This window comes from Periophthalmus magnuspinnatus, chromosome 14 (genome assembly GCF_009829125.3).
Source record: "Periophthalmus magnuspinnatus isolate fPerMag1 chromosome 14, fPerMag1.2.pri, whole genome shotgun sequence".
NCBI lineage: Eukaryota > Metazoa > Chordata > Actinopteri > Gobiiformes > Gobiidae > Periophthalmus > Periophthalmus magnuspinnatus.
Window position 1 is genome coordinate 5,560,897 of NC_047139.1, and position 288,358 is coordinate 5,849,254.

The 288,358-nt window shown below is 39.3% G+C and overlaps 2 protein-coding genes across 3 annotated transcripts; one reads left to right on the forward strand and one right to left on the reverse strand.

The window, feature by feature from the left end:
• The first annotated feature begins 1,845 nt into the window (after nt 1-1,845).
• Nucleotides 1,846-151,611, forward strand: gabrg2 (gamma-aminobutyric acid type A receptor subunit gamma2). 2 transcript variants are annotated; one of them, XM_033978916.2, is made up of 10 exons: nt 2,038-2,358; nt 32,470-32,609; nt 50,923-50,990; nt 62,533-62,753; nt 68,517-68,599; nt 79,904-80,041; nt 125,465-125,617; nt 134,849-135,054; nt 137,666-137,689; nt 146,164-151,611. In XM_033978916.2, the coding sequence occupies exons 1-10, from the start codon at nt 2,249-2,251 to the stop codon at nt 146,440-146,442; spliced, it is 1,422 nt and encodes a 473-aa protein (XP_033834807.1). In that variant the 5' UTR covers nt 2,038-2,248; the 3' UTR covers nt 146,443-151,611. The 2 variants fall into 2 exon arrangements, with proteins under 2 accessions (XP_033834808.1, XP_033834807.1); XM_033978917.2 differs by lacking the exon at nt 137,666-137,689 and having other exon boundaries at nt 1,846-2,358.
• A 26,869-nt stretch (nt 151,612-178,480) lies between these two features.
• LOC117381595 (kelch-like protein 10) lies at nt 178,481-180,190 on the reverse strand. The gene has a single exon (XM_033978580.1). It carries the CDS (start codon nt 180,188-180,190, stop codon nt 178,481-178,483), a length of 1,710 nt encoding a protein of 569 aa, XP_033834471.1.
• Nucleotides 180,191-288,358: the final 108,168 nt, after the last annotated feature.

The window sequence follows — 288,358 nt, forward strand, 5'->3', positions numbered from 1 at the left end:
CTGGTCCATGGAGAGACTTGTTCTATGTTTATTCTAAGTCTATTCTCTGAGCCACAGGACACATGTGTGAAGTACTTCCTGGTTCTAGTCCTGACCCGAGCAGCAGTGTTCTGTTCTGGATGTTCTGTTCTGGATGTTCTGTTCTGGATGTTCTGTTCTGGATGTTCTGTTCTGTCTTGAGGCTCTTTTGAGACACTTTGACTCACATTGCCTCGTATGAATGCTCACGTTTGTCAGTCTGTCTCAGGGCAGCTGTGGCTACAATAGTACTTTATCACCACTGAATGAGGAGTGAACGAATCGGCCTGATGCACAAACTCATACAACAACACAACCGGAAAAGCATTACATAAGACTACTGCAGTATAATTACTATCAAATGTGAACTTTAGCATAATTGTACCAAGTTTAGACACAAAGACACGGAGAAGAAGAACACGCTCCAACTGCACAAACCTCTATAAATATTCAAGAATGCTAACGGTAGCTAGCGTCGAATGGGGTATGTATTTTTGTCTCGACTTTGTTGCGCTTTAAATACACATAATCTGCCGGGAAACATCTCAAAAAAGAGGAAAAGGAGCGTTCTTCCATCTTCAACCAGAACCGAAGACGCGGCAAAACGTCTTCACTCCGACAACAATTTGACAGATTTAAACTTCATCTTTTGCTGTGAATCAAACCTGGACGACTCGAGGACTACACAAACATCCTAGACAATGTTGCGTTCCCTCATCTTATTCTTTTGCGAGCCAATATAATGTTGCGTCGACGTCTGATCCACTTGACCTTGACCTAAATCCGTTCATAAATATTGTCCTACACTTTGGCTACTGTCTTATATTCACCTGATTTGACCACTGTCGCATCTCGTTCCATTTCCTCTCCTCGGATAAGCCCCGTACCTGTTATTTTTCCTCCTTCTGTGAGAAAACTAACCCACATTTGAGTGACATGCCCCACACTTTAGCAGCAGTGGTGGCAGGAGCTGTCCTTGGTGCTGATTCCTGTTTTTTGTAAAGCAGAGCAGACTAATTGAGCTGTCCGTGGTGCTGAAAGCGTGACTGGGGCTGGATTTATGCCTCTGCGTGTCCCATTTAAAGCAAACTAAATACATTTGTACAAAAGCAGATGCCGCACCTGGAAACCACTGCTGTAATTATAGAGACGTGTCTGAGCTGGTGCAGCGACGAAGAGAGAGAAGAGAGAAGAGAGAAGAGAGCGGAGGAGAGGCTTTTCTGTGTGTGAGCTCACCATGGCAACCGCGACATGACGTGGCTCCTTTGGCTCAAACCACATCATATTTTTATTTATATGAGGCACAGCTCTGGATGTGTTAACCTGTATGTGTAAATTAATGTATTTATTGGTTATATAACTTAATAATTCATAGACAAATCAGTATTGCATAAGGATGTAAAGCCTTTGATGGCATTTAGATCTGCCTGTGCAAGATGGAAACTGCATTTTGACACATGTGGAGTGTCCCTGGATCTCATACAAACGGGGATTACACTTGTTTTATGTGCAGAAAGCTAATAGTTTGCACATTTCTTACAAAAATACAGTAATACACGGTCATTTCTAAAGTGGTTTTGGCACAGAAATGCGTTAAATGTCTCGTGATGGTATATTTGTGATGACATAATGCAAAAAAAAGACATTGTTCCAGTGAGCTCTCAGCCCTGGGTGCCCTGCTGGAGCCGTGCTTCCGCTGGCTGAGACCACGCATGTGTTGATCCGTGCTGCAGCAACGTGCATCAGTGGCTCCCTGACCCCGCGATAATCTGCGCTCAGCCTCACAGTCCCATGCTTTTTATCCTCTCCCGCGCTCCGTCACACTCTGGCTCATTACCATAGCTTCTCCTTTTCTCCTCTCCTTCCTCCTTTAGCCCGTAGCTGTGCGTTTGGGGCCTCGCTGTGGGGCTGTTTTGCTTTTTCGGAGGCGACGACAGCACCAGTAGAAGCAGCGGTAGCGAGAAGAAGAAGAGGGGAAGAAGAGCAGCGCGCAACAAAACCCCCTGCCTCACAGTGTCTCCTCGCGTCGATCTGCGCTGTGGCGGCTCGGACTCGGCTCTCAGGGCGCGCTCGGTCCCACAGTCTCGGCTCTGCGGGTCTCAGGTCTCGCGCGTAAAGGCAGAGCGGACCCCACCGTAGCGCGCGTAATGTTTCGTCAGGAGGGAACGCTCTAAAACACGGACACGGACATCTGCCACGCGAACAAGAAGGGAGAAACGAGTCGCTGTCGATGGCTTCTCCAAATTTAGCCACCAGAGGCTCGGCAGCAGCAATGGCGAAGCCTTCTCTTCCACTCAAGCTGCTTCTCTGGGTCTTTATCGCCGCTAATCTTCCGACGAGGTAAGGAAGGGCTGAAATCACGTCTTTATCTCCATTTGTGTGTGAGTGAAACATGGTTCTTCCTGTGTGGAATCGACTGAGTGTGTGTGTGTTGCCTTCCAGAAAAGCCACTGCGAAGGTATTTGGAGCGATGGAGATTTGGTTAAAAGGGGGAAAATCACATCGTTCCTCTTTGTACTTCATGGTTACGCGTAAATCTACAGCCTTGTTTGGATTTGTTATTGGCCTCAGTTACACATAGCACATATTGAGCATCAGCCTCTCCTTAAAAACATCACTTTGCACCCCTTTTCCAACCTTTTCAGATGTAGACTACGCAGGGTTTGATGGCTTTAACTGCACATTATTACCAAATATCTTCTTTTGCGCACTGTCTGGTGAGGTCTGCCCCAATCTGCTCGCTGTTAGGAATAGCATAGTGGTGGTAGGCTAAGCAGAGTGAAGCTAAGGCTACATCAAGACTGTGCTAAGCTGTCTCCCTGAATCCAGTCTTTTTATTTTTAGAGCTTAAATGTCATTACTCGGGTCTGACTAAGTGAAATACACAGCTCATTTCGCGTGAACATAGCTTATATTTTAGTTTCACGCTGTAAAGGAATAACAGAAAATCCAAAATGGCAGACAATGTGCTGTCCGGTAGTAGTAATAGACTCGTAGACACATATGGCACAGAGAGGACCCTTAGAGAGCGCCCTTAGAGAGCACCTTATCCCCCTTTTTATAGCGTTTGCCCGTGTACTTATGGAGTAAGTGGTGCGTTTCTGCTGCTGTTCCTGCTTAAACGTTGAAGAATTGACTCAAATAAATCAGTTCCAATCAATCCGAGTGAGTCTGAAGGCTGCCCCGGGGCTTCTAACCCAAGATGTTGTTGTTGTTAGTAGATCTCTGCATGGCTAATTGTATGCACAAGTAGTGTACACAACATGCTTGAGTAAACTCCACACCTGACTGACTCACGCGCACAATGGACGTCTGTGGGTACGTCCCGCTTCACGCTACAGTGGATTAGCAGTGATTGACGGTGGAGGTATGCTGTTTTATATATAGACCACGCTAAGAGAAGACGAAAAGATCAACTTCGACGGGGCATTAGCCGCTAACACGTAACATATTTAGCTCGCCGTGTTAGCTTTTATTGTTTTGGAAGTGCTGTATTTGCCCAAAAACGACGTATTTAACATGTTTGATAAGTTTCCGTTTACGTTTTTGACAGTCCGAGCGCCCCCGAGTCACTCCCCTTTCACAATCTGGGTGTATTTCGCTCCTAAACGCCAGTACATTGCGCCAGGTTTGTGAAGTCGTAGCGTGTCTGCTCTTGTATATTTATAAAATGTTGTCGTGTGGGAGCAAGGGTTGGAAAGAATCGTACTGCAAACCAAAATAAAGGTTTATATAGATTAAATTACCCAAACGTGCATCTTCAGGCGTGTTTTTGATGAGGAAACAATGTTAAATCGTGGTAGAAAGCGCAAAAACTCTCTATAACACACTATTTTTGCATAATATCTCTTCATCAAGAACTAGATTAGAACGTCAAACTACTCACAATTACTGACTATCATCTTAAGCTTATACAAAGTTTGCGTGAGGAAGTGTTCAATGGACAAACAGTATTCAAAATGAAGATACCGGGAGACTAAAAGAAGCTATTTTTTATGTAGAAAACGTCAATATGCCACCAATATACCTGGATTTTGAATAACGTGGGGCTATTACTTTTTACTTCAAGGCCTTGTATCTGTTTATTTGTCCTTTATATTTGAGCAAAACGTGCCTTGCCCCAGTGCAGATGTGTTGTATAAGCAGCTCTCAAGGTCAAAATGAGTCTGCTGCGTCCTGTCTGCGTCGAATTATCAAGTGTTTACTGTCTGATAGTCAAAGAGTGTGTGTGTTAGCATGCTAGTGGTTGTTAGCTTTACTGTCGCTATAATCAAAGTCCACAGTCCGAACTCATAAAAGGGAATAATTAGGATGTTTGGAAATGATAAGAAAAGTGAGGGATGACTTTAGATCACTGCAAACTGTTTAAAAGGAAATAGTTCTTTTAATTATTTGTATAGTAACAAAATCAAGATAACAAAAATAAGATTCCCCCATCCCCTTCACACACAAAAAAAAAGTAAAAAAAAAAGTAAAGTCCTGAGCTCATGGTGACATCCGACCTCCTCTTCCTGGAACACAGACAAACAAAACACTTACAAAATACATAAATATTACATAAAAACAAACTCATATACATATATACACACACACACATATACACACAACTACACCATAAAACATACATGTACACATATACCTAAATACAGAATATACACATATATATATAGAGAGAGACATTTTATTTGTATTTATTTATTCATCTATTCCCTTTTTTGAAATTTAAAGCCCCCTTAAAGCTACTCAGTTTACCTTTTAGTTTACAGTATATTTACGTAAAAATAAATAAATACATAAATACATAAATAAATAAATAAATACATTAATAAATAAATAAATAAATGCATAAATAAATAAATGCATAAATAAATAAATGCATAAATAAATAAATGCATAAATAAATAAATGCATAAATAAATAAATAAATAAATAATGATTCAGTCGTTTTTAAACAGGAATAAACTCAACGACTAAACCAGGTCTAAATATAAAACAGCAAAAAACTGGAATAAATCACAATTCAGTTAATGATGCACTGTGTAACTTTTCTGGAGTAGGTTCACCTCTGTCTTCTTTTCCATGGAGTTGCTTTTCCAATAATGTTCCGCAGTAAACTTATCTACCACCATGGTCAGATCTGTTGAGAGGTGAGCCCATTACATTAAGAATCCATGTTTTTTTTTGTAAATTGTTATTGAATAAATGCTCGATAGATAAGTTTAATGCAATACTGTGGAACGTTCCAGGCAAAGCGATCACGTTTTTATCCTGTAGGTGTCTGGAAAAGTTATATATTGTGTGAGAACTGAAAATATAACAGTGTGTTTACAGAGTTTAGTTCTACAGAGCCATTGTTAGCGTGGCCTTTTCTATAGAGTGCAAGCAGACCGTGTTCAGCTTCCGTTTGAAGTTTGAAGGGTGATTCATGTATGAGACTCTTACATAAGACTTCTCAAGGCCCCTGGCGTCCTGCCTGTAAAATATGCCACTGTGAGTCACTGCCCGTTACTATGGGTCTCTGCTTTTCCATAATGACACCTGACGTCGTTCACAGGACAATCACGTCTTCTCTCGTGATGCTTCTGTGTTTGGATCGTCTTTAACGCTTAACCATTGTTTACATTGTTAGCGGCTAGAAGTACGGCGGGGTTTTTGGTCTGCATTGATTTTTTGGCATAGCTACAAAGTCATTTTTATTCAAGCTGAGAATAGCTACTTTCTGCAGCTAATACATTTTACATGAATCCAGAATTGTGTTTTGTTTTTTTCTATATTCACACAACAAAACAAGTAGGCATACCTCCTAGCTTATACTGCTAACAGTTTTATGTCCCATGCCATTACTGTTATCAGAGATTTATTATGCATTTATTTATTTATTTCATTTTATTTATGTATTTATTATTTTTTTAAATTAATTAATTAATTTATACATTTTTATTTATTTATTTATTTATTTATTTATTTTATTTATTTATTTATTTTTTACAGGTTTGGAATATGCTTTACATCCCTTTTTCCTTTCTTTTTTTTTCTTTACAGTGATTTCTTGCTTTTTCAAATGATTTTCTTGTTTACCTGAAATCGTACAGAGCCCCTAAAAATTCCCCTTTTTTTTTTTTTTTTTTTTTTTTTTAGGGGACTTTAGGGGCTCCGTATTTTGCACTATTCTTTTGATCAAATTTAAATATATTTAGACTTCTGAAATTCTACACTGTTTAGCTTTTGTATATCACTGAAGCTTCACACCAGGCACATCTACACACAAATTCATAAAAAATATAATTAATTTACTTTCACTATTCTCTAAAAGTTAGCTTTGCTCACATCTCTCACCCACACGGATGTTCGCGCAGCTCAGTTAATTGCAAACAAAACCAATATTCACATGTGTTTAATTAAAACTTCTTCTGGCCCCAGTTCTTCGTAGTCATTATCACTTCCTTACCACAAAACTCAAGGGGCACTGCCTCATTTCAGCTTCCAAAACTCTGCAGAAAACATTTTAATTACAATGACCTACAGACGATGTTAAAGAGTAGGATTTAATGCAAAAAAATCAACGTTTTGCAGCTTTCTACCATCTTATAATGTCGTTTTCTCATCAAAAACATGCCTGAGGTGGGTTATATCATCTGTGCATGTTTGAGTCATTCAGTGATCTCTCCTGAGCCCTTTTTGAGCCCACCTTATGTTTAGCTGGACGGTTCTATCCAAAGCTCCGCCCACAAGCCTACGTCACCTACGCCCCCGCTCGACGATCCCATAAATATACAAAAGCATGACACAAAACAATGGACTTCGACTTCACAAACCTGACGCGATGTGCAGTAGTTCCATTAGAAGAATGTGCACGCCTATTGTAATGTGATAGTGCTCTGAAGGGGGAGTGACTTAGTGCAGAGAGCAAAGGGAAAGGGGACTCAGAGCATCAAAAATGGAAAGGAAATGCATTAAATTATGTTAATACGTACGTTGTTTTGGGGGAATATATCATTTTCAAAACAATAAGAGGCAACATGGTGATCTAAATATGTTATGTGTTTGCAGGTAATACCCCGTAGAAGTGTAATACCCCTCTTGAAATGACATGATTTATTTATATTTTGAGATGTGTTTGTTTAATTCTATGCTGCCAATGCATCCAGACTGACAACAAACTGACAACAAACACTAAAAACGCTTATATATTTGTCTTTTAGTTCACTATTTAGCAATTAAGGTGAGGTCAAAGATTATATTTTGTGAGTCGAGATGGTGCAAATGAAGTGCGTTTTTCCATTTTGGTGTGAAATTAAACCTGAAGTTGAGACGTGGGCAGCGTGACAAAACCTTATCCCATATGTGGTGTGCAGATGATACCACAAATTTATCACAATAAAATAAAATAAAATAAAAAAAATAAATAGACAGGTACATAAAATAAATAAATAAATAGCTTCAATGAGAAATCGAATGAGACATGGGCACACAGAGAATATCAAATACTGATATTGACTGATACTGATAAAAATAAATAAATAAATTAATTAATTAATTAATAAATGAATAAAATCAACTGATATATTCCCCATCCCTATTTATTTATTTTTTTATTTTTTTATTTTGTCACCATTTTGTCTTATATGTCAGTGTAGTAGCGCATAGACTGTGTGAAGGCTGTATTATTACTACATACAGAAAAATATAGAAATAGTCCATCACCCATAAATGTTTGATTGGCCTTTTGCTGTGTGGTTGTAAATCCACACAAGCCGGTGGAATAACACCTGCATTATTCAAGCCCTTTCAGAACCATGACATGTTTTTTTAATTGTATAGGCCCCAGTAAGAATATTACCAGTCATTTTACTAATAATTTCAACATTACATTCAAATATAACTCATAATTTTGTGCTGCGAAGATTATTTCGTAAAAATGATGCTGTGAGTGCGTCTCAGTCTCTCCTCTTTCTGTGATCTGAGCCGCGTGTCCTGTTCTCTTCTCTGATTGGCTGCTCTCGCTGTCTGTCAGGGCCGTCATTCTCTGTCTCTGATTGGATCCTGTTACGTAAGTCCCGCCTTAAGTGTGCTGTCATTGGTCACTTTTTCAAATATTTGCGTTTGATTGGACGTTTGTAGAGAGAAGGCGGAAGTAAATGTCTCAGCGCTGGATTCACATGCGGCTCGTTTCGGCTCGTTTCGGCTCGTGTCAGCTCGTGGATTTGATGAAAATAAAAACTAAATACACGGGGATCACTTTATATCAAGCGCTGGACACGGAGATGAAGCGGAATCCCGACAGAACAGGACTTTACGACAGAACAGGTCCTCCTTAGTCACTGAGGACGGGCACAGCGCATGCGCAGCATCTGTAAGTTTTAGCTAACACGAGGCTAATGACGACAGCAGTCAACACAACACACGTGACATGAGAATATTCTCAATAAAACCACTTTTTATCAGGCTGGCAGTGTGAGCTGAGGTTCAGAGGAGACACATTCATCTGTTTAAACAGGAGCTGAACTTTGAGTAATGTCCAGAGACACGTGTCTCCTAAAGGTAAGGCTAAACTTTATTATTATTTTCCTCATTGTGAGAATCACAGTTTAATGAAAAGCAGCAGCTTCAGCAGTGTCCTTTGTCAGGACCAGTGTAATTATGACATCTGATTGTACAGCTCTGTCAGCCCTGTCCTCACTGTCCCACAGAGGTGTAGTTTGTAAACCCTGTCCTCTTTGTCCCACAGAGGTGTAGTTTGTCCTGGCTGTGTCCCACAGAGGTGTAGTTTGTCCTTGCTGTGTCCCACAGAGGTGTAGTTTGTCCTGGCTGTGTCCCACAGAGGTGTAGTTTGTAAACCCTGTCCTCTCTGTCCCACAGAGGTGTAGTTTGTAAACCCTGTCCTCTCTGTCCCACAGAGGTGTAGTTTGTCCTGGCTGTGTCCCACAGAGGTGTAGTTTGTCCTGGCTGTGTCCCACAGAGGTGTAGTTTGTCCTGGCTGTGTCCCACAGAGGTGTAGTTTGTCCTGGCTGTGTCCCACAGAGGTGTAGTTTGGACAGTAAACGTGTTTGTTCTGAGGTTGTTGGTTAGAGCAGAGTCAGGTCCCGTCCTCGTGCAGTTGTTTTCTGGATCAGTGAGTCCTGTGGCATTGAAATGTTGATTGTGAAGAGGAGAGTGCAGAGGTTTAGGACAGTAGTGTCCAACGTTTGGCCCCAGAATAAAGTCACGTACTGTTCAAATACAGTAGATGGTTGTTTATTGATCCTATTTAGACATTCAATTCCATAAGATCACTTAAAGTCACAAAACATGTCACTTTTACTAATCATAGCAGACAACAGAAAATTGGAGTACCCCGGCCTTTAGTGAAAGGGCTTCAGCTCATTTTTTGAGTATTGTTTCACAACTTTATTCAAGGCTGTTAGTTGAATAATGAGTCATATTTATATTGATTAATTTGATGTTACTGTATGCAGGTTTTATTTATAGAAAAAAATCTCAGTTTGGTCTCTTCACTGGAGTCAGATGGTTTGGAGGATCAGCAGATATCCAAAGCCCACATACGAGACAGAAAAAGAGCTGGTGCATCTATCCTTTGGTTCATTTTACTGGTGCAGTTAGTAGTTTGGTTGATATATACAGACATTTTCCCATTAACTTATAGAAGCCATAAAGTATCTTACCACAACTGAATGATATTGTACGTGATTAAAGAGATTCATTGTAACCTGTTCTGAGTATCTACTATTACCAGTATTATCACTTTTGTAGTATAAATGTTGGTTGTAGAGGTTATAGTAGCCTTAGTAGTAACAGTTAATATCAGTAGCGTTGGCAGTAGTACCAGTGCATTGTTAGGCCGTACAATCCAGTGTTTTTGATATCCCAGTGTTGTTTTGGCAGCGCCTCGATTGTACCTGATGTGACATTTGTTTTAGTGAGTGAGACGCGCGCATGCCAATAGTAGCTAATCTGCGTGATGTGTTTAGCCTGAGTAAAGCCTGTAAATAGACTGTCAGTTTGTGCCAGAGGTCATTGGGCAGAATGGGGCGGATGAACTGTGCAGGTGCTGCCGTCTGAACTGAAGAGTAGCTTTATTAGCATTATTATGGAGCGCCACATAAACCAGGACGCCATTTGCATCGCATTTGCATACTGTAATAGGCCATAAATAAAATACAAACGTAATGGGTTGGTTTTTATCTGTTTCTCTCAGTGGTTCAAAGTGGAGGACATGGACTGTTTTTGGTTAGAGTCCTGAGTCCATTTCCTATTAATTTGGCGCTTGTGTTTTAGTTATTTAGCCTAGTTTAACATTGGTATATCTGTCCTAGCATAGTCCAGTTTCATTTATGTATTTATACTCCAAGCTGCAAGCGATCTGTTTTTTATTTTTAGTCATTTGTATAATAAGTCCAGTTTACTTTGTTACTGAGGCTTTATTAAAGAACTTGTATTTTATCTGCTGTATAGTTATAATCTATGACTGCTGTGGATCATTACGTTATAATTTGCACTTTTTTAACACGCAATATTGATCTAAAATGACGTAATAAAAGAAAAAAGTCCGCGTTAGAAAACTGAGAGCTGTGCAGTTGTGGGCACCTCTTATAAATAGCTACATATCACGCCAGCAAGTATCGTAATTTTTTTCATTTGTAACGTTGCAGAGTCTTGCGCGTATCGCTCATTAAGAAAATAAATTGGAGAATGAAGTAAGTACAGAGCAGTGGGGGTTTAACCGGTGGCTGTAAAAATGGAGGTTGATCGGAGCAATGACGTCTTGAATATGGGAGTGTAAAGATTAGTCAAACACGCGCAAATCGCTCGAAATACAACCTCGAGAAGATAAATGGGAAGGGAAACGACTGCAATGTGGTTAAAAGCTCAAACAATCAATCAAATAGATCCGCTTTAAGACTAGTTAAAGTTTATTGTGTGTTAAACGTGTTCTGTTAAAAATGGCGACTGGAATCGGTCAGTTCAAATCACAAAAATCTATTCCCTGACAAATACAATCTAATACAGAGCTCTGGGGTCAGATCGCAGTGTTTAAGCATCAAAGTAGTGTTCAAATCAATGTGCGACTTCATCAAACTGTATTCAAACTAATATATGAATTCATTTTTTTGATACATACATGCGACGCACCGAAGAAGCTTTATTACTTAATGTATCCTTCATGTGTTACCAGAATGAAATTATTAGCAAGAGAAATATACAACATTGTTCGTTTAAAAAAGAAAAAAAAGAAAAATCAAATCCACAAAATATAAAAAGTCAATATTGTAAAAGAAAAAAAAAAGTAAATGATAGGTTCACCCTTTTAACCTATATTACAGTTCAAAAGAGAAGAGAAGACAAGAGAGATTATTTTGTCTCAATATTGAGGAGAAAGAGCGGGGAAGCAAAACCTGCAGTTTACAAACCTCACTCCTTTCTGAAGTCTCGACCGTCTTTCTCCTCCTTTTATTTAGTTAGGGACCCTAGTTACAAATGCGTTCTCAAGGGATGGGGGACATACTTTACATACTTTGCAAGCAGAATAAAAACATATGACGAAATTCACAGAGAAATATATTTTGTTTTTGCATTTCTAAAGGTCATTCCCAAGATGTTTCTGTTTTGGTTTCACAGTGACCTTCTTCCCGTGGGATCCTGCAACTTTCAAAAGACATTTTCTGCAAGACTCAAGAACAAACATTAGTGCAGATTACATAGTTTACATAGTTGAATATAATGACTAAATAAAAGTGAACATTACATTACAGTACCTTTTAAAATGAACAGTCAGATAACATAATATAACTTGAATATATATTTTGAATCCATCAGTAAAGGTCAAATCTGTGATAATTTTGCAGATCTCCTTGACGGGAAAACAGGTTTGATAAATCCATCTCAACAAAGCTTGGGGGAAATCAGAACAGAACGAGATCCAGCTGCATCCGTGTGGTCGGCGGGCTGTGTTGTTGCCATAGGTGCAATATTGTCCAATTACAAACAGTAGCGTCACTGATGAGGATCCTTTTATTAGTTCATGATGAGATGAGCGCTCGGTACAAGCGGATGGTGATTGGAGGCCATTTTCACAAACCTGACTATTATTGTTTTTGCTCGACGCGTTAGTGTAATAGAAGAGCCTTGTACAGTACGGCATCGGTTAAGAGTGATGGCTCGGTCTCGTTAAAGTGGCTTTGTGTATGGAGTGCTACGGAGAGTCGGGGTCCGTTGACATAAGAGCAGAAGTGAAATGAATCAGGATGAATGAAGAAAAATCACAGCGATGAAATTATAAACATGGCGTTCAGTCGTTCGGGGGCAACGTATTGATTCGTCAGTTAACACGGAGGTTGACTTGAAGATTAAAAAAAAAGGAAAAGCTGATTAAAAATGCTCGTTTAATTGGCAACGAGGCGCGGTAGTTGTCAATCAAACCTGTTGCTAACGCTAGTGGAGCATCCTCGGGGAAAGAAGGCACCTGATTGGTCTTTTATTAATGTTCATATCTTGATTTATGGACAAAATTGAGAAAAACATGAGGATCGCGTGGGTTAAAACCAGCATTTTAAGGTCAGAGCGAGAAACCTGACAGTAGCATAGCGAGAGAAGCGATAATGGTTTAATAGTGAATTATGAATTGAAGTCACAGTTGCTAACGTCTTATTTTGAAGGTGGCGGCTAGTCGGGTAGCTATGTCCATCGTACAGTGGTTAGAATCTTTCAAAAAAGGGTGTGTTTTTGCGCTTTGGTAGGTAACGTTTTCATATTTTTAAAGATTATTACAAAAAGACGCTTTAACGCATTTCTTTTGGATTGCTAAAATCTCTTCTGATCATAATTGGAATATTATAAAAGTTAAAACTGTCAACTGGACAAAATGTTGTTGGAGTGAAGACGTTTCGCTGCTCATCCAAGCCACTTTATTTCTGATCTAATACTATAAATACTACAAAAAAAATAAAATAAAAAAATCAAGATATACGAATTTGGTTATATCTCACACCCACGGGTATCTAAATTATGTTAGAATGTTTAAATCTGTTTACGCTGCTGTGTAGATCATCAAAACATGTTCTGAAATGTAACAAAAAAACTGTTCTTTGTTGGAAATAAGTTCTTGTTAAAGTCCTGACATAAGCGCTTTTAGGTAACGCTTAAATTTAAAACATCAGTCACAGTATTTCATGAATATGCAGAATCTATGTTTTTTTGTTGTTGTTTTTTTGGTAATAAAAAGTGCATCCAGGAAACTCTAGTCAGCCGTCATCCATTTTGTTCACGTTTCATGTCGTTCCACGTTCGCAGGTGCATTGTCACTCTTCTCAATAAGACGCTCGGCACAATAATTCAACAGATCTCAACGGCCAAGCTAGTCCTGTTTAGTGCTTACTGTTTAACTTACGACTGATTAGATATTGATTTTACATTTGTCGTGGTCAATTTGTCCTTACAATCAGTTCGGCGAGTGGCAGGTCTTTACAAACCCATAAAACTCCCAAACAAATCCTTTAAATTACTTTTTAAGGCGACCCAAAACTTAATAATTTTAGAACTTTGCTTTTGAGTTTGCGATTACGTGTGTGACTCAGTGTGAGAGTCAGTTTGTGCTGCAATTTTTAAATAAATCAGAAGGTATTGGCGTTTGAGAAGACTGGAACGAAAAGTAACGCAGGATCCCGTGTAAACGAGGGTTAGTTTTGTACATAATAATACGTCACAGAGACACGTTTGCTAATAATGTTGTCGCAATTCAATACCACATTCAGAGTAAAAACACTTCATTTTGTATTGAAAATTCCAGTCTAGAGTTGAAAAAAGAAGTCATTTGTTCTGTAGCTCTGTTCTATATGAAGACTATTCAGAAACTATTGAGGAAAGTTCAAATTCTGACTTGTTTATGAGATTATTTCAGTACCGATACTTGTCACTAGTCACAAATGAGTTCGATACTAGTTCTGGCATCGATTACTGAAGGATTACACCGACAAATGCGACGAATAATAATAACAACGCCTTCACAGGTGGATTTCATTACAAAAGAAAACTGAATTCTGTCAACTGGACGAAGATTTTGGAGTCTGAATACATTTCGCCGCCAAGTAGTTTCTTCAGTTCTGATCGGGTTCTGAACAACAGATACTCTTTACTGTTAACATCTACGCAGGGATGCCCGCAGTTTTTCAGCACGAGCTCTACTTATAAAATTACCACGTCAAAAAGATCTACCACCTACTATAAAAACGCTAAACATATTTAATTATATGTTTTATACTGAGCAGTGAAACTTACATTTTTGTCATGACCTCAGTGTGATTTCTGGCACTGAACGGAATCATCCAGGGATCCATAGTCCGGAGAATAACAGCTGGTAGTCGAGGTGGAACGGTATTTGGATTTAATAATCTTCATGTGGGACAAGACTGACTCGCATTAATAAGTGGAGGCGAATAAAGTAGTCGAGGAGGTAGCACGTTTCTTCATGTTGGGGTACTTTTCCTCTGTGAGTACGTTAGCGTCGTAGCTTTTGTCGTAGCTCCACATTTCCCTTCGTCGGAATCGCAACGGTACACTGGCAGGTGAAGCAAACGCAATTCGAATAAGAATAAACAAAGACGTCCTCCCATTCCGTATGAAAGTGGTTGCTGTTTGGCTTCTTACTTGGTCCAGCTCCTCCACTCATTTTATCCCGTTTCTTAAGTTTAGATAGAAATAAATGAAGCTAACTAGATGATAGCTTGATTTAGTTTGGCGCGTATACGTGTACAAACGCCTGGTTGTCTTTTCTTTGAGGGGAATGTCTTGCGATCTACTCGTACTACCTACCTTTGCGATCGAGCGGTACGTCGCGATCGTCGTATTGGGCACCGATGATCCACGGTGTATCGGTTTCAGTGTAGTTGGCTCCTCCCTTCAGACAAATCGTATCAGAACCCTGTCGGAACTGAAGAAGAAGCGACTTGGAAAAGTAGCTAAACAGTATTCTCTCTTCTTTTTTCTTTAGCGATCTATAGCCTTTGTGATTTACTAACTGTGCGACCATCAATCCAACTAAGATAAACACTTTTCTTTGACTTAATTGCACAATATTACACAAGCGTAGCCTCGTTTTTGCAGTCTGCTTTGAACACTGTGTATCTTCCCCTGGCTGCATCCATATTTGTTGAAAAGTAGGAGATGGAAAAAGACACGAAAAACAAACGTTAGCTGTTCAGGCATTAGCCGGGCCCCAGCGGACCTCAGGTACTGGATTAGCTCAGATGCGCCGATGTGCCTGCCTGCGCTGCTGAACACATGGCTCCCGCTTTGATCTGCCACTCTTCACAGTATTTCCATATTGAGCCAGCGCCTCTATGAGATGAATGCAGATAATTTCACTGCGGCAAATGGAAAAATGCAGTAGTATATCTGGACCATCTCCGTCGGACCTCTCCGGTGCCTCAACACTGTAAAGAAAACGTTATTAAGATGCAACTTTATCCCAACTAGGGCTGCAAATTGGATTGTGATCGCGTTTAAAAAGTAGGATTCTGTTCAGAGTGTACGTCGTAAAACATTAATATTTGCGATAAGACTGAAATCTGGACTGAAAAAGTACTACAAGAGTCTCATGCGTTTCAGAACCTTTTTGTAAAATGCTAAACAACAAAAAGACAAGGTACAGCAAGATTTTCCATGAGAAGACTGGATATTTTGTTTATCGCAAAGGGAATTCCAAAGAGTCGATCCAGAGCAAGGTTGTTGAAGGTAACGCCCCTTCCTTAGCAACGCTGTCAATCAAACCTGTTGCTAACGCTAGCGGGAGTAACCTTAGGGAAAGAAGACGCCTGATTTGTCTGTTATTAATGTTCATATGTTGATTTCCAGACACAAGAGCGAAATAAAAACACCAGGATCATGTAGAGCGAGTTGATACGAACATTTTAAGACTAAAATTGACGCATTTTTGCAAAGTTAATTGGCGCCAGAGTCGATGGAGCCATAAGTGCGCCAATGATCACTTCCTATTTTGAACATGGCGGCTAGCAGGTTAGCTACGTCCATTCATATATACAGTTTATGGTCTGCAATCTCACGCAACTATTAAAAACATTAGTAGGCCATTATGTCCGAGTATGATCAACAAAATATTCTGTCTTTGGGTTTCTGTATAAAATCTGCTAAGCCTTTTAGATCTCGATAAACATTTTCTGAAATCCAATGTTTTAGTTTAGCGATTCAGATTTCAGCTCTTTCTCAAATGTGTGTATTAAAAAACAAAAAACAAACACTAAAATGATTCAGAGAGGCGTTCACTGTCTTTCGAGACTGGTAGAAGTTCCTTGGAAAAGGGTGAAGAGAACTGGATTTTATAAGCTGCATTTTGCTTTAAGATTTATTGATTTTAAAGCCAGCACGCAAGAAGATTTGATTAAGTGTTACGATGGCCAAAATAGCTCAATAAGTTCAGCACATTTACTTTTTGGAGCAACTTTTGGAGCTTAGTAAGGAAGGTTAACCGTGTTGGTTGTGGTTTTGCAAGTTGTACCTTCCTTTGCTGTTGAGTGGAAAGTCATTCTTTCATATGTTCTTTGCTTATCATTCAATGGCTGCATTCACGTTCTTCGATTCCCATAGAATTATATTTATATTTAAGAGTTATATAGGCTCCATTTATCGTTTTGCTGAAGAAATTATGATCGACAAATACTGAACCTCATCATTATTGCTGAGGGATTCTGTCCGCAAGCTTTCCATACTGATCTTATTGCTTAAAAACAATCACGTCTTTGAGATTAGGCTCAAAACAATAACGCATTTTGAAGTTCAGTATATTGCTGATGTAAATATACACCACAAAAACTACTCTAAATGCGCAGTACTGTTAAAAAATCATGAGCTGCAAGAAATAAACAGCAGAATGAAACACTTTAGTCGTTAGTTTGCATCTGTAATGAGACATAGAAGTTAATAATTCAATCTTTTCCAGCTTAGGTCTTATCATATAGCCAAAAAATAACCAAACAATCAACAGCAGTGCAAAGAAACCGTAGAGACGATAAATATTGACCCCCAAAAAATATAGTTCCAGTTTTCATATATTGAACGAGAAGTCGATGAAGCGATTATCATGACAGGCCTCTTTGAGTAATGGCACCACATTTTGAAGCTGTTGTGAAGAAAAATCTTGTTTATTTACATCCTACTGACCGAGAACACTTTGAACTTTGTCCCAGTTTTTATTTCTTGTGGATAGACCCAGTAATTACAGAGATATCGACCGTGAACCTCGTCAACAAATCTGGAGTCTAACAGCCCTCGAGCTCACTTTTAAACTATAGAGATTGAACAATATTGCGTTGGGGTCAAAAGCGGAGGACAAATTTTCCTACGGGGACAATAAAATGTACCTCAACGTTAACCATAACCTTGAGAATGTGTCATGTGAACCCAACATGGAGCGTGGCGTTGGAGTGGTTCCTTCAAGGTCTGGTTCCAATGGACTTTTATTGAGAAACTGCTGCCTTTAGACTCGTCGTTCTGGCTTTAAAATGTTCATATTCACCCGCTCTACGTGACTCTGGTGTTTTCATTTCGCTATTTTGTCCCTAAATCAATATCTGAACGTTAATAACAAACCAATCGGGTGCTTTTCTTTCCCCAAAGTCGCGCCCATTAGCGTTAGCAGCAGGTTTTGACGGCTGTTTTTGTCCGTTTCCTGCCGAACCAGCGGTGCAAAATGCAGGTAGGGGTGAGTATCTTCAACAACCTCGCTTCGGATTGGCTCTGTGGTTTCCATGATTTCCTCACACTCCCTCAGTCCACGTCTATTCCGCAGTCTATAGTTTATTCCCCGACATCCGCAGCCCTTTTTTCTCACACCCCCATCTCCATCCCGTGTCCGAAATAACCCCAAATAGCACAATGAAGATTTAATGCGGCCCGGTGCTATAGCGCAAGATGGCACCTAATGGGCCTTAATGCAGTCCAGGAAAGCTCTCTGTCAAAACATGAGGCTAAGCTACACCGGAATGCTATCTCTACCCCGCTCCGCCGTCCCATTTCGCCTCTGCGTCTTTATTATTTCATTGAAGAGGTGTCTGCGCTCGCTATGGCCTTGCAAAGAACTCACAGCTATGATCAAGGCTGGCCCTTTGTGTCGTCGAATTATCTTTGTGTCCGATTCCATGGTTACGGGACAATCTGTGCTCTGACGCTTTCATAATGCAGCAGTAAATCATTTTCTCGTATGTATTTAAGAAAAGACGTGTTGCGCTTTTGTCTGTGATACAGTTATACTCTGTGGCACCCATGGATTTATACTTTTGGATGTTTTAGGCTGCAATATAGTGTCCAAAACAACTTAGATATAAAACATGTCTAATATTTTCCTGGCTGTTTCTTACCCCGTGCAGTTGAATGCCTCTTCTACTCAGCTCCTATATGTAACTGGACTGTGCTGTTACACGTAGAGGGCATCCAATTGTTTTTGCGATCTGGATATTCGAACCGCAAAACCTCAAATGTTTTTCCCAGGTTTATATCCATTTTGAAAAATAGGTTTGAATTGGACTAGAAGAATGATCCATTTTTCCTGCCGTAAATGTAGTGACTAAAGATGGATTGATATATCGGTCGGCTGATATAACGGGCCAATATTTGCACTTTTAAGCACATCGGTTATCGGCCTAAAAGCACAGCACAGGCTGATATTTTGTTTTGGATAAGCTGTTGTCTAAAGACTCCACATAAAGCTTTATTTTAACACTTCAGCGCAAATTGAAAACTGCAGAAACATGACTACACAGCTGTTTTTATAGGCTTGTGAAAAAAGGGGGTTGTGAGTGAGTTTGTAGTAAATTTGAATGACATCGTTTGGGGGAAATGATCAAAATCGGTCCTTTATATTGACCAAAAAAATATCGGCAGAACTTATTGGCCATCGGTCGCTCTGGATTCTAAACAATCGATATTGACATCATGAAAAAGCTCAAACTGTTCAATCTCGAGTAGTGACTGCTGAATCCTGTCTGGATCACTGTTTAACAAAAACTATTTTAAAATATTGAGAACAAAGTCAACTAAGTCATTACAGAGAGTTTGGCGTGTACGGTGGGTAGGGAAAAATGGGAATTTTCTGAGCAATTGTCATTGTAGGATGATAAAGATTACTCACACAGACATGAATTAGATTAGATTAGTTTATTTGAAAGGGGACAGTGCAATTTCATAAAACACATGAATGGACACGAGTAAAAAAAGCCAGAATTAGCCAAGAGGTTATTTTTCATCTGTAGTCCCCTGGCGATGACGTTAGATGAGCAATAAAGCAGACTATACATTACAAAACAAACATGAGACTCGCTCTAAATACAACTTCGACTGTGTATACGACAGTGGTACGCAGTTTAAACATGGTCCAAAGCTCTGAAAACTCGATTCTGCGTACTGTCACATGTGCTTGTATTCCTGTTTTCCACCTTTTTGTTGTTACCTTGACATTAAATAACAAGTCTGCATTATTTAGCAGACTAATTGAAATGCTGCAGTCTGTCCTTTGACACAATCTGCAAGTAATTACTGAAGTGTCCCAGGGTGTGTTGCACATTAAAGGAGAAATAGATTTGTGGTACATCTTGGGCAGGACGCGATGAACTAAATCGATATCTGTAATAATCGCTCTTTTGATGGAAATATAATGCTGCGTCGTCATTTTACATAGACATAGAACGTATTTCAGAGTGAACTGTTAGCTCCACCTAGGCCTATGTATTGTATTGTGTCAGTGGCATAGGTTAGTTTCAGTATTATTGTTCATTGTCGATATTTATGCCATCAATTTATCGTATTTCACAAGATGTTATCGTGACAGGCCTGAACTGAACCATGAAAGAGAAACAACTGTCTCGCTGGAAAGGTCACGAGCTGTTGTTTTACCATGGTTCTCATCCGACTATGTCCATCCATCCATTTTCTTCCGCTTATCCGAATCTATCAGTCTAAGCAGGGACTCCCAGACTTCACTCACCCCAGACACGTCGTCCAGCTCTTCCGGTGGCACCTCAAGGCGTTCCCAGGCCGGCCGAGAGACGTAGTCCCCTCAGCGTGTCCTGGGTCTTCCCCCTTGTTTGGTTCCTCTTGGTGGGACATGCCCTGAACACCTCCCCAGGGAGATGTCCAGGGAGGCATCCAGGACAAATGCTTGAGCTCAGCTGCTCCTTTCGACGTGGTGGAGCAGCACCTTTACACCGAGCTCCTCACCCCGCCTTTAAGGGAGCACCCAGCCGCCCAACTCATTTCGGCCTCTTGTATCCGCGATCTTGTCCTTTCGGTCATTACCCAGCGCTCATGACCATAGGTGAGGGTAGGAACGTAGATTGACCTGTAAATCGAGAAAATCCAACAATGTTTCTTCAGTAACCGAGTAATTATCTGCCCGAGCAAGTTGGTTCCACGTGGTTCTCCCCCAACATTATGTATAACCAACGTCATCCAGTCTCTTTTTGTCAATCGTTGCTTTTACGAGGGGTGACGGTAGCTCGGTTGGAGTGTTATCCACTGACCCACAGGTTGGCGGCTCGAATCCAGGTCCCACAAACGAATGCCGCTGCCGTGTCCTCAGGCGAGACACTTAACCCACCTCTCCCCCAGAGTCTGCGCACACTGGTGTATGAATGTGTGCGAGCGGTTTCTTGATGTAAAGCGCTTTGAAGAGTGGAAAAAGCGCTATATAAAAATGCAACCCCGACATATTGTAAATGTGTTCTAGTTCAAGAGCACGTGTTTGACCATTCACCAGACGCTCTTACATAGACGGCGTGCTTTCAAAGAGGGAACTTGTATTAATTAAAACGTATAGATAGAGAGAGTTATAATAATGGCTTGGGTAGAGAGTCCTACGGAAGATAAATCCACCTCCAGTCCCTCAGTGCTACATCGAAAGGCGACGTACAGGACACAAAACGAGCATATACTTGGGATTTGAACCGCCAAAATTCGGATTAAAGATTCCCCATTTCCCAACCATGTTTATATAAAAGCGTTGAGTAAAACTTTGACAGCGTGAGCGAACACTGCAATAACACACCGACTACTTTAAACCGCGATGTAGATGAAAACTTTATAAACTGCTTCTATGTTACTGACGTTGTTTGAGTGGAGCGGTTGAGGTTCCCTGTGTAATGTCTCATGGGGCAATAAAGCCACAGAACTGCAATAAACACAGCTTTTTATTAACTTCACTACTTTATGTTGTGGCCGATGAGAAGACGCGTCCTTCCCACAAAAAAAGCTCGTTTCTGGAATGAACTGATCTCGGAGTAGGCAAATCGCAATCGTATTTTTTGTTACGGATTCAGAAAAACGTTGATTTTTGAAGCTCGAGAACGTGAAGTAACTTTAAAATCAAACACAAACGAGCAGAAATATAATGTATACTTTGCCTGCAATGGTCCACAGTATGGCTTTTGACACGTATCTTGCATTTATTCAATTAAATGTGCTTTTATTGGTGAACAAAACTGACAAATCATGCGTTCCTTTCCACAGATCTCACCTGTAACTCAGCCCAATACTGTCAACTACTTTATTTGACTTTCTTTATCTATTTTGCACCGACCGCCCCGCAGAAATCCCTTGTTTCTCCACGCCAATAATGACCTTAATGAGATCTTTGGTTAGTGTTTTGCATCAGGCTGTGTTATAATCCGATCACATGTTTTCTGTGTTCTTCAGGGTCTTCTAACCTGATCCAATCCCACCTCTGAGCTCTGTGAATATATATTCTAGCCAGTACCGACCTTTTGATGCGGTAATGAACTGCTGCCATCGTAAATCACAGGCTAATTAAGCGCAGATTGGTGGAATAAATGGAATAAAAGGTGCATATAATTATCTCGGGGCGTTCTCAATGTGTGAGCGCTTAACGTGTATCTGCTTTGTACTAGGTTAGACTGGTTTCGGAGAGATTTTGGCCTGTATATTAGTACTACTGAGTCTGATTATGCTTTGGGTTTATGCCATGTTAGCGCTGTGCAGGAAAACAAATTTGTTTCTTTTTGTTTTGTTTGTTTTTTTATATGGAGATGTCCACAGCCAATTCTCTGGCTGTAAAAACACTTTGGAGGAAGAATATTGGCTATTTTATGTGTTCAGTGGTAACAATTAAAATTATGTATTTATTCTGTTTGGAAAATTAATATGGAAAGCAATTTTTATTTATTTTTAGTAAGATAAAAATAAATCAGATAAATAAAACAAAAATTATCTTGATCAATCAATGAGTAAAAAGAAAAAAACATGATTAAAACTGGACCAAACCAGCATTTGCACAGTTCATAATTGTCAGGGCTGGATGATGGAACAAAATAAATAAATAAAAAAAAAATAGAAAAAAAAAGAAAATAAATAATAATAATCCATCCATCCATCCATTTTCTTCCTCTTATCCGGGGCCGGGTCGCGGGGGCAGCAGTCTAAGCAGGGACTCCCAGACTTCCCTCACCCCGGACACGTCCTCCAGCTCCTCCGGTGGGACCCCAAGGCGTTCCCAGGCCAGCCGAGAGACATAGTCCCTCCAGCGTGTCCTGGGTCTTCCCCGGGGCCTCCTCCCGGTGGGACATGCCCAGAACACCTCCCTAGGGAGGCGTCCAGGAGGCATCCTGAGCAGATGCCCGAGCCACCTCAGCTGGTTCCTCTCAACGTGTAGGAGCAGCGGCTCTACTCCGAGCTCCTCCCGTGTGACCGAGCTCCTCACCCTATCCCTAAGGGTGCGCCCGGCCACTCTGCGGAGGAAGCCCATTTCAGCCGCTTGTATCCGCGATCTTGTCCTTTCGGTCATTACCCAAAGCTCATGACCATAGGTGAGGGTAGGAACGTAGATTGACCGGTAAATCGAGAGCTTCGCCTTCCGGCTCAGCTCCTTCTTTACCACAACGGACCGATACAGCGACCGCATCACTGCAGACGCTGCACCGATCCGCCTGTCAATCTCCCGCTCCATCCTTCCCTCACTCGTGAACAAGACCCCGAGATACTTGAACTCCTCCACTTGGGGCAGAGACTCACCACCCACCCGGAGAGAGCAAACCACCTTTTTCCGGTCGAGAACCATGGCCTCGGATTTGGAGGAGCTGATTCTCATCCCAGCCGCTTCACACTCGGCTGCAAACCGCCCCAGTGCCTGCTGCAGGTCCTGGCTCGAAGAAGCCATCAGGACAACATCATCTGCAAACAGCAGAGATGAAATCCTGTGGTTCCCAAACCAGGCCCCCTCCGGCCCCTGGCTGCGCCTAGAAATTCTGTCCATAAATATAATGAACAGAACCGGTGACAAAGGGCAGCCCTGGCGGAGTCCAACATGCACCGGGAACAGGTCTGACTTACTGCCGGCAATGCGAACACAGCTCCTGCTCCGGTCATACAGGGACCGGACAGCCCTTAGCAAAGAGCCCCGGACCCCATACTCCCAGAGCACCCCCCAAAGGACACCACGAGGGACACGGTCGAATGCCTTCTCCAGATCCACAAAACACATGTGGACTGGTTGGGCAAACTCCCATGAACCCTCGAGGACCCGATGGAGAGTATAGAGCTGGTCCAGTGTTCCACGACCAGGACGAAAACCACACTGCTCCTCCTGAATCCGAGTTTCGACTATCGGTCGGATTCTCCTCTCCAGTACCCTGGAATAGACCTTACCGGGAAGGCTGAGGAGTGTGATTCCCCTGTAATTGGAACACACCCTCCGGTCCCCCTTCTTATACAGAGGGACCACCACCCCGGTCTGCCATTCCACAGGTACTGTCCCCGACCGCCACGCGATGTTGCAGAGACGTGTCAGCCAAGACAGTCCCACAACATCCAGAGACTTGAGGTACTCAGGACGGATCTCGTCCACCCCCGGAGCCTTGCCACCGAGGAGCTTGCCAACCACCTCAGTGACTTCAGCCAGGGTGATGGACGAGTCCGCCTCTGGGTCCCCAGTTTCTGCTTCCTCCTCGGAAGACGTGACAGTGGGATTGAGGAGATCCTCAAAGTATTCCTTCCACCGCCCGACAACATCCCCAGTCGAAGTCAGCAGCTCTCCACCCGCACTGTAAACAGTGTTGGTGAAGCACTGCTTTCCCCTCCTGAGGCGTCGGACGGTTTGCCAGAATCTCTTTGAGGCCGTCCGATAGTCCTCCTCCATGGCCTCCCCTTAATAATAATAATACATTTGTTTATTTTCTTTTTTTTTTTTTTTAATTTTCTTTTTTTTTTTATTCTATCATCCGGCCCTGATAATTATGAACTGTGCAAATGCTGGTTTGATCGAAGCTTGATCCCATTTTTTTTTAAGTTCTTGTTCTGTCCTGTTTCTTTCTTCTTTTTTTTTTTTTTACCAGGGTTAAATCTTACTTTTAATCAAAAGGTTAGAAATAGTATAATCACGGTTTTGCCTTATTTATAGACGTCCATGTTACTAGCTTTGAATGACAAGTATTAATCCATTTAGATCTTACTAGTGTCACGATACTAAAACGTCTTAATCGATTTCAATACTAAGGAATGGACTTGATACCAATTCCGATACCACAATTAAAAGAAAAACAATACTTTCTTTAGACAATAGAATGTGATTTTCAACATTAAATCATAATACTTTCTTTTATAGTACCATCTGTGTAATTCCTGTGTGGTCCACGGGTGTATACTATATCTAGAGTCGATACTAGTTTTAGTATCGATTTTGTATCTCATTTTCGATACGTTTGACAGCTGTACTCTGAAGTCTGCAGCGTTGCAATGATAACGTAGTGTATATGCATTTAACATTGTATTCACATTGCAGGCAGCCTTCTGTAGCCGCCCCACTCCTCCCACCTCATGCTAATTCTTGGCAGCTCGATGCTAACAGAATATTAATTATGGCCCATGCATAATATTTGGTCTGTAGCCTTCTGTTGGAATCGTAATGCGCACACGGATGCACACGTTATGGAAAGCATGTCGTCGCTGTAAATGAGGGAGAAACTAGGTTGGCTAAGTCGATGGAGTCTTACGGCAAGATGTATCGCAATCGAATCGAAATTACAACAGTGGACACGATTGGATTTGTGCAACAACCGTGCCCGGGAACTGCAGTGTTAGCGTCGCTACTTCCTGTCCAATTCTGTCGCTACGGCTGCGTCCGAATGTCCACCCTTAACCCCTCATTTACTACATAGTTCTGCGCTCTTTATCAGACTGTAACGTGCCTCATTCACAGAGCGATTCACTATATTCGGGGAAAAAAAGTCCATTAAACTCCGATAAAACTTGATTTCTGTCATAAATAATGGTCAGATTGAACTGGCACAGAAGTATTTATGGACTAATAATAACCCTACACGTTTTTGTCAAGCTGGATCTCACGCAAACGGACGAATTTTTCTTGCTCTTTTAACAGTCCAGCCTAGGATACGCTAACAACTTTACACAGCAATGGTTTACTTAATTTATTTTAGAGTTTTATTCATAATCAGGGATCAACAGCGCAATAAACCAGCACTTCCATCTGCTTCATTCAGTCGTGTTGGGTCAAATTAAACACCTGTCTCTGTTTGCTGTCGTTTTCCCGGCTCTCGCAATGCATTGTGGTTCATATCGCCCAGTCTAGTGATCACCGATGCGCACTACTTTTCAAGGTGCATTGTGGGAAATTTTTAGTGCACGACTTTTTCACCAACTGGACATTCGGACACCGCTAAAAATGGCACGATCCCTAAGCAGTGCAGTAAAGTAGGGAGTAGTGTGGACATTTGGACACAGCCTATGAGTTTTTTGGTGAGTCTCGCTAAGAATAATACATATTTAATTAAAGATAAGATGGTGAAACATGTTAAAGACTAAACGAATGAGGTGAAAACTTCAGCAGAGGACACTTCGGTGTTTGTGTCTCAGTGCTAACGCTAAGGCATGACAAATACTGAAATAATCTACGTATAAAACAATCAAGTAGCCTTTACGTTAATCCACACAACAAAAGCATTCATCTGTTTGAGCTAGAATCGCACCATCAACTTGTGGGTCAGCGTTTGCATCGAAAGCGGGATTCGAACCGCCAACCTTCGGATCAGTGGAAAAAAACACTCCACACACGCCGACGGAGCAGCTGTCGTCTACTGTTTTAATTGTAATAGGTTGTTTTATTTTACATTTTATGCTTTTAATAAGAGTTAGCATTAGCAAATCACAAACACAGCAAGTATTTAAGTCGCATAATTCCCTCTACAAACAACATATTTTGTCTAATCGCGTCTAAAACTTGCAAATCGTGCAGTTTAGACCTCTACAAACGCGCTCTGAAATGCATGGGGTTCTTGGATCGGTTTAGCAGTTCAGATTTCAGTTAACGTTAATGCATCTGGTTGGTTTTAAAATGGGACTTTGAACAGAATCTTCTAATTAATATGCAAACCGCTAATCTGATTCAGCCCTAGTCTTAGTCAAGCTTTTATTTTTTTAATTTTTTGCCTAATTATTTGGGGATTTTAAAAGATTGTGTTGCATAATATGAGAAAGGAGAAATTACAGAGTGGATTGATTCTCACAAATACAAAACTTACTAGTACTTTTCTGTTGTTTTTGATGCATTTTGAGTCAAATATGGGTGGATCATTGAGATTTGACTAATGAGTAATTGCGTTTGCTAATGCCACGCCGCCTTTTAATTGATCAATCGACGCACAGGGCATGTCTTTAGTCGACCAAGAATTATTTTAGTCAATTATAACCTTAGAAAATATGACTTTGTGCTTGTATTTAGGTGTTTAATTGTGTTGATGTTTCAGTAATTTAGCGATTTAGGCCCTATTTGAACCCTCCTTACGGTTCATAGCAAAAGCCGAAGTTAAATCTGCCAAACCTATGGCCCTATACAACCTTTAATGGACCTACTATTGTTCTTTTTTGTTTATTTTGCAAGATAGACAAATAATAAAGAATGTGTGAATGAAACAAAACACAACTTTTAAAGCTCACAAGAGTCAGTTTTATTAACATGTCAGAAAACGTTGCTAACCTCTAGTTGTGTGATTTTGTTTCTAACTAAAGAAACAAAAGAGAACAATAGTAGGGCCATTAAAGGCTGAAACTGGAGACGATTGCTGTTAACTGTTCTTCATAAATATACAAAGACCTGATGCAAAACTATACCAAACAACTTCACAAACCTGATGCGATGTGCAGTAGTTTTGTTAGACGCATCGATTGTGTTGGGATAGCGCTCCGAAAGGGGAGTGACTTAGCACAGTGAGCAAAGGGAGGAGAGACTCAGAGCATCATAGATTTAAGGGAAACTTATAAAACAGGTAATACGTTGTTTTAGGCGAGTATTGCATTTTTAAATGAATAAAGGGTAACAAGGCAAGCAAAAAATTAGATGGTAAGATAATAATTTGTGTCAAATATTTGCAAGGTTAGTTAATAAAAAGTCACGCACTGGTCTTTAACTGTCTTTAACAATACCAAACTACATCTTCCTACTCATGCTGTTATATGATGCAGGCTCACTTACTGGTTTGGAAAATTGGCCGTTATTTTTTTAGCATTTCTGGAGCCGTTAGAAGAACATAATGACCTATTTTGACTTTGATAATGAGTTTGCTCTGCTGGTCATCTGGTCAGGCTGTGGGCATTTGGACAGTGCATCTGAAGTGGTTTTTGTTGTAGGTGTCAAAGCTGTGAAAGGAACAGTTACACAACAAAGGGCCACGTCAGCACTATATGACAACTTTATTTTATGACTTTTATTAGTCTTTATTAAGCTAGCTGTATGTGGTCTGTGGTCTTACCGGAGCTAAACCTGCAGATAGAGGACACGTACACATTTTTGTCATTCTCCATATTTGACCAGGCCTTGTGCGAAACCTCAGAACCTCCAAGAATCCACTCGCTGAGCTGTAGAGGCTGCACTAGCACTGACTAATGATTGGCTACAAGTTGCTGGGATTTACGTAGCAAGGATTCAGATCAGTGAGAGTCCTTTTTAGGTGTAAACCAACTGGATTTCAGCATTGGAACTGGCAACTGTTGTGGAATTTCTATAGTAAAAACCTTAAAAAATATAAAATCAACAGAGTAAGTTGTCTTGAATCAAAAACGTCTGGTTTATCAAATCAGTTGTGCGCACAATTGTCAAAAAGCTGTTGTCGCTAATAGTGTCGTCTCGCCCTCAGCTCACAAATAAACAGACGTACAGTGTGTTTATACCGTTAAAACAAAAGTACCAGTTTAGTCTAGTCCAGGTGGCTCGAGGTCGCTGGACACATCTCGTAGGCTAACACCCGTGCGTAATAACAGATAGTATCATGAAGGTTCGGTCAAAGAGATCCATAACAGTACGTGATGATACAAGTAAAGATTTAGGGTAAAAAATGCCATAACACAACCCAAATGAGAGATGTATAAATGGCACTTCATGTCCAATGTTTTTGTAATTCAGAATAAATCAGCGTTACAATTGTTATCAGTAAAATCTATATTTGATTTGAACATGTCTACGTCTTATCTGGAGATACTGATCAAGTTGAGTCAAGTTTATGAAATTTAAACTCTTAATCTTACACAGTTCCTTTTAAAAAAGCTTTAAAATAATGTGGCGAGATTAAATTCATCATTTTGTTTTACTTTTCTTTACATTCGTTCATTAAGACACAATTTAAGACCTAAATAAGCAAACATCTTGTGTACAGACCCAATAATATAAAAAGTTGTTCACATAATTACAGCCCAGAGCATTGCCGCTGTGTGTGGTTGGCTGTCCTAAAAAAAACTCTAACCTTAATCTCATGAGATTATCACCCAGTTTATGTCACAACATGGAGACGTCTGCTGAAGCGTTACATAAACATGACTTGGAAAAGGCGCCACATACTTTTATTTGGTTCAGTATGAATCTTTTGGAGCTTAACTTGTCCTTAGTTGTGAAATTCTGTTCATATTTGTTGTATATTTCAATAGAAAATGTTGATGCCTGGAGATTCCTGAGACGGCGCGACGAAATTTAAGTAGATATGACAAAAATGTGACAAAAATGAAGATAATGTGGCAATTCTACAGAAAAGTGCGAAAATGTGGCACGACATACGGCACAAATTAATACAACCCTCTTTATTTGAAATATTACACTGTTTGTTTCTATTATTTGTAGTCATCTCTTATGCAAAATCAGAAATAAATAAAAGAGATTAAAAAGACAGTCCAAATCTCCACACAACCATTTCAATATCTTTTCTTTTTTTGTTTCTTTTAAGATAACCCCAATCAGCTTCTAATAGAAAGTACTAGTATTCAAGTATTAGTAAATAAGTATCGTAATTTCGGACTACTAAGTGCACCTGAATATAAGCTGCACCAGCTAAATTTGAAAAGAAAATACATTTTTACATAAATATGTTACACTTAAATATAAGCCGCATGTTACAGATATGTTGTAGTGTGAGATATTTACACGTTTTGTTTTAATTTAAGATGCGCTTTTTTTTTTTTCAAACTGTCCCTGAAAATCGGCAGTACGGCACCAACACGGGATGAACACACCTGCATGTTTTTTCCTCCTTTTTACATTGACTAAGTTCTGGCTCTATTTCCTTCTTCGATGCTGAGCTTACGTGCAGTGGCTCTATTTCCTTCTTTGATGCTGAGCTTACGTGCAGTGGCTCTATTTCCTCTTTGATGCTGAGCTTACGTGCAGTGGCTCTATTTCCTTCTTTGATGCTGAGCTTACGTGCAGTGGCTCTATTTCCTTCTTTGATGCTGAGCTTACGTGCAGTGGCTCTATTTCCTTCTTTGTCGCCAGATCCATTGCCTTTATCTTAAAAGCTGCATTATTTTCATTTCTTTGTGTGTTTTCCATGATGAGGCTGTGGCGTGATGCGCAAAATTTGTTCAAAATCAAAACTAGTGTATTCTTCAGCGCGTAATCTTTCCCCACGTCTGTCTCACTTTTGCGTTTACTGCTAGAGAGCGCCCCCCGTTGACCGTTTGAAAAATCTGTAAACGAGCCACATCATTGTATAAGCTGCAGGGTTGAAATCGTGGGAAAAAAGAAGCTGGTTACAGTCCGAAATCTCATTTTTAATACTAGCTAGACAGGATATCTTTGCGTTTCTTGGTGTTTTATTTATCTTTTCCTATGTATCGTGTTTTCTGTGTATTTGTTGACTTTTATGTGAAGCCCTTTGGTCAGCTGAAGTTGTTTTTTTTAAATGTTCTCTATAAATAAAGTTGAATTGAATTGAAAAAAAGCAAAATGACTTGTATTTGTCCTGGAGAAAATGCTGTTGTTGTAGGTCCTGTAACTGTAAATACATATAAATGAACACGTACACTCTCTTTTATTGTACATTGGCCCCTCACAGTTGTATCGGTGATGCTCAGCTGGTGCGGCGGTGTACATTAACACGCATGATCAAACCGCACACGGAAAACATAATTACATGTAAAGGCCTGTCACCTGCGTAATCTCATATTTGCCATCTGTAATGTTGACGTGTGTCGTTTTATGCTCCAAATGGGAACAAATTAGCGGAGTTCTTTTTATTATTTCTATGATTTAAACATTATCAGCATGTCTCAAATCGTAAACATGTCTTGGCTTGTGTGTGATATGAAATGCAGGGTTCAACTTTGAAATGGTACGATTACGTTAAGGCGAGCCATGTGTTTACGAATGCTACGCTAATGCCACGTTTAACATTTCAGTTTGCGTCAGTACAGGTCACAGTGATTGGAAACAAAGAGCTGAACAGTGAGTTAAGTGTTTATAACAGAAAAAAAAGAGTTTATAACAAGCATCCTGGTATTTAAATCACTAGCTTCTCCAATAACGGAATTGCCTTATGAAATTGAAGCAAAGTACAGCCTAAAATACTTTTACTTGAGACAATACCTGTGTAATCCCTCAGTTGTCAAGGTCGCAAAATATCATCGCAAAAGAAAATTTATTTGTAGGCTGGGTCTGTTATGTGCCTGAGTCCTACTTGGCGTAGTCTTTCAAGCCCCTCATATGTGATTTCACACCTATTAGCATGCTGGCTAGCCCTGTTCTCTTTGTTTCCTTTGTTTGCTTTGGGTCTTGGAAGGGAATAGATGATGTCTGAGGCCCACGCTTCTTTAGAATTTTCTGAGTTTCTGACATAGAGCTTCTATTTTGAACGACATTGTGGGTACGTGATGTGAAGTTTGACTAGTAGAGACTGTAGAACTGTAGACTTCCAGTCATTTGGTCAATTTATCAGACCCAGTCGACCAATATTTTTAGTAGTCCACATATTACTTTATTTAGAGAATGGTTTAGTTTATATGGGAGTGTGAGTGAGCTTAAGATTTTGGGGTATTCATATGTAAAAAGGCAGATTGTGTTGTTTTGTTTTTTTGTCTTTGTTTTTTTCTTACATAAATATATTTTTCCCTCAAACTCCTATGCAGTAATAGTCTTGTTACTGCAGTTTGGGGCAGATACAGAAAAACCTAATGCACCAACTTCACCCATAACTTGTTTGAACTAAAAGCCCAGAGCCCAATAATTGCAGATGGGAATTAAATCAATTTTAGAAGTTATATAATTCCTTATTTTGCCCCATGTTTTTAAGTTTAAAGTTTGAACAATGCAATACAACAAGGTGCACGTTATAAGGAGGGTTTGAATGTAATTATAAACACATAAATTGCATAAATTAGCTGCATCGTATGTAATCAGGCCTCAGTTCCACTGATTTCTTTTTTTTTTTTTTCCTTTTTTTTGGTCAATAATCGCAAATAATCGTACAATTGCAGTATTTTTCCTCACAATAATCATAACTCAAAAATGCGATGAAAATTTGTGACATCCATAGGGTAGATGCATAGAAAAACATAATGGAGCTCATCAGTGACCGCCCACCCTGCTCTGGAACTAAATTTGACATTAATTTCTCTTACAGACTTTCTGAAAAAAACAAAAACAAATAATAAAAAAAACAATAACCTGTATATTAAAAGTTTAAAATCTTGCTCAGGGATAATCATCTATGTGGTAACTAATGACCACAAGAGCTATAGTTTTATTTAAAATCTGTTTCTGAAACTTTATAAAACATGAGGTTATTAGCACATTTAGCAGAATTTTGAATTTTTTTTCCCCCTTAAAATCACTGCATTCTGGATATTAGTTAGCATGTAGCTGGTTAGCCTCCATAATGCCGTTGAACTCTTAATTTTTTACATTTTTCCCAAAGTCTATGGGAAAAATGAATGGAAAATTTGCTTCTGCAGACGGTCACTGCGGCCACAGCCCTGGTTTAGTTGATTAATCGATCGGTCTTTAGTCGACTACAGCCTTAATAAAATGTTTTTGACTTATTTATAGCAGAAGTTATTTTCAAAAGTAGCACTTGTAAATTCATAATCAAGGTTACTTTTTAAAAATATTTGAACAAAAGTGTAGTTTGATGTTAGCTAACTTCTTCTTGCCTGTTCTCTTCTGTGCAGCTCCTTCCAAAACGACGACGATGACGAGGTTTCCAACAAAACCTGGGTGCTGACCCCCAAAGTGTACGAGAGCGATGTCACCCACATCCTCAACGGCCTCCTGGACGGCTACGACAACAAGCTGCGCCCGGACATCGGAGGTGAGTGTCACTTCTGCTTAAATCATAGTCGTGCCGGAGGTTTAGCTGCAGAATGCTTTACCAAAAAGGCTATCGTCTGTCATTAGTTAATAACATGGTGACACTTTATAAAAGCGATTAGCCTTAATAAAGCGTGAAGACTTCATTGTTAAAAGTTAATAGTTGATCACTTGATAATGTGACAAATTAACTAACCATAGAACCTGAACAGAATGTGCGCACATGATTATGGAGACACAGACCCAGCTTTTTTAGTTTTGATACCAATATCGATACTATATAAAAATGGACCACGAGTCCCAAATAAAGATGAATTGAACTGAATATAGCTTGAAGAAAATGAAGCTCATTGAGGCTAGCAGTTATAGCGGCTAATTTGGACCTCTTCCCACAAGTATCATAGCAACCAAAGAACCAATCCAGAGCGAGGCTGTTGAAGGTAACGCCCCTTCCCGCCCCGCACGACTGATTTAGCAGGGAGCAGGCGCTTAGCAACGCTGTCAATCAAACCTGTTGCTAACGCTACCATGAGCGGCGCCTGAGTTGTTTGTTATTAATGTTCATATCTTGATTTACAGGCACAATAACGAAATAAATGTAGAGTAGAGTGAGTTAATACGAATATTTTAAGACAAAAAAATGAAAATGACGAGGCTCACAGCAGCAGCATCAACCGATACCAATGCAGACGAAAAATAACATTATATTTCCTTAAACCAAAATGAGTACAAGTGTTATTTAGTTGTTATTTATCCCTCAAGTAACTAAAGAACAGCTTTGTGTAAGTAAAAATTCAGACTTTCTGGGGTAACTACGATCAGTAAAGAGTCTTATTACGTCAGTCCAACCAACCGTTATTTGGAAACTGATATCCGATCCAGTAAATACTTCTGGATCTGCATCTGCGTCTTTGTTAATGCTTAAGGTCGCTTGACAATTTGTAACATTATTAATTCTCCACTCACGCTTTGCTGAGTAAAGGTGGCTGCCATTTTGTCCCATCGGTCGTCATTGTGCCGCAGCAGTTTAGATCACTAATCGCTCTAAACACACAAAACTGGTCTGCCCTTTTACACAAAAGCAGTGCACTTTCAATCTGCAAAAACACGTGAAATACTCGAGTGAAAAGCAGCAGTGTGGCGTCATTTATTTATACAAGGACTCAGAGAAAGACAGAGAGGGATAGAAACATGTGCATCTAAAACACAGACATTTTAAGCTCAGTTCAATCTCAAATCTGTTTTCACTGTTCAGTTAAAACGCTTTAGCCTCACTCCCATATTTATTAAAGGCATTGTACTTGTTTTTTATTTTATTTTTGCACGTGAACAAAATAAGACAGGAGGTTTTGTTGTTTGTGGAGGAAAATAAAAAAAAAAACATGTCGACCTTCGTTAGTTGTCGATCGTGTCCATTCAAACTGTGATTTCATTTTGATGCTGCAGCTTCTGTTACTGAACACTGAGGAACGACTGGACACACATCTCTCACTTTCTTTCTCTCTATCTCCTGTTTTCTCTCCCTCTCTCCCCCTTTCTCTCTACCTATCACTTTCCCTCCCTCTTTCTTGATGGGTAAATGACTACACAAGTATCTCTCCCCATCTTTCTCTTCATCTCTCTTTCTCTCGATCTCTCCCCCTCTTTCTCTTCATCTCTTTCTCTCTATCTCTGCCCCTCTTTCTCTTCATCTCTCTTTCTCTCTATCTCTCCCCCTCTTTCTCTTCATCTGTCTTTCTCTCTATCTATCCCTCACTTTCTCTATCTCTCTCCTTCTCTCTCAATTTCTCCCTCCCTCTCTCTCGATGGGTGAATGAGTGTAGACATATATAGACATATGCATCTCTCTCTACCTCTCCCTCTCTGCCCTCTCTCTCTCTTTCTCTTTATTTCTCTTTCTCTCTCTCCCTCTTTCTATCTATCACTCACTTTCTCTCCCTCTCTCCCTCTCTCAATTTCTCCCTCTCTCTCTTGATGGGTGAATGACTGCAGACATACAGTATCTCTCTCTCTCTCTGCCCCCCTTCCTCTTTCTCTCCTATCTCTTACCTTCTCTCTCTCTCTCTATCCCTCACTTTCTCTATCTCCCTCCCTCTCTCTAACTCTCTCCCTCCCTCTCTCTTGATGGGTGAATGACTGCAGACATATGGCATCTCTCTCTCCCTCTCTGCCCCCTCCATCCTCTTTAACTTTCTCTCTGTCTGTCCCTCTCTTTTTCTCCCTTCCTCTTGATGGATGAGTGACTGTAGACGCACAACATATCTCTCGCTTTCTCTCTCTCTTCGTCTCTCAAATTTTTTCTCTCTCCTCCTTTTCCTCTCTTTCTGCCTGTTGATAGGTGAATGGATGTAAACACATGGCATATCTCTCGCTTTCTCCTCTTCTCTGTCTCTCTCTTGCTCTGTCACTTTGTGTCTAACCCCCTCCTCTCACTTTTATCCCTCTCTCTCTCCCTCCTTCTCTCTTTCTCCGGTCCGTCACGGTGCTGGAGTTGCTCTAAACAGACAGGAGTCCACTCGGCTTCATCCTGACGGACAGCTGAGAGCGCTCCATTCTCCTCCTCCTCTTCCTCTGTTACATACATCCTTCCTTTTCTCTCTCTTTGTCTCTCTCAGCCTCTTAATGGGTGAATGAGTGTAGACACATGACATACCTTTCTCTTCCTCTTTTTCCCTCTGTCACTCTCTCTTTGCCTCTTTATGGATGAATAACTGAAGACACACGGCACATCTCTCTCTCACTCTCTTTCTCTCCCTCATTCTCTCTTTGCCTCTTGATGGGCGAATGACTTTGGACACATGACATATATCTCGCTTTCTCTCACTTTGTCTCTCACCTCCCCATTCTCCACTTTCTCTCTCCCTCTCCCCTTCTCTCACTTTGTCTGTTACCTCCCCATTCTCACTTTCTCTCTCCCTCTCTTTCTCTCTCTGCCTCTTTATGGGTGAATGTCTGTAGATGCATAAAATATCTTTCCCCCTCTCTTTCTCCTCTTACTCTTCCTCCCTCTCTTCTCTCTCTTCTTTATGGATGAACAACTGTAGAAACATGACATATCTCTCTCCCTCTCTTCCTCCCTCTCTTCTTCCCTCTCTTCTTTATGGGTGAATGACAGTAGACACATGACATATCTCTCTCCTTCTTTCTCTCTCTCTTCCTCCCTTTCTTTCTCACCCTCTCTTCTTCTTTATGGGTGAAGAACAGTAGACACATGACATATCTCTCCCCCTCTCTTTCTCTCTCTTCCCCCCTCTCTTTCTCATTCTCTTCCTCCTTCTCTTCTTTATGGGTGAATGACTGTAGACACATGACATCGCTCTTTCTCTCTCTCTTTCTCCCTCTCTTCCTCCTTTTCTTCTTTGAGTGGATGACTAGACACATGACATATCTCTTTCCCTCTCTTCCTCCCTCTCTCCTCTCTTCCTCCTTCGAGGAACGACTGTAGACACATGACATATCTCTCTGTCTCTCTTCCTCCCTCTCTTCCTCCTTCTCTTCTTTATGGGTGAACGACTGTAGACACATGACATCGCTCTTTCTCTCTCTCTTCCTCCTTCTCTTCTTCTTTATGGGTGAACGACTGCAGACACATGACGTATCTCTTTCCCTCTCTTCCTCCCTCTCTTCCTCCCTCTCTTCCTCCTTCTCCTTTATGGGTGAATGACAGTAGACACATGACATATCTCTTTCCCTCTCTTCCTCCCTCTCTTCCTCCCTCTCTTTATGGGTGAACGACTGCAGACACATGACATATCCCTCTGTTTCTCTCCCTCCTTCTCTCTTTCTCCCTCTCTTCCTCCCTCTCTTCCTCCCTCTCTTTATGGGTGAACGACTGTAGACACATGACATCGCTCTTTCTCTCTCTCTCTTCCTCCTCTTCTTCTTTATGGGTGAACGACTGCAGACACATGACATATCTCTTTCCCTCTCTTCCTCCCTCTCTATGGGTGAACGACTGCAGACACATGACATATCCCTCTGTTTCTCTCCCTCCTTCTCTCTTTCTCCCTCTCTTCCTCCTTCTCTTCTTCTTTATGGGTGAACGACTGCAGACACATGACATATCCCTCTGTTTCTCTCCCTCCTTCTCTCTTTCTCCCTCTCTTCCTCCTTCTCTTCTTCTTTATGGGTGAACGACTGCAGACACATGACATATCCCTCTGTTTCTCTCCTTCCTTCTCTCTTCCTCCCTCTCTTCCTCCCTCTCTTCCTCCCTCTCTTCTTTATGGGTGAACGGCTGCAGACACATGACATATCCCTCTCTTTCTCTCCCTCCTTCTCTCTTTCTCCGGTCCGTCACGGTGCTGGAGTTGCTCTAAACAGACAGGAGTCCACTCGGCTTCATCCTGACGGACAGCGGTGTTCTCTCCGGCCCCGCTCCTCCTCTTCCTCCTCCTCTTCCTCCGTGGCACATATCCCTATCCCGACATCCATCTGCGAGTGGGAAATGGACAGGTGCTTAGAGTCCATGAATGCTTGATTTACGGGGCCAGTATTTCTGCAGAAAAGCGTTTTATGGACGGGCCTGTCACGTATAGTCGTAAGGAGAAGACGTATTACAGCGCGGACTGAACGGTCTTTTCATGGAGTTCAGAGCCGAGTTTTCTCCTAAAATAAGTATGATATAGACTCGCTTCATACGACTCCAGACGACCGCCTCCATATTTTTTCTGCGCTTGTTTCTCTATTTCAATCCGTCTTCTCTACGTAGATTTAACTGGAGAGACTATTTTTTTCTTGGACACTTGTGAGTGTTGTGTTGTGATTAGATTTGTGTTAGGATTCTGTTCAAAGTTCATTTTAAAGGTGTAGAATGTAACTTTTCTGGTGGAGAGTTTGCTGTCTGCATGTCTGTCAGTGCGATATTTTGCTGAAGTAAATATAGACAATAAACCAGGGGTGTCCAAACTATGACCCCGGGGCCAAATGCGGCCCTCAGACCAATTTTTAATGGCCCTCAGGCTTCAGTTGAACTGGCCCAATTGATCATAATCACTACTTTTTACGGCAAATTTGAGTAATCCTACCAATATAACCTAAATAACATCTCATTGCATTGTCATACAGACCTAATATTAATATTTCAAGCCTTATTTAAAGTATGAAGTCAAACTATGTTAAATGCACCATCTGAATAATCTACTGTTGACAACTGTTTTTTTGGCCCTCCATGTTGAATATTTTTAAATATATGGCCCTCGGTGGAAAGAGTTTGGGCAACCCTGCGATAAACAATAAGATTTAAACCACAAAAACTATTCTGAATCTAAAAAAATCATCAGCTGCAATAAATAAACAACAGAACGAAACATGTTAGCACTTGGTTTGCATCTGTAATAAGTCATACGAGTGATTTAGTAGTATATGTTTACATAACACCACATGGTAATATCACAGTACATGTAACGTGAAATCAGATTATCATTTTAGTATCCGAATCGGTATAAGTCTTTTCCTTAGTATCTGAATCGAGTAACACTAGTTAGAAATACATATTGCTATTGCATTGGTTTACAGAAATATTACTATAACTGGTCCCTCTGGTGGTTATCGCATTTCAAAAACCCAAAAAATCACCATAATGACGTGTCAAAAGCTAACAAACCAATCGAAAGTATCGCTCGGCCAATCCCCCTCTTCTCGCTGTGCTTAGATAACCCTTCGTTTGAGGGAACCATGGGACTCGCTAATGAACCGAACCCTCACATAAAACACTTCAACACATCCAAATCATGTTTATGCTCAAGTATTCCGTCTATATTCTGTACTATGTTCCCCGTATATCCTCCTATGATGCTAGAAGTGGGTTAGCAACGCCTTTTAAATTGGAGAGTTATGCTTTGAGGGCGCGGTGTAGCCTACTGCAAAGCTAGCTGCTACCGAGTTTAGCCGTCATCTTCAAATAGTCTATGATCTTGTGTCTTCTGCGCTGCCAAGTTACCCGGCCACATGGAGTTATAATTAGCTAGCGATGCACTGTCATCACGGCTATACCGACCAATCAAGCCAAACAGCCATCACGGAGCAGCTAGCTAGGCCTATTTTCTACTCTCCTCTCTCTGCTCTGACTCAAATGCCAAGGATTTAGATCGTACGCGGATTGTGACGAGTGTTTGAAGTCCATTGTTGCGCTCATTTAATTTTAATGCCCCTGGGTTTGCCGGAGTCGTGTGTGCATGTGTGAAAAGTGGAGAGAAAATGAGTCACAGAGACGGAGAGGGGGAACGAGGAGAGAAAAAGAGGAGTGAAGCGGGTGGAAAAAGTCGTAATTTATGATAATCCATGGCATACATCAAGGTCGTTGCCCTGTGAAAATTAAAGATGGATTATTTCAAAGGTCTAAGGGACAATACTGAGTCTTACACGATGTATTGACGTTATAGTTTCTCAGTATTTTTAGATCCTGATGTAACAGAACCAGTGACTGTGGCTGCACCGGCTCAGCTTATTCTATATACCGCTAAAAGGCCTGGATTCAATTCTTCCTCTTCTTTGTTTTCTTCACCCTCTTCTTCGCCTTCCTTTTCGCCTCTTCTTTGCCCTCTTCTTCATCTATTTCTTTGCCCTCTCATTCGTCCTCTTCTTCTTCTCCTTCTTTGCCACCTTCTTCGGCACATTCTTCTTCGCTCCGTTCTTCTTCTTTCTCTTGCTGCCTTCTTCTCCTTCGCCGCCTCTTACTGCTCCTTGTCTTCTTCCTCTTCTTCGCCTTCCTCTTTGCCTCTTCTTCACCTCTTCTTTGCCTTCTTCTTCGTCTCTTTCTTCGCCTTCTTTGCCTTCTTCTTTTCCATCTTCACCTTCTTCTTTGCCTTCTTCTTTTCCATCTTCTTCACCTTCTTCTTTGCCTTCTTCTTTTCCATCTTCACCTTCTTCTTTGCCTTCTTCTTTTCCATCTTCTTCACCTCTTCTTTGCCTTCTTCTTCATCTCTTTCTTCGCCTTCTTTGCCTTCTTCTTTTCCATCTTCACCTTCTTCTTCGCCTTCTTCTTTTCCATCTTCTTCACCTTCTTCTTTGCCTTCTTCTGCTTCGCCGTCTTCTTCTTCCTCTTGCCGCCTTCTTCTTCTTTGCTGTCGTCTTCTTCGCCGCCTCTTACTCCTCCTTGTCTTCTTCCTCTTCTTTGTCTTCTTCCTCTTCTTTGTCTTCTTTCTCTTCGTCGTCGTCTTCTTCCTGTTTGTCGTCTTCTTCTTCTTCCTTTTCTTCCTCTTCTTTTTCCTCTTATTATATTTGAGTACAAACTGTCTTGCCCAGTACATACATTTTGCGGCTCTTAAAGTCAAAATAAACCATCTGTGCACTGTCTACATCTAATTATAAGTTTGTTAGTTTTTTTTCAGAGGAGTGCACAGTTAGCATGCTAGTTGTTGTTGTTGTTGTTGTTGCACCTCTAGTCTCTGAACGTTGTGAAAAGTGCTTATAAACTCATCACAGTTAATAATCAGGACGCTCTGAATGCAAAGTAAGCGAGGAATAACTTTGGATCGCTGCGGACGACGCGGACTCAGCTCGTGTTTCAGGTGCAGTGACTTTAAAGATGCACTGTGTAACTTTTCAGATGGGAGCCTTCGGTACCGTCTTATCTCCATGGAAATGTTCACGTTTTGACTGGAATCTTCCACAAGCCGGTGGTGCAGGTGTGGATTTAATTGGCAAAAACTCTAATTTGTTTGAATTTTTTTTGCAATATTTTCCGTTCTTTTATCTTCGGCTCCTTCTGGTTAAATTGGCTCTTGGCTTCAAAGTAAAGTAATGGCAGATGGCTCTTCAGGACGGGTAAATTGATGTTTGCAGCTACATTGTCTTGAGCAAGTGAGTGAGTAAATACTGTAATATGCTCCTGTGTGTTACGCAGTGTAGCAGGTGCCTTAATGAAACTGTGTTCTTTAGTTTGCAGCACAATCTGGATAAACTTTATAATTTAGATTTGATTTAGAAATTGCCAGTTGCTTACAATTCAAAACTGCTCATAGATTAAAAAAGAATGGAATAGAAACTCTACTCGTCGTGGCTGGTGATTAAATGTAACTTTGAGCGGCAAGATGTGAGTTCACAGACTCACGAGAATCCACCCTGAGCGACTCCCGCTGATGGACCAATCACAGAGCGGCGTTGAGGTTTGTGTGGAAGCCAAAGGCGAGGCGTCCGAGCAAAGCAAAACGAACATGGCGACGCCGACAGATGCGCTCCAGTCTATTTTAAATATATAAATAAATATCTAGTATTTATTCAATCACAGGTGATACTTAAAAACACACTACATCTCTACATTAATACACTTCATTTCTAACTCCACATACTACATTTACACTGCATCTCTACATTCACACACTTAGTAGTAGTAGTAGTAGTAGTAGTAGTAGTAGTAGTAGTAGTAGTAGTAGTAGTAGCAGTAGTAGTAGTAGTAGTAGTAGTAAGATTATTCAGACACACACAGAAAAATAAATAAAACATTGTCACAGTCACATACATAGAGTTTGTTCATTGTGACTGAAAGGCCTAGGCTGAAGCTAAACTTCAAATTACGGTTCTAATTTTATCTATTTTAAGAAGTTGATGGAAAATACCAAAAACAGGAAGATGGTCACTGATGTCGTTAATAAGTAATCCAGCTGTTATTTGGCTACCCATTATATTTATAAAAATATGATCTATTAATGTAGCTGTATCACCTGTAATCCTACTTGGTTTAGTGATAACTGGGATAGATTGTTGCTGTCCATTGTTGTAATGAAATCTGTTGTCTTGGTGTTTAAATGGGGGTTTAATAGGTTGATATTAAAGTCGCCACATACTATGTGCACCTTATTTATATTACTAAATAAACTATTTTGTGATAAAATGTATCTAGACCAGATCCAAGTGTTCTGTACAGACAGCTCAGTGAACATACAGACTGTTTTGTTTGCGAAAATGTGCAGAAAGTCAGTGTTTTGTGCGTGTGGACATGGCAGACGTCTGAAAACAGCAGCTAGCATGCTAACATCACGCTAATTATACGTAGACAATGCGCAACAGTCTCATTTTGACTTTAAAAGCTGCTGTTACATCTGTACTGGGGCAAAACAAAATTGACTTTAAAAAAATATTGGTTAAAGGCCATGTTTAACATCTTTAAAATGAACTAGTCCTTATTTGTTTGTTTATTTTTTATTATATTTATTTATTTAATTTCTTTATTTATATTTTATTTTAATTTCTCTATTTTTTAGTTTATTTTTTTATTTATTTCTTTATTATTTTTTGTTTCTTTATTTTAATTTCTTTATTTTAATTTCTTTATTTTTTATTTTCATTTCTTATTTATTTTTTTTATTAATTAATTATTTTTTTTTATTAATTAATTATATTTTATTTTTTTATTTAATTTATTTCATTTTTAACAGTGATTCAAGTTATTCCTCACTTCTAAACATCCTAATTATTAACCACGATGAGTTTATAAGCACATTTCACAGACCAGTGCAGAGTTTTGCAGTTGCGGTAAAGCTAACAACATCTAGCATGCAAAAACACACTTCCTGATCATCAAACAATAACACTCTTTATAATTAGATGCAGAAAACACGCACAAGACTTATTTTGACCCGAAGAGCTGCTTATATAACACATCTGTCGTGGGGCAAGACACATTTTTGCTCAAATACATGGGGGAAAAATCAGGAACAGGGGCTTTAAATACTATTTCTATCCTGACTTGCCACCTACTGTACCGTTTTGGTGTTTACTTTCTGAAAAAAAGCTCCGGTCTGCACTCAGGCCTTCAGCCCTCCTCACTTAAATGTGCTTAAAAGCCGAGTGTAATTGTAGGAACATGATGTTAGCCGGAGTGTGAGAGCTGTACGTGTGTGAATATTTGTGAACGTGTGATCGCATGGACGCTCGCGGTCCCTGTAGTCGTACATGCGGCGTTTTCAGTGTGGCCCACGGGGGGTAGGATCAGCTCTGCTTCACTGTGCCACTGACATGAAAAATGCATCTAGCCTCCTCTTAGTCGTCCACTGCGTCCACATGTTAAGACCTGAGCGTGAGGGGAGGATACAGCGGTCCCTCGTTTACGTTCACTCGTCAGCTTTATTTTTAACAATTATTCTATATGTTTTGCAGCTGTAAATCCCCTCACCGCACACTTTATACACTTTTTTACGCACATTTTCTCTCTCGTTTAAACTCTCTTAAAGTTCAAACCTTCGTAGGCGTCTTTGTCGGTGCAGAACGTTTCATCGACATTGTGGGTTTTGTCGGGGAGAAAACAAATTGCAAACGTACAGCACTTCAGAGTCACACCGCGATCCAACGTTTATGTAAATTTGGCTGAATGGAGCCACTCAGGAAAAACAAAGCATGTAAAATTGCACACAAAAAATCCACAAAACAGCGAGACCACGAAACGAGAACCGTGATGTAGTGAGGGACGACTATATTTGCTGTTATAAAAATAAAAATACGATTAAACTTTCTTTTTATCGGATTATTTGAATATTTTACTGTATGCTTTTTTTTTACTCTAATGCACACGTGTCAAACTCAAGGCCCGTGGGCAAAATGTGGTCCGCCACGTCATTTTATGTGACCCACGAAAAGGTAAATTAAAATGTATGACTGTCTTAAAATATCAGTTTATCAGGAATTACACAAGATACACAGCTATTTCCTTTATATTTATGCAAATCCCTGTGCAATATTTGTAACTTTAACAAGAAATAAATATAGAAACAAGATTAAAAAGCAGTTGCATATTTTGGCCCTCTGTGAAAATGAGTTAGACGCCCCTGATCTAATGGATTATTTTCAGATTTGACTTAAAACAAATCTGAAATATTAAAATGTATAGTTTATATATTCAAGCCACAGAGTGTAACCTACTTTAGACAAAAATAAACAAAAAATAAAGCATGTTTTTTTTTTTTTTTTCTCATTTTGGTTGCGTTTATTGTACTGAAAAACATTTAAAAACATGCTTCCATCCTCAACAGCCTTGCATCTCTACAGATCTGTTTTTTGGCCTGGAGGAGGGCCTCGTTCTGCTTGTTTCCATGGAAATGCCGTTCCTTTGGCTATAATCTTCCACAGCCTGGCATAAAACACGTCTATCTCCATGGAGAATGTTCCAAAGTACAGTTTTAACTTTACATTTACACGTGTGAGGCTTAGTGTTAGACGTGTGGGGTCTGTTTGTGAGGAGGTTAAAACACGGATCATAAACGGTGTAATTTGGGCCTTTTTTTATTTATTTTTTTTGCAGGTGATGCGCCTCCTCCAGAAAGTTACATAAGCCTCGTTTCCATTACTTTTTTTTTTTTTTTTTTTTGGAGAGAAGTGAAATAAACGCAGAAAAAGCTGACGATAAAGCTGAAGTTTTGTGTTTAGGTTAGCGTTTTACAAACTTGGACTTGCTAAACGTACAATTTAGATTTTATTTGTTAAGAAAAGTTAGTTTAAAGCCCGTCGGCGGAACATTTTGGGCAAAGCAGAAAACATCTGGAGGCGTACCAACTGGTGGCGGACCCTCTACCAGAAAATTTACACAGTGCACCTTTCATTTTTAGTAATTTATATAAAAAATGTGAGTTAAAAATGAGATTCAAATACAAAAACGACATTCAAAACTGGTTCACGTTGGATATTTTCGTCTACGTCGTCTTATATTTTCGTAAACTTCCCCATCTCGACGCGTCTTTCCGTCCCCGGTCCTCGATAACCGCGCAGACGTGTTAGACGGAGCAGAAAAGATGGGGGTGACTCAGAGGAGATGACAGAGCGTTGACATGCGTTTGACCAGAGGCTTGACCACTTTAGCCTGACATCATGTGCGCGGCGGGTCTGGTATCTGTCACCGGGGGCAACCGTCTGTGAGCTGTAACATACACAGGTGCGTGACGAGGCGAACGAGAGGAAATAAAGGAGTACGTATAAGAGGGCAGGGTTTAGGGCTGCAGAAAGTGTCGTAATTGTGATTCGATTTGTGACATTTAAAGCGCTTGATTTTGAACCGTAAGTCAGCGCCATGTTTAAACGATTAGCTCCGCCTACTTAGTCCGTTTTGCCGTTTGGATGTTGCACCGTGACAGAGAAACAATCACGGATACACAACGAAACGCTTTGTAAAATGCTTCGATTTTATATGTCTCGATGTTTTGTTTTTTTTTTTAGCTGCTTTTACTATAAATGAACATATTTTTATAGCATTTTTTTCCATTTTCAGGGCATTCCAAGCGCTTTACATCAGGGAACCGCTCATCCACTCGCGCACAGATTCATACACCAGTGCGCACAGAGGCAGGGGGGCAAAGTGGGCTAAGTGTCTTGCCCAAGGATACAACGAAACTGTTCATCTGTGCGAGCTGGAATCGCACCCCCAATGTTAGGATCAATGGACAAACACTCTACTGACGACTACGTTCGCTCTTATGCGTGATGGATGATGTACAGAGCGTTTATCTTGACTAGAATAACTTAAAATCAGGTGCAGATGCTGAAAAAAGTGAGATTCTGTTCCCAGTCCACACTGTGAACAACTCTTTATTCTTTATTTGTCAGGAACCGTGTACAAATTCATTAATCTAACAAAATTAAAGATGATTTGTACCAGATTTAGCTCCTGCTCCTGTCCATGTGCAGTCCCTGTGCAGGTGAACGTACATTAAAACACACATTTCATTACAATTACATTATAAAACCAACAGTTCATCGTTAAGATTAGCAGGAAAATACAATAAAATGTCCCCATGTCCAGTACAGTACGTTTCCTACGGTCCAAACCAATATAAAAGATCATTATGTGCAGGTTTTTACAGTGAAACAGACTCACGTTTGATTATTTAAAATGTACTTGTTCAAATTTCTTGTAAAATTAATCAAATCTACAGACAATTTCAGCCCGTCTGGAGCCGATTCTCTGTCTGATGGTTTGAAAAGAAAAGGCGACTGAGCGAAGGATGTTTTTGGAACTAATTTGGGTTCACAGAGGCCGAGTGGATCGAGGAGTTTGTTCGACTCGTAACCTAATACCAGAATCCCATGCATCTTAGAACATGTTTGCAGAGGTCTAAACTACACGTACAACACATTTCCATAAAAAAGACAGGATATTTTAATTCTCGAACGACTAAAACACGTCCTTTTGATCAATCTGTTCACTACTACGGATTTTTATGCATCTGACCCACAAGACTACACCAGCAGGGGGAGTCCACGCAGAAATACGTACTAGGAAACGATGCATTTATAAACTTACGAATCACTAACCTCTGCTTTTTGTCGCCGTCCCATATAAATCCTTATAACCTAAACAACCCTAACTGCAGAGAACGGTCTATTATTTAATTAACTGCAGCCTTTGTGATTTAATAACGATGAACCAGGACGAGACCAGAGCTAAACATGTACCGAACCCACACAGAAGGTATTAAACCAAACTAAATGACAGAAAACACTCTATTCCACCTTGTGATGTCATCGTGTGGTGATACAGGAAGTGCTCCACTGTGTTTTTAAACTCCACACACCTTCACTAGAATCATTTGGATCATTTCAGTCCCAGAGTTGCCACTTATCTCTACTCACTTAAAGTTAAACGGAGCTGTTGACTTGACAACTACCACTACGTGACATCACAAGGTGGAATGGAGTATTTTGAGCTTGATAGATGTAGACAGACTAATAATAAAGGATTAGTCAAACAGGCATCAACATTATAACATGTCTTAAAGCGCACAAGAGTCAGTTTTGTGTAATATTGTCCCTTTTAAAGCCTCAAAAGACTCAAATAAAATAATATATATTTATTTAAAAAAAACACTAAAATACCTAAAAAAAACCCCACTAAAATAACTAAAAAAAACACTAAAATACCTAACCCCCCCCCCCCCCCCACACTAAAATAGCAAAAAAAACAACAAACTAAAATACCTAAAAAAAAACCCTGCTAAAATACCTCAAAAAACACTAAAATACCTCAAAAAACACTAAAATACCTAAAAAAAACAAAAACCCAACACTAAAATACCTAAAAAAAAAACCCAACAAAAACACACACTAAAATACCTAAAAAAAAACCCCAAAACAACACACTAAAATACCTAAAAAAAACAAAATAAAAAAAAAAAACCCAACACTAAAATACCTAAAAAAAAAAAAAAAAAACCCAACAAAAACACACACTAAAATACCTAAAAAAAACAACAACACTAAAATACCTAAAAAAACAAAAAAAACCCCAAAACACTAAAATACCTAAAACAAACAAACCCACACACACTAAAATACCCACAAACCCTTGGGTCAGGTTTGTGGAATTGCATCTCCACAAACCTGACCCTCCGACTGCTGCTCACTATGAAAATATTGCTGCTTTTGACACATGAGTTTAATCTGCCTTTTTGCATAAAAATACCAAATAATTCCAAATCTTTATCTAACTCTCACTCGCTAACCTCTGCTTTCTGTTGCCGTCCCACATAAATCCCTATAACGTAAAAGATGACACCGTGGATCCATTGACTACAGCTCTACCTGCAGAGAACAGTCTATTATTTAATCAACTGCAGCCTTTGTGATTTAGTAATTATGATTCTGTTTTGATTACGACATTCTGCAGCCCAAACATAGATACTTGGCCCAAACCCATTGAGTTTTCACGGTGCATTGGACGCAGACAGATGATGCACATGTGACCTTCACTGTCCCATTTTGATTGACTGGGCAAAGCGATGTAAGCAATAACCCGCCACGATGTAAGTCATGTGTTCATTCATGTAAACTTAAGCTCTGTAAATTGTGCATTATTGGTGAGTGAACCGCGCGTTTTCACCTCAAAAATCGAAAGCCATTTGTATATATTTTTAATCATTTCCGCAAAATTATATGCACTATTTAAAGTCTGAAGCTTTGTCATCATTAAATTATTTGAACAAACTAAATCTATTAAAAATCAACCGTTTAATAAGATCTGGAGGATGAACCCAAGATGGCGTCATGTTGTTTTCAAAGGTCTGAGCTCATTGGCCTGAAATGCCACGAAAGATTTTTTTTCTTTCAGATTATTTCCTAAATACTGACCTAGCTCCGCCCCCTTGTGTGACGTCAGAAACGTGCCCCATGTGATCAGTTCTGACCAATCAGAGCAATCTGTTAGTGCGGAGATAGCGCGGGCTCAGAGCGAGGCTAGGCTAAATCTTACAACGCTAATTTTTAGGTGATTTTAAGGTTTTAAAAGATCTAAAAAAGTTCATGTTGTGAAAATAGAGAGGAGTTTCAACAAAATCTGATCTTTTGAAAGCTGTGGATGCTTTTTCATCTGAACACGGACAGTTTGAACTCCCCAAAAATGCACTGGCCCAAAAATATTTCTCCCATAGAGCAGAGAGTTCCCGAAAGTTGCAGTAACTATGGAGCAGCCACTAGTCGATCTCAAACGGGGATGGACGAGGAGTGTCTTATCCAGTTTCTAAAGATAGGTTATAGGTTGTACGTTAGGGTCATAATTCTGCAAGTTTTTTTGTTTTTTGTTTGTTTTTCACTTTTATCTGTATAATTTTGTTCGGTTTAAACTGACTCTTGAGCCCAGTGTCATTTAAGTCCATATCTAAACAAATTCTAGTCCATATAGACCTATTTGTTATGTATTAAAATGAATTAAAATAGTTCAACATCAGCGTTAAACTGTTGGACAGACACTTAATTCTATTGAACTGGAAAAGCAAAAACCCCCAAACTCACCAAAATCTTCTGAGACATAATACAATAATTATAACTAGAACAAATTAAATTCTGAGAAACAAACGAGCCTTTTTTTTTTTTTAATACCATCTGGCAGCCTTTTATTGATTATTTTAATACTAGATAAATATTGAGATAGTCCTATGTGTGTAAATGTATAAATGTGTGTATAGATTTGTATGTGTATATGTATGTGTATGTGCAGGTATTCAGTATTGTTCTTCTTGTTCTTGTTCTTCTTGTTCTTCTTCTTGTTCTGGTTCTTCTTATTATTCTTGTTCTTCTTCTTGTTCTTCTTCTTCTTCTGGTTCTTCTTGTTCTTCTTCCTGTTCTGGTTCTTCTTCTTGTTCTGGTTCTTCTTATTCTTCTTCTTCCTGTTCTGGTTCTTCTTCTTGTTCTGGTTCTTCTTATTCTTCTTCTTCTTGTTCTGGTTCTTCTTATTCTTCTTCTTCTTGTTCTTATTCTGGTTCTTCTTCTTATTCTGGTTCTTCTTGTTCTGGTTCTTCTTGTTCTTCTTCTTCTTGTTCTGGTTCTTCTTCTTGGTCTTCTTCTTGTTGTTGTTCTTCTTCCTGTTCTTGTTCTTCCTGTTCTGGTTCTTCTGGTTCTTCTTGTTCTGGTTCTTCTTCTTCTTGGTCTTATTATTCTTATTATTTTTATTATTCTTATTATTTTTATTATTTTTATTATTTTTATTTATTTTATTATAATTTTCCCCCACTTGTTCTTTATTTCAAAAACATAATAAAAACAGTAAAATAGTTCTACATCAGTACACAATCACAATTACGCCCTCGCCTCACATTTCCACACACAAATTCACATCACATTTTCAGTTTTTGTCTGCCGTTACTCACCACCTTCCATTGAGACACACTGGAATTGCTTTGTAAAGATATTTATGAGCTCTGAGTAACCTTAGAACGGGCCTGTGTGTGTGATCTTTGGGACGGCGCCAGCAGTTTTCAAACGACAGAATAAAAGGGAAAGGAGTCGTATTAAGTCGAGGACAGAGCGTCTTGGAGAGCTCTGTGGTGTATTCTGGTAAATGGACCACGACTGTAGCTCGGGACATAAATACTCACCAAAATATGTGGGTTGTGACACTGGCAGAGCTGGGGACAAAGGTGTAGTTTTCTTTTGACAGATGCAAAAAGAAAAAGCTCAAGATCTATTTTACTAACGCTGCTGTGTGTCCGTTTTCCATTTTGGCAACTTATTGATCAGCGAGAGGTTATAGAGCGGTGTGGTGTTAGCGTTGCCTTTGCTAAGACGCTCAACCTGATTTTTACTGCCTTAAAAACATAAACAGAACAGAACTGCAGTCCAAAGTTACTCCTCACTTACCTTGTACGCTCCGAGCATCCAAAGTATTCACTGCGATGAGTTTATAAGTTCTTACAGCAGAGTTTTGTCGTCGTGGGAAAGCGAACGACAGCTAGCATGCTAACTGCAGGCTTTATAACTCTTTATAATTAGATACTGACTGCAGTACATTTCAGATTTAGACCTCAAGAGCTGCTTATTCAATATATCTGCACTGCGTAGCCACATTTTGCTCAAATATGTCGGAAAAAACTGGGTACATGTCCTTTAAAATTACCTTTAAGTGGTTATTTTAATGGTTACAGTTGTCCCTCGCTATATCGCGGTTCACCTTTCGCGGTCTCGCTGTTTCGCGGGTTTTTTTAGCGCAATTTTGCATGTTTTTTTACAGAATATGAACGTGCATTTTGTTCTGCGTGTGTTGGATCGCGGTGTGACTCTGAAGTGCTGTACGTTTGCAATTTGTTTTCTCCCCGACAAAACCCACAACGTCGACGAAACGTTCTGCACCGACAAAGACGCCTACGAAGGTTTGAACTTTGAGAGAGTTTAAACGAGAGAGAAATGTGAGAAAATGTTAACGTCTGTGTGAGAAAAGTGTATAAAGTGTGTGGTGAGGGGTTTTACAGACAAAAAACAGAGAATAAATGTAAAAAATAAAGCTGATACTTCGTGGGTTTCGCCTATTGCGGGTTATTTTTAGAACGTAACGAGGGACCACTGTACAGCGTATTTTTGTGTATCAATGTTTTCAACTTTTTTAAATTTTCGCATGTTTTTTATTTTACTTATGTGTTACGGCATTTTCCCTTATTGTTAAGTCATCTACTATTCTACTACTTTTTACAGTTTGTTCTTATTAATAATGTTTATAAAGTGAAACCCCCACTGCCAAAGATTTTAGCCAAAAGAAATAAGAAAAGTGTATAAAGTGTGTGGTGAGGGGTTTTGCAGCTGTAAAACATATAGAATAATCGTTAAAAATAAAGCTGATATGCCTTGATATGACTTTGAAATGATCAGATATGTGTATTTTTGCAATCGAACAGAATAAATATGTTGCTTCACGTAAGTTTTACACAAAAACTGTTTTTTTTTTTTACCACAAAATGAACCACACGCATGCAGAAATATCACTTCACAACTGAAAGGCTGATTGAAAGATTACTAGGTCTTCCCATACTTAAAAAAAAAAATCAACATTTCCATTCATTTTCAAAGCTTCAAATTAGACCATAATAAGTGACTCTTTTTCTCTCGTTTTATCTTCTTCTTTGCAGTCAAACCCACGGTGATCCACACGGACATGTTCGTCAACAGCATTGGGCCGGTCAACGCCATCAACATGGTGAGTCCACATCCTGCTAGACTCACGATCCAACGACTAAAAAAACGCACATAAACCACGTCTGAACCAAACCCGCAGCAGGACTGACGCACTAAACCGAGACTAAATTATGTATTAGCACATTAGCAAGTTCTCTACGGACAAAAAAACTAGAAAGTACAAACTGAACCAAGGACGAACCGGGACGAGACCAGAGCTAAACCCGGACTGAACCCACACAGGAGGTATTAAACCAAACAAACCAAACTAAATCACAGCAAACACTCCGTTCCACCTTGTGATGTCATCGTGTGGTAATACACTGTGTTTTTAAACTCCACACGCCTTCACTAGAATCATTTAGATGATTTCAGCCCCAGAATTACCAATCTTTACCGAACTAAAGGTAAAACGTGTAGCTGTGAACTTGAAAACTACCACTTCATGACATCACAAGGTGAAATGGAGTATTTTGAGCTTTGGAGATGTTAATATGTGCTAATAATAAAGGATTACTCAACATTATAACATGTCTTAATCTCCTGAGACCCCGGCTCTTCCATGACATGCTTTAATTTTTCTTTGTTATTTGGGCTGACTGGGACCTGATGAGTCTAAATACAAAGAATTGTCTTTTTACATTATGTAGTTTCTGAGAAAAAATTATGTAAATCAAATGTCCTCATATGTGGACATTTTAAGAAAACATTTTGATAAAACATTTGAATAATGATTTGCAAAAACTATTTATTAAGACCCTGAAAACAGCAACATTTGTCCTGAATGTAAAAACAAAATGAGAAACAACAATTGTGCCTCTTGGAACAATGTGTCTCATGTGAAGAGCTGCAGACAGGGGCAGGAAGAAAAATAAACAAAAATTAAAATAAAATATTCTAAACATTCTAAACTGTTAAAAAATGAATATATATAATATATTTGCATTGTTTCTGTTCTTGTTGCTGTTATTCTTCTTCTAAAAATTTGCATTGTGGCCTAGACAACCCAAAATGTGTTGTCCACATATGAGGACGCCAGGTCTCAAGAGGTTAAAACTCACAAGAGTCAGTTTTGCGTAATATTAGCCCATTAAAGCTTCAAAAGACTCAAATAAAATAATATATATTTTCATTATGGATGTTTTTACTGCAGTAAAATATCTCAAAAAACACTAAAATACCCACAAACCCTTGGGTCAGGTTTATGTAAATATTGCTGCTTTTGATCCAATGTTTAATGTACGATTTTAAGTTATTTCCATGGAGTCATGCAATTGAAAACCAAACTAGTTCATTTTAATAAAGGGTTTAAAGTTGTTCCTCACTTACCTTATGCATTCTGAGCATCCTGATTACTCACATCATTGAGTTTACAAGCTCTTCTCACAACTTTCAGAGATGACAGAAGCGTTTACGATGATGCTAAAGCTAACAGTAACAACCAGCTTGCTAACCACGCGATTCCTGCTTCTCTGTAAGTAAAACACTTCGTAACTAAATGCAGAGAGTACACGGCTAACTCAGTACGATATATCTGTGTACAGTTGTCCCTCGCTATATCGCGCTTCACCTTTCGCTGTTTCGTAGAATTTTTTTTAAAATGTTGGATCGCGGTGTGACTCTGAAGTGCTGTACGTTTGTGGGTTTTGTCGTTGAGAAAACAAATTGCAATGTCGATGAAACGTTCTGCACCGACAAAGACGCCTACGAAGGTTTGAACTTTGAGAGAGTTTAAACGAGAGAGAAATGTGAGAAAATGTTAACGCCTGTGTGAGAAAAGTATATAAAGTGTGTGGTGAGGGGTTTGACAGCCAAAAACGTGTAGAATAACTAAAAAATAAAGCGGATACTTCACGGATTTCGCCTATTGCGTTTTTTGGGGGGTTTTTTTTAGAACGTAACCCCCGTGATAAACAAGGGACCACTGTAATCCCTCAGTCGTCCAGGTCTGATCCATTGTAAAAGCCAAAGTTTTGAAGCGAATTGAAGAGCAGCAAAACGTCTTCACTCCTACAACGTTTTGTCCAATTGACAGATTTAACTTTGGCTTTTACTATCAATACGATGCAAAAAAAACAGTACAGGCCCTTTAAAACTCCAATAATTTGCTCTGTAACAATGTCAAATACTGTAATTAAATGGAAATATGTGAGATAATATTTTTATTTTAGGTTGGCGTTTCATTCCTAAGCCAAACGAGCCTGGCTGAGCACTTTGTTCTGCACAGATCACGTTAGATTATACAGACTATCTCCTCCTCTGTGGACTTGGCACATGCTCAGATGCTTCAGTCTTGCAGATGCCGGGAGTCATAAAGCGTTGGTTTGTTGGCCTAATGGCTGCTCTGGCCCTCTGCCCCTCGAGTGTAGCAGCACAATGTAGCGTCAATCACATCCTCACAGCGTCCATGGCCTCTGCTCCGGCCCGCTTAAAGGTTTACTGTATAATGCATCTGCTTGGACCCAGCCCCGCAGAGCCAAGTTAGACATCTTTTAGAAATGAGCGTGTTAGCAGCTAAAGTAGAGCGTCAAAAGTACGAAAATCAGATACTAGTAACTTCAGAGTGAGCTTGAGCTGTACCAGAACAAGTACAACACCACATAGAGTAGTATAAACCTGGATGACTGAGGGATTATTACAACACATGGTAAAATATAAAAGAAAATAACGTGTTTTCTGGACTGTAAGTTGAACTTTTTTCATAATTTGGCCGGGGTGCGATTTATACTCGGATGCGATTTATATGTGAATTTTTTTTCTTCATTTTTTTCTGCATTTTTTCTTCATTTTTTCTGCTTTTTTCTGCATTTTTTTCTTTTTCTTCATTTTTTCTGCAATTTTTTCTTAATTTTTTCTGCTTTTTCTTAATTTTTTTCTGCATTGTTTTCTTCATTTTTTCTGCATTTTTTCCAGCTTTTTTTTTTTCATTTTTTCTTCTTTTTTCCTGCATTTTTTGGCTGGTGCGACTCTAGAATATGATTTTCAACATTAAATAATAGTACCGTATTTTCTGTTGTCTAGAGAAACATGTTCCGTAGCATCGGAATCGGTTTTGAGCATCAAATCTATTCCTTAGTTTGGGAATCGAGTTTGAAATTTTAGTATCTTGACAACGCTAGCGGCGAGACATATATTTGTTGAAGTGGGTTTCCGTATCTTCTGATTTTTTTACATACAACTTTGTCAATATTTTGGTCGACGAGCATAAAAAAAAAAATCAAAACATCATCTTCCTTTAATTAAAATATCTTTGGATTTTTAAGCCTGTTGGAGACGTTAGCAGTATGTATTTATTTACGTTTTGTTTCCCAGTTTTAGTGATTCCCAAATGTATAAAATTGTTACTTCTATGTTTTTTATTTATTTATTTATTTTTTATTTAAATGTCTTTTTCAAACCCAGCATCCATGACATTTCTATGATGCAAATATATTCAGGATGAGTGGGAGAGCTTTTTTTTAAACTCGCCACCGGTTAAATTAATTACATTATCATTATTAAATACATTGATTTAATAATAGTGATTTGTTAGTGTGTTTAGGGGAACAGTGCAATGAAGTGCCTTGCCTAAAGACGCAAAAACACTATGATTTAGAGCTAACGTCGTCCAACTTCGGCATCTGATACAGTGGTCCCTCGTTTGTCGCTGGGGTTACGTTCTAAAAATAACCCACAATAGGCAAAATCCGTGAAGTATCAGCTTTATTTTTTGCAGTTATTCAATATGTTTTTTGCTGTAAAACCCCTCACCACACACTTTATACACTTTTCTCAGACAAACAAGTGTGTTTTCTTGAGTATTAGTTACGTTTTTATACATAAAGTACCTTATTTTTTGCTTTTTTTACAATTGACTATGTTTCTAGGGAGTGACCTGGTTTAAAATTATTGGATTAAAATTAAACATAAAACCCGTGAAGTATCAGCTTTATTTTTTACAGTTATTCTATATGTTTTTGGCTGTAAAACCCCTCATCACACACTTTATACACTTTTCTCACACAGGCGTTAACATTTTCTCACATTTCTCTCTCGTTTAAACTCTCTCAAAGTTCAAAGGCGTCTTTGTCGGTGCAGAACGTTTCATCGACATTGTGGGTTTTGTCGGGGAGAAAACAAATTGCAAACGTACAGCACTTCAGAGTCACACTGCGATCCAAAGTTTATGTAAATTTGAGCCACGATATAATAAGGAACAACTGTATTCTGCTTTCTCCCATCGAAGTACTGACCCGGCCCAACCCTACTTAGCTTAGCTTAGCTTCCGAGACGAGATCGGACATTCTTCATTCGATTATTTAGGTCGTAGCTTTGAATCCAAGGCAAGTTAACGCACAAAACACACTTGAATTACACCTCAAAGTTCTCCTCGATGTTCTTATTGGTAGCTCATTGAAAGGATAGTGTTTGCGTTGTGTTTTTTCCCCATTGTGACGTCAAAATTGGCATCTGGCAACCCACGTCTTTATTAATATTAAAACGAGTTCGAAATACTAATTTTGTGGCACGTAGCTGCGATCACATCCACATATAGAGTTATTTTAAGTGAATTAGATACCAACTTTGTACACAGGGAGTTTGATGTTGATGTAATATACAGTTATTGCGGGCATTGTATTGCTTTTACCTTTGTTTTAGTTATTCCCTGTGGTTGTTCATGTCATAAACTAGAATCAATTCTCATAAGCGAACCGTATCACATTACCCGGCACTATTTCTTTGTAATTACTGCAGTCTGAAGGTTGGAAGTAGCTGTCAGAATAACGGTGAATTCACTCGAGGTTGGCGCACGGTGGTGTTTTGTGTCATTGTTTTGTGTTTGGCGTCCCGCTGGGAGCCCACTCGTATTGTAATTCCTCAGAACAGAGCGCTACGCCGAGGCACTGTTCCGTGTGAGTTAGCCTTAGCTCAAAAACACCCACTCCTAAAAACCACCCGCACAGAAAAGCTGGGAGTGAGGCCGGCGTGGAGGAGGGAGCGGCCGATGTGTGCCCAGTATTATTATTATTTTTGTAATCAAATTTTTATTCAAGTATGGTTCTCAACTGCAGTTTTACAGATTATAATCTAGTTACAATCTGTTCTGTGTATATGCCCCGATGGTCATATGCACGGAAGAGAAAAATTAGCTAGTAATATTAGTAATAATAATAATAAATACACAATAAAGACAAAATAAACGTATAGAAATAATACAATGTAACGACAACAACGATAATAACAATGATAGTAACGATAATAACGACAATAATAACGATAAAAACAACAACGATAAGAACAACAATGATAACAAGAACGATAACAACAACGATAATAACGATAAGAACAATGATAACAACGATAAGAACAATCATAACAACAACGATAATAATAATAATAATATAAAAAGTAAAATAATGAAAATGATCCCGTCCAGGTTTGAATTATTTCCATACAGTAATCACAAATTTCCTCCATCCAAACACATCAGCAGAAATTGCATTATACATGTTCATTAAGTACTAGACATAAAAAGGAACTGAGCGTAAACATATTGTGTCTCATGAATATACAGTTTGACAGAAGCATCCACATAGTGCAAAAAATAAAATAAATAAATACATAATGAATAAATACATAAAAAACCATAAACAAATACATAAAAAAATACAAAAAATAAATGCATAAAAAATACAAAAAATAAATAAATAAAAAATACAAAAAATAAATAAATAAAATAAACAGATACATAATATATTCAGATCTCGTTTTTGGTCAGTAAGTTAGACTGTTTTTGTCTTTTGCTCGGTACATCAAGCAGCAGAAAACTCCAGCTCAACTATTTGTCAGTAAGATAGAAGCCGCTCTATTACAGTCAAAGGTTCAAGTGACTTCCACCGACATAACACACTTTGTATTATGTGCCCATTATTGATGCGGCTGATGTCATCAACGTTCTAAACGGGCTAACTGGGGGCACTGTTCTGTCTAAAGCTGTGCTACTCAAGTTAGACTTTAATCTGAGCTTTGTTTAACTAAGTCTGACCATTAATAACTTTGTGTCCTATTAAACAAGTCCTTCTCAAATAACAGTACAGTCACACGCTAGCTAGCATTAGCCAACAGTTTTTCAGTCACTTTCACCTGTTTGGTCAAAAATCAAACACCTTCATGGCAGTAAAAACATGCACATAGACCACAGGCTCCTGAAAATGTTTTGTTTAAATTAATTTTATACAGATGTATTTACTCGTGTGTGCATTGAGTCACCATAATAAATGCTATAGACATACATGCAGCACCCCCCAGTGTGATGTCACTGCGAAGTATCAATAAGCGGTGTATTAAGGATGTCAAAAAAAAATCAATATCCAGTCACTAATTGAAACTAAAACTTGTATCAAAACTAGACATTCATTCGCCCACTACTGGACATCGGTGATAAGAGTAATCCAAGATATATTTGGGCCTGGCTTGACATGGGGATTCACTGAAGTCTATTTGAGTAAACTTCCACATGGGATGCTAAGATCCGATAAATATCTTTTGTCAATACTACTAGCTGGAGCGAAGAAGGCCATAACCCGCAAATGGTTGTGTAAGGACGAACCTACACTCACTGACTGGATTCAAGTTGTCACTGAGATCTATGACATGGAGAGACTGACCTTTTCACTGAGACTTTCTGTTGACAAATGTAAAAGATATTGGGAGAAATGGACTTGTTATATTGAAAAACTAGTTATATGATCATGTTAACGGAATAACTGTGCATTGTTTCTATACTTTTTCCTGGATGCTCTGTATTGTTTTTGTGGTCTGCTGTTTTGTTTTTTTGTTTTGTTTTTTTGTTTGTTGTTCTAAAATACTTATAAAACCCCCAATAAAAATAAAGTTTAAAAAAAAACAAAAAACTAGACATTCATTTCAGCAAATATTAAAACTGGGAGAAAACGTTTTTGGACCTTTCCTGAATAATTTTACGGTGATCTTGACCCGTCTGAACTGGTATAAGACCACGTGACAATATTAAATCAACTTATAATACAGTCAAAAATAAGATATAATCGTCTAAAAATGTGTTTTTATGATCATTGTAGAATCTGCATTGAGTCCCGAGCCTTTTCCTCACTGTCCAAATGTTAGCATTGTGACGTTACTAGTTTGTATCTAGCATTTTAGATATTCAAACATTAGCATCTCAATAGGACTGACAAAAGTGTTCAATAAAGTAATTCAGACTTTAAAAACTAGATTTTTCTGGCTAGAGAACTTGATATGAGGTCTGACACATTCATAGATTAAAAGGCTAAAAAATCTGATTACAATTTTCTCACAAAACTTAGTTGTAGTATAGCAAGACGAAGTTTAAATCTGTCAACTGAATAAAATCTTGTAGGAGTGAAGACTTTTCTGGTCAGATTACTGCTGGACACGGTCTTATATCTGTCTGAAGGGAGGAGCTAACTACACTGAAACTGTAAACAGCTTTTGTCTCCAGTTTCAGCCTTAATGACCCTACTCAACCTTTAATGGCCCTACTATTGTTCTCTTTCGCTTCTGTCTTAGTTGTAGTTGCATTTTTCGTCGTCATATCGCCCAGACAAAAACACTACAGTGCATGGATGTCTTTCCAGGCAAAACATTTCCATAGAGAAAATACAGTTTCTGATCCTCCACCGGACACTCCCACAGTTCATCATTAACCTTAAATGGCGTGTATGCTAAAGTTTCAGCTCTTCCATATTTCTTCCTCAGATGATTCGAGTCTTTCATGTGGTATTTGGTCGACATGAAAGGCTGACTGATTGCCGCTCATTCATTTGTACTCGGCGTGCTCTGGCCACTCTCTGCGACATGATCAGTGTGGGGTCTGGGACGTGACCAGTGTGGGGTCTGGGACGTGATCAGTGTGGGGTCTGGGACGTGATCAGTGTGGGGTCTGGGACGTGATCAGTGTGGGGTCTGGGACGTGATCAGTGTGGGGTCTGGGACGTGACCAGTGGGGGTCTGGGACGTGACCAGTGCGGGGTCTGGGACGTGACCAGTGCGGGGTCTGGGACGTGACCAGTGCGGGGTCTGGGACGTGACCAGTGCGGGGTCTGGGACGTGACCAGTGCGGGGTCTGGGACATGACCAGTGTGGGGGCTCTGAGGTTTTCTGAAGACCAGGAGGGTGAGCTTTAATATTCAATGCACATTCAAGAAAAATACTTTTAAGTTTTTCAATTTAAGTAAAAAGTGTGAAGGATAAGTTAAAATAATTATTCAAACTAATACATTTGGACTTTCGCTGATTTTTTTAGTGCAATTTTCCATGCTTTTTTACATCGTCTGAGCGTGCATTGTGTTCTGCGTCCTGATTGGCTGTTGGACTGTAGACCATTGTCCGTCAGTCTCCTCCGTGCCATGTCAAATTTACATAAACGTTGGATCGCAGTGTGACTCTGAAGTGCTGTACGTTTGCAATTTGTTTTCTCCCCGACAAAACCCACAATGTCGATGAAACGTTCCACACTGACAAAGACGCCTACGAAGATTTTTTGAACTTTGAGAGAGTTTAAACGAGAGAGAAATGTGAGAAAATGTTAACGCCTGTGTGAGAAAAGTGTATAAAGTGTGTGGTGAGGGTTATTTTTAGAACGTGACCCCCGCGATAAACGAGGGACCACTGTATATATATATAGAATTCAGTGGAAGATACACAGTTGATATGAATCATTATGATGTTGAGCTTGTAGAGCGTAACACAACTCAAAGTCAAAGTGATTTAAACGCGCACAAATCTGTTAAAATTGATGGATAACGATTGATAACTAAGTCTGGTTGTGCTGGTAAGTCTGGATCAAGGAAAATACTCCTGTAAATTAGTGAATTCACCCCCAGAAAGAGTATTGTAAAAACAAAACCAGGTCACTATGTACTCTCTTGCAAAACATTTTCTTGAACTGAAGCCTTGTGTGTCACTTGGGACGATATCGAAATTTGGTGTCACGATTATCATGACCGAAATAACTGCGATTAAGTTTGATGTGCTTTTCTAGTCAGTAAAATGCACAAAACAAAATGCACTTTGTTACGTTAAGTCTAATTTATCTTCAATAAATGAAAGATTACAAAAATATATATATATGTTTATTTTTTGTGGAAATCGGGTTGATCATTAAGTGTCCCGAAAGCCTTTATTTTTCACTGAATCGTATCGAATCAATTTGAAATATAGAGTATCGTATTGCATAGAACGGACAGTGCACAGTATCGAGATTTGCATCGTATCGTGACCTCTGTATCAAGGTATGTGTCGTATCAGCAACTTCTTTATGATACCCAGCCCTTTAGGAGAAGTCGTTTTTTCTCCACATTCTGGTGACACAATGGTGATTATCTTTGTTGGCGATTATCACGATTATATAAAAAGTGCCACGAACGATTATTGTCAACTCATTTTACCACAATAAATGATATAATTGTTTATTGTCCCATCACTAGTATCACTATGACACTTTGAAATGGGAGCTGATTGGCTGATCACTTCTCCATCTGAAAAAGCTGTATTAAAGCTGTGCACCCTCCCGATCAAATGAATGCATGTAAATCCAACCACTTCCCCGTTTTTAATTTGAAAATCCCCCATTTTAAACCGGAATAAGTAAGAATGACCCTCGTCGGTGTTGATAGCGATCGCTCTGATTCAGTTCTCAGTGTCCATCAGGTGTAAAAAAAAGGTTGCTTTCCCTCTGCAGGTCTGTGGAGATCCTCTAACCCAAGTAATATTTTGGGCGAGTAGGTGGATCGATACGGCGTCTGCAGCGATGAGCTCGAGCGGAATGAGTTTTTGCAGGTTGGCGAAGAGCTTAGAGAGGAGTCGCTGCTCCTTTATCCTTTTCCCCAATCATTATAAGAGGTCTTAAAGCAACCGTGACCATGTTTTAGTCGTTTCCTCTTTCCGTTTACCGTCTTGAAGTTGTTTTTGGAGTGATTCGTGCATGTTTAATCGCTTATTTTCAAGACGCCACGTTGCCCCGTTTCACCATCAAATCTGTATTTTGCATCGAATCTTTTTCTTACTATCTATACTACTTTTAGACAACGAAAATCATGCACGGCGCCTTTAAAATCCTCAGCCTCTGCGGCGACTATCAAAGCCTGTTGGGCGGGAAGTGAGAATGTTGTTGCGCTAATGTCTCTTCCCTCAAATCCCCACAATTCTCCATTTTCTCCCTCCTTCCATCTCTGGTCTTTACGCCGAAACCTCAAGGCTTCCGCACAGAATAAACCCGAGCTCTCGATAACTCCTCTCTATTCCCACATCGGAACACCGCCGTTATCCTCGACTCAGCCCATTAACCAGACCTCATATGACAATTCCAATAGAAGACACTGTTGAGGTTTTGTCTGTGAACGCGGACGAGGCGACGCCGAGTCAGGGGGTTACGCCGTTTGATAATTCCGGCCCTCCAAACAAACTGGCGTGTTATTAATTGGCCCGGTGAACATTTAATTTTCAGGTTGAGAGCGTCAAGATGGACTTTTTCAACGGCGTACTCACCCAGGGACAAAAGGACGCCGCGGTCTGAAGGGGTGCCATCTTGTCTACGGAGATACTCTAAGAATGAACAGGAGAATAAAAGTTTCATTTGCATAAAAAGATTACAAGCGTAGAGTCTGATTTCATGGGTTTTGTGCAATTATAATGGGAGATTGTACATGTACTGACAATGGCACGTATTTAAACTGAAGTAGTGATAAGAAAGCCATAAAATAATCATGAAGGAAACCAGTTGTTGCCTAGACTGCTTAAAGCTCCACTGTGTAACTTTTAAGGCAAAAATAAAGGTGATTTTCATTGCACTCATTGAAAATCATTGAAAAACGTATCTACTTACTGTGAGTGGGCTTGCATCACCACAGACCTGACTTTTGTTTGACCCGGAAGAGGCTTTTTTTCTCTTTTCCTGCGTCTTTCCATGGAAATGTTTCTCCTTTGCCTATAATATTCCACAGTATGACATATGACTGATCTATCTTCATGGAGAATGATAAAGTATCATTTTCTTTTTAAATTTACATAGAATCGTGCAAGTGAGAACCTGCACAAAGTTACGTACTGTTGCTTTAATGTGGAAAAAAAAATAACATTTATAAACTATAAAATATAATAAAATTAAATAAAAATAATTAAATAATAAAATATATATTAATAATAATAATAAAAAACTAAAACATCTGTCTAATCTTTTTTTTTCAATTAAAGTAGTCAAAAAATTTAGAAAAACTTCAGTCTTATGTAATCTTTTTTTTTTTCAAATAAAAAAGTAGTTAAAAAAAATAGTAAAAATCCAGTCTTATGTAATCTTTTTTTAAAAATTAAAATTAAAAAAAAATTGTAGTTTAAAAAAAAAAAAAAAAAAGTCAGTCTTAATCAATCTTTTTTCAGTCCCATTATTTCTGCGTGACCCTTTCACAAATTCTTAACAAAAATAATAAAATTACTTTCTGTCTGATTGTCTAAAGATATGAACTGATCAAAACTAACATCAACTAAAGCAGAAATCTTGTAAAAATCTCTTTCATTTCTGTTTTCAGGAGTACACCATTGACATCTTCTTCGCTCAGACCTGGTACGACCGGAGGTTAAAGTTCAACAGTACGATGAAGGTCCTGCGGCTCAACAGCAATATGGTGGGAAAGATCTGGATCCCGGACACGTTCTTCCGAAACTCCAAGAAGGCCGACGCCCACTGGATCACCACGCCCAACCGGATGCTCCGGATCTGGAACGACGGACGGATACTTTACACACTTAGGTACAAATTACTTTTTTTATGACAGGTTTTCATGTTTTTTTCTGATTATTACTTGGCTCAGTGGGAGAGTACCTGAGGTTAATATGAGGTTTTACAGTTTTACATCAGTTAAGTAGCAGTTTGTGGTAAAAAAAAAAGAAGTAATTTTGACAAGAAAAGTACTAAGATACAGGAAGTAGTGCTGAGTTGTACAACAGAATACCTCAACGTATGTTTGTTACACACCAGTCAGCTCAAATTTAACTAAACAAATGTGCTACAATTTATTTTTATTGGTCTAATCATGATTATTGTGCAATGTTTACCAAGTTTTGCCCATAAAAACATTATTGTTGCTACATAACGATGATGGATTTACCTCTACGTATGTCAATGCTGCTACTCGTATCCAACCAGGAAGTAAATTAGCAAAGTTTTTCTTTTGGAAAATCTTAAATATAATGATGTTTTAGTGAAATGCGTAGTCTAACCTGTCAGACGCACTTAAAAAATATGGATAAGATTTCAAATAATTGAATCCACTGGCTTGATCGTCTCTCAACGCCTCTAAATCTGATTGCGCTGGAAGTATTACATTACACAGGAAGCTTTTAATGTTTTAGCTCTTAGCAGATAAACCACAGATTATGAAAAATTGCTGTTACCCACACATTTTTAGACATCTTTTTTAGAAACGGTCCCATTACTCACTAGATTACAATACCATCCAAACTGTATTTACTCCTTGAAGGACAAGACGTTTTCTGAAACACTCTGTCAGTGTCGTAAATGCATTGAGCTGCTGAGCGTCACCCTGGTTAAATCATTGGCTCGGGGGAAACTAAAAGCAATTAGAATAGCCCGCAATTTACAACCCATCTGCATAAATGATTCATTGTATTGATTAACTTACTCAGGCCTTAGGCACCCTTAAAATGCCTTCTTTAAATATTTGCCATTTGACACGGTTTGAGGTGCTAAAATGGAGTCTTACGGCACAAGGCTAAACAATCGAATGCGTCAGAGATTGTGTAGCTTAACTATGTAACGTTCTGATGATGGGTCAGTCACAAAATGCTATTGCTTTGCCTAGAATAGGAGTGATCAAATGTTTTTCACCAACGGCCCATATTGAGACTTATAGGTTCACCTTTTTACAGTTCAAAAGAGAAGAGATATTCAATACGACATATGCAATACAACAAGTCGTTCAGACGTCTTTTACATAGTTTTGACAGAGCCACTGCATTTTTAATAAGGTTTATCACAATGGAGTAAGATGTTATTGAGGTTTTAGGGGTAGAAATACTTACATTTGCTATTAAAAGTATGACCTACGATCAGTATTTTAGCCAATCTAACAGCCTGAGGGCCAACAAAACTTAATCTGAGGGCCGGATTTTGCTCTTGGGCTGTAGTTTGGACACTCCTTGCCTAGATTGTTCCGCAGTATGGCATTGAACAGGTGACCAGGGGAAGTTACACCACCACCACCACCACCACAACACATATTGGGATGTATTTAAAGAGCAGAGCACGGACGCCAGTGAAACTTTGGATAACTACAGCTCCATTGTTTTAAATTATATCTCCTTCTGTGTGGAAAATGTAACATGCCGGAGACCGTGTGCTTCCAAACGGCCACTCACACGGATGACAAACGGAGCGCAACGACTGATCCGAGCTAGGAATAGTGTCTTTAGTTCTAGAGACGTGGAGGCGTACAGCAGAGCCAGGGCTGCTCTGAGGAGAGGCATCAATACTGCCAAACAACACGAGAGGCAGATTGAGGCCAGGATTGACGCCGCCACAAACTCGAGCGAGGTCTGGGAGGGCATCAGGGCCATCGCGGACTAAGAGGAACTCAACACGTCCCTCAGCTGACTGTACAAGCTTAACTGAGAACCTAAACATCTTTTACGCCCGCTTTGACAGACAGAACATCGACGCTGTCCTTCCCCTTTCCCTCCTCTCTCGACTGACTCTCTGAGAAAGCAGCCAGACCAGACCAGAGCGGTGGGTCGGGCGCCGGGAGACCTCCATTTCCAACGCGTCGCTGTCCACATCATGAGTCCCAACCTGATTCAGAACAGTCACAATAGTCCCAGACCTAAACAGTCCAACGTCAAAGAACTTACAGACCCGTGGCACTCGTTCCTCGTTGCCGCTCGCCTCCATCCCCGACAAATACCCGGAGAGACTGGTCATCAGATACGTCAATAAAACCATCGCTTGACACTTACCAGTTTGCGCATAAGGAGAACAGTTCAACAGAAGACCCTGGAGCAGATGGACATCGACGCACGGCTCTTCTTTGTGTGACTACAGCTCGTCTTTCAACATCGTATTCATGGAAACGATCAGGCGGCAGAGTCTCCAACAGAAAAGTTATATAGTGCACAGTTGTCCCTCGCGGTTCACCTTCACGGTCTCGCTGTTTCGTGGATTTTTTTTATAGCATATGAACATGGCTTGTGGTGTTTGTCCTGATTGGCTGTTGGACTGTAGACCATTGTCCATCAGTCTCCTCCGTGCCGTGTCTCCTGTACAGTACAGAATGTGTTCAGACAAATTTACATAAATGTTGGATCGCAGTGTGACTCTGAAGTGCTGTACGTTCGCGATTTGTTTTCTCCCCGACAAAACCCACAATGTCGATGAAACGTTCTGCACCGACAAAGACGCCTACGAAGGTTTGAACTTTGAGAGAGTTTAAACGAGAGAGAAATGTGAGAAAATGTTAACGCCTGTGTGAGAAAAGTGTATAAAGTGTGTGGTTAGGGGTTTTACAGCCAAAAACGTGTAGAATAATTGTCAAAAATAAAGATGATACTTCGTGGATTTCACCTATTGCGGGTTATTTTTAGAACGTAACCCCCGCGATAAACGAGGGACCTCTGTACACGCTAAACCTGCTAAATTAACTGAGCTAATTGTATTTAAAGCCCCACCATGTAGCTCTTTAACCAAAAAATAGCCTAAAAAAATGATGTTCTTCATTTCAGATGCTTTTATTGCACAAAAAAGAAGAAAAAAAACATGTGTCTGTACTGTGAGTGGGCTCGCATCTCCACAAACCTGACTGTTACTCTATGGAAATGCGGTTCCTTTGGCTTTAATAAAACTTATTTCCATGGAGAATGTTAACGCCTGTGTGAGAAAAGTGTATAAAGTGTGTGGTGAGGGGTTTTACAGCAAAAAACATATAGAATAACTGTAAAAAATAAAGCTGACGACTGCCCACTGTACTTTTAAAGATGATTTTAATTTATATTGAATGCTGAAATTACTCTTTTGATTCTTTTTTTTTGAGGAAAAGCGTGCAGACCCTTTTAACACACTTCCGTATTATCATTTTAAATCATTTATATGTTTAATTTAATCCAATCGTTTTAAACCAGGCCACTCCCTGCACTCCCTAGAAACATATTCAGTCGTAGAAAATACAAAACATAAGTTAATTTATGTGTAAGAAACGTAAATAATACTCAAGAAAACACGCTTTCGACTTTTACTCAAATATATTGCCCACGTAGTCAGCGTGAAATACTTTTTGGCGCTTGTCCACTGAGCCAGCTGCGCTCCCATTGTGTAGAATCTGTAGTACTAAGCAAAACGTCAAGTACTATAAGGAGGCTTGATTGGAGTGAAATAATGCAGCTTATTATCATGTACCTTGCCATCATAAACACAACCGACGGTACACTGACAAAGCAATATCTTCGCCTCAGTAACGAGGAAAGCCGAGTGAAGTGTTTCCCGGACTCGACGCGGCTTTGATGGATGCGCCGCGATGTACAAACCCACCTCCACGAGCTCATTAAAGTTTTAAACAAGTCTGGGTTTAACTAGCATGTAATTACGATGACCCCGGGACCGTGATCTATGACGGGACTGCGCGGATGGGTAAAGTCGGGTAAGGTCATTGGTTGATTAAAAGGGGGAGGGGTCTGTAGAGAGAGAAAAGAAGAAACGCAGGTGTCTGTGGAGAAATATCGCTCTTTATTTGACGGGATTTGATTGATGATGTCAGTGTCGATGAGGTTAAAACGACACTGTTTAATAACTTTTCAAAGCTTATAATGTCTGAAAAGAACATAAAATGACTGTGGCAACGTATTTTAATTATAATGGGATATGGGTAAAGTAAAAAAGTAAGAGAAATGAATAACTATAGAAAGTAAAAATGGTCCGACACAGGTTTATTATTACCAGTTTTTATCAGATTTTTGTCTTTCTCTTGTGACTGATAACTGATATTTGCTGAAATTAATTTAGAAAAAAACACAATTTGTTTTTATCTCAATGAATGAAAAGGTCCACAGATTGTTGTTGGATTCAGAAATTATCTTTTTTTTCCAATAACTATTTTTTCAGTCTGATTTAAAGCCCCAGTATGTAACTTTCTGGTGTGGAAATTCGCCTGCGTGCTTCCATGGAAATAGAAAGTTAAAACCATACTTCGGAACATTCGACATAGACACATAGACACATTTTAAGCCGTACGGTAGAGGAACAACATTGTCATGGAAACGAGCAGGAGGAGGGCCTTCTCTAGACCAAATAAGAGTCAGGTTTGTGGAGAGGCAAGCCCGCCCTGAGTAACAACACTGTTTTTTCAATGCATAAAACACAACCATAATTATAACACGCTTTTATTTTAGTAAATCTTTAAAAATATGTAAGATATCGGCCCTAACAGAAAGACAAGGAATGGTATTGAGTTAATATTTATTGCTTTAAATATGATTTTCTAACATTTTCCAATTGTCACTTAAACATAAAAGTAGATCTTCACATAACAGTTTGCAAATGTACAGCCAATACTACAGAAATTGTGTTTAAAAAATTCAGCAAACTTCACAGAAATCAATATAGATTCATTTGCAAACCCGATTCGTGCGTTCACCGGGGAGCTGTAATTATGGACACTGCATTCACACAATCTGTAGATATTTATCAAAAGCACTGACATGACATTGATCTGAGGAAATGGCTCTACATTAACTATAGATAACACAGATTCCGCTGCACTGTTTCCATTTGAAAGAAATAACATTTGCAGATTTTTTTTGGTATTTAGTTTTAGTAACATAGCATAATTACCCAAGTCATCCTTCGAGGTTTGAGGAAAAATACAAAAAATAAACTGGCAATCTCAATAACCACTGTTTTTTTTTTGTTTGTTTATCTTTTATTTTTGCTTTTTTTTCTGTAAAAGTACTTCTGATTGGCTGAGGACAGAGCCAATCACATTTACAGATGCAACAGAGTCTGGAAAGTCGCACGAGACGGAAACAATTTGGCTTCGATAATGAGTCCGGCGGATTTAGTTTCATCTGTAATATTGACGTAAAACTGCTTGATAATAAAAACGGGTCCATTTTAATGTTAAAAACTGCTACTACGACTCAACTGCTACCTTGCTATTGGTGTAATATTTAATAAAAAACAAAAAAAACATAACATGTTGTCTCGTAGCACTGTTCTTTTTGACACCCAATGTGTTTTCAAACTCCAAATGTTTACTACAGAGTTGCTTCTTGCTTGTGTTTGCCATGTCTTTCCTCTTACTTTTCATCATGCTAAATCTTGTTTTCACTCCCCAACACCCTGAGCTATTCAAAATCTAGATTGAAACCGCTCCGCTGACGGCCCATATGCGCCGCGGTTTCCCATACACCAGGCTGCGTTGGTTAAACATCCATCTTGTGTTATGGTTGTTTCACATTAACTACAGCGACAGAGGCGGCTCGCGTGGATCTAAATATTGTGTCTCCGCAGGTTGACGATCGACGCCGAGTGCCAGCTTAAACTGAACAACTTCCCGATGGATGAGCACTCGTGTCCCCTGGAGTTTTCGAGCTGTAAGTTTTGGCCATATGCTCCGGAAACCCAACTGTGACTATCCCTCTCTTCCCTCTCTTCCCTCTCTTCCCTCTCTCCTCTCTTTATAATGCACATACACAACCGTTATGTCCAAGAAGAACGTTTTTTTTAAGCGTAACAGAGACGCGGGGGGACGTCACGCACAAACGAAGCAATTACGATACGGTAAAGTGGAAGTATTTTGGGGGAGAGTTGGCTTAGGTTGTGGTAAAGTGGATTACACAACTGAAATGAGGCTAAACCGGGATTTTGTATCGGGTTTAAACCAAAGAATTTAACCAGGACTAAAACAGGACAAACTCAGAGAATGACAAAAGTATCACAAGTTTGACACTAATAGATGCAAAAACTGGTATTGAAACTAGATACTCATTTGAGCGAGTATCGATACTAAAAAAAGTCACATTCGCAGGATGGAAATGAACCTTTTCTGAAGCTTTAGAATGATTTTGAGCTGTATCAGAACAAATAGAAGACACTGAGGGATTACACAGACAGGAATATAAAAGAAAGTACTATATATATATATTTTAACAGTTTATTTTCATAGTTTTCACAATAAAAAAATGGATACATACATGCATATATTAATAATAATGCAAATATACAAACAAAAATGCATAAAAAAATGAAAGGAATGAAAAAATGAAAGTATAAATGCACATATACATATAAAAAATAAATAAAAAAACACACACAAGGGGGCGCTGTCATTACCAACAGGAGCCAAACATTAGTGGCACATTGATAAAGCTACATTTGAGGGAGAAGTGTGATTTATACCATCATTTTCACCGTAAAATCGCTGTACATTCATAGGACAGATAAATAATAAATTATGGAGTTACAAGAGGCACCACATTATCGCACCATTATGTAACTTATTAACATAATCCACGATCCGATTCACTTCACAAAACCACAGGAGGTACGTTGGCCGTTTACTTTTTTAGTTCATACGTGTGATTTAGTTCTATGTGTGTTATTGTTCACCATCCTGGGCCAAAGAAGTCACTTAGATGAGACCAGTCCTTTAAAAAAGAGTCCAAAGTACAATCATTTAATGTGGAAAATCACATTCTGTTGTCTTTTTAATTGTCATCGTGGCGTCAGAATTGGTATTGCACATCAAGTTTATTCCTTAGTATCGAAATCGAGTGTGAAGTTTTAGTATCGTGACAACAGTGTACTAAACTAGGACTACACAAGGTCCTGATAAGAACTAAACATGGACTTAACAAGGTCTAAAGGAGAACTAAACCAGGTCTAAATGAAAACTAAACCAAGATTAACCAGGGCTAAACCAGGACTAAAGCGGGACTATAGCAGGACTATAGCAGGACTATAGCAGGACTATAGCGGGACTATAGCGGGACTAAACCAGGACCTAACCAGGACTAAACCAGGACTAAACCAGGACTAAACCAGGACTAAACCAGGACTAAACCAGGACTAAACCAGGACTAAACCAGGACTAAACCAGGACTGAAACACGGCTAAACCAGGACTAAACCAGGACTATAGCGGGACTAAACATGGACTAAACATGGACTAAACATGGACCTAACCAGGACTAAATCAGGGCTAAACAAGAACTAAACCAGGACTAAATCGGGACTAAATCAGGGCTAAACCAGGATCAAAACCAGGAATAAACCAGGACTAAATCAGGTCTAAACCAGGACTAAATCAGGTCTAAACCAGGACTAAATCAGGACTAAACCAGGACTAAACCAGGACTGAAACACGGCTAAACCAGGACTAAACCAGGACTATAGCGGGACTAAACATGGACTAAACATGGACTAAACATGGACTAAACATGGACTAAACATGGACTAAACATGGACTAAACATGGACTAAACATGGACTAAACATGGACTAAACATGGACTAAACATGGACTAAACATGGACTAAACCAGGACCTAAACATGGACTAAATCAGGGCTAAACAAGAACTAAACCAGGACTAAATCGGGACTAAATCAGGGCTAAACCAGGATCAAAACCAGGAATAAACCAGGACTAAATCAGGTCTAAACCAGGACTAAATCAGGTCTAAACCAGGACTAAATCAGGACTAAACCGGGACTAAACCAGGACTAAATCGGGACTAAATCAGGGCTAAACCAGGACTAAATCAGGTCTAAACCAGGACTAAACCAGGACTAAATCAGGACTAAACCAGGACTAAACCAGGACTAAATCAGGACTAAACAAGGACTAAACCAGGACTAAAACCAGGTCTAAATGAGAATCAAAGTCGACCAGGTCAAATAGAGTTTGACATTTTAGTATCGTGACAACTAGGACTACAGAAGGTCCTGATAAGAACTAAACATGGACTTAACAAGGTCTAAAGGAGAACTAAACCAGGTCTAAATGAGACCCAGACTGTACCAGGTCAAACCCAGACCTGGTCATAGTCTTTACTCTCTGATTTTGTCCTCACTCAGCCTTTCCTTACATAACTCCCACTAGCATCATACAGCAACACGAGCACATCGCAGACGTAAGTGTCACAGGGGAGTTTCATGCTGCCCGTTCGTGTACGAGCTGTTCACTTTATTTTTAGCACTTTGGCTGAATAAAGTCAAAGTAATACATAGATTTATGGTAATTAGCTACGATATTCTCAGTACTGTTACATGTAATGCCACCTCAGAAAACATCGGACTGAAATAAATAACAAATCAATATTTAAGTTTGGTTAAGGAGCCTGTACTTTATGGGTTTTAGTTTATTCTCAACATAAATGCTCTTTACATCATGCATTATAAGGTAAAAGCTGCTAAATAAGAAAGAAAAATGAGGCTGTAAAACATAATTTATTCATTTTACATAGGATTTTACTGGGGAATTAACATATTTTGTCCAATCAGGTACATTGTTACTAGGGATGCGTTGGTTGGGCCTTTAATTGGATGTGAAAAGACTATTTAAAGCCTGGTATTAGCATAGAACGTCTCATAATATTTGAACTTTTATTCGTATGCAGCTGTTTGGTCGTTATTTGAAAGATAAATAACAGTTACATAACACAGCTGGATCTTTGGTGTAATATATTAACAGTGTTGCAAAGAAATAAGTGCATTCTGTACAGAGAAATATTGTGATAAACGATACTATTGAAACTACTTTATAATACTGATACAATAACAATAATGCAGGATAGTTCTAGTAAACCATTTTTAAATAGACAATATGATTAAAAAACAACATGAGCTGCAGCAAATCAGTCATAGAAATTACTTTTTCAACCCTCTGCTGCTCAAATCTTTTCATATTACAACAGAAATAACAAAAATCCCGCCACTATTGCAAAGAAATTGTGCACACGATAAATGAGTCGATAGAGTAATTATCATGACGGTGTTGTAAGGAAATAAGTGCCATTTTCTGTCCCTGCACTGGCACTGGCTAATATTAGCTATCGGTCGGGCTGTTATGCTAACACATTTTGAAGCGCGGTTTATCGCTACAGAGAAATATTGTGATAAACGATGATATTGAAAATTATAATACCAATACAATAACCATTTTTAAATAGACATCTCAAAAAAACATGAGCTGCAGCAAATGTCAGACAGAAAGAAGTAGTGAACAGCCATAGAAATGACTTTTTCAAACCTCTGCTGCTCAAATCTTTGCAATAGTGCGGAGATTTTTGTTAGTTTTGTTGTAATATGAAAAGAAATTGTACACACAGTAAATAAGTCAATATAGTAATTATCATGACGGTGTTGTAAGGAAATAAAAGCCATTTTCTGTCCCTACACTGGCACTGGCTAATATTAGCTAACACATTTTGAAACACGGTCACTAAACAGAAATACTGCAATAAACGATAATATTGAAACTACTATACTACCTATAATAGTCCTAGTAAAGTATTTTAAAATGGGCAATATCATAAAAAAAAAAAAAAAAAAAACATGAGCTGCCATAGAAATGACTTTTTCCACCTTTAAATTTTTTCATATTACAACAAAAATAACAAAAATCTCCCACTATTGCAAAGAAATTGTGCACACGATAAATAAGTCGATACAGTAATTATCATGACCAGGCACGGGACGATATTGAAATTTTGTGTGACGATTATCATGGCCAAAACGATTCCGATTAACGATAATTGTATCACGATAATGATTAAAGTTGTTATGAATGTGAATAATTATAACTTTAACAGAAAATATTATAGATAAACAGGGGCGTCAACTGATATTTGGAGGCCTGGTGCAATAATCCTCACATGGGCCCTCTTGTAATACAGATTAATAGGAAGACGGTCCAATTCTGGGCCCCCTAAGACCCTGGGACCCCGGACAACAGACCCCTTTGTCCCTTGCGTTGACTCCCCTCTGGATAAGTCGTTTTTTGTGCACATTCTGGTGATATAATGGCGATTATCTTTGTTGGCGATTATCACGATTATAAAAAATGTCTCTTTTTATCATGATAAATGATATTATTGTTTACCGTCCCATCCCTAATCATGTCAGACCTGGCTATCAGCAGATACTTCAAGTTTAAGTATCGATATCAGAGGTGAAATAAAAGCTGGATTGGTGCGTCCGTAGTTAGAGAATTAAGGAGACTGCCTGTGTCATGGCGCATCATCGCAGCGTCAGAAATGAGTAAGTGGGCGGGGCTTAACGTTCAAACTGAAGCATGAAGAAGCGTGACTCATGGTTTGAAATCAGGTACAAGGTTATATAAATCCACCCCCCTTCCTAAAATAGAACAGTCAGTTGTGTCTTTCTAACACACTTGAAAAACTAATTGCAGTGGCGTGTGTCAAATTGTATTTTTCATCATAAATCTGCTCACACGCTTCTATTTAATCTTAAAAACGCTTTTGTTCGTTGCTATAGATTTCATAATAAATAGTTCTTCCTCGTCCCAAGGCAGACAATTGATCCTTTGCCTTTGATCGATTTTTTTTTTCAGAATATTTTTCAGAAAGCAACCCAAGTCCAAGTAACTCCCCGCTACGCGTTAGCAACGTACGGCGGCTAAGTTATGCTAATAAGGTTACTATAGATCCGCAGAAAGAGACGCACCGTTTGAAAATTCCCTTGAGAAACTGGCCTCTAAATATGCAAAAAGAACAAGAAGCAAGCCAAAAAAGTGGAACACAAGCGTTCATTTAAATTTGATGAAACTGCGCGGATATTTTTCAGAAGTTTGAGGCGCGCTCGATTTAGCCTACAGTCAGCGGAGCAGCGGTGCCGATCACGAGGCATAATTTCTCGACACGTGGCGCGAGCAGGAAACCGAACGTGGCACTACAAACGGAGCACAGTCCCGGTTTTGATGTGCGGAGATAAGATTAGCAACACGGCGGCGCGGGGCTGGGGTTTGCGATGCTAATTAGCCGGGGCGTAAATTTGCAGTGTGGCAGAAATGTCGTTGATTGTAGTGTGGTTTTGGGTAATACATTTGTACTACATCTACGGTCTGAGTAATTTGAACATTTGATTAGGCAAGTAGAATATTGAAAGCGAGGGAAACTGTCAATAGAGATGTTATAGAGATGTTTGTCTGGAATTTTCCACAGTATGGCATTAAACGTATCTGTCTTTACTCAATTACAGGTGTTTTTGTTGTTAAAAAAAGACATACTGCGAGTGGGCTTGCCTCTGCAGAGATCTGACCTATATATAACTTGGCCGGCTGGTCTCACCAACTTTTTTTCCGTGGAGATAGAGAAGCGTAAGGTCATACTGCGGAACATTCCAGGCAACGCAATACTGTATCTTTTATTGAAGGTGTTGCGTTGCTTTTAAAGTGGCTCAGAAGTCAGAATGACCAGTGATTTTTTTCAGGTAATGAATTTGGTGTAAGGTTTTAATTTGTTGCTCATTTATAAAATCATAATCACTAATTCTTTATGTAAATTAGGGGCATGCTTTGTTAAATTGACAGGTTTAGTGTCAAATATATTAATAAATTAGTAAATATAATTTGTCTAACGCGTGTTAAAGTGCAAATATTACACTGTTTTCTGATCTATGTTATAATATTTCCATCACAAACAGACCTGGAGTTGTGTTTTGTTTCATTCACACAAACAAAACCATGCAGATTTAGGCTGAGTTCTTCTTTTCTCAAACTGAAAACACTCTGCTCCACCTTGTGATGTCATCATGTGGTGATTCCACTGTGTTTTTAAACTCCACACACCTTCATTTCTAGAATCATTTGGATCATTTCAGCTCCTGGTATTGCCGATCTCTACTGAACTAAAGGTAAAATGTCGCTGTTGAACTTGAAAACTACCAATTGGTGACATCCCAAGGTGGAACGGAGCATTTTGAGCTTTGGAGATATAAACAGACTGATAATAAAGGATTAGTTAAACGTGTAAATGGAACAAAACACAACTCTAGGTCTGTTTTTGAAGAGGTAACAATAATCTAACACGCACAAAGTTCAGTGTAATATAGAACCTTTAAAATCCATGGATGTTAAATACAAAAGTATCTTGGAAAAGCAAATCATCATCGTTACACTACATTGTTTAGAGCTGCATTTTGTTGTGCATTTATATAACACAATAATAATAGTTTGTAGAAAATACAGATGTTTCTTATTGGCCATGGAGGTATATTAAGATCTGGAAGATAAATCAAACATGGCGTCGCCCACCACATGACGACTCGATCAACTCGGTGGTGGCTAGAGCGTAGTTAGCACGGGCTCAAAATGATATTGCAAAGCTAACGTTTCGGCGCTTTTGAGGTTTTCAAAATTCTAAAAAGTTCATGCTGCGAAAATAGAAAAGAATTGCCTCAAAATCCAACCTTTGTGCAGCAGTTGATACGGAGTGAACGCTAATCAAACTTCCAAGTCGAGGGGGCGGGGCTTTATCCAGTTCATGTTATAGATCTTTGTTATAGGTCTAAAGCGGGGCTGTCCAAACTACGGCTCAAGGGCCAAATGCGGCTCTCAGACCAATCTTTGTCGGCCCTCACGCCTCCTCCTAAACTGCCCCAATTGATCAGGAAGTATTTTTTACTACAAATTGAAGAGATTTTACCGCTATAACCTGAATAACATCACACAGGCTTAAAAATAATCTTCAAAGTCGTATTAACGGTACAATGGTTGTGTCAAACCGGCGTTAAATGCACCTTTTGACTCCCTGTATCGACAAATATGTTTCAGTATGCTGCCCTCAGTGAAAAAAAAAACTTTAAACACCCCTGACGTAAAGTATGTCAGAATAAAACGTACAATTTCAATTAGCGCAGACGCCTTTTTAGTTGCATTCGCTAACAATATAATCAGTGAATTATTTCTTTCCATTGTACAGTATTTATGGAGGATTTTTGGAAGCGTGACAACAGAAGATGATGCCAGCCAGGCTTCCAGAAGTGATTTTCCTGTTACTGGGCCAGAGAAGCACAGAGCGTTCCCATAAGAACAAAGTGAATCAATAATTTGCTGCCAGTGAAGAGCCAAGCTGCAGACTCCGGCTCTGCATAATGTGGGAGATGGTTAGATGCCCGCTGTAAATGGCTCTGAGTGCTCTCATGCAAAGTTTGTGTGGACGGAAGAAGTTGCATAATTTAAGCTCCTCCCTTTCATCTCCGTGGCTTTCTGTATAAGAAGTAATGGACAGTAATGCAGTAACGTTAGCAGCATGACTATCAACAGCAAAACTCCGTGAATGACGACTACATTTGTCACTAATACATCACTAAATACCGATTGTGATAGTTTCTGTATCTGCTCATGCCAGATATCAGCAGATACCAGACGTAAAACAGCATTTATTCGCTTTTTTTTAATGTCCTTAACAATAACATGACACAAAACTGACCCACATGTGTTATGTAGCTGTTATTCATCACCCAAATAACTACTGAAATAAATTCTGAGGACCATTTTCTCATTCAGCGTCACAGTGGACACCATTCAAAAGATGTAATGCTTTATTTTTAAATTTAGATGAATCACTGTGGCCATGGCTGTCATCATTCTGAAATACACGGATAACAGATTTATATAGAACTGTAAGAAAGTTTTAAAATCACAAAAGGTTAATAATAGTAGTGTGTCATAACCACATCAAAATAAGACCTGGAACTAAACCAGGACTAGACCAGGACCAAACCGAGCTAGGACTAAATTGAAAAATAAATAAATAAATTCAAATATACTTCAGTATATACCAAACCTCTGAGTAATTGCAGGTTCAGTTCATTTCAGCAGATTTCGTCCTTTGTGTCGAGCTGTGGTCAAGTGGCCTCAGATTGCTCAATTTCATTTTCACAAATAGTCTTTTTCAAGAATAAAATAGTCTTGGACCTTTTTTATAATGTCTGTTTCAGCGTCCACTCTGTTCCTCTAAAAAAAAAAAAAAGTTTCACTCTTCACAGATGGGGAGACGACTTGGTCGATAAATTTAGTTATGTAACAGTTTCTCCATGAAAGAAACTAGCTGCGCTGCAGCCTGCGGGCATCGACTTGACAAAAACACAAGGCCGGTATTGACAAAGGCGATATTAGCATTTGAAAGGATGGTATACGAGACGGTAACCTTATTGTTCTTTGATGTTCAAAAGACATTTATACCTTCAATCTTAAAAGGGCCACAGTGAAAATGATAAGTCTATACAGCTGGACCTTCTATTGAATCACTGAAAATATATGTTTTTTCTATTTAATTGTATTTATTTATAATTATGATGATTATTTATGTATTTATTTATTTATTTTATGTATATTTTTGCATAGCGATATTCAGCCAATATTTTAACAATGCATCAAGAATGTGTTAAAATGTGCCTGTAAATGTCTTGGTCGAGGTTCAAGTGTTGCACAACAAAAGTGCAGAAATATCGTTCTTTAGGAGATTAGCGAGAGGACCATGGATATTCTTCAGACTTGTCCCAATAGCTGGTAGAGGATCTTTAATGTTCCCCAGACTTACTTCTGCAGCAGCTAGACGATGTTCTTCAGAGTTCTCTTTAGGCTCTAGAGAACCTTGGATGTTTTTCAGACTTGTCCCAGTAGCAGCTAGAGGACCTTAGATGGTCTTTCGACTTTTCCCAGAGAACTTAGATGGTCTTCAGATTTATCTTTATAGGTTCTAAAGGACTTTGGAAGTTCTTCAGACATGTCCCTGTAGCAGCTGGGTGACCTTCGCTGTTCAGTATCTGAGCGTAACGGAGAAGGGGCGGGGCTAGTGGTGGATGTTATTGGTGTCCTCACCTGACTCCACCAGGTCATTATGTTGTGTTGAACATCCTTGTGGACATCCCCCCCTCACACTCTATATCAGGCCAGTCAATAACAATGAGGAACCCAAGCTCCAATTTTTTGGAACAATTCCTTAGTTCCAGATTATAATGAGGCCACCACCTTCATCCAACACATCATGAATTCCCTTAGGGTCGATATAAACGAATTCAAAAAGTTCAAATGGTCATATTCCCTATAAGGTTCTATCTCACCAGTCACAGCTGTGACCAACATGTTTCTCATCCTATAATCAGACCAAAATAAAGTGAAATGTGAGGATGAGAATGCATTTGTCATTACTACAGCCCCTGAAGATGATGTGTATCATAGAAAATCATAGTCCTATGTTGAATTTGAATCACTTTTCTACCTTTTTATTTCGAGAATTCTGGACATCATCTTCTCTTCAAGGTGTAATTTTACATAACCATCTCTGGTCATGTAACAATTTGCTATAAACATTTAAGATTGCACACATTTCCCCTTATTCCCCTTATTCTTTTAGAAAATACTGAAAATGCATTGAAAATATACACACAAATACATTTAGAGCTTCAAAAGTAAACCTTTTTTAATGGTCACAATTGTGACCAGGGGGTTGAAGAGGCTTATGTTGGTGTGAGACTCTCATAAACTTTTGCATGATTTGCTTTTTTAGATCAACAAAGACTAACAGCAATGCCATTCAGACATGTTCAGTTCTATTAAATATATTGAAATGGCTGCTCCAGGGGAAATTACCTGTAATTTGAAGGATATAAATAGGATACACAGTACTATGTAGTTAATTCACTCAAACCTACTTACTACTGAAAATCCTGGATAAACGGAGATGGTTGCACCAGAAAATACATCCAGATAATGTTATGTTCCCCACAGAAACGTGAACCTCCGCACCATATATTACATCCTGTACACACTAGGGCTGAGAATCACAGGCTCACACATTTGATGTGATACACGACACATGGCTCATGATACGATAATATCACAATATGACGATACATGTGATAAGAGCCACTGCACATGAGAGAGGAATGTTTTTATGAACCAAACACACTGAACCAAAGTGTTTCTTTTTTAATCCAGTACCTGCTCAAAGTTAAAGCTTAATCAGTGAGGATTCGGCTGCATTGTATGGTCATTTTGGTACAAATGAAAAAAAAATCCGCAGCTCAATAGTTATGTATCGGTGGCGACAGCTCCCATTGGGCATCGCAGTTTTCTAACACGGAAGTCAGTGGGTTTGTTTCTTTTAAGTCGTTTTATATAAATATAGCGATTTAAAATATCCAGATAACATAATGATCCACTGATTTTGCAGATTATAACTATAGAGCAGACACAAGCACAATATGTCTGCTTCAATGTCAAATACTTTTTAATCATTGAAAGTCAGAGTGAACGTCTTAAATAAACGGCATACGCAGGTTTCCTTTGCCTAAACAAGCAAAAACATTGTAGCACGGTCACAAAATAATTTCATAATACCAAAAAATACTCTTGGAGATATATCAGTACAGTACAGCAGTTCACGAAAATGATACTATATGACCAAATTTAGTATCACAATATCGATATTTCAATAAGACGTGTTATATATTTGAAACAGAGCTGCAACGATTAATCGAATAATCGTGACTAGTCGACTATAGAAAATAACTGTAGTGTTTTGATCAAGGTCAACTTTATTTGTTTAGCAGATTTACAACAACTACATCGTAATGATTATCTGGACTGTACAGACTCTAAACACATATGAAAAGACCTTTTTATAACAAAGACGGTGGCCATTATTACATCAAAATGTCAAAAAAAGACCTTTATTTGGTCAAAAATGTGGTTTGAACATCTAAATTTACAAAAGACATCATCGCTTGACCAGTCGCCTAATTGAAAAAATCGTTAGCAGCAGCAGCCCCAGAGCCTAATTATACAGAGGAGAACCTGAAAGCGTAAAACACATTCAGTACTGTGCCGTCGTCCTTGTCTCTGCTGACCCGTCCTCTCTCCGTCTCCTCACAGATGGATACCCCAGGGAGGAGATCGTGTACAAGTGGAAGAGGAGCTCAGTGGAGGTGGGGGACATCCGCTCCTGGAGGCTCTACCAGTTTTCCTTCGTGGGCCTGAGGAACACTTCCGAGGTCGTCCGCACCGTTTCAGGTACATCACCGAGTGGTTCTTTCTTGTCTTGAGTGAACGGTGTCATAAGAATCATCCAAAAATACACAGATTTTGAGCTCAAATATTTATGTCAGGGATTTATTTTTATTTTTTTTATCTTTATTTTTTTATTATTTTTTAAATTATATTTTATTTTATTTTTTATTTTATTTAATGTTTTTTTAATTTAATTTAATTTTTTATTTAATTTAATTTTTTTTATTTTTTTGTTATTTATTTATTTATTTATTTTTTATTTGCTAATATGCCCAGCTTGATTAGTGCAGTGGCAGTACATAAAACTTAATACAATCAGTGTTTTTATTGCTTTTATTGCATTTTATTTAATTTCTTTTCATTTGGTCGACAGAAGGTTGGTGTTTCAACGCGATCGTACTTGGAGAAACTCTGCAAACTGTCTCATTGTGATTTGGTTTCTTTATGTAGGTCACAGTGGAATGGAACGATGAATAATAATATCATTGATCATAATTAAAAAGGGAACTCAATAATCGTTCGTGGGACATTTTATATAATTGTGATAATCGCCAATGAAGATAATCACAGCAGAAAAAAAGCTACATATCCACAGGGGAGTGGACGGGGGGGGACAAAGGGGTCTGTTGTCCCGGGCCCCAGGGTTTTAGGGGGCCCAGAATTGTGAGGCTTCTTGACCCGGGTTCCCAAATTTCTGTGGACGGCCCTGTTTTTTCACAACGTGGATCATAGTTATTTTCACTGATAACAAAGACATGGGACTTACTCATAACATTAAAATTATAATTATTCAAATCCATGATATTTTTAAACTGTTGACAACTTTAATCGTTACCGTGATATAATCGTGAATTGCAATTATTTTGGCCGTGATAATCTCTACACAAAATTGCAAAATCAAAACTAGACACTCTGATAACTGTCACATAAATAGGGCAAACAGACTGAGGTTTTTGGGGGGTTTTTTTTGTTGAAAATGTATTTTGTTGTCTAAAAAATAAAGTTTTTCATTATTTATGTCGTGCTGAAAGATGCATCTAGTAACAACCCTTTTCCTTGTCATTAATAATCGATAAAGTAAAACCGATAATACATTTTAGATTAAACTGATTTTTGAAACGTAAAACTTTTTAAAAAACAGTTCGGCCTAAATATAAAAGCAGACGATTTAATACATATAAAGCATTAAAAACATGACATTTACGAAGTATTGGGTTGTAACCTGCTCTTAACATCAGTATAAATTAAATAAATTGCTTTGATAATGTTTCATAGAGCTACATTAATTCTTCTGTCCACATCATTAATGCTGTACTATTATGCAGTCTTTTTCTTTTTTATGTTGAACTGAAATACGCATCTAGTAACAACCCTTTTTCCTTGGTACGGAAATCAAATTTGACATTTTATCATCATCGTCCCGCAGTGATAAGGTCGTTATCGGGTGCTAGTCTCAGCAGGGACATTATTATATACATCTTTAGTCAAAAAACAAAACCAAAAAGCAGCTACAAAGACACCGGGATAACTCCGCACACAGAAAAGCCCCATCTGGGAACGAAACCCGGGACCTTCGCGCAGTGAGGCTACTATGCTAACGTCGTATTTGACATTCTAACTGCCCCCGTTTCAGCTGCACGCCACCGGGCCGTGAAACTTTGAAATGTAATCTAGTGGTCATCAGCTGTGGGTTTAAAGAAGAGCTGACGGAACATTCTGAAACACTTTCGGATACACTGGAGGCTTTTGGGGTTATTTTTGTCAGAACAAGGCTGCAGGTGCAAGATGGGACATATTGTGTTAGCTATAGGCGTTTGCATAAGCTACTGTGTGTTGAACGTATGTTAGGTCAGGAAAGAACGAACCAGCCGCCCAAAATATCCATCTTTTTTCATAGTAGTGTCTGATTTTTACCATCTTAAAAGCGTGAAAAAACTGCGCTAATGTTGTTTTATTCTTCACTTCACTTAGCATCCTAACTATTCACTGTGATAGGTTTATTAGTGTTTAGAGTTTTGCCGTCAAAGCTGACAACAACCAGACTGCTAACACAAACTTCCTGATTATAGAACAATAAACCGCTTTGTAATTAAAAGCAGACAGCTCGCAGCGAACATATTTTGACCTTGAGAGTGGGTTATACATCATATTTGTATCAGGGCGAGACAAAAATTGCTCAAATACATGGGAAAAAAATCTTATACGGGGCCTTCAGTCAGTTTTTCCTCTCTGCTCTCGCCAAATTATGGTTAAAATATAATTTAAAACCCAGATAAAAACGGATAAATGAAGGATTATGTCATCTATTTTTTCCTATTTTTTTATCTGACCTATACTACGCTGGTCAAAGAAATAATAATTATACACGCAGAATTCACGGAACTCACCGGAAAGTTACACAATGCACCATTTTTATTGATATAGAGCAGTGGTGTCAAACTCAAATTTAAAACTGAAACAAATTCATGGGCCAAACTTTTATTTATTGAAACTTTGACTGCACCTGATGTGTAATGTTTAACCTTTTCATATAGAAACAAACTTTAGTTTTGCTTAAACACAAAATCTGGAACAAATCAAGCTTGATGTTATAAATATATGAGAAATTAAATTTGAAATAAAAGACACATCAGTAGTTTCATTTCTTATTTAAATAGGTAAAATACATTATATTTCTCTCTGTACCAATTAATTTGGCCGAGGTGACTTGTAGCTTGGTCGCTAATGAGCGTCAACAGAAAAGGAGGGGCGCGTGCCGGTCTCGACTGTGTGCCAGCGAACTAGCAAAGCATTCTGGGATTTGTAGTATTAGTGGTACAATGCGCTATATACCAGCAGGCCAGCTCTATTGCACATTTGATATTATCTCACGGGCCGAATATAATTACACCGCGGGCCAGATTCAGCCCCTGGGCCTGACTTTGACATATGTGATATAGAGATAGAATAAACCTGTATGGATAAGACCAGGCTTTACATATTACAAACCGTAAATAAACCATATCGAAACTGCTTTTCTATTCACCGTCACCATTTTCTGTCGGGTTTTACAGTCGGACACAGCCTTAAATGACCAGGCCTTCCTTGTTGCCATGGTTACAGCGCTGTCAGCCGCGCGCAGTGTGTTTCAATCTTATTCAGATCCCGGCGAACTCTCCCAGGACTGGTTTGTCTTATTTCCCCTGTGACACAGACCTGCTTCTTTCAACAGGGAGTCAGTTTATAGACATTTGTGCCAGGCTTTGACGTAGCGTATGTGTTTATAAACGAGTAATACAGTTGCGATATAATACGTAGTAGGCTAGTTATGAGGAAAAAAATGTGTTTGGTACCGGATATTGAATAGTAAATGGACAATACATACACCATTAAGTGCAGCAACTCGATTCAACAACACTGCAATACAATAGGTAACAGTAATGTGAGTAATAATGGCAATAAAACCAGTCCAGTGTTAACCCAACCCACCCACAGGTCATCGATAACCCACGTTAAGGTTATAATAGCTTTGTATCAGAAGTACGAGTGCAAAAAGAGAGTTTGTGTGAAGAGGAATGTGGCTGTAGGTTTGGAGAGTTTTCGTTTGAGGTGAGAGTTTATCTGGGCTTCAGTTCAAGTTCGGTCATTTGGCGCTAGCTCTGCTCCGTTAGCTCGCTTTTGGATCGACTAAACCTGCGCTGACGAATCTGTATAAAGGACGAAAGCGCTGTTGAATACCATGTACACGTGCAAAAATATAGCAGTAATATCCAAGGGGCTAATAAATTCTAATAATGTCGCGCGCACAGTTCAGTTTATAACACCAGTCGCTTTAGAAAGTACTTGCAGTGCGATGTTCAGAATGTTTAAATAGCAACTGCAAAAACATTATTAATCACTGTCATAATTCAGCGTAATGATATTTGCCTTTGCGTTTAACAAGATTTAATAAACGTATCATTGTTGCTGTGGCTGAGTAGCAAACGCTGAGTAGATTCAAGCATAAATAAATGGGTAAAGTGCTTGAATAAAGTGCTTGTCGAGTTAGCGTGATAGTTAGCGCCATCATTTCCGAAGAGAAGATCATTCAGTGAGTAAGAGTTAACTTTAAAAGGCAATAAAACACTAGAATAGAATAGAAATAATGTTTGGATCTTTTCATGTCAAAGTCGCATGTCATATATAATAAAAACAATCGGATAAACTCTAGATTGACTTTAACTTTAATGCCGTACTGTGAAACATCGAGAAAGTGAAAGTGAAAAATTTACATAATCGAAACTGTGAGGTTTTCTCAAGCCCCTGAAGAAGAAAAATTTAGACTTTGTGGTTTATTTGAGTTGGGAGAAGTGGAAAGTGAAGCTCATTTTTTGTTATATTGTCCATTTTTTGATGAATTTGATGAAATGTTCATCCAACGTTCGCCCTGATATGTCCTGGTGTAATGACGACAAGATGAAACGGTTGTTTTATGCTAATATTTATAAGTTTGCATCATTTCTACGTAAAGCCTGGAAGAAGCGGGAAATTAGTTTGTTTTAAATTAGTCTTTTGGTGGTTGTGTTTTATTGTATTTTGTTAAATGCGTCTTATAAACTCTTAGCATTTTCTTTTTTTGTATTCGAGACACAATAACAAATACATTAATTCATTCATAATGCACCTTTAAATCATAACTTATCTTTAAAACTAAGATTTTATAATGACAGGATGAAGTTTTTTGGGGTTTTTTTTTAACCACAGCTCGCTTTCCACACACACAAAACACTCGCAATAACAGTCAAAACCTTCCCGAAACGTTAGATATTTTTGTTATTCGCCAGCTAAAATAAACTTATTGAAATCTAAAATGCATTAAAACTTGTTTGCCAATAATCTTCCCGTATAAATGATTCCACCTTGGGCAATTCACGCTACTCATTTCTATCCAAAACGCCGCTCGTAGAAACACGGTATTGTACGCTTCGGTCGCATTCAATTTGTGACGAAATGCGAGAATTTGAATATAAGCTCGGGGACGTATAACTGCTTACTCTGGGCACTATTTTTTTTGTCCACGAACGTTTGTGTACAGCCCGTAACGCTAACAATACTTAATATTCGCCATTCACCAAGCTGCTCCTCAATGACAACCTCATTTATGCCCGTCTGCGCCGTGTAGATTGGAAAAACCCATTTATCCTCATTAAATCAGACTCGGAGGAATTAAAACAAGATTGTAATCACTATAACGAAAAACATACCGCAGTTTACATGCCGTCTCATTAAAACAGAACGTATACGATTTGATTCCAGGTTGACAAATTAAAATGGAAAGCTAAAGTATTGCCGTCTACACGAATGCGTCTGTGTTTCGCGCTGCCAGTTATGGTAAATTCTCTGGTTTATGAGACGTTCGATGCAGCTAGCTCACTCAGTTAATGGTCCTATTGATCAGAACGAGGGAGGGGGTGTTTCTTGGCACAGTCCGAGGAGAAAATAAGCGAGGAAAGATGGTTCGGGTTTAGTTTGTGCAAAGATTTGGTTCAAACTTTGGTGGAAAACACTAGATACTTACTTTATTTGGTGCAGTTAGATGCATTATGTGACTTTTCTGGTGAGGACTGCTTGTTTCGATTGATGTGTTATTGTTTCGTCAGGTCATATCTGTGGAGAGGAGACTCTGGAGCATTCCTAGCTTAGCCTGGTGGCGTCTCCATGGAGATACATAACGATAACGCCATTACTCCTAGAAAAAAAATGTCTGGACCTTTGACAGGGAATTATATAAAAAGCCAAAGTCAAAATATGATAAAGATGCATTATGTGACTTTTCTGGTGGGGAAATCTACCAACTGCTTGTTTCGATTGATATACTATTGGTTTATCAGGAGTCACCTCTCCATAGATGTGACCTAACATGGCCTGGTGGTGTCTCCATGGAGATACATAACGTTAATACCAATGCTCCTATAGAAATAATATTCGGACTTTTGACATGGAATTATATAAAAAGCCAAAGTCAAACTATGATAAAGATGCATTATGTGACTTTTCTGGTGGGGAAATCTACCAACTGCTTGTTTCGATGGATATATTATTGGTTTGTCGGGAATGTTCTAGAGTCTCCTCTCCCAGATTTCACTGCTCATTAGAATTTCACAATAAACGTACATCTGTTTCGTCTCCAAATATGTAGATTAAAATAGCAGTTTCTGAACATTTTCATTTAAAAATAACCATGATATTACTCGAAAATCTGTGTTCTACCTTTGAATTTTAACCCTTCCAACTAAATATAAGTAAACAGACTGTGAAAGTAGACGTATTGTGCTTGTGTCTGCGATGTAGCTTTAATCTATGACACCCGTGCATTATTATGTTAAAATTTGGACATTTTAAATCGCAATATTCATCTAAAACGACTTAATAAAAGAAACAAGTCCGTGTTAGATAATTGTTGGATAGTTGTAGATAACGTATTTTGTGATATTTTATTCTTGTATGTATTGTGAAGCGACTTTGAGTATCTTGAAAGGCGCTATATAAATAAAATGTAGTATTATTATTACGTAAGCCAACAATGGATTTTTTTTTTAAATATTTACACCAAAATGACTACGATGTGCTGCCGAATCCTTCACATATCACCCATTAAGAAAACACGATTGGAGAACAAAGTACCGTATTTTCCGGACTATAAGCCGCACTTTTTTTTCTTTCCATAGTTTTTCCGAGGGTGCGACTTATACTCAGATACGACTTATATGTGGAATATAAGTCGCATTTGAGTGTATAATTTCACATATTCGTTACAGTCACACTGACAACTTGACAAGCGTGTTTTTTTCTTCATTGTTATGCATTTTTTGACTTATAAAAAAATAATAATAGTCCAGAAAATACAGTAAGTGGGTGTATTGATTGCGGTAAAAAACTTGGGTCGATTGGCAATATGGCATCTTAAATACAAATAAGCAGTTAAATATTGCTCAAACATTCACGAAATCACTCCAAATATAACTTCGAGAGCGTCAACGAACAACTGTAACACGGTTAAAACCTCTGAAACGCCAATTTTGCCTAATGTCTCTGCTTTAAATACGTTCTATATGATGGATGGTGTTATTACGTCGGTCCATTGCAGACACGAGACAAACTCACCTGTACCTGACGTGATCAATAATGAAGGATTGCGTGTTGATTTTACCGCACAGAATACTCACTCCAGATGGATGGTCCCGTCTCCGTGCGGGGTGTGTCCCTTTGATATTGACAGGCCCGGTCCGGTGTAAGAAGGTGTGAGGTGTGAACAGATTAAGCCTGTTTAAATCTTAATTTCCTGAGACGCAGCGGGGCGGATATGGATTTCTCTGGGGTGGCGCAGCGGGTAACGTCGTACCACCTGTTCATATAGAAATGTGTCCAAGCTCAAGGGAAAGTGTGTGTTTCTGTAGTGAGATATTGAGGAAAATCAAGGTTGCAAAATAAATATGTTTGGTGTAACTTCAAAATTGAAATATACTGTGCAAAAATCAACAGTTTCATGTTTTGTGCTGCTAAACTTAACAATTTCTGACAGGTTTTACAAATTAATTGACACCCAGATACTAGTATTAAATATAAAAGTACTTGTTTTGATGCTAATTTTATGGTAGTAATCGGATACGCTAGATACCATGGATGGGACGATATTGAAATTTAGACTTTAAACGATTATTTTGACCAAAGTTATTGAAGGATTAAAGGTATTATCACGAGAAGTATTGAAATTTAAATTATTAACGGTAAAAAGTAGCTGTTGAAAACCATCATTTCATGATATCACGCTGGAAACAACTAGCATGCTAACTTCCTGATTCTCAAAGGGGAAGAAAATCTATTCTGTTTTGGAGCAAAGCGTTTTGTCTGATCTAATGATTTTTAAAACATAAATTACAAAAAAAAATAAGTCAGAACTAGTTCATTTTGGCTGGTTTATTCCTTCTTTTCCCAAAAAAATTCCTAGCATCCCAATTATTCATCACAGTGAATTTATTTAAGCGAGTTTCATGACTTTTCCCAGAGTTTTGCCATCACAATAATGCCAAAAACAACTAGCATGCTAACAGCACACTTACTGATTCTCAGAGGGTAACTAGATGCAAATGGCGCACAACAATCATAACTTTCAGAGACCAGAGCTGATTTGTCCAGTGAAGGTAATGCAAAACCCCCCCCCCAAAAAACTCCCCCTCCAAAAAACGTCTAGCATGCAACTACCATAACCGTGCACTTCCTGATTCTCAGTGAGTCAAACACTTTACAACTAGATCCAAACGGCACACAACAGACATACGCTTTGGAGGTCAGAGCTGATTTTTCCAGTCAAGATAATGCAAAAATAATAATAAAAAAAACCCATAACAAAACAAAACAATAAACAAAACCTAGCATGCTAACCGTACACTTCCTGATTCTAGATGCAAATGGCACACAACAGACATACGTTTTGGAGGTCAGAGCTGATTTTTCCAGTCAAGGTAAGGCAAAAATAATAATAAAAAACCCATAACAAAATAAAACAAAAAAACAATAAACAAAACCTAGCATGCTAACCGTACACTTCCTGATTCTCAGAGAGTAAAACACTTTACAACTAGATGCAAACGGCACACAATAGTCATAACTTTCTGGAACCAGAGCAGATTTTTTCCAGTCACGGTAATGCTAAAAATAAAAAAATGTAAAAAAACAACCATGCTAACAGCACACTTCCTGATTCTCAGATTATAAAACACTTTCCAGCTGCACATAGCATTCTCATTTCTTCAGTAATAACTACTTATACCGTATACATATGTACTGGGTTCTCGTGTACTGCCGCTCTAACTATTATGTCGAAGTTGCTTATTTGACGGAACATAATTAAACGTGTCACATATTAATTTCAGTTATGGCTAAAGAATCAAGCTGGACTTTTTCCCATAGCAGCCTTTGTTCAATGTGTGACAAAATCCCTAAACTACACTTGAGGCACAGTATTTTCAATTTTCCATCCTGTCTGGGCGGTAAAAAGGCTAACTGTACGTAGGGGCCGGGTTCGCTCTGCTCTGGAACAGCCATCTGGAGCCTTGTCAGAGCAGGATCCTTGAGTGTGCGCGCGATGGCCCTTGTCTCATTTAGCAGTCAGCCCGAGTATCTGACCCTATCCCGCATTCATGAACACAACAGCTGTCGCCCCAACCCAGACGGGACAGAGCAATATTAAGTAGAAAGTCACGGAAAAACTGCTTTGAATCGGCAATAAATACAAGACCGGTAAGTAAGTACTGTATTTTCTGGAGTATAAGTCGCACTTTTATTCATAGTTTGTCCGAAGGTGCGACTTATACTCAGATTCGATTTACATGTGAAATATATGCTTTTTCTTCATTATTATGCTTCTTTTTTTGGCTGGTGCGACTTATACTCCAGTGCGACTTATACTCAGATGTGATTTATATGTGAAATGTGTTTTTTTTCTTCATTATTTTGCAATTTTTAGCTGGTGCGACTTATACTCAGGCGCGATTTACTTGTGAAATATATGCTTTTTCTTCATTATTATGCTTCTTTTTTGGCTGGTGCGACTTATACTCAGATGTGATTTATATGTGAAATGTGTTTTTTTTCTTCATTATTTGCCATTTTTGGGTGGTGTGACTTATACTCCAGTGCGACTTATACTCAGGTGTGATTTACATGTGAAATATATGCTTTTTCTTCATTATTATGCATCTTTTTTGGCTGGTCCGACTTAAACTAAGATGTGATTTATATGTGAAATGTGTTGTTTTTTCTTCATTATTCTGCATTTTTTGTCTGGTGCGACTTATACTCCGGAAAATACGGTAATTACAAATGCACGTTACTGTAATTGAGTCGATTTTTTTGAGTATTTTTACTTGAGAATCAATCCCATAACCTTCTTGCTTAATGACAGAAGAGCTAACCACCCTGCCACAGTACAAACGCAGTTAAAAGACCTGTCCTTGGTTTGATATCAGTACAGATATATTGTATAAGCAGCTCTCGAGGTCAAACTAAGTCGACTGTATACTGTCTGCATCTAATTATAAAGTGTTTTATGTCTGAGAATTTCTGTTTTTTTGTTGTTTTTTTGCTTGTTTGTCGGAGAATCAATTATGTAAGTGCTATTCCACTTCACCAGAGCTGTTTACCATGACAAAGCCTGGCGCAAATACAGGGTCCACCCAATCAAAGTGGGTTGTTTTGAAACCGAAGCGTCCCTCTTTCTATTGAGCTTTTGTCCTGTTAATTTGGCTCTGACGACAAACTATAAAAATAACAGGGACAGTGTGATATCAGTCATGTTTTGGACTTTTTGTGGTATGTTGAAGTGTTTTTATGCAGCAATAAACTAAAACGTTACAGGGAATTTTGTAGATTATTGTCCTTTTAATGCGATCGACATGAAAAAATGATAATTAATAGACTTTCTGCACAGTAGCGCCCGGGAACCTCACTGTTAGCGTCACTACTTCCTGTCCAATTGTATCTGAGATTTTTGTTGATTCACATTATTATCATTATTATTATTATTGTTATTATTACATTATTTAATCATTACATTATTTTTATTGGTACATTATTTTTTAAATTATATTTATATCATTTATTATTATTTTATTTTTATTATATTTTTCATTATTAATTCTTACATATTTAAAGATAAGGAAGTGGACAGGGAGCTTCAAGTGTTAAAAACTACACAAATAAAATAAATACTTCACCGGAGGGCACTTCTGTGTTTAGAAAATAGATGTTTGTGTCCCAATGCTAACGCTAATGCTAGTCCAGTTGTATCTCTTGTGTATCTATGAGATTTTTGCCGAGTCACGCTAAAATGAAAACGTATTTAAAGATAAGGCAGTGGTCAGGGAGTTTCAAGTATTACAAAACAACACGAATAAAATTAATACTTCACCGGAGGGCACTTCTGTGTTTAGACATGTTTGTGTCCCAATGCTAACGCTAATGCTAATTTTGAGGCATAATAAGTATCAAATCAACACCACAAACTGAAGTATTCTACATATAAAAATGATCGGGTGGACTTTATTTTAATTAATTTGAATTTTAATAGGTTGTGACTGTTAGCTTGGAGACACAGTGGGCTAGCTAGCGTGAAAATGTAATTGGAATTAAAAAACAATGAACAAGAAAACGAAAAAGAAAATTCTGTTGAATTTTAGGCGAGAATAATTAATCGCAATTTGAATGGGCGGAATTAGCAAAAAACAAAGACTAGTACCATGATTTCCCTCCACAAACAACTAAATATCCTGCATTATTCTACATAAAAAACTGCTAACGTTGTAGTTTATATCTGTAAAAACATCTGAAATACGTGTGTCAGTTTTTTTGTCAATTTTCTTTTAAAATCTGAACATTGAGCAAAATCTAAAATCCCAACGCTTGTCAGAAAATTGGAATTACCGTATTTTCCGGAGTATAAATCGCACTTTTTTCATAGTTTGGCCGGGGGTGCGACTTATACTCAGATGCGATTTATATATGAAATTATGTTTGTTTTTTTCTTCTTTATTCTGCATTTTTTGGCTGGTGCGACTTATACTCCAGTGCGACTTACGCTCTGGAAAATACAGTAGATATTTTCTCTTCAATCGTTCAGACATTAGCAGCTTCCGTGAAAAAGTGCATTACCGCCGCCGACCTCTACGTCCGAATAAATCTCAATAAATGTCACTCTTGTTTAGCTATATCTGTGTTGTCCTACTTTGGCCTTAGCTGCACTTTAACCATCTGGACTTTCAACCACATCTCCACCAAATGCTCTGCTCAGATTGAATCCCTAATCCGTCTATAACACAGGAGCTAAGCGGCTAAGCTAACAGCAATGCTAGCTCCGCGTGCACCATTGTCTCAGCTGTTCGAACTGTTAGCATCTCCGTCTCCTGTCCTTGCGTTGCTTCAAGGACTTCTCATTTTCCCTCTTTTCTGCTGGAGTCTGGAGTGTGGCTAGCTAGTGCGCATGCTAATAGGTGCTTGTCTGTTTGTAAATGCAGGTGTAGTCGCACAGGCACCGCGAGCTATCCGTCCCCCCCGTCCCCGCGCGAGATCGATTAGTGACTGCTCCATAGGTACTGCGGCTCCCGGGAGCTCCGACCCAGAAAGAATCCTCCCGTAGAGCACAATCCTTTCTTTTTTTTTGGGGGGGCATCCACATCTCGCACAAAGGTTGGGTTTTGTATGGATTTTTCTGTATTTTCACATGAACTTTTTAGAATTAGTTTTATATCCTCGAAGCGCCTAAAAGTTAGCATGGTAAGATCTAGCTTAGCCCCGCTCTGAGCCCGTGCTAGCTCCGCTCTAACACCCATCGCTCTGATTGCTGCTGCACGTTTCTGTCGTCACACGTCGGGGCGGCGCTAGGTCGGTGTTCAGGAAGTGATGCAGAAGAACAAATCTTTTGTGGCGTTTCGCACCAATGAGCACAGGCCACTGGAAACTACACGGTTCATCCTCCAGATTATACGTCCGCTGAAGTGACATGTGGAGCGAGCCTGTGGACACAAAGGGAGCTATATATAAACTGACATAGATGCTATAAATAATGACGGGGTGATGGAGTGACCAGAACTGAACAACAGGCAGGTTTATTATAAGTGATTAGACTGATAACAATGTGGCAAATAGTGTTAAACATAATAAATAATAATAATAATAAATAATGATAATAATAAATAATAATAGTGATAATAATAGTAATAAATGCATAAATAATGATAAAAATAAATAAATAATAATAATGATAAAAATAAATAATAATAATAATAATAATAATAATAATAATAATAATGATAAAATAATGATGATAATAATACAAAATATTAGTAGTAATAATAATAATAATAATAATAATAATGAATAAATATTAAAAATAAAATAAAGCATTTAGAGAAATTTTGAGTTAGAGAAAAATAATTTTATTTTTACTGTTTAGTGTGGAGGATTCCTTGATTTTTTTTTTTTAAATTTTTTTTTTTTGCAACATGGATACAAACAAACAAAAGCCTAGATTAATGTGTTTTTGTTTTTTTTTAGTTTTTTTTTTAAAATGTTACTGACTGTTTTCTATACTTAGGTCTATTTAAAGCGGCGATCTCTGACCTTTTAGCTCAGGAGCAACCAAAGCAGGGCAAGTTTATTTGTACAACACAATTCATACACAAGGTAATTCAAAGTACTTTACAGAATAAGAAAAATCACACAAATCAGAACATAACTCATCACAAATAATCATCATAAAATTAACATTAAAACAGAAAAGTGCAGAATAAAACCCTTTCAGTCATATGCACAGATAAACAGAACAGTTTGGAGTCTGGATTTAAACATCGTCAAAGTCGAGGTCTGAGTCACATCTTCAGGATAATCGTAGCTCTCCACCTCCTTCCAAGTAGCTCACAAATTTATAAAGTAAACGTGTTGTGCTGAATAGCTCAAATTTGATTGATTAAATGTCTCTTGCCATTGTAACTGTGTCATTTTGATGCAGTAATTTTGTGTTTTGTTTGTATTTTAAAGGCGTCTAACTGTACCATCCATCTGAAGTCTGCTGTGGCTCTTAACTTTATATCTCAATATCGCGACTGCTAAAATGTAAAGTAAAGTCACCTGTCGGATCACATAGAAACATAAAGTTAAAAGTTCATTTTCTGTGGAGATAGACGTGTTTTATGTCACACTGTGGAAAATTATACCCCAAGGAACAATATTTCCATGGAAACAAGCCAGAAGAGGCCCCCGTCCAGGCCAAATAAGAGTCAGCTTTGTGGAGCTAGTTATTTTATTAATTTGACTTTTATTTAAACAGGTTAAAAACTCATTGACGTCAAGAGTGACCTGGTCAAGAGACGACGGATCAGACGTTTACATTTACATTTCTCATTCATGGGACAGTAATTTCAGTCAAAACATTTACGTTTATATTATTTTTTACAACTTAGATTTAAGAGAATTTAGAAGGAGGGGCTCTCAAACACACAGATGCAACTTGGCCTCCTGATAATCCTTGTTTTTCGGTGCAATAAAAACACAAAATGATAAAAGCGCTCATGTATTTTAGTGAATTTTTCTGCTAAAATGTTACTCTGTGGGGCTTTAACAAAACAATCATCTGTCTGTAATAAGTCCAGATACTTCTAAGTTATTTTACAGTAGCTGTTTTTGCCTGAAATTAAAAAAATATACACGTTGGAACAGAAATATCGTGAAACCAGGAGCCCAGTGTAGGTCCAGTCTAATCCAAACAGCCTCATCATTCATTTTGGACAGTGTTTTTTTGCAGCGCTACAACACCACGCTGCAGGAGGAGCAGATGGCGGGCCACAAACTCCGCCCCCGTCACTTCATAATATCACTCAATCTTTCTTTAATCACACGACACTTTTCATCGCCCTTTTTTAGCTCCAGAAACAAGTGCACGTATAAGAGAGTGGAAAGTTAAAATCCCGGGGGAACCTAATACTAAAAGAGAGTTGCTTTACCATCTTTTTGTTTCCGTGGAGATGTGGTTTTACCTGGAATGTTCCAAAGTGTGGCATAAAACAGGCAGGTGAAGCCATGAGGACAAGTTACAGGTCGTTATAAAATTTTGTTTGGAATTTTAATATGGTGACAATATTACCTCTGACTGACTGTTGAATTCAATATGTTTTTTAAATGTATTATTTTTATTTATTTATGAATTCATTTATTTATTTATGAATTCATTTATTTATTCATTCATTTATTTATTCATTCATTCATTATTTAATTCATTTATTTATTTATCTATTCATTTATTTATTTCATTCATTTATTCATTCATTCATTTATTTATTCATTTATTTATTTCATTTATTTATTCATTCAATCATTAATTAATTTATTCATTTATTTATTCATTCAATCATTCATTTTTTATTTATTTATTTATTCATTTATTTCATTCATTCATTTATTTATTTTTCATTTATGTATTTATTTATTTATTCATTCATTTATTCATTCATCCCTATATTTTATTTTGACTGTATCCTGCTGTCTGCTCTACTGTATCTGTCTTCCTCGCTGCCATTTTGAGGACTCTCTCTCAAACACACTGTGGCGTGTCGAGTGTTTATCGTCTAAATAAATAATAATGTGTTCATGTCCAGGTCGACTCTGTGAATTGGACGCACTGTTGGTTTTTGTTGCAGATCTATAACTTTTCACAGACGTTTTACTGCAGCGTCGTAAACTCGGACGAGACTTTAGTCGTTCTGTTTGAACCGCGTTTGAGGACAGTGAGAATAACGAGTATCACAGTTATAACACGTGTACTGCATTTACAGAGTACTCGTACATAAGTAGTAAAATCACAAGTAGTAATAAGTTTATATTTTTGCAACACATTGTAAAAAGTACAAGTAGTAGAATGATAGAATGAGTAGTAGTAGTTGCAGTAGAATGATGTAGTAGTTGTTGTAGAATGACTAGTAGAAGTAGTAGTAGTAGTAGAATGACTAGTAGTAGTTGTAGTAGTAGTAGAATGACTTGTAGTAGTAGTAGAATGACTAGTAGTAGTTGTAGTAGTAGTAGAATGACTAGTAGTAGTTGTAGTAGTAGTAGAATGACTAGTAGTAGTAGTAGAATGACTAGTAGTAGAATGACTAGTAGTAGAATGACTAGTAGTAGTAGTAGTAGTAGTAGTAGAATGAGTAGTAGTAGTAGTAGTAGAATGACTAGTAGTAGTAGTAGTAGTAGAATGAGTAGTAGTAGTAGTAGTAGAATGACTAGTAGTAGTAGTAGTAGTAGAATGACTAGTAGTAGTAGTTGTTGTAGTAGTTGTTGTAGAATGACTAGTAGTAGTTGTAGTAGTAGTAGTAGTAGTTGTAGAATGAGTAGTAGTAGTAGTAGTAGTAGGATGACAAGTAGTAGTAGTAGTAGAATATGTAGAATAGTATACTACTGTTTATGTTTTTAAAATAGTGACTGAAATGATATAAGTAACTAAATAAATGAATGAAATACTTTATCTCCTGTCACTAAAGATCATAGTAAAAGTGTGTAGTAGCAGTAGTTGTAGTCGTAGTACTGTAGTAGCAGTAGTCGTAGTCGTAGTACTGTAGTAGCAGTAGTCGTAGTCGTAGTACTCGCAGTATTACGAGTACAGGCTAGTTGGCACATTTCCTTATCTGACCCCAACTATTTTGACACGGGGCAAAGACGAGTTATTCTTGGCCGTGGAGCGTTTGATGTTGACACTTTAAAACAAGGTCGTGTCTGGAGATAACCCCGCAGAGAGGGTGCGTTGCTCATGGGCACGTCACAAGACCCACAGTGGCAGATGTTGAGATTAGGGGTCAAATCGGGGTCACGCTGTTTGAAGGACAGTGCTCTGGCGCCGCACTCAAAGGTTTACGGTCGCCCGCCGCTACGCCAGCTGCACCGCAACCGTCGAGCCGTAAATATGACTTTTATTCGAGCGTCGCTAAGTTACCGTATGAGAAAGTGTAGTTAAAAGTCAACGACGGTAGTGTTTTATTTAAATCCTAAATCTGCAAATAAAAGGTTGTATTTTTAATGCGCCCCCTAGAGGAGAGGAGGATTATAGACGCGTCGCATAATTAGCAAAAGCAGAGGTGTTAAATTCAAATTCACAATGAGGTATAATTAAATTCACGGGGCCAAACTTGTTATTATTTATTTAAAAATTGACTGCACCTGATATTTATTTTAAACCTTTTTATACGGAAACAAACTCTGGAATCTGGAACAACTCAAGTTTTATTTATTTTACAAACGGCGAGAAATAAATTAGAGATAAAAGAAAGATTAAAAAGAATAAAACATAAATACAATAAATTATGTCTCTTTCTTTATTAATTAATTTGACTAAAGTGACGAGTAGCTTGGTTGCTAATGAGAACCAGTTTGATATGATCTCACGGGCCGAATATATTTGAACCGCGGGCCAGATTTAGCCCCCAGGCCTGACTTTGACGTATGTGAACAAGAGGGAATTTTATGCTTCATCAGAGACATTTAAAAAGTGCGCTGCGTAACTTTTCTGGCACAGGGTATACCAACAGTTTGTTTCCATGGAGATTTAAGGTATTGCTTTGCCTGGAATGTTCCGCAATATGACATTAAACCAGTTTACTGTATATCCATGGAAACAAGTTCAAGGTCAATATTTGTGAAGAGACCAGAATGTTTGTATTTCGAGGGGTTTTAAGTAAATACTAGATGGAGATGTTTAATGTGCTATTGTGGAACATTCCAGGCAAAGCTATAACATCGCCATGGAGACAAGAAAGGTTACACAGTATGCCTTAAATGTAAGCTACGCTAAACCTTTTTAATGTGGTAAATAACAGCAAAAACACCATCTTTTTTGCTATTTATTGAAACAGAAGTTAATGAGACAGACCTGGTGGTGGTGGATGAGCCGCTAGCACACGCCTCACAATGACAAGGTTTCGGGTTCGACTCCTCGGTTGGGACCAGAGTTTACAGTTGTAGGAAATGTGTGGGAGAAGTAAGTGTTTTGGAGAATTTGACTGGAAACCTCCTGGAGTGTGACTGAATGCTTTAACCGCTGCACCACCGACAAACACGATGTCAGCAAAATAACTGACAGTGAAATTATCTTTCTACTTCTTCTTCATCTTCTACTACTTCTACTTCTTCCTCTATTTCTACTTCTTCTTCTACTTCTAATTTTACTTCTACTTCTTCTAATTTTACTTCTACTTCTTCATCATCTACTACTTATACTTCTCCTTCTTCTTCTACTTCTTATTCAACTTCTACATCTTCTACGTCTACTCCTACTTCTTCTACTTCTAATTCTACTTCTTCTTTTACTTCTTCTACTTCTTCTTTTACTTCTTCTACTTCTTCTAATTCTACTTCTTTTACTTCTTCTACTTCTACCTCTTCATCTTCTACTTCTAATTCTACTTCTACTTCTTCTACTTCTTCTTTTGCTTCTACTTCTACTTCTTCTAATTCTACATCTTCTACTTCTACCTCTTCATCTTCTAATTCTACTTCTACTTCTTTTACTTCTTCTTCTACTTCTACTTCTTCCGCTTCTTTTACTTCTTCTACTTCTTCTACTTCTACTTCTTCTACTTCTTCTAGTATTTAGTTGGCCATTTCTAGTTTGGTAACACATCATAAAACAGAAGGTTTACAAACATTTACAAAACTGAACTCTGATTGAAAACCTAATGTGATCATTAAAACCAGTAGTGATATAACTAGAAATATACTCAAATATCGGACCAATATTTGGACTTTAAACATATCGGCTAAATCTCCAGCACAGGCCGATATTTCGTTTTGGTAAATCAACTGCAGTAAATGTGATACACTGCTCTCTTAAAGGTGTGTGGTTTAAAAAAAAAGCTGTGGATCAGTTTGTAGGAAATTTAAATGACATAATTTGAGGAACATAACCAAAATCCATCCATCTGTTTCTCTGTATGTATCTTTCTTCTTTGTGATTCATCCCTAAAGTTGCAGTTAGTCGCGTCGTTCCACATTTATCCCGGTTTGGAGCTGGCACAAATCTAAACCCTTATTACCCGCACACCCGTTTTTACTCTCTCCTTCTGGCGGCGTCTTACAGCACATTAACGGTGTAAACAAGCGCACAAGAAGCTTCACTTAGCGCGTTCAAAGCGTTCTCTCTCAAGTATAAAACAAATCAATACAGTTCTTGTTCTGCAGTAGTTTCTTTCTCCGTCTGTTTTGGATGATGAGGCCGTTTAGGCGGGCTGTGAGCTGGTTAATTTGCTATTAACTAAACACACTAAAGCAGGCGCCAGTGTTCATTTTGAGTGCGAGTTTTTTTAGCCCGCAGCCTTTTCGCTAAAGTTCACTTCAGTTTTACTCAACGTCGTGTCAATTAAAGGGAGCGTACCTGTTTTTTTTGTGTCACTTGTCAGTTCAGATATAGCATAAACGAAGCTCTGTCTGCGTCTACTTCTAAAGCGTTTTTATCACGCACAAACCAGGAAGTAGTTTCTTTTATTATGCTAGCTGTTGTTAGCATTACCGTGATGGCGCAAGCTCTGCCCCGGCCTTTGAAAATAGTAAAAAGTATTAAAATAATGAATAAATAGGATCATTATGTTTAATTTGCACAGTTTAAACCCCAACATTTATCTAAAACACGTGTCAAACTTAAGGCCCGTGGACCAAATATGGCCCTCCGCATCTTTTTATGTGGCCCTCAACGGAATAAATTAAAAAGTATGACCGTCTTAACATGTTATTTTATCAAGAGATACCGTTACACAGTTATATTTTTACATCTATGCAAATAAATAAGTAATATTTGTAAGTTGAATAAAAGTTGAAAGTAATAAATACAGAAACAATTAAAAAGTAAAAAAAAAAAGTAGTTACGTTTATTTTACATCTTTGAGCGCAGCCATTTTGCTGATGTGGCCCTGGGTGAAAATGTGTTTGACGCCCCTGATCTAAAATGACTTCCGCTGACGTCGCCGTAAACGTCATCAGCGTCAAGTCGGCACAGCTGCAGCTCACATTAGCGAGTAGCATATTTTTTCTTTTCATTTGTACCAAAATTACTACACGACGCTGCTGAATCCTACACGCATCATCGATTAAGAACATAAAATTGTAGAACGAAGTACGTCACAGTGAGAACGAAAGTTGATCGGCAATATGGCGTCGTGAAAATAAGCGATTAAAGATTGCTCAAACACGCACGAATCGCTCCAAATGCAACTTCGGGTGAGTAAATGTTGAGGGGAAATGGCTATAACGTGGTTTAAAGCTCGAAAAAAGTCGATTTTGTTGAATAGATCTGCTGTAAAATGAAGTAAAACTAGCTTTTGTCACTGAATAAAATGTCATTGCTAGCGTACTTTTAGTCACACAATTTACACACCACACGAAAAATGAGGCTAGAAAAAGGACTAAACCTGGACTAGACCAAAACTAAACAAGGAACTAGAACCAAGTCAATACAACCAGGTAGTAGGTACATTTTGAGACTTTTTCTTTGGATATTCGGTGTATATATAATCTAAAATAGTTTCCTGATCGGCTGAAATTTGCAGTTTTCATCACCATTTTTAAATCCTCACAGTTTATTAACATCTTGTCAACGCATTTCCCTTACGTTATGTTTTTGTTACATGTTTATTGTTGCAAATTTGTCGGCGCTTTTCAAGAACTACTCCCAGTCGACAGAAGAATTAACCCTGGCCCGTATCCTCCAGGGCAACCACTCTCCCGTCCAGCTTTTCTCTCCATACTTCCATCCTTTTTCCACGAATCAATACATGTTTTATGTGTCCATTTGCTTGCCACTATACCCAAGTATGATTTTTTTTTTTTTCTCCCTTTTTTCCAATATCAAAGTCTATTCTTAGCGTGACCTTCGTGGCGTCGTGTCGGCCGCCCTGTTGTCCGTGTGCGGCAGGCTGTGTGATGCGCTTTGAGTGGAGAGAGCCTTGGGACAATCTGCGAGGCACTGCGAAAAGAAAAGGGAAAATGGCCAGTCCGGTCCAAAAAAAAGTCACGTTTAATTTACAATACACCGCATATAAACACTCGCTTAAAGCTCTTAGCCGGAGTATTCCCTTTATAGCTATAGCCCGAGTGCTATAGCTCTATCTTTAGTGTTTTAGTGCTCCACCGGTGACCTCGGCAACGGGGGTAACGGCTTATTGGCGATAAATGAACGCGTAGGTGAAATAACGGCGGCTACTGGACTCTCAATGCTAGATGGGGATTTAGTACATAGGCTGCACTGGTTTGATCGCGAGCCAGAGTCAAAGTAGCGGTTGTAACAGCGGATAAAAAGTGTAGGTTGCTCGTATTGCAGATCTTTTAAGGAAATTCGAATCGATATTTTAGTGCGGCGTGAAGGAAAGTACGAGAGAAATGTGCGCTATTAGGAGGCTAGCTGCGCAGACCTACAGGAGGAGATGATTTAGCGGTGACAGAACTTTAGCGTCTGCGCCCTTTTCAGCGTTTGGTGTATTTTTAAAAGTACGTTTTACTATTCAAATCTACGACGGAGTATAAGGGTCAGTTAAATAAAATAAATTATGTGGGCGCTACGGGAATAAAGTCGGAGCATTTTGACATTAAAGACGCAATTTTACAAGAATAAAGTCACAGTACTATGAGAATGGAGAGTTTGGACTTTCACCTGGGGTTTACACACGATGAAATACTGTGTCTGTTACTGCGATATATTAATGTATTCGATTTTGGACGGACATTTCACCCCTGCAGCCGAACAATTCCAGTCCAGTTCCAGTTCCTCTTCCACAAAAGTAGCCATTTCTTCAAAATCCGTACGGTTCCTCCGACGAAACAAACTCAAACGTTTGCTGTGTCGCTTCAAAGTACTTATACTGATGATAGTGCGGTGATGATGGGCTAAAAGACGCAGTATTTCATCGTGCGTAAACCCCAGTTGAAAGTGCAAACTCTCCATAACGCACAGGAGCCTATATCCTCATAAAATTCCGACTTTATTCTCGTAGTACTATGACTTTATTCTCGTAAAATTATGACTTTTTCAGGTTTTGACTGTTTTCTCGTAAAATTACACCTTTAATGTCGAAATGCTACGAATTTATTCTCGTAGTGCACGCGTAATTTATTTTTATTTAACTGACCCTTATACTCCGTCGTACCAATCTGATCTCTGCATTTTTCTGATGAACCAGCTTGTTTCTGTCGAGATGTTCTTGCGTCGCTAACATTGCTAACGCTAAATCCACTTTTTTGCTGCTAATCTGTTTATATATCGTGTTTTAATTGCCTTATCGACTGTTTAAGTGCAAACGAGGTAAATTTACAGCTTTCTCCTAAAAAAAACAAACAAACAAAAAAAACGCCTTCATTTTAGTGAGTGCTGCTTTCACTGGCAATTTCAAGTAGTTGGTGACATTACATAGGACTGCCCTGATTACAGCTGTGTGTGTGTGATTACAAACGCTTGGCCGCAGGAGTGGCGTTTGAAGCGTGGACACCTGTTAGACCAATTCTTTATAAAGATGTCTGTGTAAACCCTCAGTCGTCCAGGTGTAATCCATAGCAAAAGAAACCGGACAGAGGTTTTCAAGTGAAGACGTTTCGCCGTTTTGACGTTCATCCAAGCGGCTTCTTCAGTTCTGGTCAGGTTGCTGGTGGACACTGCCTTTTATATCAGTTTGTTAGCTAGTTCTATGAGTCAGCTAACAAACAGAAACTATAAAACTAAATTTAAAACACCAATTTCTTTAAAGTCTTCTTCCTTGAGGTACTGCCCAAGTTAGCTGCTCTACTATGCCGTTGTGGGCTAAGTTTAGGTGTTTAGTCCCAATAAAAATCCACAAAAATACAGTTTTACACGTGCTCTGCAACTCAAAATATTTACAAATGTAGTTTTTGAATTAATATGTACAGCGTATAATATTTTTCATTGACTCTTTGTTGAAAGAAAGCGCCGTACCAACCTCAAATATCTGCTAGCTTAACGCTCTTCCTCACCAATAAGCTGCTACTTTTGACAGAATCCACTTAAACGCGACCTGGGACAAGCGTGTGGCGTTATTGTTTTGGCACCTCGAGGCTTCCGTAAAACCCCCTGCCATAATTGTCGGGGCCAATACGGTTTAAGGAGCAGAAATCTAAAACAAATCACATGTGAAGTCTTATGAAACTCCCAAATAAAAATATGAGGCCGCGGGTGAACGTTGTCGGTTGCTTGGTTTAATCTTGGGAACTCGGAAAGGCAAAAACGCAATAAACTCCCAAACGCCAATAGGGAGACATTACATCCCACATCAAATCAAACACCTGTGAATGCACCCGGATTATTGTAGCGCATGATTTGAGTTTTCAATTCGGAAATCGCCCGGAGGCACGGTTTCGGAATAATTCATGATACAATACAACACTGTAGGATATTAGTAGAGATATGTACATTTACGATGTTAAACAGGTGCTTCTGTCTGGGGTCGTCACCGTAGAGCAGTAGCGCGGGGATTTGGTGGTGTTTTAAACCGGATGTCCTCCCCAGAATCACCCCAGGATACAGGGATGGAGTGGGTAATGGAGGTTGAAGTGTCTTTTAGGGAAACGGCAAAAGTATGAACTGGTAACAGCTGCAACGATTCATTGGAATAATCGTAACTAGTTATTGCAACAGTTTAGGCAAAAAAAAAACCAAAAAACTTAAAACGATAATGTTCCCTCGTTTATCTTGGGGGTTACGTTCTAAAAATAACCCGCAATAGGCGAAATCTGTGAAGTATCAGCTTTATTTTATCTGTTTTTTGCTGTAAAACCCCTCACCACACACTTTATACACTTTTCTCACACAGGCGTTAACATTTTCTCATTTTTCTCTTGTTTAAACTCAAAGTTCAAACCTTCGTAGGCGTCTTTGTCGGTGCAGAACGTTTCGTCGACATTGTGGGTTTTGTCGGGGAGAAAACTCGCAAACATACATAGCAAAAGATGAAGTTTACGTCTGTCAGCTGGACAAATCGTTGTAGGAGTGAAGACGTTTCGCTGCTCGTCCAAGCCGCTTCTTCAGTTCTTCAGATTATTGCTGGACATTGCCTTATATCAGCTGAAACTGGAGACAATAGCAGTTTCAGTGTCATTAGCTCCTCCCTTCAGACAGATATAAGGCAGTGTCCACCAGGAATCTGACCAGAACTGAAGAAACGGCTTGGACGAGCAGCGAAACGTCTTCACTCCTACAACAATTTGTTCAATTGACAGATTTAAACTTCATTTTTTGCCGCGGATTTGACCAGGACGACCGAGGGATCACACAGAAAACTTGCAAACGTACAGCACTTCAGAGTCACACTGCGATCAAACGTTTATGTAAATTTGTCTGAACACATTCTGTACTGTACAGGAGACACGGCACGGAGGAGACTGATGGACAATGGTCTACAGTCCAACAGCCAATCAGGACAAAGAACACGATGCACGATCAGACACTGTAAAAAAAAATCAGTGAGTCCGCAAAAGGTGAACCACATTATAGTGAAGACCAACTGTACTAGTTCTGCACACTTTTATTCAAATTTTTGTTTCCATGAACCTTGCAGGCGACATTCCACGTCCAGAAAGTTACATACTGTACCTTTATTTATTTATTTATTTATTGGTTTATTTGACAGGGACAGTGTACATTAATAGCATTGCTGCAAATGAATTATAAAGAGCAGTGAAGTTGTCAAACACCTCCTATGGATAACTGCACATCAGACTAATGAGCAGTGGATTTTTTTTATTTTTTTGTAATTGTTCCAAAATGACTGACACATTGCGAAATAACAGAAAAAGAAGAAAATAAATTTGGAGAACGCAGCGAGTACAGAGCAGTGGGCGTGTGCGTCTGTGGCGGTGAAAACGGGTGTTCATCGGTGTTTCGAAAATAAGACTCAGAAGAAGAATGAGTAAAGATCGCTGAAACGTGCTCGAATCACTCCGAATCCAACTTCAAGAGCGTAAATGAGAAGGAAACAACTCTACACTCAAAGTCGATTTTGCAGAACAGATCTAAAACAAAGTGGACAGTTTGGACGTTTCTTTTCTGTGGAGGAGAGCGCTGCAGTTTGTCCCAGTTCCTCGTGTGGGTTGGTATGTGGGATAACATGGAGCTACAGAGCCCTGCCAATATCAGACTGATGGTGCTATTTAAAAACACGCCATTTACAGCTGCCCTTAATACCACGTATCATTTGGAGCAGAGACAAAACAAGACAAGAACAGCTTTTTAAATGGTCCAGTATCACAACATCTTTACAAGGCGACTTTCTTTGCTATGTTTGTATTTATATTTATTCACTGACTGCTGCAAATTTCGAGTTAGTCCATTTTAGGCCCTGGTTTTGTTCTTGTTTTTTTATTGTATATCGACACAAGATCATTGAAATGTTTATACTTCATTACATTTTTAAATACTACGCTCGAAATTCTGCCATTTTAGCTCATTTCAAGTAGGTGTCACGAGCCTGAATCCTGCATTTGTCAACCCGAAGATCATTTTACGCTTCTATTCGTCTTTCGTCTAAACCGACCCTGGACTCAAATGAAATAAATAAGATCAAGTGATGTAAAAAAAAGAATTAAAATCAGTCAAATCAACATTGTAACTTGAATTGACAAAATATCCTGTCTCCATGGGGTTTATTTTATGCCTAAAAAAGTTCTTACCTTCATATTTAGACCTCTACAAATTGTTTTAAATCCACGTAATTCGCAGTGTGACTCTGAAGTGCTGTACGTTTGCAATTTGTTTTCTCCCCGACAAAACCCACAATGTCGATGAAACGTTCTGCACCGACAAAGACGCTGACGAAGGTTTGAACTTTGAGAGAGTTTAAACGAGAGAGAAATGTGAGAAAATGTTAACGCCTGTGTGAGAAAAGTGTATAAAGTGTGTGGTGAGGGGTTTTACAGACAAAAACATAGAGAAAATGTAAAAACTAAAGCTGATACTTCGCGGATTTTGCCTATTGCGGGTTATTTTTATCAACGAGGGACCACTGTAATCTTAAAATATACTGCAAATACAATCACAGGCACATCATTTCAAGAAACAGACCTGCAAGTTTGATCCCTGACCAACAATTTCCTGAATGTCACCCCCTCTCTTCACCCCCATTCTACAAATCTGTCCTGCCCAATAAAGCCAGGCCCGAAAAACATCAACAAATCGTTTTTTTTTGCATACGGCTCATAAAGGACCACCATTTTGTGTCGTGTCCTACTTTGTAACCCCGAGTCTTTTCTTCTCCCACTCTGCTTTGCTAGCTTGACAGGCTAATGAGCAGCTAATTAACACCTGAAAGCATGGACCAGTGAAAAGCTGAGGAGAGAGAGTTTGCTTTGAGAACATAAAACTGTTTTCTTCCTGTCCACGGGCACCTGCATATCAAACAGGACTCGTGGTCTGCATAGTAAGGGAGATGCACTACTGGGAAAAAGGATTACTTCCTGTTGTGTATTTTTTTTTTTTTTTATATCCTTCTTGTTGTTGTCATGGAGATATCTGCTGAGGACAGACCACCAAGAGTTTGAGCCGAGTGCTGTAAATTAGGGCACGGCAGAATACATTCAGAGCGGAGTTGTTGTCTCATTTGCGAGACTTTAAAGGCGGCAAATATACGGCGGTTCGTTGATTTTGAAAGAGGCACGAATAAACAAAGAAGGCCTGAATGGCGCGTTGTGTATTTGCAGAGTCGTTAGCCTTTTTGTCTCTTTGAAAGGAGGTCGTATAGGTTTGAATCTTAAGCTCCTCGGAGAAAAGTTTGCCTGATTAAGGATTAACTTTACTTACGTTTTTAGTCAGGAGTTGCCAGGTTTTCAGAGAGTAATAAGTAACCAAGTTCTTGAAACGCTGGTAGAGAAAAGTACTGCAGAACGACACGAAGCTAGCAAGTAAACGAAGTCATAAATGTTGGATTGCAGTGTGACTCTGAAGTGCTGTGCGTTTGCAATTTGTTTTCTCCCCGACAAAACCCACAACGTCGATGAAACGTTCTGCACCGACAAAGACGCCTACGAAGGTTTGAACTTTGAGAGAGTTTAAACGAGAGAGAAATGTGAGAAAATGTTAATGCCTGTGTGAGAAAAGTGTATAAAGTGTGTGGTGAGGGGTTTCACATAAAAAAAAACCATAGAATAATTGCGGATTTCGCCTATTGCGGGTTATTTTTAGAACGTAACCCCCGAGATAAACGACGGACCGCTGTAAACATTCTAGCTCTTCAGATCAGTACCATAGTCGCCAGATCAACTTCCTTACAGCAATTTTGGGCTTATTTTTTTGGAAAATCACTTATAAAGTTTGTCAGTCGTGGGGAGCAACCTGAACACTTTAAATCCATTATTCATGTTAAATATTCTAACACAAATATTTGCATCTCATTAGCATTTGTTCAGCTGTGACCCACAACGTTTAGCTTCTTTTTGTAAGGCTTGCACTGTTTGTTTTGGGCTTTTTTTTGTTTTGTTTTTTTACAAAGACTTAATCGTTTGCTGTTGTCTAAAAATCTGGCAACCCTGACTCATACCTTCAGATTGAAAATGACTTCAAAATGGCATCCGAAACATCTTGATTTTAAAAACATTGTTGAAGTAAATACCTTTGAAACCTTCTTTACCGTGGACTCCTGGATGAAGGAAGTACTTTAGCAACGTTTTTCAAGGTATTTTTGACCAATTAACACCCATAAAAATAAATAATGCACACATACATTCAATACTCCTTCATTTTATCTTATTCTTGCTGCGGGAATGAACCAAACTGAACACCTAGCTTGCTTTTAAGAAACACTGAGGTTGGTTCCAGCCTTGTCTATTTTAAGTTTGTCCCCGCATTAGAGCAGTTTCATCTTGGCTGCGGATTTACTTCTCCGTGAATTAGTAATGCGTTCAGGTCCTCACGCCCTCGGCACGTAGGGTATTGGCCTTGTGTAATATTGTGCGGCTTTCAAAGTAATTAACTACAAGGAAAAATGAGAACACAGTGTCTCCCTGCTCAAACATGGTGCTCAAATCACTCATTTAGCGAGTCCATATTCCACACGCCGCGCGGTTTTAAAGGTGTAATTGGCAAACTGTTACACGCAAGTTAACGCGTAAGAATACAGTTTTAAAAATGTATGAGAATTATTGAAGTTTAGTACAGCGGTCCCTCGTTTATCGTGGGGGTTATGTTCTAAAAATAACCCGCAATAGGCGAAATCTGCGAAGTATCAGCTTTATTTTGCAGCTGTAAAACCCCTCACCACACACTTTATACACTTTTTTCACACAGGCGTTAACATTTTCTCATTTCTCTCGTTTAAACTCTCTCAAAGTTCAAACCTTCGTATATTACATCTCTCTTCCTCGATGATCGCTTTAAATTTGTTGTTCACGTGCCTCTGTGTGTGAAGTCCAAAGCGTTTCTGAAATTTGTCGGTGCAGAACGTTTCATCGACATTGTAGCTTTGAGCTAAAAATTGAAGCTAAAAGAAGTTTAAACGTCGTGGGTCACAGCTGAACAAATGCTAATGAGATGCAAATATTTGTGTTAGAATATTTAACATGAATAATGGATTTAAAGCGTTCAGGTTGCTCGCCACGACTGACAAACTTTACAAGTGATTTTCCAAAAAAATAAGCCCAAAATTGCTATAAGGAAGTTGATCTGGAAACAGGCAAAATCCGTGAAGTATCAGCTTTATTTTTTGCAATTATTCTGTATGTTTTGCAGCTGTAAAAACCCTCACCACACACTTTATACACTTTTTAATACACATTTTCTCACATTTCTCTCTCGTTTAAACTCTCTCAAAGTTCAAAGCTTCGTAGGCGTCTTTGTCGGTGCAGAAAGTTTCATCGACATTGTGGGTTTTGTCGGGGAGAAAACAAATTGCAAACGTACAGCACTTCAGAGTCACACTGAGATCCAACGTTTATGTAAATTTGTGTGAACACATTCTGTACTGTACAGGAAACACGGCACAGAGGAGACTGATGGACAATGGTCTAAACTGCACACAAAAAAATCCGCAAAACAGCGAGACCGCGAAAGGTGAACCGTATTAAACCCACAGTGTGTAACTTTTTAGCGAAACAGTTTGGTCATGTACTAAAAAAAAAACTTTTAAAAACATGCGTCCTTCCTTTGCATGGGCTCGCATCTCCACAAACCTGACTCTTACTTGATCTGGAGAACGACTCTTCCTCGTCGTTTTCATAAAAAATGTTCTTTTGGCCATACTGCCGTCTTCCACAGTACGACATAAAACATCTCCATGAAGAATATTCCGCAGTATGATTTTAACTTTCTGTTTCCGTGGAATCGCGCAGACGTACCACATTTAGAAAGTCACAAACTGCACCTTTAAATCTCACCATTATTTGAACTGAACGTCTTTGGCTTGTAGCGCCCTCACTCCAAATCGTCATAAATCAACGTGGACTCAGGGCTAGTCTCGGCGTTGTCTTAATCGTTCATAATTCAGTTTTCATTTCGTGCCAATTTATTCTTGATTAATGAAATGCACATGTGAACAGATGGTGAGTTCAGAGCATGCACAGGCATATATTACACTTAAGGCTAATTATTTTATTGAGTGACGTTAATTCTATTTTAAATGCTTAAAGTCACGGTCTTCAGTCATTGCGGCGTTGAAGGATCCGGATGAACGAGTCTTTGGTTCATGTTTTATATTCATTGTATTCACTAATTACTTTGACTTCACATGTATTGTCCCTGCTTTTCTTTCATAATACTGTAAATATAAGTTATAATTCTTTATTAGCATTGATTCCCTCTGTTTTCATTTGCAGTCTTTTGTCAAAATGAGGCTCGCGTTAGGCAGGGCATCTGGTTTAAAACGTAATAACTTTGAGAAGAAAATTGCCGTTGCTTCGTGTGTTTTGCTGTGTCGAAATGAAAATGTGAATTGAGCAAAAGAGGAAGTTAAAATAAATACGTTAGCGATGCAAAACCATGGGATAACTGTAATCACGTCACGTAGAAAATCCTGTTTTAACTTACCCCCTGTCCCCGCCCACGTCCCTCTACTGACTCCATGTGCGGTACTTTTCAAATGTCAAGACATAAATGAAAATCCACTCGTTTTGTCGACTTGGTAAAGCTCAGTTTTCCCAGTTCTGCAAAGTTTGGCAGTAAATTTACTCACATGTAGTTTAATAATAATAAATAAATAATTTAACGAAGAAAGAATAATCTTTTCTCTCCTGCTTCAGTCATATACATTTTTTTGTTTCATATTTTTATCGATGTGTAAACAAGTATTACAGTACACTGTCATTTAAAACAACAAATACAAACACACCTTTTTCATTTTTATATAGCAAGAACTAAAACTTAAAAAGTGAATAAATAAATAATATAAAATAATAATAATACAAAAATAAATAAATTAATCACACAAATCTTGACTGTAAATAAATAAGAAGAGCGTCACATAATAAAAAACATATAAATCATAAATAAAATAATAATACAAAAATAAATTAATTAAATAATCACACAAATGTTGACTGTAAATAAATAAGAAGAGCGTCACATAATAAATAATAATAATACAAAAATAAATTAAATAATTACACACATCTTGACTGTAAATAAATAAGATGAGCGTCACATAATAAAAAACATATAAATCATAAATAAAATGATAATAATAATAATAATACAAAAATAAATTAAATAATCACAAACATCTTGACTGTAAATAAATAAGATGAGCGTCACATAATAAAAAACATATAAATCATAAATAAAATGATAATAATAATAAAAAATAAATAAATTACATAATCACACACATTTTGACTGTAAATAAATAAGAGCGTCACATAATAAATAATAAAAAACATAAATCATAAATACAATGCTAATAATAATAACAAATAAAAATAATAATACCAAAAAAAGGGTGGGGGGTGGAGTTTGGCTTAGACAGTTTTAAAAAAGTGAATAAATGGTTGTCACTATAACATTTGTTTACAAAACCTTTCTTGGAACATCTAATCTTCTCCGTTGAGTCATATTTTTATTGAAATAACAGAACTCTTATTTCAGTAAAAGTTTTGGTTTCTCTTCCCACTGTGAATAAGTTTCCAAGTGACAAAATCTTTATAAAATGATTTGAATGTTTGTGTTTCTTGCAGCTCCTTCAGATATGAGTCAGTTTGAATCATTTTTGTTTGTATCTTTGAAAATACGAGACTCTGCATGTTTTATTTATGTCTGTCCTTCAAATTACAATAACGTCAAATCATAAATCATCCAGTAGACAGTTTCCCAAATACTTTTTTCACCAAGGCGTTTCACCTTTCACCGTCTCGCGGTTTCAAATTCAAAGCGATCGAGAAAGAGGGATATAATATAGTAAGGTTTGAACTTTGAGAGACATTAAACAAGAAAGAAATGTGAGAAAATGTGAATGTCTGTGTGAGAAAAGTGTATAAAGTGTGTGGTGAGGGGTTTTACAGACAAAAACATATAGAATAATGTAAAAAATAAAGCTGATACTTCACGGGTTATTTTTAGAACGTAACCCCCGCGATAAACGAGGGACCACTGTACTTCTACTTAAGTAAAAGTAACGTCGCTTCAAAATAAAATTACTCGAGTAACTTTGTTTTGAACGGAAGCTAAAAGTCCCATTATTACCATTATTAAGCTGTTCATTTGTTCAATATTTGAGTTAGAAATATTAGGTATTGGGGTTCGGTGGTGGGTTTTGTTGGACTATAGGATAACAAAATTGACAAAAAATTATTTAAAAAATAGTAAAATCCATTATTTGTGTAGTAAATAAACTCCGGTGTAACGTTGTAAATCTAATGCCGTACAGTGTGAGGTTCGTATCTTGACCTCGCTCTGAACTCGCCTCTTGTTTCAGACATATGCCGTTTGCGCTCAATTTACTTTTTTTCCCCCTGACTGTGTACAACACCTGCAAAGTAAAAGCCAAGTCGAACTTATATAAGAGTGAAAATCTCATCTCGAAAAAGTGTGAATACCAAATAATGAATCCATTTTTAGACGAGGTGAGCCAGAGCTTTAGATAAGCAGAGAAACAGGCGAGGAAAGGGGGTTGAAGACGCCGCTGTGCTGCCGGGTTATATTAAGAATTTTTATTTTTGTGTCCACAGTGGGTTGAAGTGACGCAATCCTGCAAGAAAAAAAAAAAAAGCGGAATCTTTGTTTGTCTAATACACTCCTACACTTGAATAAATCTGTCATAAATCTCCTAAACAGACCGGGATCGTCCGTGAGCTGTTGGCGCGTCTTCGAGGGGGAGCGATCGTCGTCGTCCCTGTCAAACTAAACACCGTGTTAACAGCGAGGCAATCAGGGACCCGCCGCAGTCCGGGAGAGAGACGGGGCGCCGGGGGTTGCCACGGTTACTCACGGTGACGAAGCCGTGACTGTTTTCGAGTGACGTCATCTTTTCATGCAGAGAGAGGGAAAAAAAAGGGAGAATTACCCAACGGCGTTCTGAAAATAGTTCTGTTGTAGCTTAAAGGTGCACTGTGAGGATTTTGAGGGAGTGCGACGCCTGAAATGTTTCACAGTATGGCATTAAATGTGCGTGTTTGATGCCAACAGGCCAAGTTATAAGTAGAGTTGTCACGATACTAACATTTTAAACTGTCTGTGTCCTATAGTTGTTCAGATTCAGCTCAAAATCATGCTAAAGCTTCAGGAAAAAGGTTCATTTTTGCTCTGTGAATGTGACTTTTTCAGTATCGATACCTGCGCAAATGAATATCTAGTTTCGATACTAGTTTTAGCATCGATTAGTATCTGATTTTCGATACTTTTGACAACCGTACTAGGATTAAACGAAGACTAGAACAGGACAAATTAGTCTAAATCAGGAACAAACTGAGTTCAAACCAGACGTTCTGAACTGAAAATGTATGTACGTATTCTCAATGGAAGCGTCTGGGGAGGGGGAAGTCCACATCTCACTGCTGTTACGAGTCAGATCTGTGGAAAGGTGACACTATTACAGTTCAAACGCGTGGTTTTCGTGACATTTTCCAGCAGCATTCATCAGACTTTAATGTTATACTGTGGAATCGAGCAGATGGTCGACCTCTAACTAGAAAAGTTGCGTCGTTTTTAGCCTTTACCTTTAACAATACGTTGAATTTCTGATGCGCAGAGACACTTTAACCTGATTGTGTTTGTGTGAACGTGACGAGGGAATGAGTCGACCTCAAAAGTCTGTGTTTTCTGCCTCAACCTCCAGCTAAACGATGCAAAAATAATAAACATGAGTCCTGTTTGCTTCTGTATTCTACGCACAATGTGGAATAACACCGGAAACTTCTCACGTAATCTAAAAATGTCGGCTTAGCTAATAATCGTCTTCTGTTGTGCGTCGTGAGTACATTTTTTTAAAGCCAGATGCCCTTCCTGACAGCTGGTTATGGGCCTGTGGCATAACTACACACAACTACACAGTTTTGTTATTATTGGTACTTTAAAAAACATACTTTTGTCAGTTTATATAGTTATGACGTCTTAAATTGGAAGATTGCTCTAAAACAACTTAAGAGAAACAAGTTGCTGATTTCCAGGTTGGAAAATCAGCAAAGCAAAGCGACGCAAGTTTATTTGTATAGCACAATTCCTACACAACATAATTCAAAGTGTTTTACAGAATAAGAAAGATGTTAAAATCACAATACAACAAATCAAAACATAAATAATCACAAATAATCACCATAAGATTAAAATTAAAGGAGAAAAGCAGAATAAAAACTTGGAAAAACCTGGAAAACTGCACTGTCCAATGAGGTTTTAGGCGATTCCCATCTGCGTTTTTATGGTACGTTGCGGTAAAGATAAAATAAAACATGGTTAAAAGCTGATTTTGCACAATATGTCTCCTTTAATATAATAAAATAAGTAGTATTTTATTTGGTCATTACATTATTCGAGTTGTATAAGGTTGTACGTAACGTTTCTATCATGACCAAAAGCGTTTAGGCTGAAATAAAAATGATTTATAATGTCTAATCCATTTTAATAATAACGCACAAGAATTCCAAGAAAAGTATCAGTAACAACACAAAAGAAAAACTACAAACCACGACAGTTCACATGAATCATTCCCGAGTCCTGTAATTTCCAAAAAGTAATGTTTTATACTGTACGTCTTTTTAAATGTTTCTATTGTGTAGGAGCTTTTTAATTTATCATCGAGGTTGTTCCACACATTTAACCCCTCGAACAGAAACACAGTACGACGACATTTTTTACTGATTCTAGTCTTACTTTTTTAAATATACCTGTTCTTCTAAGACACATCAACAAAAAAGTCGCTCTCAAAGGACCAGATGTAACTGTACGGTAAATGTCACCACGTTTAATCTCGTTAATTAACCGTTTCTATATTTATTACTTATTCAAGTTACAAATATTGCTTATGGATTTGCGTAGACATGAAAAAAAGTCTGTTTAACTGTATCTCCTGATAAACTGACATTTTAAGACAGTCAAACCTTTTATTTTACTCTGTCACGGGCCACATTAAACGACGTGGCGGGCCGAATTTGGCACACGGGCCTTGAGTTTGACACAAGATGATATTGACTCTCTCTCTTTCTGTTCGAATAACATCTGTAAACGTGTTATCTTATGATTATATATACTTTGTACGTCATTACGGCTGCGCTCAAATCAAATCTCTATAATGTTAAACTAATAATATAATAATAAAAAGCGTATAAACTTATTAACTGTGGTGAATAAATGGAACTTCGGACAACTGACTTTAAAATGGACTAGTTCTCGTTGTATTTTTTCACTTTTTTAAGACTCTGTTGCGCTGACAATTTCCCGGTCATTAGTAAAACCCGTCGTACTCCTTCCCCCGGTGAACAATAGTGTCGCCCGTCGTCCCCGTCGCAGATGACACCTGACAGCAGCGGCCGACCGTCAGCAAACCTGTCCCGTCCTCCTCCTCCGACAGACGCTTCCTCTCTCTCCACTTCGCTCCACTTTACACCAACCCGGACAATGCCTCTCTGGTGTGACAGGATATTTCCTCCTTTGGTCAGCGATCTCCGTACGCTATGTTTCATTTACGGGCTCTCTCCCCCCTAAGGGCCGTTCTGCCAAAATGTACAACCACATCAAGATCGATCAGATGCGTGATGGTCGTTTCTGTGTTTGCACTGAATAACGGAGCCTCCATTTTGTTTATAATACGGAATAATATGAAGTCGCTGGTGTAATGCGAAACAAAAACGGTAGAGTATGTTGACGTGACGTGCGTTTTGCTGCTTTGAACTTGGAGTGACCTTCGCTAAAGCTCGGTGCGTGTGTGGCATTATGAAGTGGAGTTTGCACGTTCTAGCTGTGTTTAACTCGCTTTCTTTCAAGATTCTACAGTTGTTGCAGCGTTTGTGTATTTTAGGGAAGTAGTCAAGTGAAGAAATGATGAGTCTCTGGATCTCCCTGCATCTCCGTCCCATGCACAAAGGATAAAAAGACAGAAATCGTGTATGGATTTGGAAAAAATTAGAAAAATTGTTTGCATATCGGGAACAAAATTGTATAACTATGGCGTCGTTTCTTAGATTTATTTGAGAAATCTCTCCCCTCTGCCTCTTCATTATAATTTAAGATTATTACACAGCTTTTAAAATATTTTACTATTATTAATTATTATTATTTACTTTTTTTTTTAAATTATTATTATTATATGTATGTCTCATTTCTGTTCTGTTCAGCCGGTCAGTAGTTTGTTGTTTTTTGTGTGTGGGTGGGGTCATTTTGTTCATTTTGTTATGTTATTTGAAAAAAAGTTATACGATATGAGTATTGTACAAGTATTGACACTTACTGCATGATAAAAAGAGAAAAAGAGGAAAAAAAAATGAAATTCTTGGTCGACTAAAAACACGCCGTGCAGATCGACTTCTTGACTAAAAAGGGGGGATTAGAAACTATTTATGCAGGAAAAGTACTAGGAATATATGTAAAATCTATTTGTATATAGATAAAACTTGTGAACCATGAGTTTTTTTTAACGTATAAATGCCAGAAAATACAAAATCTTCCGCTAATTCGTTCACTCGCTAACTTCTCTCCACCTTTCTGCTGTTGTCTCATATAAATCCTTATAGTCCAAATAAAATGATTATTAGACTAACACAAATTTTAGACAAAAATGTTGAAATAATCGACTAAAGGAACACAGCCCTGATGTTTTTGTATCTGTAACATCCTTTTTACCTTTTTTAAAGACTCAGTGATGCTAACAACAACTTGCATGCTAACGCTAGCACAACACCTGGTTTGCGGACGATAGTGATGCTTTATAATTAAACCATCGACTGTTTATATAAATGGACATAGCTAACCTGCTAGCTACCATGTTCCAAATAGGAAGTGATCATGGGTGCGCTTCTGACTTCATCAACTCTGGCTCCAATTCACTTTCTATTGAAAAACCCCTGGCCCCTCTCTCTCTAACTGCTGCAGTGAGCCTCATCATTTTGGTCTTAAATTGTTCGTTTTAACCCGCTCTACATGATCCTGGTGTTTTTATTTTGCTATTTTGTTGCTAAGTCAAGATATGAACATTAATACCAGACTAATCAGCTCGCGACAGGTTTGATTGACAGCGTTGCTAAGCGCCTGCTCCCTGCTAAACACAGCGGTACGTGCGGGAAGGGGCGTTACCTTCAACAGCCTCGCTCCGGAGTGGCTCTTTGGTTGCTATGATACTCATCGTCGTAATTCCTAACACGAAACTCAGCTCTAAATTAGCCGCTATAACCGCTAGCCTCGATTAGCTTCGTTTGACGTCACACTCACTCACGTCCACGTCTTTGTACAGTCTGTGGATTAGACGCAGACGCACTGTTGCAAATGTTTCTTTACTTTAATAAATCACGCACAGTCCCTTTAAGTATATTTTGTTTTTCGGCGTCACAAGTCAAACGTTTAATATTTCAGCACTAGATTTTGCATTTGCAGTTTGGAAATACACGACGCTATAGCAATCTCTGTTCCGCTGTAGTAATAAACATCCGTCTTGCCCATATTTACCGAGCATTACAAAGTCGTCGGTGTTGTAATGCAGAAAGTATCCCGTTTGAAGAATGATCATTTCTTCTTCTCTCGTGTTGTGCATCGTTTTTTTTTTCTCGGTCGCCGTTGACAACAGAGCCTCGCCGTTTCCTGATGAATGATCATCTATGTCGAGCTTTTATTGCTTTCCGAAGATTACATCAGCTCATTGTAAATCCCTTTTGCCGCTGAGATGTGTGATCATAATAAAAATACTTCAAACCATATCTTTATACAAACGCTGCTTTAAAGTTGTTGTCTTTAGGACCATTTTTCACGCCTGACACTCGTGCATCTATTATAAACCGAACGTTAGACTCTTAAATGGCGGACATATTGTTTTGAAATGAGACGCAATCGTGCAGAGGTCTATGAAATATGTTTGTTTAGGTGAGGACAAACCTAGGCCTGTCATGATAATTACTCTATGACTTATCGTTCAATAAATGTTAGATTGAACAATGTTTTGGCGATAAATCACAGTTCAAAATGTGTTATCCCGACGGGCCTAAATAAACCATTTCTATCACATTTACGACATAACCAGTGTTAATAACAACTGGACTCACAGTAATTTGTCAGGTAAATTTGACAACACGGACCAGCCGTCATTTTTCAGTTCAATTTTATTTTGTCTTCATCAAAAAAATGAATAAAAATGTCTTCCAGTGTTAATTTAGTGAACATAAACAAGTCACACTGATAATAATTGCCACTTAACACAAAATATTGTACATTTTCTTCCTCTGAATCCTGAATTCTGCTCCAAACCACATGTTTTTACAGACACAAGACTGTGGACCTCAGAAAAGAAAAAGAACCAACGCAATCACTGACGATTAGAAATGACCCATCACAACACCCAATTCATTATTTATGTTGTGATTATTATTATTATTGTATTTATTTTTCCCTCATCTATATTCTCTAAACCAGGCATACCCAAAGTCCGGCCCGGGGGCCATTTGCGGCCCGTGTACTAATTTCCACTGGCCCCCAGCCTCTGGAATAAAAATAATTATGTGTTGACCAGTGTTAAAATACAAATGTACAAGCGATATTATATTTTACCAGAAGATGGCAGAATCCGAGGCCGCGCTCTCACTGACTTTTATCGCCAACTGGATAAAGACGAGTTTAAAGAAATTCAAACCTTTGCTACGTAAGTGCTGAGTTTGTTTGGTTTGACATATTTATGTGAGAAGACATTTTTGGTTATGAACTTTACTTTTTTTAAGAAACGTGCGAGAACAAGACTGACTGACTCTCACGCTTTACCACAGTCCAGATCTCAATTTATTGTGATTATCAAAACCACAGTTTAAATGTTCGCTTTTCATATTTATAATCTGTGTATCATTCATTTTGGTTGTGAAAGGTGAACGCCATTTGCAATAAAAAGTAAAAAAAAAAATTAAATAGTTCATTTGTTTTTAATATTAATGGTTCAAAGAATGATCAGGCCAATGGTCGGCCCCCGCGCATTTTCACCACACCAAATATGTCCCTCTGTGCAAAAAGTTTGGACACCCCTGCTCTAAACCCTCCTTTCTCACTTACGAATTACTAGTTCTAGCGCTCTCCTCTGCCGTCTCCACCTTACCCCCCTCCAAAATCATGGAAATGACGCGCACACACACACACACACACACGCACACAGACTTCTCACATACAACTGTAAATAGCTGTTACGTCCACAAACCATGTTACATCTTCTTATGTATTGTTTGTCTTCAATTCAATCAATTCCAATTTTATTTTTATTTTTCACAATGGTCAACATATGTAGGGCACATTCATACACACACGTAACAACATACACATCTACACACTCAGCGTGTACATGCTACATGCAGTAGTGTATATTGTACACATATTTCTGTTTACATGTACATGCAGTATATAAATGACACTGTAAAAACACGGAGCCCCAAGAAGCTGTAAAGCTGAGGGACCCTGTACAAAACACACCACTTGTCACTATTGAATATGTACGGTCACTACGTTTGTCTTGCAATAAAAAAAATTACAAAAAAGAAATGACTGAGTATCGATTTCATTAAAGAGCACATTTTATGCCAGATTGACTTTTTTTTTAGCTTTTGACCATGTTACACTGTTGTCCCCTCATCAAAAAAACATAGCTTGAGTTGTATTTTGCCTGTTTCATTAATCTTTTAAGCCAAAGTTGCATTTTGCCAGTTTAGTCGTGTCACAGACAAAACTTCAAACTTCTCCCGTGCAGTTTCTAAGTCTACAAACCATCACCGGACTCATTCTACGGTCAAACTGTGTTCACAACGAATGCATAGCTCTGTTAGCATAGCATCCACGGTGCATATGGACTTCATTTGGTTACTTTCCCAGTGTTTATTCCCGTTTAGGAAGCTCCAATGGCCAAACGCCTCATTGGAAACGGAGGTGTTTATAAAGTGTATTTACGGAATACAGACATTATTTTAAGTTTGAAAATGTGAAATACTTGACCAAACGCTTGTTCAAAAGGAGAATTAAAGCCGTAAAAATGCACATCTCTGGAAAAACCCTGTTAACCTATTAGCGATTCCATGCTAATCAACACCAGTAATTAGCTAAGACATACTCCTCTCTGTACATCCTTTACCCTCATCACGCAGAGTTTGATTTTGTCGAGCTCTTATGGTCATGGATCTGAGTTTGCTGACAGATGGGAAGGGGTGACTACGGGTGCCTGGAGGGCTTATGCTGGGGGAGGGAGGGGGCTTTGATATGAGGGATGTGGCCTTCGGAGAAATCACCACCGCGACTTTGATCACGCGCAGCCAGGCCGACGCTAGCGCATGTGGACCCGCGCGTTTGAAGTCTCTGCTCCCTACTGTACCGCGAAGGTGGAGTTAGCGCGTCCTCACATGCTAATTGACCCGCTCTGATGTCGGCCGTGGTGTAATACAATATAGAGCGGTGTCGAGCTTTGAGAATATGAGCTAACATCATATTAACTACGCTTTAATTTAGCACGAGCAAAGACTGAGTTCATGCACAACACTCGTTATTAAGAACGATTTGTCACCGATGGACGCGCGGTTGTGGACTTTCCATCACCGTAACTCCGCAACCAACTGTACTATCGTGTAAATTCAAACGGCGTCTCAAAGCGTGGACATGGGGCTCTTTAAATATGTTACTGTCATTACGGTAATGTGCTTATGTCGCCCTCAAAGACGACCAATCAGAGCGCAGGTTATTTGCATCTAAGAAAAAAATATGGATGGATATGTAAAATAGAGTTAATTGTGGGGGGAAAAAGGGCAAAAGTACACGCTGATACTTCCTTTTTACATGATATTTATGGTTAAAAAAAGAATAAAAGTCTAGGGGAGCTATAATGGTCTATAACAGGCATGTCCAAACTGTGGCCCAGGGACCAAATGTGGCCCTCAGACCAATTTTTCTTGGCCCCGAACTTCCAGGTAAATTGGCCCGTATTACCTTAAACTGTACTTTTTACTGCACATTTCTGAAAATCTACTTTAACAAGCTGGTATCAAATATTTAATGTGTCCCTTTGAGGATGTAAGTGTGAATAAAGGTCTAGTGGTTCAGTCTAATTTGTAATAATAACACATATTTGAAGTATTCACTGTATTGGCGACCAGTCTATGGCCCTCAGTCGGCCCTCAGTTTGTCTGTGTTTTTATATGTGGCCCTTAATGAGAAAAGTTTGGACATTCCTGCTCTATGATGTGCTTAAAGGGCTGATTAAAGGCACGGTGCATGATTTTTACTGCCTTAAAACGTGACAAAACAGAATTAGTTCAGTTAATTTTAAACAATTTTTAGTGGTCCAAAGTTATTCCTGACTCATCTTACGCATCCTGAGCATCCTAATTATTCACAATGATGACTTTATAAGCACTTTTCATAACTTTCAGAGACGAGAGCCATGTTTTCTTACAACAACTAGCATGCTAACCACTTATTTCTGGACTACCGGACAATAAAACACTTGATTAAAAGCACAAAACGGCACACAGCTGACTTATTTAGATCTCAAAAACTACTTATATAGTGTGAATCAGTACTGTGGCACCACAAATCTTCCCCACGTAAACGGAAATAATCAGATTTGTTCATCATAAATAAAGCTGACGGTTCAAATCCCACTCCCAACATGTAAAAACATCGTTCGTTGAGCGCTCAGACCCGCTGTCTCACGGGTTTAATTCACCGTTTTACCAGAATTCTCCCATTTTTACATCTACTTTCTCTTGCTTCTACCCCTCTATTTTCCATCCAAAGTTTTCTAATGAAATCCAAAGCCAACTACATCTGGGATAGCGGTTTATTCTCGCTACCTACTCACACCTCCCTCTTCACTGTAGTGGGAAAAACCATTATCATTAGGAGCCTGAGTAAATGTGAGTGCGGCTTAGTGCTGCTGACCAGGCTGTATTCACTGTATTACCCTCCTCCTCTCTCAGCTGGGGCCTCCGCTAATGTAATGTTAATCAAAACTAAATAGTGAACTATGTGTTTCTCCTGAGAACAGCTTTCATGTGTCTACGGCGCTCTGACAAAATGAGGTGGTAAAACGCGGGGCGGACTGTATCAGCAGAAGCCCGCGCGGAGATACGAGGAGTTACAGTTGATGGGGCAGCTGGGGTTTAACATTGGTTTATTTAATGACGCCGTAATGACTGGGAGGACAGGGGCGCCGGGTAATGCCTGGTTCAAATTACGGCCTATTACGTTGGAGAAAAATAGGGCGATGGATTGTGATGGCAGACGTGCAAACGGTGGGGAAGTTGTGCGTTTCGGTACATGGTCCAATGGCTATTTTTATGTATTTGTTGTGAAAGGATACGCCTTCAAAAATGACAATAATCGGACAAATTTGCGTCTAATAGTTTCGTAATAATCTTGGTTCATATCAGAGCTACTATAAGGTTAAGGGATTTGTTATTTCCTTGTAAAAAAACAAAAAAAAAAAACAGCCAGAAACTAGAATTTCAACAACTAAATCTGAATAATTACAATATATTATTTGGAAATGAAAGCATATTTTGAAATTTATGATTTTTTATTGTGGTTTTATTGATTTCTTTCAGTCAGTTCTGTTTAATCTCTAGACAGTTTTGAAAATCTGTTTTTTGGGTTTAAAAAGGAATAAGTTAGAAAGGCTGAACTGTTCAAAATGCACATTTTAAACTCACCCAAGAGCGTTAACATTTGAGTGAACGCTGGAATATGAACTCAAGTATATAGTAGCTCCTTAGGAAAGTTAAAATAATAATAATTAATTGGATTCATACTGCGTTTTTGTGTTTTTTTGGACAGTCAAAACACTGTACACTGCATTATTCATTCATTCAGTAGATTAGTTTTGCAGTGACCTGATTTTTACCATCCAAAAAACATTCCCAATCTCAATTATTCACCGCAGTTTATCAGCACTTTTTGCAGCTTTCAGAGGCATCGCAGTGAAACTAACAACAACTAGCATGCTAACGTGCACTTCCTTATCATCGGAAAGTAAAACAAGACGCTTTATAATTAGATTGAGACAGGATCGGACTCATTTCAAGAACTGCTTATACATCTGTACTGAGCTAAGACAACTTTTGCTCAAATATATGTAAAAAAAAGACTTTAAAGTGTTGAACGAGTCATATACAGAGAGGACAACTTTCAAAATTGGTGTACCTGTGAAAAAAATTATTGGATTATGAAAAAACGACTTTGTTCGGCATTATTCACTCATTCACTAGATTAGTTTTGCAGTTACCAGATTTTTACCGTCTAAAAAACTTCACAATTATTCACCGCGATTAATTTATCAGCACTTTTCGCAGCTTTCAGAGGCAGAGTTTTTTTTTGTTTGCCGTTACAGTAAAACTAACCACAACTAGTATGCTAATGTGCACTTCCTTATCATCGCAAAATTAAAAAAAGACGCTTTATAATTACATGCAGACAGGATTGGACTCATTTTGACGTCAAGAACTGCTTTTCCAATACATCTGTACTGGGCTAAAACAACCTTTTCTGAAATATATGTTAAAAAAAACAGGCGATTTAAACAGTTTTTGTCAGTTTGCAGCATTGAACGATGGGTTTCTGCTTTCAAAATAGGTGTACGTGTGAAAAAAATGATGGAATTATGAAAAAAAAAAAAACTTTGTGTTCGGGAAACTGCTATTTGACCAATTTATAGACCAAACAACTTCCCAATCCCAATTATTCACTGCAATGAGTTCATCAGCACTTTTCGCAGCTTTCAGAGGCAGAGCAGAGTTACAGTAAAACTAACCACAACTAGTATGCTAATGCGCACTTTCTTATCATCTCAAAATAAAAAAAGACGCTGTGTAAGTAGATTCAGACAGGATCGGACTCATTTTGACGTCAAGAACTGCTTTTCCAATACATCTGTACTGGGCTGAGACGGGTTTTGCTCAAATATATGTAAAAAAAAAAGACTTTAAACAATTTTTGGCAGTTTGCAGCGTTGAACGATGGGTCATGTACAGAGAGGACAACTTTTAAAATGGGTGTACCTGTTGAATCATGATGGAATTATGAAAAAAAACAACTATGTGTTTGTAAAAGTATGCTATTTGACCAATTTATAGACCAAAAAACATCCCAATCCCAATTATTCACCACAATTTTCTCACCACTTTTCACAGCTTTCAGAGGCAGAGCAGTTTTGTTTTTTGCTTTTTTTGCCGTTACAGTAAAACTAACCACAACTAGCATCCTAATGTGCACTTCCTTATCATCGCAAAATAAAAAAAAAGACTCATTTTGACGTCAAGAACTGCTTTTCCAATACATCTGTACTGGGCTAAAACAACCTTTTCTGAAATATATGTTAAAAAAAACAGGCGATTTAAAGAGTTTTTGTCAGTTTGCAGCCTTGAACGATGGGTTTCTGCTTTCAAAATACGAAAAAATGATGGAATTATGAAAAAAAAAAACGACTTTGTGTTCGGGAAACTATGCTATTCGGCCAATTTATAGACCGACCCATAGGTACAGAGCTGCGGCGGCTAATGCTTTGGCAGCCTCCTCCGCGTTGGCAGACAGACAGTCGACCATGTCCCCTGTCTGAGCTCATTTACACGCCTGTCTCTCCATTCTGTTCTGGATTGGGTGATGCGTTTTGAATTCGCACACACGTGACTCCCGCTTAGCTTGCGTTTTAAACCGGGCTCACAATAGTTCTAGTTTACGTTTGAGCGGAGTTAACCTAAAGTCTACACAACATCTGCCGGGGTCAGGCGCAGGTATAAACGCCAGCGCCGTTGTCCGGGATCCAAGCGTTGTTGCGTCTGAGCGTGTCGGGAGCTGGCATTCTCACTCATGATTTTGCATTTTGATTTCAGGTTTAATCTTGTGTCGGGTTGCTCTTGGCAGGAGGACTGTTTGAATGGTTTGTTGGTATAACGTCGTGTATTGATCTTATGCTAATTAACGTTTACTTACGGCGTTGGCAGCTAACCTTACAATACTTCAGTGTAATATGATTATGCGTTTAGTATACACACTTAAGTAGATCTGTTTGTCGTTTGAGTGGAGGGCAGATGTCCGTGCTGCTGTGACTTATTCTGGCGCTTGCTGAAGTACTTGAAGGATATTTGTACTTCATTTTCTGGGGCGACAATATTTCATTAGTAGAAGATTTTTGTCCACTGATCTGAAGGTTGGTGTTTCAAATCCCGCTCTCGACGTAAACATTATTGGTTGAACGGTCGGATTCACTCACAGGTTGGTGGTTCCATTCCAGCTCCTGTGAATGAATGCTGTTGTTTTGTCCTTGGGCAAGACACTTAATCCACGTTGGTTGATTGGGTGAGTGGTTCGTTGCTGTAAAGCGTTTTGAGTTCCTTGAAGTTGGAATAGCGGTATATAAAAATGTGTACATTGAGGGTAAATTTGATGTACTTACTTTGGGTCAAATACTTTATACATTTGCAAGACGTAAACACAAATGTTAAGATGAAGAGCAGTCCTGATGGTCGCTACAAACTCACAGCTCTAAGATGAAAGATGGCAAGAATTCAAATTACAAAAATAACTCAAATACCAAAAACTGCTGAATACTTGGGTCAATCAAGGCACAAATACGCAGATTTTTACATGTTCAATATAATATAATATAATAAATATACTGTATACGTAGGCTATATGCAAGAGGTGGACCTGAGTGACCCTAGAGCAGAGGCGTCAAACTCAAATTCACACACGAACAAAATCAAAAACTGTGACCAAGTTGTCGGCCAAACTAAATATTTATTGAAAAATTTCAACAACATCTGCATGTTTTTCAGAAGGGGTGGATGAAATTTGAGTGAGGCGACAGGCAGCAGATGCTAATGATCGTCAACAGAAGTGGTGGGGGCCAGCGGCAACACATTTGCAAAGCATTCTGGGATTTGTAGTATTAGAGGTGCAGCCGCCGCACCAGCTCTAATACATCTTTTATATGATCTTGCGGGCCAAATATATTTATATCGAGGGCCAAATTTGGTGCGCGGGCCTGAGTCTGACATGTCTGCCCTATAACATAAAAGTCTCTGTAAACTCTTCTCCAAAAGAACATACCCAAAAAGCATGAGCCGTAATAAAGAAATTGTACAAGGAACAACGATGTCCATTGTGTGAAATGTGTTGTGTATGAACGTCTAATACTTATTAACATATGAGTCGTCATCATGATGATTAATATGTTGTTATATAAAACGACACGATAAACATACTTCAAAACTCTTACGGCTCTGTTGGCGGTCCTGACTTTGCGTTTCGTCCCGGTCCAGGTGACTACGTGGTGCTGACCGTGTACTTCGACCTGAGCAGGAGGATGGGCTACTTCACCATCCAGACCTACATCCCCTGCACCCTCATCGTGGTCCTGTCCTGGGTCTCCTTCTGGATCAACAAGGACGCCGTGCCTGCCCGGACATCTCTAGGTAACATTTCAGAAGTTAAAGCTGCACTGTGTCACTTTTCTGTTTGAGAATGCTCCAAGGTGTGGCATTAAATCGATCTATATTGAATTTTATCCACGGGTGTTTTCGCTCCTCAAAAGTGGCATGAAAAAAGTGCATTCTTACTGTTGGTCGACTCGCTTCTCCGTAGATTTGACCTGCACCTGCGTCACCTGCTTGGAGATAGATGGGTTTAATGCCATACTGTGGAACATTCGAAGCAAAGCAGTCACACAAGCAGGTGTCAGACCCTCCACCAGAAAAGTTACAGTGAACACAGTGATTATATTATTTGAAAGTCAAGCTTTTTTCTGACAGATTCTGGGATATGATTTGTGATTTATTTTTTTGAACATTTAGCTTAGGTTCATGTGCACATTTAAGACATGTTTGTATAAATCTACACACTACAACTTTGGCTGTTTTAAAACCCCATATAGACAACAAAAACAACACAATTTCTTGTTTTTTTGTTTGTTTTTTTATATCTAACTATTCTATTTGTGATTTAAATTTCCAGTCCTGTTTCTCAATTTTTTAATCTCATTATTTCAGAAGCAACAAATTCTGAATGAAGTCTATTCTCTAATCTGTAAGGGGCGACAGTAGCTCAGTTGCGAGCTCGTTTTTCCACCGATCTGAAGGTTGTTGGTGCGATTCCAGCTCGCACAGATGAACGCTGTCGTCGTGTCATCGTGCAAGACGCTTAACGCACATTTCCTTCAGTCTCTCGTCTCCCGGTCGTTGATGTAAAGCGGTTTGAGTGACTTAAAGGTGGGAAAGCGCTAAATAAAAACCATTTACACTCAAAAAGAAGCTAAAATGTCTGACAACTTTTCAGATTACGCAAACAAATACTGAAAAAACAGAACTGAACTAGTTTATTTCTAAATTTTACAACAGCATTTTGTCATACTTAGCTGAATGCCCCACATAACCTCGTGGCTAATGTCCCGGTGTCTTCCGGCTAATGGCTCGACGGCGGTGGAGTTCTTTGCAGACACCTTCCCCACGTCCTTCATTACAAACGCTCAGAGGACCATCCAGTTAGCGGCTTCATTTAGCGCCCAGTTGCTAATAGCTCCCCACTGTTTCACATCAGCAGCTCAATCCACTTTAACTAGATACAAGACACTCTTCGTTTTGTTTGCCCAAGTTTTTGATGGTCAGGCACAAGGCGTTCACTTTTAAATACTTTGTCCTCATTTGGCAGTTTAGGTTTGACATAGATATAACTAAGCCACAACATAAAAAAAACATGTCAAAAGTTACGTTACGACAGTTTTTTTATGGATACTTCAGGTTCTACTAGCATTACTACTTCCTAGGATCATGACTACTGGCATTACTACACCATATTTAAAATGTACACCACTACTTTACTTACGTCGTTGTGTTTAAATGTCCAAGTTCAGCCTAAAAAGTAACTTAAAGTGTTGAAAAACCTTAAATGAGAGAATATTGATTCAACTAAGAGCAGTGTCTTCCTGATGTTAAACGGTCAATGAAAAATGTGTTTTAATTATGTCAAGTGAAAAATTCTATGTACATTCTAAAAATAACCCGCGAAGTATCAGCTTTATTTTTTACAATTATTCTATGTTTTTTGCTGTAAAACCCCTCACCACACACTTTATACACTTTTCTCACACAGGCGTTAACATTTTCTCACATTTCTCTCTTGTTTAAACTCTCTCAAAGTTCAAACCTTCGTAGATTATATCCCTCTTCCTCGATAATCGCTTTAAATGTGTCATTCACGTGCGTCTGCTCCAGCGGTGTCCGCAGAGGCGCCTCTCTGTGCAGAAAAACACTTCCCATGTCCAAAGCGTTTCTGAAATTTGTCGGTGCAACTCGTCGTTTAATCAGGAGAAACACTTAGTACAGTATGTAACTTTTTGGGAGGTGGCACGTTCCATATGATTACATGGAAATAGTTCAAATTAAAAGATCATTTTTATGCCATACTGTGGAATATTAGAGCCAACGGAACAACATTTACATAGAAACAAACAGGATGAGGTCCGTTTAAAGGCAAGGGAAGTTTATTTGTACATGAAGTAATGCAAAGTGTTTCAACCCAGCTTGTCTAGGGACAGGGGAAGTAACAAAACAAGATGGAAAATCGTGAAACTAAAGGTATAAGTCATTTAAAAGGAATGTTAAAGTAAAAACGAACAAAAAGAGGGTCTTAACAGAGTCGTTTTCAAGGTATAACAAAAACAGCCAACAAAACAGAAATACAGAAAGGTCTACAAGTGTTAATTTCAAAATCAAAGCTACCAGGATCACGCAGATAAACAACAAAGGCGACTTGCTGTTCCCGAAAAGAACCCAGCAGCAAGGAATGGCAGGGGGCGGGTCCTTTTAAGGAGCGACTGCCACAGGTGGAAACTCAGGAGTGTCCGGGCTCTGGGACGTTTCACCAATCAACACAAAGCCCAGGAGAGAATCAGAGCCATCCACCAATCACAGGAGAGGCCTGTGGTTTCAAAATTTGCAAAGAAAAACAGGGATCAGCTGCAGGGACTTGATGTTTACGGCTGCGGAAGGAGCTGGAGGCCTGAGCCGTGACACAAAGGAAGACGTTAAAATCACAATACAACAATCCAAACTGAAATAATCATCATAAAATTAACGTTAAAAGAGAAAAGCGCAGAACAAAAACCTTTCAGTCATATGCACAGCTAAACAGAACCTTTTAAAAGGCCAGATAAGAGTTTGTAAGGTTTGTGGAGGCGCAAAAAACACTCAGACACAACCAAAATAATCATAAAAAGTTACACGATGTGCATTAAGATTGTTGTTTTTGCGTTACTTAAAGTTGCCCGTTCGAATTTCCTCATCTCTCCTGCTCCCCCCTCGACGCAAAACTTCAAAACCTTATGATTAGAGGACCTGGGACGGCACATATGTTCCCACACACGCCTTAATGAGACGTTAATTATGCAGAAGACCAGGAGCAGCACAGCCATGCCTCCTCAGCACTCTCACGATGCAGGTGCCGTCTTCGCTGACTGCACAACCAGGACGAGGAGGGGGACAGAACCGGGGCAGAAGAGCCTCTTTACAGTAAAAAACTCGTCCGCCTTGAACTTGCCCTTGGCGCCTAGTGGCCGCTCTGTGAAGTTGACTTTCCCTACCTCCTTATTCAGCATTCTTTGGAGCCTCAAACCTGACCTTCAGTCTTCAGGATGTTATCATTAGCGAGAGCAAAGCCGTACAGAGCTGTCCCTCCAGGGCCTACTAGCACCATTACTTTGTCCATCATTAAAAGAACTAAAAAAAAAAGCTGTTTTGTCTTCCCGGTGCTGTTGCTGATACTAAGAGGATATGCACAACCTCCCCTTCTGCAAGCAAGCTGTCATTAGTACATGCGTTTTACTTAGACACATAGACTGCGTATGTAAATGGACGTAGCTAACCTGCTAGCTGTCGCGTTCCAAGTTGGACGTGAGCATGGACGCACTTCTGGCTCCATCGACTCTATTGAAAAAGCCTCTGCAATGAGCGTCGTCATTTTGGCCTTAAACTGTCCGTATTAACTCAATCTACACGATCCTGGTATTTCTATTTCGCTATTGTGTCTGTAAATCAAGATATGAATATTAACTCTGTAGCGTCGGATGCTATCGCCGCCAATACACTCGCGGTTACGGACTTTCCATTACCGTAATTTGCTTTGAGACGCCGCTTGAATTCTCAGAGACATGGGGCTCTTTACCGTAATGACACTAACATATTTAATGTGCTTATGCCGTCCCTCGAAGACGACCAATCAGAGTGCAGTCCCAGCCAGTTATTCGATGTATCAAAGGAAAAATATGTATGGATATGTAAAATAGAGGAAGTTGCTTGAAAAAAAAAAAGGCAAAAGTACACACTGATACTTCCCTTAACATGATTTTTATGGCTAAAAAAAAAAAAGATAAAAAGTCTCGGTGAGCTATAATGGTCTATAATGTGCTCAGTCCTTAAAGAGCCTCATGTCTCTGCTTTGAGACGCAATCGGTTGCGGAGTTACGGTAATGGAAAGTCCACAACTGTGAGTCTATGGGCGGCGATAGCATCCGACGCTATAGAGTTAACCCAATCTATATGATCTCGGTATTTTTATTTAGCTATTTGTAATTGCGAAGGAAGAGATTGCATACCAGGTAGAGAGTTGAAAGAAGTTTATCTGATCAGATGAAGGAAGTCACGGACAGCAGCACATACGTTGCGTTTCAAGGGAGTTTTACAGTACTTCTACTCCAAGAAAGGTACAATCTATAGGCAGGTTTTATAAGGACTTAACTCATTTTACATACTGTACATACAAGATAAATGGATATACGTTAGCTGTTTACAGGGAGGTAGAATACGTCACTGAAAAGACATTAGAAGACCTGAAGATGAACACCTGTGTCACGTAATCAAAGTAGCAGGTTCCAGTCTAGACATCTTAAAATAAGTCTGTCGTATTCTTACAGAGAAACAAGTTCACCTCAATATTTGTAACGCACAGTATTCAACGTAAAACAAATAAAACAAAAATCACGCTTTCAATATTGTGTTCGTAAATCAAGATATGAACATTAATAACAGAAAAATCAGGCGCTTTCTTTCCCTTAAGTTTCTCCCGTTAGCGTTAACAACTTTGATTGACAGTGTTGTCGGTGAGAAGGGGCGTTACCTTCGACAGCCTCGCTCCGGATTGGCTCTTTGGTTGCTATGATACTCACGGACTTTGAACTCAAAATACGCAACTCTGCTCCAAATTTGCCCCGATTCGCTTCGCTCGACTGCGCCGAACGCCACGGCCGACGTCGCACAGGCTCAGTCCACTTATTTCCACAGTCGACGTTAGCGATACATCATAGTTTGAGACGATTCCCCACAGATTCCACACCTATATTCCAAATCACAACTCGCAATTCCCTTTCGTCGGGAGGTAGAGCCAGCCAGGTGGTTCGGGACCGGATTAAAACGCAACATAATTTATAATCCTTCTACGGGTTGTCCTGAAATATATCAATTCACCCACAATGCCGCGGTGCTAATCTCTGTCAGACTGATTTCTTTCAATCCACAATGAATGTAGACACAAATAATCTTTTTTTCCGTACAAGCGTTCCGTTTACGTAGGAAGTCGGCTTTTTTTGCGAATCTGTTGTCCCAGCCTTAGATTATACGGACACGTTCCTCCTTTAATGGGCCGTGATCCGGTTCGCTCCCCCCATTATTGAAAACACAGATAGATGGGAATATAGTAAAAGCGCTGGAAGATACATGAGCTTTGGCAGATGGTGCGTTTAGGAGCGTAGGAAAGCTGAGCACCGGTTAATGGCTGCTAAAGCATGAACCAGTAAAGTCTATGGATCAAGACGATAGCAAAACAGATGCTCGCTCCTCCCCCAACTGCAATCAAACTACGCCCATTAATCTTCTTATTGATCGTTACTAAATAAGACAAGTCGCTGCTGTTGTAACACGGGACGCTCTATTTTCTATTGTGGGTACAAGAAAAACGGAGAAATGTATCGACTTTTAGGCTAATTATGTCATGATCTACGCGCGATGTTTACAAGGTTACGTTTCAGCTGAGACTGGTTTTAGCACGGAAACAACTAATACGATCAAGTTTTTGCGTAAGTGCTTATGTAAACGTCCTGGCGGGGTTTCTCCTGCGGTAAATGGTAAATGGTCACGTCTTGCCCAAGGACACAACGACAGCGTTCATCCGTGGGAGCTGGAATCACACCGGAAAACTGCGCATGACGTTGGATCCGACTGTGAGACCAATGATGTGTTTTTTGTTGTTTTTTTTTATGCTGAGAGCGGGAATCAAACCAGCAGCTTTTAGGTCATTGGACAAACTCCCAATTTAGCTACTGTCTTTACTAGCTTAACTCCAGGGACATGTCATTGCTTTGCCTGTAGGATGTGGGATGTTCCGCAGTGTTGCATTAAACGTATCTGTCTTGCATTTATTTATTTACAGGTGTTTTTATTGCTAGAAAAAAAATCATGCATGTGCAGTGAAGGGGCCCATCTCTCCACAGATCTGAGCTGTAAATCGGCCTAGTAGCGTCACTTGCTTGTCGATGTTTAATGCATTACTGTGGAACATTCCAGGCAAAGCAATAACATCACTGGAGGTACACTCATAATAAGAATTCAAGTTTGTTTCTTGATCAGTAAAAATGCTGGTTACAAGTTGAATATAAAATAGATGTTTAATGCCACACTGGAACCTGTTAATGCAGTAATATCTCCATGGTTACAAGCAAACGCTGTTCCCTCCACCAGAAAAGTTGATCTAAGTGTGTAAGTGTAGCTGGCTCTGTGCACTACGGTGGCCTGTTAGTTCCAATCAGAGGGACAGTCGGCTCGACCTTTTCTGGCCTAATCCCTATGAAGTTTTTACTGAGTGACAGTAAAATCAATAAATCCTGACAGATCGGACGGTGGACAGGGAGCTGCGGGCGGACGGGGAGGTGGACGGGAAGCTGCGGGCGGACGGGGAGCTGCGGGGGGACGGGGAGGTGGACGGGGAGGTGGACAGGGAGCTGCGGGCGGACGGGGAGGTGGACGGGGAGCTGCGGGCGGACGGGGAGGTGGACGGGGAGGTGGACGGGGAGGTGGACGGGGAGGTGGACGGGGAGCTGCGGGCGGACGGGGAGGTGGACGGGGAGCTGAGGGGGGACGGGGAGGTGGACGGGGAGCTGTGGGCGGACGGGGAGGTGGACGGGGAGCTGCGGGGGGACGGGACTGATAATGTGTTAAACATGTTATAAATGTGAGGAACACTTCACTGGAGCACACACTTCTGCTTTTACAAACATGTATGCTAACTTCTATTAAAACGTTAAATGTAATATAACAATTTAATTTGTTTAAGGACGACCCAGTTATTCTTAGGTGTAGATTATTTCAGTCAGTGGCGTTATTTAAATATTTATTAAGCTCTGAAGTTAGCATTAGCATTAGCCCTGATGCACAAAGACATACCTTTATATACACAGATTGTTTGCTCAGGTGAAGTTTTGCTCACATTTATAAAGTGTTTCACATGTCGTCAGTGACCCGTCCTCTGACCTGTCCTCTGACCTGTCCTCTGACCTGTCCTCTGACCCGTCCTCTGACCTGTCCTCTGACCTGTCCTCTGACCTGTCCTCTGACCCGTCCTCTGACCCGTCCTCTGACCTGTCCTCTGACCTGTCCTCTGACCTGTCCTCTGATCTGTCCTCTGACCCGTCCTCTGATCTGTCCTCTGATCTGTGAGGATTTAGGGATTTTAGTGCGACTCGGCTCAAACATTTCTGGAGTAATGTGATGTTTATGAGGTTTTTGCAGACCGTCCCTTTGATTGAAACCAGCCTGACACTGTCCTGCACAGAGCCACTTAGATCATTATAAGACTTACAAACATACAACATACTTACAACTTAGCACAAAATACACAAATATGAAAAAAAACACACTGCAATGTCTGTATTTCATCTTATATCAAATACAAATTCACAACACAATGATCTTATAAATAAATCCACATTATCTGATATTAAAATGTTATGTAATACAGCTGAAACAAGTTAAATTCACTTAATAAAACGTAAAATTATATGTGGATCTATAAATGTTTTCTGAGGCTCTAAAGGAGTTGAATTCTTCCTTCCCACTGGCTTTTCACATGTAACGGGCTGAAAAAGTCGATCCATGTGATAAAAATTTCACGGCGTTGAAAGTTGCATGAGCACAGCGTGTCTTGACCAGAAATCCCCCGTTTTCAAATATTAAAACACACATTTGTATTCAGCTCTGTGAAAAATTAAGCAATAAAACATAAACTTTTTTTTTTTTTGCTAGCAACTTTTTACATAGTGTTTCAACAACGCACTTCCAGACTGTAAAAAAAATCATCTGACAGCTGTGAAACGTGCAAATAATTATCCATTTGAATCATTATCAGGGGCGTCAGACTGGTGGGGTAAAGGGAACCGTTTACCCCGGGCCCAGTGCAGAGAGGGGCCCCTCACAAAGTCTGAGATGATCATTTTTCATTAGACGACACGCAGGGACGACCCACCGATGATGATTTGTCCCCGGGGCCCAGAGTTTGGCACTTACACCCCTGGTAATTAGGACCAGTTTAAATTTAACGATCTCCCTTTGTCAGAGTTAAAAATGAGATAATGAGGAGTTGGGCAGAGGAGCGAGAACTAAAACGTATTAGGTCATTACGGTCGTTCTGCCCACTGACCCACAGGTTGACGGTGCAATTCCAGCTCCCACAGATGAATGCTGTTGTTGTGTTTTTAAGCAAGGCACTTAACCCACCTCGCCCCCAGTGTCTGTGTACACTTGATTCCTTGATTTAAAACGCTTTGAGCGACTTGAAGGTGGAAAAGAGCTGGATAAAAATGTGACTATTTACCATTTATACTCAAAAATAACCTAAACTGACAATGTTTAAGGACACAAAACAGTTCTGTTATCTGTGCATACGACTGAAAGCGTTTTATTCTGCACTCTTCTGTTTTAATGTTAATTTTATGATGATTATTTATGTTCTGATTTGTGTGATTTTCATGTCTTTCTTATTCTGTAAAGCACTTTGAATTATTTTGTGTGCGAATCTTGCTATACAAATAAACTTCTGCCTCTTGTCCGGCGCCGGATCGCCGGGGCAACAGTCTAAGCAGGGACTCCCGGACTTCCCTCACCCCAGACACGTCCTCCAGCTCCATCAGTGGGACCACAAGGTGTTCCCAGGCCAGCCAAGTGTGTCCTGGGTCTTTTCCTGAAGTCTCCTCCCAGTGGGACATGCCTGGAACACATTCTTAAAGAGGCGTCCAGAACATACACCCGAGCCACTTCAGCTGACTCCTCTCGACGTGGAGGAGCAGTGTCTCTAATCCGAGCTCCTGCTGTGTGACCGAGCTCCTGACCCAATCTCTAAGGGAGCGCCCAGCCACCCCGCGGAGGAAACATCCATCCGCTTGTATCCGCGGTCTTGTGCTAAGATGGAAAAGCACTATATTAAAATGTGATCGTTTACCACTTTGTCAGGGATATTAGCGTTTTTAGACGGGACGGAAAACTAAAAAAATCCATAAACCGTCCAGAAATACAAAAAGGACAAATCGATACGAGATCTTACAGACATTACACCCCATTTCCTCGTCACGCTAACCCCCCCTCCTCCTCTTCTTCCTCTTCGTCCCGCAGGTATCACCACAGTGCTGACCATGACCACCCTGAGTACCATCGCCCGAAAGTCCCTCCCCAAAGTGTCCTACGTCACGGCCATGGACCTGTTTGTGTCCGTGTGCTTCATCTTCGTCTTCGCCGCGCTCATCGAGTACGGCACGTTGCACTACTTTGTCAGCAACAGGAAGCCCAGCGCCAAGAAGGACAAGAAGAAGAAGAACCCAGTGAGTAAATGAGTGATGAATAAACCAGGACACTGTTACTCCAGTCCTGTAGCTCTATCACTTTTTTCATTTTTTATATTTTAATTATGATGAAAAGATGATATTATTTGTGCCTTAAATGGCCCATATTACACTATTTTCTGTTTTTTTCTGTGTTATAATGTTGTTTCCTCATCACAAACGCACCTGGAGTTGTGTTTTGTTTCATTCACACACGTTTAACGCACAAGTTCTTCTCTCAAACAGAAAACACTCCATCTTGTGGTGTCATGTGGTAATACAGGAAGTGCTCCATTGTGTTTTTAAACTCCATTCGCCAGGAGTGTCCAAACTTTTCTCATTAAAAGCCACAAATAAAAAACAGACTGGTCGCTAATACAGTAAATACTTCAAATTTGTGTGTTTATTACAAGTTAAACTGAACCACTCGACCTTTATTCATGTTTACATCCTCAATGGGACACATTAAATATTCGATATCGTCTTGTTAAAGTAGATTTTCAGAAATATACAGTAAAAAGTACTGTTTAAGATATTATCGGCCAATTTACCTGGAAGCTTCGGGGCCAAAGAAAATTGATCTGAGGGCCGCATTTAGCCCCTGGGCCACAGTTTGGGCATGTCATACGCCTTCACTAGAATCATTTTAAGCCCTGGAATTGCCAGTCTCTACTGAACTAAAGGTAAAATGTAGCTGTTAGCTTGAAAACCACCACTACATGACATCACAAGGTGGAACGGAGCGGTTTGAACATGTGTGAATAAGACAAAACACAACAAAGTAACATTATAACACGGCTTGAAGCTCAAAAGAGTCAATTTTGTGTAATATAGGACCTTTACAGAGGTACTATGTGCATTCTGTTCTTCATGGAGATATAGTTTTGCCTGGAAAGTTTCACAAAACGATAAAAAAGGGCAATGTTCATGGCTATTTTTTTATTTTTCTCCCAGTCTACTAAATCAAGAGCCTGTTCTTTAGTATTGAAATCAAACTTAGAATTGGAACAACACTATTACAAATGTTTTTTTTAATAATTTTGGTATACACAGTTGAAGGTTTGGACACACCTTCTCATTAAATGTTTTTTTCTTTATATTTACATCTTCCTAGATTACAGATACATACTGAAGACATCAAATATATGACGCAACGTGGATTATGTAGCAAAAAACATGTTAAATAATGAAATATGTTTTATATTTTAGATTCAGATTCCTCAAAGTTGTCACTGTTTGCTTTGTTGACAGCTCTGTAAAGGTTATTTGTACATAAGGTAATTTAAATAATAAAAAAAGACATTAAAATCACAATAAAAACATGAATAATCACAAATAATCATCAGAAAATGAACATTAAAGGAGAAAAGTGTAGAGTAAAAAGTAGTGATCAAAGCAAAAGTTGGATATTTTCATGAATCTAAAATCTAAAACATGTTTGGTTTATTTCATTTTGTTTTTGTTTACATCTCTGCACTTGTGTTCATTTATAGTTTGATGCCTTCAGTGAAAATCTGGAACGTAAATAAAGAAAAAATACATAAATAAATGAAAAACTGTGTCTAAACTTTTGACTGATAGTGTAACAAAACTATACAGTGTTATTCAAACTTCAAAACGTAAAAAATGTTAGACTTTAGAGTTTATATAAAACAAAAAACAGGACAGTCTGGTCTCGACGGTAGATTCAGTTTGTTGTGGATGAATGAGCGATGAAGAGGAAGGTGCAGCGCCGTGTCCCACCTCGATGGCCTTTTCCTGGGATGAACTCGATGGAATTTATTTTGGATGTTCATGAATAGTTCAAAATGAGAAACCTCCTGATGTGATATGAATGTTTTTTCCGCACAGAATCGCCATTTTGGGTATTTTTGGCCAACGACCCGCAGATTTTTGTCTTGGTCTTTTATATTAAACCACTGGATTAAGATGGATTATGTAACTTTATCTTTGTGTTATTATATTGTAGTTAATTAGTAAGGAAGTTATAGAATTATTATTATTTTATACAGTTTTGTAACAGCAAAAACTGAGTCACATTTGAAAAAAAACAGGTAAAACTCCCGCAAGGAACTCGTTTAACTCATCGCTTTGCCTGGAAAGTTCCACAGTATTGCATTAAACTTCTCCATCTCCATAAAGACAAACAAGTGACGGCATCAGACGAAGTTACAGGTCAGATCTGTGGACTGTAAAGACGCATTCGCAAGGTATTTTTGACCTGTAAAATCTCTACAAGTACAAATGAAACGTCAGATACACTGTGGAACATCCCAGGCGAAGAAATGACATCTCCCTGGAGACGAGCAGGTCTGGGAAAGTTACGTTGTGCACCTTTAAAAAGTCAAAAAAATAGCTGAGGAAATTATTGAAGTTTGTACGTTAAAATATGGTAAAGATTGTCATAACTGTGCTCATGTCCTGTACGTAGAGCATATTATGTATGTACTACGTTTCCCATCATGCATCTCTCTGTACTGTTATATCTCTATTTTTACATATAATTGTCACTTCTTTCTACATTACCTTTATTTTGAGTTCCTTCTTTCTGAAATGTGTTGTTGTTTTTTCGTTAACTTCATGTTTTCTTTGTCTCCCGTCTGGATTAAAGCTACTGCGGCTCTTTTCCTCCAAGGTATACAACTGCCCGTGTCTAATGCATGTGTCTGCTGCACTTGGCTTCACTGTTTTTTGACAGACCGGCCCTTCCCTCTTCTCTCCTTCGATATCTCTACCCGCAATGCATTTTCTTTACCCAACACAAACGCACCAAAACAGGGAGTACAGTGGGGCTGTTTGTGCACAGTGCAGAGGCAGCTAGCCAGATGCACTCACTTGTCTTCAAGCTTAAATCAAATCCCGGTTTTCCCGTCAATTCTGGCTCCCTCTGCCCTGTTTCACTCGTTTTGTTCTTGTTGTTGTAACCACAGCTTTTTCTCTTCTTTTCCTGATTTTTTTCCTACAGATGTGGGCAAAATCGTGGGTACAATTTGATACGAAAGATGAAAAACACAATTTCCGCTCAAATAACTCGCAGTTTACCCAAAACACGGAAAGATGATTCACGGGGAAAAAAGGAAAATTAAAAAAATCTGTCAGCAGCTGGCACAATCAGTAGTTTAAAGGCGTTTTTAACTGCTTGTTGTTGCTTTTTCGCCCAACAACAAGCTACAGATTTCACGGGTGTTGCATTTTGAGAATAAAAGCTCTTTTAATTATTATTTGATGGATTTAAATTTGGGAAAAATGACTTAAAAATAAACAATCCAAAGTCCAATGGTCAAAAATCAGTAGAGAATATTAACTTTTCTGTAGGAGAACGCTGTTCGCTAAACGACAAGCTAGGTTTACACTGTGGAAACATAGACTGTATATTTAAAAGGACATAGCTAACCTGCTAGCTGCCACGTTCCAAATACGAAGCGATCACGGGCGCATTTCCAGCTCGATTGTCTTAAAATGTTCGTATTAACCCGCTCTGCATGATCCTCGCGTTTTTATTTCGCTATTGTGTCCGTAACGCAACATATGAACAGTAATAACAGAAAAATCAAGAGCTTCTTTCCCTGAGGTTGTTCCCGCTAGCGTTAGCAACAGGTTTGATTGACAGTGTTGCTAAGCGCTCGTTCCCTGCTAAAAGGGAAGGGGCGTTTCCTCCAACATCCTCACTCCAGATTGGCTCTTTGGTTGCTGTGATACTCGAAGTCGTAAATCCAAATAAGGAACTCAGCCTCTAGATTCGCCGCTATAACCGCTAGCCTCGACGAGCTGCATTTGACTGGAGCCGAACGCTGTGGGCGACGTCTTTATATCGTCTCTGCGTGGAACAAAATGACTTAAAATTCAAAATGTCACGTTAGTAGAGCCAAATTACACTGATGAAGGATTTAAATTCTACTGTAAAACTATTTGGGTAAAGCTTAATGATAACTACACTTTAATTAGCGTTAATATAGCATGAAGAAAGACTTAATTCATAATGAACAAATACGTTTTTATGAATGATTCAGGCTCGGTAACTGCTTCCTTAAAGTGCTACTATTCTAAATCTGTATCTTGGGTCAGTTGCTGGTTCTTTGAGTGGACGTGTGTTTTTCATCCTTGAGTTGATCCGTACTCTCCCGTTTGTCCACGCCTGCGCTGTTTTGTTGGGCTTCTCGACCTGACACTTCCCACCGAGTCAGCAGAGCCTTAACGGACTGAAACGGACAACCCACAAGGCACTGGGGCTAATTACACTCGCCGGGCCCATTCACGAGATTAGAGCACGGCCTAATCTTTAAAGGAAATGCCCGTGTACGGCTAACCCCACGGCTAAATTTATACCTTAAGACAACGAGATAATCTGCTTTTACACGCACAGGTCTGAGGTGTGGAGCCTTGAAACGCTGTGGAATCGGAATGTTCACGATTCCAGACTGGAGGCGACGGGAGGTAGAGTGAAGGAGACCATAAAAACTCACATGGGCTCTAACTGCTAATGATGATGGGTATTATTGACATTAATGAGCAAAAAAATAATAATAATAAAAGAGCAAGAATTTTGAATGTCCAGTCTAGAAAAATCAGTTGGTTTCTGTTTTATAATAAATAAAAAAAAAGGTAAATTGTATGGTTGCATGAAAAAATATAAATTCTAAAATAAAAATGTAAATAATAATAATCTAGAAAAATCTGTTGGTTTATGTTATATTTTTTTTTTTAATTAAAAGTGGTAAATTGTACGGTAGCATGAAAAATAAGTTCTAAAATAAAATTTAAAAAATAAAAGTGTAAATAATAATAATCTAGAAAATCTGGAAAAATCTGTTGGTTTATGTTATATTTAAAAAAAAAAAAGTGGTAAATTGTATGGTAGCTTGAAAAAAATATAAATTATAAAATAAAAATGTAAATAACAAGAGCAAGAATTGTGAATGTTCAATATAGAAAAATCTAATAATAATTAAATGGTAAATTGTGTGGTAGCATGAAAAAATATAAATTCTAAAATAAAATAAAAAGAGCAAGAAGTCTAAATGCCCAGTCTAGAAAAATCAGTTTGTTTCTGTTTTATAAAAAATAAAAAAAAAGAATGGTAAATTGTATGGTAGCATGAAAAAAACGTGTTATCTGTAGATTAAAAAATATATATTATGGGGTCAGTATTTGTGAAAGTATTTGTAAAACCTAAAAACCTAACTTTTGCCTTAGCTACATGTGAGTGATCTCAGCGTATGGGGCATTTAGCAAAGTGGTTTTCGTGATTTTCCGACTTCTGAACCCCAGTGTCTCTTCTGACCTCACATAACGCTCCTCTTCACTTTCACCTCCAGTTTCCTCCACTCTGTAATTTAAAACTTTTATTCAGAAACGTTGAAAGTGTCTCCGTGCCGGGTTCCCCACGCTCCAAAGGGTTGTCTCCAGTTTCAGCCGGTTAAAGTTGACGATGCCACTGTCTTGTATGGTTTTGTTTTCTAACCTTTTTCTTTGCTAACACCGGTCGACACGACTTCAAAAACTACGGCCACTACAGCTTTTTTCTTGCGCCTTCTGCTTGAGCTTACACATTTTTTTGGTGGCACTGACCCCCTTTGAAACTGACTCATAACCTCTTTACTTAAAACCATTTGAAAAACAATAACATGCTTCTATTTCGTGTTGGTTATGCAGTTTTCAAAGGGAAACTTTATCTATGCTAGTGCTGGGCAAGTCGTACTGGTTAATTTTACTGTTGCTTTTGATGCTTGTTTGAGGATGCATGCTACAAGTACTAAAAATATACAAAAGTACTATGGCCTATTTGTTTTTGGTGCATGGCCATGGTTCACATTGTAGCTGTAGAGAAAATGTTGTGTAAATTATGTTGACCTATGTTGTATTTGTTTGTTATTTACTGTATCTATGGTGTGTTATTTCAAATATATTCAGGTATTCAGGTATTTAATGCTGCGTTCCAGTCGCTCTCAGATGTGGGAACTCTAACCTGGACATTACACCGTTCCGAGATCAAATGTCGGGAATGTTCGGGGAAAAAAATGACCATTACATTATAGGGAAGATGCAATTAAGTGATAATAAATACTTGCTCATGTGCTTGAATACGGCGTAATGCGGATTTAGTTTTGTTTAAAAGTACAAATACGGAGGTAAAAAGTTACTCAAGGAAAAGTATGACATGAAAAAAATCAACTTCAGTAAAAGTATTCATTTAAAAATATACTTTAAGAGTAAAAAGTCAAGTTATTTCACACGATGTTGTTGATTTTTTTTGTGTTAAATGTAGTGATACTGATACATATTTTGATCAATTTCTTACTTTTTATTATGAATTTTGTGTATTTATTTTTGTTTCGCTCAAAGTTGAAGCTTGAACTCAAAAACTTTAGTCAAGACGTTAGAGTCATGGTCAAAATAACCCCTCAAATCATACAAAAAGTACGTTTTACTTTACAGTCCTGTTCAAAAATACAGATACTGCTCTTAAATTTCGTGTAGTAAAAGTAAAAAGTATCCACTGTAAAATTTAAGGTAAAGTACAGATACCCAAAAATTCGACTTAAGTGCGATACTTTACTACTACTACATGGAATTTAGTAACCCAGAGACATTGTTACTACACAAATACTTAATAAAGCAAAGTTTAAGAGTGAATTTCTGCTTTTATTGACATTAGCAACATTAGCATAACCGCGTGTATAACTACAGACGCCCGACGGCAGTGTGCAGCTTTAAATTATGAAGAGAGTTTTGTGTTTGATAAGACATAAATGAGCTGTAATACTGCTACAGGCAAGGAACAAATAGAAACTAGTAACTAATTAATACTTAACTCCAAGCCCCAACTCTTTATTTACGTGGAACTAAATGCGAACTTTCACAACTAAACTGTAAATGGTGTTTTGATATAATTATCTACTGTCTCAGGTCATGTTTTGGCAGTTTTAGCACAAACTAGGTACATTTGCAGCTTTCTGGTAAAACAAAACATAAATATAAGTTTGTGTTGCTTCCAATGGCCTTCAATTTCATGTAGTTGGTGACATCATGAAAGACTGACCTGATGATGATGATGATAATAATAATAAAGAGCAAGAATTCTGAATGTCCAATCTAGAAAAATCAGTTGGTTTCTGTTGTATTAAAAAAAAAAGTAGCATGAAAAAAATATAAAAAATAAAAATGTAAATAATAAAAAAAGCAAGAATATCCAATCTAGAAAAATCCATTGGTTTCCGTTTTATTAAACATTAACATTAAACAAAAGGTAAATTGGATAGTAGCATGAAAACAATATAAATTATACAATAAAAAAGAGCAAGAATTCTGAATGTCCAATCTAGAAAAATCTGATGGTTTCTGTTTTATTTAAAAAAAAAAAAAAAAAAAAGGTAAATTGGATGGTAGCATGAAAAAAATATAAATTATACAATAAATAAAAAATAATAATAAAATAGAGCAGGAGTTCTGAATGTCCAGTCTAGAAAAATCTGTTTGTTTCTGTTTTATAAAAAAATTAAATAAATGATTACAGCCAGGTGTTTCTGACAAACACCTTCCCCGTCACTTTTTTTCTTTAGTTGTCCAAATACTGCCCCGTTTAGCCGCTCTACTGAAGTGCGGTTGTGGGCGGAGTTTAAGTGTTTAGTCCCACTTTAAATGACTAAGCGTGAATCATTCTTAATTAAGTTGTTATAAAATGGCACAATTAATACAGTTTCTTTACAAAATGACTCATGTTACGTCTGTTTTGAAAGTGAAAAGGTGCAAAGTTTCACAGTCTGAACTTTCGACTGGATTTGCCTTTTGAAAAATGATGAGTCTGACAACAGGATTTATCATCGAAGTCGACCAAATCTCTGCTAAAAAGACACCGCAAATTTCATCAGACAAACGGCCTATCTGTGCAAAGGTGTCGTGGTATTTGGAGATGAAAGATCAGCACGTATTATATTATCTCCGTTTAGAATAGGGCAGGTTCTGATGCTTCTGTACTGGGGTCGTCAAAAGTATCGAAAATAAGACACTAAACAATTGTAAAACTAGAAAATCATTTGAGAACGTGTTAATAATGCAAAAAAAAAAATCACATTAACGGGACAAAATTTGAGCTTTCCTGCACACATGCGAAGATAAAGAAAATACGATTATTTTGTATATAAAAATGACATTTTTAACTAAAAAGAACCATTGTGGTATCATAATCAGTCTCTAGCAACAAAATCAAGGTTGAAAGTTTAGTATTGCGACAACACGCTCACACTTTGTACCACTTTCTGACTGAGATGTGGATAAAAAGAGGCTCTGAATTACTCTGTAGTGAAAGAAGTTTTGTCGATTATCTGTCAGATTACTATAGATCTTATACGTAGAGCTACAGTGGTGAAAAGAGACACCAAACAACTCGCCTCACCACCGATGTGACTGTGACTAATTCAACGGTAGCACCATCTTTATCAGTACTATTTTTAAACGAAAGTGTTTGAAGTGTTTAAACCTAGAAAAAAGTTACATCTAAGTGCAGAGGGCTGATATTTGCACTTCTTACCGCATCGATATTGGCCTTAAATCTTCACTACAGGCCGATATTTTGTTTTTGGTACACACAAAGCTTTATCTGAACACTCGTATACAAAAAGATGACTATTCAAAACGTGACTACACTGCTCTGTTGAAGGTTTGTGGTACAAAAACGGACTGTGGGTGAGTTTGTTGTGAATTAAAAGTACAAAATTTGGAGAAAATAATCCAAATCAACCCGACATATTGGCTCAAAAATATCAGCAGATCTTATTGGCGGTCGGTTTCTCCATATTTTAAACAATCAGTCATGAAAAAAATCCATATCAGTCGATCTCTGCCTGAGCGGCGTTGTGAAAATTTGATCAAAAAGTACTATCTGGGTATTTGCAGTGAGGATTTTTAACCTATTCAAACCCTTCAAATGATAAAATGCATGACAGACAAAATGGTAAAAGTTGGAGCGGACGTATTAAACCAACTTAAGTAATGTCTACAGTTGGAAAAACACGTCAACATGGCTCCTATGCAAGAAAAAAAAACACAATATGACTTTAGAAATCCTCAGAACAAGTCCAAATTTGATTTTTACATTTAAAACTGTGCACGAGAAACACGGATTTTTACCTGTGACGTAACAATTCAAGGAAAATTTAAACAGGATTAATGAAACAAGCATGAAAAACGCAAAAAAAACCCAACTCTATGTATGTTTTTTGACGAACAAAAGGCCTAGAACATGGTTAAAAGCTCCAAAAAGTCAAAGCTCCACGTCAAGTTTGGCTCCTACTAATGGTGTTTACTCAAATATTAAGCCACTGTTCCTTTTGCACTTATAGATTAATTCAATTTTTTTTAACACAGTAGTTTTCTAAATCTTATTTATGTGCTATTTTTGGCTCTGATTTGCCTTGGCTTTGTTCCAGTCCCCTCCTCTGTCTAATGTAGGTCAGAGCACAATAGACAAATCCATATTGGTAATAATAATAATAATAATAATAATAATAATAATAATAATAATAGTGTTCTGCTGACTCACGCGGCTTTTAACGTTATTGTTTTTGTGCTTGTAAGAAACTGCCTGCGGGCACCTGTCTGTCACCGCGTCTTTCCAAGTGCTTTGCTATTCACAATTAAAAGCAAAACGCCCAGCACTAGCAACAACGCTAACGCAGAATAAATATGATCATGGACGCTGCTGCCAGCTCTGTCCCAGCCCAGTGTATAATTTGCATTTTGTGGCCTACGAGGACGACGCCTTTGTCGCCGGACTCGCACTAATTGCAGACATAGGTGCCACTTACGAGCGTATTTGTGTTTCCATGACATTAAAAAGGTCCTCGGGCGAGCGCGAGGTGCAAATTGCTTTTCTGAGGATGACGACGGAAAACGAGGAAGGAGAGTGAAGATAGGGAAAAACGTAAACGAGCTCTGAGGGTTAGGACTTCCATGTGGCAAACAAATCCTTTAAGGAATCGGAATCAGGAGAGTTTTTAATCGCCGTTGTTGGTGAACACAACTCACGAACTAGGAACTTTTTTTGGTGATAAAGTGCAACGTAAAAACACTAAATACGCACAAAAGTTACAGAAGATATGCTTAAAAATCAAATAAAATACTTGTATATATCCATCTCTAACAACAACAGCATAACAGTGCAAATGTGACTTATTAAGGTGACCGATAAAGGCCCCATACCTGTACTCAGGAAGTGCACTGTTAGCATGGTAGGTGCTGTTAGCTCGTTAGCGTTCTGGTCTCTTAAAGTTGTGAAAAACGCCTAAAAAGTCATTGCGTTGAGTAATTACGACGGAAAGTAGCAGTGAAATTCATCTTTTCTTTTGTTAGATTAATCAATTTGCGCATGGTCCCTGATGAATAAAGAAAGAATAAAGGAAGGAACGAAGGAAGGAAAGAAAGAAATCTGAACCACTGCAAAGCGTTTAAAATGACCTCGTTCTGTTTTTCACGTTTTTAAGAGTACAAATCAGGTACAGTGTCTTAAACTGTTGCGTATTTTTGATAGTCGGGGTGACATTTGAGTTCGTAAAGTTGGAGTTTGTCCGATTAGAGTTCAGACGTAAAACTTTAGCGGAAAAATAAAAAAGGACCACGACTAGATGTATATCGTTTGATGGGCTGAGAAAGGTGTGTTCTGCGTAGCTCAGCACAGGACAACGACGCCATAACTCACGTAACTAATGACAAAATTATTACCGCATTCAAATACTATTTTATAGACCAACAAAATGTCTTCGGCGTCCTTGTCCTCGTCCTCTTGCTGAAAGTTAGTTTAATTGGTTTCTCTTTAACGGCCCGTGGTTGTATAATGTACTTCAAAAAAGGTTAGTTGCCTTTTTTGGGATATACCTAAATCTACTTACGTAAAAGTGAAAAAAAAAAACGTAAAAAAGGTTTAAAATGTCTTGCCCAAGGACGCAACAACACAAACTTTTACAGCGAGCCCAAACACCAACTTTTACGTCCGACTTCAGCAACTTCGCACCAAAACACTTCACGTTTTTCTTTTTTTGTTTTGGACCACATTATTAGGAATTGACAAGGTTTTTAAAAAAAGACTCTGACCTTTCTCTCCCTTTTCTCTCTCAGACGCCCACGGTCGACATCCGCCCGCGCTCCGCCACCGCCATCCAGATGAACAACGCCACGCACATGACCGAACGCGACGAGGAGTACGGCTACGAATGCCTGGACGGGAAGGACTGCACTAGCTTCTTCTGCTGCTTCGAAGACTGCCGCACTGGCGCATGGAGACACGGGCGCCTCCACATCCGCATCGCCAAAATAGACTCTTACGCTCGCATTTTTTTCCCCACCGCGTTCGGCCTCTTCAACCTGGTCTACTGGGTGTCCTACCTTTACCTCTAGGGCTCGCGGGGTCGCTACCTTCGAGCCTTACGAGTCGGTATCCATCGGGTTTTCGTTTTTTCGTTTTGATGTCCCCCCCCTACTAAAGCTTAAACGAACGGACTTTCAGAAAGGAAGCGGAAATGACTTGATTATCGAACTATTTTGCGTTCGTTTTCGGTTTCACTCAATGTAAGTTATATTTAAAAATGAACAACTAAAGACACTGCGAATCGTGTAGCATTACATCTTAAACGGCATGAACTGGTTTTAACGATTGTTGTGAGAATATTGTTGTATGTGGACGTAACATTTATCATTTTATGGGGAAAATTACAGAATTATTGCTGCTTTTTTTGTAAATCATACATTCTCAGTATTTTAAAAGCAATTCAGATCAATAGGAAATATTGTAAACTTGATTTTGGACCAGTTTCACAGAAGAGGTTGATCATTTGTATCATTACCAACAGTATATATTCAACAGATCTATCTTCATGTGCGAAATCTGGTGCGTACGGTCGACTTACAGGAGTGATATGTGGACTTCTCCCTCCCCAGACACTTCCATTCTTACTACATTTTTACTTGTTCTGGTTTGAACTGAGTTTGTTCCTGGTGTAGACTGATTTTCGTCCTGTTTTAATCCTAGTAGAGGTCTCAAAAGTATCGAAAATCAGTGTTAAGTAAACTAGATACTCATTTGAGCGAGGCTAAAGTGTAAAAAAGCAGATTCACAGGACAGAATCTTTCCCGAATAGCTTTAGAATGATCTTGAGCTGTATCAGAACAAGTATAAGACACATAGACCAGTAAATACGCCCATGGACGACGAAGGGATTACACAGATATAACACATTTACGGTAATATAAATGAAAGTATTATTATTTAATGTTGAAAATCACACTCTATTGTCTAAAGAAACTGCTTTTTTATTACCATCTTGGTATCAGAATCAGTATTGTCCTTAGTATTGAAGTCGAGTTTGAAGTTTTAGTATCGTGACAGCACTAAATCCTGGTCTAGTCCTGGTTTAGTGTGTGTTAAATTTATCTTTATTATGTCACTAGCCCTAGCTTAACATATCCAGACTTTGGGCAGCTACAAAAGTCCACTATATTAGGAGCATAGAGAACAGTATCCCTTTACAAAACGCAATTATTTTATGTTTAATTTTATCCTAAAACAACTTAAATTCAGTTTCATCACGAAAATGTACCAGTTTACAACCACTTCTGCGTACACTGCCTCTGTTACATTCTTCACCATCAATACCAACGGAAACTTTTGTGAAACTGGCCCTTTTTTAAGCTCATTTGTCGACCAACAACCCTGAAGCACTTTAAATATAAAACTCAAGCGCTGGGACTCACTCTGGTTTAGCTGCGACGCTAGCACAATTTAAACGTTATCCACAAACTCCACTGTACAGACGCTGTATATATTTTATTATTACATGCATAGTGGTTTACATTTATTGCATGCATCTTTTCAGGCCAAAAAAACGAACCATATTTTATCTTTTTGACGATTATGGGGGAAAAATTGGTCTACCTATGAACATGGAGTGTCTCGAAAGGTGAGTGGGATTTCATATATATCACTGTTACTTCTTTTAACGCTGGTGGGTGGATGATATGAGGACATCAAACCGCGTAGCCATTTTATTTTTCCAGCCATTAGCGTATGGACGGCACTGACCCCATCTTCATTGTTAAAAGCATTTACATAATACGCTTATGCAACCTTTTTGTTTACAGCAATCGTCTGGTAAAAAGGTTGTTGCATCACCCCAGGATCAAGCGCCGATATCAAACTACTTTCGCATTTCCGTGCATCTGTCTTTCGTAAAAAAGCTTAGACTGATCTCATATGTGACCGTTGAGCGACTTATTCATTACACGGAAACGTTAAAATACTGTGGAAGTACTTTATCTCAGTCACGAGAGGGTAAAAATGGGTAAAAGAGGTCAAAAATGTCATGCTCAAGGGTACAACAACACGCCCGTTTGCTGGGAACCGAACCTCCAACTTTTGTAATTTCGCTGTCAAAAAATGTAACTTTATTTTATTTAATTTTACATATATCTATTCAAATTATTCGTATGAGTTGACTGGGTTTAAAGGACAAATATTACGCATTATTTGGATTTGGTGCTAGCGCGCCCTCTACTGGCAGAAGTGGGAATGAACCACGGGGAAAAAAAACAAAAAAAACTAGCCATTTAAGGTTCGTTGTCCGGCATGCTAATAAACATGGCGGCACTTTATGGATTTTAAAACTGCAGGATTTACCTATGACGTAACAATCCGAGGAAGATTTAAATAGGCTAATTTTTGAGCGTAAAGACATAAACAAAAGCTCAAAAAAGTTAATTTCGCGCAATATTTGCCCTTCAAAATCAACAATAAACTGCCAATCCGTACATTTTTGTATGCCTTACTACTACGTACTGCTTTTATTCTACTTTTTGGCTTCAGAAACGCACCACTTTGAATGTAAAACACTTCATCCGGTCTCAAGAAGCTAGGCTAACGTCATTATTAGCATCATATCATTTATTTATCATTATTTTCCTTACGCAAACGCTCTGGACGTTGCTTGAAGAGACCAATCGAAGGGTCCAACTCCAACCTGATATAAAGGCAACTACCGGGGGCGTTTTAATACCGTTTCATCAATATATGTAAATCACCGTGCTTACGTTCTGTACATACGAAAAAAATATATGAAAAAAGAACAACTGCTAAAGCTCTAACCCTTCGGGACTTTTGTAAAGGGGTATATATTTTGTAATTTCCGCATTGTTGTCGTATCACATCTTATTAATTACGGTAATAATTGTAAATGCTAGACTGAAAACAAGGGCAAAAAGGTATTTATTTACTTATTTATTGATGGTCTATTTATTTTTTTGAGAGAAAATTGTACTTATGTTGACTTCTAAGTATAGCCCCTGGTTTTAAAATACTCACCGAATGCTGTCACTATCATGTATGAGAAAACTCGTGTCAATGGCACTTGACTTATTTATCCTGTGTTTTATGTTGTTGTCAATGTACACTAACTACTACAGCTTTCACTATACTGTTAGTTACCGTCTGAGTTTAGCAAGTTTCTATGTTCAAAGTAGTACGCTTATAGTCATACTTTTTCAGGGACAAAAAAACAAAAAGAACAATAACTTCTTGACCTAGTTACAACCGTTTATTTGGTTTACAATCTTTACTTTTTTCGTCAGAGTTTATTTCCTGATCTCTACCGGGTCCCGTTGCAAAGCGTTGTTAGTCTAAACCTGTCTTAAAAGTATTAAACAATAGTATCACTGGATGTGTGTAACTGTGTGTACTATTAGACTGGTCATCACCTGTGTACTAGATAAAAGACGTGTATCGAGAGTCGGTTAAAAGTGCCAAAAAAAAAATAAAAAATCAAACATGCAATGGTTAATATCGCTAATAACACCATTTGTGAGATGATACGGAACAGGACAGACCAAACATTAATATGCAGGCATACCAGACTCTTATTTTGAAAAGTCTTCATATTGGAAAGGATGTTTTTGTAAAGGTGTGTTCACATTTTATTCATTTTAATCCCGAAGTGTCCGTAAACGTTGCTATTGTCGCTCCGGTTGTATTATTTTACATGGGGCTGCTCATCTTGACAGTAAATACGTTTTATACGGACTACAGAGCCGTTTTAAAGTTTACCAGAGAATCGGTGCAGCGTTGACTCGTTGGTCACGTGAACATACGACATTTTACGCAAATTAACCAACTTTATGTCAGATTTTAGAGGCAAATTCAGATTTTTTCCGCAAATTCTTCATTGAAATGAACGGGATCGCCGCCATAAAGGAAGCTCGGTTTAGTAGCATTTAGAGGCAAACGTGGGCGGGCAGAATAAGGTCAATTGGGCTTAATCGTGTTAATATTTGTAAGGCCTGCCCCCTGCTGGTGCCCACGGAGATTACATCGCTTTGCCTGGAATGTTCCGCAGTATGGCATTCTAGTTATCTTGCGTTTATTGGATTACTGGTGATTTATGTCGCAGAAATACATCACAACGTGCAATCTAACTCTGAGCGGGGTCACCTCTGCACTGATCTGATTTGTAAATTAGCCTGTGAAATGAAACTGTAGAACACATGTGTCAAACTCGAGGCCCGTGGGCGAAATGTGGCCCTCTACATCATTTTATGTGGTCCTCGACAGGGTAAATTAAAACGTACGACGTCTTAACATGTCATTTTATCAAGAGATGCACAGTTACACAGCCAGATTTTTACATCTAGGCAAATGCATCTGCAATATTTGTAACATGAATAAGTAATAAATACAGAAACAGTTTATTGACAAGTTAAAAAAGTAAATTTATTTGAACGCAGCCATTTTACTGACGTGGCCCTCGGTGAAAATGTGTTTGAGATCCTGCTGTAGAACATTCCACACAGTTCCAAGACACAGTGCAACTTTAATAAATTAGTAAAATAGAATGGAACAAATTAAGTTAAAAAATAGAAACCACTATTTAAAAGTCAGTGCAGTGTCTTGCTCAGTGACAAAACTACAACTCACAACTCGCTTTGGAAATGAAACCCCCAACCTTCTGCTCTAACAGGTCTATTTCCCTCTTCATAGTTGCCTGATCCAGATGAGGATTTCTTGATCTCTGTTTTATTGTAAGTAAACATTCATGCACTGCCCCCTACAGAACATGGGAGTTACTGCAGTTAGTCAAATTAAATCAACATGAATTACACTTGGGATTAATAAAGTGTGAACACACCCAGACTGGAAAAAGTATTTTATCTGTCAACCCTTTAACGATTTCTGCTTTTGTTTTTTTATTTTAGGTTTATTTTCTGCACATGAAGTATTAGACTGCAGTGTTTCTATGCAGTAGTATGCATGCTACTTCATCTGGTATTTCATGGACATTTCTTGCTTAATTTTTTTTTCTTTTTCTTTTCTTTAGGCCAGACAGTATAAACCTCATACGTGGATCATTTCTTTTATGAAAATGTGTTTCTTTCAGATACGTGCCCAGATTGCAGAGCTGCTTTCATCAGTTGTTTACCATCTCAGTATCTTTCTTGTACAAAAGGGCACTGGTGAAGTCCATTAGGGTCTCCATACTATAATAAATGTATTGAAAAAATCCTTTTCATAAGGGTATTGCACATAGCTGTGAAATTTTACAATAAAACTATTGCATTTATCGTCTATGAGTTTATTATTCATGGTTTTAAGAGCGAGGGCAGGTCTGACAGACGCTCTGTGTGAAACATTTGGTGGGATCATCTGAAGGACGGGGTGGGGGTCACTTGAGGCTTTATGTAAATGTCGTATGGATATTTTAGGAGCGCATCGGTGATGAAGAGGTGATGAAGAGGAGGAGATGAATCATGCAGATGTTTTGAGGTAGTGTTAGTGGGCGGACCAAACAACAGGCTCAAACAGGCTATAAATACATGATATTGTTCAGTTTGATGACAAAAACATGTTTTGTTGTAGTAATGGGGAGTTATTACTGCGTTTAAAGTATATTTGACAGGGTTTCAAGGTTTTTTCCTAGTACCTGTGTGGTTTTAGCATAACGCCTGCGGTAAACATCTATCATAGTTCATAAAAGTACAATGAAACTCCTAAAACAGAATAACTCAGCCTGTGTCATCCAAAATGCAGGGACAGTTTAGGCACAAGGAAGGATTAAACCGAACACATACCTCTAAAATACTTTACGAAGAGGTGAGTCTGGTCACTGGGGAAACTTGATTGACAGGTGGATCAGCCAATCAGGGACAGGTATGATCCATCTGTGTCAGAAAAAATAAAGGAAAAAAATGTCACACGAGGCTGAAAAACATGGCGGATTTCTGTAGAATCAACAAGCAAACTACTAAATTGTTAATCTGAGGTGAAATCGGTTTGTTTTATTGGGAAATCACAGGTGACCAATGAGCTGCTTCGTTTCACATGTGTCATATTTCAATCTGTAAAAAAAAATACAGAGACGTATCATTCAGGATTTCTCATTTACAAGTTTCAAGTTTCTAATTTACCACAAAAACAATGTTGTTAATTATTTTTACCAGTTTAATCATAAATATTTTGCCATTTAGACTCCGTATTTGTGATATGACAATTCACGACGATTCATGAGTCGGCTCTTTTGAACGGTTCTTCAACATGATCTGTTCGAAATGGATCTAACCAAACTGAACCTTTTTTCTTTCTAACTATGCGCATCTTTACTTAGATTTACACTGAACAACCACAAACGTCAGCACAGAAAAGCTCATCTTTTGCACTGCTCTTTGAAAAGAAACCCACTTCTACAGGACGTGTGTTTAGGCCTCGACTGTGACACAAAAGTACATTTATATTTGACAGGGCTGTGGGAGGCAGAGGACTCGTCTGTCTCTTCATCTGAGGCGAGCTACTACAAACACAAACACGCACGGTGACAGCGCCACCCGACTCTCCGCTGGACACAACCGCCCGCACCTGAGCATCATGGGAGTATGATCACCCCGCGCTCGCATGCAGCGTACCGTCACAACTCTCGCCTTTCGTCAGCCGCGGAGGAAGCTGTGGAGCGGGAGTGGGAGGAGAGGACAGAATGAATAATGCACACGGATCAGGCGGGAGTTTGTGAAGTTTGCTTGGCTGCTTTCATCATGTGGTGCAACGGGGAAAATCAGCACGTGTCTCGCATTGTGCTCGCCGGATAAAGATGAAGGGCTTTTCTGGGTTAGACAGTAGTGTACCTGCAGTTTATCCAGACGTAGAGTCACTTAAACGTCACAGTATCATTTCTCGTGCCTTTACACTTGCTGTTGGTCACTCTGGGATTAGTATTTCACGGTTTTCTGATATAAATACTGTCTGCGTTTAAAATGTAGATACTTTATAAACTATATGTCAGTTTCTAGTGAGGCTTCTAGGCGTCCAACCCTGGAATCTCGACTTGGTTTGGTCGGATTGTACCAAAGAAAAAAAGTCGCCACCTGGATTTAACTAAGCAAATATGTTGGTGTTGCTGCAGTTGGTCCGGTCGAGGTTCAGCAGAATGAGGTCAGCTGACACCTGAATATACTGAATGACCAGGTTATTACATCAGTGGATTTGTTCTTCCCTGATGACACGGACAGATTCAAAGATGAGAATGACAGGATTCAACGGGATCAAAGTGTGAAAGAGAGAGACAGGAGTGTGAGACAGAGAGAGAGAGAGGGAGAGGGAGAAGAAGGGAGAGAAAGGGAGGCTGAGAGGGAGAGGGGAGAGAGACAGAGAAAGCAGAGAGAGAGGGAGAAGCAGTGGCAGGGAGAGAGATGCACAGAGAAAGAAACAGAGAGAGGCAGAGAGAGGGAGGCAAAGCAAGAAAGAGAAGCAGAGAGGGGGAGAAGCAGAAAGAGAGAGACAGAAACAGAGAGAGAGGAAGAGAGAGAGAGGGAGAGACAGACTGAGGGAGAGATGCAGAGAGAGAGGGAGAAACAGCCAGGGAGAGAGATGCACAGAGAGAGAGACAGAGAAAGAGAGTGGGAGGCAGAGCGAGAAAGATAAGCAGAGAGAGGGAGAAGCAGAAAGAGAGAAACAGAGAGAGAGATACACAGAGAGAGAGAGGGAGACAGAGAGAAAGAGAAGCAGAGAGGGGGAGAAGCAGAAAGAATGAGAGAGCGGGAGAGACAGAGACTGGGAGAGAGATGCACAGAGAGAGAGGAAGAGAAAGAGGGGAGAGAGAGGGAGGCAGAGCGAGAAAGAGAAGCAGAGAGAGGGAGAAGCAGAAAGAGAGACAATGCAACATCTTGGTGGAAAATTAATGCAACACTGGATGGAAATAAATGTTGTGACGTTGCAGAAGTGAAATCGTACTGTAATCAAAGCTAAAGACGGAACAACCAAATATTAGAGTGTGTGACTTTTAGCTATGTGCATAAATGGACATAGCTAACATGCTAGCTGCCAAATAGGAAGTGATCATCCCGGTTCTATCAACTCAGGCTCCAATTCACTTTACCCTCTCTCTGTAACTCCTGCAGTCAGACTTGTCATTTTGGTCTTAAAATATTCGTATCAACCCTCTCAACATGATCCTGGTGTTTTTATTTCGCCATTTTATCCATGACTCAAAATATAAACATTAATAACAGACATATCAGGCGCCTTCTTTCTTGCTCCTTCTAGCGTTAGCAACAGGTTTGACTGACAGCGTTGCTAAGTGCAGACGGGAAGGGACGTTAACATCAACATCCTCGCTCCAGATTGGCTCTTCGGTTGCTATGATACTTGCGCTAACTCTTTATTCGCCGCTTTAACTGCTAGCATCGATGCGCTTCATTTGACTGGAGCTAAACGCTACACTTTATCACAGTTTTACATCAGTCAAGTCACAGTCAGTGGAAAAAAACAAACATCCACACTACTCCTTCTCGACTTTGAGCACTATTTAAGTGTCACTCCATTTTTAGTGTCGTCCAAATGTCCAGTAGCGCACTCAAAATTCCCCACAATGCACTTTGAACAGCTTTATCCAGCGCTGGTCACTACACCGATCAATATAAAACCACAATGCGCTGCGCCTGTCAATCTCACGCTCCATCCTTCTCTCACTTTTGTCCTTTTACTTCTTACTTATCCCAAAATCTCTGTATCACAAAACACGGCAACATTTCCAAATCTCACAGAAAGTCAAAGAAAGGACATCATCACTAAATTACTCTGAGAATGTGCAGATTCAGTACCACGGGTCATTGAGCTGATCTGCTTCTATACTGTGTTTTATGACGCTCTCGCCTTTCGCTAAATGGTCCCTATCCATAGAAAAGCACCTAGACTACTTTTTTGGGTCAAATTTGTGCTCGAATAGTGTCTCAAAATACATCAAGGAACAAGATAATAGCAGCCAAGGTGAGGGTAATGTCGTTTAAAGGGCTTGTACCTGATTTTTTTCCATATATTTAAGCAAAATGTGTCTCACTCTAGTACAGATGTAGTGTATAAGCAGCTCAGGAGGTCAAAATAAGTCCGCTTTGTGCTGTGTTCATTTAATTTTGTTTTATTTTTACTGTTTGAAAGTCAGGCATCTTAGCCTCTTAGCATGCTTTTAGTTGTTAGCATTAACGTTAGGGATTGTAAACTCATCACGGTTAAAATTTAGGATTCTCAGAGCTGAAAAACAGGACAACAGAGAATCAAAACGTAGAAGTAAAGGTGTAACCGTTCCTCACACAGCTGGTGTGTTTGGAAAGCTGCAGAGGATTTTCAGACAGCATGAAATCCTGGACTATTTCAAACCGACAAACACTTTAAAACAGAAACTGGTTCACCCAAAGGACAAAAACCCCGAATCCCACAAATAAAGTAATGTGGTCTCTACTTCATTTAGTGTTTTGAAGAGTGCAGTGAGCGTTACACTGGAGAAATAAGCAGACAATTAATAAGAGAATGCAGCAAAATCATCGCAAGAGCAGCTCGGGACACCAATCTGCCGTACATCTACATCTCAAAGACACTAACCGCTCCGTAGAAGATAGTGAAGTTCAAATCTTAAACAATTTCTCTTCTCTGGCTGAGAGGGAAGTTAAAGAGGCCATTTTTGTTAGGAAACACACTCCATTTTTGAACAGGAATGAGCGGCTTAGGCGTCATTTATTTATTTATAACTCGACCTAAATCAAAACAAAGAAACAATAGTGCTAGCCAGTATGCTAATCGGTGTAAGATATGATTATAAATATGATTATGAATATGATTTAGGCACAGTGCACGTTTAGGGTAGTTAAATAGACCTAGCCAACAACAGGTGTGTTAGCTTCAGTGGTGTTAGCTCCTCCCTTCAGACAGATATAAGGCGGCGTCCAGCAGGAATCTGACCAGAACTGGAGAAGCGGCTTGGACGAACTGCTTTTACTTTTACTGTAAGTGAGGAATAACTTTTGAACTGCTGCAAACTGTTTAAAATGAAGTGGTTCTGTTTTTTTTTTTAACGTTTAGGACGGTAAAAATCAGGTACAGTGTCGTTAGCATTTTATTGAACTGTGTGTGAGTCAAAACTGTCATTATCCAGAAGACATTGTAGTGGGAAAACTCGGGAATTTGACAGGTTTAATTATTAGTCTGTATATTTATATGTCGTAGATTTACATCAAGCGGACATTTTGGCAGGGAAAAAAATAAAAAATTTACATACTAAGGGACACAGGACCTTTTTCGAGGGGATAAACTGTAATATAACCTACAACCAATTACTAGAACACGTTGAAACTGGTTGATTTCCTGATCCGTGGCTGTATTTCCATCGGCAGTCTGCGCCGGTGGACAGTCCGAGCGTCTATCAGTCTCACAGGGAGAGGCCCGGGTCCAAACGCTGCAGAAGGTCAAATGATTTTATGTGTGACATTTGGTGATGGGACTCATTGATTGGTCGGTTCAGGAGCCATTAAATGCCAGATCTAATGATGTTCTACGGCGCAGTGGAGACGCGCAGCTCTGATCTATGCTGATTGTTGAGCGCCGCCGATACATAAACAACACGGAGATGATGCATGGACGAGATGAAAACTTTTATGGGCGGTGAAGTGGGATTTGATTTAAAGGCAATTATACTGGAAAATTGAATATTACTCTACTCAAGGTGGCCAGAGCACGCTTTTTTACTTCCCCTTTTGACCATAGACTGTATATATAAACGGACATAGCTAACCTGCTAGCGGTGCGTTACAAACAAGAAGTGATCATGGGCACGTCCAGCTCCATCGACACGGCTCCAGTTTACTTTATTTTAAAATATCATCCTCTCTCTCTGTAAACGCTGCTGTCAGACTCGTCGTTTTGGCTTTAAAATGTTCATATTTACCCGCTCTACGTGATCCCGGGGTTTTTATTTCGCTATTTTGTCCATGATTTGAGATATGAACATTAATAACTGACACAGTTTAAATCCAGGTTCAAAACGGTTCTGTTTTGAAGGCTCCTGATTTGTCTAAGTCGATTTTAGCTGCACAAAACTGAAACGCTGATTCCTCTGGTTTAGTCCCGGTTTTGTCTTGCTTTAGTCCTAGTTAAGTCCTGGTTTAGTCTTGGTTTAGTTTAGTCCTGCTTTAGTCCCGGTTTTGTCTTGGTTTCGTCTTTATTTTATTTTATTTATTTATTTGAAGGACAGTGTGCAGATACATTAAAAAGATGGCTGCTCCAGATTTAGCAAAATGCTAATTTCCATCTGTAGTCCTTGGTCTAGTCTTGGTCTAGTCTTGGTCTAGTCTTGGTCTAGTCTTGGTCTAGTCTTGGTCTAGTCTTGGTCTAGTCTTGGTTTAGTCCTGGTTTAGTCCTGGTTTAAGTGTAGTCCTGATTTAGTCCTGCTTTATTCCCGGTTTAGTCCCGGTTTAGTCCCGGTTCAGTCCTGCTTTAGTCCTGCTTTAGTCCTGCTTTAGTCCTGCTTTAGTCCAGGTTCAGTCCCGGTTTAGTCCTGCTTTAGTCCAGGTTCAGTCCCGGTTCAGTCCCGGTTTAGTCCTGCTTTAGTCCCGGTTCAGTCCCGGTTTAGTCCTGCTTTAGTTTAGTCCCGGTTCAGTCCCGGTTCAGTCCTGTTTTAGTCGTCAGAGTGTGAAATGGTTCATGTGGCTCTAACGTGAGTTTTATTTTGTTTTCTATATCCACACACTTGACGCTGGTTCATTAATTTGATACATGTCAGGATAAAGTTCCTGGGCACATCTGGAAACGTCACAGCGTCAGGCCTAAAAAATAAAATCTACACACTCCGATATAAACAGATCCATCACTAAATGCACTTTGAACATGTCAAATATCGACTCTGAGACACGTCCAAAGACCCTGAGGACAAACTCTCCACGTCCCTGTGTCCACCTCCGGGACCATTACTCCACTGGTGGACGGGGGTACGGCGTCCTCATCCCCCGATGGGACACTCCACTCAGAGACACACACACATACACACACACACGCTCCCGTACACCCGTCCTCCTCTGGGACAAAGTGTAGACACAAAGTGCCCCCGGCTAGAAAACAAACACACACAGGACTGAACGACAAGAAGAGAGGACGAGAAAAGATGTGGAAGTATGAGACACCGGTGATGTAAGAAGAGAGAGGGAAGAGGGGAAAAGAGAGGGAGTGGAGAGAGAGAAGGGAGGGGGGGTGGGAGGAGAGGAAGAGAGGGAAAAAAGAAAGGGAGTGGAGGAAGAGACAGGGATAGAGAGAAGACAGAGAGGGAGATAAGACAGGAGATAGAAAAAGGAGAGAGAAAGAAGTGACAGAGAAGGAAGGTGGGGGGAGTGAGAGAAGAAAGAGATAGAGAGAAGAGAAAGAAGAGAAGGGAGGGTGGAGGGAGTGAGAGGAGAGGGACAGAGAGAAGAGAGAGAGTAGAGAAAGAAATGACAGAAGGAAAGGTGGTGGGAGTGGGAGAAGAGAGAGGGACAGAGGAGAGAGAGTAGAGAAAGAGAAGTGACAGAAGGGAGGGTGGAGGAAGTGAGAGAAGAGAGAGCGATAGAGAGAAGAGAGGTAGGGAGATAAGACAGGAGATAGAAAAGAGTGAAATAGAAGTGACAGAGAAGGGAGGGTGGGGGGAGTGAGAGGAGAGAGATGGAGAGAGAGAAAAGACAGCAGAGAAAGAAGTGACAGAGAAGGGAGGGTGGAGGAGTGAAAAAAGAGAGAGGGATAGAGAGAAGAGCAAGAAGTGACAGAGCAAGGGAGGGGATGGGGAAGTGACGGAAAGAGAAGAGTGAAAAAGAATAGAATGGAAAACAGATGAGAGAAGAGAAAGGGGTAGGAAAGAAAAAGGGCGATGAGAGAGAGAGAATGAAAAGGATGGGAAAGGGAGGGAGGGTGAGTGAGAGGGAAAAGAGGAGTGAGAAAGACCAGAGCGAGCGGGAGAGTTTGAGGTGAGAGAAAAGAAAGAGGGAAGCCAGGGAGAGGGAGATAAGAGGGAGAGGGAGATAAGAGAGAGGGACAAAAAGGAAGAATGAGACAGGAAGGAAAGTACAGAGAGAGAGAGAAAACAGGATTGAGAGCTGAAAAGAGGTGAGAAAGAGACAGGAAGAGACGGGGTACACTGGGAGAAGGGAGAAGAATGAGTGAGGGGAAGTCAGAGTGACAGAGGAAAGGAGAAAGATAGAGAAAGGAAAGACAGCATGGAAGAGAGAGAGAGATGATCCAAACAGCAGTAACATGGAGCCTGTCGGGAGCTTCCGAAACGAGGGAACAAGTTTGTGGAGATGTTCAAATCCCAAAGGTTCTCGCTCAGATGGAAACATGAGCAGCACTTTTTTTTTGTGGCATGTTCCTCTCCTCTCCATCCGCCCGATGTTTGGCCGATCATTTGCTCTGCCGTGTACGTGCTCAGCCGAAAAGTTACGCATTGAATTTTCCTCTAAAGGGCCATGATTGGATCCACAAAGACTCTACGGAAGACTGATTAAAAACAAGTAGGAACTGCAGAAGTCTGGCACAGAAACGTCTCTGTATGAGCCTGTGTGAAAGTGTCTCACAGTAAATAAAGAACAAGTGATGATTAATGCAAATTGGATCCACCTCTTCCCGCTTGTTTCCATGGGAATGTTGTTCCTTTGGCTATAATCTCTCTCGGCATAATATGTATCTATGGTTTAAATTTGTATTTCAGTGGAATGAAGCAGGTGATGTTCATTTAAATATCACTCAACCCAATTTTCTATTTAATGTTGATGCCACAAAACGAAAGACAAATAAAAACACTGGTGCTTGGGAAGTTTAGGGCAGGGCATCTGGTCTAAATGCATGCCGTACCAAAATGCAAATAAAAGGAGAATATTTTGTATCCATACTGACTTTTATAAACGTCTGATGTTTCCAGAAATTGCATTATTGTGTCGTCTTTGAGATTTTGGACTGTGTAAGTGAAACTGCGTCTGCTCCAGTCTGTGCCGTTGTTTCTGCTGGAGTTTGACACCTCGGGAATCAGAGCGGAGGTGAGAAAGACGCTTGTGAAGCTGAAATCCATCCAATTGTCACACCTCCAGGATTTATCACCTGAAGCCGCTGTGTGAGACTGTACACAGAATAACAACCAGCGCTCCCATGTGGAATGTCACGTATTCCCATGTGGAATGTTGTGTACTCCCATGTGGAATGCTGTGTACTGTACTCCTATGTGAAATGTTGTGTACTCCCATGTGGAATGTTGTGCACTCCCATGTGGAATGCTGTATACTTCCATGTGGAATGTTGTGTATTCCCATGTGGAATGCTGTGTACTTCCATGTGGAATGTTGTGTATTCCCATGTGGAATGTTGTGTACTCCTATGTGGAATGTTGTGTACTTCCATGTGGAATGTTGTGTACTTCCATGTGGAATGTTGTGTACTCCCATGTGGAATGCTGTGTACTTCCATGTGGAATGCTGTGTACTTCCATGTGGAATGCTGTGTACTTCCATGTGGAATGATGTGTATTCCCATGTGGAATGCTGTGTATTCCCATGTGGAATGATGTATATTCCCATGTGGAATATTGTGTACTGAGTATGGAATGTTCTGTACTTTCATGTGGAATAGTGTGTACCCCCGTGTGAAATATTGTGTACTCCCATGTGGAATGTTGTGTACTTCCATGTGGAATGTTGTGTACTCCCATGTGGAATGCTGTGTACTCCCATGTGGAATGTTGTGTACTTCCATGTGGAATGTTGTGTACTTCCATGTGGAATGCTGTGTACTGTACTCCTATGTAGAATGTTGTGTACTTCCATGTGGAATGTTGTGTACTTCCATGTGGAATGTTGTGTACTTCCATGTGGAATGCTGTGTACTCCCATGTGGAATGATGTATATTCCCATGTGGAATATTGTGTACTGAGTATGGAATGTTCTGTACTTTCATGTGGAATAGTGTGTACCCCCGTGTGAAATGTTGTGTACTCTCATTTAGAATGTGGTGTACTCCCATGTGGAATGATCTATACTTCCATGTGGAATACTGTGTACTCATTCATTCATATTCATCATTATATCAAACCAATGACTTTCTGACCTTCTTACTTACTGTAAAAACATAAAAACATAAAAACTTCTCACTTAATCAACGTTAAAAATAACACAATATAACTATAACTACTATAAACTCACAGTGTGGACAGAACAGAGCAGCTCCATCACTGCAAACACATGATTATTGTTGAAGTGACAGGTTTGTTCATGAGTCCAACGGCAGAGGGAAAGAAACTCCTCCTCCTGCTCGAGGGGCGTGGCTTAAATAATCCACGTCCGGGGTGAGAGGGGTCAGGTGTGATCAGACCCGCTCACCCCTGAGTCCTGCAGCCGCTCTCCTCTCCACAGAGCACACAATCCTCCGCTGCAGTCTCCGTCTCCTGTCGACAAACTCATCACCGTCTGAGATGAGCCCGATGAGCTGCCTGGGATCCGCACTGAATTAATTGTTCTGCTGCGCGGCACAAATTAATTCCGTCTCACTAGTTGCAGACGTCAAATATAACACAAAAATATCATCTACGTCTTCTTCAGCAGCTCTTCTCTCTGTGGCATTTCACGTGATGTTTTATTTTGTTTACCTTTGTGCGCCGTGTTATTTATGGTTTTATTACAAATGAAATAGGACGTCAGGACCCCCACACCTGTCACTTTGATTTTGCACTTCACTGAGCCGCTCTCAAACCCGGATCTTTGGTTTTCAGATAAACTCGAAACAGAAAAACAGAAACAGAAAAATGCCAAATCGTATAGACAATTTCCTCAAAAATACACGTAGTTTTAGACGTGATAAAGTGATGGAAATGTTACCGAATACGCAATAAACCTCGCAAACCTACAACTGACTTTTTACAGTTTTATGTTACACTATTTTAAATCCACTGAATAAAATAAACGCACAATCATCCAGAGTAATCAGAACGACGCAGTAACGAGCAGAGCCTCAGACCACGGCCCCGACACGTCCCATGGTCTTTTCAGAATATTGTTTAAGCAGCTCTCGAGGTCAAAATGTAATTATAAAGCGTTTTAATGTGTGAAAATCGATTAGGATCACAGCAAAACTGCGCACTGGTCCCTGAAAGTGTTTTTTGAAAGTGTTTAAACTCATTGTGGTGAAGAATAAAATGCTCAGGAGGGATAACGTAAGCGAGGAATAACCTAGGACCTCGGCAATGTTTAAAATGAACAAATTCTGGTTTTAAATGAGTAAAATTCAGGTGCAACGTCTTTTATTTTTGATTGCATTCAGTTTCGCAGCGTTAAAACGACCACACGCACAAACCACACTGATCCCAAGGTAAATGCGGATGTAAGAACTGCCATATGGATTTGTTTGATACATGTTTGACCAAAGTGAAACAATCCAAGTCATTTCAAGCCAGTCTTAAAGCAAATAACCAAGTCTTAAAGCAACTAACCGCTCCTTAGAACATAGTGAAGTTCAGATTTTAGCCAGAGAAAAAAAAAATGATTTGAAAGGAGAGTTAAAGAAGCTATTTTTGTTAGTTTTCTTAGGAAATACAATCCTTTCTTGAACAGGAATGGCCTTAGACATCACCTGTTCCCCATATATAACTCCATCCTCAGACCCAAAGCGAACCAAGGAAACAAAGAGAACAGAGGAAGCCTGTGTCCAGCAGTAATCAGCCCAGAACTGAAGAAGTGGCTTGGATGAGCAGTGAAACGTCTTCTCTCCTACAACTTTTTGTCCATTTGACAGATTTAACTTTGGTTTTTACTATAGATCAGATCAGGACGACTGAGGGATTACACAGAAATCCAAGTCATTGTTCAAAATGTTTAAAAAAAATGAAAAATCATAGGTCCAAAATCTGTTTCATGTGTTGGGATTTCATTGTATGTTGCTATAGCAGGTGGTCAGTGGCTCAGGGGACATGCACACTCAGAAAATCAGATTAGTATCACCTTTTTAGAGCTAGAAGATTATTAAAATGAAACGTAAACGGCAAAATCACGACCGTTCTGATCACAGTGGCTCTGATTACTCACGTCAAACTGTGCCGTCTGCATGTTCTTTAAGTAAATATCTAGAAATCAAAGTCAGTTTATTAAAAAAATCTTTGAAAAATTAAATAAAAAGTCATTAACATTGCACGGTATGTATCCAGACATATGAGCGTCTTCTATAAGGTTTAGGTGGTGTTAAGAACCTATCACAGAAAATCATGAATAAAATGACAAATAGCCCCATAAAAAGTCCCCATTTTCTTTGATGTGATCGCTAATATTCTTATAATAGTGATGGAAAGCAACAAATTATTTAAGCAGAACATTCTCTGCAAACACGAGTGCGTTCAATGATCCTTCCAACTTCTCATTTGTCTTTTGGGAACACGACAAATGCACTTGGTTCTAAAGTTGGTGCCCCTTGTTTGGATGGAGCGCAGGCAGCAGAGGTTCTCCTAGTCCTGCTTCTTCCACTTTGCAACGTTTTACCAGCATCACCTTCTTTAATACAGTCATGATAAAGCTCTCTAATATCTTTTCGTTTGTAGAAAAGGTCGTAGATGTTCTGGCTTCGCTGATGATGCAGTCTGAAGATCGGCCAAAGCGCTTCCAACTTTCGTTTACCTTCGTGTGGGTTCGTCTCAGCTTCTCTCACTTCCTGATCCAACTCGGTAAGCTCCCATCCATCTGACGGTGGTTTTAGACTCTTTTTCACTTTAGCCGTACTTTAAAATACACAGTAAGGACTTCCGCTTCCGGCCGCAGGGAGTAAGCAGCACCGAGGACCAGCTCCGAACCCGAATCATTAACATTTCACCTGTACCATTTGAAAAGCGAATAAAGCACTGAAGATGGACACTAGAAAAGGAAAGCTGCTCGCCTCGTCAACCGGGGATGGGTAAAGGCTGCTAAAACGTATGCTAACTCCGCTAACACTGCTAACACCGGGCCTGTAGATGAGGAGGGACCCATCTCACTGGGGATACTGCGCCGCGCGAAGCTACAAAAAACAGTTTGATGCATTCAGAGAAAACACGAAGGGTGATATTAAAGCTGAAGTTGACTTTCACTGTAAAGAAATATGCAATGATACTGCTGCCTTTGCGTCGTCAAAACTCACGGAGCGGGTTCGCAATCAACAGAGAGACAACAAGCACTCAGAACGACGTGGACGAATCCTTAAATGACCAGATAAAATACACAGTAAAACGAAATATCTTGGTGTTTAGAGTCACGATCGACGGACGGTTAGAGCTTTTCTTGGGCGATTCACAGCTGCTGTATTTCTGTATAAACCAAACCTGACGCTGTTGAATACATGGCTGCAAAACGTAAACATCTTAACCTACCGATTTCCGTTTAAACGCACTTCTTTTCCTTAAATACATCACTGGTGCTACACAAACGCAAAGTCTCCAGGCCGTCGAGATCCTTAGGCTTTAGAAATGACAGTTGTGACATGTCGCATTGAACATATCGACGTCGGGATCGGTGTCATGAATTGAATGATTGCCGTGTACTTTTTCATCCTCCCTGGAGACTTTCCTCTCAATGAAAAGACCATAAGCCAATTTTCACTTGCCGTCCTCATCAATCTGAGGTAAAGAAGAGCAACAACCGGGTTCAAACAGTCACTTAAGCCGAGTTTCCACCGGTTTTGCGTCGGATCGGATCGGTTTGGGCTGTGTCCGATGTCTAAAGTGAACTGTACGAGCAGGCAGAGGTGTCCAAACTATGGCCCGGGAGCAAAATGTGGCCCTTATAGTACTTTTTATTGCATATTTGAATCATTTTATTAGTAAAATCTCGTGATACAGAGCTAATACGAGCATTTCAAGCCTTATTAAAGACACTGTGGCTATGTCAAAGCTGTGTAATGTGCATTTATCTATTTATTTATGACTCGGTGCTTTGAAAATGGTTTAATACGTTAAGTTTGGACACCCCTGAGCTAAGGTTCTGGCTACACGAGAAACAAGACGATCAGACAAGAGTGAACGCAGAAACAAAACAGCAAAAAACAGACGCAAATATAAAATAATACACTCTCAAATGCCGACTTGATCTTGCAAAACACAGTTAGCACGCTAGCATCAGCCGTTTCCTGTTTATAGATGCACGACACTCGCGTATAAAGAGTGAAAATGTAATATTTCCGGTGTAAAATGCATCTAACGTTACATAAAGAGGTTCAGACGCGGTGTAGAGACGCAGAGAAGTGGAATAAATGCAGAAAAAGCTACGATAAACCAGAAGAACTTTGTGTTTGTGTTAGCTTTAGCGGCGTCTCACAGCATCACAAACCTGGAATTACTAAACATCTTTTGGTGAATTGCTGAAATCGGCCTCATAATTACAAGTATACCTAAAATACAACTTTTTTTTATCCAAGTAAACTGTGCCAGAGAAAAGAAACTTTAAGGTCATTTTGGCACTGGCTCGTCTATTATGAAGCTAATTGGTATGAAATTTTGGCAGAGTGGTGAGCCCTGGGTCAATAATTACTCGAGGTTATGTCGCATTTTTCTGTTAAAGCTATTTAAAGGTGCACTCTGTAACTTTTCTAGAGGAGGGCGTGTCACCTACTGGTCGCCGCACAGATGTTACGCCTACAATGTGCGGCACTAAACTTGTTTTTCTTGGATTTATTCAGTTACGTGTGTTTTGATGCTCAATAAAATCCTGTGGAGTCACCTGTTTGTTTTGTATAATGTATGGATAGTTAATGCAATACTGTGGGACATTTCAGCCAAAGCAATAACATTTCCAAAGCCAAACATTCACATAACACATTTATACGAGCGAATATATATATGTGTGTGTGTGTGGGGGTGTGTAGGGGTGTGTGTGTGTGTGTGTGTGTGTAATCCTGCATTGTGTCTCATGTCCACACTGTTCTGTATCTGTGGTGTCGTCCTCTAGTTTCAATTTAAATGTAAAATATTTTTCCTGTAGAACATAGAGTAACTGTTTTTGAATCCGACCGATAATAATACTACTACTACTACTACTACTTTTCTGTATACACTGTGCAGTGAATATAAACCCAGTGCAGTTTGTTTCTTTTGCAACTGTTAGATTTGTGACTAAAGGAATAAAGTGTAAATATGTATCACACATCCAAGTCTCACCTGTGAGAGAGAGTCAGAGAGAGTGAGACAGAGGGAGAGAGAGACAGAGAGAAAGAGACAGAGGCAGAGAGAGGGAGAGACAGAGAGAGAGAGAGGGAGAGAGAGCGAGGCAAAGACAAAGAGAGACAGGGAGACAGAGAGAGACAAAGAGACACACAGAGAGAGAGACAGAGGGAGAGAGAGTGAGAGACAGAGAGAGGGAGACAGGGAGAGAGGGAGAGAGCGAGAAAGACAGAGAGAGAAAGAGACAGTGAGAGGGAGACAGGGAGAGAGAGGGGGAGAGAGAGCAAGACAAAGACAGAGAGAGACAGAGGCAGAGAGCGTGAGAGACAGAGAGAGAGAGACAGAGAGAGAAAGAGACAGTGAGAGGGAGACAGGGAAAGAGAGAGCGAGACAGAGAGACACAGAGAGAGAGAGTGAGAGACAGAGAGGGAGACAGGGAGAGAGAGAGGGAGAGAGAGCGAGACAAAGACAGAGAGAGACAGAGGCAGAGAGAGTGAGAGACAGAGAAAGAGACAGAGTGAGAGACAGAGAGAGAAAGAGACAGTGACAGGGAGAGAGAGAGGGAGAGAGAGGGAGAGAGAGTGAGACAAAGACAGAGAGAGACAGGGAGACAGAGAGAGACAAAGAGACACAGAGAGAGAGAGAGAGACAGAGGCAGAGAGAGTGAGAGACACAGAGGGAGAGAGAGAGAGAGAGAGAGACAGACAGTGAGAGAGAGAGGGAGCGAGACAAAGACAGAGCGAGAGAGAGAGAGGGAGACAGACAGTGGGAGGGAGACTGAAAGAGACAGAGAGAGAAAGGGAAACAGAGAGACAGCAAGACAGTGAGAAAAAGAGAGCGACAGACAGAAACAGAGAGAGGCATAGAGAGAGAGACAGTAAGAGACAGAAAACAGACAGAGAAAGAGAGAAAAAGAGAGCGGGAGGCATCTGGGGCAGGGCTGCTTCTTACATAACACCCGCACCATCTCCATGCAAATCCAGGCTATTGTATAAGCTTGTGTTTTTGAAGTTATATTTATCTTTTTTTTATACCTGGTGGTTCTTTCTTTCCAGACGTGTCATTATTTGAGCGTCTCCCAATACAAAGTGTGAATGTGAAGGTTTTTATTAATGGACTGAGTCATGACAGAGAACAAGGTCAATTTAACTGTGGCTCTTTTCTTCCATTCAGTCCCTCAGTCCAGAGACGCCACTTTATGTCCACCTCACACTGTAAAACACGTCACAGGATGGATATATATTTATATTTGTGGTTACATGTCTTGCCTTAGGACACAATGGCAGTTTGCACTCGTGGGAGCCCCAATCTTCCTTGAAAAATGGGTCAAACCGACTGATACTACTACTACTACTACTACTACTACTTTTCTGTGTACACTGTGCAGTGAATATAAACCCAGTGCAGTTTGTTTCTTTTGCAAATGTTAAATTTGTGACTAAAGGAATAAAGTGTAAATATGTATCACACATCCAAGTCTCACCTGTGAGAAAGAGTCAGAGAGAGAGACAGAGAGAGAAAGAGACAGTGAGAGGGAGACAGGGAGAGAGAGACAGTGAGACAGAGAGCAAAACAGAGAAGGAGACAGTGAGAGGGAGACAGAGAGACAGGGAGAGAGAGATACAGAGAGAGAAAGACAGACAGACAGAGAGAGAGACAGAGATGGAGTGAGAGGGAGACAGAGAGAAAGAGACAGTGAGACAGAGAGAGAGCAAAACAGAGAAACAGAGAAAGAGACAGTGAGAGGGAGACAGAGAGACAGGGAGAGAGAGATACAGAGAGAGAAAGACAGACAGAGAGAGAGACAGATGGAGAGAGAGAAAGAGACAGTGAGAGGGAGACAAAGAGAGAGAGACAGGGAGAGAGAGATACAGAGAGAGAAAGACAGACAGAGAGAGAGACAGATGGAGAGAGAGAAAGAGACAGTGAGAGGGAGACAAAGAGAGAGACAAAGAGAGACCGGGAGCAAGAGAGAGAGAGAAAGAGAAAGTGAGAGGGAGACAGAGAGAGAGAGACAGAGCGAGACAGACAAGAGAGACGGGGAGAGCGAGAGAGAAACAGAGAGAGACAGTGAGAGGCAGACAGAGAGAGAAAGATCTTCCTTAAAAAATGGGTCAAACGCAAGCGAAATCCACCTGACTCAACTCGACTTTGTTCATTTTCATTTTCCACGTTCTAACTCCATCTAACCTTCACTGATTCAAAACGCCTCAACAACCCTTAAGTACTTTCTAAATACTTTGCACTTGTGAACTTTGTTAGTGAATTTATTTAATCTGACAAGTCAACACAACAAGGTCAATAAGCCATGTAATTTCTCCTCTGTTGGGATTCAAATAGCATTATCTGGGAGCCACTGTCCCCAAAAGGCCTCGTCATCTGTCTCGTACAATCACCCATAAACAGAGTGTCAGGGGCTGTCGTTGGTTTATCTCGTGTCTAAGTTTGATTCAACAATAATTCATGAGCATCGACAACAGCTCCAAACATTTACGAGTGTCTTTATTCAGTTATGACGCTAAAAGAAAGACGTCCTTGGGGGGAAACGGCCTCTAGGGGCAGCATCTGTGGGGATGATTGATGAAGTCAAATGGAACCTAAAGGTGCACAGCATTTTTATTAGATATGTCGTCTATATCTGTGCCTGATAGTTATTATACTTGAGATTTTTAAGTAATTTAACAAGTCTAATCTAATACAGCTTTATTTTTTTGCAATTATTCTATATGTTTTTGGCTGTAAAACCCCTCACCACACACTTTATACACTTTTCTCACACAGGCGTTAACATTTTCTCAGATTTCTCTCTTGTTTCATCGACATTGTGGGTTTTGTCGGGGAGAAAACAAATTGCAAACATACAGCACTTCAGAGTCACACTGCGATCCAACATTTATGTCAATTTGTCTGAACACATTCTGTACTGTACAGGAGACACGGCACGGAGGAGACTGATGGACAATGGTGAAAAACTGCACACAAAAAATCCACAAAACAGCGAAACCACGAAAGATGAACCGCGTCTTAATGAGGGACAACTGTGCACAAAATCACGATACAAAACTGTACACTACAACTTCACAAACCTGACACAATGTTCAGTAGTTTCATTAGAGGGATGCAGGCTCACTGTGTTGTGATAGCGCTCTGAAGGGGGAGTGACTTAGCGCAGGGAGCAATGAGAGGAGGGACTCAAAGCATCAAAAGTGAAACAAACTAATTACACTTTTTTATACGTTGCTTTCGGTGAATACAGCATTTTCAAAACAATAAAAGGAAACGTGGTGATCTAAATATGTTGTAATGATGAATACTCCATAGAAGTGTAATAAATATATTTAAGAATTAACGATTTTGTGAGGGACATCTGTAACCCTCATTTTCTCTGTCACGAGTTCACCCCACTGCTCTGTACTTACTTTCTTTGACTTCAGCAGCGTCATGTATCCACTTTGACACAAATAAAAAACAAACATAAAAATCACTGCTCGTATGATGTGCAGATATCCACAGGACGGCGAGCTGCTGCACGGCTTTTTGATGATGGCATTGACAACAACGTGAGCTCCCATTGGGTTCTGCAATTTCCCAACGCAGACGTCAGCAGATTTGTTTCATTTAAGTACACACAGGCACAGTATGTCTGCGATAAGTCTTTACTCCAAAGTATTTATGGTGAAGCGCTTTTCATTCACACACACATTCATACACTAGTGTGCACAGATACTGGAGTGGGGGGGTTAAGTGTCTTGCCCAAGGAGACAACAACAGTATTCACCTGTGGGAGTTTAACTTTTCTATGGAGACATATTTGCATTTATGGGCAAAATGTGAAGGAATGAGTGTAAAATGTAAATGTCTTGAATGAGCCAAACTGAAACTGTGCAATGAGTGTAATGTGCAAAGTGCGTAATGTGCAATGAATGGAATGTGCAATGAGCGTAATGTGCAATGAGCGTAATGTGCAATGTGCGTAATGTGCAATGAATGGAATGTGCAATGAGCGTAATGTGCAATGAGCGTAATGTGCAATGAATGGAATGTGCAATGTGTGCAATATGCAATGAGTGTAATCTGCAATGTGTGTAATGTGCAATGTGCGTAATATGCAATGAGTGTAATGTGCAATGAATGGAATCTGCAATGTGTGTAATGGGCAATGAATAGAATGTGCAATGAGCGTAATGTGCAATGAGCGTAATGTGCAATGAATGGAATGTGCAATGTGTGCAATATGCAATGAGTGTAATCTGCAATGTGTGTAATGTGCAATGTGCGTAATGTGCAATGAGTGTAATGTGCAATGAGTGTAATGTGCAATGAATGGAATGTGCAATGTGTGTAATGTGCATAATGTGCAATGAGTGTAATGTGCAATGAGTGTAATCTGCAATGAGTGTAATGTGCAACTAAGGGAACTGTGCAACGAGTGTAGTGACCAATTTTTATTTTGTGACCCCAGCCCTTGGAACAACAGATGGAAATTAGCGTTTGGCTATAATCCTGTGTGTTTACATTCATGTTGAATTATGTTCTGTTCATTAACATGCATTGTCCCAACCAAATAACTAAATAAAATAAATAAAATAAAAAGCTAGAATTACACCACCAACCTGTAGGTCAGTGGATTGGGCACCTTTACTAATGATGTTAAGAGCAGGATTTGAACCACCAACCTTCAGATCAGTGGATGAAAAAACTACCAACTGAGCTACCGTCGCCTGACATTTTGAGGACTTTTTCCCACACGAGAGATATACTGTGTCATGAATATAAGACTTACGCATACACATCCTCAAAGTATTTCACAAAGGGGAAAAAACCCCACAATGCCTTCAAGACAAAACAGTGAGCACTGAAACATTTCAAAAACTGCAGCTGTACTGAAGTTCACAGGCTGACTGACTTTAATTAAATTACATTATGCTTCCGTAGTTTTGCCTCAGTGTTGTTTTATTAAAGCTTAAAATACAAGAGTTTATATTAAAAAAGTTAAGAGACGGCAGAAGAATATAACATTACCCGACCTTGGCGCACATCTGTTCCCTCCAGGCCTAAGCTGCAGACGATGCAGATGTTTGGGGTTTCGTAACTGCTTTGGCTCGGCACAAGATGAGGTCAGAACTTATGGTTTTGACAAGTAGACCAAACGAGGAAAAAAGAAATACAATTCAGGAGTCAGGTGAAAAGTGAGTCGCCTTCGTGATACAAAAAAAAAAATCAAGGGTTTGAGCGCGACTATAACGTCTATCTCACGTCGTAGTAAACATTTCTGATGCTCAGGGATGTTCGTATCTTGATTTCCAGACAAAGTAGCGAAACTGGGGACCCCGGAATCGTGTGGAGCAGGTTAATGCAAACATTTTGAGCACAGGTTAATGAACCCGATGCGTAGGGAGGGGCCATCATTTTTTAATAGTTTTTCGCTTCTGTTCTAGAGTGTGGCAGCTGGTGAGCTGGCTCTGTCCATTTATATACAGTCTATGTAACCCTAACCCTCACCCGAGCTTTCACGGGGCCTTAAGCTGAGTTTGCCTCTGGGGCCCCCTCCTGGCTCAGCTGTGGGTGATTCACATTTGACACATTCTGACTCTGCTCTCGTCACTTTTAACAGTTGTATTTGTGTTTATCTGAACAACATCAGACTGAAAACATCCAGAATGTCACAACTACCACAGACACAACAACAACACAAACATATAAGAACAGAACACAAACATATAAGACGAGGTCAAAATTTTCTTTAATTCTAGACATTTTTTCTTCATTTCTGGTGGATTGTAATGTGTTCCAGTTGGCGACAGTGTCTTAAATTTAAATTATGTCTGGTCCTTGCACCGGTGTAAACACAGAGCTGCCCTCACCTCTGCCCGACTCAAACACAAATGTAGCAGCAGCTGATATTTTACTACTATAGATATAAAACAAATGTAATTGTTTTAAAAGGATATTTAGGCTGCTGCAAACACACAAACCCTGTGTCCAATAAAACTTGGTATGTCATACTATTTTCAGTATAAATGTATGTGCTCTTGGGGGCCCTGTGGTGGCCTCAGGGCCCTAAGCAGCTGCTTAGTCTGCTTCTAGGCTGAGCCGGCCCTGCTGATGCTAGCGTAGTTTAAAGGAACCACATACAAGACTTTGACTTGTATAAAGGTGACCAAACTCTGTCTCTCGAAATAAGGTAAAAACATGTTCAAATCAAACGAGGGATTAAGTATATCGCTCCAATTAGAACAGATTTTTGTGACTTCTCCATTTCAGGTGAAGAATTATATTTTATTCTATAATGCATATATAGTGTTTGATTACACTTTGTTTTTACATGTAAGATCCCTGGTTCTTGTACATATATATATATATATATTCTTTTTTTCCTTTTTCCTTTCTACTCCTTTAATATACTAAAATGGGATGGGACTAAATGAGCATGGTGTAGTTATGACAAGCACTTTTAGGGGCTTTGATTGATGATGCTGTTTTATACAATATCTGAACTGATAAGAATGTGTCTGTAATCTGTGTTCTTCCCAAAATAAAATATACATTAAAAAGCAAAACAAAACAAAAACAAAAAATCAAATGAGAATGAGCCTCACATGAGTCTCACATTTAGGTTGTTTCAATTCTAAAATCCAGTTGGTTTAAACCTAAAAGGACTCTATTTCTTGTTTTCTTTTCTATGTTTTTTTTTTTTTTATCTGTAAGAGCACAGGCTACATACAGTTCCTTTAAACCCTGAATAACAATACAACTGTACTATCACCATTATAAAACAGACCTTCCAGGCGTGCAGGCGTCTAAACTTTGATGTCCCTGCTTAAATGTGGTTGTTTTATTTATCACAGCAAAAAGTTGTGTTTTCAGAGCGTCAGGTAAACACCATTCAGCGCCTCACCAACGAGCTGGACTTTAATGGAGCCTGATTAAACGTGACACCTGCTGAAATGCGTTTTGCCAAAGCACATTTGAGTCCGAGTTTTGTGACGGCCTTTGCACACAGTTCTTGGCAGCAGCATTAGTGGAGCGGTTCAGTAGTGCCTCACCTGTGCCTCGTGTGGCCGGGCTCAGCTGTGCGCTCGCGTCCGAACGCATTATCCACGGCCAAACTCGGACCGAGCCCACCCAAACTCCACTGAAGCAAAATGGCACAGCTCCAAAGTGCATGAACAATTATAAAGTTTGTAATGTTCAGTCAGTGTGTTCATATGGAAAGTAAACAGTGGAAACTACACAAGCGAATAAACTCATACGTGCTTATATATTATAGTCCTACTACTGTTAAAGATTCAAACTCAGTCAGTTTAAGTTTAAAGTTTATTTTGCCTCAGTACAGAGGAATTGAAAAGGCTGTTAGGATAGAAATGCGATTGTGTGCGGTCTTATTATATAGCAGATCATTTTCAGAGACCTGGGAGGTGCGCTTTTAGCATGCTAGCTGTTGTTAGAGCGGCAAAACTCCGCTCTGGCCTCTGAAATTTTAGAAACGTGCTCATATAAACTCATTGTGACACGTAATTAGGATGTTAGAGACGTGTTAGGGAAGTACAGAATACGTTTGGACCACTGCAAACCATTGAACTAGAGTAAAAATGTGCCGATGACAACAAAAGTTTGTGTTTGCAGTACAATCTGGTGCCCGCCATCCAGCCCTGAGGTTATAGCCACAAGTGTTTTTCACTCCTGGGGCTGAATCAACCGAGACTCTGCAGTCAACTTTCTGGAGGCTGTTATCCAACTTCAAATATATCTGTGGGTCATGAACTGCAGTGCATGACAAAGAACTATCTGATCTGTATGACAAGGATTACCACGATAGTATTTTTTTGTACACGGTTGTAACATTACAGTTCAACTTGCAAACTCCTCAATAGACTCCAGTACATCACCTGATTGGACAGAAGCAGCAGATGTGACATACTGATCAGGTAAAGGCGTCCAAAACTTCAATAAATTGCAAAATAGTTATGATTGTTCTAATAGTAAAGTAATATCCCACCAGACCAAGTAATAATTAGATAATCCTGTCATACATTTGAAACACAAAGTTTACATACACTATATAAAAAGACACATGCGCTTTTTTCCCTCACTGTCTGACATGAAATCAGACTAAACTTTTCCTGTTTTAGGTCAATTAGGATTAACAAAATTATTTGTATTTGTCTAAAAAAAAATCCTTCTCTCATCATTCTGACGTTTAGCAATTTTTTTTAATTATTTCCATCAAAGTGAGAAGTTTACATACAGTGAGATTACTATGAAAAACTCAGATGATGTCATGTCTTTGGAAGCTTCTGATTGGTTCACTGACAACATTTGAGTTAATTAGAGACACAACTGTGGATGTGTCTGAAGACAAACCTGAAACACTCTGCTTCTTTGTGTAACATCACGGGAAAGTCAAAAGAAATCAGCCAAAACGTACACAAGTGTGGTTCATCCATGGGTGCAATTTCCAGATGCCTGAAGGTGCCACGTTCATCTGTCAAATCTGATCATCAACCCAAGAACAAAAGCAAAAGACCTTGTGAAGATGCTGCTGAAGCTGGTGAGAGTGTGTCATCATCCACAGTGAAACGAGGATAATGCAGGAAGAAGCCGTTACTCCAAAAGAAACATTAAAAAGCCAAATTACAGTTTGCAAATACGCACAGGGACAAAGACCTTCATTTTTGGAGACATGTGCTGTGGTCTGACAAAACAAAAAACTGAACTGTTGGAGCATTGTTGTGTTTGGAGGAAAAAGGTAGAAACTTGCAAGCCTGAAAACACCATCCCAACTGTGAAATACGGTGGCAGCATCATGTTGTGGGGTTGTTTTGCTGCAGGAGGGACTGGTGCACTTCACAAAATAGATGTCATCATGAGGAAAGAACATTACGAGGAAATACTGAGGCGACATCTCAAAAAATAAGCCAGGAAGGTAAAGCTTGGGCACAAATGGGTCTTTCACATGGACAATGAACCGAATCTTACTGCTAAACTTGTTACAAAGTAGCTTAAGATAACAAAGTCAATGTTTTGAAAATTTATGGGCAGACCTGAAAAGACATGTGCGAACACGGAGGCCTACAAATGTGCTCAGTTACACCAGTTCTGTCGGGAAGAATGGGCCAAAATTCCTTCTAACTATTGTGAGAAGCTTGTAGGACATATCTAAAACATTTGACCCAAGTCATATAGTTTGACAATGATACCAAATACTAATGAAATATAAGTAAACATCTAACTTTGAAGTAATAAAAATGATTTAAAAGAAAATCCTTCTCACATTATTCTGGCATTTAGCAAATAGAAATAATTTTGGCAATCGTAATTGACCTAAAACAGAAAAGTTTAGTCTAATTTCATGTCAGACAGTGAGAAAAAAAAGCACATATGTCTTTTTATATAGTGTATGTAGTGTAGATTCAACTGTATGTACTTCAAATATATAAAGCTGTCACTTCCACAGACTACACCCCTTGTATACTGCTTGTGTCAGAGTGGATGGTGCATGTGGTTGGCAGCAGCAATAGCCGGAGATACAAAAGTTCTTTTGCCTGGAGCATTCTGAGCCCCTTTGAGAGCTCCCACCTGCAGACAGGGACCGGGTCAGATCTGTGTACCTGTGTGTACCTGTACTGCTTGTATGGTTTAGCATCACTTAACAGGTGGGGGATGTGACTTTTCTACCACCAACAAAAGGATAAAAATGTTACTATAGATGATATGATGCAGATGTGGAGGCAGTTTTCTCCTCAAATAACCTGTATGCATTTACTCTATATGGGATTTCTGTTGTTGTTGTTTTTTATTATTTTGTGGCGCAATTTTTGAGGTTGGGTGTTAGTCTAGTTCATTTTAGACCTAGTTTAGTCATAGTTTTTCACACTTTATGGTGCAAACTCAACACTGAAATGATAAATCTCTCATTAATTGCGTTAATGTACAGATCAGTCTCCGGTTAGAACTGATTAGTCATAATTTTGTGTTTGACTGACTCACTGCTCTGTGGTTTCAATGTGCAACACACCACACACTCTATGTAGAAACGGACTAAGTGAGTGTGACCTCACCCACAGCGTTCAGCTCCAGTAAAATGAAGCTCATCGAGGCTAGAGCAGTTATAGCGGCGAATTTGGAGCCAAGTTCTGGTTTAGCAGGCACTTAGCAACGCTGTCAATCAAATCTGTTGCTAACGCTAGCAGGAGCGACCTTGGGGAAAGAAGGCACTTGATTTATCTGTTATTAATGTTCATATCTTGATTTACTGACACAATTACAAAGTAAAAATAGCACGATGATGTAGAGAGGGCTATCACGAACATTTTAAGACTAAAATGATGAGCCAGACAGCAGCAGATACAGAGAGTTGAAGGGGTTTTTCAATGTAAAGTTAATTGGAGCCAGAGTCGATGGAGCCAGAAGCGCATCCATAATCACTTCCTATTTGAAATGCGATGTCCATTTATATATACAGTCTATGGTATTTACATAGAGAAAGCATTGACTTTTCATTCACTATGGGGAATTTAATTAAGGTCCGCAACCAGTTTGTCTCCATTGCGTTGGATTTTTTCACTGCATGACATCAAACTGAGCTATTTTTATGTTTATTCGAGAAAAAAAAACCTAAGAAAATGGAAAAACACGCACCTCACTGTAAGCAAACTTGCCTCTCTCCACATCTGACCTTTAACTTGGCCTTGTAGTGTCACCTATTTGCCCCCTCCGTTGAGATAAACATGTTTGATGCCAAACTGTGGAACTTTCCGGGCAAAGAAACTAAATCTCCATGGAGACAAGCAGGTTATGCAATACTGTACTGGCCTGAGAATCAAAGAAATCTTCTGCTTTGGCGATAACTCCCATAGAATACAAACAAAGGAAAAGAAAATGTGGCCACAATTTATATAGATTAGCAGGAAAAGTTCTTAAAGTTCGCTGCATCAGTGGATATTACAACAATGTTTGATTTTATTTGCTGAAAACACTTTAAACCATGTCTTCTGCCTCATTCATAAAGTTCACCATTGGTATTTTTCCATATCTAATTATAATCTCAGTATATTCCCTCAGATATCTTCACTGGTCCACTGTTCTGCTACCTCCACCTGTACTGTGTGTTTTATTGTCTTATTTATTGGTGTTTTCTATCTTTTGTGGTCGACAGGAAACCCTCCTTTCGGTCTGGAACATCCGAGCTGTTTCCAATTTCAGATGCCAATTATTTGATATCTTATCTTTGTATAAGGTGATAAAATTCTGCTGTATGATGTGATGAAGTCTGATAGAAAACACATGTAAACTGCACTCTATTGTTATAGTACACTGAGGTATGACCGATAAGACTAAATTCTCATATGGGACTAGTACGGCATAGCTCAACCTTAGAAGTATTTTTCCAGTTTTATATTCTATGAAATGATCTCATATCTAAACGTTCTGGTATTTTTAAAGGCTCTGTACCAGATTAAAACGGTAAAACAGAACATTTGAAACAGTTTGCAGTGGTCCAAAGTTATTCTTCACTTATCTTATGCCTTCCAAGAATCCTAACTCTTCACCTTTGATGAGTTTATACGAGCTTTTCCCAACTTTCTGAGGCTAGAGTGGAGTTTTGCCATCATCGTAATGCTAGGAATAATTAGCATGCTAACTGCACACTTTCATTCTCTGACAATATAAACAGGGAGGTAATATTTAAATAGATTTTTAAATGTTAAAAATCTCCCAGTGCTCTGTATTTACTTGCATTTATTCAAAAAAATCAAACCGGTCATACATTTAGAGTTTATATATATATGGGTTTTTTTTTTAAAAGGTGAATGAAAATCTGTTACTTTCCATTTATATCAATACTGTGGTTTAGAGTGAACAAAATGTTAAATGATGATACTATATACCAGAGACAACGACAAAAATGACATCTTTTTTTTTTTTGCAGTTAATGGATGCTTTTATTTAAAGGAGTGAGGGACTACTCCACGGTGGGATCGTCATCAGGAAGAGCGGGGCGGGGTGCGGCGTAGTCGGCCATGTTGGGAAGGTCGTACACCACGGAGCAGCTCAGGGCAGAACGAGAGATCTCCATGTTCTGCACCTCCGACCACACTCCGGTTTTCACATCAAAACATTCCACACGGTTAATGGTGGTGGAGCCGTTGAACCCGCCCACAACGTACAGCCGCTCGTCAACAACTCCAATGCTGAAGTTGCTGCGCCCGTACAGCAGGTCAGGTAGGGGGCGCCATGTATTGGTCCTGGGGTTATAGGCCTCCATGGTGTTCAAACGGGCCATCCCAGAAAAGCCACCGACAGCGTAGATTTCGTTGGCGTAGGCGATGACACTGACCCCACTGCGTCTGTTGGTCATGTTTGAGATCATGGTCCACTGATCGGTGAGCGGGTTGTAGCACTCAGCTGTGTCCAGAACCTGCTCGCCATTAAAGCCTCCACAGATGTAGATCTTCCCGTCGTACGCTGTGCTGTTGGCGTCGCTCCTCTGTTCGTTCATAGGAGAAATCATCGTCCACTGGTTGGTCTCTGGAGAGTATCGTTCGACCGTCTCCAGCCTCACGTCTCCATTGTGCCCACCCATGGCGTAGATCAAACCATCCAGCAAAGCCACGCTGACATAGCACCTCGGTGAATGCATGGGCGCTACTTCTTGCCACGTGTGATTGGCCAGGTCGTACTTGTGGGTAGTGTTGAACCGTACAACGCCGTCGAACCCTCCAATCAAGTACACACATCCGTTAAGGAACACTGTACCGTGGTAGGCCCGTGGTGTCCTGTCATTATTAGCCACGGCCACCCAGCTGTTGGCACGGTTGTCATACACTTCGATGTTGTTGACTGGATTTGCTCCGCTCCAACCGCCAATGGATAGAAGGAGCGTTTGGGGCAGCCTGGGACGGGCTAGACGGGAGGACAGGGAGACATTGGATTCCCTAACTCGGGCATCCAACATCACACTTATGATCCTGATCATCACGACCATACATTCACGATTGTTCTGGAGCAGGTTATTTCCCTGAACCTGCTGAAAAAAGTAGTCGAGGGGGACCAGAGCCAGACGGACTTTTGTCAGAAGATTGGCCAAGTGTGTAATCCTTTCCTGAGGAGCGTGTGAGAACCATCTGAGGACCGCCTCAAACACGGTGCTCTCCTCCTTCACGTTCAACTGATCTTCGTCAATGATGGAACAGAGGTCTTCCCTGGAGAGATGGAGGAACTCTTCAGAGCTGGACACCACATCTTCAAAGTGCTTCAAGATGTATGAGAACACTTGTTTCTTCAGCTCGGGGTAGTGGTACTGGTTTGTGAGGCCCCAGACAGCGATGCAGTTACTGGGGGACAGTTGCTCTTTCATGACCTGACAGCAGGCTTGGGTAATCCCGCTCACACCTAAGAAGTCAGCAGCGATAAAGAGCGCCTGGATGTTTTCCGGGTTGATGTGGACCACCTGAGTGTAGCAGTAGTCCAGGATGATCTCCATAATATCAGCTGACACATCAGAGATGTCAAAATCCTGGCGGTCAGGGCTGGACCAGTTGGTGAACAGAGCTTTGAAGTACGTGCTGCAGCTACACAGGACCAGCTTGTGTGCCGGGAATTGTACGCCGGCCACGTTGAGCAAAGCATCAAACAACATCTGCTCCTTCCTCAGCTCTTCGAATGTGGCCATTGGAGCGCTCGTGGCTGTTTTTGGTATATGAAAATGGATTTATTTGCTTTGAGGGTAAAACACGTCTGTCTCGGTGGACAGTCTGAGTGAGAATGAGCCGCTGTGTGAAGTGTAAGTTCCACTACAGTTTTTGTAGTTCCACTACAGTTCTTTGTGACATCACGCGTTTCCATGGAGATGTGTGACACGTGCGTTCTGTGACGTCGTCATGGAACTGGTCTTCACGAAATCAAAAATAAACAAAATGAGAATAAGGTTTTACCAGCTGAATTTTGAATATGATATTTTTATACAAAGATCAGAGCCGCTCGTATTTAGTTTTTGGAATTTTGGGGAATTTCTAATGGGAGTTCTTTATGTAGCGCACACTGGTTTCTCATGTCTTTTTGTAGTTAATGATTGTGTTTTTGCATTTCCAGGTTTGCATGATCTGTTAATAAACTCAGCCAGTAGTTGCATTTCCATCACTTTGTTTTTATTGCACATTTTGAAAGATTTGCATAAGTAATTGGAGGTCAAAACACACAAATATCATGTTTAGAACGTTTCATTGGCCTAAAGGTTTATGCACATAACAGTTAAAGAGCATTTTGGAAGGTACAGACTTTCCAATTTAGAAGTATAGTCTTTTTTAGCAAATGTGAGAGTAAGTTGTAAGTATGTTTTTGGACCACTGCTCCTGTCTGTCCAGTGCAGTGTTGTTGTTAGTATCTCTTCATGAATGCATAAATGAGGTGTAGAAGGACAAATCTGTGAAGAAACAGCCCCGTTTGTGCAAATACAGCCCAATATATACAAATATAAACTATGTAGATCATTATGCACTTAATATACTAATTTGCTATTAGTTTATATAAAAAAGTGGTGTTAATAAATTGCTATTGACTAAATATAGATGTCCACCCTAAGTCTGCTTGCCCACCCAAAAAGATCACCCAATGCTACTGCTGTATATAAATGGACATAGCTAACCTGCTAGCCGCTACTTTCCAAATAGGAAGTGATCATGGGCGCACTTCCGGTTCCCATCGATTCTGGCTCCAATTCACTTTAACTTCTGCAGAGTGTCATCATTTCTGCTTTAAAATGTTCGTATTAACTCACTTCTACACGAACTACAAATCAAGATATGAATATTAATAACAGACAAATCAGGCACCTTCTCTCACTCCTGCTAGCGTTAGCAACAGGTTTGATTGCTCCAAATTCACCTCGATGAGCTGAATTTGACTGGAGCTGATCGTTATAGGTGACGTCACAATCACTTAGTCCACTTCTTTATACATTTTTATAGGGCCAAGGCAACACAAATACATGGGAAAATGCATTATGATTACATTATTCGCAGTTATCACCATCAGAACTGCCTTTTTGTACTTTTTTTTTTTAGTGAACATTAAAACGCTAGCAAACATCTCATTATAAACCGAGCCAGAAGCGCAGCCATCCACTGTGCGACTTCATTATAACTCCACATTACATCACGCGTGCTTTTACGTCGACCCTTTCCATTGAAACGTTGAGGTCTGTGAGTGATTGCTGTTGGACCATAGACGTTCATTGATTTCCGTGTAAGTGCTTTTCTGTCACCACTTAATTATTGATGACCCGTGTGTAAGCAGTGACGAGCACCGAGGGAATTCATGTACAAAGGCACGAAGAAATTAATATTGCATTGACCTTCTGACTACTGTCTCTTAAATGTGTTTTCATTGTAAATGTAGCGCAGAAACAGAATAGGGACGTTATACAGTGACAAAGCTACAGCACCGGACTGGGAGTGAATAGAAATGCACAAATCATGTACTTTTTACTTTTACTTCACTACATTTGAGAGCAGTATCTGTACTTTCCACTCCACTACATTCTTTGAACGGGACGGAAAAGTAAAAGTGTTTTTTATTATTGTTTTAAACTTGCTGAAAAGGCTGCAAGTTTATTTTTAACACGTTCATAGTTTGAGCAAAACAAAAATATAAAAATAATAAAAATCATAGCTGGAAAAAAGATTGTTTGGGTTGTTTCTGTTGAACAAAATTCAGCACAAATCTTCATCAAAATCACTACATTTTATTTATTATATTTTTAAACAGGTACTTTTATACTTTTACTCAAGTAGTTTTTTTTCATGTGATATTTTTACATTTACTTGAGTATTTTTTGCTCCAGTATCTGTACATTTACTTAAGTAACAAAATTGCTAATTTTTTAAATGTTTTATGGGGTATTCATTGTTCACAACATATTTAGATCGCCATGTTTCCTTTTATTGTTTTAAAAATACTGTATTCGCCAAAAGCAACGTATTAAAATGTGTAGTTTCAGTTTCGCTTTTGATGCTTTGAGTCCCTCCTCTCCTTGCTCCCTGCACTAAGTCACTACCCCTTCAGAGCGCTATCACAACACAATTAGCTGCACCCGGCTAATGAAACTACTGCACATCGCATTGGGTTTGTTTTGTATCATGATTTTGTATACATTTGTCCCTCACTATATCGCGGTTCACCTTTTTTTCAATTTTGCATGTTTTTTTACATCGTCTGATCGTGCATTGTGTTCTTTGTCCTGATTGGCTGTTGGACTGTAGACCATTGTCCATCAGTCTCCTCCGTGCCGTGTCTCCTGTCCAGTACAGAATGTGTTCAGACAAATTTACATAAACGTTGGATCGCAGTGTGACTCTGAAGTGCTGTACGTTTGCAATTTGTTTTTTCCCCGACAAAACCCACAACGTCGATGAAACGTTCTGCACCGACAAAGACGCCTACGAAGGTTTGAACTTTGAGAGAGTTTAAACGAGAGAGAAATGTGAGAAAATGTTAACGCCTGTGTGAGAAAAGTGTATAAAGTGTGTGGTGAGGGGTTTTACAGACAAAAACATAGAGAATAATTACAAAAAATAAATCTGATTATTGTGGGTTATCGAATGGGTGACGTAGGCTTGTGGGTGGAGTTTTAGACAGGATCGTCTCCTTAGACCAGGGGTGTCAAACACATTTTCACCGAGGGCCACATCAGCAAAATGAGTGTCCTCAAAGGGCCAGATGTAAAATAAATCTAACAACTTTTTAAGTTGTTAATTAACTGTTTCTGTATTTATTATTTATTCAAGTTAAAAATGTTGCATATGCATTTGTGTAGATGTAAAAATATGGCTGTGTAAATGTGTATCTTCTAATAAGATGACATTTTAAGACCATCATACCTTTTAATTTACCCTGTTGAGGGCCACATAAAATGATGTGGAGGGCCGCATTTAGCCCACGGGCCTTGAGTTTGACACATGTGCCTTAGATTAACCGTAAGGAGAGTTTGAATAGTGGAAAAATCTCAAGATTACTGAAATATGCATGAATGACACATACATGTTGAAAGCTTCATAACACTCCCCCTTTAAAGATTTACTACGTAACCTTTCTGATGGTGGTGGAGGGTTACACTGCGTTTATGCATGGAGATGGTATTGCTTTGAAACTTCCACAGTATGGCATTAAACCTATTGCTTTCACAGCTTGAAAATTCTTCATTCACAATATTTAAAACAAAATATCTAACATTAGCTTCATTTTTACTACTTGCAGTTGTATTGTGTGTCGACTGTTTACTTTGCACTCCTGTGTTGCCAAAGTTAACTTTTTTCTGAGGTGAGAAACAGGTGAGAACCATATGGAGCCAGTGTGCCGCGACCAACCCTTTTCTAAAATAAGAAGTGCTACCACAGTGAATAACGACGGCTCACGGGCCAAAAAGTCATTCACCAAGTCACACTTCAGAGCTGAGAAAGCAGAGCGCGCCAGAGATAGAGCTTTAACTATGTTTTTGAGAAGCGTGTTAGTCTCTACCTCATTTTTACTGTCTTAAAAAAACAACAACAACTTCATTTTCAACAGTTTGCAGTGGTCCAAAGTATTCTTCACTTTCCTTATACATTCTGAGCATCCTAATTAGTCACAATGATGAGTTTATAAGCGCTTTTCACAACTTTCAGAGACCGGAGCAGAGTTTGCCATCACGGTAAGGCTAACAACAACTGACATGCTAACTGCGCACTTCCTGACTATTGTTTTATAATTAGATACAGCCCGTACACAGCTGACATTTTGATTTCAATAGCTTAGTCTTCTCCTTCTGGTGGGACATGCCAGAAGGAGACCCAGGACACGCCCACCAGAGGAGCTGGAGGACATGTCTGGGGTGAGTGAAGTCTGGGAGTCCTTGTTTAGACTGGTGTCACCGCGATCCAGCCTCAGATTTAGCCAAAGAAAATGGATGGACTGAGCTAAAGACAATAATTCATAATGAACAAATACTTTAATGAGAATAATTCAGACTTAATTAAGCAGTTTAAGAATTAATCAGTCATACTAAATATACTATACAGTTGTCCCTCGCTATATCGCAGTTCACCTTTCGCGGTCTCGCTGTTTCACGGATTTTTTGTGTGCAATTTTTCATGCTTTTTTACAGCGTATGAGCGTGCATTGTGTTCTTTGTCCTGATTGGCTGTTGGACTGTAGACCATTGTCCATCAGTCTCCTCCGTGCCGTGTCTCCTGTACAGTACAGAATGTGTTCAGACAAATTTACATAAACGTTCGATCGACACGACAGCGGAGCAGTGCTAGGACGAAGAGGCACGGTCAGAGGAACTGTGAAATACACGAGAGTCACTATTAATCAATTAAACAAGAGAGAAATGTGAGAAAATGTTAATGCCTGTGTGAGAAAAGTGTATAAAGTGTGTGGTGAGGGGTTTTACAGACAAAAACATATAGAATAATGTAAAAAATAAAGCTGATACTTCGCGTTTTTCACCTATTACAGGTTATTTTTAGAACGTAACCCCCGCGATAAACGAGGGACCGCTGTAACTACAAAGTATAAGCCTGGCTATCAAAGTTCATATAAGTATAATATAAGTATGTGTAATAAGTAAGAATTGCTGTTCCCACCTATTCACTTTTTAAACGGGTAAAAATATTGTTTTTTAGAAAGCTCTAATAAACATTGCAATAGTAAATCACTGAAAAAACCTTATAGTTTCCAGGTTACGCAGATGGATTCATGAAACTATATGTAACTCTTATCCTCGCCAAACTATGTGTCAAGTTAAATCGATAAAACTCCCATTTCCACTGCTTGAGAAACATGATTAATTAATGAAGAGTAATTATAAATACCTTGTACAGAACCTTACGTCTAGTTTGAAGTCCATAAAGACACTGTATCATTCACTTCTGATTATTTCGTAAGACTGTCAGGATTTTAGTTGCCAGGTAAAGAAACTATTTCCAACTTATGACTCTCTGGAAACAATATTTTTTAAGTGAGTTGGGGATAAGCCTGCATATATATTCAGGTACAGCCGTTGCGTAGAGGAGCACATTGCGGCTAAGACAGTGCTGCTATTTTCAACACTTAGAAAGTTTTCAAAGTTATTCCCAGGCAATGTGTCAAACGCTAGACTCTCTCTCGCTCTCAGTTCGAGACGAGGCGCGTTTGAGTGACTGCTAGCACTGGCAGTAAAAGACAAGAAGCAGGTATATCTGAGAATCAAACTTTAAACCGGTTTTGACGCGAGGTAAGGACGCGAGTTTGATAAGGGCCTCGCGAAAACATGGCATTTAAGACATCAGCTCTTTAGAAGCGGTGTCAAGGGAGGAGAAACTTGCTAGCACTAGACACCAATTAGGACATCCCTTTTTCTAAGCAGGTATAGGTAGAGACGTGCTCCCCGATGCTAATGAATAGCCTAATTATTTCAGACAAAGCACGCGAGGTTGACACCGCGAGGTTTCTCCGGGGATTGTGCCCGTATACCTTCCGCGCCCAATGTCCACAATAACTTGAGTAGAAATCGTTGGTCTGATAAGATCCCAGAGGGCGAAAGGGAGCCGCAGATTGGACGTTTATGGACAGTCAGAGATGGATAGGTGAGAGGGGAAAAGGAGAGAGAAAGGGAAAGAAGGAAAGATGGTTTTTGGAGGCGAAAGGAGGAGCAGGGATGTAATAGGAGGTAATCAGGTGACTCTGGTTTACACTGCGCTATGGGTTTATTACTCCAGGGTAAAGCTTGGATTGGGCAGTTTTTGTGGTGTGTAGTAGCGCGAAGACGACACTACGACATTCAGGAGTCCCTGTGGGTTTGAACGAACTGGATTTGAAACTGGGAACACAAATGTGAGCGTAAAGGAGGTGCTGGGAAAGAAACCAAAACTTGTGACCTCGGAAAAGGACGGTATTTAGGACTAGTCTAGTATCCACAATCTCCTCAGTTCACTCTTCCACTTTTTATTAAAGCTGCTCACGGTTGATGGTTTCTAAAGGTAGAAATAAATACTATGAATGATACAGCAAATAAAATATCAAATATATGGTAATAATAAACATAACAAGCCTGAAAATACAGAATTTATAGAAACACAGGAAAGATATTAGAAATACCCTATAGAATCTGCTCTAAATATGCTTAGAAATACTTTTCACAACTTTTAGAAATTAGAGTGGAGTTTTGCCGTCATGGTAAAACTAACAACTAGCATGCTATAAGGCGCTTACTGATAATTGGGCAATAAAACGCTGTATAATCAGATGCAGACAGTACACAGCGGGTTTATGTTTGAAGGGTCGTTCTAAATGCTCTGAAAAATAAAACAAAAATATTCAAAAACAAAAGAGTTATGATTTTTTTTTCAACTGTCAGTGACTTTTGGATGTATTTCTGCACTGGAGCAAGACAAACCTCTCAAATACACGGAAAAAAAAACATGTATTTGTCAGTCCATACAATCGTCTATAGCGTATCCAAGGCCACGTTGCTTGGAAACCATCTGAGCAGCATTGCCAGGACTTCCCCCTCCCTGGACACTTCCTCCCTCTCTCCAGGTTTGCATATTGCTCACATACATCACATTTATTGTCCCATGACGGGCATTCTCATAAGTAAGTCCGTAGGTGTTAGCGTGTAATCACAACAGCGCGTTCAGCACTTTGCAGCCAAATCCCCCAGCGCTCCGTCCCGTACATTTGCGGTTTCCAGATTCCTCACGTGTTTTTTTCCCTTTTTCCCTGAACAGTTAACCGGGTCTCTACTTAGCACTTGTTATGTGTGCATTGAATATGTTTGTTATTAATTAAAGCTATCTATGTGACGCTCCGGAGGGGAATCGAGGAGCTGTTTGAGAACTTTGTGAAGAGAGATAACGCTCTGCAGGTGCTACAGTGAGTCATTCAGGTAAAAAACAATGTGCCTAAACACCTGAAATATACATTAAAAGCCTTATGTACCGTGTATAATAACTTAATCTCTGTTTTAACTTTCATTTTTATACATTTTTGCGTGTCAGATTGGGGAATAACATTAATAACAGACAAATCGGGAGCAAAAACAGCCTATGGCCTCAGGTATTCTCCATAAAGTAAACTCACTGCTGTTTTATTTCTCATTTATAATATTTTTTGCCATATTATAAGTGTATTTATTTTGTAGATTACATAGAGCAGTGGGCCTCAGAAGTGCTGCAGGTGGGTTAAATGTCTTGCCCGTGAGCTCATGCAGTGTAAACTTTTGGGTTTGTCGCCGTACGATGGGACGTTTCCTCTCCGAGTAGAGTAAAAGGTGAGCTCCCGTCTACTGTATCTACTGCCGCTGGGTTTGGACATCGCCGAACAGTGACAGGTGTCGTCACTTTAGCTTTTAGTGGCTAATGCTGCCTACTGACCACACGCAGTAACGCTCTTCTCTCCACGCAAATGTACGTAAGGATCATGGCTTTGCAAACGTTCTAATCAGAGTGAGGAGAGCTAGCGTGGAGCAGTGTGAGCCAAAGCTAAATATTCAGTTTTTAGGACAACGGAAGGATTTTGAGACAATTTTGACATAATTAACCACAAAATACGAGCTTTGTGAAATTTGGAGGTGCCCTGTAATTCAAACAACAGCAGTTTGTCCTTACTTATAGACCACAATATAAACATTTTTTGGGCTGCAGGGGATTTTTTCTGCAATACAAATTGACTGGCCCCTAGTCCAACTCACAACAGGTTTAAGCTAGTGATCCCCTACCCAGATATTATAAAAGATCCCTGGCTGCAGCTGTCAGGAGTAGTGATAGTCCTTCCATAACGTGATGAATCTAAAGTCTCCAGATCACAACTTTTTGTTTACAAAGACTAGGAAATTATTAAAAAAAAAAAATGTAAGCTCAGCAGCAATTCAAGTTTTTAATTGCATTCTTGAATTCACATGTGTGCAAAGGTAAAATAAAAACATTTTTTTTTTTTTTTTTGGCTCCTAAATAGCTGTTTATTTGACTTAAATGTACTGTAGTGTTCACCCAGTGTTGCCCTGATTTGAATTTGTATGAAGTAAAAATCAGATAAAAGTCTCAGTATTGGCCTATTGTATTATTTTCTAATGTCAATATTCAAATATAAGCCTGGAATGTTATTTCACTTTTTGAAGCTGAAGTGTTTTTTCCCTGTGGTTGTCCTGTGTCGTCTGTGGTCGTCCTGTGTCGTCTGCGGTCGTCCTGTGTCGTCTGTAGTCGTCCTGTGTGGTCTGCGGTCGTCCTGTGTCGTCTGTAGTCGTCCTGTGTCGTCTGCGGTCGTCCTGTGTCGTCTGCAGTTGTCCTGTGTCGTCTGTAGTCGTCCTGTGCGCTGTCTGTAGTCGTCCTGTGTAGTCTGTAGTCGTCCTGTGTCGTCTGTAGTCGTCCTGTGTCGTCTGTGGTCGTCCTGTGTCGTCTGTGGTCGTCCTGTGTCGTCTGCGGTCGTCCTGTGTCGTCTGCGGTCGTCCTGTGTCGTCTGCGGTCGTCCTGTGTCGTCTGCGGTCGTCCTGTGTCGTCTGCAGTTGTCCTGTGTCGTCTGTAGTCGTCCTGTGCGCTGTCTGTAGTCGTCCTGTGTAGTCTGTAGTCGTCCTGTGTCGTCTGTAGTCGTCCTGTGTCGTCTGTGGTCGTCCTGTGTCGTCTGCGGTCGTCCTGTGTCGTCTGCGGTCGTCCTGTGTCGTCTGCGGTCGTCCTGTGTCGTCTGCAGTCGTCTTGTGTCGTCTGCAGTTGTCCTGTGTCGTCTGTAGTTGTCCTGTGTCGTCTGTAGTCATCCTGTGTCATCTGTAGTCGTCCTGTGTCGTCTGTGGTCGTCCTGTGTCGTCTGCGGTCGTCCTGTGTCGTCTGCGGTCGTCCTGTGTCGTCTGCGGTCGTCCTGTGTCGTCTGCGGTCGTCCTGTGTCGTCTGCAGTTGTCCTGTGTCGTCTGTAGTCGTCCTGTGCGCTGTCTGTAGTCGTCCTGTGTAGTCTGTAGTCGTCCTGTGTCGTCTGTAGTCGTCCTGTGTCGTCTGTGGTCGTCCTGTGTCGTCTGCGGTCGTCCTGTGTCGTCTGCGGTCGTCCTGTGTCGTCTGCGGTCGTCCTGTGTCGTCTGCAGTCGTCTTGTGTCGTCTGCAGTTGTCCTGTGTCGTCTGTAGTTGTCCTGTGTCGTCTGTAGTCGTCGTGTGTCGTCTGTAGTCGTCCTGTGTCGTCTGTAGTCGTCCTGTGTCGTCTGTAGTCGTCCTGTGTCGTCTGTAGTCATCCTGTGTCGTCTGTATCGTCTGTAGTCGTCCTGTGTCATCTGTAGTCGTCCTGTGTCGTCTGTAGTCGTCCTGTGTCGTCTGCAGTCGTCCTGTGTGGTCTGCTGCTTCTTCCTCCTCACTATGAACCAAACAAAAGGCCTGCTTTAGTCTTACTTTAGTCCTGATTCAGGTCTGGTAAAGGTCAGTCCTCCTCTTTCGTCCTCGTTTAGTCCTGGTTCAGTTCTGGTGCAGTCCAATCTCAAACAAACTCACTGGCTACTAAACATGTGGGTTTGAATATCTTTGTAGTTTTCAAAATAAACATGATTGACACGTGCAGTAAACTCCACGCGTTGCCACTGATCGAGCGCTAATCCTCCGTGCGTATTTACTCAGCGTCACTCTCGGTTTGCAGACTTGAACGAGCCGTTTCTCTGTGATGACTGACTCTTTCTGGACAGTTTAAAAAATCCGTCTACGAGAGGTAAACGCGAAATCAGCAGCTCACAGACCGAAGCGGGCTCTTTGATACTGCGTTTTTGACAGATACACACGATTAATATATATTTTTTGAGATAAAACATGTGCCCAACCCTAAAAAAATACATCCATGAATTATTAAAATGATTGAAAAGAAGCGAGAAAAGAAGTGTCTCTGTGTTTTTTCAGCATATTCCAGTCAATCAATAATACATCTTGAAGGCCAAAACTATATTTCCACACTTAAAGGTCCACGCTTCTCTCTAAAATTGACCTGCTAAATGGGATGAGCGCAAAACTATCATCAATCGTCTTTTTTCCGTGCACTTTTCTGGTAAGAGCTTGAACTCCATGTCCTGTATTAAGCCTCTAAAATCACACGTGTTACTCCAACATATGAAAACACTGCATGGCCTTCTTCACTCCATTCTCTCCTGTGCTTTCATCTATAATTTAACACAAGCAACTAATTCCTTTTGAATATTGTGGAGTCAGTCAGGCAGCGTGTACAATCCCTCTCCATAATTAAAGTGCACCCAGCAGTTTGGCAGATGGGCCTTTTCAGACGAGACTTTATACAGAACCGGAGACTTCGGAAACCCTTTGAGAAACTGTTCCAATGTCTTAAGGTACTGTGGGTAATATAGACAAATTTGTGCTTTTTTGAGCTCTGCTGATGAAGTTAACCGGATCAAATGTTTTAAAGCGGTAAAGGTCACATTTCATATAGCGCTTTTCCATCTTCAAGGCTGTTACGACCCAAAGATGGATCAAAACGTACAGTATTGACAAAGGGACACAGGAGAACAGAGGTAAGGGTTCCAAGCTGATTATTGTTTTCGTAGCTTCGGGTTCTTGTTAAGTTTGAAAGCTGTTGGAAGAAAAAAAACCTTTATCAAACCCAAAAAACACAAAGTAACAAAAGGAAAAAGACCACGGTGAGCCGGACAACGTGAAATAAAGACGATGCGGTGGGCAGGTTAACCCGATACACGGCCGTAGGAGCTGCCAACGCGACACTGTCCCTACGCTAATGAAAAAAACAACCCGCAAACTTCTCCTACACAAAATAAAAGAACGAAAACAGGACGTCCATACTCACCAGGCCCAAATAAAAGAAGCTAGGCTAACTAAAGGTACACGGACCCGACATGGAGACACCAGCGGGGAGCAGAGAGGCGCAAAACCAAAACGACCGGGAGCAAAACAATCAAAAATATACTCACAAAAAACAGGCAAAAACTCTCAACTAACTACTGACTAACTTGAACTAACGAAAATATAAAGGAAACAGGAAATAGGATTGATGTTTTATGAGTTAAAAGTGGGAAAAACGTAGGAAACTAAGAAACACAGACAGAAATTTAAGAAAAGTGCTTGAACCTAACAAAGCCACTCAAAGCGCTTTACATCAATAAACCACTCACTGATTCATACGCCAGTGTACGCAGACAATAAGGGCGAGGTGTCTTGCCCAAGGACACAACAACAGTATTCATCTGTGGGAGCTGGATCTTACTGTTCTACCAATGTCGAGAGAGGAATTTGAACCGCCAATTTTTAGATCTGTGGACAAAAACTTAAACAACCGAGCTACTGTCGCCCCCTTAGCTACTGTTGTCCAAATTGTCCTCAAATTTACTCAAATGTTACGTAATTGTCTTGTGAGGTCGGTACGGTTTGCTTTTATTTGGACAGGAACAGTGCGCGACGTTACACTGACCTTAAAACACAAAACATTGCAGCAAAACATCAAACTGGTATCTTGATTTACTAACGCTAAGGTAGATAACACGTGCCGACCAGTGGATATGGGGACTCACGGAGACGCTATGGACACCAGCGTGGACTTACAAGGACGTGCGGACACTAAGATAACAGCTATGTTCTGGTCATTTTGGTTAAAGGTTTCTCAGGAACATGTGACCCCGACTCTGAGACGGTCGTAAAACAGCCACCTCGTTCGACATTGCCTAAAGTTTCTTAAATGTGTAACGTCGTGCGGACCAGAAGTGGACCCGTTTACAGTTTCAAGGTGGTTAGCTCCTCCCTTTCAGACAGATATAAGGCAGTGTCCAGCTAATCTGACCAGAACTGAAGAAGCGGCGAAACGTCTTTACTCCTGCAACGATTTGTCCAGTTGACAGTTTTAAACTTTGTGTTTTGCTGTGGATCAGACCTGGATGAGATCTTCATTTAAAAAGGATTGAATGAGACCAAATCGAGTCATTTTGTTCCAAGCTTTTTTACGTTACGTTAAGCTCTGTAGGGAATCAATATATAGACAACCATTTTACGTTTTCAACAACAACAGTAACAAAATGGTCCGTTCATTTAACTGCTACATGAATTAGCGTCTTTGTTTATGCAATTACCCGTCTCAACCCCAACAGAATCTTCGGTCAGTGTGAACATGTGCAGAAATCAAAGCCACAACGGAGGACAACACAAACCAGCCTTAACCCTGGACCCTGGACTCTCTTTTTGTCCTTTCCAGAGAGTCTTTTGCTTCATTGCTCACTTCGCCTGTGTAGAACTCGTTAAAATCTTCTGACTTTATGTTTCAGTCTTGGTCGTTTTTGACGCTCACACCAGAAACGAACATTGTTACAGAAGTTAAAAACATATTTCGGAACGTTCCCCGTGAAGATAAGACACATTTTACCATAAAACCAAGTCGAAAACAGCATTTCCATGGAAACAATCAGTCAGTCACGGTAAGGACGCATGTTTTTCAGAGCAATAAAAACAACCAAAACGAAAAAATAAGTATATTTTTTTCAGCTGGAAAGTTGTATACTGTAGTTAGAACAAAATATTTAAACTTCTGAATAGTGAGAAGTTGTCAAAATGATGCTGAACTGGAGGCTGAATAAACCGTATGATTGCATTCACCGTGACAGCACTGAATCAGTTTGGCAGCGACTGAAAGATAAGATAATTTTGAACATAATCAAGACGATGAAAAGATGAGATTTAAAAAGGAGCTATAAATCAGTAATTCCTTCTTTCTCAACTCCAAGGTCAATCCAACAAACATATATGTACAGTGTTTTATGCTTCACGTCAAAAACACGGCATAGGACACGTGTCAGGACGCGACGATACGACATTTTAGCGTTAAGATTTTTGTGAGAAGAAACACCATGACCATTTTTACATCGTATTTTCTAGCGATGGGATGTTTGTGAACGAGTCGGCTCTTCTGAACGGCTCCTTAACGTGAACAATTGGATCTCATTTTTTAAAAGAATCAAATTTTTATGGATTTTTAAACTGATTAACACTGAACCGACACAAGAATCAGTACAAAAGCAGAGAAGGGAGCATAAAAGAACATATTTGACATGATAATATTTGACATTTTAATTATTATTGTTGTCGTGCAAAGGTTTATTTAGATTATGCATGATTTTAAAGGGTAGACACACTCATTTTAAACAGATCTGAGTCATGGTCGTTTCTCTTCGTGATTATTTCATTGATAAAATGACGTTGGTTTTATATAAACACAGTAAAAATAGCAAAAGCCATTCTGTCTGTTGAATAGCTCTTTGAAATGAATGGATTTAAAAGATTCGAATCACATAAAGGAGCTGAAAGTCCCATCACTGGTGTTTTCTCATGTAATAACTCACACAGAAGGTCATCTTTTTTAGTCCAATCAGGGACATTGTCACTAAGAATCATGGGAAGCCAGTGTTTTCACTCTATCCCAGACGCCTGATTCTCTGTCATTCTGTCATGGCATAATCCACAATCTTCCAGAAAGTTTCATTATGGCTGATACTGTGTGAATACTGTCAGTGTGGGGCGCAGAGGTGCATGCTGGGATTGTGTGAGGACAACTGCAGGAGCTCTATAGTCAGATTAAAAGGCACTTTGCGTCTGGGGTACATTGTTTATAGAGAATAGAACTGAAATGAGTCACTTGGTCTGTTATGGACAATATGTTTAAAGGGACAGTATGTAGCTTTCTGGAGGTTGCACGTCACCTGCATGATTCCATAGAAATAGAAAGTTAAAACCATAGGGAACTTCTCAGATAGATACATTTTAGGCCATATTGTGGAAGATTATAGGCAAAGGAACAATATTTAAAAACAGTCAGGTTTGTGAAGATGCAAGCACGCTCACAGGATTTTTTCAGTGCAATAAAAAAATATGTACTTATGTATTTTTATTTATTTATTGTTATCTATGTATTTTAGTTTATTATTTATTTTTATTTATTTATTTATGTATGTATTTTTACTTGTTTATTTATGTATTTTTATTGATTTATTTATTTTTATCTATGTATTTTAGTTTATTTATTTTTATTTATTTATTTATGTATGTATTTTTACTTGTTTATTTATGTATTTTTATTGATTTATTTATTTTTATCTATGTATTTTAGTTTATTATTTATTTTTATTTATTTATTTATGTATTTTTACTTGTTTATTTTTATGTATTTTTTAAATTGAGTTATTTTTATTTATTTCATTTATTTTTATTTATTTATGTATTTTGATTATTTTTAAAATTTAGTTATTTTTATTTATTTAATTTATTTTTATTTATTTATTTATGTATTTTGATTGATTTATTTTTTAAATTTAGTTATTTTTATTTATTTAATTTATTTTTATTTATTTATTTATGCATTTTGATTTATTTTTATATTTATTTATTCAAGCCAAACCTCAAATGGACACCCAACACACACCACTTATTGAACATAAAATCTGTGACTACTCTATTCCTTTTTCTGCGTAACAAATTGCCCCAGTTTTAGCCCAAGTTGGTGTGAAACGCTGCCCCCACAGACCACAGGGAGTATAATCGTGCCAGGAAAGGCAATTTATCAGCTGATATTACTTCAGCGTAGAGCCGGGGTCCCAGGAGCGCGCCCCACGGCTGCTCCAAACCCAATAGTGGCGGGGGGTATATGTGCGAGGGGGGTGTGTGAGAGGGGGAGAGGGGGGAGTGCAGTGGGGGTTGTTACTAACTGGTCGACTGCAATCAATCTTAGGAGATCCCAGAGCGTCAGTGGACACAGCCGCAGTGGTCCAAATGAAGACCTCACGCGGCGCTCGCTGTCTGCTGCCGTAGTACAGGCTCATGTGTGACACGGGAGGGATGTAAGGAAGTGGAATAATGGAGTTATTACGAGGTTATATCATAGATCGCACGTATAAACAGACATAGCTAACCTGCTGGCCGTGGCGTTACAAAGAGGAAGTGAACACGGGCGCGCTTTCGGCTCCATCGACTATGAGTCCAGTTCACTTTACCTTAAAAAACTGTCGTCCCTCTCAGTGTGAGCCTCGTCGTTTTGGTCTTAAAATGATCGTGGTATTTTATTTTGGTATTTTGTCCGTAAATCAAGATATGAACATTAATAAGAGACAAATCAGGCACCAGGATTGACAGCAGTGTGGGCGGAAAGGAGCGTTACCTTCGACAGCGTCGCTCCGGATTGGCTCTTTGGTTGCTATGATACTCGCGGTCAGAATTTCAAATGTGAAAAACTCTGCTCCAAGTGGATAGATTTGAGGATACATAGGAATTAGTTGAGTTCCTAGTTCTGATAATTTGATGAATGTCTTTCCTCTTTACTACTAATTCATACTCACAGCAGTATTATAAAACCTATAGGTGGAAAAAAAGAATAACTGATTATTTTTGTTACATAATGATTTATTTAGGGAGGTAGGTTTATTTGTAAAGCACAATTCGGACACAAAGTGATTCAAAGTGCTTTACAGACTAAGAAAGACATTAAAATCACAATACAACAAATGAAAATATAAATAATGATCATAAAATTAGCTTAAAATTAGCTTTAGCTTTTAGTACAAAATAAAAACCTTTCAGTCACATGCACAGATAAACAGAACCGTTTAGAGTCTGGATTTAAACATCTGTCTCACATCTTCAGGAAGAATGTTCCAGGTTTTAACTGCAGAAAACTGAAACACTGATTCCCCATGTTTAGCCCTGGTTTAGCCCTGGTTTAGTCCTGGTTTAGTCCTGGTTTAGTCCTGGTTTAGTCCTGGTTTAGTCCTGGTTTAGTCCTGGTTTAGTCCTGGTTTAGTCCTGGTTTAGTCCTGGTTCAGTCCTCCTCATGTGAGATGGTTCTTGTGGCTCATGTGGGAGATGTTCTTTGGTGCTGGTCCATGGAGAGACTTGTTCACACTGAGCTGCTTTAAAGTCTCTGAGCCACAGGAGCCACAGACCTGAGCCACAGGACACATGTGTGAAGTACTTCCTGGTTCTACTCAGGGCAGCAGTGTTCTGGATGTTCTGTTCTGTGTTTACACTGTGGATTAGGCACTTCTACATAGGAATTTTGATAAGACTCCACAAAACCAACACTGATTCTGATTTTAAATAGGATGCTAGAAAAACAAACAAACCATGATGTTAAAATGGGAACTAAAATTGTAATTTGACAAAAAAAATAGGTAAAACAAACAAAAGATGTGCGAAATTTAGTTACAAAAAATAAAATATAATGTTTGACTAAAGAAATGAACAATGAATAATAAAGAAAAAGAATGAACAAAACAAGACAACTCAAACTGTACTGGCCACGTGTGTCAATAAAAAGTTACACAAAGTTACAAGCTACAGCAACAACTCAAATACACAAAACTAAATGGGTGTTAGCACAATAATCCCAGCTGTCCCGGCAGCACACACTCATCAGGTGAACGTCCCGGGATTGTAGGAGGAGGAAGCGGCCTATGCAATCCAGCACAGAACAACAACGGCCAATCAGATTCTGGGCGTGGGAAGAGCGGGCCAATCGTGATCCGGGATTACGATGCACAGAAAGAACACACACACGGCAAAGAGAACAAGAAGCAGCAGACGATGCCAACAGCGCGTAACACCAGGACAAAGACGCTAGTTATTGTGTGACTAAAGCGATCCTAAAATGAAAAACGAGAAGAGAAGCGAACGCATCAGTGTCAAAGCCTTAAAAAGTGAAATGAAAACATATTTTGGGACGTACTGCTGGGAACTGTGCAGTCACCTTGTACACTTTTGTCAGGGATGATGTACCGTGGTTCATCGTCTAAAAATAACGCGAGTCAGCTTTATTTTTTACAGTTATTCTATATGTTTTTTGCTGTAAAACCCCTCACCACACACTTTATACACTTTTCTCACACAGGCGTTAACATTTTCTCACATTTCTCTCTTGTTTAAACTCTCTCAAAGTTCAAAAAAACGTCGTAGGCGTCTTTGTCGGTGCAGAACGTTTCATCGACATTGTGGGTTTTGTCGGGGAGAAAACAAATTGCAAACGTACAGCACTTCAGAGTCACACTGCGATCCAACGTTTATGTAAATTTGTCTGAACACATTCTGTACTGTACAGGAGACACGGCACGGAGGAGACTGATGGACAATGGTCTACAGTCCAACAGCCAATCAGGACAAAGAACACAATGCACGTTCAGACGATGTAAAAAAGCATGTGGAATTGCACAAAAAAAAACAGCGAGATTGCAAAAGGTGAACCTCGATATAGCGAAGGACAACTGTGCACAAAATCATGATTCAAAACTGTACACTACAACTTCACAAACCTGATACGATGTGCAGTAGTTTCATTAGCGAGATGCAGCTGATTGTGTTGTGATAGCGCTCTGAAGGGGGCGTGACTCGGCGCAGAGAGCAAGGAGAGGAGGGACTCAAAGCATCAAAAGCGAAACTGAAACGAATGACACATTTTAACGCGTTGCTTTCGGTGAATGCAGCATTTTCAAAACAATAAAACGTAAACATGATGATCTAAGTATGTTGTTAATGATGAATAATTTAGCATTTTGTTACTTTTGTTACTGTAAAAGTAGATACTGGAGCAAAAAAAAAAAAAAAAAAACTCAAGTAAATGTAAAAGCATCACATGAAAAAATCTACTTGAGTAAAATTGTCTACAGTCCCTTAGCCAATCAGGACACAGAACACGATGCACGTTCATACACCGTAAAAAAAACATGTAAAATTGGACTAAAACAATCAGCAAAACTGCGAGACCACGATCAGTAAAACCTATCATCATAATCATAAAAACGTATTTATTTAGAACAGCTTTCAGCACTTAGTGGCCCTGTGGCTCTTTATTTTAATGATGTAATATGCTTTGTTGATTTGTATGAAGTTTATTGTTTTTAATCGTGTTTTTTAACGTTGTACAGCACTTTGGGCAGCCTGGGTTGTTAGAAGGTGCTATAGAAATAACGTTTGATTGATTGATTGAGTACTTTTATTGAATAGACAGTCTGCTCCGTGTCGGTCTGTCATTCACCTCCACCATCGTGTTACAAATACATTACACAGACATACACTGTTGATTAACGCCATTATACACGCGCTTTTCCCAGTCGTCCAGACAGTCGTTGCGTCGCATTGGGCCGGACAGCCTATCTCGGAGCCGATTGTGTTTGCTTTATTATAAGACTGTTAATGTTTCACAGCTGCCAGTGACCAATGGAATTATGTTTACTCAGAGACGCTGCTGTTCCATTGAAATTGGTTTTCCACTTCCTGACTTGATCATTTACATATTAAGAAGTCCGCTCCCTCCCGGCGCCTTTCGAGCCCCGAGTGAAGTCGTCAACTCAATTTTTATTTCACAGTAGTCCTCCCTAAGACGGCGATGTGACGGGGGGAGATGTGCACCGGGACGAACTAACCCGAGGGTATTATGAGGTCAGTTCTGAAGTTAAGGATTTCTGTGTGTTTTTAAATTATATCGTTGCTCACAAGGTAAAAATGTACTTTATAAAGACGAGACTATGCGAGACAGACGAATGCAATAAACCCGTCTAAAATGTTTTCTAAAGCTGAAACATTTACTGATAGTGATTGTAACTGGTTTAATATGAAAGTTTATTAAAATATCTGTTAGTTCAAGGACGTCCTGGAGATTACGGCTTTTTAAAACGTTGCTGTGAAACAAAACACAAAATAAAGCATGCAATTACACTATAGTGAGTTTATTTAAAGGTTACGTAGTTTTTCTGCCATATGTTTGACTGTAAAATATTATTGCTTTGTCTGGAATGTTCCACAGAGCAGCATTAGACTTATCCATCATGCCAAGGAGATGCCACCAGACCAGGTTATTGGCCAGATCTGTGAAGAAGCAAACCCGCCCATGCAGGTTTTTGTTTTTTTTAGCCATAAAAACATGTCATTGATCGACCCAAAGGACAAAAACCCCGAGCCACAAACAAAGTCAGTTTAGTGAAGAGAATAAGAGAATGTACCAACACTGTCGAGAGAGCAGCTCAGGACCGCAGTCAGCTGTTCATCTAAAAAACACTACACAACAACATCTCAACATCTCAAAGACACTAACTGCTCCTCTGAAAATAGTGAGGGACAGATCTGAGCCAGAGAAAAGAAATGGTGTGAGAGAGGAGTTAAAGAAGCTATTTTTGTTAGGAAAGAGTCCTTCTGTAAACAGGAATGGGGGCCTGAGACATAATCTCTCACCGATTTATAACTTCATCCTCAGACCCAAAACAAACAAAGAGAACAATAGCAGGGTTAAAGGTTGAATAGGGTAGTTTCAGCACAAACTGGAGACAGTAGCTGTTTACAGTTTCAGTGTAGTTAGCCCCTCCCTCCAGATATAAAGGCAGTGTCCAGCAGTAATCTGACCAGAACTGAAGAAGCGGCTTGGACGAGCAGCGAAACGTCTTCACTCTTACTACAATTTGTCCAGTTGACAGATTTAAACTTCGTCTTTTGCCATTAAACGCAAGATAAGTTTAATGCCATGCCGTGAAACGTTCCAGTCAAAGCGATCCCATTAAAGTTAAACAGTGCACTTTCAGTTTGGGCTGTTGTCAGGGGTAACAGCCTGTGTACAAACAGAGGCCGTCTCATTGTGGCCTTGTGAAAAGCTGTGAGCAGAAGTGATATGTTTGTGCTAACGTCTGCTCGTGTCCTGTCACTGTGTGGGCTTGTTGTGCTGACTTTACATAGACATACTCATTACTGAGGATAGAGAGCTCTCTATGTCGTCCTAAAAGTCTGTTTGTTTCATTACGTCGCTCCAAACAGGAGTGAGCTATGCGAGGCTCAGAGCGTATCCATCTTGTTTTGTTCCGTCTCATTTTGTGCAGTTCGGGCATAGGGTACAACTGCTGTGGGTATCATTTATTTAAAGGTTTTTGTTTTATTAAGAACCAAATAGAAAAACACTTGGAAACTCGGAGGTGATTTTCTTTTCAAACATAAACCAGTGTCATCAGAGCGTTGACTTTCTCTTTTTGAACACACAAATAAATACAGATTTAAACAGAAGATCAAATATGCCTAAAATCTGTCTTTATGTTTACACTAAATACAACTAATTGCATTGTATCCCAGATGAATACATTTTGTTATTTTTACAAAAGCGAAAAGTTAATTATGTGACATTCACTTTGACAGATTAATATATTTTTGGGTTTATGACTTGGTTTGGTGACATAGTACCTGAGATAAATATTCATCATAACTTTACATTAGTTAAGAAATTTTTAAAGCGATGAAAAAGTTAGAAAATACAGGAAGTAGCCGTGCGTTCTAAAACAGAATATCCCTACATTTCTTTTCCATCCATAATACAATTTACTCAAGATTTATGTGATTGATTAACGCATTTATTATTTTTATTATTTATTTATTAATGCATTTATTATGTTTATTATGTATGTATTAATGCAACTATTCTGTTTATTATTTATTAATGCATTTATTATTTTTGATTATTTATTAAACAATTCATTTTTTATTATTATTAGTATGAAATATTATTTTATTAATTTTTTAAGTTTTAGTTCTTGTTTATAAAAAATGAAAAAGGTGTGTATGCATTTGTTGGTTTAAATGACAGTATATTATAATATTTGTTCACACGTTCATAAAAATTGTGAAACAAAATACCGAGACAGTTTATGTACAAGGGAGGCATTTTCTGGACAGTTTACGCATTTATTTAACAAAATAAACGTGTCATTTCTTTTTATCGGTCAAATCCGTAGACTGTAAATACAAACGGACATCGCTAACCTGCTAGCCGCCGCGTTCCAACTCCTGCTCCATCAACTCCAATTCACTTCACATTGGAAAACTGTCGCCTCTCTCTCTGTAAATGTTGCTGTCAGACTCGTCATTTTGGTCTTAAAATGTTCGTATTGTTGAGAAGTATTATTGTTCAACACCTTCAAAAATACTGTGTTTTGAATAAAAGGTGAAATGGATGATCTGGTGAGCTAGGCTAAGTCGTTATCTCAAATAATACGTCGGTCAATAACGCACTCAGTTGGTTTTGAACGGCAGAGAGAACAGTAGAGGCATTTTCCCTCCTTCTACCTGCGGCTTATTATCTGCCAGTGTAATATGCACAGTGACAGCCGGAGACTCCAGAGCCCTCTTAAACCGTCAGGATTTCTGCTGCTGTTGTCCAGAGCCTGTTAGATCTCCCTGACACATGGAAATGAGGTCATGTTTCCTCCCAGGAGCCAAACCGATCCATATCTGGGATTTCAGCTCAAGACACAAGAGCAACATAAAAAGGGTCCCCAGAAACGTCATTAAAATGTGACAAACCCCAACCAGCTAGTCCATTCAGGCCTCTGGATCAAAACAAATAGATCCGAGAGAGACGATTGTGTAGAAAATGATTTAAAAAACGTGTTGGTGGATGCGCAAATGCTAATTCTCAGCAGCGAAACTAAAATCTATAATATTTGACTACAACAGTAATGCGTGTCTGCTTCTCCAACAGAGACACTTAAAACATGACGATGGGATTATTATTTTCACTGTAGTCACCAATAGAAGTCATTTTTTCATCCTCCAGATACAAATGGAAGGTACTGATGATGCTGATGAGGGGTAAATCTTGGGGTAATAATGGACTCAGACTTCAACTTTAACAGCCACATCAAATCAATAACATCTGCAGCTTTTTACCGTCTAAAAACATGTCAGAAATCAAAGGTTTACTGTCAAAACCAGACTTAGAGAGACTTATCCTGCGTTTGTGTCAAGTAGGTTTGACGACTGTCACGTCCTGCTCACTGGCCTCTCCAAACGAGCCTTAACAGAACAGAACATCCAGAACACTGCTGCTCGGGTCAGGACTAGAACCAGGAAGTACTTCACACATGTGTCCTGTGGCTCAGGTCTGTGGCTCCTGTGGCTCAGAGACTTTAAAGCAGCTCAGTGTGAACAAGTCTCTCCATGGACCAGCACCAAAGAACATCTCCCACATGAGCCACAAGAACCATCTCACATGAGGAGGACTAAACCAGGACTAAACCAGGACTAAACCAGGAACAAACCAGGAACAAACCAGGAACAAACCAGGACTAAACCAGGTCTAAACCAAGACTAAATCAGGACTGAACCAGGACTAAATTAGGGCTAAACTAGGACTAAACCAGGACCAAAACAGTACTGAACTAGGACTAAACCAGGACTAAACATGGGGAATCAGTGTTTTCAGTTTTCTGCAGCTAAAACCTGAAACCTGGTCTGGAAACCTGGAAGATGTGAGACAGGCCTCGACTTTCACCATGTTTAAATCCAGGCTCAAACGGTTCTGTTTAGCCGTGTTTATGACTGAAAGGTTTTTATTCTGCACTTTTCTCCTTTAACGTTAATTTTATGATGATTATTTGTGATGATTTATGTTTCAATTTGTTGTAGTGTGATTTTAAAGTCTTTCTTATACCTTGTGTACGACTTGTGCTGTACAAATAAACTCGCCTTGCATTTCTAATTCATAAGAATCCATACGACCAGAACTTGAGCAAATCCAGTCCTGCAACAAGACCAACTGTAGGTTCAACACCGACAGACATCCTTGACCTTTTTGAGCAGGAAAACTAATTTGTTTTTGAAAACTGTCCAGACACGCTTGTGCTTTTTAGCTGGATTTAACAAAACTTTAATGATTTTATGGCTCGTTCTGCTGCTGTGACGCTTTGACCAATCAGCTTAAAGTATTTGTGTTCCAGACTAAAGTCAATTCAGAGCTCTATACTTACCCAGGTCACTAATCAGCCTCTGTTTATCCAACAATAACGCAAATAATGCACTTTTTAATTGGACCGTTACCCGCAGTGGCCAGTCGTCGTTCTATCGTTGGAGTAAAAGTCTGCTAATTTTGCACCAAGTTATGTTTAATTCAAAACATTCGAGTGTCAAAGATACACGGAACCGTCATGAAATATTAAGGTGGACCCCAAAGGAAAGACGTGTTCTCTCTCTTCTCCTTTCTCTCCGTCTCTCTCCCCCTCTCTCAAAAATCAGAAGTGAGATAAGAGTCCATGCACACACACCAGACCAGTGCTTCTCCCTGATCCTCTTATCTGCCGCTGCAACACAAGCACATATTTTATCGATAGAGCATGACCGTATCACAGGCTTATGTTTGCTCCGACACACGTGCACTATAACACCCGGGCGCGAGGGATCGGTCCGCTGTGGCTGTGGGGACGTGGAGAAAGTGAAACTAACCCCAATTCTCGGTTTAAGGTCCAATTCATATGTGTGGAATTTGAATGATCTTCTCGTTTCCAGAGATTTCCATGGTCTGGAGCTTCATTTTGTATCATGGAAATATGGATCATGAACAAAAGTTGCCCCACACTGTCAATTAAAGATGGGATTATCAATATTAAAGTATAAATGCAGGTATCAACTGTTTTATGTCTGTGCCAGGTGTTCTGTGTGTCCTATTTGAAACTCTTTTTATACACTGCACGGCCAAAAAAAAAGCTCACACACTAATATTTGGTTGTTCCGCCTTTAGCTTTGATCACGATTTCGCTTCTGCAACAAGATTTATTTCCATCCAGTGTCGCATTAATTTTCCACCAAGATGTTGCATTGATGCTGGTCGAGTCTGACGCTGCTCAAAGCTTCTCCAGCTCATCCCAAAGATTCTCAATGGGGTTAAGGTCTGGACTCTGTGGTGGACAATCCATGTGTGAAAATGATGTCTCATGCTCCTGATCCACTCTGTCACAATTTGAGCCCGATGAATCCTGGCATTGTCATCTTTGAATCTGCCCGTGTCATCAGGGAAGAACAAATCCACTGATGTAATAACCTGGTCATTCAGTATATTCAGGTGTCAGCTGACCTCATTCTGCTGAACCTCGACTGGACCAACTGCAGCAACACCAACATATTTGCTTAGTTAAATCCAGGTGGCGACTTTTTTTTTTTGGCAGTGTACACATATATTGAAAAGCCTTCAATCATTAAGGTTAGATGTTTGACAATTTGTAATGGATTTATAAAGAACCAGACACTATTTTTCAGTTTGGACTCATTTTTGAATCTGGTGCAGGAGATTTATCAAACGAGCGTGGATGACACAAAATACAACTCCAGGCACGTGTTTGATGAGGAAACATGGGTTAAAATCTCCAAAAAGGTAATTCTGCATAAGCTTTATTCCTATTCCATCTTCGCTGGGCTGCCCTCTATTATATCAAAGGACAATATTAGAAGTATTTCTGTGAGCGGCGGCATCTGAGGAGGCTGTGCCGATTCACAGGGGGATCTTCCATCATGTGAGGTTAAATCGTTGGACATTCATAAGATTTTAGTAGAAATAAATACCACTGTATCACCATCATCGCTCCTTTATCTGTCCACCTCGTGTGATCCTGACGTTGATTGATTCTTGGATAGAGTTTATGTGTGTGTGGACTCCCAAAGCTCCTCTATCCCATCTGTGGAATTGTGTTTTCTCTCTAAGCGTGAATTTAGAAGTACTCTTAGCTTGTTTGAAACCGTAAATCCTCGCATGATGGGGGTCTTTGTGTCGACCAATCAGTAACCAACATGTGTCCCTCAGAATTTAACCTTTCTTTTATTATGGATCACGTTTGGACGACTGTCAACTGGGCAAAAGGTTTTAGCGTGAAGACGTTTCGAAGCTCATCTAAACCTATTCCAAACCTGCAAACGCTCACAGACTGAAACAGGTTCACCCAAAGGACAAAAACCCGAGCCATAAACAAAGCAACGTGGTCTTCGTTCGAGCGTTATATTGGAGAAACTAAACAGCTACTTCATAAGAGAATGTACCAACACCATCACAAGAGCAGCTCAGGACCCCAGTCTGCTGTTCACCTCCATCTCAAAGACCACTCCTTAGAAGATAGTGAGGTTCAGATCTTAGCCAGAGAAACGAAATGGTTTGAGAGAGGAGTTTTTGTTAGGAAAGACAATCCTTAACTGCTCATATGATCTGTTTTTTTTACACAGGAGGAGTTTGTAAAAACCTTGGCTCTTAAAGGTCAAGATGGAAGACAGAAATATTTAACCTTTTTCCATTTGATTATTTTATGTCAATCCAAAGTAAAAGATTTCGATTTAGAATTAATACTTTTTAATTACAGACATAATTTTAATGGAAAAATCATTTAAAACATTAAAATTGGGCCAACATTAATTTATTTTGAAGATAATATTTTAAGATAATAGATTTTACAATTTTAAAACAGGATAAAAAAAATCTAATAAATTAATTAATTAAAAAAATCTATAAAATAAAGTTCACGATGGAAGACAAAATAATCAAATGGAAAAAGGTGAAATATTTCTATGTCAATGCAAAGTAAAAAATGTAAATTTAAATGAATACTTTTTGATTACAGACATAATTTTAATGGAAAAATAATTTAAAACATTAAAATTGGGCCAACATTAATTCATTTTGAAGATAATAGATTTTACGATTTTAAAAAAGGATTAAAAAAAAAGAAAATTTAAATAAAATAAAAAAAACTATAAAATAAAGGTCATGATCATTTTGAAGATAATATTTTAGGATAATAGATTTTACGGTTTTAAAACAGGATTAAAAATAAAAATACAAAAATTAAATAAAAATACTATAAAATAAAATAAAAAACTCAATATAAAGCTTGCATGGAGGAAAATTGCGTGTGATTTGTGGTGAACTGTCAAACACTCATAAAAAAATAAGTATGCAGTTTATGGGGTTAGCACTGAGAGCATTTGGGCCCATCACTGCTGCCTGACAGGAGCAGAGGGGCAGAGTGGTGAAAATGATATGTTTGTGTGTGTCTTTCTCACACACCTGACGTTTGGTGACAGGTGACTCTGTGTGGAAATGCTCTGACAGGTGCAGTCCATATCTACTCCAGCGCCTTCTCTTTGTCCAAATGATACAAAATGTCAAAAAGCGGACCGGATTTTGTGCAACGCAGCTAAGGGCGCGTTCACAATTGTTCAGAAAATGTATAAAAATGGAAACTAAACCTGGGACTGAACTGAGATTAAACCAGGACTAAAACGGAACTAAAACGGCACCTAAAATAAATCGACATCTAGATTAAAACAGGCTCAAACTACCAAATCAGCTAGAATAAACTCACCCATGTATACAATTTGAGGTTTAGTTGAATGTGTTATGAGTGATAGCAGTTATAAAAGTTGTGTCTATTGCAAAAAATTAAAAAAATTGCAAAAAAACCCAAAAAACAAAAAAAACAAAAACAAAAAAACTAAAACATGAAAAACGAATGAATTAATTTTAAACTTTTTTTAAAAACATATTTTGTGTTAGGAGCTCAGTCACACAGGAGGAGCTCGGAGTAGAGCCGCTGCTCCTTCACGTCGAGAGGAGCAGCTGAGGTGTTATTACTTTCCTTGGAATGTTACACAGTATAGTATTAAGCTAATCAATCTCACATTCATTAGATTAACAAGCATTTTATCGCTAAAATAACACCATTCTTATTGCGTCCTGGCTTGCCTCGCCATAGATCTGACAATACAACATGGCCTGCTTGTCTCCATGGAGATTGATAAGTTTAATGCCGTATTGTAGTCATGCCTGGAACAACCCTAGGGAGGTGTTCCGGGCCCCGTGGAAGACCCAAGACACGGTGGAGGGACTATGTCTCTCGTCTGGCCTGGGAACACCTTGGGGTCCCACCGGAGGAGCTGGAGGAGGTGTCTGGGGTGAGGGAAGTCTGGGAGTCCCTGCTTAGACTGCTGCCCCCGGGTAAGAGGAAAAAAATGGATGTATGGATATTTTGTATTGATTTTGCAGGACATCATATGCATACAGTTTACAATTGACGCACATCCTTTTTTTAAAATAAAGAAATAAGATGAAAAATAACACGTGAGCAGCAGAACAAAGAAAAAAAGGAAACAATGTCATTTAGATAAAATCAGATCTTAGACGTTGTACAAAATCCACCCAGTCCTTTCACATATTCTCAAATTTCTGTTTCTAATCTTAAAGTACAAGCCGATTTCTCCATAACATAAATATCTTCCATCACATCAACACAGTTTTCCATTTTTGTTGCCTCTGCCCTTAATTTGCAGATGTCCAGCGCTATTCCTCACTAACCCTATGCATTCCCAGCATCCTAATTACTCACCATGATGACTTTATAAGCACGTTCCACAAATTTTAAAAGGCCAGAGCGTATTTGTTTTTTTCATATTTAATAAATCTAGATATTGTCGTAACATTTGATCCATGTAATGTGCTATACAGGATTATGATTTATGGTAAAAGATGCACTGTGTAACAACAACTAGCATGCTAACCACACACAGAAAGTATCTAATGGGGCAAGACAAATGTTCCTCACATAGATGAAAAAAAATACAAAATACAAGATCAGAAACTGCTACTTATTGGCCTGTCATGATAATTTTGAAGTGTGATGTGTTGTTAAGTAAATATACACGATAAGATGAAGTACTCAGTGTTTGTTACTTAAGTAAAAGTACAGAGGTAAAACTTTGACTTACTCGAGTAACGCATCACATAAAAAAATCTGCTTAAGTACAGACACAAACGCCAAAAGATACTCCAGTAAGGGTTTAAGTATCACATGAAATAATCGACCTAAGTACAAATATTTAAGTACCCGTTTAAAAATGTATTTTAAGAGTAAAAAGTAAAAGTATGTTCATTTTTGAGTGTAGTTGTAGTAATATTGATTAAAAACTATACATACTTTGGTTGACGGGAACAATACAAACTAGTTTATTAAGTTTTCTTCTGAATTTTGTGTATTTATTTTATTTGCTCAAAACTGAAGCTCGAACTCGCAAACTTTAGTCGAGATGTTACTACAAACGCGATAAAAATATCCCCTCAAATCATATGAAAAGTAGTTTTTACTTTTCAGTCCTGTTCAAAAATGTAGTGGAGTAGAAAGTACAGATACTGTTCTCAAATGTAGTGAAGTAAAAGTAAAAAGTACCCACTGTTAAATGCACAGATGCCCTAAAATTCGACTTAAGTGCAGTACTTTACTATTCGTACTCCGTTACCTTCTACCACTGCAGGTCTAGCTACTTATACTCCCTAATTAAAGATTCAACTCTATGTTTGGCAAATAGAAAAAACTGAAACGCAATATTGTTCAACTCTTTCATGCAGTAATTGGTTTAGCATCAATCCATCGGTCTGTAAATCCTCGCCTTTTCACGCCGAGCCCAGTGGAGATGACCAGGGGAACCTTTCAGACGCAGATGTTTTGGAGTGATATGGAACGCTGCATTGAAATTCCATTATAGATCGAGGTAATCCTTCATATGGACTTCATACTGCAGTATTTTTTTTTCAGCCTGGTTCAACAGTATGGGCTATTCTGGGTGATGCTCCAGCCCTGATTTGGTCTTTTGCTGAAGTCATCCAGCGAGCACTCTGGGATTATCTGGGTTCAAATGTTCATGGGGTAATAGTCCTGCACTGGGTCTGCACTGGGTCCAATATAATCAGCTCTACTACTACTACTACGACTACTACTACGACTACTACTATGACTACTACTACTGTTAACCACTTCATCAGTTAAAGAAGAGAACATTCTGATATTCTAACGATACCAGATTGACTGTTTGTATTGAAAAAGTGTTGGTTTATTCTACAAATGTACAATTGTAAAATGTTTGAACGCGTAAATGTCGGGTTCTACACTGGAAAAAAAAAAAAAAAAATTAAATTACACTTACAAATTTCGTTTTTACGCTTACAACTTTGTAATTTCACACGTGCAAATCTAAAAATTACGCTCTCACAAGTTTTGAGACGTCGTTGCGCCGAGTTTGTCTCAAAAAGATTCGTGAGTGCAGGGGGAGGGGCTAGAGGGGGCGGGGCTAGAGGCGGCGGGGCTGCTGTGGCAACGGCTAAACTGGTTGATTTACAGTAAAGAAGCAGCTAAACCCGAATTCAGACAGTACGTCACCTTTATGTGACATTATTAACCTTTAAATAAGTTGCATACCAAGGTAAATTGCGTGGATAAAGTCAGTGTGGCGACAAAAGTGTTACGTTTTTCAGAAATTTCAGATATTTGTAAGCGTAAAACAAAATTCAGATATTTTTAAGTGGGAAAAAAGAAAATTTGTAAGTGTAAAATGTTTTAATTTTTTTCTATTTGCCAGTGTACAAATCAACATTTACGCGTTCAAACCTTCATAACGCTCCTTTCACTAGAATTCAGAATGAAAAATTAGCACTGTTGCCATAGCGATTCAAAACATCCATTAAGTTAGTTTAATTAAAGGTCCAAAATTACGCTATTTATAACGTTTCCTCATCACAAACATGTCTGGAGTTGTGTTTTGTTTCACTCATGCACAAACCCTGCATATTTAGACTGAACGCTTCTCTCAAATATAAAAAATAACAAAAAACAGTCTGTTCCACATCGTGATGTCATTAAGTGGTGATACAGGAAGTGCTCCACTGTGTTTGCCAACGCCACAGACCTTTCACTAGAATCATTCGGATGATTTCAACTGGCAATTTCTACCGAACTAAACCTAAAAAGGTAGATGTTTACTTGAAAACTACCACTACATGACATCACAAGGTGGAACGGAGCATTTTGAGAAAGAAGAAACAACCTTAACGTGTCAACAATTGATGCGTACACTTTAAATTTGCGTAACAGTACTGACATCCACATTTGTACTTTTATTTTTTTCAATACTGACGCTCCCCAAAGCCCACCCTTGTTTTATAACTTACATTTATAGTATATTTCGTAGCGTAAACGAATAAAAACGTGATCGTCTGCCGTGTACCGTGTTTGTACTTGTGTTTTTTTGCTTTCATCCATTTAACCCCGGCTCCTCCACACCCACATCAGGTCAGGTGCTCGTGATCCTCGTGTGTTCGCTGATTGTGGATGTGTTTTAAACGAGCGTGGCACCGGCCCCCGGGAGCTGACACATGCACTTTTCCTCAAAGGCCAAACACAGGTGAGTCGACTTTATTTGGCTCAGGCCAGAGGCGTCTCTCTGCCACATCCCCGACGCATGAGGCTCATCCAGGAACAGTAGAGTACAGGGCGGCGAGGAGCGGAAAAGTACAACACGTGACGTTAGTGTGGGGAGAAATGGACGCCCTCTTTGTTTTCTTTCTGCCTCTCTCTTATCCCTCTCTCTCGCTCTCTTTTGTTCTCTTTCTGTCACTCTCTTCCCTCTCTCTCACTTTTTTGCTCTTTCACCCCTCTTTCTCCATCTCTTTCTGTCCATCTCTCACTTTTTTGCTCTGTCTCTTTCCCTCTCTTTTGTTCTTTTTCTGTCTCTCTCTTCCCCTCTTTCTGTCTGTAATTATCTTCTCCCTCTTTCCCTGTTTTGCTCTCTTCCTCCGTCTCTCTTACCCGTCTTTCTCTCCATTTCCCTCTTTTACATTCTCTTTGTCTCTTCCTCTTTCCGTTTCTTTTTTGCTCTCTCACTCCCTTGCGGTTTCTCTTTCTGCTCTTTTTCTGTCACTCTCTCTTGTTCTCTCTCTCTTGCACTCTTTTTCATTCTCTTCCTGTCTCTCTTCCCCCCTCTGTCTCGCTTTCTCTTTTTGCCCTCTTCCTGTCTCTTACCCCTGTCTTTCTCTCCATTTCCCTCTTTTTCATTCTCTTTCTGTCTCTCTTCCTCTCTTTCTTGCTCTCTCTCACTCCCTTGCGGTTTCTCTTTCTGCTCTTTTTTCTGTCGCTCTCTCGTTCTCCCTCTCTCGAGCTTTCTCTTTTTCATTCTCTTCCTGTCTCTTTTCCCCCCTCTGTCTCGCTTTCTCTTTTTGCTCTCTTCCTGTCTCTCTCTTCCCCCCTCTCTCACTCTCTCTTGCACTTTCTCTTTTCTGTTCTTTCTCTCTCCAATGTCCCCCCCCCCACACACACACACCTGGATGAGTCAGGGCTGAAGAGGAGCAGAGCGGAGGAGCGGAGCGGAGGAGCGGAGCGGAGGAGCAGAGCGGAGGAGCAGAGCGGAGGACAAAGACGCCCTGGGGTGGTCCTGGTCCTGCCTGAAAATGGACAGCTCAAAACAAAAGACTCACGGCTCTCACTTTGGATCTCATCACTGACACAGAGAGAACGCGGCTGCAGCTTTGGACCAAAAATAAAACTCAACAAACAAAATAATGTCTGAAAGCTTTTTGGGAATCCCATTTTGAAACAACGAACACGAAGAAATGACGATACTTCAAAGCCACGTGACACTTTTATCCTACGTATTTGGGCAAAATGTACGACATCCTGGTCTCTGAAAGTTGTGAAAAGTGCTTAAAAACTCATCGTGGTGAATCATTTGGATGCTCAGATTGTATAAAGTAAATGAGGAATAACTTCTGTTTCTCACATTTTCTCATTGTGCCTCATGCTGCTGTCGCTCTGTGTTTATCCAAGACTTGAAGATTTTAGAAATGTAGGTCACAAAGGGAAAGTGTCTGCCAAATTAACTCCAGATCAACAGTTTATGTAATGAAGGTAGAACATGTCGTTATAATGTTCTGCTTTATAAACTGCTGCCGTCATACACACATTGTTTACACCACCTTCACCTTCAAGAAGTAAATAATCCATCTAAAATGAACCTTTATCTGCCATAACTCAACGTTTCCTCTATCCTTATAATAACGGCGACTGTGGGGCTCAGTTTTAGTCCCTCGTGTCACTGAAACGGCAAAATCAATGGAAAAATCAAAGCAGCATCCGATGAGAATGTAAAATTATATCGGGCAAAACGTTTTATTGGCAAATGGCCAAGCACGGACTCTAAGACCTCCTTCGCCCAGACACTTCCTCCAGCTCCTCCTGGAAGACAATGTTTTCCCAGAACCTCCCCAGGACGTGTCCAAGGAGGCTTCAGGAACAGAAGCCCAAACCGCGTCAGCTGACTCCTCCCAGCTCCACCGTATGACTGAGCTCCTCGCCCCGTCTCTAAAGGAGAGCACATCCACCCTAGAGAGGAAGCGCATTTCGAAGGCTCGTATCCTCGTCCTTTCTTACATAACCCAAAGCTCATGTCCACAGGTGAGGACAGGGACATAGACTGACGTGGTAAAGAAGGAGCTGAGTCAAAAGGCAAACCTCTTAATTTACCACAACAGTCCAGATCCAGCGACCGCTTCACTGCCGACGCTGCGCAGTCTGGATCCCCCCCTCTAGTTTTTCATCCTCATAAGGACTGCCTGTTGTCAGTATTTACAGTGCTAATAATGCTTTTCTAATGGGCCAACACACTGCTGCTTCTCAGCTGCACCTAATCCATCAAACAATGATGGATGTAAAGCTCACACTTCCACACTTCCAGCGCACAATGGCTCATACTCGTGCAACTTGGGGTAATTATTCAGAACACTGCATTTGGTGATGTATAGCCACCAATAAAGATGTTACGTGCATTTGAACACACAGGAAAGCAGACGTGCACAGGCCTCTCATGTGTAATATGATGTGAAATTGGCTGTCAGCTTTGGCAGTGGCTGGGAGGGGCTCAGATCCAAACTGTCACGTTACATAACATGCTAGTACACACATATAACTGCAATCAGAGGGCCAAGAAATCTGCTGGCAATATGCTTTAAATGTGGGTCAGGGTTGCCATGGAAGAAACTACATAAATAATTGAATTGCTGAAGATACTCGCCCCATCCTTCTCTCTTAGCAACAAGGCACAATAGCTGTCAATCAAACCTGTTGCCAACGCTAGCGGGAGACGACCTTGGGGAAAGAAGGCACCGGATTTATCCGTTACCGATGGGGATGTATTGATTTACAGGCAAAATAGTGAAATAAAAACACCAGGATCATGCAGAGCGGGTTAAAACGAACATTTTAAGGTCAGAACGAAAGAGAGAGACAGAGACGGGCGAGGGTTTTTCAATAAAAAGTGAACTGGACCAGAATTGTTGGAACAAATTTCCCATAGGCGATATATAAATGGACATAGCCGATTCCAAATAGTTCCGACTCTGGCTCCAATTCACTTTCTATTGAAAAACACTTACCCCTTTCTACAAAACTGTTGCTCGTATTAACCCGCTTTACATGATCTTGATATTTTTAGTGCACGATTGTGTCCGTCAATCAAGATACGAACATTAATAACAGACAAATCATGAACGTTCTTTCCCCGAGGTCACTCCCACTAACGTTAGCAACAGGTTTGATTGATAACTAAGTGTCTACTCTTTGCTAAACCAGCTGTACGGACGGGAACTTCAACAGCCTCACTCCGGATTGGCTCTTTGGTTGCTATGATACTGACGGACGAAATTCCAAATATGAAACTTGGCTCCCAATCCATCCCTAAAACTGCTACCCTCGCCGAGCTTCATTAGACCGGAGCCGAACGCTACGTCACGCTCCCTTAGACCACTTCTTTATACAGTCTATACGTCGTCCCTGTGCGTTTTTTGTTTTGAATTTTATGTATTTAATTCTTACCCACAATTTTGCTGTCTATACAAAATATAACCATCTACTCATTCACTTACTTTACTTTTGCATTTTCATCTAATTTCCATTTTCTGGCTCAAGCTTCAGCTGACTCAGGGCATGTTGATCTCTCTCAGACCCTGATCAATGCTCCTCTGGTCTAATGGAAACGGGCCGTGATGGGAATCTAATCGAGGTTACACTTAAACATGCCATTACAGCCTCTTCCTGTAAAACCCACACTATAGATCTACACTGCATTAACTCTTTAACCCTATCAGAAGACCATTAGATAACCCCCGTACTGCACATACACTGTATCAAATGCACCAGCCCTTTAGATTATCCCTTTTTTTACAAGGCTGTTATCTTCTAAGAACAAACTTAGCTGGACAAACACAGGAGGAGACAGTGAAGGTATCAAACATGGCTACCGCTCACTAACACGATGCTTTCAATGGGCTATATCTGCGCTTCTCAAACTGTGGTACCTTCAGGTGGTACTTGGGCAGTTCCTCAATGGATTTGCCTGATTAAGAGTTCATTTTATCCACTTTTTTGTCCTCCATTGGATCATTTCTTGTTTAAAACTACTGTGGAAATGACGTACTGTACAGAATGTGTTCAATCAAATTTACATAAACGTTGGATCGCAGTGTGACTCTGAAGTGCTGCGTGTTTGCAATTTGTTTTCTCCCCGTCGAAACCCACAACGTCGATGAAACGTTCTGCACCGACAAAGACGCCGACGAAGGTTTGAACTTTGAGAGAGTTTAAACGAGAGAGAAATGTGAGAAAATGTGTGAGAAAAGTGTATAAAGTGTGTGGTGAGGGGTTTTTACAGCCAAAAACAGAATAATTGTAAAAAATAAAGCTGATACTTTGTGGATTTTGTCTATTGCGGGTTATTTTTAGAACGTAACCCCCACGATAAACGAGGGACCACTGGAGTCCACTTTTAGACCTGGTTTAGCCTGAGATTAGACCTGGAATAGTCTTGTTGTAGACCTGGTTTAGATCTGCTGTGACCTGGAAAACCAAACCTTTTCTTTGGTGGTACTTCCTGTGAAAGGTTTGACAGATTCTGGTTTATATGACCAGGGAACATGTTAATTATAGCCAAAATAATCAATTCTCTTGTTTTGTACTGCTCTATAGACCGCAAAAACGCCAGTTAGATACGATTAAAATCTCCAAACTGATAGATTTTTTCTCACTTGTGGGTCAGACGTTTTGTTTTAGAGCTCAGGTTTCTGTATTAAGTGACAAAAAAGGACAACTCGGCCACTGAACCAGGGATTTATTGAGTGAGTTGAATTTAATTTATTGGCAATGTTGTATATAACATTATGATGCTGCTGTGGCGCTATAACATTAGAAGATATACTGATCGAGCTAAAGTGTAATTATCGTAAAGTTAAATTCCACTTATAATAACTGCACTGCCTTAAATAGTTTATAAAACATAGCAACAACTTAATTCAGGGGTTAGAGTTGGGGGTAGTGATGGGACTTTTAGCTCTTTTATGGGATCTGAATCTTTTGGATCTGTTCATTTCAAAGAGACACTCAAAATACTGGCAGAAGCCGACGTGAGAACGAATTTTAACAACAAACTGATCAGAGAGAGACGACGGAGGCTTACATGTGTTTAAAATGGTTCAAACTCAGAGTGGGAGAGTGTTTACCCTTTGAAATTATGCAGAATCTAAGTAAAACACGGCACTACAATAAAAATAATTTAAAGACTAACTTACTATGATGCCAAATATGTTTTTTTTTGTGTGGATGAAGCTCTCACTTGCGTCGCCTGCTCTGCTTCTGTTCTGATTCCTGTGTTGGTTCAGTCTAGAAATGCAAACAAATTAGAAAGAAAAAGATTCGGCTCTTGCAAAATAAGATCCGGATCCAACCGTTTACGTTTAGGAACCGTTCAAAAGAGCCGACTCGTTCACAAACGTCGCATCAGTAGTTGTGAGTTAGCGTTAATTAAGTAGCTACTAAGCCTGAATCATTCTTTTTTGTATAACTTATATTTTATTGTTTTTAAAAGACATTACAATAGAACAATGAACAATCAGCCTGCTGTCATTTAAACACAAGTTCCATTTTTCCCCACTGTTCTTCATATTTTTCTTTTTGTAACCTTAGAATATGTGCAAGTCTTTCCATAAACGTGAATTTCTTCCACGATGTCCTTCCAGTTGCGAAGCGTAGGGGGCGTCTTCCTTATGCCATTTGTGTGTAATGGCTTTTTTTGATGCCGCCAATAACATCTGGATTAAATAACAGTCCTTTTTTGGGATGTGTGCGTCAAAACACATTGTTATGCATGTTCTTCGCAGTGTGTACCCAAATATTTTCCCCATTTTTTTGCCCAAAGTGTCTCAAAATTGTGAGACTTTGCTGCACTGGCAAAACAAATGATTCTCCCCACATTGTCTCCAACATGATCCACAGATAGTGATGCTATTTTTTTTTATTTCTGGTGTGATGGGTCTGCAATTTGTTGAATTATAGTTGAGTTTATCTGATTTTCGACAAATTTTATACCCGTTATCATCACTTATTTCTTTGTTAATTTCTTTTGCCCATTTATCCCTAATGTATAATGATGTATTTTTCCTGTTGACCCCTAAACCTTTATACCATTTAGATATATTTTTGCACTTTTGTTCTTAACGCATCCCTAACGTATCACAGTGATTATATTTAATTCACTCAGGAGGTCTGGTCTGATCACTTTTTGATAATAGATCCTCACTTGAAGATACATAAAGAATTCCTGATGTTCTGCCTGGATCATTCTTAATAAACTTTCTTAAGGGTGTTAAAAAGGTGTAGTTATTATTGTTATCTATATATTTGAATTTCTATATTAAAACGCCATAGAAAACACTGAAACGGCGAGCGCACTGACCTGAAACGCTGCCGAGTTATTGTGCGTCCTCCATCTTTACCATAATAAACAGCATAATCTCAAATTCGTACAAACTGGGATATAAACCCACACGCTCTATCTGTGCAGCTCACAAACATTCGGCTCAAAGTGAAGAAGGATGAAAGCTTGTTAAAGGGACAAGAGCGGCATGAAACTGCAGCAAAGGATCCTGGGAAAAGAAACCGCCTTTGAAGTTCGAGTACAGATCTTTACACACATATAAACAGGGCGCAGAGGAAACTTTTCAATATGCTAAAGCGTCCGCCCGAGCTCAAAAGGCGGCGGGGGAAATTGACACAAAACAGCAGCTAAATAAATGCGAGGTGTCCAGGGAGCAGCCGGCGAAAGAAAGGACGGACAACAAGAGAGAGAAGAGGGAGGCGGTGACGGCGCAGAATAAATGAGTTGACTTGAAAAACAGCTCGCATCTTCGGGGTCCCTGGTGACCAACCCGCCCACCGACCAACCGAACCCTTTCACCTGCGTACTGTGGAGTCGGTTCATTAAAAAACGCCAGTGTGTGTACTCGACGGCTTACAACATTACGTCGTTTTTAAGTGCTGCGGCATAAATACAGCGTAAAGCAATTCACAGCAGCTTGTTTTTACGATACAAAACACACCTAAAATAGTAATGATCAAGTAAGTGACTCAAGCAAAGTGGTGAAAGGTAAAAGTGTCTGTGTTACTAACAGCTACAGTGTAAATGAATCACAGAATGACAAAAATATCCATTTAACTCCACCTACCAATGACAGAAATGTACATTATAAAGGACTAATATCATGACAGAGAGGACAAAACTCAGGACCCCAGTCTGCTGTCCCCTCCATCTCAAAGACACTAACCCCTTCTTTGGCTAAGATCTGAACTTCACTATCGTCAGAGAAAAGAAATGGTTTGAGAGAGGAGTTAAAGAAGCTATTTTTGTTAGGAAAGAAAATCCTTGCTTAAACAGGAACGAGGTCCGATTTACAACTGTATCCTCAAACCCAAAATAAACAGGAACAAATAGAACCATTACAGGTTGAATAGGGTCGTTAAGGCTGAAACTGGAGACAATAGCTATTTACAGTTTGAGTGTAGTTAGCTCCTCCCTTCAGACAGATATAAGGCAGTGTCCAGTAGTAATCTGACCAGAACTGAAGAAGAGACTTGGACGAGCGGCGAAAAGTCTTCACTCCAACAGAACTTTGTCCAGTTGACAGACATTATATTTTTCTTTTACTCTGGATCAAACCTGGACGACTGAAGGATTACACAGACATCATCGGTGAGCAGCGAAACATCTTCACTCTTACTACAATTTGTCCAGTTGACAGATATAATTTCGTGTTTTGCATATGATAGAGAGTACTCTGGTGCACGTGTACTTCTACGGTAAAGTCACACGTGAGACACAAACATATTCAGAATAAAATATCTTTTCATATCTACATGTTTAGTTCAAGTGCATTTATCAAAGCTTTTTTGGCTCAAAATGCCTGCTTTGGATAAACTATTGTTCCACTGTTAATTACTGTATTTTCCTAAGTATAAGCCGCACTTTTTTTCAGAGTTTGGCTGGAGGTGCGAATTATACTCAGACGTGATTTTTTTTCTCTTCATTATTATGCTTTTTTTTTGGCTGGTACGACTTACACACCAGAAAATACGGTACAAATAATGATTTTTTGTTAAGGAAAGTAGAGACCGTGATCTTTCCTTGATCATTTTGGATATAAATGTGTATGGCGGACACTTTACAACGTCTTATAAACTTCATATTTGCGTCAAAGTTTGGCAAAGATGCATCACCTCACGATCAAGAACCTCAGCCCTGGAGAAGCCTCTTGACCAGCAGCAAACCATCGGCTTTCAAACTTCTACTCCAACCAATATTGCCTGATTATTTTGGATACATTTCTCACCTGGACATCATATAAACTGTATCTTACACATTTCACTGCAGCACTTTTCTCTGAGGGATTGCAAAGTTTACAAAAATAAGTGTTTTCCAGGCCAGAGAAAGAGTTAAGAAAAATGTGCGGAAGAAATATCACGGACGTGTCTACGATTTTGAGTAATCTGGTAAAATTCTGACACTGGATATGCTACACGCCTCCACCTGTAAACCCCTGCGCTGTGATTGGTCCGTCAGTCGGTGAGACAAAACACCTGGAGAAATTAAAACGGACAATTTAATGTTAAAAGGCTGCCTCAAAGGAAGATTATTCACTCACGGGTTTGGCCAACGCCCTCATTCAAACGCTCATGACTTTCTGAACTTAAGAAATTGCCCGTGATGTGTTACAGTAAATCCTCGTGTTTTTTTATTGTACGAGTAAACAGTAATGGGGCCTGAGCGGTATAGATCTGCAGAAGAATGATCCCCGACAGGAAATCCATGTTGTCTACACAGCAGCCCCCTGGCTTAACAACGCACTATTTTACAACAATATCCTTAACTCATCACAAAACGCTTCCTTTTATTCCATTCTCTAAACACCCAATTAGCCAGAACCCATACTCCCATGATGCTTTGCTATGACACCCAATAAACCAGCTGGCAGATGTTAATTGCACGAGCCTAAGCACAACAAAATCCTGCGTACATACATTTGTCTAATTCCTGCATCTGTGGTCGATGCGTCACAACGATCGCCTTGATGAAGATAAGTGGATTTAATTATTTACAAATCAAGACTATTACCCAGTGAGATCGTATCAAGTGTCCTAGATAAGAATGTGGTAAAAATTTGTCTAGAAAGTCAAAGAAAGTCATCGGAAAAAGATGGATTTGAAATATGAGCTGAATCAGATAGGCCTTATCTTTGGGACGTGGAGTTTGTAAAGCGATATTGAAGAAAACAGTGGGGCTTCTGAGTGAAGAGGAGGAATCTCGCTAATTTCAGGTACAAATCTCGAAGGGAATTCAACAACATGTGGATTCAAATTTGGATTAAAGATGGGTGAGCTGGTTTGTTTGGGATACACAATACAAACGTGTTCAATACTTTGTGAAGAAGTCAGTCTGGTCACCACAAAATCGCCCTAATTTCCAATGGGCGTGATTGACATGTTGATGAGCCAATCAGGGGCACGCGTGAACTGTCTGTATCAAAATAAAAATGGCTGTTTATGAGGAAAAAAGCAAGTAAACAGCCCTTAAATCTATTTGATTCCATTTGGATAGGCGTTTGACTTAAATATCGTATTAGATGAGGTTTACATAGGCCAAAAAAAGATTTAAAACACAAAGGTTTAGCTAGTTAAAAAAAAGTTTATGGCCAGAGAAAAGTGAAAAGTTCAATGCGCAGGGCTAAAAGAGGGTCAGCCGCTTATCTCTTATAAAGAAAACATTCACGGTGTTTTTCAAAGAAGGTTCTGGTCCGTTACTCCAGAGGTTAAGTGATGGTCCATGTAACAGAGAGCCCTAAACGTAACTTTCCGTGGACCATGATACTAATTCTACTCATTAGTTTGTGTTTACTAGCAATTAACTACGTTGCACCTGCAGCAGGGACATCTCTTGGTTATCCAAGACACTGACATTTGCAGACGGAGCTGAGTTGTTGTTTTTTTTGATAGGGTAGTGACAGGGGTGTGCTGGCAGCTCCGACGGCCCTGGGTTGTACAGTGTTGGCCTTTCCAGCGCACCGTCCTCACAAATGAAGACTTGGCTCTTGTAAATGCAGTTAACGGGCTCTTGTGTGATTGACCGTGACACCCTCATCAGCAAAAGGTCTCAAAAAAAGAGACAAGTGGACATCGAGTGTTGGGTTTTTCAAGAAAAATGGAATCATTTCATTTTGTTCAAGGAGGTGAATCGCTGTGCTTAGTTTAAATGAATACAATCTTAAACAATAAAAAGTAACTGCTGCGCGTGATTTTAGATGTGGAGTTGGTTTAGTTGTCCAGAATTATTTCAGATGTGCAGGATGGAGTTGAAATCATTTCTATATTAATCTCAACATGCACTAAAAATATTATATAAATATTTTTGTACAATCAGCGCGATCAGCTGTACTGCACACAAATGAATGTTAAAACGGAGACATTGTGTTAAAATTGCACCCCTTGAGATCAAATTAAGTCGTATGCAATCGTATCCCCCGGACCAAAATGAGACCCCAGCCTTAAACTCTCTGATGGCATGAGCTTTGCAATAACATGTGACATCAGAGGCTAAAACGGCAGGGAAGAATCACCCAGGACACAAGCATGTTCTTTTGATAAAAAAAAAAAAAAAAAAGCAATTTTAAATATGAAAATGATAATTTGTGGTTTACATAAATTTTGAACACAACTATGTAAAATAAAACCTGCACTTCACTACCACCAACACTATTTTCTCCCATTTTTTAATGTGTTCAATTTATATAGCACTTTAGACTGAGACCCTTTACGTTCACATTTTTTTTTCATAATTTTGAAACCCTTAGATAGACCAGCGGGGTGTTTTAGGGTGAAAATTAACTTTCATAGCACAGAGAAAAAATGTCAGACAGATGGAGTTCATGCATTATTAGGACCACAAATATACCATGATGCCACTTTAAACACTTCAGTCAATTTTCTGTCCATTTTCTGCCCATGTTTGAACTACTTCTAGCTGCGTATAATATTCGGGCGTGAGTGGCCTGGGACTATTGGGTGGGCTGGACATTAAAAGAACATATTTGTGTTTGTTTGTTGGGGATGATTCATGTGAAACCAGATTAATGTGGAATTAAGTGAAAAAATTGGAAAGAACATATATACATTTCGTTCATGTCTATGTCCTAAAAATGATTTGTGGTTTGACATTCATTTTGAAAACTATGTAAAAAAAAAAAAAAAAAAAATCTGCACTACCATGAACACTATTTTCTCCTATATTTTAATGTGTTAAATTTATATAGCACTTTTTTAGACACTGAGGCCGTTTACGTTGCATTTTTAGCTCAGTCTATACTCAGTGAGGGTTAAGTCCAAGTAGTTTTGTGTTTTTTTTTCTTTCCTTTAACCTCATCGTTAAAATTAGCACGTAATATTTTCATTTTAGGTGATAAACTCTTGTTTTACAGTAAAGTGAAGTTAACAGAATCATCATCAATGTTTGTGTCCATATGATGACACACACACAGTTTAATTCTGCATAAACTATTCATCAGTTTCAGTTTCTTGTTATACGTGACATTTTAAGGACTTTTCACCATTCAAAAAAATTTAATGGTTAGTTTTAAATAGTTAATTGCTATGGAAACTGTTCTAATTTTTTTTCATAATCACTGGTTTTCATACTTAATAGAAAGAAATGTCTTGTCACAGACTGATGTCGTTCCTTTATTATTAGGACCACAGTTAGACCATTATGTAACTTTGAACACAATCAATTTTCTGGCCCTGCTTTTGCAATATTTTCAATCAGAATTTCGCTCCACGTATCAGAGCTGTGCCGCTGCATTGGAGGAGCATCAAACGTATTTTCACTGAGGGCCACATCAGAAAATGGCCGCCATCAGGGGCCAGATGTGACTGTGCGGACGGATAAATGTCACTAAACGTAACCAAATGTCATGTCAAATAAATGTAACTACTTTTAAACTTGTTAAAGAACTCTTTTTGTATTTATTACTTGTTCAAGCTGCAAATATGACATGTCTGTGTAACTATCTCCTGATAAACTGACATTTTTACAATTTTTTGGGGGGGTTAAAGATGAGGTTAAAGGACAATTTGTTGTTTTTCTTGAAGGCCAACTTGTGCATACTCAGCTCCGTGTTAGGTGTCAAAATGCTGACGTAGATTGTACTATTTCAACCGAACTCGTCTTGTAACACACAAAAAAAAACCATACAGGTTTTTCTCATTGAAGCACAAACTTGTATTGACCTTCACTTTTCTTGAAACATCCCGACAATTTTCCTCTTCCTGAACATTTTGGGATCATTATTTGCCAATATTTCTCAGTTCCACTTGTTGGGAAATGCTCATTGGTTCACGGTCGATGCAAACGTTAAAGCAGCAGAGACTTATTTTAAAATGACATTCTCACAGGTCAAGGGTCGTGATCTACGCCTTATAATCATTGACAACTAATACTACTGTACTTGCGCGATCGCTACTGGTCCGGTATATCAGTGCACCGTGCATAACTAACTTTCTATTTGTGGTTTCCTTCGCACAGTTGTTGGGGATAATTGTTTTGATGTGTCTATGTCTAATCCCACAGCCGCCATTTACGTGAGCGCGTTCTCACAAAGACACTTATCTTCTCGGGGATTGCTCCTGTCGACTCAGCATAATCCAGCAGCGAACTCCCCGTGCATCCAGAACCTCACGATTATTGACTGTAATCTGTCAGCTTGTCATGACGCCCACGCTAAATATGAAGTCTGCGATGATGATGATGATTCGGCACATCGCAAAAGAATCAAGAAGATTTTTTCGCAGATTTAAAATGCTGACAATTATACGCGGATGATTATAGATTTGGAGTTTGTGAAAATGTGAAACCAGAAATAAAAAGCAGAACTACAGGAAAAAGAGGACATTGCAACGGAAATGATCATATTTAAAAGACAGAAACTCATCAACTCATCATTAGATTAACCTCCTGAGGCCCGAGCTCTTGCAGGACTTTATTTGCAAAAACTATTAACTGCTTGAACACATATATTTGTGTAAAAAACAGAATGAGAAACAATTGTGCCTCTAGGAACAATGTGTCTCATTTGTGCTGCTGACAGGTGCAGGAAGACATATGCCTTTAAATAAAAATATAAATTAAATAAAAATCAATCAATCAATAAATACAATAAAAAAATAATTAAAATACAATACAATACAAAAATAAAATAATAAAAAAAAAATACAAAATAAACAAAAAATAATAATAAAATAAAATAAAAAAATAAATAAATATTCTAAACTCTTAGAAATATTCAAAATTGACCATGTTCTTGTTGCTGTTCTTCTAAAAATTTGCACTGTGACCTAAACAACCCAAAATGTGTTGTCCACAGATGAGGACACCAGGTCTCAGGAGGTTAAGGTTGCAGGTTCAAATCCCACTTCTGGCAATAGCAAAAGAGGCAAAGTTGGCAGTTTTTCTGTTTTTTTGGTACAAGTTTTCTCCCTCAGGCAAGGCAAGGCAAGTTTATTTGTATAGCACAATTCGTACACAAGGTAATTCAAAGTGCTTTACAGAATAAGAAAGACATTAAAATCACACAAATCAAACATAAATAATCACAAATAATCATCATAAAATCAACATTAAAAGAGAAGAGTGCAGAATAAAAACCTGTCAGTCATATGCACAGCTAAACAGAACTGTTTTGAGTCTGGATTTAAACATTGTCAAAGTAGAGGCCTGTCTCACATCTTCAGGAAGACTGTTCCAAGTTTTAGCTGCATAAAATTTAAACGCTGATTCCCCATGTTTAGTCCCGACTCTGGGCACCAGCAGGAGGCCGATCCCTGAAGTCCTCAAATTGCGAGATGGTTCATATGGCACTAACATGTCGGAGATGTACTTTGGACTTAGGCCATGGAGAGACTTATACACAAGCAGAGCTGCTTTAAAGTCTATTCTTTGAGCTACAGGAAGCCAGGTCCATACAGTTTGTTTAATCCTTGGGCAATGCACTCACCCACCTTGTTTGGAGTTTTCATACACTGGTGAATGTGTGTTTGTGTGTGTTTGTGTGTGTTTGTGTGTGGAAAAGCCCATTGGTTTTACAAAAGTGTCATTCACAACAACTCACTAACTTAATAGAAAACCATAAAGGTCTCGCTCTTCCGCTTTTCCCTCGCTCATCTTAATTTATGCCGAATTTTCCAGACTGTTATCAAAATACGATACGCTGATGTTCATGACGTACACGAGAGATTCAATTAAACCAAAATATGTTCTGTAATATTACAACAAGTGCTGTCCTCTCCATTCTCAAGGTTACACATCCGAACAACACGACAGGCGCTACTTGTACTCGGAAGAATATTTTCCTTCCTCTATGAAAAATTTCGAGCAAAAACAAGTAATTTCATTTGCTATTTGAGTGTTAAGAATGCGCTCGAGGGGGAAGGATTGTTTATTGTTTTGAAATGACTGAGAATGCCAGCACTTAATGAGCACACGAACGGATTCTTCACAAAGAACACAACCCAAACATGGAATACAAATCTGCTCCGTGGACAACCTGCTCATATGTAAAGAAGATACGGTCGAATGTTTATCGCACATGGAAAAAAACAAAAACTTTCCACTAGGAGATACAACACTGTAACTTTCTGGAAATGGCACCTGGCACCACGGAAATAGAAAGTTGAATCCAAACTGTGGAACATTCTCTGTGGAAATACGTTTTATGTGCTGGCGATGTGCTCAGATCTCATGCGTTCTTGATGAGTTGTGCCCTTGCAAGAGTAAAAATGGCACGTTTTGGACACATACTTTTTTAAAAACGCATTAAACGTGAATGGGGAGGGCCACACTGCTCGCACTAGACGACCGTACGGAGCAGCATAATCCAGCCTATATTTGATGCTACGTATTCCCATCCATTTTCCTTCCGCTTATCTCAGGCCGGGTCGCGGGAGCAGCAGTCTAACCAGGGACTCCCAAGACTTCCCTCACCCCAGACACGTCCTCCGGCTCCTTTGATGGGACCCCAAGGCGTTCCAAAATTCAAAAATAAAGCTAATACTTCGCGGATTTCACCTATTGCGGGTTATTTTTAGAACGTAACCCGCGATAAACGAGGGACTACTGTATATTAAAAGTTACGAACGCTCACTTTAATCTACCGTAAATTTCGGACTACAGAGCGCACCTTGATATAAGCCGCACCAGCTAAATTTGAAGAGAAAATCAATTTTGTACATATATAAGCCGCACCTGAATGTAAGCCGCAGGTTTTCATATTGTAACATGAGACATTTACACAGAAAGACAGTGCACCGACACGCTTTTTTTTAAACTGTGCCTGAAAATTGGCACCAACACGACATCAACACGGGATGAACACATCTGCAGGTTTAGAAAATAAAGCTGCACCAACACGGAAAATCTGCTTTTATTTCCTCTGAAAACTTTTGTCGTCTTTTTACATTGACCAAGTTGGATTCATTGATGTCGAGCTTACGTGCAGTGGCTCTATTTCAGGGGTCGGCAACCCGCGGCTCCGGAGCCGTATGCGCCTCTTTCAGCCTTATACTGCGGCTCTGCGTGGCTTGGGAACTAACACAGACACAGCTCACAGTCCTGCGTAAAGAGCCCTGATTTTCAGACGTTGTGCGCACAGGGGTCAGGAGCAACTTTGGCCCGTCCCTAATGACACACTAATAAGCTCGTCCGTAGATGTATCATGAAAATCCTGCTGGAAATCGCCACAGAAATCTATTTGATGTAGTAGCAAGTATATTATCTGCTCTTGTCTCCGCGGTGACGTATCACGTATAACACATCAGACACGACGCACAAAAGTAGAGCCAAAAGCGAGTGAAAATGAGCCAAAACAAAAGTCTTTGGAGAGCTTTTAACAAAGGGGAAAAGGACAACTGAGGAGCCAGAAGAGGAGACTACGACCTCCAAGAAAAAGAAAGATAAATTTAACAGAAATTAAAATCTGGGTTTGTCGCTGCAGGTGACTCTCACGCACAGTCCGCTCTGCGTAACATACGGGAAAAGCAAATAAGGCAATGAAACCTTCAAAACTGCTTTGGCACATGGAGAATAAGCACCTGGGATTAAACGATACGCTACGAGTTTTTTTGTTGTTGTTTTTTTAAAGAAACTGCGGAGTAGAGTAGACATAATCACATAATCAGTGCGATGCATGATGCAGCGGTTTGGTGAGTTGTATTTTTTATGCACTTAAGTTGTTTTTGCCATATTTATCTGCCACGTGTAGAAGGCTTGTCCGTGAAAGTAAAACCTACATTATTCTGTTACATTATTATTATTATTATACACAGTGTTATCTTCATTTTAGATGTCAAAAAGTATTTGCGGCTCCCAGTGTTTTATTTTACGTGGAAAGTGGGTCCAAATGGCTCTTTGCGTGTTAAAGGCCGACCCCTGCTCTGTTTCCTTTCTGTTTCTTTATCTTAAAAACGGCATCATATCCATTTCATGATGCGCAAAATGATCGTTCAAAATCAAAACTAGTGAATTCTTCAGAGCAGAATCTTTCCCCACGTCTGTCTCACTTTTACGTTTACAGCTAGAGAGCGCCCCCCCGGGGCCGTTATCCAGTAAAATTCCATATATAAACCGCACTGCTGTAAAAGCCGCAGGGTTCAAAGCGTGGAAAAAAAGTAGCGGCTTATAATCCGAAATTTACGGTAATCTATCTGCTGTAATACTGTCTATTTTCAAATGTAAATAGTAGATTGGCGCATTTTTATACAGCACTTTTCCACCTTCAACACAATCAAAGTGCTTTACATCACTCACATTCATACACCAGTGTACACAAAGTGGTTTAAGTGTCTTGCCCAAGAACACAACAACATCATTCATTTGTGGGAGCTGAAATCGCGCCATCAACCCGTAAGTCAGTGCTCAACGATACTTAGAAAATTCCAACATTTAACTTTTCTGGCCGTCCTCCAGAAAGGTTAAATGTTGGAATTTTCTAACTCTTCTTTATATCTTTATGGAGACTGGTGATGCTACCTGGTGAGATCTATGGAGTGGGGACACCCTTCAGCCAGACTGGACGTTTTTCCAAGTGATTTTTGGTGTTTAAAAATAAGATATACGGCTCCCACCACCACCAGAACACCAGAATCATACATTTAATTTTTTTTTTTTTAGATTATACCTGTATTTTTACATCCATGTACATGACACATTGTAAAGTAGAGATTGAAGGAGGTGGTTTCACAGGATCACGGCAGCGCCTCCTATTTATACGCCAAATTAAGTGTTCTGGCCGGTTAATTTTTATTAACTTACCCTGCTGGAGTCATTAAAGTAGCTTGCTGAAAGATTTGGTGTGGCGGGGAAAAGCGGACAATGAAACCAGTGCTGTACGTTACACTGGGAAAGTTAATGGGCTGCTTTAAAATGATAGAACCTTAAACGCCAACGCAACGATTCTTAACCTTTTTAATGCCCCACTTGGAGAGAGACATTAAAATTCCACTTGTAGATCCAATAGGCTTAAGCTTGCATATGACCTCTGATATTACATCTCCTCATTTGGCTCGCGTTCCCGTCTGGATATTTACGATTTTGCGTTTTACTCGACATCAAAATCTGTGGTTTTAATGGGATTGCACATTTTCTATTTGGCAAGCTATTCTGCAAAAGCCCCGATCTGGTCACGGCGACCTTAGCTGCAGCAGAAAAGAAATCAGGTGGGATTTTCACTGAATAAATTGAACCAGATCGTTGCACCCTTACAGCTGGTTTGCCCTAGAGCAATGAGCGGGCTGTATTCAACAAGACGGAGATTTGATCAGGACAAAACGCCTGAGGTTAACCCATTTGTGGACGTTTGAAAGACAAGAAAATACTACATGTCAGACTTGTGACTTACCGGCTACTTTCTAAAGGCTAAACTTATCTAAGGCCAAAAGTTACTGGAGTGGGATCAGTTGGCGTACACGTATGAAGAGGTTTCGGCTCTTTCATAGAATCTGTTCATTTCAAAGAGCCGTTCAAACGACTGGTTCTTTGTGTGTTTATTTGTAGGACAGAAGCCAGTGTGACAACTCATTTTATCTACAGGCCAAGATTTGTACTGAAAGCTCTGACTTGTGCTGCTTTCTCTGGTCAGTGTGAAAATACATACAATTAGAAAGAAAAGATTTGGTTCTTCTAAAACACACGTCAAACTCAGGCCCGGGGGCAAAATCTAGCGCCATTTATTTAAATAAGAAATTAATACTACTGATGTGTCTTTTATTTAAAATTTAATCCCTCATAAATTTATCATACCAAGCTTTAGTTGTTCCAGATTTTGTGTTTAAGCAAGACTAAAGATTGTTTCCATATGAAAAGGTTAAACATCACACATCAGGTGCAATCAGTTTTTCAATAAATATCAAGTTTGACCCATGAGTTTGTCTGTTTTTAATTTTGACCTTCTGTAAATTTGAGTTTGACACCACTGTTCTAAAAGATTCAGTTCAAGCTATTCATGCGATTTATTTTAATTAAATTTATTTATTTAATCATAATTTTTATACAATTTTATATTAGCTCCAATGCTGTTTCAATTGGGGGAGTAAGTACTAGCCTAGGGTGACCAAATTTTACAAAATTTAAAACTGGGACACGCCCGGGTTGGGATGGTTTGTCCTGAGTCCAGCTCCGATTCCCAGCAGTTCCGTTCCTTCTTTTGCCACCTCTCTGTTTTGCTGCCTTTCATTTCCTAATCAGCTCAGAGTAGCCTATATATACTCCCTTTGTTCATTCAGTCCTTGTTAGATTGTTGATCAAGACAGACACTCACGCTCTGTATTTGAACTACCGTGTCGTTTGCAATTCTGCATTCTGAATCTGCATTAATCCGTTTGAGGGACCTGTTTCCAAGTTTATTTTCCAGCCTGTTTCCCACATTGATTCCGCATATTGGAAGAGATTTCAGTTGATATTAAATAAGACATTCATTCCTCAGTTGTTTATTGCCTGATTTGTCATATTAAGAATTACCTATTTGAAGGACACTCTGTTGAACTTACTAAGACTTACATTTGAACGTCTTTGTGTTGAATTTGAGTCCAGTTTACGTGCGTTATCTGGTTGGTATAAATAAAATTGTAAAAAGAGCAGACAGCATCGTCCATTTTTGACACACGTTTAGGCCAATATATAATCTGAGAGACTTCGGTCGTGTATTTTTATGTCTTGTGGTCCTTTTTCAAGCACAATTTTCTGTATTTTAGCTAAACAGATGACAATGTAGGCAATAGCTCCCTCTGCTGTTGGGGAGTATCAAATTCGTCAAAAATAGAGACACCTGGGACATGTCTTGTATAAAACTGAGACAAATCACTGGTTTTGGATAAATCTACTGGGACAGGGGACACAGGACTCAAAACTGAGACTGTTCCGCGTAAATAGTGATGTCTGGTCATGCTACGTTAGCCTTCAAACATGTAGCACGGTGGCTAAGTGGCTAGAAGTCATGCTTCACTGCAAGAAGGTTCTGGGTTTGATTCCCAAATGTACAACCCAAATTCCAGTGAAGTTGGGACACTGTAAAACTTAAAAAAAAAAAAACAGAATACAATGATTTGCATATCCTTTTCAAGCTATATTGAACTGAAACTACAAAGACATGATATTTAATGTTCAAACTGAATATTTGCGTAAAAACAATAAGGTTTATCACTCATTTTCAATTTGATGTCCGCAACACTTTTTCCAATAAAGCTGGAACAGGGGCAACAAAAGCTGAAGAATGATTAAAATACACCTGTATTTTTTTTAAGTTTGACACAACGTCCCAAGTTCACTGGAATTGAGGTTGTAAAGTGAGACTTCAAAAGCTATGACCCCACCTAAACGGACGAAAATTAAAACATGTCTGTGCCATAGAATGTATAAAGAGATGGACTACGGGAGCGTCACCTCTGGCGTTTGGCTCCAGTCAAATGAAGCTAATCAAGGCTAGCAGTTATAGCGGCGAATTTGGAGCCGAGTGCCATATTTGGAATTCTGTTCACGAGTATCATAGCAACCAAAGAGCCAATCCGGAGCGAGGCTGTTGAATATAACTCTGGAGTCTCCCTTCCACCCCCTCCACAAGGTGCTGGCCAATCAGAAGAGCTCGTTCAGCCACAGACTGTTACTGCCACGCTGCTGAAATCTGTCCCGCCTGTCGCCATCAAACTGTTCAATTCTTCGCTGTAACTGATCACATACAAGTACTGCAATATCCCATTTACTGTCTGTACATTGATGCAAATATGTTATGTAAATTATTTATAGACTATTTTAATTATTGACTTTATTTTATTCTTATTGTTTTTAACACTGTGAATTATTATGACGCTTCTTATTTTTAATTTTTCTATTTTGTGGTCGGTGGCATCTGTAACCAAGAGAATTTCCCCTCGGGGATCAATAAAAGTGATTCTGCTTCTGATAACGCCGCTTCCTGCCCGTACCGTTGGTTTAGCAGGGAGCGGACACTTAGCAACGCTGTGAATGCTAACGCTAGTGAGAACCACCTGATTTGTGTGTTATTAATGTTCATATCTTAATTTACGGACACAATAGCCAAATAAAAAATACCAGGATGTTGTAGAGCGGGTTAATACGACCTCAGTAGCAGCAGTTACAGAGAGAGGAGCGACAGTTTCTCAATACAAAGAGAGCACTTCCTATTTATAACGCGGCGGCTAGCAGGTTAGCTTTGTCCATTCATATATGCAGTCTATGGTCTGTGCACATGTGATCTATACCAACCCGTCTGGATAAAGTTTCGCGGCATGTGTCAGTGTTTTTGAAGGAGAACAAGGTTGCTCCTAAGACTTCCTGATTGACTTCCTCTAAACAATGCTCCTGATGAATACTAAAACTCCTTTGACGTTTCAGATCGATGTGTCGCGCAGGATATTGTCACTTGTTCATTGAGTGACGGCCCCAGAAGTGATCAGTTCTACGTGTCCCTGAGAAACTCTGGGTAAATCTGCACAACTTCCTGTTCTGAATTGTGAGTAATGTCTACATCAATCCACCAAAATATCTTAAGAGTGACAAATGGTAATGATGAGAAAACTGCAAAACGCAATACTTTTTTTATCGTGAACAAAAGTTGAGAAAACGATGGGTTGTACAACTCACTTAAAGTTGCTTTGTGTAACTTTTCTGGTTCTCCACGGAGCCGTTATCGCTTTACTCTCAGTCGGATCACTTCTCCAAAGACCTGACACGTAACTCGACCTTGGAGAACCACCAGAAAAGTTCCATCATGCATTTTTAAAATATAAACACGACACATTTGCACTGAAATCTCAAACTTGCAAAATGCTAAAAGTCGCTAAAAATCCATCCTGCCTTATTTAGATTTGCACTTTACCCTTACGATTGTTGTTGTGTCCTTAGGCAAGACACTTCATATCCCCTGCAGTGTGAACGCGGCGTGCGGGCGAGTATCGGTGGTGGTTTCGAGAGGCCGACGGCGGTGATTGGCAGCTTTACTTCTGTCATACTACCCCTGGGCAGCTGCTTACAGTAGAGGAACAACTATGAATAATACATTGTAAACCAATAGCAGTAGAATAAATTGTAGTAGCCCGAGAGTTGGAAATGGAGGCATGAAGCTGGAGTTCTAACGCAAGAGAAGTTTATTCACCAACCCAGCACCTAGAGACATGAACCCTGAAGATATTTGATAGTATTATCCATTCCAGTACAGTCCAGTCTGGCTATGCTTCCATTGTAGGGAGTATTATACCTCTGTTTAGACGTGGGCGAAGATGACAAAGACAGAGCCGACACTGTGGGACTGGCACACTGCATAAACGCAATTTCTCTACCACCAATTTTGAAAAGCACTATATAAAACCGAGGTATTGCTTTTCCCGACTATGTTTTCAGTCCTTGAACTAATCACCAGCCACAAACCAAACTTCTGAGCCCGTACTGCGCTCGCTCCTCCTTCGCCGAGGGGCATTTTCCAGGACTTTTGTGCGGTACCTGGAGGCCAGACACTGACAGTAAGAGTTGATTTATTGAAACGTGTAGCTGAACCCTGCGGTCTCTGATGGTCTGTGTGCCTCTCATCTCGATCAAACAACACCATGAACCAAAACAAAGCTCCCGCTCGCTCTCCCTGCTGGGACGCCCCGCTCCTCCCGGGTCACCGCTCACATGAAAACAACTCCACACCAGCAGCACTCAGCATGAATTAAACAAACGCTATTATAAAGACTTCATGGAGTGTTTGAGTAACTTAATGAACCCACTCAAAGGTAGGACTAAGAAAACAGCGCTTTTCATTATAATCCTGTCCAGGGGTATTTGCTTATAGATAAAATTAACTTGCTCTTGTATCCAAAGAAAAAGAAGCTGAAATTCATCAAAAGTTTACAGTTTCAGCATTGATTGATAGATTTTACGGGCAAATTTTAAAGCAAATCTTCGTATATGGCTTTTCTCAGTGTAAATATGCTATAGTTGCGTACATTATTCATGCGGGGGGGTCTCGAAAGGCATTAGCGGCTACATCCCAGGGGCGGAGTGGGGCTCTGAAATCTACGTTTGCGATGCACCGGCCAATCAGCAATCCACCAGCCCTCTTTTTTTAGCGTGGTTGTTTAAAAAAAATAAAAGAATAGCCTCCACGGATCTCCAGAAATCATCCAAATGTGTAGAGTTTGTCCCTCAAAGGAGAATTTTGCAGGAAAAAAAACATAAAATCACATAAATTACCATAATCTGCTGCATTTAAATTCTTATTTGACTAATGATAATGGACTTATAACAATAACTTGGTGAGAGTTGATCTATGCTGAACACTATGCATCAAACATTAATCCTGTACTATTCTTACATGTTATGCTGAATCATTTATTTGAAGTTCGATGGTTCATTTACGCCTAAAATCCGCTGACGCTCTTGGACGGCACAGCTTCGAGTTAGTGCATTGTGATTTTAAAAACTTTGACGGCGCTGATCAGCTTGTGATGAACAGAAAGAAACAAAGCACAGCACGAGACGGGCCGCAGCAGAGTCAGTCCGTGCGGGAGAGTTGCAAGAGTCTGGGATCAAACGAGACCAGCGCTGGCCCACATAACCGGCCCACATAGGCTGTCGGCTCCGGCCCACTGGGAAGTCTCTGCTGTGTCCCGATTGCTTCTTTCACTGGTGCATCTGACAGTTGATGGTTAGCAAATACATCTACTGTACTCTCTTTAAAAAGAAAATACTTTTTATTGCCATTGTCAGTGAACACGGCTCACGAACTGCAATATAAAAACACTGAATAAGTACAAATAAGGACATGCACAAAGTTAAAAAAGATATGCTTAAAAAAATACAATACAATACCTACAACAGTGGAAACATGGCTTATTAAAGTGTCCAATTTAGTGCAGATATTCTAAAGCACGTGTCAAACTCAAGGTCCGGAGGCCAAATGCGGCCCGCCACGTCATTTTATGTGGCCCGTGAGAAGGTAAATTAAGGCTTGACTGTCATTTTAAATATAAGTCTCTGCTGCTTTAATGTGCACACTGACAATAAACTAATGAGATTTTCCCAACAAGTGACACTGAGAAATATTTGCAAATAATCATCACAAATTGTTGAGGAAGAGGAAAATTGTCGGCGCGGAAGGCAGTTTCAAGAAAGGTGCTACAGGTGAATACAAGTTTGTTCATTAAGGAGAAAATCTATGTTTTTTGTGTTATGAGGCGAGGTCGGTACAATCTACGTCGACATTTTGACACCAAACACAGAGCTAAGTATGAAAAAGTTAGTCTGCAAGAAAAACAACAAATTGTCCAATAATTAAAAGGCTAAAAAATGCTGTTTTTGAAGCAGTGCTGAAGGCTCTGACCAGATACACACTTAAAAATGTCAGTTTATCAGGAAATTCAGATACACAGACACGTAATATTTGCAACTTGAATAAGTAATAAATACAGAAACAGTTACTTAACAAGTTTAAAATTTGTTACATTTATTTTACATGACATTCAGTAACATTTAGTGACATTTATCCTGCCGCACAGTCACATCTGGCCCTTGATGGCGGCCATTTTGCTGATGTGGCCCTCGGTGACGCCTGTGTTCTAAAGTGTCAACGGTACAAATCCAAGTTACTTATACAAGGTTAGTCACTTTACTATGAAACAAGCAGGTGCCAATACATTGTTTTATTTGATTGTTAAAGGGGCACTTTGTAACTTTTCTGGTTATGGTTCACCCATGGATGTATAATTAGAACTGGATAAACCGCTGTGTCTTTGGGCGAGAACTAGTGGCCGCTATTAGGTACTGCAGCTCCGAGGAGTTTTGAATTCTGCCAGAGCGCAGTGTTTTTTTTGTTAATTTAAACTGTGCTCAGCTGACAGTGCATCCTCAGCTTTCACAAAGGTCGGATTTTGAAGAGATTCTTTTCTATTTTCACAACATGAACATTTAAAAATAATAATGTAAAAAGCATCTAAAAGTTAGCTTTGTAAGATTTAGCCTAGCCCCGCTCTGAGCCCACGCTAGCGCCGCTCTAGATCAGCTTTTTGGGACCATGCGCCAACGAGGACAGTCCATTGAAAACAAAACGTCGCCATCTTGGGTTCACCTTCTAGGTTTGATTATACGTCCATGGGTTCACCACTTGATTGTCTCCGTGGAGATGTAATTGTCGCCATAGTGTGGAATATTCCTGGCAAAGCTTCTCAGTTCTGTAGTTTTAAACATTTTTTTGAGGAAGTGAAAGAACCATTTCGATTTTCAAGCTATTTTAGGTCAATATTACGCGGTTTATAAATGACCAACGTGTAAATGATGATCTACTTGTTTTCAGTTTAATAAATCAGACCACTCCATAATAAAATGATGCTTCTACTTAATAGTTTAACAAAATGCAAACTATCTGAAAAATAAAAATACTTTGACAAATGATGCATTGCTTGTGTACAGTTTCTGTTCAGTATTTTAGGCCTGTAATCGAGATGCACTGTCTTCACCTTATCTCATCTTTTATTGATGGAAAGTCTCCCTGATGTGTCCTCAATCCTGACTGATAACACAAGGACTCTGCACCCTTGGGCCCCTGCAGCGGGGAGTGTATACGAGTGTGTGCGCGTACAGTAAATGTCGTGTCTTCATCTCGTCATGTCTCCGGGGCTGTGATAAATTGAACGCGCTCTCATGATAAATTGTCTAAGGGAAACCTCACAAAGCACTTGGTAATCACCACTAATTACTCCCTTCATTAAGGTCTGATTGGGGAGTCTATAGAAGAGGTCTTAGCAACATGGGAGCGTGAGCAGCCGCGCATGCAGTCATATGACCTAGAACTGGAGCACTTTGGAACTTTCTGCAGTTTATTCATGTTTGTATGAACTTTTTCAGATAAACAGGCACCATCTGGGGAAAAAAGACACATGGGGTTTTATATTTTCATGTTGTTCCCTAATTATAATAGAGGAACTGATGTAATTCTAATTCCTGTTTGCTGTGAAATGGTCAGTCTGCTTTCCTTTCACTAACCGATGACGTTCATTGTTCGATTTTCTAACTTCCAGTTGGTTAAATCATCCATTTTCTAAAACCCTGCAAGGCAACTGCTAGACAAAAAACTACGGAACTGAATAATAATAATATTGCCTCTGACTTTTATTTGCGCCAAATGTTTTACACTGTATCAATAGCGATAAGGGGTTTAACTCTATAGCGTCGGATGCTAATCGCAAGATAGACTTGCGATTGCAGACTTTCTATTACCGTAACTCCACAACCAATTGTACTATCACGTAAATTCATCTCAAAAATGGCGTCTCAAAGCAGAGGCATGGGGCTCTTTAAATATGTTAGTGTCATTACGGTAAAGTGCTTGTGTCGTCCCTCAAAGACGACGAATCAGAGTCAGTTATTCAATGTGTCAAAGGAAAAATAAGGATGTACATGTAAAATAGCGGAAGTTGTGTGAAAAAAGACAAAAGGACATGCTGATACTTCCCTTAACATGTTTTTATGGCTAAAAAAAGTCTTGGCGAGCTGTAATGGTCTATAATGTGCTCAGTCCTTAAAGAGCCTCATGCCTCTGCTTTGAGACGTTGTTTGAATTTAAATGAAGCATAATTGGTTGTGGAGTTACGGTAATGGAAAGTCCACAACCGCGAGTCTATTGGCAGCGATAGCATCTAACACTATAGGGTTAAGAAGCCACAGTTGTCCTGGGGTTGCCTGACGAAAACGTGGGTAACAATCTGCGTTACTTGCACATTCACACGGTATAAATGCTTGGATAAGAAGAGATAGATTAGAAATAAATCTAAGTGTCTCAAGGCAGTGGTACCCGAGTTTTACGTTAAAATGTGAAAAAAAGGACTAGTTCACTTTTCTTACACATTCGTAACATTCTAATCAGGATGACTTTCGAGGACGGAGCTGAATTTTGCTGTCACTGTAATAATAACAAGTAGCATGCTAACGGCACACTTTATTCTTAACGCTTTGTGCACATCCAAAAAATATGGCAGGGTCTATACTCCAAAGCACAACTCTATAAATCTCTACAAAACCAATCGTGTTCGTTAACTGGAATACAATAAGTTGCACGTTCTAGAGTGTAACCTGCACAGAGACACTTCCCAGCTTCACAATAGACTTCATCCATTTTTAATGCGCTGGCCTTTCTGCTGCTGTGCTGAGAGATCAGAAGTGGACTGTGGGCTGGACATGGGGCCACACACCTATTTGTGCCGCTTTATTATTAACAGCAGCCCTTTGAGGACGTGCACTGCTTTTACATGTGCTGATAAACCAGGTCAGGACCAAACCAAAGGGAAAACGGCCTCTTAAAGTATCGCCAAAACACCTCACATGACACACAACAAAAAAGAAAAGGATTTGTAACATTGATAACCCGATAAAAAACAAATCTGTACCATTAACTAACAGCAGTCATCGTCTTAATCAGCTTTTTGAGCCCACATAGACGTATGAGCAAAAAACAGGGCCAGAAAATTGACTGAAGTGTTTAAAGTGTAATCATGGAATATTTGTGGTCCTAATAATGCAGGAAGTCCATCTGTGTCTGACATTTACATCTGAAACATAAAACAGGAAGAAGACACTCATGAATAGTTTATGCAGAATTAAAGCACCTTATGGACACACACATTGATAATATTCTTTTATAGTAATAAGGTTGAAGTAAAACAGAATCATTAACAACTGATATTTTTCATTTTGGATGATGAAGCAAAGAAGAAGAAAAAAAATACTTGGACTATTGCTGTGTCCTTTGTAAGACACTTGTATGAATGTGGTGTGTGTGTAAGTACTTTGTGATTGTGGCAGGGTCTGATGGTGCAGATTGGCAGCCTTCCTTACATCAGTCTGTCCCAGGGCAGCTGTGGCAACATTAGTTTCCCCTCACTGAGTATAGACTGAGCTAAAAATGGCAACATAAAAGGGCCTCAGAGTGTCTAAAAAAGTGCTATATAAATTTAACGCATTAAAATATTGGAGAAAATAGTGTTGGTGGTAATGCAGATTTTTTTTATTTTTTTTACATAGTTTTCAAAATGAATGTCAAACCACAAATTATTATTTTTCTGATTTTTAAAGATTTTTATTAAAACAAAAAGCTTGTGTCCTGGGTGATTCTTCCATGTTATTATATTGTAAGAGCAGCTAAACCATCCATTCCTACTACTTTTACTTGTACTTTAAAGCGTATATTGTGACATTGATATCTTTTAATGTCTAGCCCTCTCATAATCTCATTCCCACTGCACTATATGAATTACATGTGCGTAAAATGTCCAGTACTTTATACGATCTAAAGCCTGCCAGTCTTGCTTTTATAGAGTTAATAAATCTTTCACTATAACCGGCGCATACATGAAAAGAAACTATACACTTTAAACACACCCACACTGAATTTCAACTATAAAACATGGTATGAACTTCACAGTACAAAAGGCTCGCTGCTGCACCACTTCACTTCTTCACGCTGAGCTGCCGTCATTCTCTTTGACACGTTTTAAAATCTACAAAGTAAAAAGGGAAGTTTGAAAGTAGCCCTCCACCCAGTGCCTTCCCCTCTGTGGCCCCTGGGTGATGGGTGGGGAGGGAAGGCGTGTCAGATTGTTTTTTTTGTTTGTTTTTTTGTTCCAACGCGAATCTGATCAAAAGAAACTGTCTGTGGATAATAATATGATCGGAATACTTTGGAGTGGCGACTTTAAATCAGGGTTTTTGACAGTCGTATGGACAAAACGTACAGTACCCATTTTTAAATTACTTTCAGACACGTTGTATTATTTGAAATCGTAGATAAAATAGTATGAATCTGAAAAACACAACTCTGCATTTCGACATAAAGAACATAAAAGTAGTTTTGTTCAGTTCAGTTTGAAGCGCAAAAACACTATCTGCAGCACTGACACTGGTTGATTTCATTGTAACGGTAATTTGGGAGCTGTAATCTGGAGAAAGTAAATGGACTATAAAAAATGCAGATGGTAGTAGTAGTAGTAGTAGTAGTAGTAGTATAAAGTAGTAAGTAGTAGTATTAGTGTAAAGTAGTTGCGGAATTCTTGAAAAACAGAAGTAGGTAAGTCAAGGTTATTTGTAAAGCACGATTCATACACAAAGTAATTCACAGTGCTTTACAGAATGAGAAACACATTAAAATCTGTGGGGTGCCCCAGGGGTCAATCCTGGGACCCCTGTTGTTCAAAACAGAAGAGTGCAGAATAAAAACCTTTCAGTCACATGCACAGATAAGCAAAACTGCTGGAATTAAACATTGTCAAAGTAGAGGCCTGTCTCACATCTTCAGGAAGAATGTTCCAGGATTTAGGTGCATAAAACTGAAACACTGATTCTCTATGTTCAGTCCTGGTTTAGTCCTGGTTTAGTCCCGGTTTAGTCCTCCTCATGTGAGATGGTTCATGTGGCTCTAACATGTGGGAGATGTTCTTTGGTGCTGGTCCATGGAGAGACTTGTTCACACTGAGCTGCTTTAAAGTCTCTGAGCCACAGGAGCCACAGACCTGAGCCACAGGACACATGTGTGAAGTACTTCCTGGTTCTAGTCCTGACCTGAGCAGCAGTGTTCTGGATGTTCTGTTCTGTCTTAAGGCTCGTTTGGAGAGTCCAGTGAGCAGGACGTTACAGTCGTCTAATCTACTGGAGACAAATGCAGGATAAGTCTCTCTAAGTCTTGTTTTGACAGTTTACCTTTGATTTTTGCAATGTTTTAGACGGTAAAAAGCTGCAGATGTTATTGATTTGATGTGGCTGTTAAAGTTCATTTGCAGTGGTCCAAAGTTATTCCTAACCTCATGCATTCCAAGCGTCCTAATTAGTCGCTGTGATGAGATTATAAGCACTTTCCACAACCTTCAGAGACAAGTGCGGAGTTTTGTCGTAGCAGTAAAGCTAACATGCACTTCCTGATTATCAAACAATATAGTAGTTTCTAATTAGATGCACGCAGCAGACATATTTTGACCTCAAGAGCTGATTATAGAAAATATCTGTACTGACGCAAGACAAATTTTGCTCAAATACTTGGGAAAAACAATGCTCTGATTGTGCATATACTCATTTTACTAATTTTAACCAAACTTGTCAAACGCTACTATTTGCTGCAATCGCCGACATTAGACTCTTTCTACATGTTGATAGAGTAAACCATATCCAAAAACACTGACTTAAAATGAGCACTGAGCTTGATCAAAGTCCTGTTCATTAGCGTGCCGAAACTTTCTTTGTACTTGTGCCTTAGTCCAAATCACATTTACATCTCCTTGATCCACTTCAAAGAGCCTCCAACTTCGAGCACTCCAGAAGAGTTTGGGGCCGTCCAAGTGAACCGACACTACAGGCTGACATGTGCTGTGGCCTCAATGTAAATGTATTAATAATGCATTTAAAAGCATCATTCTTGGTGTGACTGGAGGGGATATTAGCATATATATTGGATTATCATTAGATTATCATCGCCGCCGCTATCGCAACATTTATAATACATGAGAGTTAGAAGTACCGACGTGATATGTGCCGCACAATGGTGTATATTAACAAACCATGGGAATTCTTTTAACTGCATTAGCTAGCACCAGCCCTGCCCGATCGCGCTGAGACTTGAGTTGACGCTTTATACATGTTATATTAAAGCATTTATAAGAAGATTAATTATGTTAATATTATGAATGGTGTTTGATGATTTCCCATATGGACATAGGGGATTCACATTACTTATCACACAGCACTGGACTTGGAGAATTACCGTTTTCATTTGCGCGGTTACATAGATAGATGATGGTCCACTACAGCGTTGATGGTGTAATCTTTTTAGTGTTTTCCGCAGAGGATACAGCTTGGAATATGACGATTAGATAGATTTGATTTAATTATCGTTTATGTGTGTCAGTAACCGGGTTAACAGGGTAAATACACGGCCAAAAAAAGAAGTCGCTACCAAAAAAAAAAAGGTCACACACTAATATTTGGTTGTTCCGCCTTTAGCTTTGGTTTCGATTTCGCTTCTACAACGTCACAAGATTTATTTCCATCCAGTGTTGTATTTATTTCTCACCAAGATGTTGCATTGATGCTGGTCGAGTCTGACGCTGCTCAAAGCTTCTCCAGCTCATCCCGAAGATTCTCAATGAGGTTAAGGTCTGGACTCTGTGGTGGACGATCCATGTGTGAAAATGATGTCTCATGCTCCTGATCCGCTCTGTCACAATTTGAGCCCGATGAATCCTGGCATTGTCATCTTGGAATATGCCTGTGCCATCGGGGAAGAAAAAAATCCATTGATGGAATAACCTGGTCATTCAGTATATTCAGGTGTCAGCTGACCTCATTCTACTGAACCTCGACCGGACCAACTGCAGCAACCACAACATATTTGCTTAGTTAAATCCATGGGGTGACTTTTTTTTTTGGCCAGGATGTGTATAAATCTTCCAACGGGACTAGGGGTTCCACAGAGATCAATATTAGGACGCTTTGCATTGCGGTTGTTTTTCCATTTAACAGAGGTTTGGATTACAATAATATTGAACTTGTCGCTGTAACTTTCTGGAGATGGCATGTCACTTGCATGATTACATAGAAACAGAAATTTAAATCTATACTTCGGAACATTCTCCCTATAGATAAATGAGTTTTACACCATAAAGTGGAACATTATAGCCAAAAGAATAACACTTCCATGGAGGTGTTTGTCAAATAAGAGTTATGTTTTTTGCTGTTGTGTTTTTTTGTTTTTTCAGTGCAATAAAAACAACCAAAATGAAAAAAAAAAAAAAAAAAAAATACATGCTTTTATTTTAGTCTATTTTTGGGCCGAATGGTTACACTTTGGGGGCTTTGATGTAGCATTATATTAAAATAAAAAACAAATTTAAGTAGCTAACCCTCTAGCTGTTAGATGCCACAGGGAGAGTATGAGTTTTTTAAGAGTTTCGCAGTTTTTAAAAGTGGTTCACAAAGAAGATGAAATGCAGAGACACTGTGGAGGCTGATGTTCTTGCTGCAGTGTGGGCTCAGGATATCAAATGCTGGCTGTTACTGACAATGGCAGACTTGTGAATAAGTTGCAGGTAGTGAAAACTCTTTTTGTTCTGGCCTAATGGTACATAAACCTTAATGACCGAAGAAGCCGAAGTGTGTGGAGAACTTAACACAACAGCTTCGGTTCACATTACAATCACTGACTTGCTTTTAAATAATTATACCAATCATATCTTCCCTAACATTCGAACGTTCTTTCAAAATAAAATTGGCTCAAATTGCCATGGTGTTCACACTTGCCAACAATTACACAGGTAATTTATGCAGCGCTCATATGACTTGTCTCCAGGCTGCACTTATTCCCCTGAGCAGAAGACTGAGGCCACAGGTTTTTTGGTGATATTACAAAGTCAAATCAGGTCAAATCTTTTTCTATTCATGGCATATTCACTTGCAGTACAAAGAAATACAAGATCAGACAGTGTCACAGTCAAGGCAATACAATGCAACGGTCTATTTTAGCTCATCCTCAAGCACAACGGCCGCTTTATTTATATAGAAGTGTGACATGCTGACAGCAAATATCAAATCTACAGTCACGTTTCAACAGCAGAGAAAGAGCGCTCACTGCGGATAAGCCGAGCGTGACGGAGGGGTGTCAGAAAACCAGGTTCAAAGACAGGCTTCTATAGATAAATATAATTCACAGCTCGAGTATAGATGGATGCTGTGAGTGTCAGGCATCCTAAAGTGGAAATAAACAAGAAACCAACTTTTTTGCCACTAAACTCTGTATACGTTTCAATATTCTTAAGTCATGTTAATGCAGACCAGGTATATTTAAAAAGTTCTGGTCAGAAACAGCCTTTTCCCCTTTCCAAAATGAGAGTGTTGATGAGAGTAGCCCTTGAAATGCATGTGCAACAGCAGCAGTAACAAATGTCCATGCAACCACGACAATAACATACACTGGCATGACTGGATTCTCTTTGCTGATTCATTGGAAAGAAGAGCAAAAACCTCGAGACAGGATGTTGCTTCTTATGCTGCGTTCCGACCGGGGCGTCAAAAACACATTGGATTCCTCTAGTTGGACACCTTTGTGTTTGAGGGCAGATGCCTCCGGTGTCCACGGCGATGGCTGCGGTCTGCGAATGCCTTTGAACCAGGTCTGCCGTCGTTGACAAAGACCCCAGGAAAACAAAACATCCAGAGAGTGGCTTTAGTGTATTTGTTACATAAAGTCCATCAACGGAGGCGAACGGCGGCTTGGCGGCGGGGTGTGTCTTGATCCATGGCAAACCCAGGCTACCCAATTAATTTGTGAATTATAAGTAAAAGAAAACAAAATCCGTCTCAGTTTGTCATCACGCTGTCCTCCAATCCCAAACAGACTTCTGCCACAGTGACTTATACTCGGAAATTTGAAGTTCAGCGCTTTTGTACAAGTTTCCCAATTGAAATTCCAACCCAAGTTCCGTTCATTCACGTTTTTCCAAGTCGGAGGTCGGGCCTTATGAGTTCCTGTGATCACACCCTTGTGTTTCTGATGACACCGGGCTGCAGGACAGTCTGAAGTGTGGATACCTGTGGATACCAATTATACCTAATACACCTCATAGATCCAGACCCCGCCCTGTTCTCCCATCACTTTCTTCTTTAATCTTCCAGGTACTGCACATTTTAGAAGCTCTATTTGAAATGTGGGTGGAGTTAAGGTGTTTAGTCCCACTTAGAAGAAGACATGTTATGCTTTTTTTGTGTATAAATTATAACATGCATAGATTTTGTTCATTGTAAACTGCCATACTGATCTAAAGTGACAGTAATAGAAACAGGTCCATTGATTTTCTTGTCAATACAGACAAACTGACAAACTTTGCATCTTCATAGCAGCATTTCGCCGCAGCAGGCTGAAGACTTCATTCACTTGTTTTTATTGTTGAAAACTTTCTCTGTGACACAGTTAAACCCGTCTGACCCGGAGTCTGGAGTCTCGTTGTGCGTTTAGACACTTCATCTATTGCCTAAAATGAATGTGGTGTGTGCGTGGGTGTGGGTGGTGGTCGGAGGTGGCTGATGGAGCAGATTGGCTGCCTCGCTTCTGTCAGTCTGTCCCAGAGCAGCTGTGGCAACGACAGTACAATAGTGTGGAGTGAATGAATAATGCACAAAATTGTTCTCAAGATGATTAATCTAATCAGATAGCAGAATGAGCTACTCAATTTGAGTTGCCAGATCCTATTACTAAAATCAGTTTGCAATAAACCCAAAAGAGCTCTGTGTCCTCAGTATATGACTATGGAAAATCACATCTGAGGTCGATATGATTGCATTGACATTTTTAAACCAACTGGAACAGAGGTTACTTCTGTTGCCTTTAAAATATTAATAGATATAGAATAATAGATGTGTAATGTTAACACTATAAAAACAATGTAACGCACAACCCCCCCATGTCAAGACACCAGCCGCCTGTTTCCTCTCCTGCCTCATAATATGAGCGAGTTCCTCGTCTTTCTCACAATCTGCTTTCCACATGACAGAGGCCATTGTCTGAGCACTCTCTCAAATGTCAAAAGGATTGCAGCTGTGTGGCAGTGAGTCAAGCACTCATGGGTGGCTCAAAACCATCATTTCACATCCACGGCCTCACAGACAGCACATGGGCCATTGTGATATCACTGCGGGCTTTGATATGAACACACAATGAAGGCGGCGGACTTTGTTCAAATGTTTGAAACGTGGATGAAAGCACAGGATCTCCGAGGTCAAGGGCGATGGAATGTTACGACTGTTTGGAGCTGAACTAAAATGAAGCAACATTTATGGATGGTATAAGATAATTTGAGTTTGTTCGTGAGTAAAATTAGTGTTTCTTAAAATAGTTAAAACTCAGCCAACTCATTACAGTGGTCCCTCATTTATCGCGGGGGGTTACTTTTTAAAAATAACCCGCAATAGGCGAATTTTTTAACAATTATTCTATATGTTTTGCAGCTGTAAAACCCCTCACCACACACTTTATACACTTTTCTCACACAGGCATTAGCATTTTCTCACATTTCTTGCTTTTTTACACACTCAAAGTTCAAACCTTTGCGCAAAATTACACACAAAAAAAATCCATGAAACAGCGAGACCACGAAAGGTGAACCACATTACAGCCGTTAACTGTAAACTGGGCTGACTCACTTGTACAGTTACTGCAGCACTTATTTATATTTATTTTCAGAGACGACTTGACGTTTTCTGGAAATAGAAAATGAAATAGGTCTTAGCTAATTTATGCTAATTTTGCGCGGCATCCGAGTGACACTATTACAACAAATACAGCATCTTTTTTCGGTTTTGTTTTGATTTATTTCTGCATGTAAATCCTTATTACACACAAACGGGGGAGCAAAGTGGGAGAGACATTCAGCAAATTGCCTGAGCTGGGGATCAAACTCACAACCTTGCAAATGATCTCTATAAGCCAGTGTGCAGAAACTTTGTCTTCAGATATTATTACTTTTATAACGTTGATCTTTTTATAGCTCCGACTTAAACCATCACACCATCTGAGGCCTCGCATCTTATCCCCGGGCTTATCTAATCTCATCATCCATACTTTGACAATCCCACCTCAAATCTCCGCCTTTCTCCGTCTTTATAAACAGTTTTTTTTTAAATATTTTGAACGCTATGTATGTTTTTAGCCAGCGTCACTGACTTGTTTGCTCATCCGAAACAGACAATTATATATAACTTACGAGGTCATTTTGAAAAGGGCAAGTGGTAAACATCATTTGCATCCTTTTTTTTGTGTGTGTGTTATTTATTTTTTGTTCCGTCCTTGTACAATTAAGCTGCGGTGCGTCTCGTGTCTCATTTTCCTGCGCCGCTGTATTTCACCTCAGTCAAGGACAAAGCTCGATTTGGCCGTCTCTTGTTGATTTATTTACCATCTTGTTGTTCCTTCCCGTTTTATAATTACATCTTTTATCAAAATAACACTTTAGCGAGATTTGTAGAGGGATGACCCCGCTGTCTGAGAGTTATTTATTTCCTGAGCGGTGTGACGATAAAATCTAGTGTCAGCGAGTTTAAAAGCAAACATACTACAGCCACACGTTTTGTTAAGTTTTTTTGTTGTTGTTGTTTTGGGGGGAGGGCGGGTCTAAACTACAGGTGAAACAGGATGTAGCTCCATTTTGAAATCAATTAAGTCTCGAACCGTAATAGTGGCTCTGGGGTTGGTAGTTCTTTCTACTGTTGTGTCCTTGGGCAAGACACTTCACCCATTGTCTATATTTGTGTTAATATGTAGTGTTGTGTGCATGAGTTGTCAGAGAAATCGGCAGGCGTTTCTCTGTCAATCGCCCCAGGGCAACTGTGGCCATTAACAGTGGTGGAATATAACAGAATAAAAGTAGTGAAGTCAGTTTTACAGTGGATACTTTATACTTTTACTTCACCACATTTGAGAGCAGATATTTGTACTTTTTACTCCACTATTTTTTGAACATAACTGAAAAGTAAAAGGGTTTTTTTTTTTATTATCCGAGACCTGCTGAAGATACTGAGGGTTTATGTTTAACACATTCATAATTTGACCATCTATCCATTTTCTTCTGCTTATCCGGGGCCGTAGTCTAAGCAGCAACTCCCAGACTTCCATCACCCCAGACAGCTCCTCCAGTGGGACCTCAAGGCGTTCCCAGGCCAGAGAGACATAGTCCCCTACAACGTGTCCTGGGTCTTCCCCGGAGCTTCCTTCCGATGGGACACGCCCAGAACACCTCCCCATCGAGCGTCCAGGGGCATCCGGAACCACCTCAGCTGCTCCTCTCGACGTGGAGGAGCAGTGGCTCTACTCCAAGCTCCTCCCATAATTTGAGCAAACAAAAATAAACGTAAAAACTGCTAGTAAAAAACTAAATTCTTTTGTTTCTGTTGATCAACATTCTGCAAACATCTTTATCAAAATCATTACATTTGAAGTTTTATTAGATTTCAAAATTTACTTTTACTTTTTACTCTTAAGTACATTTTTAAAAGGTACTTTAATACTTAAATAGACTCTTTCTGTGATACTTTTACACTTTTTTTTTGCTCTGTTTTCTGTATTTTATCTTAAGTAACAAAAATGGCCGTAAACTGTCGAGTCACACCCTCGTCCCAGCTCACATCTGAACTACGCAACCTTTCTACTCGTCTCCATGGAGATGATGTTGCTTTGCTTGAAATATTCCACAGTACAAGATTATGCATTTAATAGCTCAAAAATACATGTATTCCGATTTGGACTGTAGCTTAGCCATGTGTCACCTGCTTGTCTGCATGGAAAAAGAAACATTTAATGCCATACTGTGGAATATACCCAGCAATAACATCTCCATGGAGACAAGCAGGTGGCAGATCTTCCACGAGAAAAAGTTACACAATGCGAATGAGTGATTGTCGGTCTTGTTTTAGTCACAGATTATATTTCAGTTGAATATTTATTACGTTTATATATTTAATGACATGATTTAGAGCTGTTTTGTTTGGGTGTTTTTTTGTTTCTTTCTTTCCACCGGTACGCCAATAAATCAACCCGTTTCCATTTAAGCTCTTAACATGTTCACTTCCTCATGTCTGGGGTGCGGTTTATCAGTGGTGACCTCTTGCTTCTACAGTGCGTGGGGTTCAGTTGCGTAATGTAGCTCGCGTTGCTAAAAATCGAGCTAATGTTGTGACCTGGGCCGGCGATAGTGAGGGGGAGAGCGGCTGTAAAAGGAACGTTTAATTCCACTTGAAGATGCCAGAGATACGGAGTCACGCACACAACTGCACACACAACTGCACACACAACTGCACACACAACCGCACACACAACTGCACACATCAGGAGGGTGATCAAGATGAGAGAGATGCCCTTGGCTTCAACTGCTGGTTTGACAATTTAGTCTAATTATACAGTATTTGAAGTGTGTATTTATCGACGCACATTGTATTTTTTTGTATAATTTTACCCCAAAAATAGATGGAAATAAAAGCGTGTTGTTTTTTAGGTGTTTACTGCACAAAAAAAACATGTGTCCTTATTGTGAACGGGCTTGCATCTCCACAAACCTGACTCTTGTTTAGTCTGGAGGAAAGTGAAGGAGAAAGATTAAAGAAGAGAAAGCAAAAATAAATCAAAAGTAGCTAATTAAATTGTATATATATTCAAATATATCTAGGCTATTATAAAATATGTCTATATCCTGCTCAAAAATGTCATTACTTTGCCTAGAATCTTCCACCGTATGGCATTAAACACACTTATCTCAATGGAGGCAAGCAGGTGACGAGACCAGGTGACAAGTTACAGGTCAGATCTGTGGAGAGGCAAGCCCAGTAACAATAAGAAACATTACTGAACGTGAAATAGATTCAATTTTAAATGCAGTACTGTAAAAATTTCCAAGCAATGCAGTAACATCTCCCTGTAGATAGTGAAAAAGTGTTATACAAAAATGCACTTTCTAGGAACTCAAAAGTGCTTTACATCAAGGAACCGACATATAGCATGCTAACACACACTTCCTGATTATCGGACAATAATCTGTGCTTTAGATACAGAGATGTTTTGACCTCAAGAGCTAAACCAGGTCGTCCTAATCGCAAAAGAGAACATGTTCTCTCTTGACCTTCCTGGTAAAATATTGAATAAATAAAAGAGCTGCTTGTACAAATTTTGATGAAATACATGAGGAACGAAATAAAAAAATAAAAAAAATCAGTATAGAGCTTTTAATCTCCACGTTTTTCTCAATACTGGGAATCCTTTTTTCATAGATGGGTCAATAGTGCAACATGAAGGAACAGAAACATGAACTGAGGGCTTTAAATTATACAGTGAACTCAACTTTTGGATTGCAGCATAAACCACAGAAAAGTCCTGATCGGGGATGTTTTATTCAATCATTTCCTTCGTGTATCAGTAAAATCCGAAGTTTATCTAAGTTTATACTAGTTAAGAGAGAGTTGGAGAGGTTGAGGGGGCTGATAGTTCTGCTGCTGCTCATTTTAAACAGTTTGCAGTGGATCAAAGTTATTCTTCACTTACCTTATGCATTCAGAGCGTTCCAATTATTCACCACAGTTACTTTATAAATACTTTTTCCAAATTTCAGAGACCAGAGCGCAGTTTTTACCATCACAATAAAGCAAAAAAAAATTAAAAATTGCATGCTGACACAATAAAATGCTTTGTAATTAGATGCAGAAATCAACAGTGGTGGAATGTAATGAAGTAAAAGTAGTATTGTACTTAAAAATAAAATACAGTTGACTAAAATTTATACTTGAGAACATTTTTAAGTGGATTCGTTTTACTTTTACTTCACTACATTTGAGAGCAGGTATCATACTTTTCAGTCCAGTTCAAAAATGTAGTGCGGTAGAAAGTACAAAGTATTTTTTTATTATTGTTTGAGACCTTCAGACAAGCCTGAGGGGTGTTTTTTTTTTGGTCATAGTTTGTAGTTTTATAGTCTGAGCAAACAAAAATGTATGAATAAAAAATTATTGATTCGGCTGTTTCTTTGAACAAAATACAGCACAAATCTTTATCAAAATCACTGCTGTATTTTCCAGAGTATAAGTCGCACTGGAGTATAAGTGGCATTTTTGGGGGGAAATTTATTTTACAAAATCTGAGACCAAGAACAGACATTTTATCTTTAAAGGAAAATTATAATAATAAAATAGAGAACACCAGGCTGAATATCAGTACATCACGCTAACGTAACACATTTATATTTATTCAGCGACATGAAGCACAGACAGAACTGAACACGTGTCTGGTTTGTTAACGTAAGATATTAACAGTTAATCAGATAAATAAAGTATAAAAAACAAGCAACACGTTTACTGTGGATCTCACTCCAAATCAATAAATCCACTGAATTCTTCTGTGTCGCTTCTGAACAACTTCACCAACTCTGGAGGAAGAGCCGTTTCTGAGAGACATCAGACTCAGAATATGATTTTCTTTTCAGGGGCATTTTTGTTCAGTCTTTCTCTTTTAAATTACCGTAATGTGGAAATTAAAAATGTTCAATGGTACAGGAGTAGTAGATACTGGTGCACAAGCCTAAAGTGCCCTCAGTGTGACAATAACAAAGATGTGAAATGATATATTTAAATAATTTCACATATAAGTCGCATCTGAGCATAAGTCGCACCCCTGGACAAACTATGAAAAAAGTGCAACTCATAGTCCGAAAAATACGGGTACATTTGAGGCTTTGTTAGATCTCAAAACTTGTGCAAAATACTTCTTACTCCAAGTACATTTTTAAACGAGTGCGAGTAGATTCTTTCATGTCATATTTTTACTTTTATTTGAGTATTTTTGGCTCTGTCTCCATCTGTACTTTTACTTACGTGACAAAATTGAGTACTTCTTCCATCGCTAAACGACACGCAGCAGTTTAAACCTTCATTTAACCAAAATAAAGGCGCTGCCGTCTATTTGTATCGGTCTAATCGTAACTATTCCGCAATTTAGACAAGCTTTGGCCTTTATTAACATTACGGTTGCTAGATAACAGTTATAGCACTACCTCTACGCATGCCATTTCTGCTGTCCGTGACCAACCAGGAAGTACAATAATACACTTCTCTAAAATGCTAAATGTGCTTTAAACCATAGCAAACAGTTAGCATCACTCACTCACCAACCAGAAGTCAAATTTAGCTTAAACTCCTCATATATCTCGCGCTGCTTCTCTGCTTTTGCCTGTTTAAATTGGGCTCCTCAAACTGCAGTCACCCTCATAACGTCTACCCCAAAATCCTCTTTATTCCACTAGAAATAGATCAATATATCCAAGGGTTTATTTTCAATTTCATGCCTTTCCGCTTTCATCAAATTGTGTCAGGCAGCTATAAATCCCGGCTCTAACTATGGCTCCGCTGTGGATGTGGCTGGACCCCTGCTGTGGCTCCATCGTAAACATTTTCTGACGCTTATTTACAGTTGTGATAATTAGGAGCGTGGCTTTTGAGCAGCGTGGAGAAAATATGTGCAGATTTTATTCAGGAGAGAGGACCGTATAGCAAAAAGGATGGCGTATGTTTCTTTGGTAATTACTTTGTGCAGAACATGAGAAAAGTAAATGGTTTTTAAAGGAGCTGTACCTGATTTAAACTTGAACATATTCTGTTTTTCACACTTTTAAGTTAATTTTAAATGGTTTGCAGAGGTCTGGAGTTAGTCGTAACTTACCTTATGCCTTCTGACCGTTCTGAAACATCACCAGGATGAGTTTATAAGCATGTTTCACAAGCCAGAGCAGAGTTTGCCTTTACAACAACTAGCATGCTAACGGATAATAAAAACGAGGACAATAAGAATACGCTGTAATTAGCTCTTGAGGTCAAAATATGTCTGCTGTGTATTGTCTGCTTCTGTTTATACAATATATCTGTGGAAAGTTCTTTACATGGACTAAACCTGGTGTAAACTTTCACTGAATCTATATAAATTTAGAGAGGACTGTGCCGTACTACTCAGGTCTACACTAAAATGGGCTAAATTTCTCTTCTACGCATCTGAAAGTAGGTTCCTAAGCTACACGGACCTATCTCCAGACTTTGAGCTCGTCTCGGACAGAACTACCTTAACTGGAGGATTTACTTTTTGTTCATGAGTCGGGTTGATGAGAGTTTAGTTTACTGGTTTATTTTAACAGGGACCATGTGCCAACGCATTAATCTCACAGAAGAATTGATGCTTTATACCAGGTTTAGCTGAAGCAAATTTCCATCTGCAGTCCCTGGGCAGGTTAAAAACAATTAAAATATATCCAAGTCTCCATTCATTTACAATCAAACCATGCATTCTCCCGTTCTTTTATTTAAAACGTCACACTATACATTTTCACTTTTAAAATGACTGAAATATTATGTCAAAAATTTCCATCTAAGATACCACATGTGTGTAAAGATTAGATCTATCCCCACATGGAGAATATGCAAACTCCACAAACATCAGATCACTGTTTTCTAACATTATAAGAGAAGTCCCTCAGGTCAGAGGAGAAGTTCAGTCTTCCATTTTTTTAAGGCCCTGGTATGAGAAGGGTGTAAGTGCAGAGGCTGAGCTACATCTGGGTCTGCAGTCATTGTGACTTGTGGACCTGGATGATCACATAGTCTGGATGTTCTGGTGGACCTGGATGTTCTGGTGGACCTGGATGTTCTGGTGGACCTAGATGTTCTGGTGGACCTAGATGTTCTCGTGATCTGGATATTCTGGTGGACCTGGATGTTCTGGTAAACCTGGATGTTCTCGTGATCTGGATATTTTGGTGGACCTGGATGTTCTGGTGGACCTGGATGTTCTGGTGGACCTGGATATTCTGGTGGACCTGGATGTTCTGGTGGCCTTGATGTTCTCGTGATCTGGATATTCTGGTGGACCTGGATATTCTGGTAGTCTGTATGTTCTGGTTGTCTGCTCCAAGCAAACCTGGACCAGTCTCTTAAATGGTGGAGGTGCAGCATTGTTTAAAATTCTATGAATTAATCACACATCCAAATACACAATCAAGTTCTTAAAGTAAAAAAACATGAGTACCCAGAGGAAACCCACACAAACACAAGGAGAATATGCAATCTCCACAAACATTACTGAACTTGGGAACTGAAGCAGGGAACTTCTTCCTTCAGCCTCCGTGACACCAAACCAAGACAACTAATTTTAGCATATGTCCCTTTTAATGTTTCCTGTTTTCAAAAAATACCATATCTGACCAAAATCTTTTTGTTTTGTTTTTTTTGCAAACATTCAATCACTGGAGACAAAACATTGAATCCATAGACCAGATATGTCAGACTCAGGTTACCTCAAATTGAATCCACCCGTTCTGAAAAACATGCAGATTAAAATTTTTCAATAAATATTTAGTTTGGCCTGTGGCTTAGTCAGTTTTTAATTTTGGCCCTGTGTGAATTTGAGTTTGAAACCCCTGCCATAGACTAATCATTATTATAACTGACCAAAACTTCTAAAAAAAAAAAACTTATTGATTTGTGTTTTGATGTAAACATTATTAAAATGGGGACATGCTTCACTCCCGACTCTTTTAGAAACCCTTGAAGCAGAGTCTAACAGCGACCCACAGCCGTCCACTCAGAGCTCTCCACCCATCTGTGCACAATCAGACTCGTCTCATCTCTGGACACTTTAATTTCACCCGCTCGGAGCCTCTGCTGCTTTTGATTCACGGGATATCTGCCGCATCAGTGGAGAATCGTCATTAGAAACGCCTCCTACGGACATTCGGAATTGGGATCATTTCACACGAGGAGGACCCTGTCATGGCAATAACAGCAATGCATTAAGGGAAAAGATTTTAATTTCAAATATTGCGAAAACATTCATAATAAATACCCAAAATGATACAATCAAGTCTCGAAGGAAATTAAACCAAACGTCATCTCTGCCTGTCTCGAAAGCACAATAAATGCACACTATTATTATTATTATTTGAACTAGCGGTGTTTATTTGGCGTCAAGCAGCAGGATTACAACAATTAAAACATTAAAACACATTGTGAGTGTTTTTCTCTGTGGCTAAATTACCAATTAGAAACAAAGTCAAGATATTATTTAAATAAATGGTCACATTTTTAGAGCTAGAATCGCACCTCCAACCTGTGGATCAGTGGATTTTGCCGCTAAACCGATGATGTTTACGTCGAGAGTGGGATTCCGAACCAGAAACCTTCAGATCGTTGGACAAACACTCGACCAACTGAGCTAAATATATAATTACTGCACTTGTGTGGATTTAAAAAGTGTATATGTCATATTTCTTGTGGGCAGCGGAGGGAATTACCGTGGGGAAAACAAATTAAATAAGTTAAAACTGTGTCTGTGTCTGTGACGATCTTGGGGAAATTTCAAACTGCGTGTTCGGCGACTGCTCCGAGGCAAAATACTTTTTACTGAGGATTAATGAAACCAGCGTGAATGATGCGAAAAAACGACTCCGGGTATGTTTTTAATGAGCGGACAATATTCTAATACGGTTAATAGCTCAAAAAAGTACGTCTTGCATAATCAAAAATATATTCTATTATTATGAGTTCTAAAACAAGGAAATAAAATGTCACTTACAACCATTTCAAAGCAACACGTTTCAAAATATGGAGTCTAAATCCATACAGAATTATCCCCTAAACACTTTTTATTAGTTTCTTGACAGTAAATGAGAAAAGAAAGCCTTCCTCTAATACAACTTCGCGTGTTTTGACAGCTAATCCATTACTCGCTACCTTATGATGAGAACAGTTGTTTTGTCAGAACCTGTCCGTGTTTTTTCAAGCGATGAAGAATTACCACTGTTGCCATGGCAATGAACAATTCAGAGCAAAAATATTGTACGATTTGAATGATGAAACGTTCTCAATGTCAGATCAGATCAGGAATAAGCTAATTATAACCGTGCCACATGTCCTCTACTTTTTATATGATGTAATTTATTTTAGTTTAACCTATATAATTACACGTATTTTTGCAATTTATATTATTTTAGATATATTCAGTGCAGTTATATGTCGTCTGGTTGTGCTTTAGCTGGTAAATCCCACGTGAAAAATTTATTATAACCAGTAGTTGTCCATTAATCTCCATTAGTGTTGAACAAGGAATTCCACAAAATGCCGATTCCACAATACAGAAATTTCCATATCAATACATACGTTTCCTACTTTTACTTTCTGTTCCAGTATAATTAGTATGGAATCATTGGTATTCCCAGCTCCATAGACTCCAGTTATCTCGTCAGCACATTCAACAAACCTGCATAAACCCCTTTCCTCTCTTTCCACTCGTGTTGAATGGTTCATCGACACCGACTTTTCCTCCCTTTTTCCCCCCTGTACTTTCTGTGGAACGCATATTATCCGGATCGGAGCAGCTGCCAGTCCGATTCTGTGTAATTAATATCTAAAGACCACTGGGGAAGGGGGAACAGCGCCGTAGGGAGACGCTGTAGCCGCGGTAGATGGTGCTTTTACCTACCTACGCCTTATCATTTCATTTATGTGGGAGTTGGAGAAGCGCTCCGCACGATAATTCCAGCCGATTGTTATTCTGCTGGAGTTTTCAATCTTTTCGTTGTTCTTGAAAGGCACTGTACCCATCTAAAAATGTGGAAAACACAACTAGTTCATCTAAAACTTGGTTGCGTGTTATATATTTAATTAAAACGAGGCATAGGGCTTATAATAACGTACTGCTGACACACACATATTACTGCGCTGATCCTATAAGTGACAGTGCCCTCAGCCCATAATGATTTAATACGTAAGAGTGTTATTACACCGCACCTGTGGCCTGCTCCGATGAAGCTGCTCTAAACAGGATTTACTCTGACCTCAGGGACGGGAGGGGTGATCATTAATGACTCTGTGTTGGCAAAGATAATGGCTTTAGTTTCCTGTTTATAAGCGCCATTTTGAATACTTTTTTTCTCATTCCTCGATATTTAGTTTTGAACAGTTGTCATGATAATGCCGGTACTTTTTCATCTCTCTGGAACTCGTGGCTTATGGTGCAGTCCAGGCAAACGGTAACTGGGATATTTTCTAGTCTAAATTGACAGAAATGTTGGATCGCAGTGTGACTCTGAAGTGCTGTACGTTTGCAATGTGTTTTCTCCCCGACAAAACCCACAATGTCGATGAAACGTTCTGCACCGACAAAGACGCCGATGAAGGTTTGAACTTTGAGAGAGTTTAAACGAGAGAGAAATGTGAGAAAATGTTAATGCCTGTGTGAGAAAAGTGTATAAAGTGTGTGGTGAGGGGTTTTACAGACAAAAACATATAGAGTAATTGTAAAAATAAAGCTGATACTTTGGAGATATTTTTAGAACGCAACTCCCGTGATAAACGAGGGACCACTGTACAGTTATTTAAGAAGCCCTACACATTTGTATCACGTTTTCATGTCTTTAGTCTATAACATCAGCCGTGTTGTTTACATGTTAAGTTAATTCAGCTGTAAATCTCCGAGGGCTGAACTCGTAATGTTCACGTGGGAAATATCCGACCTCCTGATTGCCTTGAACGCAGCAATAGTGCTGTGCAATGTTAGAGTTTAATTATGTTTTTCCGGCACACTTGAAAATAGTAAAGATAATACTTGCAGCACGAGCAGTTTAATCACTAAACATGTGATAATGAGGAAAAGAACAGCACATTAGCACTTTGTGGACACTCAAAGAAGTGCTCTCTATGGGTTTGGTGGTGGTTTTATGGCCATAGCTTCCCAGCATCTTTCTGACAGTAACATAAACATATACAACAAACAATATCATTATAAACATAAACATGCTTTTGGTTATTGTGACTCTTCATTCCAACCCTGTACAACTGGGGTGTCCAAACTAAGGCCCGGGGGCCAAATGCGGCCCTCAGACCAATTTTTATCGGCCCTCAAGCCTCCTGCTGAACTGGCCCAATTGATCATAAGCAGTACTTTTAACCGTAAATTAAACTATTTCTACCACTATAACCTGAAACATCACATTGCATTGTGATAGACCTAAAATTAATGTGTTTCAAGCCTTATTAATATACAGTGGCTCCGTCAAAGCTGCGTTTAAAGCACCGCGCTGCATTGATCACCGGTCTGTGGCCCTCCGCTTCAAATATATTTTGAGATGTGGCCCTCGATAAAAAAAGTTTGGGCACCTCTGCTGTACAAAGTTGTATATGTGCATTTGTGTATGAAGGATGAATTTATCAGCGACAAATCATCTTTCATATGATAAGCTTCAGTGAAACTCTGCTCATACAGCCACAGTCCGAGTCTCGCTCCGCCACAGTCCGAGTCTCGCTCCGCCACAGTCCGAGTCTCGCTCCGCCACAGTCCGAGTCTCGCTCCGCGCCACAGTCGTCCGCGTCTCACTCCACAAGAACACTGCCGCAGGCTCAGTCTACACTGTGCAGAGGATTTCTTTGTATAAAACTGCACTATGTAACTTTTCTAGAAGGGTCCACCACCTTCTTTACTCTGTGTTGATGTCATTCCTTTGCCTGGAATGTCCCATAGTATGACATTAAACATATCAATGATTTCTGTCACTACAGGTGTTTTAGTTGCTCAGTGAAAAGCATGCATTCTGACTGTGAGATCTGATTTGTAACTAGGCCTGGCAACGCAATATAATCCTGGAGACAAGCAGGTGCCAAAAAGTTCCATAGTGCACCTTTAAAGGATTGTTAACCATCAACACATTTCATTTTTCCTGTTCCTAAAAGTGTTCCTTGCATCTCAACATCAGAATTACTTTGACACATGATTCAACGCAACTGGAGCGATCTGGAAAATGAAATACAAGAGCTACAAGAAAGGAAGGAGAAACTGAATGAGCCACAGAGAACAAACTTCTTCCTATTTAGTTAACGAGGGCACAAAATGTTACCAAAAGAATATACAATACAAATTCAAAGCAATGCTCCCAAACAAGCGTGACTGCCTCTCGCTAACAAACTCCATAGACCACAGAGTGTAATTATCCCAGCATGCAGCACCTGGGTTAGCGCTGACTAAAAACAGTGGTTCTCTGAAAGCTGCGCCGTAAACAAGACAAACAAAGACACTCACCTCAAATGAAATCAGGTGTTTTTTTGCATAAGCGTTAATTATGGGCTCTCTTTATGGTTCTGGGTTGTTCAAAAACCTCAGTTCTTTGTGCGATTATGACAGTACTCTCTGATGTTACACATATATTTACATATTGAGGTCTCTGACAGTTTTCTGGGTTGTTCTGTTCCGTCATATGGTCTACCTCCACAGAGAACTGTTTAAAAAGTGATGAAACTGAGCGGCAAAACCAATCAAAGCTTATCCTGGTCTCGGAGAACCCCCTTTCTACTATCCAGGAAGTAAACACCTCCAAAAAAATAATTCACTGACGCCAGAATGGGTTTAAACTGTAACAACATAGTCCAGTATAGCTTTAATATGCTAATACTAACCCAAATGCACTCTAGTAACGCAACACAACCAGTTAGTATGTAAATTAGCTTGTAAATAGGTTGTTTTTTGTTTAAACACAGAGTAATTAACAGTCAGATCAAATCAATAACATCTGCAGCTTTTTACCATCTAAAAACATTGCAAAAACCAAAGTTATACTGTCAAAACCAGACTTAGAGACTAACCCATGCGTTTGTGTCCAGTAGATTAGACGACTGTCACGTCCTGATCACTGGCCTCTCCAAATGAGCCTTAAGACAGAACAGAACATCCAGAACACTGCTGCTTGGGTCAGGACTAGAACCAGGAAGTACTTCACACATCTCCGACATGTTAGTGCCAAATGAACCATCTCAAACTCTGAGGACTTCAGGGACCGGCCTCCTGCTGGTGCCCAGAGTCAGGACTAAACATGGGGAATCAGTTTTGTGAAGCTAAAACCTGAAACTTTCTTCCTGAAGATGTGAGACAGGCCTCCACTTTGACAATGTTTAAATCCAGGCTCCAAATGGTTCTGTTTAGCCGTGTGTATGACTGAAAGGTTTTTATTCTGCACTTTTCTCCTTTAATGTCACTTTTATGATGATTATTTGTGATGATTTATGTTTTGATTTGTTTGTACTGTGATTTTAATGTCTTTTTTATTCTGTAAAGTACTTTGAATTACACTGTGTAAGAATTGTGCTGTACAAATAAACTTGTCCTGCCTAATTAACACATTTCAGCCATTGGAAACTTTTCTGCTTTATTGCGAGCACTACCGCACATGACCTGTAGGGACAAATTCATGTTTTTTTGTTTGTTTTTTTTTTATTAAAAGGCCAGCGCTCTTGGCCAAACTAAAATAGACAATCGGCAAATTAGCCTGATCAGAACAATGCTTTTCTCAGCTTGTTGTTTTATCTCTTTCAACAAATGTGATCTCAAAACTGCCAGACGCCTACTGTTTGTTAAATTTTTTTGTTGTTCTGGCTTTTTTCTTCCATTTTGGTCGACTCTCTAACCACGTGATACTTAATCATCAGGTCGAAACCAACGCTAAGGCAGTGAGCACTTCGTTGAGGGCTGCCAAAATATATTATTCAAATGAGACCCGCCTTATTTTGTACAGAAAGAGTTGACTTTTAAGGTCAAAAAGGTTAAAAACTTCCACCTAGCTTGATGTTCACTCAAATAAACTTGGGGCGTAACCATGACTGATCGTGCAAACCCTTTATGAATGTGTTTAAATGTAAATGCACACTGTGAGCACATCTTTAAAGTCCAAAATAACAGATCCATGACCAAAAGAGGCTAAAAACATGCTGCAAACCTGCTCCAAACATCCTCTCAAGATCTAGAACAGGACTAAACCAACACCAGACCTAAACTAGGACTAAATCAGACACAAACCACACTGGAAACATATAGGACAAGAAGTCTGTAAATTGGGATTTCGGACTATGCCATGCTGGTCTGCTCTTGCTGTGGACGGCTGCCTGGAAGCTTGGAAGCATTTTTCCAAAACACTATAGTCTTAATTGGCACTTGGACAGACAGGAAAAGTTTATAAACAAGTATGGAGAAACTGCATGATGAAATTGAGATACAGGGCAAAAAAACAGACAGGATAAGTTATAGAGACTTCGACATAGAGATCGAAGAAAGCTGCTGGGGTGATTGGTCGGCTCGGTGATAGCGGGGAGCCGAGGAGCGAGGGTGAGTGCTGTGGGATTAGATTCTGAGGCTAGCGTGTGCAGTTAAATGGCCGTGCTAGCATGTGTGTGTTGAAACAGGCGTGTGTGTGTGTGTGTGTTTGAACGGGGCATGTAGTGAAGATGGAGTGTGGCTATCAGAGAGGTGCCAGGAACGCTGCAGAGTTTTAATACAAACATGGAAAAGTCCAAAGAGGAGACGACTCGGGGCGAGATTCAATCCAAGTAGTTTAGATTAAAAGATCAACACTTATAAAATGTGTAATTTTTAAACTGAAATATTGCCACATCTTCATGAAATTATTATTCAGATTGTGGTAGAGATCCTTAACGTGGCATTCAACTTTTTTTTTATCTCCATAGGTATAAGTATGTGACAGCCAATGTGTTTATCTATTAAAAAAAACAACATATGTTTAACCCTTTAAGGACTGAGCACGTTTTGGACCATTACAGCTCGTCTAGGCTTTTATTCTTGTTTAGCCATAAAAATCATGCAAAAGGAAGTATCAGAATATACTGCAACTACCTCTATTTTACATATCCATCCGTATTTTTCCTTTGACACATCGAAGAACTGACTGGGAGAATCCCGGCGGCACCTGCGCTCTGATTGGTCGTCTTTGAGGGACGACATAAACCAGGGGTGTCCAAATTATGGCCCGGGAGTCAAACGCGACCCTCAGACCAGTTTTTATTGGCCCTCAAGCCTCCTGCTGAACCGGCCCAGGTGATCATAAGCAGTACTTTTAACAGCAAATTAAACTATTTCTACCACTATAACCTCAAACAAAGACTTAAAATGAAATGTTTCAAGCCTTATTCATATAAAGTACCACACTGCACTGATCACTGGTCTGTAGCACTTCGCTTTGAATATTTTGAGATGTGGCCCTCGATAAAAAAAAAAAAAGTTTGGGCACCTCTGACATAAGGCAAGGCAAGTTTATTCGTACAGCACAATTCGTACACAAGGTAATTCAAAGTGCTTTACAGAATAAGAAAGACATTAAAATCACACAAATCAAAACATAAATAATCACCCAATCTGCAACTCTCTCACCCACTCGTTTGCCCCTTTAAAAACTCTCTCTCTCACTCTTTAAACACCGTCTTGCTCAGTTTAAGAACTTTCCCATTACTTTACAAAAAACTTTCCCGTCACTTCTCAAATACTTTCCTGTCACTTTACTTTGTCTAATAAAAGTCCATCAGTCCATGTTTCTTTTGTCATCATAAAATTACCATTAAAGGAGAAGAGGCAGAGTAAAAACCTTTCAGTCGTATGCACAGCCAAACAGAACCGTTTTGAGCCTGGATTTAAATATTGTCAAAGTAAGCACATCACCGTAATGACAGTAACATATTTAAAGAGCCTCATGCCTCTGCTTTGAGACGCCGCTTGAATTTACATGAAGCACAATTGGTTGCAGAGTTACGGTAAAGGAAAGTCCGCAACCGCGAGTCTGTCAGCGACAATAGCATCCGACGATATAGGGTTAATGCCATACTGGGTAGCATTCCAGGTGAAGCAATAACATCTCCATGGAGACTAGCGGGTGGTAAGTAGTTGAGGAGTTGTCAGACAGGAGAATTGGCATCGCAAACGCCGTAGTACTTAGTTTTTGTTGGGAAAGACAATCCTACTTTGAACAGGAAAAGGGTTGTTAGACGTTACTATCTCTTATTTATAATTCCTTCCAAAACAAAGAAAACAAGAGGGCTAACCGGTATGCTAATATGTGTGAGAGCAACCTTTAGGGGCCTGAATGAATATGCTAAGTATGACTCAGGCACACACAGGTCACATTTAGTGTAGCTCATTAGACGTAGCCTACAAACAAACTGTAAACAATAGGTGCGTTAGCTTCAGTGTAGTTAGCTCCTCCGTTCAGACAGATATAAAGATTTAAAGACAGTGTCCAGAAGTAATCGGACCAGAACTGAAGAAGCACAGCCCTCGTACTCGGTTTTGAATCAAGATAAATGAACTAGAACCACAATATGCAGGTCACAAAATGTTTGAAAGGCATTTACTAAACTCTAGGTTAGCGTTTACTCACAGCTCATTTAGGAAAAGGCTGTTAGGAGGATAAACTCAGCCTCAATAATCTCACTGGGATAATGCTAACGTCTATAAACATGAAAATGAATGCTGAGCGGAGCCAAAATACAATGCTAAATAGTTTGTGCTTTTATTCAAACTGATGTCTCAACAGTTTCTGGACACGTTCTCTTCTTTGTATAAAGCAGCACTGAATTGCAAATAAAGACAAATCAATGCATGTATAATAATCTAAAGAGCCTTGGATACGGCTTCAAGTGCACATAAAAAGTTTAATAGCACACAATGATTTGATTTTGAAGTGAAACTCAAGTACTCTCCATGCCAAACAAAATGTGATCTGCTCCAATTAAATCTTAATAAAAACAAAAAGGCAATGACGTTTGACAAGACTTCGTTTCAGTTTTTCAATGAATTAAAACTAAAGACGTTTGAATAATCGCTCACAATTAATAAAATAGTAAATGGTCACATGTTTATTTAGCGCTTTTCCATCTTCAAGGCTCTCGAAGCGACACCAGAGGACGCGAACACTAAGGGCGAGGTGGGTTAAGTGTCTTTCCCAAGGACATAATGACACAATTCATCTGTGGGAGCTGGAATTGCACCGCCAACCTGTGGGGCAGTGGACAAATGCTCTACCGACTGAGCCACTGCTGCCATAAAAAAATAATCTAATGTTTCAACAACTCAATAACAAAAATGCTGTCAAATATTCAAATAAATGGTTTGGAAAGCTGTCTGTGTCGTCAGTCGTCCAGGTCTGATCCAGAGTAAAAGCCAAAAGTTAAATCTGTCAACTGGACAAAAAAGTTGTAGAAGTGAAGACGTTTGTTTCTTCAGTTCTGGTCAGATTACTGCTGGACACTGACTTATATCTGTCTGAAGAGAGGAGCTAACTACACTGAAACTAAAACAGTCCGTTGTACATCTCCATCTCAAAGCCACTAATCATCAGCTCCTTTGAAGACAGTGAAGTTCAGATCTTAGTCAAAGAAAATAAATGCTTTGAGAGGACAGTTAAAGAAGCTATTTTTGCTAGTTTTGTTAGAAAAGACAATCCTCCCTTGAGCAGGAATGGGAGCCTTAGACATCATCTTTCTCCCACCTATAACTCTATCCTCAGACCCCAGGCAAACAACGGAAACAAAGAGAACAATAGAGCTAGCCAGGATGCCAACATTTGTGAAAAACACCCACTAACAGCTGTACGAATATGAATAAGTATGTCCGTTTACAGTTTCAGTGTAGTTGGCTCCTCCCTTCAGACAAATATAAGGCAGTGTCCAAAAGTAAGAGAAATGAGTGACTTGGGTGAGCAGCGAAACGTCTTCACTCCTACAACTTTTACTTTTGGTTTGGAACATCACACTTAAGCAGAAACACACAAAATATCAGATAAAACTGAATTTAAGTCTCGTGAAAAAGCAGATTTGAAGGTTGGCAGTTCGAATCCCGCTCTCAACATAAACGTCATCGGAAGAGCGGTTGATTCCAGCTCCCACAAATGAATATCGTCGGATTACGTCCTTGGGCAAGACACTTAACCCACCTCACCCCCAGTGTCTGTGTGCACTGCTGTACGAATGTGTGAGCGGTTCTTTGGGGTAAAGCACCTTGAAAGTGAAAAATATGACCATTTACCGGTGACGTTTGTGGTGGAGGGTTCACGAAGCGCTCGTCTCCGTGGTGCCGTTAATGCTTTGCCTGAAATATTCCGCAGCACTCCAGTTTTTAGTTGAACTTTAAAATTCAAGTCATTCTAATAACAAACGTACGTATTCTGTTTGGCTACTTCCTCTATCCAATCCTTCCGTCCGGTCTCAACGTTTTAATTTATCCAAACCCTTACACTTCTCATTCTCTTCTCGATAGGTCCCTCCAGCCACCTCCATCTCCCATTCACTCCTCCATCTCCCATTCACTCCTCCATCTCCCATTCACTCCTCCATCTCCCAAATGACTTCTCTCCAACAGCACAGCGCTCATAATATACTTCTGCCCCATTTGCATTCCCAGCGAACCTATCAAAACGTCCCGGAGACAGCGCCCCAAGTTAAATCGAGCCACTTCAGATTACTATTTCATATGTTATCAATAATGGAGTGTCATAAGGGACTCGTTTTGGACCCTCTATAACATGGGTTTTAATGGGACTGGAGATCGAATCTAAGTTGTACAGCTGCGAACATTTTACGAGGAAGTCAAAGTGTCTCATTCCCACGTAAACTTTCTCTGGCAAAGTACAGAAGTTCAGACCTTTAACTTACAGAAGCAGTGCACACGTTGCGTTTTTTTGTAGTAGTTTAAGCGCAGACGACTCTCAAAGACGCAGTTTCGGATTTACGTCTTTTTTTTTTGATGGTGTTGAAAGTATTTGACAGTAAAAGACAAAACTGTAAGCTGCTACTTTACGCTGGTGAACGCAAAGTTGCTACTAATCATTATCTTCCCTCGCAAACAATTGTTACTCTGTCGTCATGGCTCACGTAAATGCAGCTTTACGAATGAGTCACACGTCGTTTCGTAATCATAACTATATTTGGTGCTAACGCTGCAAAGACACAATTCACAACAAGCTGATATTCAAGTACTGCGAATAAACTAAAGGTATAATGTGCTTCAATCCTCCAAACCAAAACCAAACCACGATATGTAGCTACACAAATGCAACGACTGGCTGTTCGATTAACATGATAAATATAAGACCAACACATTATTCCTTATTAGTGCCGGTCAGACTAATTTTGCTCTTTGAGTCGCACTAGTCTTAGACCTTTGTTTTCTTGATTTTAGTGGAGTTTTTGATGTTGTTTTGGAAGCGCTGGAGGCTGGTCTCTTGCTTGACGATGCAGAATTTTTCCAATTTTGCTCTGTTCGTCAAAAACCTCGTTCTGTTTAGTTACGGCGACAGAAAAACTCCTTAAAATTCCTTAATATAGTCATTTTGAGCATCTTAACTCAACCTTTAGATCATGATTGTACATTTTGTTCATTATAAACTGCAAAATTGATTTAATCTGACTTTTAATAGGTAACCGCAGTTTTCAAACATGTACGTCAGCGAACTGGTTCATTTATTAAGTCGTTTTATATCAATATTGCAACAGATCAGATATAATCACAATAGATCTTCAGCTCCATTTCGAAGTCAGTTTTTTACACAATATGTCACCTTTAGGATTCTTTAAAAGGTTCACAAATCGAGATACACATGCTCTTAGTACTGGCTGCTTCGCCCTTGTAGTGTCCTCTTTCCATAAAATGATTTGTTCCTTTATAAGTTGTGATGAAGACGAGGGTTTGATGTATGTCTGCATGACTTTGATTGACGGGTCGCGCTGACAGCTCACTCTACTGTGGAAGCCAAATCACCACATTTGACTTTTGGATCAAATTAAAAAGATGCAAGAACATTATTTAACGCATTATGAGACCGGTGACTCTGCAGGTAACGGAACAAGTACAATGTTGTATGTATAATATGTCCACAAAGAAACTAACAGGTGCCACCAGCTCAAACTACAGGACAAATCTGTGGAGACGATATAAATGTATTTTTAATGGAATGAAAATGCCTGTAGTTAAATAAATAATGCATCGGAAATTATATAGCACCTTCCAAGACGCGCAGAGAGCTTTACACTGCATTAGTTTCAGTATTTTTGTGTGTGAGAGACAAAAAAAAAAGAGTTATGCGTTTAAATACTTCATTTCAGTTTGAAAATCACACGTCCATGTACAAGGAACCGTGCTAAAATATTTCTGTCTTTCTTCAGACTGATGAGAAAATGACGTACCATTTTATAATAACTGCAAAAAAAAAAACTTTAAAACATGAACGATGATCTAATTCAAGGATGAACTGCTACGTTTTAATAATAATTCAGACTTGGTAACTACTTGAATGCGCTGTACCTGATTTTTACTGTCTTAAAAAACTTTTAAAACTGAACTAATTCATCTTGAAAGGTTTGCATTGGTCCAAACGTTATTCCTCACTTCCCTTATGCGCTCTGAGCATTCTAATTATTCACCGAGATGAGTTTACAAGTGTTTTTCACAAATTTCACAGGTCAAAGTTTGGCATCACCGTAACGCTAACAACAAGCATGCTAACAGTGCACATCCTGATGAATAATTAGATGGAGATGGTGCACAATAAACTTATTTTAGACCTCAAGAGCTGCTTATACAAAAAATGTCTACGTCTACTAACACATCAGTGCAAAAAACACAAAAATAAATCATGTTTTTTTTCAGTTTGGTTGTCTATTTGTGTCTAAAAAGTGACACAGTGCGGCTTTAAGGCTAATTAAGGAATAGTTGCTACCCTAAAACATGTCAAATATCCTCCAGGCCTTGTCAGAAAAAAGCCCGCTAACACAGACACATCTCATTTGCAGTTGAGTGTGGGCTCGGCTCGGTTTGTTGGACAGAGACATATGGAGAGGCAGGGGGAGGTGGCGGGGGAGAGGGGAGGTCAGGGGGGTGAGTGGCAGACATGGCTGGCTCAGTGCCCCCCCTCTCCCTCTCCCTCTCTCTCTCTCCGTCCTGGCACAGACGCAGGACCGAGCACCTGTCCCCGGGTTAGTCTGAGGATGGGCCAGTGTGCAGAGCTGTCACTGCACTCACTCTGTCTCTATACACAGAACAGACTGGAGCTGCTGCAAAACACACTCAGCTTCTATAATCAAACTGCTTTTCTATAGTCCAAATATACATAAATATATACAAAAATATCTGTACTATGAGGCAGTTACATTGTGCAAAACTGACTTGGAGCTTTTAGCCAGGTTATAATTGTCTTTTTAATTTACCGCCTCAAAGTTTAATTAGAATGATTCATGTATTCTCGCCATTAACAAAAAAAAAATCCAGGTTTTCCCCCACCCCTCATGTCACACCCACGTCTCTGCACTTGCGCTTACATTGTTTTTCTTCTTCTTTACCTGTGATATTTGTAAGATTCAGCAGCGCCCCCTGGTTGAATAAATGAATGAAGTTTATTTTGGTTGTTTAGTGTTTTTTTCGAAAAACAACCAAACTAAATGATGCAGTTTCTTCATTAATTGCCACCAAAAACAAAAAAACGGTTGTGGTGAATCGTTGGTTATGTGTTTATAAATGTGTTGCGTCTTAAATGGGTGAAGTTTTTAAAAAGGTAATCAAGTGAACTAGGTTTTAGCAAAGATATTTCAGCACCTGTCCATGAGGCTTGGCTGAATTTATACTTCAATGACAGAAGAACCTTTAAACAGACACAGTATTCCAGTTTCAGAGCAATATTTGCCTGTAAAATATAGTAATTATCATTCTGTCCAACGCTCAGCCCACACGTCTACATCACCTACGCTCTCACACGACAATTTTCCGTACATCTACAAAAGCATGATACAAAATAATGCACTACAACTTCACAAACCCGATGTGATGTGCAGTAGTTTCATTAGTGAAATGTGGTACGGCTCTGAAGGGAAAAGGGACTCAGACCATCAAAAACAAAAATGAAACTTATTAAAGATGCTAGTACGATGTTTTCGGCGATTATTGTATTTTCAAAACAATAAAAGGTAACAATAGGTTTTAATGCTCGTACGTTTAAAATAAATCGGCCGACAAATCCAGAATAATCTCATGTTTTAAACATATTAGAATCAGTCTGGTCCTTACGTCCTGCACTGCGTCTCAAGCTCAGTCAAATATGATCGTTTTGTTTTGTTTTTTTTCATTGACATGTGAAACGAAGGAGCTCATTGGTCATCTATGATTTACAAATAAAATCACATTTATCTCACTTCAGATTAACCAAATCTAACCCAGATTAACCGAATCTAACCCAGATTAACCGAGTCTAACCCGCTTCAACCGAGTCTAACCCGCTTCAACCGAGTCTAACCCGCTTCAACCGAGTCTAACCCGCTTCAAGCTATGTTCACGTCTCGACCTCGAGGTTCGTAGGAGCTGAGATACAGAAACAACAGATGGACACAGGTAATTGTAGTTAAATGTGAATATTTAGTTAGAAAAATATAAAAGCAGCGCACAATATATTTACAATTACAACCCATGGGCCCAGAATAAACTAAAAATAAAAGTGTCCCTTGGGAAAGTGTTGCCTCACAATTTCAATCAATGTTGAAGTCAGTAAATCAGGTGAATAGTCATAAAATTCATCTAGAGTAGACTTTTGTTGGTGTCAATCAGTGGGACTGACACAATCTTACCAGAGGATCCGTTGTACGGGGTAGAGGCTCAGGGTCAGCGGAGAATCGCCATCAATGGATCTCGTCAACACCAAGGCTGAGCATCACTTTTCCGTGAAGTCAAAAAACCTGACCTGTATTTGGAAAACAGACTTTATAATCCAAATTTGGCAATTAGGTTCATTATATTCACATAAAGGTCCTTATAAAGGTGTGTATAACATACATTTATCTTATCAACTTAATAACTAAATACAGCTAAGAAGTAGGAAACCACAGTTACTCCCCAAATAAATGTCTCATGTTAAAATTTTAACCAATAATAATAATTACCAATGTCTTCACTTATTTATGAAAAAAACATGAACTTTTATAGTATAATGCATAAGCCATATTTCCTGTATATCGTCTCACTTTGTAACCCTTTTTAACAGGATTTTAGATGAAAGCAATTAAACACATTGTTTTAACAAAAAGTCACAACTTTGCTGGTTTTATCCATTTTAGATAACTTAAAATAACAATTTTATCTTCAAATGCTTTTTACTTTGACCCAGAGTCACATTTAGTGTTTGACTAGTTTGTTTTGTGTAAAAAATCCACACTGCTCCTTTAATGACACAGTGCGAGCTTCATACATTATGCTTCTTACATAATTAATTAAATGCTTTTAGCAATATATATTTCTTTACAAAATTAACTTAAAAATGTGCCAAATGAAGTCAAACTGATGAGCTGGCATGTCCATAAGGGGGCGTGTTAACACAAACACAACATGTGAGTGTAGCTCAACAAGGTTAACTCAGGAGACATTCAGCAGAATAAAAGTGCTTCATCAACGGTTCTCCCGCCTCTAAACAGGAGTTTTAGTCATATTAGAACATACTTTTAAACATTTGTCATTTTCAGGACATTATATTTCATTTTTCATACCTTTTTCTTTGTTTTTCAACCAACACGTGAGTAAAGGCTGAGCTCTGTGCGTCACTGAGCACCGTCAAGCTAACTGCTGTGTTTATACTACTTCCTGTTTCACGTCAAAATTAACTTCCGGTTTTCAAAATAAAACACTTGTATATAAAACGTGAAATAAAACTTCTTTTTTTTTAAACAATTGGAATACTATTTGACTCTAACCAGGCGGGACACACAAGTTTAGTGTTTCACTCATTAGTTTTGCAGAACAGGGGAGTCAAACTGGAGGGAGGGATGAAGAGGACTGTTTGTTATGTGTGTTTTTCATTAGATTATTATGTAGTGCAGGCCTATCATTTGTACCCAGGGCCCAGAATTTTGTGCAACACCTCTGCTGCAGAAATCCACGATGTTTTTCAGCCCCGTGATATTTTTTTTCCTTTATTTTTTCCAATATGGATGGACCACACCTGTCCCTGATTGGCTAATTCACCTGTCAATCACGTCCACTAAACTCACATTACATCAAAGTATTGTAAAAATGTGTATTCTGTATTCCAGGCAATAATACCCCCTCTTTGGTTCCTTATGAGTAACTCAAATCCTATCTTCCCTAAAAACTACAACACAGTTTAAATGAAAGCTGTGGAACTTTCTGTGACCACATTTTGCCCTGATTTTATGTATATTCATATTAATAACCAAGCTAACCAAACTTTGTTCAAACTTGACTCCTATTTCTTCGTTAATCTGGCTGTGTCCGTGCATAAATGAAGTCCCTTTCCCCGCTGATTCACCCCGTCGCTAAAGTTTGGGATCAGTAAGTGCAGAATAAACAGAATTTCAGGGATTTTGAGGGATTTCAGTCAAGAGGCAACAGAGGTAAGAGAATTCACTTGTGACGTTTAGCTAATCGCAGTATTATGAACAAAATAAGTGAAATATTTAAATAATCCTCTAACAAAATAATACAAACGTGAGACAACTGTGAAGAAAAATGCGGGGGGAGTCGTTTTAAATAAATATTGCGAGTTAAAATGTCCAAATTACAACATAATGATCCACGGGTCTCAGAGATTATAGCTATAGAGAAAAAAAATGACCTATTGTGCTTGTGTTAAGTAAATTTCGAAACTTTCAGAGGGAAATTAGTGCCCTTAAGTGTGCATTTGTTCCATTATTCAATACCACAAGGACAAACCGTGGGTGATCAGAGGAACCATCTCAAGATCTTCAGCCTTTTGTGCAGGTTTTAGAGCGAATAATGCTAAAAAACTGCTAGCACACAACGCCCAAGACGAGGACAGCGCACAGTAGATGAATGTTGTCATTAACAGCTGCTTTTACGATATAATCTATAAGTGCAAAACCTGGTACAGCCCGTTACGTCTTGTATTTCCTTTCTAGTTCTTAAAATAGTGACAAAACATCTGTATTAACATCTGTCGTGGGGGCAGTAGTTTAAGCAGGGACTCCCAGACTTCCCTCACCCCAGACACGTCCTCCAGCTCCTCCAGTGGGACCCCCATAGTCCCTCTAGTGCACATGTGTCAAACTCAAGGCCCGGGGACCAGATGCGGCCCGCCACGTCATTTTATGTGGCCCGTGAGAAGGTAAATTAAGGCTTGACTGTCATTTTAAATATAAGTCTCTGCTGCTTTAATGTTTGCACTGACAATAAACTAATGAGATTTTCCCAACAAGTGACACTGAGAAATATTTGCAAATAATCATCACAAATTGTTCAGGAAGAGGAAAATTGTCGGCGTGGAAGGCGGTTTCAAGAAAGGTGCTACAGGTGAATACAAGTTTGTGCTTTAAGGAGAAAATCTGTATGTTTTTTGTGTTATGAGGCGAGGTCGGTTGTGGAAAAAGTCAAATCTACGTCGACATTTTGACACCAAACACGGAGCTAAGTATGAAAAAGTTAGTCTGCGAGAAAAACAACTAATCCTCCAATAATTAAAAGGCTGTTTTTGAAGCAGTGCTGAAACACGGAGTTACACAGACACGTAATATTTGCAACTTGAAAATAGTAATAGATCCAGAAACAGTTATTTAACAAGTTTAAAAGTAATTACATTTATTTTACATGACATTTGTTTACATTTAGTGACATTTATCTTGCCGCACAGTCACATCTGGCTCTTGATGGCGGCCATTTTGCTGATGTGGCCCTCGGTGAAAATGAGTTTGACGCCTCTGCTCTAGTGTGTCCTAGGTTTACCCTGGTGTTTTTATTTCACTACTGCGTCTGTAAATCAAGATACGAACATTAATAACAGATAAATCAGGTCATTCTTTCCTCAACGTCACTCCCATTAGCACCCACTTCCTGCTCAACCAACAGTGCGGGCGGGAAGTTGCGTTACCTTCAACAGCTTTCCTCCGGATTTGCTCTTTGGTTGCTATGATACTTGCAGTCGGAATTCCAAATATGAAACCCAGCTCCAAATTTGCCGCTATAACCGCTCCAGCCTCGCGTAGTCCACTTCTTTACACAGTCTATGGTTTGGACGCACCTTTTCATTCACAGTTTTCTTTATGTTTACTACTTTCTACATTTTACATACAAAATGAAGACATCAAATACACGAAGCAAGATGTTTGGAATTACGTAGCAAAGAAAAGGACTCCCGAAATCCCAAGTGCAAAGTAAAGGTTGGACATTTTTAAAAATCTAAAACAAGTTAATTAAGTACTTTTGAGTTTATTTTTATTTATTTTTTCTTTACTACTTTCCGCATGTGCTCATTTTGTCGTTTTTTTATACTTTCAGTGAGAATCTACAACATAAACCGTCAAGAAAATAAAGAAGAAACAAAAATGAAAAAGTGAATCCAAACTTTTGACTGGTGACTTTAGCGTTTTGTCAGATACCGACTTCTTATTTGGGAAATTACAGCCGTCTTTGTGGTCGGTTCCAAAAAAAAGTTAGATTTTCAGAAAAATGTTCCTTCATGAATATTTGAGGCTGGTGAATGGCCAAGCGTCTGATCACATCTTCTCTCAGCCAAAGATAAAAAAAAACAGTTTAGCCTCTGTCGCCCCACAGCACAGAGACAATAGACAAAAGAGAATACATTTGGTTACACAATTCTGCTTCTCAAGTTTGTTTAACACACTATTCAAAGCGACTATGCAAATCCACAGTATAAAGACACATTTACAACACTTTGGTTTAGTTTGTAGTAGAGTTTGTTTGTTTTTAACTCTTTTTATTGTGTTTTTGAACAGTAGAACAAGAAGATAATTTAAAAAAAAGTTAAAAAATAATAATAAAAAAATAATAATAAAAAAATCAAATCAAATCAAATAAAAATAAATAAATAAATGAAGAAAAAAAAAAAAACAGAATACCTGAACCTACACATACGCATATATACATTTACATATTTATATACATACACGTATATACAAATACATGTCCACACATACATACACAACTACAAATCTACACAAATAGCAGGATCGTCTTGGTATTCATCTATTATTAAAGTAATCAATAAAGGGCTGCCAGATAGCATAAAAACGTTCTTGTTTGTTTCTCAGTGAAAATGTTATCTTTTCTAGTCCTAAGTGTTGGATTATGTCCCTCAGAAGGTTTTGGTGAGTTGGGGGATTTTTGTTCTTCTGTAGTAGAGTTTTATTAGTAGATTTGTTAACGTTTGTGTCTTATCTCTACAGAGAAATGTGTTTTCTGCCTGGACCTTCAATGACCATGGACGATCCTTCAACGAAACGCACACAGACACAGGAAGAACAAGCAAACTCCACCAATAAAGACCAGGTTTGAATCAAATATAGCTTTTACTGTTAATTATAATGCAGATTTGGTCATTTGGTGTGGATTATATGATCAGAGAGCAGAATAGCCCGGATATGAGTCTCTAACTTTCGTTGCCAGGTTCAACGCTGAAATCAAGTTGGTTCAAACCTAAAAATACTTCTCTCTGATCTGAATCCTCACGACCTGAACTTCAGCGTCTGCAGCCAGTCATGAATCAGTGCTGGTGCAGCTTCTGGAGGTTCTGAGCTTGAGGTGTGGCTTGTTCATGTACTAAGAATGAAAAAAAAAAACATCTCTGTGTCCTCAAACTCGATTTTGATGCCAAGGAATAGACTTAATTCTCAATACTGAGTCTGATACCACGATGATAATTAAAAACTTCTTCATTTAGACAATAGAATGACACTTTCAACTTTAAATCAGACTGTCTTTTATATTTCCATGTGGTTTTATATCTGTGTAATCCCTCAGTCGTACTAGTCCATGTGTCTTATACTTGTTCTGATTCAGCTCAAGATCATTGTAAAGCTTTAGAAAAGGTTCATTTCTGTCCTGTCAGTGTGACTTTTTTAGTATCAATACCTGCTCAAATGAGTATCTAGTTTTAGTATCTGATTTTTGATTCTTTTGATAACCTCACTGTCCTTTATGTGCAGATACGACACTGGCAACACAGGTCCAGCTCGTGATTTTAGTGCCTTTTTCTAACAGTAACGTGAGCTGCATATACCGGATTTTTAAAGTAAAATATTGTATTTTCCAGGTTATAAGTCGCACTTTTTTCATAGTTTGTCCGGGGGTGCGACTTATACTCAGATGCGACTTATGTGAAATTATTCAAATACATAATTTCACATCTTCGCCAAGCAGAGGTGGAGCTTCATCTTCCTCCATAGTTGAAGTTGTTCAGAAGCGACACCGAGGATGAAGAATTGATTGATTTGTAGTGAGATCCAGAGTAAACGTGTTGCTTGTTTTTTCTGCTTTATTTATCTGATTAACTGTTAATATCTTACGTTAACAAACCAGACACGTGTTCAGTTCTGTCTGTGCTTCATGTCGCTGAATAAATAAATAAATAAAATATAAATATAAAAGAAAATGTCTGTTCTTTGTCTTGGATTTTGTAAAATAAATTTCCCTCCAAAAATGCGACTTATAGTCCAGTGCGACTTATATATGTTTTTTATTTTATGATGATTATTTGTTTCGATTTATGTGATTTTAATGACTTTTTTTAAATTCTGTAAAGCACTTTGAATTACTTTGTGTACAAATTGTGCTATACAGCTTATACTCCAGTGCGACTTATATATGTGTTTTTTTCCTTCTTTCTTCATTATTATAATTTTTTTCCCTGGTGAGGCTTATACTCTGGAGCAACTTAGAGTCCAGTGTGATTTATATATGTTTTTTCTTCATTATTATGCCTTTTTTCCCCCTGGAGCGACATACAGTCCAGAAAATACGGTACCTTAAAGTCTCCCTTAACTACTGTAATTGTATTAACATCTTCATCCCAGTTCTCACCATCATCACCTCTTGTTTTTCCTGAACTGTGAGGCCCTCCCTTCCATCACCCAATAACGGCAGTGCCAGTTCTCAGAAAACCTGTTAAAGCAGAAGGGCACGAGCCAAGGACAATCCACTCCCATTCGTTTTGAAGGATTTCTGTCAGACACGAGCACGTTTTTATGTTTTACTTTTGAACCATTTATTTTCCGGGCTTCTCCTGAGACGTTTTCAGACAAGTTCAATATTTGAGTTGACTCCAGCGACCAGCGACCAGGCTCAGCAGAGGAGGGATAAAAAGAGAGGAGAGAAAAGTTTGTTTTGGAACGGTACACTTGAGGAGGATCTGACGGAGATAGAAGCGAGGAGAAGGTCAACAACGGAGCGACAAAAAGACACCGTTAGAGCCGTCTGAGGTGCTGGGAATCATTCTGATGTGAGAAATACACTCTGAAAGTCAGTTTTTCTGTGAAGATGCGTCATACCAAAGCTAAAAGACACAGCAGACAAGCACAGCATTAACAGAGCTCGATATTTATCCAAATTTAGTAGCGAGAAATCTTTAAATAACTCAAGCGAACACGTTGGAGCAGCACCATTTTGGAAAGAAGGTAGGTTTGTTCTGAGCAAACTCCCCGATCCACTCAGTCTCCGTGAACCCAAATTGCGTAGTTCCGCGGCCTTTTCTCAGTCGACCTTTTCCTTTCAAACCGTCAGACAGTAGAATCGGCTCCAGACGGGCTGAAAATGTTTGTAGATTTGAAGAATTTTACAAGAAAATACATTTTAGATCATCAAATGTGAGTCTGTTTCACTGTAAAAACCTGCACATAATGATCTTTTATGTTGGTTTGGACCGTAGGAAACATCAGGTATCGGACATGGGGACATTTTATTGTATTTTCCTGCTAATGATGAACTTTTAGTCTTATTGTTGTAACGACTGACGGGGGGAGCAAAGAGACAGAACTCGGGGAACAGTTTAACAATGTCTATTTACAGCTTTAAATGTGCAAATTAAGGTAGATTGATCAGATTGTTGAGAGCGAGGTTGTTTGTCCTCCACCAGTTTAAAAAAAGGACACGCCCCCTGCCACTCTTGGCTGTTTTCTGGACGACGTGCCTCCTGTTTGACTTTAAATATTGAGCGTTTTGTGAACTTCGACTTATATCTGTAACCGTGAAACTTGACCTTTAGTGTTTAGCCTTATATCTAGAATTTTGTACTCATAGAGCCTCCTTTTGTTGATTTTTATTTGTAGTGTAACTTTCATTTTTGGTTATTATACGCTCACTTATCCCAATATTAAAAAAGCTACTTATTATTACTATCTGTGTTAGAAGAGGTGAGGTTTGTACCGGTCGTGGAGAGCTGGGTCGGAGACAGAGGAACTGAGTAGGTCCAGGGAGACGGGATCTGACAAGGAGCAAAAAAAACACCCAACTTAGAAAAGAATAGTAAATGCAAAAACATGAGACTGAGCAGAGTGTTTGGTCCCTTTGTCCATCCCAGGTGCAGCTTGATTAGTGATTAGTTGAAGGTGTGAGTGGGCGGAGCCAGAATCTCCACCCAGCTCCAGGCTCTGACACAGAAGGGAAGGGGAAAACAGCACAAAACACAAAGCAGACTGGGATCTTGAGACTCATAATGTAACTGTAATGTGTGTTTTAATGTGCGTTCATCGCCCAAGGACTGCACATGGAAAGTCGCAGTCGCTAAATCTGATACAAATCATCTTTTCTTTTGCGAGATTAATGAATTTGTGCACAGTCCCTGACAAATAAAAGACCAAAGTAAGAAAGAAAAAGCATTCCGAGTGAGTTGGATTTGTTTAAAAAGCAAGATTTTGTTCAGAGTGTGCGTTGTACACCAGGTAGAGTGATGAGTTTTCCAAAATATCTGGGACGCACCCGGGTTGGGATGGTTGGTATAAATAAAACAGAGCTCATAACGTTGTCTATTCTCAAATCACTTGTGTCAGTCATAATCTGAGGGACTTCTGTCGGTGCGTTTTTTTTTCTTTTTTTTTTTTCGCTTATGCTCAATACAACGTCGGGAATTTCTGAGTAAGTTTGTAGAAGTTTAAAGTGCAGATATAACACGTTTATTTCCATGAGATGACATTCTGTTACCTAAACAACTGCAGCCTTTATGATTTGATAAATGCGCCAACTCAAATAGGCTCTGTGCACAATAGCGCCCTCTATCCTCACTGTTAGCGTCACTATTTTTTGCATAATTGTATCTTTTATGAGGTTTTTGCAGAGTTAGGATAAAATGAATAAATATTTAAAGATAAAGCAGTGGACAGGGAGTTACGGGTGGATGTCACTGACTTAAAAAAATACAACAATTAAAATAATAATAATAATAATAAAATAAAATAAATAAAAATAAATACAAAAATTAAAAAAATAAAAATAAATAAACAATCAATAAATAAATAAAAATAATTGCAGGTGTACAATATTACAGTTTTTGAAGTAATGTGAAAACAAAAAAACAAAAAAAATCATGACTTCCGGGTTATTTGCTGGAAATGGCAAATCGAGTGTTAAAAAAAAAGTGGAGGCAACTGAATTTGAGATGAGCCAACTCAGCGTTTATTAAAGTCAACAGAAATATTGGCACGATCAAATCCAAGCTGTGAAAACGTTTCTTCACAGATTTGTTGTATTTAAAAAAACACAAAAAAAGAAAAAAAAACTGCAACTACAATGCTAACACTACTGCTTATTATGAAGGATAATAAGTATTTAAAAAAACACAATAAGTCGAAATATTCTGCATATAAAAACACTTGGACAGTCTTTATTTTAATTAATTTGTTTTTTAATAGGTTTGTTAGTTTATGTTTCGATTTTTAATAATAGTGTGCACAGACAAACAGACAAAAGGACAATGTCGAACTCAAAAAAGTCGACTCTTGCGCTCGTTCAAGAGGAGAAGATGGCGAGGCTGAGACGGCTGATGGTTCCGCTGCAGGAGTCGATAGAAGGTAAAGAGAGAGTGCATCTAGTTAAATGGCTTTCACGGCATAAACAGTGAGTTACAACAAAAAATGTGGCTGTTTTATGTCCTAGATAGATAGATTTTGTACAAAAGTCAAAGGTTAATGCGTGAACTTGACGTCTAAACCATAATTTAACATAATTTGCGGACCTTGTCATGGATTTTAAAACCTTAATCCAAATATCAGCTCAAGAAAATCCTTATCAGACAAGTTAAAATGACAAAACATCTTTAAAGTTGTTGTTTTATCCTTGTCTTTGTCCCATAGTTGACGCAGAATCCTTTTTGAATAGTAGTGTCAGCAGATATTTCACTACAGCTTTAGCAACTATTTTTATTTTTCCGTGCGTAGGACAAACCTCCGTGGCTGTACGTGCTCGTTTATGTCGCAAAGGAAAAACAACAACCACCAGAATTTTGCATAAATCCACCAAAGAACAGCAAATTGGCAGTGACTTAATTGGAAACAAAGACTGCATTATCACAAAGCAAAAACATCCATATGATTAGTATGTAAAACAGATGCAGAACAATGCACCAAAATCTTATCGCTCCTTTCCCCGGGGCATACGACGATGATGTAACTTCTGTTTGGCGCTTTTATGCTTTGTCTGACACAATCCCTAGAGTCTATCACAAAAGATCTGACTCTCTTCCCAAACTCTGATATCCTTCCACTTTAAAACCGTTCAGAAAAAAAAGCATTTCTCCGCGCTATGATGGGCTCCTCCTTTGGGTCTCGTCTTCAAAAATGGCCCATCCAAGACACAGGTTGTTGACCAAAGCCAATCTCCCCCCCTTTTGTGTCCAAATAGCCCTCAGAGATGTAAACATTACGTGGAAGAATGGCCTACTGATCGACCCTTAGATTGCAAAGTGAAGGTCAATGGTTATCCCGGCCTTGAATGCGTCTGTGTGTGTGTGTGTGTGTGTGTACGTGTGCGTGAATGGGGTGTACCGCAGTAAATTGAACCGGGGCACTTTCCAAAAGGCCTTAAAAGTAACTGTCACAGAGGATAAGCCTGATCTCTTCACTGCTCCAAAGCTCCTATCCCCAGTTTGTATTCACACGAGTCGCCACCGTGTCCACAACTGCCCGGTGTTTTCGTGTTTTTTCCCCGCGCGATATCAAACGTCCGATCTCACTCCGTCGTCGTGTAATTGCGGAGATGCGCGGGGCGTTTGTATTCTCATCAGAAACACGTGGCTTATCTATCGAACTAAAGTGATTTAATATGAAACAACCACCTGGACGCGGCTAAATATGACGGAAAAAACTCTGATTCCGAGAAGGATAATGGCCACCTGCTCGTCTCTATATAGATGTTGTTGCTTTGCCAGGAATGTTAAGTAGTATAGCATTAAACTGTGTCTTGGATTTATTCATTTACGTGTGTTTTTTGTGTTTGTTTTTTTTATTGCAAAAGAATATATAGAAAAAACATGAACTCACCTCATTACAGATCTGACTTTATCTGGTGACTATACCCTCCGTCATCTTTTTTTAACTTTATGCATGCACTTATTTGTGTTTATAATCACTATATTTCTACTTTTTTATATATTACTATTATAATTCAGTGTTTTATGTTGCACTTAATCATCGAAGAAAGCTCCTAGTTTGTGAAGTTCACTGACAATGGCAATAAAAGTCTCCCGATTCACCTGAAAAGTTATATAATGCACATCTTGGACAGCACGATATTTGTAAGTTTTTGAGATACTCCTGCTGCAGAAGCTGTCGGACCAATCACAGAGCGGCTTTGACACGCGGACGCCGAAGACCCGAGCGAACCGAAACAAACATGGCGACGCTAACGGACAAACTTCAGCCTGTTTTAGCTGAGATACAGACGATTTTGCTAAAGAAAAACATGCAGAAAGTAAGCGATTTGTGCATTCGTGTACAAGAAAAGACAAAAGTTCGATTTTTCAGCTTGTTTTACTCTCGTGACGCTTCAATCTGTTCGACTCAAATATTCTCCGAGTCATTCTGTGTGTGGGGAAGCAGGCCCAATGTGGCAGACTCGGGAAAATTCCAATTCCAGCCAAAATTGATTTCAATCCAAGGTATTCAAGGTAAAACGTGGGAAGAATAATACATGTTTACAAAAAAATAACTGCTCAACATATGCAAAACGCAACAGAAATTAAGAAAATGAGAAAATCCACGTGTACCCTGGCTACACTTATGTCTCTCCGAACGTCTAAATGGCATCGCTTATACATCCCACAAACAGGAAGTACCTCCCTCCGGTATGCACCATATTCCTCACAAAAAACTTCCTCAACTATTTCACTGAGGCCCAAGTCTCTTAACTAAAGTGTTTAAAAAAAATAAGACATTTAAATGAAAGAAACTTGAACCAGTTCTCGCCTCCACATGGTCCGGCCCACGACCACACCCAAGGCTTTAAACATGGCCGACACAGGACATGCCTCCTCTTTGTCTGGACCATGTGGAGATTCAGGTATGAGCAGATGCATTGAACTAAACTGACCAAATAAAACATCTTTAAAGTAACAAGTGTGTTTGATGATTAAATGAAAAGGTGAGATTAAAAGTGTCGTGACGTCTGACAGGAGGGAGCAAAACGACAGAACTCGGGGGAAAAGGTTTAACCGTGTAAGCGCAAAAATGACGGTAGATCAGTCGGTGAGTTGGGAGCGGGGCGTTTGCCGTGGTCCAGGGACAGAGCGAGAGTGTCAGAGACGGGACGGACAGCACCGGTAAAGAGAAGAGCTGAGCGGGTCCAGGGAGCGGGGTCTGGTGAAGAGCAAAAGTATCCGGTTTAGCAGCGTCAAAAAGTAACGATGTGTCTCTCGTGTTGAGGCTTTGAAACGTGTACCGAGTAATCCAGACGGGTGTTTGTTGAAGCGCGTGTCGATGCGTGTGTCGATGACGTATGTGGTGACGTTCGGAGCCTCGGGAAGCAGCCGTACCACGTGACTGATTCGGGAAATGATTCATGTGTTTGGAGCGTGATTCGAAATAAAAGAGACAGTGAAACGCAATGGATTCCCCCTCACATTTTGTGTATTTGTGTTATTGCGTTTCTTTTGGCGTTCTATTCAAGCTTCTTTTTTTTTTTGTGATGGAACCAGTAAGAAAGAGGAGATTTTCCCCTGTTTGGGAGCAACTCTCTCTCCAAATTCTCAATTTTTCGTTTTTATTGTAAGCACCCAGCATGTTATACTTTTTTTTGTGTCCACATGATGGCGTAGTGGAGCAGATACGACCTGCGTGCGAAGCTTCATGGGGCTTCATCTTGCCATCACTATCAAAAAGTAGAAAAACCATGAGCTGAGCCAAGCAGGGAGTACCACAGAAATATGCACACGATCTGGCGCTGAGTGTCAGGTCCTGGCTCCTCTTATCCTCCCCAGGTGCAGCTGATTGTCGATTAGCTCCAGGTGTGACCGGGAGGAGCCAAAATCTACGCCCCAGCTCCAGGCTCAGACGCATAAGGGAGGGGAAAAAGACCAAAAAAAAGGCAGGACAGACAGGGACCGTGAGGAAAATGGACCCAGAGAGAGCCACTCCAGACTGATAATGTGTAACGCTCAATGCAGAACGCTACATGTGTCAATCTGGCGTGCAGGTTAGCAGGTTAATTTAACGTTTCTCCCAAAGTAAAATAAATACATATAGAGCAGGGGTGTCAAACTCAATTTCACCGAGGGCCACGTCAGCAAAATGTGCCAGATGTAACTGTAAAACCGTATAAATGTAACTGAATGTAATGTTTAATAAATGTAACTGCTTTTTTTATTTATTACTTGACTACAAACATTGAATATATGTTTCGATGTAAAAAAAAAAAAAAAAGACTGTAACTGCGTATCTCCTGATAAACTGAGATTTTAAAACAATCATACGTTTTAATTTACCTTATCGCGAGCCACATAAAATGACGTGGCGAGCCGCATTTGACACATGTGATATAGAGACTGACCATTACAGTTTCCTTTAGTTATGTGGGTAACGTGTCGCGCTCAAGGATCCAAAGACAAGTTGCAAGACCAAAAACTGAAATTGAACCAGCAGCAGGTGAGTAAAAGGGAAAAAACATCTCAATTTTTAAACTTAAGACCATTATAACCTCATCGGATGAACATATTACTGCTGCTTTTCGTATTTAACGTCTTCAGTTTCACATATTTGCGCTGCCTCCCAGACTTCAAACATAAGACACAATGATCAGTGGAAATAATGAGCGGTAAAAGCGAAAGGTGATGAAGGTGATGAAGGTGATGAAGGTGCTCCGCCGCTGCAGGCTGAACGCGAGTCAGAGATTTCCAGTGACACGGCATATACGCCAGATCAAAGCCTCCTCTGCGCTTTCCTTTTGCATACATACCTCAAACACGATCAATAATGCATACTCCCACCTGCAGTGAGAGTATGTGCGTACGCTGACAGCACAACGGCCCCGAGCGTAGCAGTAGGGAGCATTAAACCGTGTTGTGCAGAGAGGAAAGGTTGACGACCGGTGGATGACAGAATGCTCCGGGCGGGACAGAGGAGCAGAGGTGGGCGAAAACGTGAAGCAACTTGTTAAGAGCGGATTCACCGACCGGAATACACCAGGGTCAAAACCACCGCCCCGCTCCATATTTCTGCGGCGTTACTGAGGCTGTTCATGCCGGCGTTATCGTGTGTGCAGCTCGCAGTTAACACGTTACTTTACATCTACTCGACGTTTAACTTCGGTGGTGATGTTTACATGCACAAACCTTTAAAATCTAGTTATCTGCGTTTTTAAGACATTATCTAAACATTATGTCATCTCATTTCTTTCTGATTGGTCCCAGTGCAGGTTCTGACGAGGAAAATTATGCAAAAAAAAAATAAAAAATAGCCAAAAATAGCCAATAAAAAAATAAAATTAAATAAAAATAAACAAAACATGGAAAAAAAAACATGCAAAAAAAAATAAATAAAATAAAATAAAATCAAAAATAGCTAATGGAAAAAAAAGCCCAACAAGCTCTAAAAAAAATGCAAAAAAATCACCAAATACCATTAATTTATATATTTTTATTAAGCGACTTGTTAAGAGCGGATTCACCGACCGGAATACACCAGGGTCAAAACCACCGCCCCGCTCCATATTTCTGCGGCGTTACTGAGGCTGTTCATGCCGGCGTTATCGTGTGTGCAGCTCGCAGTTAACACGTTACTTTACATCTACTCGACGTTTAACTTCGGTGGTGATGTTTACATGCACGAACCTTTAAAATCTAGTTATCTGCATTTTTAAGACATCATCTAAACATTATGTCATCTCATTTCTGTCTGATTGGTCCCAGTGCAGGTTCTGACGAGGAAAATTATGCAAAAAAAAATATAGCCAAAAATAGCCAATAAAAAAATAAAATTAAATAAAAATAAACAAAACATGCAAAAAACATGGCAAAAAATAAATAAAAAAATAAATCAAAAATAGCTAATGGAAAAAAAGCCCAACAAGCTCTCAAAAAAATAAAAAAAAAAAAAATAAAAAAAAATGCAAAAAATCTAAAATAGCTAATGGAAAAAAAGCCCAACAAGCTTTCAAAAAATGCAAAAAAAAAAAAAATAGCCAATTAAAAAACAACAACAAAATAACAACTACTTAATACCAACTATTTAATACCATTAATTTATATATTTTTATTACAGGGCAACTTGAAATAAAAGCATTTAGATAGGCCTAATAACCTCTTGTAGCCTGTTGAATCTGTCCTGTTTCTCCTGCTCCTACTGTTTCTCCTTCTGGTTTGATTATACATAAACTTTATATTTACAAAAAAAATGTATTAACACTATAAGTTTGTCTCCTTCTCTATGTTTTTCCACTATGTTGTATCTTTGCTTTATTGCCTTTCATTGTATTATTACCAGTTATTCTCAAAAGGAACAAATAAGATGTAATTATTAATAGATAGTTATAAAAATCCTACAATAAAGGACCATCCAAATCTGTGTGTGGGGGCGATGCTCTCGTGCTCCGTCGGACCCTGTTTCCTCGTGTCGATCTGCGTCCTCACTACAGACGAGGAAACGCTCTGTGGACAGTATTTAACACGGGAAAATCCTCAAATTGTTAGTGAAATAATATGCTGACATTGATATTTTGCAAGTACAGATGTTTTAAAATCACAAGAAAACTGCAACCTGCAACTTTTAAAAATCTAAATAGCAAAAAATTACAGACTTGGCAACTCTGTGCGTGTCCAAATCGCTCTGTGAATGAGTGAACGAGTACGGTTCGCTAAATCGTGCAGGCCGATGTAGCGATTGAGAGTTTAGGGACTAGGGTGGACAATCGGACGCAAACTTTGTCTTCCAGATACTTCCATTCACGCAAAAAACCTGCAAAAAAAAACCCCAAAAACCAAAAACTGACACGTCACTGAGTGTTTTTTTCCTTATTTCTCACTTCAAATGCAACAGAAAACATACAAAAGCGCAGTTAGATCCAGTCAATGCTGTACCTACTGAGCCGCTGACACTCAAAAAAAAACTAAAATATGAAAAACTGCAACTAGAACATTGTAATTCCATCGCAAAGGTCTCTTGAAAATTCCCTGACAAAAAGTTACTCAGTGTAAATAAATAATATTGGCAGTGCTTGTCTTTGGTAGTTGATGTTCCCACTGACTTTCCCTAATTATGTGGTCCATGACCTTTTGAATATACACCATACGCTTCCAATTATTGCCTTGTTGTCACCTATGGAGGGGATATTTATGGCCGACTCCTGTGCTCAGCCAACAGTATTGAACCCGCTAACAATGATCAATGGGCTCAGAGCTTCCTGTTCAATGCTAACACTAATTTTTCGCTGCATATACGGGATGTTCGACTTGCTCGGGACACGACTTAATACTCATCCGGATTGCTTTCCTGGCAAAAAGCGCGGAAAATGTCCTTTGATGGCAAAATGAGAAAAACGTGGTCTAGCCGCAAGGATAATACGGAAATTTTAACCCAATAATAACTCATTCAGCGCTACATTTTGCCTCACCTGCTGCCAAAAAGATAATCGCCGACCTGGAAGCGAAGCAACAGCCATTGAGTCATAGAGGGATGGGCTTGTGCTGGAGTAGGTCTAATGGTTTTCTTCTATCTTAATCCCAGTTCAGTTATATATTGTAAATGCAAGTCATAAACGCTCAAAAATGGTCTCTTGTCTCGTTCAGTCGCTTACGTAAGTAGTAGTGATTGGGATACGTACCGGAAAAGCAAGTTGTCCTTCTATAATCGATGTTTTATGGGGCTTCAGTGATCGTTCCAGCCGCAAACGTAGGCCCGTTATCATAAATACAGCGGTCCCTCGTTTATCGCGGGAGTTACGTTCTAAAAATAAGCCACAAAAGGTGAAATCCGTGAAGTATCAGCTTTATTTTTTGCAATTATTCTATATGTTTTTTGCTGTAAACCCCCTCACCACACACTTTATACACTTTTCTCACACAGGCGTTAACATTTTCTCACATTTCTCTCTTGTCAGAATGTATAAGGAAAGTGAAGAATAAATTTGAGCCACTGAAAACCGTTTAAAATGAACTTTAATGTAAATACAGTAGGTACATAGATCATTATTTTACATTTTGTTCATTTTGTACATTTTAGTCACTAGTTCCATGTCACAAGCCTCGATTTTTTATTACCTACTGTTGAAAAATGGCTGTGATATTGTTATTTTTGAATGAGTCTAAGTAAATATCTGTGGACGGAGATAAATGGGTAAAAACACTGGATTACTCGAACGTGAATCAACGAAAATACAACTTTGTGTAAGTTAACGACGAGGGAAAAATGTTACAACGAAAAGCGTATTCACATGTAATTAAAGCTTGATTACAGTGTGTCTCCTTTAAGAAATTTTGGACCTATCATGTCCCCATTCACAAGTTACTTTCTTACTTTAACAAAAATTAAAGTAAAGCGTAAAGCGTGACCGTCGGATATGACCTGATGAGGTTAGACGATATCTGTAGAGAGGGACAGAACGGTGCAGAACGTTTCAGCGACGTTGTGGGTTTTGTCGGGGAGAAAACAAATCGCAAACGTACAGCACTTCAGAGTCACACTGCGATCCAACGTTTATGTAAATTTGTCTGAACACATTCTGTACTGGACAGGAGACACGGCACGGAGGAGACTGATGGACAATGGTCTACAGTCCAACAGCCAATCAGGACAAAGAACACAATGCACGTTCATACGATGTAAAAAAGTATGTAAAATCGCGCAAAAAAATCAGCGAAACAGCGAGATGAACCGCGATATAGCGAGGGACAACTGCACTTTACGAAGATGTTACATTAGAGTCTATTTTTAGTTTATTTTTAAGTCTTTTTTTACATTATTTTAAGCTATTTATCCATTATCTTGTTTTGTTGCATGTACCATTTTCCTTCTGTTCTTTAACTGTGCGGTGCAATACTGGAATTTCCCCACTGTGGGACTAATAAAGGCAGATCTTATCTTATCTTATCTTATCTTACTATATCAACTTATCGATCGCAGCTCATATTTTTTAACAGTAGTTCACATTTAGAATATTTTTTTGGGGGCTAACTCTGCTTTATGGTTTGAATATTATTGTTTTTCTTTTTACTTCAACGATATATCGCACTTCCAAACTTGTTATCGTGACAAAAGTAATATATAAACGACGATAAGTGTTGTGAAAAATTAACATTCCCAAAACATATTTACGCAGCGTTTGGATCAAGGAGCGTCTGATGGGGACCCAGCGTTATCGTTTTATCGTTGAACTTTAACACGGGATGACGTACGGCGGTAATACGTCTGTGGCGTCGGAGGAGTTCAGGGACAGAATCATCAGGATTGTTGGAGTCAGAGCAGGTAAAGAGTTTATATTTCATTACAGCTACTTTGAAAACATGTTATTATCTTGTCTTTTATCCGTCCTTGTGGGCCATTTTAAAGCGTTTATGCTCTATAGGCGCTCAAATTGCAGCAGATATCCTTGGTAAAAAGTTTGCACCTGTCTCTCCAGCGTGCTATATTCTCACACAGTTTGTGCTCTCGAAGTTGTAGTGAATTTGGCAGCACCCGCTAAACAAATTCACTTGCTTTTCTTCCGCTACAGATTTTGCGAAACGCCCCATTTTGCAGATTCATTCACTCGTAGGAGCAAAACTGCGCCGCATCTTCTTTAGTGTCACTGTGAGAAATTGCGTCGGGTTTTGCTTCACTTTTAGCGCGTTTAGCTGTTTAATGTGTCCAAAAACGCTTGATAAATTAGATCTTTATTGTATTTTATGTCTCAACTTCGAGAATAAACTTCGAGCGACAGTCGGTAGAGCGTTTGTCCACTGGTCTAGAGATTGACAGTTCAAATCCCGCTCTCGATATAAACATCATTGGTTGCAAGGTCAGATCTGTTGACCTACAGTTTGATGGCGTGATTCCAGCTCTCACAGTTCAATGCTGTTGTTGTGTCCTTGGGCAAGACACTTAACCCACCCCACCCCCAGTGTCTGCGTCCACTGGTGTATGAATGGATGATTGGTTTGTTTATTTAACAGTAAACTTTTGGCGACAGTAGTTCAAACTGTAGCGCGTTTGTCCACGGATCTGACGTCCTGAGACCTGACGTCCTCATCTGTGGACAACACATTTTGAGTTGTTTAAGCCACAGTGCAGATTTTTAGAAGAACAGCAACAAGAACATGTTCAATTTTGAATATTTCTAAGATTTTAGAATATTTATGTATTTTTAATTTTTATTTAGTTTCATTTTATTTTTTAATTTCAATGTTTTTATTTTATTTGTATTTATTTGTATTTTTTATGTTTATTTTTTATTGTATTTTAATTTATTTTTTTGTTTTATTTATTTATTTTTTAATGTAATTTTATTATTATTTTTATTTAAAGGCATATGTCTTCCTGCGCCTGTCAGCAGCACAAATGAGACACATTGTTCCTAGAGGCACAATTGTTTCTCATTTTGTTTTTTACACAAAATGTATGTGTTCAAGCACTTAATAGTTTTTGCAAATCAGGAGGTTAATGAATTCCGCACAGGTAAAGTGAACAACGAAGCAACGGACTCTTCGGAAAGGACAGAAGAGAGTCCTGAGACGTCCTTCTTCTGGTCTGCACGGCGTCCTCGTAAACTCCTCGCTGGTCTGCTTCGTGTCTTTCATGACTCCCCACGTGTTCCATACATCTGCATCCCTTTGGTTTGCACGTGTTTTTTCCCATTATCGTTCATAAATCAAGATACCAGTTTGACTTAGAGCTGCACCGCTAGAAAAACCTCACACACTCCCACTCATCACTCGTTTCAAACTTCGTAGTCCATTATGAGCCACTCCCCGCGGTCCTGGATGTGAACCACGCTCGTCCAACGGGTTCATATTAACATTCTTATGCTGCTACGGCTTCGAAGGAAACTGGGGGAAACTGTGCCTCGGAGATATTCTGAAATTCTTGCAGACTCCAGGAAAAATACGGTTCCTCGATGCAAATCCCGGCGGGGTGCAGTGAGCGGTCAGTTGCTGTCAGGGGCATAGTGGTCAGGTGCAGACTCTGTGGGAGCTCCATGTTTCAGCTGAGCAGGAGGCTGGAACAGGACGACGGGTCAGCCAGCGATACACCTTCACACTCTGTCAAAGCACATATGCTCCACCGAATATACTGTCACCAAGGAGCTAGAACCACAAGTGTGTAAAATCGCTCTTCACACATTTTCGTTTTTATAAATATCCTTGGGTTTCAGAGCTGGGAAACATCAGCGCCAATGCCAAATCTCTTAACGTTCCGACTAAATATTCTGTCTTTTGGATGCTGAAAGCTCCTCGAAATATCAAATTTAATAAACATTATTGAAAAGCATGAATACGATAGCGACGGGGTGTCTGGTCAATTATGCAGATTTGAAAATAGAGCCGTGCCACACTTTTTTTTTTGTGGTTTAAAAGATTCCACGACATGCCACCCACTAAAATATAACCAGATTTAAAATAAAAACAACACTGCAAACTGGTTCTTTTGAGTTTGAAGATGGAAGACTATGTTTGCTTTGTGTTCCTCCAGTAGAGTTACGTTGAAGTTCCTTTGGGCTCAATTTGACCCCAGTTTATTTT

Bases quoted from the DNA above. Each gene is read 5' to 3' on its own strand.
- gabrg2 (XM_033978916.2), top strand. From the start codon at position 2,249: ATGGCTTCTCCAAATTTAGCCACCAGAGGCTCGGCAGCAGCAATGGCG. The intron at 32,610-50,922 runs GTGAGTGTCACT...TCTTCTTTGCAG, and splicing joins GCTGCGCCCGGACATCGGAG to TCAAACCCACGGTGATCCAC. The intron at 137,690-146,163 runs GTATACAACTGC...TTTCTCTCTCAG, and splicing joins TGCGGCTCTTTTCCTCCAAG to ACGCCCACGGTCGACATCCG.
- LOC117381595 (XM_033978580.1), bottom strand. From the start codon at position 180,190: ATGGCCACATTCGAAGAGCTGAGGAAGGAGCAGATGTTGTTTGATGCT.